This window comes from Oncorhynchus masou, chromosome 30 (genome assembly GCF_036934945.1).
Source record: "Oncorhynchus masou masou isolate Uvic2021 chromosome 30, UVic_Omas_1.1, whole genome shotgun sequence".
Taxonomy (NCBI): domain Eukaryota; kingdom Metazoa; phylum Chordata; class Actinopteri; order Salmoniformes; family Salmonidae; genus Oncorhynchus; species Oncorhynchus masou.
This window is the reverse complement of record NC_088241.1, coordinates 58,061,467-58,269,642: the sequence shown is the minus strand read 5'-3', so window position 1 is coordinate 58,269,642 and position 208,176 is coordinate 58,061,467. Positions and strand designations below refer to the sequence as shown.

Here is a 208,176-nt window from a genome sequence, read left to right as displayed (position 1 = left end):
TTTCCCACTGCTCCCTCTCTTATCTGGCTCGACAGATCAGGTCATTCATTTTCCCACTGCTCCCTCTCTTATCTGGCTCAACAGATCAGGACATTCATTTTCCCACTGCTCCCTCTCTTATCTGGCTCAACAGATCAGGTCATTCATTTTCCCACTGCTCCCTCTCTTATCTGGCTCGACAGATCAGGTCATTAATTTTCCCACTGCTCCCTCTCTTATCTGGCTCAACAGATCAGGTCATTCATTTTCCCACTGCTCCCTCTCTTATCTGGCTCAACAGATCAGGACATTCATTTTCCCACTGCTCCCTCTCTTATCTGGCTCAACAGATCAGGACATTCATTTTCCCACTGCTCCCTCTCTTATCTGGCTCAACAGATCAGGTCATTCATTTTCCCACTGCTCCCTCTCTTATCTGGCTCGACAGATCAGGTCATTCATTTTCCCACTGCTCCCTCTCTTATCTGGCTCAACAGATCAGGTCATTCATTTTCCCACTGCTCCCTCTCTTATCTGGCTCAACAGATCAGGTCATTCATTTTCCCACTGCTCCCTCTCTTATCTGGTTCGACAGATCAGGTCATTCATTTTCCCACTGCTCCCTCTTTATCTGGCTCGACAGATCAGGTCATTCATTTTCCCACTGCTCCCTCTCTTATCTGGCTCGACAGATCAGGTCATTCATTTTCCCACTGCTCCCTCTCTTATCTGGCTCGACAGATCAGGTCATTCATTTTCCCACTGCTCCCTCTCTTATCTGGCTCAACAGATCAGGACATTCATTTTCCCACTGCTCCCTCTCTTATCTGGCTCAACAGATCAGGACATTCATTTTCCCACTGCTCCCTCTCTTATCTGGCTCAACAGATCAGGTCATTCATTTTCCCACTGCTCCCTCTCTTATCTGGCTCGACAGATCAGGTCATTCATTTTCCCACTGCTCCCTCTCTTATCTGGCTCAACAGATCAGGTCATTCATTTTCCCACTGCTCCCTCTCTTATCTGGTTCGACAGATCAGGTCATTCATTTTCCCACTGCTCCCTCTCTTATCTGGCTCGACAGATCAGGTCATTCATTTTCCCACTGCTCCCTCTCTTATCTGGCTCGACAGATCAGGTCATTCATTTTCCCACTGCTCCCTCTCTTATCTGGTTCGACAGATCAGGACATTCATTTTCCCACTGCTCCCTCTCTTATCTGGCTCGACAGATCAGGTCATTCATTTTCCCACTGCTCCCTCTCTTATCTGGTTCGACAGATCAGGTCATTCATTTTCCCACTGCTCCCTCTCTTATCTGGTTCGACAGATCAGGTCATTCATTTTCCCACTGCTCCCTCTCTTATCTGGCTCGACAGATCAGGTCATTCATTTTCATTTGAACTTCCATTGTCTTTTTTTTTGTTTCGTTCCTCAGTTTTCACAGTTTACCTTGCTACTCTGTAGGCTACGTGATAAAATTGCAAAGCTGGGGAAATCCTATAACACTGATCATAGCTATATTTTCATTTGCTTTTACTCATTAGACCACAGAGGTCCGTGAGACGTCTTCCTGAAGCTGAGATTGGAGTGAGTAAAAATAGCAAAAATATAACAGACACAAAATAATTTATGAATCATGATTTCCATGTGGAAATATCAAAATATATAAAGACAGACTTAAATACGATGCACATGCGTCTCGAGTATGGCAGTATCAGTGATAGCAATACTATACTGCAGTTCATGGTCTTGTATCATCAGGAAAATGTCTGCAATGCAGAGTGGTGTGATGAGATCCATCAAGATCTCCAACTGCACTGAAGATCACAGATATGTTATTGAACTAACGTTTTTTTTGTTTTTCCTCTCTTCAGAAGGAAACAAAATAAGATTTGAACAGCACATAGGGATTGATTAGTTACTGGATATTGATCTGAACAAAAAACGTGAAGAGGAGATAGTCAGCCTACCAATCGTACCAAAACATGAGTGAGGGCTAGGTCTACAAAAGACGGTTTGTGTTTAATTGATATTTACGTGTTTAATTGATATTTCACTGCCAAGGCAGGAGTAGTTTTGATAATCTGTACACAGAGCTGCTAATATTTGATTGTTCCACATTGTATTATGTCTATGTTGAAGAAGCCACATGAGAATTACTGAGGTGAGATGAAATTAAAGAGAGTCAGATATGGAAATAAACAAGAGAAAATGTTATCTTGTTTTGTGTATTCTTGGAGTCGAAGGACCTGTTTTGCATCTGTTGTTGACTAAAACTGAAACACGTAGGACAAACAGAAGAAAAGAAGATAGTTCTGTATCTTTTTCGACCTTCTGTTGTTGACTTCTTAGCAAACCAACTTTCTCAGTGAAATCTTAATAGATACACACATAAAAAGGTTTACAATTAAGTTATTTTAATGATAATTCTGTATTTAGGCTACGCCTCTAGTCTCCATGGTAGTATCAAATTGTATAGCCATTCTATTTTCATTATGAATGACGATAACACTTTAATCTCTCACTCTTTTAAACTTGTCATATCTTTGATCGTAGTTCAAGCATGACTATCTGGTTATTAAAAAAAAAAATGGGTTTGAAGAAAAAAGCAACGCTTGGGACCGGAGTATGCCATGACACAAGCATTCATGGGTATTTTTTTCAATATTTTGTGTTCTTCTGACTAAAATATATGTTTGATATGTATGCTTTGAAAGGAATTGGTAGCCTCTCACTGACTTGGTTGAAAGTACTTTGGCTTTGTTTACACAGACAGACCAATTCCGATCTTTTGCCCAGTTCTTGGTCTTTTGATCAGAGTCAGATCTTTTTCCAGTAATTGGGCAAAAATAGCAGTATTGGCCTGCCTGGGTTTAACACAGCCTTTGAGACGAGTTGGGCATGAAATTTAAAAACATGCTAATATCCGGTACATTGACTTGCATCGGTTGTTGGTTAGACAACTGTGTGTGTGTTGATACCACTGGGTACTAAAGCTTCTGTGCGCACACAGACACACTTCAGGGTGGTATTTATCATAGCTTCTCCATTGCAGTATTACAGTAATAGTCACCTGAGGGAAGGAACAAAGCTGTGAAGTGTGACAATGACTCGTCGGGAGGTCGCTGGCATCAAAATGCACCCAGCTTTATGCCTGTAACAAATGGCAACCTCTGCTATCGATTTTACCTGCCTATCTACTGCTGTTGCAGCTGCTACAGAGGACGATGGTGATGATGATGGTTGATTACACTATGATCAGCCCTATGATTAAGATGATGATCTGTATTCATCCAACTGTGCCAGGGCAAGGCACAGTTTAATTACTATGTCTCCCTGGATAACCAGCTTCTGGCTCCAAATGAAGGCTGCTTTGACCCGTCTCAGCATCCCACACCCACAGGATTTAACCCCGTCCTCAGAATTCTAGTGTGGGAGCTACATCCTGCCAAGAACTTGGGAATTAATTTAATTTGAGTCCAGAGCTATCACTGTTAAGAAGAAACTGTATGTAACACTTGAGCTACATAGAAGAAAGAGAATTTAAAATCATGTGGAAAAAATAAATTGTGTTTTTTTTAGTTAGCAGTTTCGCTTGCAGGGTAGTTAGTTGTGTGGATAGCAAGATAATTGCTGGCATCGAGGCGTTTTTTGCTAATTTTTCAGGCATCAAAAATGATGACGGTCGCAGAATTTAAGACTGTGTTTAATTTCAGGGTTGGAACTGAATGTGGCGAACACGAGTATGTTTAGTTTAGCTTTTTCAGAGACAAAAAGGAATGCAATTCCAGAAACATGTGCTTAAAAACTCAGAAATGTTGCAGCAGCTTATCATCAGTTCCACAGATTTTGCAAGATGAACAAAATCTGACCTTTAATTAAAGGAAATTGGTCACAGTATGTTTATTTGGTTTATAGAATGAAATCATCATAAAATAAGAATAGATGTTCAGCCCTGAAAGTGAGAGCAATGTTACTGAGGCACTTAAAAGGATAGTTCACTCGAAATACAAATGAACATGATTTCCCACTTACCTTTAACGACAACCAAGGGAACTGGTAAAATCATGTTCATTTGTATTTAGAGTGAACTAACGTGACAAAAATGGCTCATATACACAAGTTCCTATTTCCACTGCTTCTTCACGTAGTCCCAGTGATAGGCGAACCCACCAACGGGGTTTATCCTCATGTCAATCATTCTCTGGGTCTGCTTCTCCACCCATTCATCAGACAGAGTGTGAGGAACCTCGCCAAACACTGAGAAAGAGAGAATGAGAGAAAGGGAGAGAGAGAAAAAAGTAGAGAGAAAGGGAGAGGGAAGGGGAGAGAGAAAGACATGACTGTTGCATTAGGCAATGTCAGTCTCAAGAGATAAAACGTGACTGTCTCCACACAATAGCAAAACTGTGTTGCAAGATGTTTTTGTGGATCATACAAGGACACAGAATGGGTAAACATCATTTATAAGAATCAATTGTTTGTTTCAAGAATCTTCCAGGACACTCTTCTTGTAAAAACATTGTCTCAGTGAGGCAAACAGTTTGGGCCTGTTTCCTGGACTGAGATTAAGCCTAGTCCAGGGCAAAACAACTGGCATCAATGGAGGTTCTCCACTTTTTAGCCGAGGACTAGTATTATTAAACTGTATCCTGGAAAACCGGTCCACAGTCAGGTGTTTTGTGTTGTCTTCCTCAGTGCATTGGATGAGACATTGCATGATACCAAAAAGGCATTAGGGCCTGAGTTTCGTGAGAAACCATTCATATCACTTTCCACAGATATATAGTCATCTTGAGGTAGTTCGTCTTGAGTGTCAGGCCATGTACACCAGTCCGTGCATAAGCAGAAGTGAACTCAGCTTCACTCGAGCTGAAGTAATTAATCTATTATTTTAGGTTCGATATTAAAAGCACTTATGTTTTGAGTCTGCATGCATGAAGCTATGAAGTCATTCTGCTGAAATGATTTTACAGAAGGTGCAAGGTGGTTCAACCATGAACCATGACAATTTGACCAACTCAATGATCACATTCGCCTTAAAGGGGATTGTTATTTCTACCTCAAACAAATGTTCATTCCATTCAGTTACTAACTAACGGACACTCACTCATCTACAAGACAGTTAACTTCACACATTAAATAATGGCATAAACAAATGTAAAACAGTTGATCGTACAAAATCCCTCTTGATCGCCCCCCCCCAGTCTAGTGTTAATATAATATAATAATATATCCCATTTAGCAGACGCTTTTGTCCAAAGCGACTTACAAGTCGGCTGGGGCCACTACTTTTACATATGGGTGGTCCCAGCGGGAATCGAAGCTTGCCATGCTCTACCGACTGAGCCACACTTACTGCCACTACACTGGAGGAAAAAGGGAAGGTAGTAATTAATCATGGCACCAGAGCGTACAGCAGACAGAAAAGTGCCAAATGCCCTTCTGTCACGTTATCTTCAGTAGTAGAGTGATTACACAATAAATAAATGAGTGCTAGTGAATTCCAGGGGCAGCATATTGTCTGAGAGTGAGCCCAGAGAGAGTGCAAAACATACAGCCAACAGTTGGTTAGCAAGCTAGCCTGACTAAACTCAGAAAACTGAAAAGGGTTCTTTGGCTGTCCACATAGGAGAACCCTTTGAAGAACCCTTGTTGGTTCCAGGTAGAACCCTTTAAGAACCAAAAAGAAACCAAAAATAATTTTACCTGGAACCAAAAGGGCTATGGGGACAGCTGAAGAACCCTTTTGGGACCCTTTTTTCTAAGAGTGTAGCATCAACCAACAGTTAGCTAGCCCTAGCCTACGTAGCATTAAACAACAGTTAGCAAGCCTTTACCTACCTAGCAACAACCAACAGTTAACTAGCCCTAGCCTGCCAAGTGTAACAGTATCATTTTAGACCGTCCCCTCGCCCATACCCGGGCGCGAACTAGGGACCCTCTGCACACATCAACAACTGACACGAAGCATCGTTACCCATCGCTCCACCGCTAACTAAGCTAGCGTTTCACATCCGTTACACAAGCATCAACCGACAGTAAGCAAGCCTTAGCCTACCTTGTATCAACCAACAGTTAGTTAGCCCTAGTCTACGTAGCATTAAGCAACAGTTAGCTAGTCCTAGCCTACCTAGCATCAAACAAGTTAGTTCGCCCTAGCCTACCTACAGTAGTATCAAACTTTTATCACATTTGTCTATAGAGGACAGGTGTAGTGGAGAAATTAAGTGTGAAATGAATAGATTATTATGTTATGAAACAGATGAACCCTATCAACTGTTAACAATGCTACTGTAAATCACAGGAGGTTGGTGGCACCGTAACTGGCCAGAACGGGCTTGTGGTAAGGACTGGAGCAGAATCAGTGGAATGGTATCAAACACATTGGTTTCCAGGTGTTTGATGCCATTCCATTTGCTCTGTTCCGGCAAAGGGGAGCTGTCCACCCCTCAGCAGCTTACTGTGCTGTAAATACACCACACAGTGAGGAGGGTACTACTGTCATGTGCCAACTGAGAAGTAAAGCACCTATACCCAATTTCAACCTTCAATATTCCAATGCCTAGAGAGCTACTCTAACATCACAACGCTCCAATATCAAAACCAACCTTTGTGACAAAGTGATGCTATTGCGCTGAGGCACTCAAAGGCACACAAAACCATCAACTACAAGGAATACCAAACATTCTTTAAGGGAGCATTCCCAAAATGGGATTTCTGTGGGAACGGTGAAAGCCACTTGTGTGTCGGAATGTTCCAGAGGAGGGCGGGAGTGAACCTGTATCCTGAGGGGAAGAGAGAGATTGGGAAAATCACCCTTGATCTTTATCCGCTTTCTTAGAAGAGTAGCGAGTGGTAAAGTCTATCCAGGAAGCAACTATTTTTTTCTCTAATTAGGTGGAGGGAGCCCCCTCAGCGTTGCATGCACCCTGCTTTTCAAGTCCCAACCTGAACTCCAAACTAAGGGAAATACCCCATCCTTAACTGAATTGGCTTCCCGTCTGTCTGTGGGTCTCCCTCTTTTTGTCTCTCTCTCTGTCCGTGTATCAGTCTCTTAATTCCTCTTTCCTTTCAATTCCCTTTATCTCATTTGCTCATTGACACACTTCACGTCAACCTATTTTTCTTTTGCACTCTCCCTTTTCTTTCCTTTCTCCTTATTTCACTTGCCCTTTGTCTCCCTTGCTTTGCTTCTAAATTCTTCTCTTTCCCTCTCCCTACCTTTGTTCCTCACTCTTGTCCCATGTGTCTCTCTCTCTCTGTTCTCTGCCTCTTTCTCTGTGTTGTGGTCCTATTCATTTCCAGACTGGCTTTCTCCTGATATAGCATTTTACTTCCTCCCTGAACGCTATGGGGTTTCTCAAGGAGGAGATGGAGAGAAAGAGAGGGAATTTGTGCCAACAGATAGACACACGCACAACCTTGAAACTAGACCAGGTGCTCATCACCATCATTGTTAACAGGGTGTGTCTAGGGGGATTCCTCAACTGAAGCCCTGGCTCAAACACCAGAGTGTGTTGTGTTCTGTGTTCTCTCTCTCTCTCTCTCTCGCTGCAGGTGAAGAGGCTGTGTCTACTGCAAGTCTGACACTGTGAATCTGAGATCTGCACTACAGTAGGCTAATAGAATACCAGAGTTGACCATTTTCTTCCTGGTTGACTGAATATATACTTATTTAGTAATCCCTGATATAAAGTATAACATTTTGGATTTCAGCCAAGCCATAATATATGTTATTTTTTTTCTTTAGCACATGGCCTATCGGTCTATAATAAAATATATATATATATATATTTTGTGATACAATGCTAATGTTATGATAATTAAATCAGAATCACTTGTACCGAGACCATTCTCTGTAACAACCCAACACTGCACCAAACTGTCTAGTGAAGTAACGTCTAGTAACACTTAGCTTAAACCCGTTCCATTTCCTCTGCATTATTTCCACAGTGTGAAATGTATAAAATGACAGAAATCAGCCGTATGCAATCTAACCAGGCCTTACTCTTTAGCTAGCTGACCATTAAACCAGGTCTAAGTAAAGTCAGTTGGCATAATCTGATATCAGTTATTATTATTCATGCTTATCATGTTATGTCATCATAATGAAAGCAGAAAGACAATTGATAATACATTAATAAAATAAGACTGGTCTAGAAATACAACAATACAGCATTGAGTGTGTATTACAGGGACACTCAAGTGAGTCTACCTTTAAAGGCCCAGTGCAGTCACAATTCTGTGCCCTGTGTTTCATATCATATTATAAAATGTGTGGATCAAACCCTGAATGCTGATTGGCTGAAAGCCGTGGTATACCAGACCGTACACCACAGGTATGACAAAACATTATATTTTTTATTGTTCTAATTACGTTGGTAACCAGTTTATAATAGCAATAAGGCACCTTAGATGTTTGTGGTATATGGCCAATATACCAGAGTTAATGGCTGTGTCCTAGCACTCCACGTTGCATCGTACATAAGAACAGCCCTTAGCCGTGGTATATTGGCAATATACCACAGCCCTTCAGGCCTTATTACTTAATTGTACAACAGCTGATAAACTTTTAATCAGTGATATTTCCTGATAGTTACTGGTTGAAAATACAATATACACAAGACCTTCTAATCAGCAGGATTGCATAGGCAGGAGTGTCGGCTTTCCATAGTGACATCACCATGCGGTAAATTGGTTAATAGACCAACAACAAAGAGCGTTACAAACCTCTCTGCCAATAACAGGTTTCCACTCTGCACTTAGACCACTCCCAGACAGTCCGAGCTAAATAAATTATTATTTTTTGCTAAAAAGCTACTTTTGACCATTTTAATGGAAATCTATTACAATACAGCTTTTTTGTTTTTTAAATCTATTACAGTACAGCTTTTATTTTTTTAAATCTATTACAGTGCATCTTTTTTGTTTTTTTAATCTATTACAGTACAGTTTTTTTGTTTTTTTAATCTATTACAGTACAGCTTTTTTGTTTTTTTTAAATCTATTACAGTAAGGTACTTAATTGTAACAAAGGAATTATTTGATATTGATAAATTATTTGACTTTGATATAAAAAATATAAAAAACAACTACAATGGACTTTTAACTGGCCTAGGTTCAGCTTTCCCGATCCACTCTTTACCCACTATATAACAACAACTGAAATAATGACAAAGTGACAGAGAGACCCACCAAAGATCCTCTGCCACCAGACCAGCATGCCAGAGAAGCCCAGGAAGATGAAGACCCCTCCCAGTACCGTCTTCCACTCACTGGAGCCTCTCCTCATCTCAGGGTAGGTCAGCTCATGGGTCAGACGGTACACTGTCAGACAACAGGAGGGATGGAGGGAGGGGGGGACATGAAGAGAGAACAAGAGAGACAGACAAAGAGAGAAAGTTCATCAGGATTGCATATCAACGTTGAAATATTTATTTGTAACTATCTGATTGAAAATGAAGAGGGTTTGATGCATTATGTAATTCAAAGTATTTCTTTGCATAATTGCTTGATCCAAATCATATTTTATCTTGGCCAGGTCGCAGTTGCAAATGAGAACTTGTTCTCAACTAGCCTACCTGGTTAAATAAAGGTGAAATGAAAAAATAAAAATAAAAAATATTTAATTCTGATCAAAATTCAGGAGTCACTGTCTTCATTGTGAGAAGACAATATCTCCTTTGATTACAATATTATATGCAATATTATTGTAGCTTATTATCAAACTGGTAAATAATATCTCTGAGTTGCCATCTCATATGGGCAGCCTAGAATCTGTTCAGAACAATGCACCATGAGAAATAACTCTTGCATAAAGTGAGTTTATATTGCCACCTTGTGTTTGAACTACACATTGTCAATACTCAAGTGATGTTCATGCAGATTCAACAGTAACAGTGATCATTCACCTATTTATGAATGTTAGTGGTCAGTTTTACACCTTCACACATAACGTCCTAATCCTACGAAAAAAATACAATTCCAAATCTAATCAAACTAATGTGGTCATAAAACAAGATAGGAAAATAGCACCACGTTTATACTGCATTAGAAAATTCCAACGTTAAACGCTCAGACTGAATCTATTGAGAGCTGTATCAATTGACAGCTGAATTTATTGAGAGCTGAATCTACTGAGAGTTGAATCTATTGAGAGCTAAATCTATTGAGAGCTGAATTTATTGAGATGAATCTATTGACGGCTGAATCTATTGACGGCTGAATCTATTGACGGCTGAATCTATTGAGATGAATCTATTGACGGCTGAATCTATTGACAGCTGAATCTATTGAGAGATGAATCTATTTACAGCTGAATCTATTGACAGCTTAATCTATTGACAGCTGAATCTATTGAGAGATGAATCTATTGACAGCTGAATCTATTTAGAGCTTAATCTATTGACGGCTGAATCTATTGAATTTATTGACGGCTGAATCTATTAACAGCTGCATCTATTGAGAGATGAATCTATTGACAGCTGAATCTATTGAGAGCTTAATCTATTGACAGCTGAATCTATTGAGAGATTAATCTATTGACAGCTGAATCTATTGAGAGATGAATCTATTGACAGCTGAATATATTGACGGCTGAATCTATTCTACCTTTGAAGCACTTCCAGAATATGTTTTTCAAAACATTATTCCTACCCATTCACTTGCTATAAATCCAGTGTAGCCCTGTACACCATACTGTAGGTGTGTCTCTGAACTAAAGATGCACTATTACCCAGTGAGGGATTCAAAAGAACTGTATACAGCCCTTTCCAACATAAAGGGAGAGCTTTCTTATCATGTACCAAACACCTGGGTGCCAAAGTCCATCATTGTATTGCATGAGGAAATGTGATTGTAATTTGTATTTGACACTGTCAAACATTTAGAAATAGTTCAATTCCTTCGTCTTTGTTTTCATATGAATGGATATTTGTTGACCCACCGAGGTCATTTTCATTAGGCACCAAACGGGAAGCAAACTAACTGAAACAGGGGGTAACTACCTGGACTTGCCCAACAAGAAACTGCAATTGTCATTTTCCATTACAAAACAATTTAAAACAGTTTCTGTTGTGTGCCCCGATGAACATAATCCAGTTTTGAATGTGATTTGATCACTAGGATTTACATGCAATTTTCTCCTCCTTGGTGAGCTTGGTCCAGGGTCCCTTCTCCTTCTCCTTGAGCTGCCTCTGCTCTGAGTTGAGGTTCCTAACGAATGGAACGTCAGAGAGAGGAGTGTCTAGGCGGTTGTTGTACTGTGGCACTGAGGGGTCAAGCACATCAGGGCTCATATCTATATATTCGGACACAAAAACAGAGACAGACAGTGACATCAATGGTGTTTGGTAAACTGATTGGAAACGGTCTTTATTTGTAATGTTTGTGATATAATGTATTTCAAAGATTCAATCAAATTTAGCCTACGTTAACTCACACAGGACAGTCAATGATGTTATCACTCCCTCTACTGGCAGAATAGTGCGTAGTCCAGCGCCATACAGCACTCCCAATGACCTTGTGACATGGTTGGCGCAAAGACCAGACCTTGTGGAATGTGATATCCATAGTGTGTGCCTTAACTGTCTGAGTGGCTCCAAAGCAAGTGGCACTTGACAGCTTAATCATTATACTATGCCAATCTTGTCTGAAGCACAATTTGCGCGGATTGACAGTTTAATCATTATCCTATGCCAGTCTTGTCCTAAACTCAATTTGCGAGAACACCCTTGTATTTACCAATTTCCACCCTGCTTATATCATAAAAACCAAACACTGTTTTAAAATGTGGCCAATGTGCATTGTGTAGCGGTTTAGGCAAGCGCGTGTAAAAGTATAAACGCGCGTATTTACAAAGGTATTTGCTTAGGGGTAACCTATCAAATCAGACCTCGGGAGATTACCACTCTCTAATGTAGCCTAAACTGTGGGACATGAGATTTATAGGAAGAGTTTACCTTTTCCATGAGCAGCCTGCACGCTGCTGGTAGATGAAAGTGGTCTCCAAAACCCGCTCTTCAGCCCGCGCACGAGTGCTCGAGAGGTCAACATCTGGACAGATACAAAGCTATGGTAAAATCACTTTATACAAAGCAGTTGCAGTTATGGTAGGACATTTTAATCTTAACAGTTGCATAAAATACATAAACTTTGTTTCCACGTACGGTATTAATTTGGGGTGAAATGGTAAAATATTCAAATATAATTTTGAAGTTGATGTGGACGTTGTCAAAATCACATTATGGATGGATTTCCTAAATGAATGTTTCCGATGCAACACCAATTGAGCGCATATACAGTATTTGGGTCTGTTGAGTAAATCAATACACTATATGCAGTAAACGACAGCAGAAGTTTATTCGAAAATAGCGTCCAGCCGACTGTGCCTCGTATTGAGCAGGTGTCGGGAAAACGAAAGAATGCTGCTAACTCGAGTGTGAATGTGTGCGCACTGACTGTCACGTAGTGCTTTGGGTGCTAAGGAGTTGCTACATTTACAACAAGGGGGCGCATGCATGAGATACTGTATGATGTTTTATTGTCAATTCTGCAAACCAAAAGGCATTTTATTGTGCATTTGCACGTCTTATAATGCCAGACATTTGCCCAATAGCCTACGATAAATCATCTATAACAAAAAGAGCCAACAATCTCCTATGTTAGAATAATTTTGCTGACAATAAAATAGCCTATGCATTCAAAAACGACTTCACACGCTTGCACTTGTAATTGATAAAAATCTATTCATAGCGACAAACAATTCGTAGGCTACATTTAATTAATTAATGAATCAAGGTAGCCAATAAATCCAACTATTTGGGTTTTAAGACAAAGAACAAAATATTATCCAAGTATTACAGGTGGTCTATAGGTATAGAAATATCTGAATGTTGCACACTTGTTGCGTAAACGTGTGTGTACATACAGATCCTGTGGCATGAATAACAATATAGAAGGCTTTATAATAATCATCATTTCTAAAATAATTACCTTTAAATAGGGATTTTATTCAGCTCTCTCGTCTGTCCGAAGTGCCTACGTGCTATCTCTATGGGAGTGTATGGACAATTTATAATGTCTATGTAGAGTTTTTAGTCAGGTGTCCCTCACTATCAGTAGAAACAACCAATGAGATGCTTTCAGGAAGCGCTCCAACTGAGGTTATTCTACTTTATTCCAAGCGTGAAGCGCCTGCCGTGTGACAGTCACTTGAACCATACCAGGATTGTGTCTACGTGAGGTTGATCAGAATCACATTCCAATAGCTCATATCAATAGGCTGTGTACTGCAAAGTATATATATTGTACTTTTAGCACATATCATAGGCTAATACGCAAACATCTGTGCTTGTAAAGACAGCGCGCGCTCACAAACCACTTTCGGAAGTGATACTTCCTGCACATTTATCTCACGCTTTCATTTTGAATTTGTTCAAAATAACTTTCTTAAAATTGATTTGCCATACAGAACTGCCATACAGAATTCAATAACTGAATTATCTGTTATTGATAAGAACCATTTTGCCAATCAGCTTGGCCAATATGCGCTCCAATCACCATGGATATTTTCATTGCAACTAACATTGAAATTAGGCTGTGTTTAAAGTGGAGCAGTAAGCAAATAATAGGCTTACTTTGTTTTCAGTGGCACTTAATAGCATTAACCCATCTTGTATTCTAGTAGCTTATTAATTTACATACATAGGCATAGCCTGACCTTTCTCCTGCTTGTATTATTCTCCCGCTCTTTTAAATGTCTCTGGGTTTCCTTTTTATTGCGTTCAGGGCAGATAAATGTTTGAATGGTCAGGCAGATTTGAAAACCCATCCATTTCCCTGCCCCCAGTTTTTCAAAAGTTATATCGGATTTCAGCAATCAGATAGGATTAAATGTAACAATTGGGTTTTGCAAAACTGAAAAATGTGTTTCTGATCCTCCAGATAGGGATTCAGATTGGTCCTTTTCAAAGGTGATTAGGATAGTATTGATCCCACTGGAATGGTGGATTCGGGGTGGAATTAGGATGGTGAATGGCACTACAAACAAGAAATGTCAATATACCTAAGGTGAGTGACAAGGTTTAAAAAAACGTTCTTACATCTGACAACCAAAGCTTCATTATGTTAAATTGACAGCAGAAGGCTGTAGATGGGCTCAGTTGTTATAATGTGTCAAATACAGTGGAGAGAACAAGTATTTGATAACCTGCAAACTCAGCAGTGTTTCCTACTTACAAAGCATGTAGGTCTGTAATTTTTATCATATATACACTTCAACTGTGAGAGATTGAATCTAAAACAAAAATCCAGAAAATCACATTTGTATGATGTTTAAGTAATTCATTTGCATTTTATTGCATGACATAAGTATTTGATACATCAGAAAAGCAGAACTTAATATTTGGTACAGAAACTTTTGTTTGCAATTACAGAGATCACACGTTTCCTGTAGTTCTTGACCAGGTTTGCACACACTGCAGCAGGGATTTTGGCCCACTCCTCCATACAGACCTTCTCCAGATCCTTCAGGTTTCGGGGCTGTCGCTGGGCAATATGGACTTTCAGCTCCCTCCAAAGATTTTCTATTGGGTTCAGGTCTGGAGACTGGCCAGGCCACTCCAGGACCTTGAGATGCTTCTTACGGAGCCACTCCTTAGTTGCCCTGGCTGTGTGTTTCGGGTCGTGGTCATGCTGGAAGACCCAGCCACGACCCATCTTCAATGCTCTTACTGAGGGAAGGAGGTTGTTGGCCAAGATCTCGCGATACATGGCTCCATCCATCCTACCCTCAATACAGTGCAGTCATCCTGTCCCCTTTGCAGAAAAGCTTCCCCAAAGAATAATGTTTCCACCTCCATGCCTCACAGTTGGGATGGTGTTCTTGGGGTTGTACTCATCCTTCTTCCTCCAAACACAGCAAGTGGAGTTTAGACCTAAAAGCTCTATTTTTGTCTCATCAGACCATATGACCTTCTCCCATTCCTCCTCTGGATCATCCAGATGGTCATTGGCAAATTTCAGACGGGCCTGGACATGCGCTGGCTTAAGCAGTGTGACCTTGCGTGCGCTGCAGGATTTTAATCCATGACGGCGTAGTGTGTTACTAATGGTTTTCTTTGAGACTGTGGTCCCAGCTCTCTTCAGGTTGACCAGGTCCTGCCGTGTAGTTCTTGGCTGATCCCTCACCTTCCTCATGATCATTGATGCCCCACGAGGTGAGATCTTGCATGGATCCCCAGACCGAGGGTGATTGACCATCATTTTGAACTTCTTCCATTTTCTAATAATTGCGCCAACAGTTGTTGCCTTCTCACCAAGCTGCTTGCCCATTGGCCTGTAGCCCATCCCAGCCTTGCACAGGTCTACAATTTTACCCCTGATGTCCTTACACAGCTCTCTGGTCCTGGCCATTGTGGAGAGGTTGGAGTCTGTTTGATTGAGTGTGTGGACAGGTGTCTTTTATACAGGTAACGAGTTCAAACAGGTGCAGTTAATACAGGTAATGAGTGGAGAACAGGAGGGATTCTAAAAGAAAAACTAACAGGCCTGTGAGAGCCAGAATTCTTACTGGTTGGTAGGTGATCAAATACTTGTCATGCAATAAAATGCAATTACTTAAAAATCATGTGATTTTCTGCATTTTTGTTTTAGATTCCGTCTCTCACAGTTGAAGTGTACCTATGATAAAAATTACAGACCTCTACATGCTTTGTAAGTTGGAAACATTCAGAATCGGCAGTGTATCAAATACTTGTTCTCCCCACTGTAAATGTGTGTACTTAAGTGATATGCAGGCTCTTACCTTTATATAGTTTACGCATCTGTTTCCTTTTGCCTTAAGACTTACTTTGGTTACCTCATGGATATTCAGTCTGAAAAAAGTCTGCTTAAAAAAGCAGAAAGTAAAAATTATATATACACTCTTTTTTGCAGAATTGATGGTTTGGTCGCTTGTATTTTCAATCTCCCGAGGCATTGAACTTGATGCACAATATGGAAACAATAGCCAAGTTTAACCCAACAGTCAACTGAGGCGAGTTCTTGCAATCAGCTGGAAGGGTTTGTGGAATATGCCAGCTGATCGCATGGGACAATATTCTGTCTGTGGTTCGGCTTTGCTATATTTTGGAAGTGTTTTTTTGTGTGCAAAAAAATATATAACAGACCCTCGACTGAAGGTCAGGTCGAGAATGCTTTCCTGTGGATATTTTGTCTCAGATTACATCCAACATTGGGCCAAAATCAGCAGACAACAAGTAAAGTAATTTGAAATTAAGTACATTCAACTTTCTGACTTGTAAAGGGACTGTTCTGTTCTGTAAAGGGAAATTCTTACAAAGCCTGTTTCCCTCAGTGTAGCAGTAGTAGCATAACCTGTCCAGTAGATAGCAAGTTGTAGACCTGTTTAAAACACTGAAAATACCACAGTATCAAAATCAAAGAATGTGTATCTAGATCAAAATATTCCAGATTATTTTTTTGAAAATAAAGTTGAAATATAAAACAGCTAAATGGATCTGATCCTGGATTGCAAAAAAGGATTACAGAATCCAGAATTATTTTTATAGCAACTGGGCTCTGATCTGGATCTTCTCTTGGTTTGTGGCAGGTAGCCTAGCGGTTAAGAGTATTGGGCCAGTAACCAAAAGGTTTCTGGTTCAAATCCCTGAGCCGAACAGGTAAAACAATCTGTTGATGTGTCCTTGAGCCAAGGCACCTAAACCAAATTGCTCCTGTAAATTGCTAGAGATCAATGTGTCATTTGCACAATTGTGCCACTAGGTGGTGTCATAATACTTCAATTAAATACCACAATCATACACACAAGACAAAAAGATTTCAGTAGTATGTTTTTACTTTTTTTTAAACAGCAAAAGAAAAACTTAAATAACAGAAACATGTATTATGTGGCACTCATGACACATCTGTTCATTTTCAATAGATAAACCACTCATCTGAGACGATCAACAATATAACTTCAAAATCTGAATGACAAGAAAATGATCAGTAAATATTACAAAAAGAACATGATCTTACAATATTGACTAAAGAGAAAAATATAACTGTCCTTTCTCTGGCACTTAAAGTTTCCTCAGTACAAAAGGTTTCTCTATATTTCCAGTATGATCGATACAGAGTACAAGATGTATCTTGCATGCCTCTAAGTAACTGGAGAAATGTAAATACATATTGGATATATTGTATATAGGCAGCTGCTGCTTCTTCTTGAATTGCATTGAGCAACAAAGTCGTCATACCATCACCTCTTTCGCTCTCTTTCAAAAATACTTTTAAAAAACTCTCGAAAGGCACCAATGACGTTAAAGACAGGACAGCAAGCTCCGCCCACTGTCACAGGGACATCATAAGTAGCAGGGGGAATGGGTGTAGTTTTCAGAGAGCCACCGACATCCCTTGTTTCCATTCACAAAACCTTGTGCAAATAAAGAAAAAAACAACTCAATACTCTTTCCCTGAAGGAGAGCAGACACGATTATGATTCAAATGGAAAATAACCTGCAACTAAAAGCAAGCTTATAATAACTCAAACCACCTCGAGGGCTTCTGATAGGCTAGCTGGAATACTAGCCATGTTGCTAATACCTTTCCACTCATGTCAAGTCTAAATGAGGGCCAAGGGGGTAGGGGTTATTTCTGGAACATCCAGGGGGTAAAAGTAGAGGGGAGTGATGATGCACAATATTGAGGGGGGAGAAGAGGAGGCACCACCGCCAAACCCTCTAGTAAAATAATCCCAGGTTGGTTAGCCAGTCAGTCAGTGACCACATCTCCCCTATCACAGCAAATTACCCATCAGGGCCCTGGTTACCCAGAGGGTCACTTTGACTGTACCACCCATCCCACCAGTCCGATCCAACCCTTTTCTCAGCCCAGACAATGCTGCATCAGTCTGGGGGTTCAACTTCCATCAGTCTTCCGAGTCAACTTCCTCTCACAGCAATGTCCCGTGTCACGGCAGGTCAGTCACACACAGCACATACGCCGCCTTTCCCTCAGCATCTTTTGGTCCAGCTTCAGTCTACCTTCACTACTGCCTCAGTCTTTGCCACGGCTTCAGCGTTCTCCATCTCAGTCTCAACTTCAGACTTAACCCCCACTACCTCCTCCTCGGTCTCAGCTTCAGTTTCCAGCCCCGACTACCTCATTCTCGGTCTCAGCTTCAGTTTCCAGCCCCGACTACCTGTGCCTCTACCAATGTTTCTGGTGGTCTGCCTCTGCTTTTGATTGTGCTTGGCTGCTCTTCCTGCCGATGCCTGGAGAGAGAAAGTGCGAGAAGAGTTTGGTTGGTATGGAAGCGTCTCAGAGACTCTTGCTCATGCAGCTGCATTCAGAGATGTGGAAATGACCTGTTAGCAGTGGAAATCTATTTTTGTTGTTCTCATTAAGTGTAATTAGCTGCATACCCATTCAAACATAAGTCTTGGGTTTCCTGATTAGAAAAGATACCCTAAATTAAGCATGAGGCAAAATCTATTTGTCCATAAATGGCACAAATCGCATCGTGTCTCTAATCAAGTAAAAATATTTGTGATTCAATTATTGCTGTTGCTCAGTAGAGGCCACCTAGTGGTTTGTTGGTGCAATATCTGTGTGTGTTCTTATATTAAAAAAAAAAGTCTTATCCTCAGAAATGTGAGGTTTTTGCATTTCTGTTTTAAGACTTAACATTCACCACACTTCCTCAAGTGCCAGGCAAGCTCAATCAAGCAAAGCTGATTATTTTAAAGACAATTACTATTTAAACCAATGTTGGATGGTTATCGCATGGGGAGTTGTTGACATGTAGAAATGAGAGAGCCTGTCTGATGGAAACGAGGAATGGGGAGGTGGAAACAAAGGGAATGGGGAGGTGGAAACAAGGAATGGGGAGGTGGAAACGAGGAAAGGGGAGGTGGAAACGAGGAATGGGGAGGTGGAAACGAGGAATGGGGAGGTGGAAACGAGGAATGGGGAGGTGGAAACGAGGAGAGAAAGAGGAAAGAGGGAAAGAGGAGAGAAAGAGGAAAGAGGGAAAGAGGAGAGAAAGAGGAAAGAGGGAAAGAGGAGAGATGATGAGGGGAAGTAGTAGAGAAGCAATCCATCAGGGAGGAGATAGAGAGGAGAGGGTGGGGCATGAACACATGTAGTGTCAGGATAAATAGAGGGGCCTGCTCCTCATTATTAGCCTTCATGACATGGCACACACACACACACGTCTATTGTTGGGGGTGAGAGGTGATGGGAGCCAGTCCCATTGTGGGGGGTGGAGACAGAACAGGGCAAGGTGGCGGGGGGGGGTTAGGAGGAACGCTGGGCGTTTATACCTGCAGGGGTGAGCACCAGGGCCTGCAGGATGTCCGACAGGGAAACGATGCCCACGATGTGGGCGTTGTCGCCCACCACCACCAGCCTGTGGACCTGGAGACGAGAGAGGGGAGAAAGAGGGAAGAGGAGTGGGGAAGAAGAAGAGGATTTAATGGAAATGGGAGAGAAAAAAAAGATGTTATTAGCTATCATGTCAGACTGACAGGAGAGGGTTCAGGTCAGGTGTGTGTCTCAATCTCACCTCTGCTTTGACTATTCTGTCCACGATGGTCTCCAGTGTCTCGAGCCGGTTGCACTTCATCACGCCCTCAAAGTACTGCGAGCGATGCCTCAGAGCCTGGGTCACCGTGATGTCCAGGTTGTTGTAGGTCTTCTCAGCAGCAAGGTTCTACACACAGCAAAGACAAACAACTAGTTGGTGCATCTTGGAATGTTCACCGTACACTAACAACAAGTTAGTAATATTCCTAAAAGGGTGCTCCATGAAGTGTTAACTAAAGGGATTACTTACAATGACATCAAACTTGGAATAAATATCCACGACTTTCCCTGAAAAGAGCAAAACCAAAGAAATTCAGAATCCAACTTCACATATAGTCTGACACACACACACCTGACTCGTCCACCACTGGCAGAGACATACAGTCTGACACACACACACCTGACTCGTCCACCACTGGCAGAGACAGTCTGACACACACACCTTACTCGTCCACCACTGGCAGAGACATATAGTCTGACACCACTGGCAGAGACAGTCTGACACACACACACCTTACGTCCACCACTGGCAGAGACATACAGTCTGACACACACACACCTGACTCGTCCACCATTGGCAGAGACATACAGTCTGACACACACACACACCTTACTCGTCCACCACTGGCAGAGACATACAGTCTAACACACACACCTGACTCGTCCACCACTGGCAGAGACAGTCTGACACACACACCTTACTCGTCCACCACTGGCAGAGACATACAGTCTGACACACACACACCTGACTCGTCCACCACTGGCAGAGACATACAGTCTGACACACACACACCTGACTCGTCCACCACTGGCAGAGACATACAGTCTAACACACACACACACCTGACTCGTCCACCACTGGCAGAGACATACAGTCTGACACACACACACCTGACTCGTCCACCACTGGCATACAGTCTGACACACACACCTGACTCGTCCACCACTGGCAGAGACATACAGTCTAACACACACACACCTGACTCGTCCACCACTGGCCTCTGACATACACACCTAGTCCACCATTGGCAGAGACATACAGTCTGACACACACACACCTGACTCGTCCACCACTGGCAGAGACATACAGTCTGACACACACACACCTGACTCGTCCACCACTGGCAGAGACATACAGTCTGACACACACACCTGACTCGTCCACCATTGGCAGAGACATACAGTCTGACACACACACCTGACTCGTCCACCATTGGCAGAGACATACAGTCTGACACACACATACCTGACTCGTCCACCACTGGCAGAGACATACAGTCTGACACACACACACACACCTGACTCGTCCACCACTGGCAGAGACATACAGTCTGACACACACCTGACTCGTCCACCACTGGCAGAGACATGTAGTCTGACACATACCTGACTCGTCCACCACTGGCAGAGACATGTAGTCTGACACATACCTGACTCGTCCACCACTGGCAGAGACATACAGTCTGACACACACATACCTGACTCGTCCACCACTGGCAGAGACATACAGTCTGACACACACACACACACACACACCTGACTCGTCCACCACTGGCAGAGACAGTCTGACACACACACACCTGACTCGTCCACCACTGGCAGAGACATATAGTCTGACACACACACACACCTGACTCGTCCACCACTGGCAGTGCGGACACCCTCCGGACCACAAAGATGTTCAGGGCCTTGATGATGGGTGTGTCGGGGTGGATGAAGGCGATGTTGTGGTAGGTGCCGATGGTCAGCTCCTCCAGGGTCTGCTTCATAAAGGCAGGCTTTGGCATCTCACACACCTGGGATATCAAATCAAAGTTTATTTGTCACGTGCGACGAATACAACAGATGTAAACCTTACAGTGAAATGCTTACTCACAGGCTCAAACCAGTAGTGCGAAAGGTGTGTGTGTGTGGTGTGTGTGTGTGTGTGTGTGGGCAAGTAAAGAAATGAAACAGTAAAACAGACATATATTCAGAAGAGAGATGTGGGGGGGGATGTTAGAAAACAGACTGAAACCTTGTAGAAGTACCTAGACATGGCCAATGAGAAACACCCAATTTTGTTTTCTGTTTAGAAATGTTGCAAAAGTTTGTTGCGAGCCCTAATGAGGACATTTGAGTATCAACTAAACTGGTTTCATCTCCATTTGGCCGTCTAATGTAGTGTCAGCTCTGACTTTCTAGCAGTGTACATGTCCCACTTGATATTGTCCATGTTGGTCTGTCTGTCCTTCTCATATAACTAATGAAAGTGTACTTTTTCCAATCCCCTCATTTTCTCTCTGTCCGTCTATCTGTCCGTGTGTGCAGTCACCTATGGTCTATCATTTCGTCTAGCCCAGGACAGACTGATGTCCTTTGGTCAAGTGAGTTCATGTTTCCAAACTTCTTTCCTGCTGTCTATTTCATTATGCAGAGGTGGTTTACATTTCACTCTCACTTCTACACGTAAGACACCTTATATTTAGACAATGCTGCTTCTCTAGCCGGCAGAATGCGACAGTACCTACCTGTTAACACGGTCAATTCAGGAAATCTAACACAATGGAATATAGTTCACAGGAATTCAAGGAATCCTCATTGGACTCCAACTCCCAAATTCATCTCCTGAATGAATGGATTTGAAACGGGTGAACTACAATGTATAGTCACCATATTCTCTCCTCTAGACTGGTGAGCGGGAATCGAACCCACGACGCTTGGCGTTGCAAGCGCCATGCTCTAGACTGAGCAGATTCTCTCCTCTAGACTGGTGAGGTTAAATCAGATAATTAAACCTCTACTGAATCAGGACAGCTCTCTAGGCTCTGTTGCCATCCTTTCATCACCCTGCTTTTCTGTTTCCCTTTTGTCAGATGGGGCGGCAGGTAGCCTAGCGGTTGCGAGCATTGGTCCATCAATCGAAAGGTCACTGTTTTGAATCCCAGAGCAGTCTAGGTGTAACATCTGTCGATGTGCCCTTGAGCAAGGCACTCAACCCTAATTGATCATGTAAGTCGCTCCGGATAAGAGTGTCTGATAAATGACTAAAATGTCATCTTTAATTCCATGGAGATCCAACAGGGGGCAGCATGCTCTTACATTCCAATCCACTGTTTGCTTACATAAGAGCCCATGCTTCATCAGTCCACTGTTTGCTTACATAAGAGAGCCCATGCTTCCTCAATCCACTGTTTGCTTACATAAGAGAGCCCATGCTTCATCAATCCACTGTTTGCTTACATAAGAGAGCCCATGCTTCATCAATCTGCTGTTTGCTTACATAAGAGAGCCCATGCTTCATCAATCTACTGTTTGCTTACATAAGAGAGCCCATGCTTCATCAATCCAGTGCTAGGCCTACTTACAAAGAGCTGGAGGAACTTGAGGATTCTCTTGTGTGTGAGGATATAAAGTGCGTTTCCGCTGACTGGGTCGATAACGGGCAGCCGGTGGATCTTGTTCTTGATGAGCGAGTATACTGCGTCAAATATACTGAGAGGGGGGGGGTAAGATAGAAGATCAAGTTAAAATAACAGACAACTTGTTGCCAATAAAGCACTAGAGACAGAGGTTGTTGATACATTGACTCTTCATCAATCAATAGTCTCCATCTCTAAAACAGCACATGCTATGGTGGAGTCTTCTACAAAGGAACAGGTTCAAAGTCCAAGTTACCTTTAAGTGCCATCATTCATCCTACTTAGTCAATCTGTTTGATGTTAAGAGCATAGAACAATAACAGTGAGTGTGCTGCAAGAGAGCTCTTCTATTGAATTAAAGTGATAGTGAATAGTTGAGAAAAAGCACACAGAGTATACAAAACATTAAGAACAGCTCTTTCCATGACAGACTGGTCAGGTGACTCAAGGTGAAAGCTATGATCCCTTATTGATGTCACCTGTTAAATCAGTGTAGATGAAGGGGAGGAGAAAGGTTAAAATTATTTTTCATCCTTGACAGATTGTGTGTGTGCCATTCAGAAGGTGAATGGGAAAGAAAATATTTAAGTTCCTTTGAATGGGGTATAGTAGTAGGTGCCAGGCACACGGTTTGAGTGTGTCAAGAACTGCAACGCTGCAGGGTTTTTCACGCTCAACATTTTCCCGTGTGTATCAAAGAATGGTCCACCACCCAAAGGACATCCAGCCAACTTGACAACTGTGGGAAGTATGTGTCAACATGGGCGAGCATCCCTGTGGAACACTTGACACGTTGTAGTTCATGCCCCAAAGAATTGAGGCTGTTCGGAGTGCCAAAGGGGGCACAACTCAATATTAGGAAGATGTTCCTAATGTTTGGTACACTGAGTGTATATCCTGAAGGTCTGACCATAAAACTAAACTATGGTGAGTTTTCAGAAAGCCTCATAGCTAACTTAGCACATTATTTCTCCGAACAACCCTGGCAGATAGCCATGAGAGTGTAACAACTCTAAAACCGATGTTTGACGGCCAATCTCCATGGAATCAAAGATGACATTTTAGTCATTTTGCACCAGATCTTATTTAGGGGCTTCATAGCAAAGGGGGTGAATACACATGCACACACCACTTTCCTGTTTGTTAGCATTTTTTGATACAAGTACATTTTTTCTTCACTTTACCAATTTGGACTATTTTGTGCATGTCCAATACATGAAATCCAAATTAAAAATACATTTAAAATGACAGGTTGTAATGCAACAAAATAGGAAAAACACCAAGGGGAATGAAAACTTTTGCAAGGCACTGTGTCTTTCAGAGGGTTTGGGTTCAAAGCAAAGGTCACATTTTGGCTGGCAATTTACCAATAAAGTGAGCATATTCTTGATTTAGTAAAGAGCTGAAGCAAATTGACCAGATGTGCGCACACAAAGCATCCATGTGTGTTAAACCAGAAACCATACAGGAAGTCATCAGAAACAAGGGACTATCCGGGATGGCCCAACAGTCAGTCTGTTTATCTCTCCCTTAAAACAAATACACTAGAGTACATAATCAGAAAACCTGGCCATGAAGACAGCTGAATCAGTCACTAAGCAATTAAATGACGCTGGTGTTCTACCAAAAGGAGCCAGAAAATGCCCATAACCAAACCAGAGACTTGAGTTGATTAACCTGGGATGATGGAGAAGTTGAGTAGTATTTTAAGCAAAGTTATTTTTTGTTTTTTTTTCAAATGAAAGCGTCTGGCCAATACGTCTTTTCACAAAATGGACCTTGAATTATTCAGAGTGAGGAAAATAAACTATGCTGCCAATCAAAAGAACATGGACAAGGGTGCAGAAATACAAGGGGAAAGTACCAGACTTCCCAGGGGAAATGTAGGGAATGGACAACAAATATAAAACTCCACATGGGAGAGTATTGACAGTAAATTACTCTACCTATAAATTCAAGTGGAGTGAGACTTATTTACTGTGTTTATGACCATATAATTGTATTTATATGTGGGGTGGGAATTAGATTCAACATTTTAATTCTCCATCAACTATGAGATGATTATAGATTGTTCGTATAAACAGACTGATTCAACCTAGAGGAAGCTCCTCTACGTAATAATGAACAAAGAGCTCTGAATGGGTCGCACACTGTAAGTCAATCATGAATGGATCATTATCCTGTTCATGGTCTGCAGTTTCATTTCCCTCCATCATAACTGTTATTTAAACAACATAAAATAAAGACAAATAGGAAATGCAGGTGTCAGGCATAACAGGCTTACCTTGCATCAGGTGATATGTTCACTAACGGCTTAAAGGTTTCTTGTAGGTAGAGCTCTTCAAAAAAACAACATCATCAAACTACAAAATAAATTGCTTTATTATTTGTTGAACTGATAAAAATGTTGGTTTTGAAAAGGTAAAGTTGCTGTAAAATAGCTGGAAAGTCCCCATACCTCTCCACGTTTCAATTTTATGCTCCTCCAGCTCATATATTTGTACCTAAAATAGAGAGAACATTCAACAATTAGTGATATTTAACATTCATGCCATGATTTGAACGTGGCAGACATTACATTTGCAAAATTTTATTTTGTAAAAAGAAGAGTGATAGAAATAGCAACTTAATGACACAAAAATATATAAAATCACAGCAATTCTCTCTGGAGGAGAAAAACAAAACTACATGTAAGTGCTGGCATCATGAAAAATCGAACCGGTTCCCTAGAGGGTCTCAATCAGGTCCACGTCAGCCTTCTCCAACATAAGACCGTTATGAGAACCGCTGCTAATAAATAACCACAGCACGAGGAAAGGACAGAGTAGTAGGTCCTCGAATTCATAACAAAAACAGGCCATTTCTACAGCACCCACGGCTACATTGAGCTCATTATCATGAACAGCTGGGGACGTGCCATTTCCTGGGTCATGTGTGTTGAAGGACTGGGCACGTGCCATTTCCTGGGTCATGTGTGTTGAAGGACTGGGCACGTGCCATTTCCTGGGTCATGTGTGTTGAAGGACTGGGGACGTGCCATTTCCTGGGTCATGTGTGTTGAAGGACTGGGGACGTGCCATTTCCTGGGTCATGTGTGTTGAAGGACTGGGGACGTGCCATTTCCTGGGTCATGTGTGTTGAAGGACTGGGGACGTGCCATTTCCTGGGTCATGTGTGTTGAAGGACTGGGGACGTGCCATTTCCTGGGTCATGTGTGTTGAAGGACTGGGGACGTGCCATTTCCTGGGTCATGTGTGTTGAAGGACTGGGGACGTGCCATTTCCTGGGTCATGTGTGTTGAAGGACTGGGGACGTGCCATTTCCTGGGACGTGCCATTTCCTGGGTCATGTGTGTTGAAGGACTGGGGACGTGCCATTTCCTGGGTCATGTGTGTTGAAGGACTGGGGACGTGCCATTTCCTGGGTCATGTGTGTTGAAGGACCTTTTTTCCCTGTAGAGTGGTTGCAGTGTTTCCCCTATACACAGTAAGCACCACCGCTGCTAAAACAATGATAATGTAGTGGTATGCCCCAGAAAGGACCCCCCCCCCCCGATAATACAAAAGCAAACATCTGAGGCCTTTTCCAGTTTCCTGTAAACAGAAGCTACATCAATCATTAAAATTACTGATCCAGGAGTAAGTGAGTGAGTGTTGGATAAAAATCCAAGGTTTTTTGGCTAGCCCACTCATCATAGTTGCTCTTCCTTTAGTTTGGACTGACTAAGGTTGCAAAATACAAGTATCGTTCTGTAATGTCAAAGTTTTACAGAAATCCCAGCTGAATGATTCCAGATTTGCAGCATATTGAATCTTCCAACTGGGATCTCTGAAAAACCTGTGAATTTGGGGAAAGTGACCAGAACTTGGCAACCATATCTCAACCATAACTCTTGAGATTAGCGGTACAGACTCCAGTTCTGCATGACTATACAGGAGCCTGATATGGAAGGATTAGCCAACGCTTTCACTGCACTGGTGGTTCTCTAGACGATGGATTAACTCTAACAGGCATTAGGGTAACAACAAACTATGTCTGTCTCCTGACCTAATACATACCTGTGTGTATTTGGGCCAGTGGAAATCCCAAGAGGGCTAGCCTCACTAGCTTGGCTCTCTATGATGGGTGTAGCATACAGGTGACTACTCGGGTAACAATGGGACACCGTAACTCACCACTGACAACACTTCCACTGAGTCAAATGAGATTATGATTGAGGTTTTTAAATTTTCAAATGTTTGGCCATATACCACAATCCCGAGGTGCCTTATTGCTATTATAAACTGGTTACCAATGTAATTAGAGCAGTACAAATAAATGTATTGTCATACCCGTGGTATGCAAGTATAACAGAACCTCTTTGGCAGGCGAAACCTCGAGGACAAACCATCCAGATTTGTTTTGTTTTTTATTAGGTGACAGGGTTTTCAATGTGTATCTAGATTTATAAGGCACTTGCTTGCAGTTCCTATCGCTTCCACTGGATGTCAACAGTCTTTAGAAATTGGTTGATGTTTCTCTTTAGAGAAATTAAGAAGTACGGCAGTTTAGAACGAGGGTCCCTCCTAGTGCACTAATGTTTTGATGTGCGCTCCAGGTCACACGCTTCACGTTGTTTACTTCGCGTATTGAACACAGTTTATCCCGTCTTAAATTGTATCAATTATTTACGTTAAAAAATACCTAGTTGTAATTAGGAAAGTTGTTTCAAATATTTGGACAGGGTTTACAGGTAACTTAGATATTTTGTAGTCATGCTGGACGAGTTGGAACCGGTGTTTTCTGAAACAACTGCGCCAAATAAATGGACATTTTGGAGATAGCGCCGGAATTAATCGAACAAAAAAGGACCCTTTGTGATGTTTATGGGACATATTGGAGTGCCAACAGAAGAAGTTCTTCGAAAGTAAGGCATGAATTAAATCGTTAGTTCTGACTTTTGTGTTGCACCTGGCAGGAGGAAATCTGATTTTCATGCGTTGGTACTGTCCAAAGATAACTACATGGTTTGCTTTCGCCATAAAGCCTTTTTGAAATCAGACACGGTGGCTAGATTAACGAGAAGTTACATTTTGTGTGTTGTACTTATGAATGTATGAAAGTTAAATATTTGTAATATTTATTTATTTATTTATTTGGCGCTCTGCCATGTCACTGGATGTCGAGCCTAAAGAAGTTAAAGCTCCATGACACAGCACATACGGTGCCCCATGACACAGCACATACGGTGCCCCATGACACAGCACATACGGTGCTTGAGATGGAGGCTGGATAAGCCCCCCACTATATATATATATATATCGCTGCAGTTTACAGTCAGTCCACATCACTGGCCTTGGTGACAATAGGACGCTGAAGCCATACAGCCAAACCATTTCAAACTAGGGTCGTGTTCAATATTATGCACTGAATCAGGGGAGGAACAACTTGGACTTCTTCAATTGGAGACTCATTTTAGTTAACCATGACTAAATATTTTTTTCTAATGCAAGCCCTAATGAACACAACCCAGGACACATTTGTATCTGTTTGATGAGAGGTCACGTACCATGGGAGACTTGTAGTATCTGTGGAGGATGTTGATGAAGTCTGTGATGGTTAACATTCCTAGAGAGAGACAGAGAGAAAGGCCTTGTTGAGTGATTATTCACACTGCATAGGTGTTGGATTTGACCTAGCACATACACACTGGTACTGAGGATAGTACTAAAAAAATAAGATCGGAGCAGCGTGGAGGTGGGTACAGGTAGAACAGAGGGAGCAGCAGGGAGGGAGGTGGGTACAGGTAGAACAGAAGGAGCAGCGGGGAGGGAGGGAGGTGGGTACAGGTAGAACAGAAGGAGCAGCGGGGAGGGAGGTGGGTACAGGTAGAACAGAATGAGCAGCGGGGAGGGAGGGAGGTGGGTACAGGTAGAACAGAGGGAGGGGGAGGGTGGGTACAGGTAGAACAGAAGGAGCAGCGGGGAGGGAGGGAGGTGGGTACAGGTAGAACAGAAGGAGCAGCGGGGAGGGAGGTGGGTACAGGTAGAACAGAATGAGCAGCGGGGAGGGAGGGAGGTGGGTACAGGTAGAACAGAGGGAGCAGCGGGGAGGGAGGTGGGTACAGGTAGAACAGAAGGAGCAGCGGGGAGGGAGGGAGGTGGGTAGGTAGAACAGAGGGAGCAGCAGGGAGGGAGGTGGGTGGTAGAACAGAAGGAGCAGCGGGGAGGGAGGGAGGTGGGTACAGGTAGAACAGAATGAGCAGCGGGGAGGGAGGGAGGTGGGTACAGGTAGAACAGAATGAGCAGCGGGGAGGGAGGGAGGTGGGTACAGGTAGAACAGAATGAGCAGCGGGGAGGGAGGTGGGGGGTACAGGTAGAACAGAATGAGCAGCGGGGAGGGAGGGAGGTGGGTACAGGTAGAACAGAATGAGCAGCGGGGAGGGAGGTGGGGGGTACAGGTAGAACAGAATGAGCAGCGGGGAGGGAGGGAGGTGGGTACAGGTAGAACAGAAGAAGCAGCGGGGAGGGAGGTGGGTACAGGTAGAACAGAGGGAGCGGCGGGGAGGGAGGTGGGTGGGTACAGGTAGAACAGAAGGAGCAGCGGGGAGGGAGGTGGTGGGTACAGGTAGAACAGAATGAGCAGCGGGGAGGGAGGGAGGTGGGTACAGGTAGAACAGAATGAGCAGCGGGGAGGGAGGGAGGTGGGTACAGGTAGAACAGAAGAAGCAGCAGGGAGGGAGGTGGGTGGGTACAGGTAGAACAGAAGAAGCAGCAGGGAGGGAGGTGGGTGGGTACAGGTAGAACAGAAGGAGCAGCGGGGAGGGAGGTGGTGGGTACAGGTAGAACAGAAGGAGCAGCGGGGAGGGAGGTGGTGGGTACAGGTAGAACAGAAGGAGCAGCGGGGAGGGAGGTGGTGGGTACAGGTAGAACAGAAGGAGCAGCGCGGAGGGAGGTGGGTACAGGTAGAACAGAAGGAGCAGCGCGGAGGGAGGTGGGGGGTACAGGTAGAACAAAAGGATTAGCGGGGAGGGAGGGGTACAGGTAGAACAGAAGGAGCAGCGGGGAGGGAGGGGTACAGGTAGAACAGAAGGAGCAGCGGGGAGGGAGGGGTACAGGTAGAACAGAAGGAGCAGTGTGGAGGGAAGTGTTTACAGGTAGAAGAGAAGAGACGAGACATTTGGGAGATACGAGACCAGGGCCTATTTATATGTGACACTATTTCACACACAGACGTGCGCACACTCACTCCTCATTGACATCAGTATCGCCTAGAGGTGAGAAGGAACAGTAGTGGAAGGGCTTGATTCTCAGTAAAGCCCATCTGTGCGTCTCGCTCTATTGGACAAGTGGGCTTGATTTCTGATGCGTGGAAGGGAGACGTCAGGCTCTACACTCACATAATTTTGTTGCAGCCGGGACAGCTATGCAAGATGGGTGTCCCCTAACCATAGGTGGGAACATTGCTATATTGTTCAACCAATTGTTGAAAAACAGAGGAATTACAGTAAAAATACACTATTGTGTCTGTATTTCTGTACTCAGACGGCGAGAGAACAGTATTATATCCGTCTCCATTACCCTGGCCCAGATACGAGGAGAGAACAGTATTATATCCGTCTCCATTACCCTGGCCCAGATACGAGAACAGTATTATATCCGTCTCCATTACCCTGGCCCAGATACGAGGATATCCGAGAATACAGTATTATATCCGTCTCCATTACCCTGGCCCAGATACGAGGAGAGAACAGTATTATATCCGTCTCCATTACCCTGGCCCAGATACGAGGAGAGAACAGTATTATATCCGTCTCCATTACCCTGGCCCAGATACGAGGAGAGAACAGTATTATATCAGTCTCCATTACCCTGGCCCAGATACGAGGAAGAACAGTATTATATCCGTCTCCATTACCCTGGCCCAGATACGAGGAGAGAACAGTATTATATCCGTCTCCATTACCCTGGCCCAGATACGAGGAGAGAACAGTATTATATCCGTCTCCATTACCCTGGCCCAGATACGAGGAGAGAACAGTATTATATCCGTCTCCATTACCCTGGCCCAGATACGAGGAGAGAACAGTATTATATCCGTCTCCATTACCCTGGCCCAGATACGAGAACAGTATTATATCCGTCTCCATTACCCTGGCCCAGATACGAGAACAGTATTATATCCGTCTCCATTACCCTGGCCCAGATACGAGAACAGTATTATATCCGTCTCCATTACCCTGGCCCAGATACGAGGAGAGAACAGTATTATATCCGTCTCCATTACCCTGGCCCAGATACGAGGAGAGAACAGTATTATATCCGTCTCCATTACCCTGGCCCAGATACGAGGAGAGAACAGTATTATATCCGTCTCCATTACCCTGGCCCAGATACGAGGAGAGAACAGTATTATATCTGTCTCCATTACCCTGGCCCAGATACGAGAAGAGAACAGTATTATGTCTCCATTACCCTGGCCCAGATACGAGGAGAGAACAGTATTATATCCGTCTCCATTACCCTGGCCCAAATACGAGAACAGTATTATATGTCTCCATTACCCTGGCCCAGATACGAGAACAGTATTATATCCGTCTCCATTACCCTGGCCCAGATACGAGGAAGAGAATATCAGTCTCCATTACCCTATCCAGTATTATATCCGTCTCCATTACCCTGGCCCAGATACGAGGAGAGAACAGTATTATATCAGTCTCCATTACCCTGGCCCAGATACGAGGAGAGAACAGTATTATATCAGTCTCCATTACCCTGGCCCAGATACGAGAACAGTATTATATCTGGCTGCATTATGCTGGCCGGTTTCAAGGGGGAGCGAGGGAAAGACCGGATGAAGGAGGGAAGAGAGCCGACAGAAAGGATGGAGAGAAAGGAAGCAATACATTGTTTAAAAAAGGTTAAGGATGTGGAGTAGAGGTCGACCAATTAAATCAGGGCCGACTTAAAGTTCTCATAACAATCGGTATTCTGCCTTTTTGGACCCCGATTACATTGCAATCCATGAGAAAACTGCGTGGCAGGCTGACCTATTGCGCAAGTGCAGCGTCAAAAGATACCTTGGCTCATTGCAGCCACAAGTCAGTCAAGGTAAGTTGCTAGCGAGCACTAAACTTATAAAAAACAATCAATCTTCACATAAATCACAAGTTAACGACACATGGTTGATGATATTACTAGGGTAACTAGCTTGTCCTGCGTTGCATATATATCTATCATCGAATATCAGCCTACTTCAACTTCGCCAAACGAGGGTGAACAAAAGCGCATTCGCGAAAAAAGCACAAATGTGCCTAACCATTAACATCAATGCCTTTCTTAAAATCAATACACAAGTATATATATTTTTTAAACCTGCATATTTAGTTAAACGTACCTTCGCCGTTCTGAAAGATCTGACCTACAAATCAGACAGAATTATCAATCTGGACCCTCTCTAAAATGATCTGCCGAAATTGTTGCAACCCCTATTATCAGCCTGTTCAATCTCTTTCGTATCGTCCGAGTTTCCAAAAGATTGGAAAGCTGCCGCGATCAACACCCTATTCAAAGGGGGAGACACTAGACCCAAACTGCTACAGACCTACAGTTGAAGTAGGAAGTTTACGTACACTTAGGTTGGAGTCATAAAAACTCATCATTCAACCACTCCACAAATTTCTTTTGAACAGTTTTGGCAAGTCGGTTAGAACATCTACTTTGTCCATGACACAAGTAATTTTTCCAACAATTGTTTTCAGACAGATTATTTCACTGTATCACAATTCCAGTGGGTCAGAAGTTTACTGCCTTTGAACAGCTTGGAAAATTCCATAAAATGTCATGGCGTTAGAAGCTTCTGATAATTGACATCAGTTGAATCAATTGGAGGTGTACCTGTGGATGTATTTCAAGGCCTACTTTCAAACTCAGTGCCTCTTTGCTTGACATGGGAAATTCAAAAGAAATCAGCCAAGACCTCAGGAAAAAAAAAATAATTGTACACCTCCGGTTCATCCTTGGAAGCAATTTCCAAATGCCTGAAAGTACCACGTTCATCTGTATAAACAATAGTACGCAAGTATAAACACCATGGGATCACGCAGTCGTCATACCGCTCAGGAAGGAGACGTGTTCTGTCTCCTAGAGATTAACGTACTTTCGTGCGAAAAGTGCAAATCAATCCCAGAACAGCAAAGGACCTTGTGAAGACACTGGAGGAAACGGGTACAAAAATATATCCACAGTAAAACAAGGCCGCTCAGCAAGTAAGAAGCCACTGCTCCAAAACTGCCATAAAAAGCCAGACTATGGTTTGCAACTGCACATGGGGACAAAGATTGTGCTTTTTGGAGAAATGTCCTCTGGTCTGATGATACAAAAATAGAACTGTTTGGCCATAATGACCATCGTTATGTTTGGAGGAAAAAGGGGAGGCTTGCAAGCCAAAGAACATCATCCCAATCGTGAAGGTGGGGGTGGCAGGATCATGTTATGTGGGTGCTTTGCTGCAGGAGGGAGTGGTGCACTTCACAAAATACATGGCATCATTAGAAAGGAAAATTTTGTGGATATATTGAAGCAACATCTCAAGACATCAGTCAGGAAGTTAAAGCTTGGTCGCAAATGGGTCTTCCAAATGAACAAGCATACTTCCAAAGTTGTGGCAAAATGGCTTAAGGACAACAAAGTAAAGGTATGGAGTGGCCATCACAAAGCCCTGACCTCAATCCCATAGACAATGTGGGCAGAACTGAAAAAGCATGTGCGAGCAAGGAGGCCTACAAACCTGACTCAGTTACACCAGCTCTGTAAGGAAGAATGGGCCAAAATTCATCCAACTTATTGTGGAAGGCTACCTGAAACCTTTGACCCAAGTTAAACAATTTAAAGGCAATGCTACCAAATACTAATCGAGTGTAAACTTCTGACCCACTGGGAATGTGATAAAATAAATAAATACTGATATAAGTAATTCTCTATTATTCGGACATTTCACATTCTTAAAATAAAAGTGGTGATCCTAACTGACCTAAGACAGGGAATTGTTACTAGGATAAAATGTCAGAAATTGTGAAAAACTGAGTTTACATGTATTTGGCTAAGGTGTATGTAAACTTCTGACGTCAGTGAATTATTTGTCAAATATGTCTGTAAACAATTGTAAAAATGACTTCATGTACAAAGTAGATGTCCTAACCGACTTGCCAAAACTATAGTTTGTTAACAAGTTATTTGTGGAGTGTCTGAAAAATGAGTTAATGACTCCAAACTAAGTGTCTGTAAACTTCCCACTTCAACTCTATATGAAATGCAAATGGTAGAGCGAAAAATAGTTGACGCGTCATAATTACTATAACAACTTCTTACCTGTGAACATTGAACCCACCAGCTTTCATATATCTCATGTTCTGGGCAAGGAACTTAAACGATAGCTTTTTTACATGGCAAATATTGCACTTTTACTTTCTTCTCCAACATGGGTTTTGCATTATTTAAATCAAATTGAACATGTTTTTCATTATTTGAGACTAAATAGATTTTATTTTTCATATGAAGTAAAAAAATAAATTAAAAAAAAGTTAATTGTTCATTCAGTATTGTGGTAATTGTCATTATTACATATATAATCGGCCGATATGTTTTATTTATTTCAAAACAAATCGGCATCGGGTTTTTTTTTGGTCCATGAATAATTGGTATCGGCGTTGAAAAATCCCAATCAGTCGACCTCTAATGTGGAGAATTGGAAGGTTAAGGATGGGAGGAGCGAGAAGAATATTAGAGCAGAGACATTCCCACTTACCGACAAAGCTCTGCTTCTTCGTCTCCCATAGCGGGGCTGCCCGCACCCCGTTGGCCACCAAGGCAAAGAAAGCCTTCTTTACCTACAGGCAAGAAGTACACAAATAATGCATTTACAAAGACTTTCTAAACAGGTATTTTATCATGTGGGTGGAATAGAGCAGCGGTTTCCACCTTTGGTCTCTTGTGGTGACCGTTTACCGCCACACCAGCACCCATGAGTCTTCATAACAGTAAAATTCCACGTGACCGTTGTCACGGTAATCTCCTCTTATGCACTCTGGACATGCTTGTTTGTCCAACTCGTTAACGACCATCAGGTTGCTAATAGCCTGGTACTCCGGGCTCTACTGTCCCTCTAACGTCAAAACAAATTCTAACACTTATCAAAATAGTATCTTGCTTTTAAAACTCCTCACTTTGAAAGAAATTCAAACAGGTTGAAACAGTGGAAAGCATGGTCGTTGTGGATGTTTCAAAGCCTAACAATGAAATGGACAGTGCTTTGTAAGGTGATGGATGATTCACTCTAAACACCCATACACAGAGATTATGCATACAGTATGAGCCCAAGCCTGAAAAAAACCCTGAATTAAAATAATGATTGTGCCGTAATACAATACATCGCCTACCGTATATTACGCAGGCAAACATTAACTGATTTAAGATGTCTTTGGTACATAATTGGTCTACCCTATACTCTAAAATTAAACAAATTCTAGTAAATCGTCTTTGAGTGTGGATTGTACTATTATGCATACTGGATGGACTGGTTACCTTAAGTCTGGAAGAGAACATATAGGCCTACACGATGCTGTTGGTTCATTGATTGTGTAGGGCAGCTTCCAGAATTAGCCTATAATTATAGTGAATTGTTATTTCAATTGCTTAGTATTAGGGCATTTTTTATATTTTCATTATTAATAGGCTGATACATTACCTTGAGCTACAGAATATCTTCACCACCATGCATTTCCATCTCCTCCCCCTATTCCTTTCTCAAGCGCACAGAGAGGGGCTTTCAAGAGTTTAAATATGATTCACTATCAAGGTTCCCGAACAGATTTACCTTAGTTTCCCAAATAAAGCACTGGGTAGCTGCACAAACCAGGTTGGAGAGCCCAGGCAGAGTTTGGGGGGGGAATATCACCCGTCGTGCTACGAGAGGATGCATGCTCTTCAAACAGCAATGCTGCCATAGTGCAGCTGGAGGTGGGAGACAATGTCTAGGCCAGGCTCTTGGCTAACACGAGAGTCTACGAAGATTCTGGAAACTACAACACCTTCCGAGAGTTTCTACTCTTCAACAATTATTAACAAGTTTACAGTCCATTTGGCTGTATACAACAAGGGTTTTCAGAAATTCTCTCAACTGTATGAAAGTAAAATAAAAATCTAGTTGCACTCTTTGATTGAACTTCGATGTTGACACTGGGCTGGGTGTATTTGACAAACATATTTCTTGCATCATTGTGAGTGGTGCACTGATCAAAAGTCATGGTCTACTGTAGTAGATGTGATTTGGGTTAACCCTTCACACTCGTACCCGGGTTGAAAATGGCAAATTTTAGGCACTAACCTGAACCTAAATTGGAATGCAGTGGCTGTACAGTAACATGCTATACATGACGTCAGAGCTCAGGCTCGTCACTGTATAGAGGTTGACTGACAGCCATTCTGAAATTGAACATGGCCACGCGACAAGAAGTTGCCCCGTTTCCAGGATAGAGTTCTTCCAGGGTCCAAAAAGATGTACCCGTTCCGAAACGCCCCTGGTCCCCCTCGAAAGAATAATAACTGACATTAAAAAAAGGAGGACATAGCCTCTGGTTATTTTGGCCTTAAATGCAGTCTCATAAGTTACAGGAATGAATAGAATGAATTTACACAGTGACATTTGGGAGGTTGAAACCTTAGACATCTAAACCTTGTTATGGATAGAAGCATATACAGTCAGATTGGTATAAGATATCTGCTCCATTTTCAGAGCACATGTTAGCAAGATGTTGGGGAAATCACTGGATGGGAATATTGACCAGCTGAGCATCTTTGAATAGTCACCTGAGTGTACAGCTCAATAAACAAACTAGGCATTGTGTTATATTTCCGTTTTCTGTGATGTCTGATAGAGTTTACACTTTATTATATACATTGTACAGGTACCTTCTTCAATGTAAGCCCATAATGTGTGTACTTTTGTCTCAAAGTACAGTTGTTTGTTTAAGACTACCAAGAAACGCTCTGTGTGGACCACTGCCACCGCAGTAAAAAGGTTAAGGGACAACTTATTTTCATATCACAATTCCTCATCCACATGTCATGTTTTAACATACATATATTTTTTTTTTAGAGAAATAGCCTAATAAAGTCCTGAAAAATAAAATGAATTCAGAGTTTTCATTGATAAAAATGTAATAATGCAAATTCTGGAACTTTGATATTTTGCAACTCTGGTGAGGACTGACCGCTTAAAATGAATTCTAGTATATTCCAGTAATTGGGAGGGACAACCTCGCTCGCTCTTAACTTTCCTCATCCACATGCCAAAGACCCTCCCTATTTAAAAGAGAAAAATCCCCCTCATTGACTGCACATAGTTCGTGAAGACTTCAACTAGCTGATAAACACTTGACATAAGAGAACGACATGCAAAAAAACAAGATTTTAAGAATGAAAGTTGTCCTACTAATGCTGTCTTTGTGCCTCACACTGTCTGGGGCACAAGTTGACGGGACCAGTTTATCTAACAGTCAGGTTGAAACCTGCTCCTTCATCAGTGAGCTGGCTGTGCTGAAGGAAAAACTGAACACCATGGATCAGAAGCTAGGAGCTGTGGAGACCAGGCTACAAGTCAGTGAGAGCCAGGTGGAAGAACTGAAAAGTGTGAACAAAGCTCAAGAAGAAGAACTGAAAACATTAAAGAAGGACATAGCCGCTGGTCAGCCAAAGGTGGCCTTCTCCGCAGCTCTAAGAACATCTGGTTCTGGTTACATAGGACCCTTCAACACTCACACACCCTTGCAGTACAAAAGAGTCTTCTCCAACTTCGGCAGTGGATACAACGCTGCTACAGGGGTCTTCACAGCCATGGTCAAGGGAGTGTATTACTTCCGCTACACCATGTTCTACAATGGAAACGCCAACGCTGTCGTGGTTTTGATGAAGAATGAGGAATTTCTCGTGTCCACATGGGATGCTACGTCAGGAAGTAGTGAAGATTCCGCCAGCAATGCCGCCATAGTGCAGCTGGAGGTGGGAGACAATGTCTTCGCCCGGCTCTCAGCTAACAGGAGAGTCTACGATGATGGTGGAAACTATAACACCTTCAGTGGTTTTCTGCTCTTCATCAACTAATATTAACAACAAGTTTACATTTCATTTGGCTGTAAACAGTGTTTTCAGAAATTCTATCACAACTCTATGAAAGTAAAAAAATATATATATTAAAAAAGTCTAGTTGCACTCTTTGAACTGTACTGTTGACACTGGGCTGGGTGTATTTGACAAACATATTTCTTGCATCATTGTGACTGGTGCCCTGATCAAAAGTCATGGTCTAATGTAGTAGTTGTGATTTGGGTTAACCCTTCACACTCGTACCCGGGTTAAAAAGGCAGATTTCAGGGTGATTTCAGGGGCACAGAAAATCTTAAAAATAATACAAAAAAAAAAGTTAAGAATTTCAAATCAAATCTGATTGTCACACATGGTTAGCAGATGTTAATGCGAGTGTAGCGAAATGCTTGTGCTTCTAGTGCCGACCATGCAGTAATATCTAACAAGTAATCTAACAATTTCACAACAACTAACTTATACACACACACAAAAGTGTAAAGGAATATGTACATATATGGATGAGCAATGATCGAACGGCATAGGCAAGATACAGTAGATGGTAGAGGTCGGTCGACCGATTATGATTTTGTAACCCTGATACCGATTATTGGAGTACCAAAAAAAAACGATAACGATTATTCTGCCGATTTTTATATATTTTTAATAATGACTATTACAACAATACTGAATGAACACTTATTTTAACACATCAATAAAATCAATGTAGTCTCAAATAAATAATGAAACGTGTTGAACATTGCTCTTAAACGCAAATAAAACAATTGGAGGCCACGGAAGGAGAGTTGTATGGCATTGAAGCTGGTCTGGAGGTTAGTTAACACAGTGTCCAAAGAAGGGCCAGAAGTATACAGAATGGTGTCATCTGCGTAGAGGTGGATCAGAGACTCACCAGCAGCAAGAGCGACATCATTGATGTATATACAGAGAAGAGAGTCGGTCCGAGAATTTAACCATGTGGCACCCCCATAGAGACTGCCAGAGGTCCGGACAACAGGCCCTCCGATTTGACACACTGAGCTCTATCAGAGAAGTAGTTGGTGAACCAGGCGAGGCAATCATTTGATAAACCAAGGCTTTTGAGTCTGCCAATGAGGATGTGGTGATAGACAGAGTCGAAAGCCTTGGCCAGGTCGATGAATATGGCTGCACAGTAATGACTATTATCGATGGCTGTTATGATATCGTTAAGGCCCTTGAGCGTGGCTGAGCTGCACCCACGACCAGCTCGGAAACCAGATTGCATAGCGGAGAAGGTACGATGTGATTCAAAATGGTCAGTAATCGGTTTGTTAAACTTGGCTTTCGAAGACCTTAGAGATGCAGGGTATGATAGATATAGGTCTGTCGCAGTTCGGGTCTAGAGTGTCTCCCCCTTTGAAGAGGGGAATGACCGCGGCAGCTTTCCAATCTTTGGGAATCTCAGACGATACAAAAGAGAGGTTGAACAGGCTAGTAATAGGGGTTGCAACAATTTTGGCAGATAATTTAAGAAAGAGAGGGTCCAGATTGTCTAGCCCGGATGATTTGTTGGGGTCCAGATTTTGCAGCTTTCAGAACATCTGGATATGGCTGAAGGAGAAATGGTGGGGCCATGGGCGGGTTGCTGTGGAGGGTGCCGGGCAGTTGACCAGGGTAGGGGTAGCCAGGTGGAAAGCATGGCCAGCCGTAGAGAAATGCTTATTGAAATTCTCAATTATAGTCGGTTGTAACAGTGTTTCCTAGCCTCAGAGCAGTGGGTAGCTGGGATGAGGTGCTCTTATTCTCCATGGACTTTACAGTGTCCCAGAACTTTTGAGTTTGGCAGGATGCAAATTTCGGTTTTAAAAATGCTAGCCTTAGCTTTCCAAACTGCCTGTGTATATTGGTTCTATCTACCACAGGAGGTTTTTGTGCTGGTCAAGGGCAGACAGGTCTGGAGTGAACCAAGGGCTATATCTATTCCTGGTTCTACATTTTTGAACGGGGCATGCCTATTTAAGATGGTGAGGAAGGCACTTTTAAAGAATAACCAGGCATTCGCTACTGTCGGGATGAGGTCAATGTCGTTCCAGGATACCCCTGCCAGGTCGATTAGAAAGGCCTGCTCGCAGAAGTGTTTTAGGGAGCGTTTGACAGTGATGAGGGGTGTTCGTTTGCTCGCAGACCCATTACGGATGCAGGCAATGAGGCAGTGATCGCTGAGATCTTGGTTGAAAATAGCAGAGGTGTATTTGGAGGGTGAGTTAGTTAGGATGATATCTATGAGGGTGCCTGTGTTTACGGATTTGGGATTATATCTGGTAGGTTCATTGATAAATTGTGTGAGATTGAGGGCATCAAGCTTAGATTGTAGGATGGCCGGGGTGTTAAGCATGTCCCAGTTTAGGTCACCTAGCAGTACGAGCTCAGAAGATAGATGGGGGGCAATCAAATCACGTATGGTGTCGAGGGCACAGCTGGGGGCAGAGGGTGGTCTATAGCAAGCGGCAACGGTGAGAAAAGGTTAATTTTTAGAAGTAGAAGCTCAATTGTTTGGGTACAGACCTGGATAGTAAGACAGAACTCTGCAGGTTATCTTTGCAGTAAATTGCAACACCACCCCCTTTGGCAGTTCTATCTTGTCAGAAAATGTTATAGTTAGGAATGGAAATTAAGGTTTTTGGTGGTCTTCCTCAGCCAGGATTGTGACATGGCTAGGATATCCGGATTGGTGGAGTATGCTAGGGCAATGAATAAAACAAACTTAGGGAGGAGGCTTCTAATGTTAACATGAAACCAAGGCTTTTACGGTTGCAGAAGTCAACAAATGAGAGAACCTGGGGGATGGGAGTGGAGGTAGACACTAGAGGTAGACACTGCAGGGCATGGATTAACCTCTACATCACCGGAGGAACAGAGGAGGAGTAGGATAAGGGTACGGCTAAAGGCTAACAGAACTGGACGCCTAGTACGTTCAGAACAGAGTAAAAGGAGCAGATTTCTGGGCACGGTAGAATATATTCAAGGCATAATGTACAGACAAAGGTATGGTAGGATGTGAATACAGTGGGGGTAAACCTGTGCATATAGTGATAATGAAAGAGATAGCATTTAAACCAGGTGATGTCACTGCGTGTGTGGGGGGTGGAACTAAATTGTTAGCTGAGGCGTGTTGAGCAGCGCTAGAGGCGCTACAGTGAAATAAAACAATAGTTACAAACCAGAACAGCAATCAACACGGCATGGTGACGTTAGGGAAAGGCATGGTGATCATACAAGTCCAGTGCGTGGCTTCAAGCAGCAAGGGGCTAGCAGGCTAACAAAGGCCTTAAGAGGGATGACGCGACGCAGGGATGTCTGTTGTGCCCCCCTCGTGCAGTTACATCAGCGGACGGATCAGCAAGGCTCCGTGTGGAAAACCAGGCCAATTGGCAAAATATGTATAGTGGCCGAAGAAATATGTCCGAAGGGCCTCTTAAATTTATGGCTGCGATCCCCGTACAGGGATCAACATCCGCGGAAATTTCAGAGTGACTAACTACAAATACAACGTAACATTAAAACATTCTTGAAAATGCAAGTGTCTTACATCCTTCAAAAGATTAGAATCTTGGTAATCAAACTACGTTTTCCGATTTAAAATAGCTATTACAGAGAGCAAATGTTTGAGAAGAGCGATCAACAGCAAACATTTTCTGCCATGACAGTTGACACATTCACATCTGAAGGTAAAATTATGACTTACATTCTGATATCTTGCTCTTATTTCTCTTCCTGAGTGTCCCAGTGATCAAATGAAGTCACATTTTTGATAAAATCCATTTTTATAGCCTAAAACGAAACATTTTGTAAACCGTTTGTGTCGTGAATTCCATCTCTATCAACTTTTGACCAAGCATTCAACGTAATTACACACACACGCTAAACAATCGTTTCTCTAGTCAGTTGGTTTCAGTGCAATCCTCTGGATGTTTGCAACACAGCCAAACTTGATTGTTTTTTTGCGGGGAGTATTGACCGAAGTGAACTGATTTGAAGACAACGAGCAAAGACCTCATCGCGCACCAATAATATTAGCGAAGCTTTGTTGATTGACTGTTTCTGCCCAATGACCACTGATCTTCTTGAAATCTAGCTGGGTAGATAGCCAATGAGCTCAGGTAAACGCCAGTATGTGATGGTTATGGGTTGGACCACCATCCCTTGTTTGTAAACGCATGCATAACGAACTTCATTCTCACCATTGACCATCAGACTAGTTGCAGTCACGCTTGTTACGCACAGCAGTGTTTTGGAAAGTAGTATTTTGGAAAGTAGTATTTTGGAAAGTAGTATTTTTCAACGATTTCATTGAAGACATCATGGCAAATAAATCAGGAAAAGCGAAGTCCAAGTCTAAGTATTCAAATTTGCACCAGATTGATCGGGAAAGTGAGACAGATTTTTTTTGTTTGAGGAATCTTGTTGTATATAGTTATAGGTCATTTAACCAATTCGGCCACTTGGGTACATTTGGGCAACTTGTGTGGGACACCTAGGTGACTTCATGCTAAATGTTATGGGGCGGCAGGGTAGCCTAGTGGTTAGAGCGTTGGACTAGTAACCGGAAGGTTGTGAGTTCAAACCCCCGAGCTGACAAGGTACAAATCTGTCGTTCTGCCCCTGAACAGGCAGTTAACCCACTGTTCCCAGGCCATCATTGAAAATAAGAATGTGTTCTTAACTGACTTGCCTGGTTAAATAAAGGTTAAAAAAAAAATGTAGCTCACCCATTCCTGAAGTTATCAGTCTGAAACTTTGCACACCTACAGCTGCCCTCTTGTGTTATCCATCAAAATTATCTCCAGCATCCTATTCTAGTACATGTGAAAGATGATGCTACAACAAAAACAGAAACCGTATACTCTTTTCTTCCACCAGATCTACTGTGTTATATTATCCTACATTCAATTAACATTTCCATAAACTTCAGAATGTTTTCATTGAAATGATACCAAGAATATGCATATCCTTGCCTCTGGGGCTGAGCTACAGGCAGTTAGATTAGGGTGTCTTCAGGCGAAAATTGAGAACAAGGGATACAGCCATAACAAGTTAAGTCAGCAGTCCAATGTGCTTAAGTTAGCTAGCAAGCCGCAGATTAGCGGCTGTGCGTTCAGGGGTTGTTAGCTGCTATAATTCCAGGTGGAAAAAAAATAAAATAAAAAATGTGTTTTAAAAAATAAAATAAAAAGGTTCAGAGCTTGCAGTAGGAATCCGGAGATAGAGAAGAATAAGTCCGACTAGCCCTGGTTTGAGTCACGCTGTACAGACTGGCGAGAGTTGTCTGGGATAAAGGTAGCTGATGACCGCTAGCAAAGGATAGCTGACTGCTAGCTAGTGGCTTCGGAATGTATTCGATGGGCCTCGTAAGCCAACAGTCCGTTGTGCTCTAGACAGCTAGCATTCAGGGGATGTTAGCTGCGAAGGTCGGAAGGTGAGAAGGTTCAGAGCTTGCGACAGGAATCCAGGGATATGGAGAGAAAAAAAATATGTCCGGTATGCTCTGGTTGAATCGCGTTGTACAAACTGGCGAGAGCTTTTCGAGCTAAGGTTAGCTGGCTAGTTAATGTTAGAGATTCCAGTAAGAGGCAAAGAAAAATAAGTTTGAGTAAAAGCAGGTCCACACCACATTGGGTGAGGCGGGTTGCAGGAGAGTATTTTTGAAATAAGGGTTTAGAAAAATATAAAAAGATATGCAAAGAAAAATATATATACACACGGGACACGAAGGACAAATACGTCTGACTGCTACGCCATCTTGGATTAGAAAGGTTGTAGTTATTATAGGACTATTTCTCTATACCATTTGTATTTCATATTCCTTTGACTATTGGATGTTCTCATAGGTACTTTAGTATTGCCAACCTAATCTCGGGAGTTGATAGGCTTGCACAGAAACCAATAAAATTTACACAAATTCCCTAGTTAAGAAATTCATGTTTGCCGGCAATATTAACTAAATATGCAGGTTTAGAAATATATACTTGTGTATTGATTTTAAGAAAGGCATTGATGTGTGGGTGGACCATTTCAGTTTGTCCGTGATGTGTACGCCAAGGAACTTACATCTTTCCACCTTCTCCACTATACTGTCCCCTCGTTAGGGGGGTGCTCCCTCTGCTGTTTCCTGAAGTCCACGATCATCTCCTTCATTTTGTTGATGTTGAATGTGAGGTTATTTTCCTGACACCACACTCTGAGGGCCCTCACCTCCTCCCTGTAGGCAGTCTCGTCGTTGTTGGTAATCAAGCCTACCACTGTAGTGTCGTCTGCAAACATGATGATTGAGTTGGAGGAATGCATGGCCACGTAGTCATGGGTGAACAGGGAGTAGAGGAGAGGGCTGAAAACTCACCCTTGTGGGGCCCCATGTCAGAAGGTCCAGGACACAGTTGCACAGGGCAGGGGTCGAGAACCAGGGTCTCGAGCTTAATGACAAGTTGAGGGTACTATGGTGTTAAATGCTGAGCTGTAATCGATGAACAGCATTTGTAAAAATAGGTATTCTTCTTGTTCAGATGGGTTAGGGCAGTGTGCAGTGTCATTGCAATTGCATCATCTGTGGACCTATTGGGGCGGTAAGAAACTTGGAGTGGGTCTAGGGTGTCAGGTAGGGTGGAGGTGATATGATCCTTGACTAGTCTCTCAAAGCACTTCATGATGACGGAGTGAGTCCAACAGGGCGATAGTCGTTTAGCTCAGTTACCTTAGCTTTCTTGGGAACAGGAACAATGGTGGCCCTCTTGAAGCATGTGGGAACAGCAGACTGGCATAGGGATTGATTGAATATGTCCGTAAACACACCAGCCAGCTGGTCTGCACATGCTCGGAGGACATGGCTAGGGATGCCATCTGGGCCGGCAGCCTTGCGAGGGTTAATACGTTTAAATATATACAGCTGTTATTATAATCGAAGAGAATTCTCTTGGTAGATAATGCAGTCGGCATTTGATTGTAAGGAATTCTAGGTCAGGTGAACAAAAGGACTTGAGTTCCTTATGATGTTATGATCACACCACAACTTGTTAATCATAAGGCATACACTCCCGCCCTTCTTACCAGAGAGATGTTTGCTTCTGTCGGCGAGATGTGTGAAGAAACCAGGTGGCTGTACTGATTCAGATAACATGGCTCACTCGGGCCATGTTTCCATGAAACAGAGAATGTTACAATCTCTGATGCCTCTCTGGAAGGCAACCGTAGCTCGAGTTTCGTCTACCTTGTTGTCCAGTCTCTTGACGAGTCGTATACTTGGGAGCAGTGAGCCCGTCTACAGAGCCTGACCAGAAGACGGCTCAGTCTGCGTTTGGGTCGCGGTCCAAACAGAGGATCCGCATCGGGAAATTCTTATTCTTGGTCGTAACGTTGGTAAGTTGCGCCAATATCCAAGAGTTCCTTTAACTAGTACTATACAATAATGAAAAAATATTTTAATATTTAAGGTCAGGCACACCTGCCCTTATATTTTAAGAATTTTTTGAATCCACATTTGGTACTAAATAAGTCATGTTGGCAATAGAACAAGCAATCAAATCGGTGTTTACCCTTGGATTTTTTTCAGCCGGGAGGGGCACCGATCCAGACTCTGATCAGAGTGAGGGAAGCAGCAGAAAAATATTTTCAGCTACTTTATTAAAACAGCTGATAGGAGGAAGAGAGCGATGACGCTCTCTGCCCGTTAAAGCATGAGAGGGGCCGTACTGTGAGCGAGTGACATAGGGAGCAAGAAGACACAGCAACCAACCAAGCAGACTTGCACTATAGTAGACTAATAGCTGCCATACGTAGGTTGTTTATCAGTGGTGGAAAAAGTACCCAACTCATACTTGAGTAAAAGTAAAGACACCTCAATAGAAAATGACTGAAGTAAAATCGAAAGTCACCCAGTAAAATCCAACTTGAGTAAAAGTCTAAATGTATTTGGTATTAAATATACTTAAGTATCAAAAAGTAAAAATCATTTCAAATTCCTTATATTAAGCAAGCCAGATGGCACCCCTTTGTTTTTTTTAATTTACGGACAGCCAAGGGCACGCTCCAACACTCAGACATAATTTACAAACAAAAGCATGGGGGTAGTGAGTCCGCCAGATCAGAGGCAGTAGGGATGTTCTCTTGATAAGTGTGTGAATTAGACCATTTTCCTGTGCTGCTAAGCATTCAACATATAATGAGTACTTTTGGGTGTCAGGGAAAATGTATGGAGTAAAAAGTGCATTCTTTTCTTTAGGAAATTTAGTGAAGTAAAAGTTGGCAAAAATATTTAAACAAGTGTACAGATACCCCCCCCAAAATTACTTTAGTACTTTACACCACTGGTCATCATCTAATATGATGATTACAGAGTAAAATGTCTTAAAGGGGAATGGAAACACTTTGGGAAGTAAATCTAAGCAAAGAAATGCATTCCATCCACTAATACTAAACATGTTATGTTAAATGCACATCTCTATATTTAGTATTTTGATCGTCAACAAGGTTTATTTGAGCTATGGCCTGCGCCATTTTAATTGCCGTAGTAACGACTGACACCAGTGCGTCACTGACAGGAATAAGCATATTGTCTGTGAATTGAGTTTTCGCACGGAGAGTACGGTTAGGAAAACGAAGATGGCAACAAGTAGTAATTCAAACATGAACTGTTTTGCGCCAGGTTGTATGAATTGGCTCCAAAAAAATCCCTAGGTAAACTACCATCCAGTCTAAGGACCCACAACTTTTGAAGAAATGGCTCCATGTCCTGAAGAGGAAGGACATGCCAGCTCGAACTAGCAGAATCTGCAGACAGCACTTCGGAGGCAGACTTTGCGATGAAGTGCACTTTCGATGTGGCAACCGGGAGTTTCCAAAAGGAAAGGCCCACGTTGAAGCACTCTTCTTGCGCCTCCACCATAACCCTCGAAAATGTCAAATGTAGGGGTTACCGACCGACCGATCATCAACAACATCGCTGACTTGAGTCAGGCAAAAGCGACTGAACGGAGGTGGCGACGTGAGTCAATGCAATGGAGCCTGAGGTAACGGTAACCGGTCATGACTGTTTTTGACTAGGCTAGCATTGGACAACTTTGTTGCAACTAGTTGAAGGTAACTAGCCAATTGTGTCTGAAGTTATTTGCTGTGTGTGTGTGTGTGTGTGTGTGTGTGTTGACAAAGCATACGAGAGAAGCTTGTTAATGCCAACTGATTTATATTTTGGTTCAGTTGTGTTAACACATTTGTCAACCCTGAAAATGTTTTCATCTTGGAAGAGACTGTTCAGGAGGCAGAGGTACATGCACATCCATGTCATGTCTAAGGCTGTTATGTTCAAGAATCACTGCATATACTTGAAATTAACTATAGCCTAACAGATGCCTCAATTGTTTTCTACCAACAAGAAAGAACGGTTAGTACAGCATGCCTAACTGACCCTTGGGTGCCAGAGTGTTTCTGTGCTGCGGTGGAGAAGCGGTCCACCGGGACCATCACTGAAGAGCCAGGGTCCCAGAAAAACATTGCGCTCACGACCATCAGTATACAACCGAGTCCTGCTCCTATACGCCAGAGATGGAGCTGACGGAGAGTGAGATCAGCCATCCATATATTTTTTTTTATCCGTTTCAAATGGATGTGATACCTTGTCGCGGTCCTTCTGTTTCGACACTCTCAACCCATGAATGCTCAGCTATGAAAAGCCAACTGACATTTGCGCCTGATGTGTTGAAATTTTGTACCCTCTATAACCACTGTGGTTTTTATTTTGATGTAAAAAGGGCTTTTGTAAAATACATTTCATTGATTGTTTGCTGTGCTGGATGCTGTGTATTCACTAACTGTCTGAGTGATGGGACATTTATAGTATCTGTAACATATTTTGGTGTGGATTTAATCTGCATCTTAACTTCTTAAAGTGACAATCAGCAGTCGAAACAAAGTGTCTCCCTGCTCCTCTTTTGGTGAAAAACTGAGGGATGGGGTTGGAGAAATGTAACCACTCAAATTTCATACAGAGATACAAATGCAAGGACTGACCAACCATGATATCAAAACTTTAATCCTGTTTCTATGATCTGCTACCACTACCATGTACCCAGTTCGCGTTGGATAAAGGTGTCTGCTAAAATGGCATATATTATTAGTCTACTTTTACTCCAACTACCTGCACAGTGTAGTTACCATTCCATTCCAATAGATGGCAGCAAAATCTAGTTGAAGTCACTACTTTAAGGACAGGGACATGGGATTAGTGCACACTGAAAATAGTTTTATCGTCAAAGCAAGTTTCTGGTTACACTTGAACCTGTTATAGTGGACATGCTAACAAATACTATTTTTATATAAGGCGCATGCATTATGTCTATGGACTTCAGTTAGGCTAGATTTACTAAATAAACTGGTTTTATTCAAACTTTTGTTCAATGCCTTTGCTTCTGGGTATGCACGCCGTATGGAAGAAATGACACTCCTCGTGCCCAAAGGGTGAACTGGCGATACACTGCCAGCCTGTATGCTCTGCAAACAAAATCATAAGAAAAGTCAGACTAATACCGAAACAAAATCAATGTATTATAATGAGCAGAATGAGCTTTCGTGAATCATGATGCTGTCTGCGATTCCAACTCCGGTCGTCTAATCTAAAAGGTAAGTGTGTTACCATCGCGCTGGTGATAAATATCGTTATAGGATACTGATTGTATATATTGAGCACCTATCCACTACTGATATTAACCTTCATTTATAATCAAGCAACATTTCACCAATTATTTAACTGGCATATCGGCTGCTGACTGGTCGAGTAACCTCTTCTGCCACGAAGTCCTTCATAGGGATTAGTGACACGTCTAATAAATGCGTTGCCATCCAGACAGACTGAAAGGAACCTCAGACTGGATGTAAAACAGCTACCCTCTGCTGGGATTATGTGCTGTATCGCCACCATCTCTACAACACACACACACTCCTACTCTAGCCATTTTCTGGCAGCATCCCCACTAACACCTGTTTGTGTTTGGCTACGCAGAACCTCTAGCTAAGGTGTTTCAGGCGGCATATGGGTTGTTACTACGAGAATTAACTATTTGATCTGGGACAATGATCGGGGGTAGAAGATGTTAAGGAGACTAATAGTCATACACATGGCGCTCCGGTACCGCTTGCCGTGTGGTAGCAGAGAAAACAGTCTAACTTGAGTGACTGGAATCTGACAATTTTATGGGCTTTCCTCTGACACCGCCTATCATATAGGTCCTGATGGCAGGCAGCTTGGCCCCAGTGATCTACTGTGCCATACACACTAGCCTCTGTAGCGCCTTACAGTCAGATGCTGACCAGTTGCTACACCATCCGGTCAGGATGCTCTCGATGGTGCAGCTATAGAACGTCTTGAGGATCTGGGGACTCATGCCAAATATTTTCAGTCTCCTGGGTGGGGGGGGGTGGAGGTGTTGCCGTGCCCTCCTCACAACTGTCTTGGTTTGCTTGGACCATGTTAGTTCGTTGGTGATGTGGACACCAAGGAACTTGAAGATCTCAACATGCTCCACTAAAGCCCTGTCGATGTTAATGGGGGTTCGGCCCGCCTTTTCCTGTAGTCAACGATCAGCTCCTTTGTCTTGCTCACATTCAGGGAGAGGTTGTTGTTCTGGCACCACACGGCCAGTTCTCTGACCTCCTCCCTAAAGGCGGTCTCATCGTTGATCAGGCCTATCACTGTTGTGTTGTCAGCCAACTTAATGGGTTTTGGAGTTGTGTTTGGCCACACAGTTGTGGTTGAACAAGGGGTAGAGTAGGGGCCTAAGTACACACCCATGATGGGCCCCAGTGTTGAGGATCAGCGTGGCAGATGTGTTGTTGCCTACACTTAGCACCTGGGGTTGGCCCGTCAGGAAGTCCAGGATCCAGTTGCAGAGGGAGGTGTTTAGTCCCAGGGTCCTTAGCAATGAGCTTCGAGGGTATGATGGTGTTGAACGCTGAGCTGTAGTCAATTAACAGCATTCTTACATAGGTGTTTGTTTTTTTCCAGGTGGGAAAGGGCAGTGTGGAGTGCGATTGAGTCATCTGTGGTTCTGTTGGGGCTGTATGAATTGGGAGTATGTCTATGGTATTCGGGAAAATTCTGTTGATGTGAGCCATGACCAGCCTTACAAAGCACTTCATGGCTACCAACCTTAGTGCCAAGGGCGGTAATCATTTAGGCAGGCTACCGTCGCTTCCACAGAAACTATGGTGGCCTGCTTGAAACATGTAGGTATTACAGACTTGGTCAGGGAGAGGTTGAAAAATGTCAGTGAAGACTTGCCAGTTGGTCCACACATGTTATGCGTACACGTCATGGTAATCCGTCTGGCCCCACGGCTTTGCGAATGTTGACCGGTTTAAAGGTCTTACTCACATTGGTAACCGAGAGCGTTATCAGTCATCCAGAACAGCTGGTGCTCTCGTGCATGCTTCAGTGATGCTTGCATTGAAGCGAGCATAAAAGGCATTTAGCTCGTCTGGTAGGCTCGCATCAATTGGCAGCTCGCGTCTGGGTTTCCCTTTGTAGTCCGTAATAGTTCAAGCCCTTCCACATCGGACGAGCGTCAAAGCCGGTGTAGTAGGATTTAATCTTAATCCTGTATTGACGCTTTGCTTGTTTGATGGTTCGTCTGAAGGCATAGCGGGATTTATCATAAGCGTCCAGATTAGTATCCGGCTCCTTGAAAGAGGCAGCTCTAGCGTTTAGATCGATGTTGATGTTGCTTGTAATCCATGGCTTCTGGTTGGGAAATGTACAGTTGAAGTCAGAGGTTTACACACAACTACGCCAAATACATTTAAACTCAGTTTCACAATTCCCTACATTTAAATCCTAGTAAAAATTCCGTCTTAGGTCAGTTAACCTCTTACATCTATGGGGGCGCCATTTCATTTTTGGATGAAAAACGTTCCCGTTTTAAACAAGATATTTTGTCACAAAAAGATGCTCGACTATGCATATAATTGATACCATTCGAAAGAAAACACTCTGACGTGTCCAGAAATACCAAGATATTCTCTGTGCGTGCCCTAGAACGTGAGCTTCAGGCAAAACCAAGATGAGATGGCATCCAGGAAATTACAAGGATTTTTGAGGCTCTGTTTTCCATTGTCTCCTTATATGGCTGTGAATGCGAGAGGAGTGAGTCAACCCTTTGTTGTTTCCCCAAGGTGTCTGCAGCATTGTGACGTATTTGTGGGCAAATCATTGGAAGATTGACCATAAGAGACCACATTTACCAGGTGTCCGCCCTGTGTCCTGCGCCGAAATTGGTGCGCAAAAGTCACCTGCCAGTATTTTTCCATGCGATACAGAGAGGAAAGCAAGCTTCCACGAACTGCATATCAATGAAGAGATATGTGAAAAAACACCTTGAGGATTGATTCCAAACAACGTTTGCCATGTTTCGGTCGATATTATGTAGTTAATCCGGAAAAAGTTTTACGTTGTAGGTGACTGAATTTTCTGTTCGTTTCGGTAGCCAGACGCAATGTAGAAAACGGAACGATTTCTCCTACACACAGGCGCTTTCAGGAAAAACTGCGCATTTGGTATGTAACTGAGAGTCTCCTCATTGAAAACATCAGAAGATCTTCAAAGGTAAATGATTTTATTTGGTTATCTGGTTTTTGTGAAAATGTTGCGTGCTAAATGCTACTCAAAATGCTATGCTAGCTTTGCATACTCTTACACAAATTAGTCAATTTCTATGGTTCAAAAGCATATTTTGAAAATCTGAGATGACAGTGTTGTTAAGAAAAGGCTAAGCTTGAGAGCAGACGCATTATTTTCATTTTATTTGCGATTTTCAGAAATCGTTAACGTTGCGTTATGCTAATGAGCCTGAGGCTTTAGTCACAAACCCGGATCCGGGATGGGGAGTTTCAAGAAGTTAAGATCACCACTTTATTTTAACAATGTGAAATGTCCGAATAATAGTAGAGAGAATGATTAATTGCAGCTTTTATTTGTTTCATCACATTCCCAGTGGGTAAGAAGTTTACGTACACTCAATTAGTATTTGGTAGTATTGCCTTTAAATTGTTTAACTTGGGTCAAATGTTTTGGGCAGCCTTCCACAAGCTTCCCACAATAAGCTGGGTGAATGTTGGCCCATTCCTCCTGACAGAGGTAACTAAATCAGGTTTGTAGGCCTCCTTGCTCACACACGCTTTTTCAGATCTGCCCACATATTCTCTGTAGGATTGAGGTCAGGGCTTTGTGATGGCCACTCCAATACCTTTACTTTGTTGTCCTTAAGCCATTTTGCCACAACTTTGGAAGTATGCTTGTGGACATTGTACATTTGGAAGACCCATTTGCGACCAAGCCTTTTCATTTTAACCAAGCTTTAACTTCCTTACTCACGTCTTGAGATGTTGCTTCAATAGATCCACACAATTTTCCTCCCTCATGATGCCATCTAATTTGCCCTCTATTTTGTGAAGTGCACCAGTCCCTCCTGCAGCAAAGTACCCCCACAACATGATGCTGCCACCCCCGTGCTTCACGGTTGGGATGGTGTTCTTCGGTTTGCAAGCCTCGCCCTTTTTCCTCCAAACATAACGATGGTCATTACGGCCAAACCGTTCTATTTCGGTTTCATCAGACCAGAGGACATTTCTCCAAAAAGTACGGTCTTTGTCCCCATGTGCAGTTGCAAACCGTAGTCTGGCTTTTTAAGCAGGTTTTGGAGCAGTGGCTTCTTTGCGGAGCGGCCTTTCAGGTTGTCGATATAGGACACGTTTTACTGTGGATATAGATATGTTTGTACCCATTTCCTCCAGCATCTTCACAAGGTCCTTTGCTGTTGTTCTGGGATTGATTTCCACTTTTCGCACCAAAGTACGTTCATCTCTAGGAGACAGAACGCATCTCCTTCCTGAGCAGTATGACGGCTGTGTGGTCCCATGGTGTTTATACTTGCGTACTATTGTTTGTACAGATGAACGTGGCAACTTCAGGCATTTGGAAATTGCTCCCACAGATAAACCAGACTTGTGGAGGTCTACATTTTTTTTCTGAGGTCTTGGCTGCTTTTTGATTTTCACATGATGTCAAGCAAAGAGGCACCACGTTTGGAGGTAGGCCTTGAAATACATCCACAGGTAAACCTCCAATTGACTCAAATGATGTCAATTAGCCTATCAGAAGCTTCAAAAGCCATGACATTCTCTGGAATTTTCCAAGCGGTTTAAAAAAGGCACAGTCAATTTAGTGTATATTACATTTCTGACCCACTGGAATTGTGATAGATTATTTGATTTATAATTTACTGTTGAAAAATTACTTGTCATGCACAAAGATGCCCTAACCGACTTGTCAAAATTATAGTTTGTTAACTTCTTGGTTGCAGGCGGGGCAGTATTGAGTAGCTTGGATGAATAAGGTGCCCAGAGTAAACTGCCTGCTACTCTATCCCAGATGCTAATATGCATATAATTAGTAGTATTGGATAGAAAACTCTGAAGTTTCTAAAACTGTTTGAATGATGTCTGTGAGTATAACATAACCTAAGAAAAATCCAACCAGGAAGTAGGAAATCTGAGGCTTGTAGTTTAACTCCGCCCCTATTATAGATACAGTGGAATATTGGTTGTGTCTTCCTAAGACTTCCACTAGATGTCAACGGTCTTTAGAACGTTGTTTCAGGCTTCTACTGTGAAGTGGGACCGAATGAGAGAGGAATGAGTCAGGCAGAGTGCCATAGGCTCCGAGGTGCGGTCACGAGAGAGTGAGCTCTCGTTCCATTGCTTTTCTACAGACAAGAATTCTCCGGTTAGAACATTATTGAAGATGTATGATAAAAACATCCTAAAGATTGATTCTGTACTTAGTTTGACAAGTTTCTACGGGCTGTAACGGAACTTTTTGTCCAACGTTCGGCTGGACCTGAATGCGCTTCTGGATTTGTTTACCAAACGCCCTAACAAAAGAAGTTATTTGGACATAAATGGACATTATCGAACAAAACAAACATTTGTGGAACTGCGATTCCTGGGAGTGCATTCTGATGAAGATCAAAGTAAATATTTATAATACTATTTTTGACTAATGTTAACTGCGCAACATGCCGGATATTTATTTTGGCTGGTTTGGGCTCTGAGCGCCGTACTCAGATTATGCTTTTTCCGTAAAGTTTTTGAAATCTGACACAGCGGTTGCATTAAGGAGAAGTGTATCTAAAGTTCCATGCATAACACTTGAATTTATCAACATTTATAATTAGTATTTCTGTGAATTCATGTGGCTCTCTGCACAATCACAGCATGTTTTAGAACTACTGAACGTACCGCGCCAATGTAAAAATGATTTTTTTATGTAAATATGCACTTTATCGAACAAAACATACATGTATTGTGTAACATGAAGTCCTATGAGTGTCATCTGATGAAGATCAAAGGTTAGTGATTAATTTTCTCTATTTGTGCTTTTTTGTGGCTGGAAAAATGGCTGGGTTTTTCTGTGAGTTGGTGGTGACCTAACAATCATTTGTGGTGCTTTCGCTGTAAAACATTTTTGAAATCAGACACTGTGGCTCGATTAACGAGAATTACTTTTAAAATGGTGTAAAATACTTGTATGCTTGAGGAATTTTAATTATGAGATTTGTTGTTTTGAATTTGGCGCCCTGCACTTTCACTGGCTGTTGGCAATTCTAGCGTCCCACATATCCCAGAGAGGTTAAGTTAAGTATCCAGCTAATGTTTGTGTTGCAGTTAAATACTGCATAGAGACATGTGTACAACTTTTCAAACCAAGGACATAAGAGTTTACCTGTTTAACAAAGCAAATCAATTAGAAATCAGACATAGGTATCATGGCTAAAGCCAAAACGCAAGTGTTTGAAGTTACTGCAGTCGATAAAACAACCAACGCATACGTTTCCTACTGACCACTTGTGTAGATGGAACATTATGTCAGTAAGGACTACAGCACAATGTTGCGTGTCTTCTTGCGTCAGACGTCTTTATGCAGTATGAGATGTTTAATAGACGGAGCACTTACTTGCAGAGTAGTGTCAAAAACAACGAGCTTGGAGCTGGTAGGAACAATGTCGTAGCACTTGTGTGACTTCATAAAGCGCATGTAGATATCCCTTTCGGATTCTTCAACAGCTGAAAGTAAAGCAGATATTATACTTTCTTACTGGAAAATATTCAAAAATTATCCAAAACAGGAATAGTCAAAACAATTTGTGCTTTGACCAGTAATGAGAAGGTAACGGGGGTTCACTGAGTCATGATTTGCACTATGCACATCTGTGGCATAATCTCTTTGAAAAAAAAATATAAAACGCAATGTAAAGTGTTGGTCCCATGTTTCATGAGCTGAAATAAGACCCCAGAAGTGTCTCGTAAGCTTTGTGCGTATTTCTCTAAAAATATTCTGCACAAAATGCATTTACATCCCTGTTAGTGAGCATTTCTCCTTTGCCAAGATAATCAATCCACCTGACAGGTGTGGCATACCAAGAAGCTGATTAGACAGCATCATTACACAGGTGCACCTTATGCTGGGGACAATAAAAGGCCACTAAAATGTGCAGCTGTGTCACACAACGCCACAGATGTCTCAAGTTGAGGGAGCGTGCAATTGGCATGCTGACTGCAGGAATGTCCACCAATGTTGCTGTCCACCCGGCCTCACAACCGCAGACCACGTGTAACCACACCAGCCCAGGACCTCCACAGTCGGCTTCTTCACCTGCAGGATCGTCTGAGACCAGCCTACCAGACAGATGAAACAATTATTTCTCTCTGTAATAAAGCCCTTTCGTGGGAAAACACAAAAACAAAATATGATTGGCTGGGCCTTGCTCCCCAGTGGATGGGCCAGCCCTCCCAGGCACACCCATGGCTGCACCCTTGCCCAGTCATGTGAAATCCATAGATTAGGGCCAAATGAATTTATTTAAATTGACTGATTTTCTTCAATGAACTGTAACTCACTAAAATCATTGAAATTGTTGCGTTTATCTTTCAGTATACATGGGGAAGTAGTCCCAGGCATTTTCATACAAAATCTCTCAAAACCTCCACATCGTTGTGTGTGATATCCTTAGTGTCTGATATCACCTCTTCTCAAAGGACTTGAATTTAAAAAGTTATATTCAATTAATTAAGAAAGCTGGTGTCTCAAACGCTGACTATTCAAACTCAATCTCTCTGCTAATTCTCACCGTAAAAAAATACACTAAAACAGCCTTTTGTTAAGCCCTCAAGACAACAGAGCAGTCATTTCTTCTGTGGTTGGATGGAGCAACCATGCTCCCCACACCAAAATATCTCCGTAATGAGTCTAGACTCTTTGGTCTACATCGTCTGGACTTTGCCAGACATTCTGCCTGTGATTTGTACCGACGCTGCCATCTTACTTCTGCGCTGTCTGTACACCTGCGTCTGCTGCAACTCCCGGTCTGTGTATCGGGTAAATGCATACAAATGACAGCTCCACTCCCATGGCTTTAGCCCCATCAGTTCCAATGACTGAGGGCTGTGTCGACACCTTAGCCAATAGTCAAAGCCCAGGTATATACAGTTGAAGTCGGAAGTTTACATACACCTTAGTCACATACATTTAAAAACTCGGTATTTCACAATTCCTGGCATTTAATCCTAGTAAGAATTCCCTGTCTTAGGTCAGTTAGGGTCACCGCTTGATTTTAAGAATGTGACATGTCAGAATAATGATTTATTTCAGCTTTTATTTCTTTCATCAAGTCCCAGTGGGTCAGAAGGTTACATACACTCACTTGGTATTTGGTAGCATTGCCTTTAAATTGTTTAACTTGGGTCAAATGTTTTGAGTGGCCTTCTACAAGCTTCCCACAATAAGTTGGATGAATTTTGGCCCATTCCTCCTGACAGCTGGTGTAACTGAGTCAGGTTTGTAGGCCTTGCTCGCACACGCTTGCAGTTCTGCCTACAAATTCTGTAGGATTGAGGTCAGGGCTTTGTGATGGCCACTCAAATACCTTGGCTTTGTTGTCCTTAAGCCATTTTGCCACAACTTTGGAAGTATGCTTGGGGTCATTGTCTATTTGGAAGACCCATTTATGACCAAGCTTTAACTTCCTGACTGATGTCTTTAGATGTTGCTTCAATATATCAACAATTTTCCTGCCTCATGATGCCATCTATTTTGTGAAGTGCACCAGTCCCTCCTGCAGCAAATCACCCACATAACATGATCCTGTCACCCCCACCTTCACGGTTGGGATGATGTTCTTTGGCTTGCAAGCCTCCCCTTTTTCCTCCAAACATAACGATGGTCATTATGGCCAAACAGTTCTATTTTTGTATCATCAGACCAGAGGACATTTCTCCAAAAAGCACAATCTTTGTTCCCATGTGCAGTTGCAAACCGTCGTCTGGCTTTTTATGCAGGTTTTGGAGCAGTGGATTCTTCCTTGCTGAGCGGCCTTTCAGGTTATGTCGATATAGGACACGTTTTCCTGTGGTTATAGATACTTTTGTACCCGTTTCCTCCAGCATCTTCACACGGTCCTTTGCTGTTGTTCTGCGATTGATTTGCACTTTTCGCAATAAAGTACTTTAATCTCTAGGCGTCTCCTTCCTGAGCTGTATGACGGCTGCATGGTCCATTGGTGTTTATACTTGCGTACTATTGTTTGTACAGGTTAATGTGGTACCTTCAGGCTTTTGGAAATTGCTCCCAAGGATGAAACAGACTTGTGGAGTTCTACAATTTCTATTTCTGAGGTCTTGCTGATTTCTTTTGATTTTCCCATGATGTCAAGCAAAGAGGCACTGAGTTTGAAGGTAGGCTTTGAAATATAAATGGCTGCTGCCCAAAGCCATTGCCTCAATCACAAGCAGCCCAAACAATCTCCCAGTAAAACTGCTCTGAGCATTTAGATGTACCACTGAGCACAGGAATGACACTCCAGCCATCAGCCATTTTGAAGAGCCTCAATGATTAATATTTGACCAACGTGGAAAGAAGGTAGTAGTAGTCTGCCTATTATCCCACATAGCCAATCATCCGTTAGGATAATATTTGTGGCTTAATTTATAAAACACGGGGAGGAAAAACACATACAGTATAACTAGGATTGAGAGAGATGTCTGATGTTGATCCATTTATGGAGTCAGATATCAAGTCTATTTCCATTAGAATGGTCTATTAAGAACTTGGCATGTTTATTTTGCAACTGTCACTGTAAAAGATTAAAACTCTGGCCACACATCTACAGAAATGTGATAAACTTCGTCATTGATAAACTTGAGAACAATCTCTTTTTGATGTACGTATTCTTTTCAAAAATGTATATTTAGTATGAAATTTAGTTCTACTAAGGTAATCATCCACTAAACAGCACCTCTATGAATGGGCCCTGCAAGCAGAACTTTCATCCAATAATTTCCTATATCGCAACCTGTCAACTCAACCCCCCTTCCCCCACACACCATGATCTGTGAAGCAAGCAGCATGTTTACTGACTGCGCTGCGTGTACGATGCATGCTGTGCAATGTGACGCAACACAGAATGAGAGCTGCTGGCACAGGAAAAAGGATCACATAGAACGCTACACAGGGCACCCTGTATGAAGACAACCATGTCAATGAACATGATCCTGCATAATGTAAGCCAGGCTATTCTAAGCACTCCTCCAGAGTCCATGAAGGCAAATCGTGAAAAATCCATGGATTGTTCTTAGTTCAGAACAGTTGCAGATAGAGACGTGAAGTATAGAACGGGCATGACTCGCCATCCAGTGGACAAATGAGGAAACACTGGTCTATGCATGCTGCAGCGCTGTATGTGAGATTGCTGCCAAGCTGAACATCACATTGTGGCTGGAGGCAGCCAACAGATTAGCAGGGATGACAGCAAACTAGGCCCCACCCACCCACCACGGACGGAATCCCCTTCATGATCACAATGACGTCCCTGCCCATCCAGTAAAGCTTCTATACATGGATATAACGATGGGCTACATAGCTGGCATACAGCTCGGTTCCACCTTTGATATATTCACAATGCAGCACATGTAGCCTATGCATGCCCCCCCCAAAAAATGGGTTAACATTATATGGTTTTAATATTAGGCTACACCACAAGAATAAAATATGATCCATGGGCTGCCGGAAAATTCATTGACCACTAAATGCGTAGATGACATGACTTAAAGGCATCATGTAGGCCTACTTTTAAAGTGATTGGAAGATTCAATCATCAATGGGCTAAACTTGAATAGGTAAACTATAGTTTAGGGCTAATTACATAGAAATCATCAAATCTACACTGAACAAAAACATAACGCAAAAACATACAACAATATGAAAGATTTTACTGAGTCACAAGGAGGATAAATAAATAAGGCCCTAATATATGTATTGCACATGACTGAATGCAGATGTGCATCTGTTGGTCACAGATACCTGTGGAATGTTGTCTCACTCCTTTTCAATGGCTGTGTGAAGTTGCTGGATATTGGCGGGAACTGAAACACGCTGTTGAACACTTCAATCCAGAGCATCCCAAACATGCTCATTGGGTGACATGTCTGGTGAGTATGCAGGCCATGGAAATAAAATGGGACATTTTCAGCTTCTAGGAATTCTCTTCAGAACCTTGCGAAATGGGGCCATGCATTATTATGCTGAACCATGAGGTGATGGTGGTGGATGAATGGCAAACGATAATGAGTCTCAGGATCTCGTCACGGTATCTCTGTGCATTCAAATTGCTGTTGATAAAAGGCAATTGCGTTTCTTGTCCGTATTTTATGCCTGCCCACACCATAACCCCACCGCTCGCTCGCGCACGCACACACACACACACACACACACTGCAGTATTGAGGCCATACTGCCAAATTCTCTAAAACAACATTGGAGGCACCTTATGGTGAAGAAATTAACATTAAATGATCTGGCAACAGCTCTGTTGGACAGCAGTCAACATGCCAATTGCATGCTCCCTCAACTTGAGACATCTGTGGCATTGTGTTGTTTGACAAAACTGTACATTTTAGAGAGTGGCCTTTTATTGTCAAATTTGTTCACAATTTGAGAGTAACTTTTTGTGCGCTTGGAAAATGTATAGGATAGTTTATTTCAGCTCCTGAAACATGGGAGCAACACTTTGCATGTTGCGTGAATATTTTTGTTCAGTATATCATACATCATTCTGATAACTATTTGGCCGATGCATTACCTTGTCAGCTGACAAAAGGTTATGAATGGATTTGCACGTCTACTAGTTAAAAAAACACAGTTCCAAAGAGCTTACCTTCATCTTCAAGCTCAAGTTTCTTCAGCATGGTTTCAACTAAACTGTCGACCTGTAGACAAGAAGTAAAGGATAGTCAATTAGCTGCTCCTAAAATGTAGCCTTCACACGTTGCAACTAGACTTCTCAACTGCTACTGATTTGACAGTCCCTGGGTGTGAGAAACTCCCCTCTTGTGCAGTGGGGTGCCAACACGAAAACGAGAAACACAGTCCAAACGTTTATCGCACAAAAGGTTCCTGTGATTTTCCTAAAGCTGTATTTCCTTTTTTCCTCTGTGTTGGTAAAAATATTCGCGTAGCCGTATTTTACTAAACTAGACCGCATTCTCAGGTAGCCTACATCCAGTACTTTAGTCCTGAGCCCGAGACGTAAAATATGAGAGGAAAATACCAATCCCCTATTCAGGTAAAAGTGGAACATTCCAATTTGCTGCAATTGCAGTGAACGACACGTTTGTTCCGGTTTGCGCTTACGCTTCTACCCAGTGTGCTCGCCTGCGACATTTTGGAGAACTTTAAATTAATGGATGTTCTAAATGAGCTCCACATTTGTGTTTGGGGGATGAAAGATGTTGTAAAGCTCTGTAAACCGCGTCACGCCGGTACTCCAAAAAGCCTCTGAGTGTATCCATCGAATCCAAACTGCCTAATTGGAGAGACAAGCTACACTGTACGTACACTACAAAAGAATGCTAAATATGTTTCCGGGGGTTATCAGTTTAACAATGATATACTCATATTTGCATTTTAGTGATGCATAGGCTACACTATAAAGTGTATTGATTTCAATACACTGAAGGATCATTAGATGGTTAATCTTGTCATGTGCTGAACATTTATTTTGCCACTGCAATTGGTTCACAATCAGTCATTGTATTACCCATAATATTTCTTTATTTTTTTAAAGACATTTGCTGACACCAGATGTTGCTTAGCGGCGCAAAGTGTCCTGACTTCTCAGGTAGCGATTGATGATTATAATGATGACGGCTAGGCTGTATATGGGCCCATGTGATGAATCCAAAGCAACTGTGATCCGCAATTAGGACACTCAATTGTACTAGTTTACATGGCATGCCATATGTCCCCAGAAATACCACCATAGTGCTTTGTAATGTGTAGCCTAGCTTTAAAAAAAGGTTTTAAAAAGTTGTGAAACTGTGCATACTAAATGGATGAATTTGCAGTGTTGAGTACTGCCAACCAGGGCAAGATAACCATCAGTTACTATACAGACATTCAGAACTCTTTGTATATGCTAAAAACTATAGCTTTGCTGTTTGCATACTTCCATGTGTTCTTACATCTATATGTGATCAAATGCAGAAGCTGGAAGAGCCACACCTCTTAAATGTCTTGTATGATTTACACAGAGAACGAGGTAGGGATTTGTGTCTGCAAGTGAACATGCCTGGCTGAACTCATACACGCAGTGGATCCTTTCATGTGTGTCCCTGTAAAAACAACACAGGACTACACACAACCATTGCTCTCACCTGAAGCATACCCAAAAGAGGGTATTGTGGGAAGTACAACCTTATGGCTTCACAGGTGTTCAATGGGTCAATTTCATTATCTCCAAATGGGAACAAACTTTTTCAAACACAATCTAAGCTCATTGCACACTGTTCATGTTAGAGGGACAAAAAATGCTTCAAAATATTAACATTAGTGCTCCAAAAGGATTTATCGAATGAACATGAACAGCCCTTGGTCTGCAGCTATCATAGGAAGCTGAAAAGAGCTAGGCGAGAGTGGATGTATGACTGAACAATTATACATTAGAGGGCCAGTCAATTCTGATTAGTCTGGTGTGTTTTGGCAGAGGTGCAGTAGGTGGCATGCAGAAATGTGCAGAACATCTGGGTTGGAGGAGAGGGGGGGGTTAGGCCATCATAACCAAATTCCTCTGGGATGACTCATTGGGTGTGGCAGACAAACAGAAGCTCTGGTGAGCAAAACAAGCTGCCCCAACTTCACCAGAACTCATTGGAGAACAAACCATGAGAACTGTTTGAGGAAAACAAATGACCTAAAACATTTAACACCGTTAGAAGTCAAACTTTGATGTGAATATTTAGTAAGAGCTGTAACTGCTTTTGAAATGTTTGGTTATGTCTATCAGAACAAATTATGTCTCTTGTAGTTATTTTTGAACAGCTCAGAGTAAAGGTGTGGATGTGGAGCATGAGTCATTTACTTGTACTCATCTCCAGTGTTTCACCCAAATCAAACAATATGTGGAAATGATTGAAAACATTTCACATTGTTTACATTTTTCACATTCTTGTTTAATTTCAAGGCAAAGCTGAACGGAGTGTCTTCCAGTTTACAAATTAATCTACCAAGGAGGCAATGTTGATGCCAACACATTCTTCAGATTCACACTTAACGATGTAGAATGTGCCATGATCAATCAAAACGTTGGTGCTGGACCTGTCGGTGTAATATTAAAACAGTGAAGTGTGGAATGCGGAAAGTTATCTATAGGAGGAGAGAAAGATAGAGATGAGACTTTTGAGATATCTCGAGAAGGTGTTGAGCATTGTGGTTGAAATCTAGTCTCTCTAGCCTGGTCCCAGATCTGTTTGAGCCATCTTGCCAACTGCCATTGTCACGGCAAACAGCATGACAATGACCATAGAAGTTTGCAAGATAGTACAAACTGATCTGGGAGCAGGCTAGTGTCTCCACTGGCTATGTAAAACCGGTGAATCACTTGGCAGAGATAGAGGGACACCAAACCCTTGTGAGGATTTCTGAGAGGCAATTTCACGGGGACAAAACAATTTAATTCAAGTTAAATAACCAATTAAAACTGCTGGAGGATGAACAAAATGCTCTTTGTACCTTACTGAGCCTCAGCTTTCTATGGAGTCATGCCCGCACACGACTTCACGACACAGTCCAGAATAAACATTTCTGAAGTCATATTGTACAGCTGTAGCAAGGTTTAACCCTATATGGGCGCCATCATACAACAAGCACTCTGCACTCAGAAACAAATGTCTGTCTGTCTGTGTGCCTGTGCGTGTAAATTGGGGGAAACTGAGATGATAAACTTGTCATGAAACTGAGACCACAGTCTTCAGCCCTCTGAGTAGTAATGTTGGCTTGCCATTAACATCTGCTGAGTAAAGCCATTAAACCCTGCAGAGATGGCCTATGCGGGAGATGACAAGTCAATTTTGCCCTTGGACATTCTGACTTTCTCAAGGGACCAAATGTGAAAACAGCACATTTGAAAGAGAGAGAGGGGTGAGTGAGTGAATAAATAAATGAGAGTGAGAGAAAGACAGCAGCACAAATCAGATTAGTACTATTGAGCAGAGTTTAACCCCTCAAACTGAACTCTAGACCTCTAAGCCAGTGCCACTGCATTTTTCATTGTTCCCCTCTAATCAGGGACTGATTTAGACCAGGGACACCAGGTGTGTCCAATTAATTATCAGGTAGAACAGAAAACCAGCAGGCTCCGGACCTCGTAGGGTCAGAGTTGAGTACCCCTGGTTTAACCTGTCTTAACCTAGCTATGGACGAGACTGTATGTATTCGATACCCCCTGCTTTCAGTTCCTTAGGGGGTTTGCCCAAACCATTCTGAATACAATTCAGCATCTTCCTGCCGCTATAGAAGCTAACAGGTTTCCATTGACAGTTTTTCAAATTCCAAGGCAACTCTCGGTTGAAAGAATTTGACCTCCATATTTGATCCAGGTCTTGCCACTATACTGCATTCACAGATGGGATGCACAATAAGGCGGCAGCTAGTCTTCCTGTCTGACACATAACAAAAAATGCATTACTGACAAAAATAATTTACAATTTACATTTGAAAACATTCTTTTTTACATTCTAGAATAATAGTGAAGACATCAAAACTATGAAATATGGAATCATGAGGTAAACAAAAAAGTGATGAATCAAAATATATTTTAGATTTCAGATTCTTCAAAGTTGTTGACAGCTTTGCACACTCTTGGCATTCTCTCAACCAGCTTCACCTGGAATGCTTTCCAACAGTCTTGGGGGAGTTCCCACATATGCTGAGCACTTGTTGGCTGCTTTTCCTTCACTCTGCGGTCCAACTCATCTCAAACCATCTCAATTGGGTTGAGGTCGGGTGACTGTGGAGGCCAGGTCGTCTGATGCAGCACTCAATCACTCCCCTTCTTGGTCAAATAGCCCTTACACAGCCTGGAGGTGTGTTGGGTCATTGTCCTTTTGAAAAACAAATTATAGTCCCACTAAGTGCAAACCAGATGGGATGGCGTATCACTGCAGAATACTGTGGTAGCCATGCTGGTTTAAGTCAGCCTTGAATTCAAAATAAATCACTGACAGTGTCACCAGCACCACCCCCACACCATCACTTCTCTTCCTCCATGCTTCACGGTGGGAACCACACATGGGGAGATCCTCGGTTCACCTACTCTGCATCTCACAAAGGCAAAGTGGTTGGAACCAAACATCTCCAATTTGGTCTCATCAGACCAAATGACAGATTTCCACTTGCACTTCCACTTGCTCGTGTTTCTTGGCCCAAGCAAGTCTCTTCTTCTTATTGGTGTCCTTTAGTAGTGGTTTCTTTGCAGCAATTCGACCATGGAGGCCGAATTCAGGTAGTCTCCTCTGAACAGTTCATGTTGAGATGTGTCTGTTACTTGAACTCTGAAGCATTTATTTGTGCTGCAATTTCTGGTATCCTCAGTCAGGTAACTGAGGATAATGAACTTATCCTCTGCAGCAGAGGTAACTCTGGGTCTTCCTTTCCTGTGGTTGTCCTTATGAGAGCCAATTTCATCATAGCGCTCTGTGGTTTTTGCGACTGCACTTGAGGAAACCGTCAAAGTTCTTGAAATTTTCTGGACTGACTGACCTTCATGTCTTAAAGTAATGACGGACTGTTTTTTCTCTTTGCTTATTTGAGCTGTCCTTGCCATAATATGGACTTGGTCTTTTACCAAATAGGGCTATCTTCTGTATACCATTGTCACAACACAACTGATTGTCTCAAACACACTAAGAAGGAAAGAAATTCCACAAATTAACTTAATGCACATCTGTTAATTGAAATGCATTCCAGGTGAGAAAATTCCAAGAGTGTGCAAAGCTGTCAAGGCAAAGGGTGGCTACTTTGAAGAATCTCAAATATATTTTGATTTGTTTACATGATACCATATGTGTTATTTCATAATTTTGAAATCTTCACTATTCTACAATATAGTAAAAATAAAGAAAACTCTGGAATGTGTCGGTGTGTCCAAACTTGACTGGTACAATACAAACAAAATAAAATTTACACACATAAAAAGAATGACTAAATAATTGGTGTGTGAGTGTGCGCACCTCTATCAGTTAGTTACACATACAGTGCATTCATAAAGTTTTCAGACATCTTGACTTTTTCCACATTTTGTTACGTTACTCATTTCAATATTGATTCAAATGTTTATTTTTTCACATCTACACAAAATACCATAATCACAAAGTAAAAGCAGGTTTTTAGAAATGTATGCAAATGTACTTTTAAATCACATAAGTATTCAGACCCTTTACTCAGTACTTTGTTGAAGCACCTTTGGGCGATTACAGCCTTGATTCGTCTTGGGTATGAAGCTACAAGCTTGGCACACCTGTATTTTCTCCCATTCTTCTCTGCAGATCCTCTCAAGCTTTTTCAGGTTGAATGGGGAGCGTCGCTGCACAGCTATTTTCAGGTCTCTCCAGAGATGTTTGATCAGGTTCAAGTCCGGGCTCTGGCTGGACCACTCAAGGACATTCAGAGACATGTTCCAAAGCTACTGTGTTGCCTTGGCCGTGTGCTTAGGGTTGTTGTCCTGTTGGATGGTGAACCTTCGCTCTAGTCTGAGGTCCTGAGAAGGTTTTCATCAAGGAACTCTGTACTTTGCTCAGTTCATCTTTCCCTCGATCCTGACTAGTCCCCCCGTCCCTGCCACTGAAAAACATCCCCACAGCATGATGCTGCCACCACCATGCTTCACCATAGGGATATTGCCTAGTTTCCTCCAGATGTGACGCTTGGCTTTCAGGCCGAGGAGTTCAATCTTGGTTTCATCAGACTAGAGAATCTTGTTTCTCATGGTCGGAGAGTCCTTTGGGTGCCTTTTGGCAAACTCCAAGTGGGCTGTCATGTGCCTTTTACTGAGGAGTGACTTCCATCTGGCCACTCCACCCTAAAGGCCTGATTGGTGGAGTGTTGCAGGGATGGTTGTCCTTCTAGGATGTTCTTCTTGGGGACCTTCAATCCGTAATTATTTTATCGTACCCTTCCCCAGATCTGTGCCTCGAAACAATCCTGTCTCGGAGCTCTACACACAATTTCTTCGACCTCATGGCTTGGTTTTTGCTCTGACATGCACTGTCAGATCTGCGGGACCTTATATAGACAGGTGCCTTTCCAAATCATGTCCAACCAATTGAATTTACCACAGGTAGACTCCAGCCAAGGTGTAGAAACGTTTCAAGGAAGATCAATGGGAACAGGATGCACCTGAGCTCAATTTCGAGTCTCATAGGTGCCTGAATACTTATGTAAATAAGGTATTCAGACATTAATAAAAACCTGTTTTCGCTTTGTCATTATGGGCTATTGTGTGTAGATTGACAAGGACATTTTTTTTTTAAATGCATTTTAGAATTAAGGTTGTAACATAACAAAATGTGATAAAAGGGAAGTTGTTTCAATACTTTCCGAATGCACTGTACATGTCAGTACATAGGCCTACACCAACAATTAGGTCACATGCGGGGGAAAAGGCATTGTGCCGTGAGTTGTTGCTTTCCATCCATGCATAACAGGAGGGGACAACCACCAGGGCTGACTTCATAGGTGAATCTCAATAGTCTTCAGATGGCTTCCTCTACTCATCTGCACCTATCTGAGAGGAGAAGTGAAAACCAACCATTGCCATATTGCTTTCAACTATCCTGTGTTGTCAGAGTTCAACTATCCTGTGTTGTCAGATCAGTGCAGTTGAAGAAGAGGAATATGAGTTAGACTGTTCTGTTGCGCCCTATTTCAATGGAAACCCTTTAGGGGTGTTTTAGCAGTGGGGTAGTACTCACTGGTTGTGATTGTGAGGTAGCGATGGGGGCGGAGGGAGTCATGGGTGGTTTGGTGAAGGGTAGACTGAAGCGTTGCACGGTGTCTGGCGGGGAAGAGTAGGAGCGCATCCGTGCCTCCGGCCTCTCCGGCTCGCTCCGATAGGCCTCCAGCAGGAACGCCGGCGGCTGCTTGACGGACTGCGTTGGAGGAGTTGAGGGGGGCGAGGAGATCCCAGAGGCTAAGGAGAAATAGAAAACAAGGGGTGGTGGATTAGACTTTCAGTATGAAAAAGGCCTGAGGCTCTTTTTGCTGTAATCTAAGACATGTCTAAGGGTGATGGGCATCATTGGGCTGAAAATACAGAGTACCTCTGGGCAAGGAGCCACAGATGGGGTGCTATCTGATCGAACTTTCAGCCAGGATTGAGAATGAGCTGGAGCTCCAGATAGATAGGCAATCAATCTGTAGTGCTGCCTTTTTTCCAGTTGAGACACGTTATTTTGGTGCCATGTGGACAGAGCTTGGAGGTGTGGGAAATCTTCTGAATCTGATGTTAATCAGATTATTCTGGAACTGTCAGTGATAAAACATATTCTGGTATGCACATCAAGACTGTGAACTAATTCAACCAATACTGTCAAAGACAGCCAGTATCAATCAATCAATCAATCAAATGTATTTATAAAGCCTTTGTTTTTACATCAGCCAATGTCACAAAGTGCTGTACAAAAACCCAGCCTAAAATCCCAAACAGCAAGCAATGCAGATGTAGAAGCACGGTGGCTAGGAAATACTCCCTGGAAAGGCCAGAACCTAGGAAGAAACCTAGAGAGGAACCAGGCTCTGAGGGGTGGCCAGTCCTCTTCTGGCTGTGCCGAGTGGGGATTATAACAGAATATGGCCAAGATGTTTAAATGTGTATAGATGACCAGCAGAGTCAGATAATAATAATCACAGTGGTTGTAGAGGGTGCAACAGGTAAGCACCTAAGGAGTAAATGTAAGTTAGCTTTACATAGCCGATCATTCAGAGTTAGAGACAGCAGGTGCAGTAGAGAGAGTCCAGGCAGAACAGTTCAAACTGGAGCAGCAGCATGACAAGGTGGACTGGGGACAGCAAGGAGTCATCAGGCCAGGTAGTCCTGGGGCATGGTCCTAGGGCTCAGGTCCCCCGAGAGAAGAAAGCGAGAAAGAGAGAGAATTAGAGGGAGCATACTTAAATTCACACAGGACACTGGATGAGACAGGAGAAATACTCCAGATATAACAAACTGACCCTCGCCCCCCGACACAAACTATTGCAGCATAAATACTGGAGGCTGAGACAGGAGGGGCCGGGAGACATTGTGGCCCTGTCCGACAATAACCCCGGACAGGGCCAAACAGGCAGGATATAACCCCACCCACTTTGCCAAAGCACAGCCCCCACACCACTAGAGGGATATCTTCAACCACCAATTTACTACCCTGAGACAAGGCCGAGTATAGCCCACAAAGATCTCCCCTACGGCACGAACCCGAGGGGGGTGCCAACCCAGACAGGAAGGACACGTCAGTGACTCAACCCACTCAAGTGACGCACCCCTCCAGGGACGGCATGGAAGAGCACCAGTAAGCCAGTGACTCAGCCCCCGTAATAGGGTAGAGGCAGAGAATCCCAGTGGAGAGAGGGGAACTGGCCAGGCAGAGACAACAAGGGCGGTTCGTCGCTACAGTACCTTTCCGTTCACCTTCACACCCCTGGGCCAGACTGCACTCAATTATAGGACCTACTGAAGAGATGAGTCTTCAATAAAGACTGAAAACTTCTTATGGCTTGGGGGCAGTATTTCGACGTCTGGATGAGAAGCGTGTCCAAAGTAAACTGCCTGTTACTCAGGCAGTTTAGAATATGCAAAACTGTTAAAATAATGTCTGAGTATAACAACTGATATGGCAGGCAAAAACCTGAGGAAAATCCATCCAGGAAGTGGGATTTTTTGATGTGGGTATTTTCAATTGAATGCCTATACAGTATCTAATGGGTTAGGACCCCGATTGCAGTTCCTATGTCTTCCACTAGATGTCAACCGTCTTTAGACATTGTTTCAGGCTTATTTTCTGAAAAATAAAGAAAAATGAGACCCTTTTGTCAGTGGACTGAGGAAGAATGCAGAGCTGGTTTGCACGCGTGAACGATTGCGCACCCTTCGTTGTTTTTCCTTTCTATTAAATACGCTATTGTCCAGTTGAAATATTATTGATTATTTAGACAATTGACAACCTGAGGATTAATTCTAAACATCGTTTGACATGTTTCGACAAACTTTACCGGTACTATTAGGATGTATTTATCTGCATGTTTTGACCGCCTTGGAGCCAGTGGATTACTGAACAAAAAGCGCCAACAAATAGAGTTTTGGGGTTTTAAAGAGGGACTTTATCAAACAAAACAAACATTTATTGTGGAGCTGGGACTCTTGTCACTGCAATCATATGAAGATCTTCAAAGGTAAGTGATTCATTTTAGCGCTATTTCTGACTTTTGTAATTCCTTTACTTGGTTGTAAAATGTTTGTATGCTTTTGTAAGCGAAGCGCTGTCCTCAGATAATCGCATGGTATGCTTTCGCCGTAAAGCCTTTTTGAAATCTGACAAAGCGGCTGGATTAACAAGAAGTTAATCTTTAAACCGATGTATAACACTTGTATTTTTTATGAATGTTTCTTATGACTATTTCTGTATTTCAATTTCTGTATTTCAACCGGATGTTGTCGAGGTGGGTCACTAGCGGAATATCCGCCAGAAAGGTTAAAGGTTGAGACCAAGTCTGCATCTCTAACAGAGATAGGCAGACCATTCTATAAAAATGGAGCTCTATAGGAGAAACTCCTGCCTCAAGCTGTTTGCTTAGAAATTCTAGGGACAGTAAGGAGGCCTGCGTCTTGTGACCATAGCGTACGAGTAGGTATGTACGGCAGGACCAAATTGGAAAAATAGGTAGGTTAGCAATAAAACCTTGAAATCGGCCCCAGCCTTTACAGGAATCCAGTGTAGACAGGCTAGCACTGGAGTACTATGATCAAAGTTTTTGGTTCTAGTCAAGATTTTAGCAGAAAGTTTCTCATTTTTGCAATGTTACGATGATGGAAAAAAAAGCTGTTCTTGAAATATTCTTGATATGTTCATCAAAAGAGAGGTCCAGAGTAACGCTGAGGTCCTTCACAGTTTTATTTGAGATTACTGTACAACCATCATGATTAATTGTCAGATCCAATATAATATATCTTTGTTTCTTGGGACCTAGAACTAGCATCTCTGTTTTGTCTGAGTTTAAAATTAAAACATTTGCCGCCATCCACTTCCTTGTGTCTGAAACACAGGCTTCCGGGGAGGGCAATTATGGGGCTTTTCCATGTTTCATCAAAATGTACAGCTTTGTATTGTCCGCATAGCAGTGAAAGTTAACATTATGTTTCCGAATGACATCACCAATAGGTCAAATATATAGTGAAAACAATAGTGGTCCTAAAACGGAACCTTGAGGAACACCGACATTTACAGTTGATTTGTCAGAAGACAAACCATCCACAGAGACAAACTGATATCTTTCCGACAGATAAGATCTAAACCAGGCCAGAACTTGTCTGTGTAGGCCAATTTGGGTTTCCAATCTCTCCAAAAATATGTGGCGGTCGATGGTATCAAAAGCAACACTAAGGTCTAGGAGCACAAGGACAAATGCAGAGCCTTGGTCTGACGCCATTAAAAGGTAATTTACCACCTTCACGAGTGCAGTCTCAGTGCTATGATGGGGTATAAAACCAGACTGAAGAGTTTCGCATACATTGTTTGTCTTCAGGAAGGCAATGAGTTGCTGCGCAACATCTATTACAAAAGAAAATTGAGCGGAATGGGAGATTCGATATAGGCCAATAGTTTTTAAAATATTTTCTGGGTCAAGGTTTGGATTTTTCAATATCAAGTGGATAGGGAGGTGTTTATTATATTCATCATAGGAGGGCCAATTGCAGGAAGCAGCTCTTTCAGTAGATTAGTTGGAATAGGGTCCAGTATGCAACTTGAAGGTTTGGAGGCCAAGACTATTTTCATCAATGTGTCAAGAGATAGAGTACTAAAACACTTGAGTGTCTCCCTTGATCCTAGGTCCTGACAGTGTTGTGCAGACTCAAGACAACTGAGCTTTGGAGAAATACGCAGATTTAAAGAGGAGTCCGTAATCTGCTTTCTAATGATCATGATCTTTTTCGTCAAAGAAGTTCATGAATTTATCACTGCTGAAGTGAAAGCCATCCTCTCTTGGGGAATGCTGCTTTTTCGTTAGCTTTGCAACAGTATCAAAAATACATTTTGGATTGTTCATACTCTCCTCAATTAAGTTGATTGAGCAGCAGTGAGGGCTCTTCGATACTGCACGGTACTGTCTTTCCAAGTTAGTTGGAAGACTTCCAGTTTGGTGTAGCGCCATTTCCATTCCAATTGTCTGGAAGCTTGCTTCAGGGCTCGGGTATTTTCTGTATACCAGGGAGCTAGATTCTTATGACAAATGTTTTTTGTTTTTACAGGTGCGACTGCATCTAGGGTATTACGCAAGGTTACATTTAGTTCCTCAGTTAAGTGGATAACCAATTTTTGTACTCTGACGTCCTTGGGTAGGTGGAGGGAGTCTGGAAGGTATATCTAGGAATCTTTGGGTTGTCTGAGAATTTATTGCACGGCTTTTGATGATCCTTGGTTGGGGTCTGAGCAGATTATTTGTTGCAATTGCAAGCGTAATGAAATGGTGGTCCGATAGTCCAGGATTATGAGTAAAAACATTAAGATCCACAGTCTTCATTCCACAGGACAAAACTTGGTCCAGACTGTGGCATGTTGGACAAAACCCACTGAGTCGATGATGGCCCCGAAAGCCTTTTGGAGTGGGTCTGTGGACTTTTCCATATGAATATTAAAGTCACCAAAAATGTGAATATTATCTGCCATGACTACAAGGTCCGATAGGAATTCAGGGAACTCAGTGAGGAACGCTGTATACGGTCCAGTAGGCCTGTAAACAGTAGATATAAAAAGTGATTGAGTAGGCTGCATAGATTTCAGGTTTCATGACTAGAAACTCAAAAGACGAAAACGCAGTGATTTTTGTTTTTTCTAAATTGAAATTTGCCATGTTAGCAACACCTCCGCCTTTGCGGGATGCGCGAGGGATATGGTCACTAGGGTAACCAGGAGGAAAGGCCTCTCAGGTTATTCAGATGATTAAGAGATGATTGTGGAAGTCTGAATCAGCAGTAATGGAGTTAGGAGGATAGATACATCTGGAACGTTATTTGTTTTAAAACAAAGATAATCCTTTATTGTTGTAGCAAGCATCTGAACACTGCTACAAAGACAGGAGAAATGACCTTTTAAATCTGAGTTTGAAAAGGACCTAGCAAGATCAACATACATCTTCATTTATAACAACATAGCCCATAGAGATGTTCAATAAGTGGTTTCAAAAGAAATGACAGACACACCATTCAAACAGTCAACTGAGAACAGAAAGTCCACGTTATACTAATGAGCTACTGTTATACTAGTTAGTACCTTTTCATCCAATGCATGGCATACACATATCCTCCTTTCTGGCTATCCAACAAAGCAAGAAGATCACAGTGAGTAGGTATCACTAATCAGCTCTCACTCCCAGAAGTTCTAATCACAGACCTTATTGACATGCAGACAATGGAGTATATCTTCCTTGATGAGCCCAAGCAGAATCAATACAATCCTCTAGGCACTTCACCAGACTTTTAAGTGGCTAGTCATAGACATAGTGACTTGTGGTGGACTTGTTGTACCAGTCATGGGCTGCATTCCCTTCCAAAAAGTATTCTCTTCCTTCTGCCCTTGTTCACTCTCCTTCACACTGGAATTAAAATAGTGTGTGTTTTCTTTCAAATAGCCTACTTCAGTTGCATTTGATTTAGTTGCTTGCAAAATGGAACCAATGTAAGTCTCAAATGCAAAACCTTCCCATTTGTCACTCATGACTGAATAAAGTACAAATTATTATACCGTTCCATTCCACACTCTACTCACCTTGTATTAGTAGATTCAGACAAATGTTTTTTTATTATAAATGATAGGATTAGGTAGGATTAGGAGTAGTGGTTTGCTCATTGGAACACAGCATTGGGGTCACAAGGCCAAACTCCAGAAGTGACACAACCATCTACTCCATTGAAAGTGAACCAAACTAAAAATGTGCTCCTCTGTAGCTCAGTTGGTAGTGCATGGCTCTTGCAACACCAGGATAGCGGATTCCATTCCTGGGACCAGCTGTGCGTAACATGTATGTATGCACGCACGCATGACTAAGTCAATTTGGATAAAAGCGTCTGCTAAATGGCATGTATTATTATTATTGTAGAAAAGGCCTGTGGAGTTGGTGGAATCATCCTTTAATTCATGGCCACTTGCTCAGCTGGGCCAGGGGCGCTTTAATTAGGTCAGGTGGAAATGTCAGACAGATCTCAACTCATTAAAAGGAGGAAATCGCCGTCGCCCGGCCTCGCTGCATTCTCTTCCTTAACTCTGTCTAATCCAGACATTCTGAATCAACGTAAATCCACTGAAGCTGTTCCCTTTCATCTGAACTATCTGTTGCGTTCGGGAGAGTGGGCCATCAGTTATTGTTCATAGTTATTACCGCAGAGCGCACGTTTCAAACCTATTGTGTAATGTAAATGGACAATGATCATGTCACGGCCGTCATTCGTCATTGGAAGTAGACCAAAGTGCAGGGTGGTGAGCGTATATTTTCTTTTTATTATAATGACGCCAACATAATGAACAACCATGAAGCTTACGAGGGCAAAGTGCCACTAACACAAGTCAACTACCCACACTGAAGGAGGGAAAAAGGGCTACCTAAGTATGATTCCCAATTAGAGACAACGATAGACAGCTGTCCCTGATTGAGAACCATACCTGGCCAAAACATAGAAATAAAGAAACATAGAAAACAAAACATAGAATGCCCACCCCACATCACACCCTGACCTAAACAAAATAGAGACATAAAAATGCTCTCTCAGGTCAGGGCGTGACAGTAATCCCCCCCCCCCCCAAAGGTGCAAAACCTGAACCTATAGAGGAGGGTCCGAGTGAGCATCTATCCACGGAGGCGGCTCTGGTACTCCACCCCTAGCTCACCCCACTTTGGTGGCGCCTCTGGTGTGGGGACCCTCGCTACGGGCCCCGGACTGGGGACCCTCGCTGCGGCCCCGGACTGGGCACCCTCGCTGCGGGCCCCGGACTGGCCCGTGGAGCAAGCACCGGAATCACCAGGCTGGGGAGACCTACTGGAAGCCTGGTCCGTGGAGGAGGCACGGAATGAACCAGGCTGGGGAGACCTACAGGAGACCTGGCCCGTGGAGGAGGAACAGGATGAACCAGGCTGGGGAGACCTACTGGAGGCCTGGTCATTGGAGGAGGCACAGGATGAACCAGGCTGTGGGGGAGCACTGAAGATCTGGTGCGTAGCCTTGGCACAACTCTTCCAGGCTGATTGCCCACTCGAGCCTGGCACCTCCAGAGCGCAGGCACAGGTCGAACTAGGCTGTGGCTGCATGCCCAGCTCCTCTTGGCTGCATGCCCACTCTAGTCCGGCACGTGCGGGGAGCTGGAACAGGCCACACTGGGTTCTCCTGGCGACCTGGGGATACCGTGCGCAGAGCTAGCGCAGTATAACCTAGGCCGAAGAGACGCACCGGAGACCAGGAGCGCTGAGCCGGCACAATCCCTCCTGGCTGAATGCCAACTCTAGCACGTCAACTGCGGGGAGCTTGCAGAGAGCGCACCGGGCTATGAGAGCGCACTGGAGACACACGGCACAGAGCCGCATAACCTGGTGCCTGACTAGCACTCCTCCCCACGGTAAGCACGGGGAGTTGGCTCAGGTCTATAACCTGACTCCTCCAATCTCCCCGTGTGCTCCCCCCCAAAAAAAATTTGGGGGCTGCCTCTTGTGCCTGCTTTGCTGACTTGCCTCCTCATATCACCGCCTTTCCGCCTTTGCTGCCTCCAGCTCCTCCTTGGGACGGCGATATTCCCCAGCCTGCCTCCAGGGTCCCTTAATGTCCAGGATTTCTCCCAAGTCCATGAGTCCCCCTTATCACGCTGCCTGGTCCCTTGGTGGTGGGTAGTTCTGTCACGGATGTCGTTGGAAGTAGACCAAGGTGCAGTGTGGTGAGCGTACATTTTCTTTTATTTAATTAAAATGTTGTCAACAAAACAAGAAATAACAAAACAACCGTGAAGCTTAACAGGGCGAAAGTGCCACAAACAAAGTTAGCTACCCACACTGAAAGGAAAGGGCTACCTAAGTATGATTCCCAATCAGAGACAATGATAGACAGCTGTCCCTGATTGAGAACCATACCCGGCCAACACATAGTAACACAAATAGAATGCCCACCCAAATTACACCCTGACCAAACCAAAAAGAGACATAAAAAAGGCTTTCTAAGGTCAGGGCGTGACAGATCACGGCCATACAGATGATCACAGGCCAATTATGCAATTGATATATGGTTAATATGTAATGAAATGACATGTACATATGAAGACAAACCTGAAAGGATCAAATATGAAACGTCATTAACTGATCAATTGTTATATCAAACTGATGGAGATTATAGATTGAATAACCGATAACTGATTGAATTATTTGTATTATTATTCTCATGATTATGATGAATAGTTATGAGCCTAAATGACTCAATGACGATTCCTATTGACTTATTATCGAACTGAATTGCTGAATTAGCTTAATAATGAGAATGATTTTATGATTTGACCTTTGTGATTATGAATTTAATTGGATACATGTTATTCTGTTTCCTTTGTTATGCAGCACAGACAACCTACCCCTTAAATGATGATTAAAGGAATTCCTGCCTCAGTCTCATCCATTCCTCTGTCACCTGACCCGTGACCACCTGTTCACCTTCACTGTCAGTCATCCTACCTGTCCAGCTCCCCACACAGATTCCAATAATCTTTCAATTATTATTAATATGTTCTCGAAACAAATCATCGTAACAAAAAAAAAAAATCAACCAATTCAGTGTATTACAGTTTCTAAATGGACTTCCATAATCGTCCTCCCTGGAGTCCTGTCCTCCACAGCGGAAGACGTGAACAGCATGACAATGACCTAACATCACTTTGTCCTACATCAAGCCATTCATGCTAAACAGGAGAGGTTCCCTTTGAAACTATTAGGTTATAGACCAGTGTCAAGGCCGGCTCCTGCCGCAAAAAAAAACTAGTTGAGGAACTCTGTGTCTCAACTTACTGTTGAGAGTTAGAATAGCAGAATACGCAAGGTTCGAAATTTGGTTGTGCATCAACAGTTCTTCCCTTGTTATGTCAGTCACTGACAGTCACTCAATTAGCCTTGTCAGCGAGCAATTTTTTGAATGGTAAGTTAGCTGGCTAGACTATCTAAACTTGTAGTAATCATGACCGAATACCGACCAGACACACACAGCACATGTCCAGGGCCCTTGACCTCCAGGGGGCACCCATTGATTTTGTTAGTCACTCTCCCTCAGATATCATTAACATGGCATAAGTCTAACATTCTGACTAGCACGGGCATGTGTGTGCATCTGCGTCCACCATCTTGCGCATGTTGATTTTGTCATCCACACCAGACACAATCAGGACACGCAGGTTGAAATATCAAAACAAACTCTGAACCAACTATATTAATTTGGGGACAGGTCAAAACACATGAAATGTTCATGGCCATCTGGATCTTTGTAGAATTTTGACCCATTTTGAGTCCCACAAAATTGTGTGTGTTCTCTACTCCGACAATTAATCAACAGATAAAAGGGGGAACCTAGTTCGTTTCTAGTAATCTCTCCTCCTTCAGTTGTCTTCTTCCTCTTCTTCTTCTGTGGACTTTATATGGCGGTTGGCACCCAAACTTAAGGTGCATTACCACAACCAACTGAACAGGAGTGTGGACCTCAGTTCATCTTTCAATCACCCACGTGGGTATAAGCGCTTAAAAACCAATGAGGAGATGGGAGAGGCAGGATTTTCAGCGCATCAAGCGTCAAAATAGAAGCAAGTTATATTTTTAGCACCTGGCCTACGCAGATACTCATTGACGCACGTAACGCGAGCAGTGTGGGCAGCATGTAAGCAAAATGTGTAGAATTGCAAGAAATTAAACTGTCAAAAATGTCACTCCACGCATGGCAAAATGGGTAGATTTGCAGAAAACTTTAAAACTGGAACATTTTCTCTACTCTCCTTGGGAAAATGTGTAGAATTGCAGGAAATATACTTTACAACGTACATTTTTCTGTCCCCCGGCAAGAGGGTTTTGCCTGCAAAATGGGGGGCCCCCCAACAAAATCTCACTTAGGGCCCACAAAAGGCTAGAGCCGGCCCTGACCACTGTACACAGCTTCCTAGACTAGAATAAAACATTATAGGGAGAAAGGGAAGGAGGGATGGAGGGAGAGAGAGAGATAAAGGGATGAAGTGAGAGAGAAATGAAGGGCGAGAGCTCCAAAGAGCATTTCTCACCAGTAAGATGTTTGTGTGTGTGTGTGTGGGGGGGCTTCATCCTTCTTTCTACCTCGTAAACCCACAGGGGATCATTAACATCAGCGCTACTGAATCACAACCCTTCTGCCAAATGTATACACACAATTCCCCAGATTTTGCACACACACACACAGCTCTCTGTTGCATTGCTTCCCTATTAGCATATTCTCTCTCTCTCTCCACCACACACACATAGAAACAAACATGGAGTGGCGGCTCATTTGAATAAGACATAGCCCAGTGTAATACTGTCTGCTTTCAACACCCTGCATTTACACAAATCCACCAGTCCAAATTGGTTCAATATTTTCTAAGCAATATGATTATGGTGATCATCTGAATTCCATGGCAACATATGAGAAATGAGAAACACCAGGTGACATCAGAGTACTGACACACACACACACACTCACAAACGTGCAGACATGAACATACACGTGCACACACACACACAAAGATAAAACATTTTGTCTATCTAATTATCATGATATTTTGGATTACTCTAAAGGTCATCATTTTCTTCTCCATAAAGACTTCAGAATGATTTGGAGAAACCGCCTGAAACCGCCTGAATCATGGAAAAGCGAGCTCCTTGTGGTGGATTAAGTGTACATGATCTCTTAGAAGTCTGAAACAATATTATGAATAATATTCTGGTCAGATGAACAACATTATTCTAAAGCAGATTCTGCTTTGTCCTCTGCGAAACAATAAAACATGTAATTCAAATCGTATTTAAAAACAAATGAGTTTAACCACTTGTGGCAAACAGGATTATCTCACAGTCCTCTGAGTTCACAGTAAGATCACGCATCAGACCAGCGCTAAATTACATATTTTACAATTACATCAACAATACAAGCTGAGGGCATAACTCGATTACTTTTGCTCTGATTACAGTATTGGTGAACACTCGCTGTCAACGCATAAAAACTCCCCCCTGAATGAATGCCTATAAAGTAGCAATGTGTGACGGTGGGATCTGGGGAGAAATCTTTATGTTTGAATAATCGTTCATACAGAAAGCTAATTGTTTGTGAGTTTGAACAGATTTATCCTAGCCAGCAGGCTGCGTTGAGTGAAGGGAATCCGATATACAATGTGTCACATAGAAAGGTAAACAGGATTTTGAACTCTCTCTATCTTCCGCAACTGTCTTACTGAATGAAGCATTCCCTCTAGTGAGGGGTACAGTACTTAACCTTTGCCCGCTCCATGTCAGATTGATTAACCTTCCGCCTCCCGGAGCACCACTTTGAACCTCATCGACAAGGCCTACTGGTTCCAGTCAGCAGCCATTGCTTCCCTGCCCTGCCCTGTCCTGTCCTGTCTGAAAACAGCCATTTGTCACGTGTCTGTCCAGCAGCCAGTCATTTAATTTAAGGGGTTGGCTTCCCTCAAAAATGTCACATTAACTCCTGATCTGGCATCTTGTCCGTCTTTTTAATAATGTGTGCTACATGTTGGATTGCCTGGGTAATCACAAGGTTAATTGCATGAAATGACAGCTTGTCTGCTATGTAGCAAGCCAACCACTGGAAATGTAGGTAATAGATTTTACCCAGATAACGTTCTGAGAACCATATGTTTCTTAGAGCTTGATGAGAGTGTGGTTGTCCTATGATTATTTTGCATGCAACCTTCTCATAATGCTATGGGAATGGTGCAGGATACTCAGCTAGCACATAATGTTCTGGGAAACATGTGTTTCTAAGAGCTTGCTTGGTGAGGGCGTGGTTTTCCTATGGTTATTTTGCATTAAACCTTCCCACAACGTTCTGGGAATTGTGCAGGACACCCAACTAGAACATAACGTTCTGAGAACCACATGCTTCTTAGGTGGGAATTTCAGTACCTCAGCATAACGTTTCCTACAGGTTTCCTCATGGTTCTATTTAAAGTCATGTTCCCAAATTGTTCAGAAAACGTTAAGAAACAATGTTCTTTTGTGGGAATTTCAGTACCTCAGCATAACTTTTCCTAAGGTTTCCTCATGTTTCTGTTTAAAGTCATGTTCTCAGAAAATTAAGAAAACATTCCATAAAAACCACAAGAAAACATTATTAATGTTCAAAAAACTTTCTAAAAATGTTATTCAAAGACATAAATTCCGTTCTCATCATCAACAAAACTCTGTCCTCCATCTTGTCAAGTGAGTTGAGGTGTGTTGGCCGTGCCCACTAATTGGCCACACCTGGTCTTAATGAGTGCTTGTTTCTTTTGAAATGGGGTCTAATTGAATACACTAAAATGAACAGATTTCAATGAGTAAAACAAAATAACATGGCATGCTAGTTCTGTCCTGGTGGAGCAGTGGACTAATTCCATGGATAGAAAACAGAAGATCATAGGTTTGAATATCACTGACACCTTGTCACGATAAGAAAAATCTATGTGTTTGCATGATTAATGCCTAAGCAAATTAATTTCCATGTGTCCTATCTGTGCTTGGAGTTTAAAACAGTTAACCTAAGCTAGCAATCTTATTGAAACATTCAGCGAATGTTTTAAGGAAGTTATTCAAAAACCTCCAACTAATCTTTACATTTCATTCAAAACATTCACAACATTTAGAGAATGTTCTCAGAACATTATTTAATTACTTTCAAATAACGTATCATTTCTGTTCTCAGAATGTGAAAGAAAACTCCCAGGATAACTTTCAGGGAACCATAATAAAACATTCTCAGAACCTTCCTGCAACCTAAAGATTTCTGTTTCTAGAACAGGCAAACATTTTATTTCCATTCTCAGAATATTTAAAAAAATCATTTTGTTTTACCGTCAGGAAACGTACGGCTATGTTCCCAGAACCAATGGCAAACCAAAAACATACGTTCCCACAACTTTTAAGAAACATGCTAGCTGGGTACTGTGCTATGATGGCTTCCACCTGTGGACTCATCTGGAATGATTCTTCTCGCCATGGTTGTGATCTGTGAAACATCTGCTAGCCTCACACTCTCACAGCTTGTGTCTGGCTTGTCTGACACTAACGACAGTCTGCTGCCCCCCATGTCTCTCTTAGTGTGTCAGTATCTCTACCTCCATCTCTCTTATGTTTTATATCTGCGTCCATGTCTCACTGTAATATTTATATAAATTTTATATCCGCATCCGTCTTGTTGTATCTTTTATGATGCTAATAGATTCCACACGGAATTATAAACATACTATAAATACATTATGAACACATTAAACAGTTAATGCATGTGAATGGTAGTGGCACCAATTGAACTCTACTAAAGAGCACTTTACACATTTCAAAGGGCCCTTTGAAGGGCTGGTTTTAAGTGTCCTCTTCACTGACAATTACAGAGGTTAAGTTTTTCACTTGAACAAAGACTTTTCTCTCACTTCATTTCGGAATCACTTTCCTGTGCAAGTGACACTCGACCCCTGAGCCTACCAGAAAGTCCCATTTTTTGTACCATACACTTGACATTGGATGAGCGTATAAACAACACATTTCTATGTACTGAAATGTAGCTGTGCGAACTCACTGGCGAGCAAAAGAGCTATTTGTGAATACCTTGTGTGCCTGTTCATAGATATGTATCTGGTACTTGATGTGTCGAAGTTACTTCATCAACCAGATGGATCAATAAGCACAGTTCCCCTGAAGCCCCCGCCAGCTGATCAAATAATAAACCTCCTGTGTTTGACAAAGTAAAGTGACTTTGGGAAAAGGGGCAATACAAACAGACAGAGATATACAATTGTTTTGTTCTATGACAGTTCATAATCCATTTGGAGTGTCAGGGTTGTGGTTGGCCTACATTTAACTCCTATTACTTTGGTTCCATTATTTCTGCAATGATATAATACAACACACCTAAGGTGTCACACTTAAAACAAACTAGGAAAAAAATCCTAACGACCTAGAAATCAAATAACCCTAGGGTTTTTATTTGATCACAGTTCCAGACAATCAACATGTTGCATCATGGGATGTCATGGTGTGAGGAAACCATGGAAACAGAGTGTGAGAGAGAGCCAGAGCTCTTAGGGAGTTGCCATCTGCGACAGTGTCTAGTAAGGTGACAGAGAGGCTAGAGCAATCAGTGGGGTGTACCAGCATGCATTGCAGGGTGGGCAGAACAGTGTAAACCAAAACAGAACCTGATATGACAGTTTTCTTTATACACACACACACACACACACACACTTGGCCATGAGACACCTCCAGTGTTTTACAAGGGAGAAATACTGCTGGCATATTCTTGACATCGAATCATTTGGATGAGTGGTCATTGGTCACCCATTCAAGCCTACAGTATGAAAGTCCTTCTGCTTTGACTTTGCCCAGAGCTAGACATGAATCACTAGTGATGGGGAAAATGCTCAACACATACACGCATAGCCACATATAGCTGAATGGAAGCTCTTTGATGGTGATGGCTGCCGTTGTGTTAAAAAAGGTAAATAAATGACAGTGTATTTTATTTTCTCTCAACACTGGGTTTTAGAGCCTTGAAATCCACATGAAAGCTTCTAGATGAAAGTTGATAGACTGAGATCAACTGTGATGTGAGGGCACTTTTTTTGATTTTACATAACTACTGTAACCTAAATTATATTATAAACTGGGTGGTTCGATCCCTAAATGTTGATTGGCAGCCCTTAGCTGTGGTATATTGGCCATTTTTATTTCATCTTCATTTAACTAGGCAAGTCAGTTAAGAACAAATTCTTACTTTACAATGACGGCCTATCCCGGCCAAACCCTCCCCTAACGACACTGGGCCAATTGTGCACTGCCCTACGGGACTCCCAATCACGGCCAGTTTTGACACAGCCCATGATCGAACCAGGGTCTGTAGTAAGCCTCTAGCACTAAGATGCAGGGCCTTAGACTGCTGCGCCACTCTGGGGGATATATCACACACCCTCTGGCCTTATTGCTTAAATGACAAATTATGTGATCATTTACATTTTTTATTTTATTTAACCTTTTTGTTTTATAACTTTATTTAAGTAGGCAAGTCAGTTAAGAACAAATTCTTATTTACAATGACAGCCTATGGGGAAACAGTGGATTAACTGCCTTGTTCAGGTGCAGAATGCCAGATTTTTACCTTGTCAGCTCAGGGATTCAATCCAGCAACCTTACAGTTACTGGCCCAACGTTCTAACCACTAGGCTACCTGCCACACAACATCATAAGAAGAAATCTGATCAATAAATCAGTGGATTGACGAATCAATCAATGACACTATCCTAAGTGTTTCCACAATGGTAGGAGTCTGACTTGCCAAACAATGTCATTCCTCAAAGAGCTTTGCACTTGGCCCGTCATACCTGTGCCATTAGATACAGTTGAAGTCTGAAGTTTACATACACTTAGGTTGGAGTCATTAAAAAACTCGTTCTTCAACCACTCCACAAATTTCTTGTTAAGAAACTATAGTTTTGGCAAGTCGGTTAGGACATCTACTTTATTTATGACACAAGTAATTTTTCCAACAATTGTTCACAGACAGATTATTTCACTTATAATTCATTGTATCACAATTCCAGTGGGTCAGAAGTTTACATACAATAAATTGGCTGTGCCTTTAAACAGCTTGGAAAATTACAGAAAATGATGTCATGGCTTTAGAAGCTTCTGATAGCCTAATTGACATAATTTGAGTCAACTGGAGGTGTACCTGTGGATGTATTTCAAGGCCTACCTTCAAACTCAGTGCCTCTTTGCTTGACATCATGGGAAAATCAAAATAAATCAGCCAAGACCTCTGAATTTGTTTTTCCAAACGCCTAAAGGTACCACGTTCATCTGTACAAACAATAGTACGCAAGTATAAACACCAAAGTATCTATATCCACAATAAAACAAGTCATATATCGACATAACCTGAAAGGCCGCTCAGCAAGGAAGAAGCCACTTCTCCAAACCGACAAAAAAAGCCAGACTACGGTTTGAAACTGCACATGGGGACAAAGATTGTACTTTTTGGAGAAATGTCCTCTGGTCTGATGAAACAAAAATAGAAGGATACCCAAAAACGTTTGACCCAAGTTAAACAATTTAATTTCTCTCTACAATTATTCTGACATTTCACATTCTTAAAATAAAGTGGTGATCCTAACTGACCTAAGACAGGGAATTTTTACTAGGATTATGTCACGCCCTGACCTGATTATTCTTTGTTTTCTTTATATATTTTGGTTAGGTCAGGGTGTGACATGGGTGATGTATGTGTTTTTGTACTGTCTAGGGGTTTTGTAGGTTTATGGGGTTGTTTACCATCTAGGTGTTTATGTATGTCTATGTTTGCTTAGATTGGTTCTCAATTAGAGGCAGCTGTTTATCGTTGTCTCTGATTGGGAACCATATTTAGGCAGCCATCTTCTTTGGGTAATTCGTGGGTTATTGTCTATGTGATGTTGCATGTTAGCACTCAGTTTCGATAGCGGTCACGGTCATTTTGTTTGTTTGTTTGTTTGTTTGTTTGTTTGGTGTACTTCGTGTTTTTTCATCATTCATTACAAGTATGTATTCACACCACGCTGCGCTTTGCTCTCCTCACTACGACGATCGTGACAGAATAACCCACCAACAATGGACCAAGCAGTGTGGTAACGGCCAGCAGCAGCAGCGGCAAAGAACGCAGGACTCATGGACTTGGGAGGAGATTCTGGACGCGAAGGACCCTGGGTACAGCCAGGGGAATATCGCCACCCCAAAGCAGAGCCGCCAGAGTCTCCCGTCTGTCCTGAGCCGCCAGAGTCTCCCGTCTGTCCTGAGCCGCCAGAGTCTCCCGTCTGTCCTGAGCCGCCAGAGTCTCCCGTCTGTCCTGAGCCGCCAGAGTCTCCCGTCTGTCCTGAGCCGCCAGAGTCTCCCGTCTGTCCTGAGCCGCCAGAGTCTCCCGTCTGTCCTGAGCCGCCAGAGTCTCCCGTCTGTCCTGAGCCGCCAGAGTCTCCCGTCTGTCCTGAGCCGCCAGAGCCGTCAGCCAGCCAGGAGCCGCCAGAGCGCCTGTCACGCCGGCGAAGACGGAGTCGCCCTCCTGTCCGGAGCCGCCAGAGTCGCTCCTCAGTCCAGAGGCGCCTTTCTGTCCAGTGGCACTCTCTACGATGATCTTCAGTCCGGGGCCCGCTGCGAGGGTCCCCGCTCCTGAGCGGCCACCTAAGTGGGCCAAGACTGAGGTAGAGCAGGGTCCACGTCCCGCACCCGAGCCGCTGCCGTGAAAGAGGCCACCCGGACCCTCCCCTTTAGATTAGGTTTTTGCGGCCGGAGTCCACACCTTTGTCGGGGGGTACTGTCACGCCCTGACCTGAGTATTCTTTGTTTTCTTTATATATTTTGGTTAGGTCAGGGTGTGACATGTGTGATGTATATGTTTTTTGTACTGTCTAGGGGTTTTGTAGGTTTATGTAAGTCGCTCTGGATAAGAGCGTCTGCTAAATGACTTAAATGTAAATGTAAATGTTTATGGGGTTGTTTACCATCTAGGTGTTTATGTATGTCTATGGTTGCCTAGATTGGTTCTCAATTAGAGGCAGCTGTTTATCGTTGTCTCTGATTGGGAACCATATTTAGGCAGCCATCTTCTTTGGGTATTTCGTGGGTTGTTGTCTATGTGATGTTGCATGTTAGCACTCAGTTTCGATAGCGGTCACGTTCGTTTTGTTATTTTGTTTAGTGTACTTCGTGTATTCAGTATGTCTCCTCACTACGACGATCGTGACAGATTAAATGTCAGCAATTGTGAAAAACTGAGTTTAAATATAGTTGGTGAAGGTGTATGTAAATTTCCGACTTCAACTGTATATGACAGCCAGACAGGAAAGTGGTGCTGTTTTAAAGTGTGTAAATACCCTGACCACATTATACTTAACATGGAACAGTACCATCTTTCATAGGCTTGCACCAACATGCTCTGTATAAATTATAAACATTCACACATTTTGGCTACTTTTGGGAAAAAAAGTAGATATTCAAATTGTTAAGGAAGTCAACAGTGCCACCTACTGAGGTCAGACAACAACTGCATTCATCCATTTGAAACAGAACTCAAGTGGATACACATTTAAACATTCTGTGTAGTGCAGGATTAATGCAGTTTTGAATTTTCCTGAAAACACCTGGTTTCCAGTTTGGATTCAATCCAGATGACATTCTAACTGCAATCTGTGAACACTGACAAGACTGTTGTGAAGTCTTACGAGTCAGGGTTATGGCACCCGTTGCTCAACCCAAACAATGGACAGTCTAAAAATGAATGTATTCAAACATTTCACTTTCTAAAACTAGAGGAGAGGAAAGGCTGTAAAGAAAGAATCAGTGCATGCAGTATGTGATGTGTTTGGCCATTTTTGTGGAGGCTATTTGAAGGCTCAAAGAGCTTAGAATGCGAGACTAGATGAAATGCCTCATATCTTATGGAGCACATGTTTGACATGTTTACATACGGAGGTGATCATCATGATGTTTTAAGAACTTCTGAGCTGGGTCGTTTCAAGACAACGAATGAGGGGGATATCAATCAAATCTACTTCATGTCAGCAGGGCCGGTTTAATGCAGGGGCTTACCGGGACTGAAGCCCCTGGACCCAGGCCTGTGGCGAGAGGTAGAAGTAAATAAATCAAAATAAAAGGAAATGTATACCGTATATATATTTTTTTTATTATAAAAGTTTTTTTACTGCAACCGCCAACCACAGGAGGATTCAGGAGCCCACTCTCAATGAGTGTAGACAACCTGCTGCAACTCTGCTAATCATCAGATGGAGGGAGGAGAGGAGGAGGGTAACTGGGGGTGTCCTGCCTTGATTGGGTAACTGATTCATTAAAATAAATAAATAAACTGCATAAAAAGTAAATGTGACTGGTCAATTGTGTGAGTCAGGGGCTGGGCCCAAGAGGCATTTAAAAATTAAACATTAAATTTAAACGTTATTATTATTATTACTATTATTTTAAATCCAACCACAGGAGCCCGCTCTTAATGTTCAAAATACACTAGAGAACATAATTTAGTCACACAGGATCAACAGTTTCTCAAAAAATAACTGGATTGGCCAAATAAAGGAAACACCAACATAGTGTCTAAAGTGGTGTTTGGCCACCACAAGCAACCAGAACAGCTTCAACGCACCTTGGCATAGATTCTACAAGTGGACCGAAACCATGCCAGGAAAATGCTCCCCTCACCATAACATACTATTTGTAGCCCTCTTGTTTTCTGGGGCTCCCAAGTGGTGCAGCGGTCTAAGGCACTGCATCTCAGTGTTAGAGATATCACTATAGATACCTTGGTTTGAATCCAGGCTGTATCACAACCGGCCCTGATTGGGAGTCCCATAGGGCGGTGCACAATTGGCCCAGGTTTGGCTGATGTAGGCCGTCATTCCTGGCACATTTTACATTGAATTGCATTGCTTAATTCCATTACAGACATGTAAACACCTGACAGTCAATCCATCACAACCTTTGATAGCGTTGAGGGAACGCTAAACTGTGGTTCAAATCTAATTTATTTGTCATGTGCCAAATACAACACCTTACAGTGTGTTTGTGTGTGTGTGTTATAATATGACAGATGGCTACGTTCCATACCTCCTGCATCCACTTGTGACAGCTGGCAGGTCAGGGGTACAATGACAAGTTGAGCGACGCTTTAAGAGTCACCTCACGACTTCAACCCCACAGCAAGGCAAAATGTGTAGAGTTTCCTCTTAGACTGAAACACCTGGGTCCTGTTCAATACGACCGGACGAAGAAAACGGACAGAAACAGGTCGAGACTACAAGAACTGTAATGAACACTACCATGTGCTTTCTGCTGAATTACCTCGATTCCACTTTTAAATGTGAATCTAAAAATCCTCAGCATAACATCAAAATAGCAACTGTCTGTGCAGTCTGAATTTGGCTGTTATCCTGAGATAGCCATCTCCAGAAGTCATCCTGTAATCTCTGGCTTTCACACTGTAATCTGTCACTCCATTCTCATTGACAGGCAGCAGAGCAGCCATGGTGATTACGTAAATGGCTGGTTTTAGTTTACAATACCTAATCCGAACCATATTTCATTCCCTGACGTTAAAAATAAGTGTGTGTGTGCGTGTGCGTGCGTGTGTGTGTGGAAGGAGTGTATCCTTTCCTTTCCTCACTGTGCAAGGTCGTTAGAGAGCGTAGTATCAATCCAAAGGAGGACAGACAATCTAGGAAATGAGCTCAGTGAAAGTGCACTACCCTGAGTTGAGATCAGGCCCAAAATATCTGGGCTTGCAAGAATAAAAACAGGGACTGTTTCTGCAGTCTATCCTGGTGGAGAATTTCCACAACAGCTACGAATTAGTTGTAAGCTTTATGGCCTTTGGCAAAGTAAAGGAGTTCACACAATAAATGTATTTATTTTTATTTTGGCCAAATGAAACCATTTTCTTCCCCTATGTTACAGTAACATATCATTGATCTGCCTTAATGGTTACAATTTCCTTATTTCAACCTCAATAGAAACTCTGTCTTGCTCCCTGGCTTTTCATGTTAGCAACCCTCTGGTGACATCCTAACATCTTAGGCTTCCAAGCCTTCCAGTATCACATCAGTCATCACATCAACTACTTGAGAAAACAATGGACTTTGATGTTAGATCCAAGCAAACTCACACACTTACACTTTTCTAAAGACAACACAGTTTTATCATTCATGAACAACCTACTAAAACACATGTAACTGTTTAAGTACATATTGGTATTAGTGCGTCTACAAATGCTGCCCGCTTACTGTTTCCCAAGAGGCCGTGGGGCTCGGACTGCCTCCTCCCTGTCCGTCTGTCTGGCTCCTTCTTCTTCTTGCTCGCCCTCAGGCTCCCAAATCGCTTCATGGGGCACGATGGGACACAAGTATAGTGTATAAACCCAAGTAGAACATATCCGACTAAATAGGAGTTATCGGATTCAATCAAGCCTGAACAAGACCCGATTCAAGCTTCAATGTTCCACTTCTCGCAAAATCCGCACTCCAAAATAATCTGATCCTAGCTCAGGCCAGCCAGGTCATTCTTCTCCTTTAGGAGCTCTGCAAAACTGATCCAAGGACAGTGCTGAGTAGTGACCGTCAATCCACGTGAATGGTCCCAGGGGTACTCTACAATATAGACAGTGTGGAGAGACTGGAGATGTGAGCCAGCCAAATAGTTCACAGTAGAAACATCTGAAGGAAGAGCAAGAAAGTAGCCAGCCAGGCTGAAAGCTTCACTCCCCAGGGGAGAGCTGGCCTCTCATATAAACTTTCAGTGGCGATTCCTCTTAAACACACTTTTTAAGACAAAGAGTTCTGTCCTCCTTTCCCTGAAGCTTCCTCGCTCTCTCTATCTTTTTCTAGCTCTCGCTTTCTCGTTCTACCTCCCTCTCTTTGAATCTTTGTTATATCTGGTCCACAGGCGTCCAGCAGCAAGAGTCCGTGCTGCTGTAGATGGTCATGTACAGCAGTCTGCAGTGTGTGTTGTCCCTTTAAAATAGGCAGCATCACAGAGAGGCTGCTAAAAGGAGACTAATCTCGCTCCCTCTCACACACACACAAACACACTATTTTTCTCTGACAGTTGATTGGCTCTGAGCAAAGCCCTACCAACCCACCCTCCCTACTGCTTCTGCTCTCCTGTTATTCTGGAACTCTCTATCTCTCTCTCTCACAACTTCCCCGCGTAGCGCTTTTCTGGCATGTGCCTGTGTTGACAGGTTCCTAGCAGTATAACGTGGTGAGTTTATTTACAGAACCTCCTCTGCTGATTAAGAGTTCTACTCTCATGAGAGGATAATGAGATGTCTGTTAACCGATATGTGCACACAGTAATGCATGGATTAAGCTCATGCCCCACGCATCCACATCGCTACCTGTAAGGTACAGGCAGACCACAGATCAGTGTGAGAACAAAAAGGTGTGCTGGGAACTACCTGGCTGGTTATACATAGCCAAAGCCCGGGTGGTCCCGAGGATTTTTACCTTGAACAAGACCACCTGTGGAGATAATTTTGTTCAGGGAGATCATCACTAATAACACCTTTGTAAAACCCCAAAGCTTAGGAGACATTAAGCATAATGACACAGTACCTCCTTTTCCACCATCACAGTTTCGTGTGTGTGTGTGTGTGTGTGTGTGTGTGTGTGTGTGTGTGTGTGTGTGTGTGCGTGTGGACTAATTCATTTCATAATTTCTCACGAAAGCAAAAGGTTGATCATTCTTCATGGAAGAGCAGCACACTGCCTCAAAGCTACTGTTCTATTCTCAGCCTCAGCTTGAGCTGGTTTGTACGTACAGATACGCTATCATAATTTGACCCTGCTTCTCAACAGTAAATGGGTATTATTATGTGGATAATAATTAATCAACATTTTTGTAGGAGTTGATACATTTTTCTTTAGGGCAAATCAGGGCAAACCTACACCCAAACAAGGGCACTGCGTTCATCCACCTCTGGCCTGCTCGCCTCCCTACCACTGAGGAAGTACAGTTCCCGCTCAGCCCAGTCAAAACTGTTCGCTGCTCTGGCCCCCCAATGGTGGAACAATGGTGGAACAAACTCCCTCACGATGCCAGGACAGCGGAGTCAATCACCACCTTCCGGAGACACCTGAAACCCCACCTCTTCAAGGAATACCTAGGATAGGATAAAGTAATCCTTCTCACCCCCCCCCCCCCCCCTTAAATGATTTAGATGCACTATTGTAAAGTGGCTGTTCCACTGGATGTCATAAGGTGAATTCACCAATTTGTAAGTCGCTCTGGATAAGAGCGTCTGCTAAATGACTTAAATGTAATGTAAATTTAAGTCTGAAATGATTAAGTGGATATTACAAACTTTAGATTACCTTCAGTCCCATCGTGATGCCGGCGCGTTTTGGACATCTAACCTGTTTTCAACATTGTGGGTTTGTTTGTACAATTGGATTCGTATGCACCAGTCAAAACCTTGGACACACCTACTCATTAAAGGGGTTTTCTTTATTTTTACTATTTTCTACATTGACGAAAAGTAGTGAAGACATCAAAACTATGAAATAACACTAATAAACAAAAAAGTGTTGAACAAATCAAAATATATTTGAGATTTGAGATTCTTCAAAAGAAGCCACCCTTTGCCTTGATGAAAGCTTTGCAAACTCTTGTCATTCAATCAACCAGCTTCACCTGGAATACTTTTCCAACAGTCTTGAAGGAGTTCCCACATATGCACTTGTTGGCTGATTTTCCTTCACTCTGCAGTCCAACTCATCCCAAACCATCTCAATTGGGTCGAGGTCGGGTGATTGTGGAGGCCAGGTCATCTGATGCAGCACTCCATCACTCTCCTTCTTGGTCAAATAGCCCTTACACAGCCTGGAGTTGTGTTGGGTCATTGTCCTGTTGAAAAACAGATGATAGCCCCACTAAGCGCAAATCAGATGGGATGGCGTATCGCTGCAGAATACGGAGTTACAGAGTTTTCTGTACAGCACTTTGAGATATCAGCTGATGTACGAAGGGCTATATAAATAAATTTGATTTGATTTGAGTTAGCCATGATGGTTAAGTGTGAATTCTAAATAAATCACTGACAGTGTCACCAGCAAAGCACTCGCACATCATCACACCTGTCAGGAAAATAACCTCACACTCAACGTCAACAAAACTAAGGAGATGATTGGGACTTCAGCAAACAGCAGAGGGAACACCCCCTATCCACATCGATGGAACAGTAGTGGAGAGGGTAGTAAGTTTTAAGTTCCTCGGCATACACATCACAGACAAACTGAATTGGTCCACCCACACAGACAGCATCGTGAAGAAGGCGCAGCAGCGCCTCTTCAACCTCAGGAGGCTGAAGAAATTCGACTTGTCACCAAAAGCACTCACACACTTCTACAGATGCACAATCGAGAGCATCCTGGTGGGCTGTATCACTGCCTGGTACGGCAACTGCTCCACCCACAACCGTAAGGCTCTCCAGAGGGTAGTGAGGTCTGAACAACGCATCACCGGGGGCAAACTACCTGCCCTCCAGGACACCTACACCACCCGATGTTACAGGAAGGCCATAAAGATCATCAAGGACAACAACCACCCGAGCCACTGCCTGTTCACCCCGCTATCATCCAGAAGGCGAGGTCAGTACAGGTGCATCAAAGCTGGGACCGAGAGACTGAAAAACAGCTTCTATCTCAAGGCCATCAGACTGTTAAACAGCAACCACTAACATTGAGTGGCTGCTGCCAACACACTGACTCAACTCCAGCCACTTTAATAATGGGAATTGATGGGAAATTATGTAAAATATATCACTAGCCACTTTAAACAATGCTACCTAATATAATGTTTACATACCCTACATTATTCATCTCATATGTATACTTATATACTGTACTCTATATCATCTACGGCATCTTTATGTAATACATGTATCACTAGCCACTTTAACTATGCCACTTTGTTTACATACTCATCTCATATGTATATACTGTACTCGATACCATCTACTGTATCTTGCCTATGCTGCTCTGTACCATCACTCATTCATATATCTTTATGTACATATTCTTTATCTCCTTACACTTGTGTATAAGACAGTAGTTTTGGAATTGTTAGTTAGATTACTTGTTGGTTATTACTGCATTGTCGGAACTAGAAGCACAAGCATTTCGCTACACTCGCATTAACATCTGCTAACCATGTGTATGTGACAAATAAAATTTGATTTGATTTGACCTCCTCCTCCATGCTTCACGGTGGGAACCACACATGCAGTGGTCATCTGTTATACCACTCTGCGTCTCACAAAGACACAGCAGTTGGAACCAAAAATGTAGACTAATTTCCACCAGTCTCATGTCCATTTCTTGTGTTTCTTGGCCCAAGCAAGTCTCCTCCTCTTATTGGTGTCCTTTAGTAGTGGTTTCTTTGCAGCAATTCGACCATGAAGGCATGATTCTCTCAGTCTCCTCTGAACAGTTGATGTTGAGATGTGTCTGTTACTTGAACACTGTGAAATATTTATTTGGGCTGCAATCTGAGGTGCAGTTACCTCTAATGAGCAGAGGTAACTCTGGGTCTTCCTTTCCTGTGGCGGTTCTCATGCGAGCCAGTTTCATTATATTGCTCTGGGATTCGAACTAGCAACCTTTCGGTTACCGGCCTAACACTATAACCGCTAGGCTACCAACCCCCCACTGTCCTTTGGCCTGACGAGGTTAAACCTTGAATACACTACAATTTGCATTTCCGGCAGCGCAGTGATCAAATTAAGATAGCAGATCTGTAGGGAGCAGTGTTTAGTGAGGGGGTGATATTTATAGACTGTTGAGTCTTTCTTTGGGAAGTCTATGCTTGACTGAACACTGGCAGGTGCAGGGGTACGTGCGGGAGGGAGAAAAAATTGTTCCGTGGAAGCAGCAGTCAGTCCGGAAAACTCAGCAAGAGAGGAGCGACAACACAGAGCCGGTTGTATTGTACACATCATGGGCTAAGGAAGTTAGAGAATCAAGAGAATTATAAAGCAAAACTGTAATAACACTATAATTGCACAAAGCTCTTCATGCCTACCTGGGAGCCAAAGTTCATAATTAAATTTGGCGAAAAAGCGATCAGGAATAATCCCCCCAAATATAGAATTATAGCGCAGCAGGAGTTCATAGTTCTTTGTTACTACGGAGAGACGTTTGATGGGTTAATTAACATAATTAATATAGTCTACTTATAATGCAGTTGCGTAATAGTACAAAACAAATAACAGTAGATGATGCATTCGGAAAGTATTCAGACCCCTTCCCTTTTCCACATTTTATTACGTTACAGCCGTATTCTAAAATGTATGAAATGAATGTTTTTCCTCATCAATCTACACACAATACCCAATAATGACAAAGCAAAAACAGTTTGGGGGATTTTTTTGCAAATGTATTAAAAATGTAAAAAAACAGAAATACCTTATTTACATAAGGATTCAGACTCATTGCTATGAGACTCAGAATTGAGTCCAGGTGAATCCTGTTTCCATTGATCATCCTTGAGATGTTTCTACAACTTGATTGGAGTCCTCCTGTGGCAAATTCAATTGATTGGACATGATTTGTAAAGGCACACACCTGTCTATATAAGGCCCCACAGTTGACAGTGCATGTCAAAGCAAAATTCAAGCCATGAGGTCGAAGGGATTGTCCGTAGAGCTCCGAGACAGGATTGTGTCAAAGCACAGATCTGGGAGAGGGTACCAAAAAATGTCTGCAGCATTGAAGGTCCCCAAGATCATTCTTAAATGGAAGAAGTTTGAAACCACCAAGACTATTCCTAGAACTGTACCCTCAGCCAAACTCGGGGGAGATGGGCCTTGGTCAGAGAGGTGACCAAGAACCCGATGGCCACTCTGACAGAGCTCCAGAGCTCCTCTGTGGAGATGGGAGAACCTTCCAATCAGGCCTTTATGGTAGAGTGGCCAGACAGAAGCCACTCCTCAGTAAAAGGTATATGACAGCCCACTTGGAGTTTGCCAAAAGGCACCCAAAGGACTGTCAGACCATGAGACACAAGATTCTCTGGTCTGATGAAACCAAGATTTAACTCTTTGGCCTAAATGCCAAGCGTCACGTCTGGAGGAAACTAGGCACCATCCCTACTATGAAGCATGGTGGTAGCAGCATCATGCTATTGGGATGTTGTTCAGCAGCAAGGACTGGGAGACTAGTCAGGATCGAGGAAAAGCAAAGTACAGAGGCAGCTTTAATGAAAACTTGCTCCAGAGCGCTCAGAACCTAAGACTGGGGCGAAGGTTCACCTTCAAACAGGACAACGACCCTAAGCACACGCCAAGACAAGGCAGGAGTGTCTTTGGGACATGTCCCTGAATGTCCTTGAGTAGCCCAGCCAGAGCCCGGACTTAAACTTGATCGATCATCTCTGGAGAGATCAGTAAATAGCTGTGCAGGTGTGCCAAGCTTGTAACGTTATACCCAAGAAGACCCAAGGTTATAATCGTTGCCAAAGGTATTTCAACAAATTACGGAGTAAAAAGTCTGAATACGTATGTAAATGTGATATTTCAGCAAACATTGTTTTTGCTTTGTCATTATGGGATAGTATGTGTAGATTGATGAGGGGAAATGTTATCCAAGTCAAGGGGTCTGAATACTTTCCGAATGCACTGTATGTTGTTACAGTACCAATTAAATTATGTAATTATCTACATCCATCCAATGTGGTTAAGTACTACTACCATTAAAGGCTGTTGCCATGGGTTCAGTTCAATGCTCCCAAAACATGAATAAATGAACAATGATGGAAAATGTGTGGAAAAACAAGTATTTGGGAAAAAAGGAGTCCCCTGGTGAGAGATTATCGTCTACAGCACATAATCCATTCTGATCAAGCCAAGGACACACAACATCCTCTTCATCAGAGTGAGATAGTCCATATAGTGTGATACGATACCTACATAGGGCTGTACGGTGACCGTATTATTGCCACACCGGTGGTCACGAGTCATGATCACAGTCAAATTCCACATGACCATTTAGTCACGGTAATTAGGCTTCTACAAGCGCAGATGCTACTGATGGTCATTGGTAGCCTACCAAACATGCTAACTGCCTGATACTCAACACTCTATTGTCTCTCTAATCGCTCTGACATCAATGCAAATGTAATCAAAAATCAAACACTTCATGAGAACCCATGGGCTCATGTTTGAGTAACATTTCTATAGGCTATGCAATTACGTGAGAAAACAGTGTGTGCCTCCATTAAAAAGAGGAGGATCCCATCAGCGTTCTATAGGCTAGGCTTAGTATATTTATTTCTCAACTTTACAACAGGAGTATAGCATACCTGGCTTGTCATGAAAATGAATCACTAGAAAAGCGCCCTCAATTCGCTATTTAAGTGCATAGATTACATATATTTTACTTCTTTTTTCCCCCTGCCCGTTTTGAGACAGGTGCATGATAATGGTCCATTCTAAATCAAAACAAATTTCACACTTACAGAATGTTATTATTATAATAATTTTTTACCCCTTTTTCTCACCAAATGGTAGTTACAGTCTTGTCTCATCACTGCAACTCCCGTACGGACTCGGGAGAAGTGATGGTCGAGAGCCATGTGTCCTCTGAAACCCAACCAAGCCGCACTGCTTCATGACACAATGCCCACTTAACCCGGAAGCCAGCCACACCAATGTGTCGGAGGAAACACTGCACACCTGACTCCTCTGCACACCTGACGACTGTGTCGAAGTGCACCTCGCCCGGCCCCCCACCGGAGTCGTTAGTGCACGATGTGACAAGGACATCCCTGCCAGCTGCGACAGATCGGCCAGCTGCGACAGATCCTGGACTCAAACCAGGAATCTCTAGTGGCACAGCGAGCACTGTGATGCAGTGCTTTACACCACTGTGCCACTCAAACGGCCACAGTATATTATTTAGAATAAGTATAGGTCAGATTAAATCAAGAATATTCTGATGGGTGACAATATTGGACTATCACTTGTGAATAATATATTATCACTTGTGAATGATGCCCAGCTTGGGTGCAATAAAGCAAGAGAGAGTGCATGCCTTTTTTTGGCAACTTTAAAAAATCATAATCGCACACCTCATGTAGCCTAGCCCATAGGCCTATACATTTTGATAAGGTTTGTATCACAAATAGATTGGCCAAATAACTTCTTAAAATTAAGCACACTAATCCCCTTTACAACTAGCGTACATAAGCAGTGTGTGAGTTTCTAGTTTGGGGAAGGTAAAAATGCATACATATTAAAATGCACCTTCATAATAGAAGCATTAAATGCAAAATCACATTTGTGGTCACTTTTGAGAATGGTGTTTTCTAGCTCATTGATTGCATTTTGGAACATTGGTGCTTAAATCCTACTGCCATGTGCTGTGCTTATAATGTGAAGAAATAGCCTAATAGTTTATCAACATTTTAAGCTAAATGTTCTGATCTGTTGCGTCAGCCACATTGCGTAAAATCTGTTTTTTTTATGCAAGTGGTTGTATTACTTTGGGATCTATCACATCCCACAACTGTCCCAGACTATGTTCGGAACATTCATTTCTAGCACAGTGTAGAATAGGTCAACTTTTGTACCATGGGGCATAGTAGATTGACATAGGCTTGTGCTTTTGCTGTTTGTTAGGCCGACTCATCTTGTTGGCTAACGAAAAGTAAATGTGGACAGTTTTTCCAATATCTTCAATATGCACCTCGGAATTGTATACGGATGTGCACAGTTCCATCCCCGATGTGTCTGTCTTCACTTGTAGCCTGTGAGAAAGACCTGATCAAGTGACGGCATTGGCTAATGAGAAATGAGCTATCTGAGAGAGTCATGTAACTGAGAGGTGTTTCAGAGCATGCAGCCGGGAGAAGGAAATTATGATTATTATATTCAGCCCAAGGGCACAACGGCCACAAAGCCATGGATTTTTTTAGAGGGTATGCCACCGGGAAATTCCAGGCATGATCAAGTGCTTGTCAAATTGTGAATGAGAGACTGATGAAGTGTGTACCACATGCACACAAAAAACAAAGCAGAGGTCAAGTTGGTGGTTGAAGATATCCCTCTAGTGGTGTGGGGGCTGTGCTTTGACAAAGTGGGTGGGGTTATATCTTTCCTGTTTGGCCCTGCCCGGGGGTGTCCTCGGATGGGGCCACAGTGTCTCCTGACCCCTCCTGTCTCAGCCTCCAGTATTTATTCTGCAGTAGTTTATGTGTCGGGGGGCTAGGGTTAGTTTGTTATATCTGGAGTACTTCTCCTGTCCTATTCGGTGTCCTGTGTGAATTTAAGTGTGCTCTCTCTAATTCTCTTTTTTTCTCTCTCTCGGACGACCTGAGCCCTAGGACCTTGCCTCAGGACTACCTGACATGATGACTCCTTGCTGTCCCAGTCCACCTGGCCGTGCTGCTGCTCCAGTTTCAACTGTTCTGCCTTATTATTATTGGACCATGCTGGTCATTTATGAACATTTGAACATCTTGGCCATGTTCTGTTATAATCTCCACCCGGCACAGCCAGAAGAGGACTGGCCACCCCACATAGCCTGGTTCCTCTCTAGGTTTCTTCCTAGGTTTTGGCCTTTCTAGGGAGTTTTTCCTAGCCACCGTGCTTCTACACCTGCATTGCTTGCTGTTTGGGGTTTTAGGCTGTGTTTCTGTACAGCACTTTGAGATATCAGCTGATGTACGAAGGGCTATATAAATAAATTTGATTTGATTTGGTCATGCCTTTCATGCAACTTTTTTCAAATCATCATTAGAGTCACATCATGCAGCTTAAAAATGTATAAAAAAATCTAAACATATAGCCTAACATTTGCATTACAACTAAAGTTGCATAAATAACTCTAAATTAAGTATAATAGGAGGAACTGTTTCTTTGTTAATAACCTCTTGAAACTCTAGGGGCGCTATATCATTTTTGGATAAAAAGACGTGCCCGTTTTAAGCGCAATATTTTGTCACAAAAAGATGCTCGACTATGCATATAATTGATAGCTTTGGAAAGAAAACACTGAGGTTTCCAGAACTGCAAAGATATTCTCTGTGCGTGCCCTAGAACGTGAGCTACAGGCAAAACCAAGATGCAACGGCATCCAGGAAATCAGCAGGATTTTTGAGGCTCCGTTTTCCATTGTCTCCTTATATGGCTGTGAATGCGAGATGAATGAGCCTGCCCTTTCTGTCGTTTCCCCAAGGTGTCTGCAGCATTGTGACGTATTTGTAGGCATATCATTGGAAGATTGACCATAAGAGACCACATTTACCAGGTGTCCGCCCGGTGTCCTGCGCCGAAATTGGTGCGCAAACCTCAGCTGCAAGTATTTTTCCATGGAATTCAGAGAAGAAAGCAGGCTTCCACGAACGATATATCAATGAAGAGATATGTGAAAAAACACCTTGAGGATTGATTCCAAACAACGTTTGCCATGTTTCGGTCGATATTATGGAGTTAATTCGGAAAAAGTTTGACGTTGTTGGTGACTGAATTTTCGGTTCGTTTTGGTAGCCAAATGTGATGTACAAAACGGAGCGATTTCTCCTACACAAAGATTCTTTCAGGAAAAACTGAACATTTGCTATGTAACTGAGAGTCTCCTCATTGAAAACATCCGAAGCTCTTCAAAGGTAAATGATTTTATTTATTTGGTTATCTGGTTTTTGTGAAAATGTTGCGTGCTAAATGCTACTCAAAATGCTAAGCTAGCTTAGCATACTCTTACACAAATTAGTGAATAGCTATGGTTCAAAAGCATATTTTGAAAATCTGAGATGACAGTGTTGTTAAGAAAAGGCTAAGCTTGAGAGCAGGCGCATTATTTTCATTTTATTTGCGATTTTCAGAAATCGTTAACGTTACATTATGCTAATGAGCTTGAGGCTATAACTGTATACAGGTTTTTTCATAGCCAAACGTGAACAAAACGGAGCGATTTGTCCTACACAAATAATATTTTTTGAAAAACTGAACATTTGCTATCTAACTGAGAGTCTCCTCATTGAAAACATCTGAAGTTCTTCAAAGGTAAATGATTTTATTTGAATTATTTTCTTGTTTTTGTGAAAATGTTGCTGGCTGAATTCTAGGCTTATAGCTATGTTAGCAATCAATACTCTTACACAAATGCTTGTTTAGCTATGGTTGAAAAGCATATTTTGAAAATCTGAGATGACAGTGTTGTTAACAAAAGTCTAAGCTTGAAAGCAAATATATTTATTTCATTTCATTTGCGATTTTCATGAATAGTTAACGTTGCGTTATGCTAATGAGCTTGAGGCTATAAATAGAATCCCGGATCCGGGATTGCGCGACGCAACAGGTTAAAACCTCTACGGGATCGGTGTCCCTATACCGGGACGGTCACACCCTGATCTGTTTCACCTGTTCTCGTTATTGTCTCCACCCCCTCCAGGTGTCACTTGTTTTCCCCAGTGTATTTATCCCTGTGTTTCCTGTCTCTCTGTGCCAGTTTGTCTTGTATGTCCAAGCCTACCAGCGGTTTTACCGTTTTCTTCCTTTGCCTTTTCTCCATTTGCTAGACCTCCCGGTTTTGACCCTTGCTTGTTTGCTGGACTCCATGCCCGCCTGCCTGATCATTCTGCCTACCCTGACCTCGAGCCTGCCTGCCCTTCGGTACCTCCTGAACTCTGAACTGGTTTTGACCTTTTGCCTGTCCACGATCATTCTCTTGCCTACTCCCTTTGGATATATTAAACATCTTAAACACACACCATCTGCCTCCTGTGTCTGCATCTGGTTCTCGCCTTGTGTCATCATAAGGACGGTTGAGCTAATGTGTGCTAATGTGATTAGCATGACGTTGTAAGTAACAAAAACATTTCCCAGGACATAGACATGTCTTATATGGACAGAAAGCTTAAAGTCTTGTTAATAAGAAAAAATAAACTTGTTTTTTGTTTATATTATCTTTTACCAGATCCTTTCAAATGGTATCAATAATATGCATATCCTTGCTTCAGGTCCTGAGCTACAGGCAGTTAGATTTGGGCATGTCATTTTAGGAGAAAATTGTAATAAAAAAAGGGTCAGATCCATAAGAGGTTTTAACCGCTCAACACAGAATAGCTGCATATTTACACTCCCTCAAATCATATGGAAAACATATCCTTTCTATTTTATTTGTTCAATTGTATTCTTCATACTATAAAATAATATAAAATACTCCCACGGAATTCTAAGCAAATCTTGTCTGCTAAATTAAGTAGTGTAGCCCACGGCAATATGGCATAGCCAGATCATGGCCTAACATAAGGACAACTCATAGTATGCTATTCGGTTCTCCTTAAATACAGTACATTTTCCTCATATCATGTTTCTTTAGACCTGTCTAAAATAAATTCTGGATTTATTGTGATGGTGTAGGCTATATTACATGGATTTAATAGACTTTTTAAAATGTAGATGTTCCAAAGATCTGCATCAGTGGCTTGTAGGTTTGGAAGCCAGGAGATCCTAAATGTGTGTTAATTAACAATCAATTACCATTAGCAGCAGTTATTTACTTGACAATCACCGGCTGACAACATGTCATGACCGCCACAGCCCTATACCTACATTATATTTTCATTCAGTTCAAATAACTGAATAGTTATTTTGCCTGAATTTATCATCAACACATCAAACAAAGTCAAGCCACTTCGATTGTTCAATTATTCTAAATATACATCAACATTTCCCTAGGATCATAAGGCCTTTGATGCCCATTGTCACCCCAAAACTGCAACAGAGACAAAGTAAAATGGCTTGACCCTTCTTCAAAAGGCAGTGTTTGTCTGCCTTATATAATCAGAATTAAATAGGCTCTGATGGATCTCCACTCTTATCCATCATGTCCCTGTCTCTCCCCTGTTATTTCCTGTTTAGGGGGCACTAATGTGCTGGTTAATCTCCCAAACAACCTCATTTAAATCAGAAAAAAGTGTTTTCCTGTGAACAGGGTTAAACTAATCCCTCCCAAAATCCTGTCCTGAGTCCTGACTTTTTGGAACTGAAATGCAATTAGGAGTACATGCCAAAGAGAGGGGGAGAGAGGTAGAGAGGGAGAGAGGGAGAGGGGGCGCAAATGAGAAAGGGCAAACAAGATAGAGAGGTTGTGAGAAATGTCCTTGACTTTGCCTGACCGCTTGGACATTTAGCTCAGAATTCTTTCAAGTACTGTTGCTACACATTCACCAGATAAATGCACAATATAGATATCAAGTGGTCAACGAGAACATAAAGTTGTCTCCCGCAGTTTCCGTTTGGTAACTTTGTTATTCTGTTCTTGTCATGTGAAGATTGTTGAGGGTATACGGACCACTCTTTTGTGTGCGTGTGTGTGTGTGTGTGTGTATTTGTGTGTGTTGTAATCAGAGCCCGATCAATATATCAGTTCACCGATATTATCAGCCGACATTGACCTTTTACCTCTATATTGGTATCACCCGATGATTCCACCGATAACCGATAATCAATAAATAGGATGACAAAATGGAATCTCTTACCTGAACACTTGCGGCCATTCTCATGATGTGTCATTCATTTCACAATATAAGAAATCAACATTTGCTGTTTTGGATGATAATTTATGAGAATAAAGTGTTGAATGGCTTATTCTTTGTTTGGACACACTACAGAACAGCCTACACTAATAACTCTCCTGTTGTCATTCCCTTAATAAAACCTCTTAAAACACACAAGAATTCACAGAGGAAATGACTGACCTGTCTGTCAAAGCTGCCTCTTATGTGGCTCGGTTTGAAGTGAGATCCTGGTGAACTTGCATGCTAATGCAGAGTGTGGAATTAAACTAAGAACACAATGTCTATGTGAGGTCTTTACCAAACCTGGGTTCAAGGACTGTACCACACCTGGGTTCAAGAACTGTACCAGACCTGGGTTCAAGGACTGTACCAGATCTGGGTTCAAGGACTGTACCACACCTGGGTTCAAGGACCGTACCACACCTGTGTTCAAGGACTGTACCAGACATGGGTTGTTTTCTTTCTAAAACTCTAGCTGCACTTGATTTAACCTGTTCAGATCTGCAACCGGGGAAGACCCTTTTCTCCATCACTACATGTTGACTTCACAACAACAGAGTATAACTATGGACATATTGGCAGCAAAACAGTTGCTGGAAAATGTTAGCAAAGTCCCTGTGCTGAGCTCTCTCCCTATAGGAAGATTAGCCAATCTCCACTGAGCAGAAATGCCTGTCGAAACCTCTCCACGGCAACCAAGATTAAGCTCTCCTTATAGGGCAAATAACTTGATATCTATATTGAGAACGGCCGGTAGTCTAACCACTGTTAATAGATAGAGCCCCCACCCCCACTGTCTCAAAGAATAGAACATAGCTATTCTTTGATAAGGCCTTGATGTGATGTGGAATGTTGTTGGTTGGCTGCCTGGACTGGGCAGTGACATGGTGCAGATGTTATCTAGACGTTATCAGGACATTACAAACACACCACAGAACAGTATCTATGTGCAGAGAGCTGATATAATGAGTTAATCGCAAAGGATATGATATTGAGGAATAACACACAGTTGAAGTAGGATGTTTACATACACCTTAGCCAAATACATCTAAACTCAGTATTTCACATTTAATCCTAGTAAAGATTCTCCGTTTTAGATCACAAACTTATTTTAAGAATGTGAAATGTCAGAAAAATAGTAGAGAGTGATTTATTTAAGCGTTTATTTATTTCATCACATTCGCAGTGGGTCAGAAGTTTACATACACTCAAATAGTATTCGGTAGCATTGCCTTTAAATTGTGTAACTTGGGTCAAACGTTTCGAGTAGCCTTCCACAAGCTTCCCACAATAAGTTGGGTGAATTTTAGCCCATTCCTCCTGACAGAGCTGGTGTAACTGAGTCAGGTTTGTAGGCCTCCTTGCTCGAACACGCTTTTTCAGTTCTGCCCACAAATTTTCTGTAGGATTGAGGTCAGGGCTTTGTGATGGCCACTCCAATACCTTGACTTTGTTGTCCTTAAGCCATTTTCCCACAACTTTGGAAGTTTGCTTGTGGTCATTGTGCATTTGGAAGACCCATTTGCAGACTAGCTTTAACTTCCTGACTGATGTCTTGAGATGTTGCTTCAATAGATCCACCTAATTTTCCTTTCTCATGGTGATCTATTTTGTGAAGTGCACCAGTCCCTCTTGCAGCAAAGCACCCCCACAACATAATGCTGCCACCCCCATGCTTCCCGGTTGGGATGGTGTTCTTCAGCTTGCAAGCCTCCCTCTTTTTCCTCCAAACATAACAATGGTAATTATGGCCAAACAGTTCTATTTTTGTTTCATCAGACCAGAGGACATTTCTCCAAAAAGTGCGATCTTTGTCCCCATGTGCAGTTGCAAACTGTAGTCTGGCTTCTTTATGGTGGTTTTGGAGCAGTGGCTACTTCCTTGCTGAGCGGCCTTTCATGTTATGTCAATATAGGACTCGTTTTACTGTGGATATAGATACTTTTGTACCTGTTTCCTCCAGCATCTTCACAAGATCTTTGCTGTTGTTCTGGGATTGATTTGCAGTTTTCGCACCAAAGTACGTTCATCTCTAGGAAACAGAACCTGTGTCTTTCCTGAGTGGTATGACAGCTGCGTGGTCCCATGGTGTTTATACTATTGTTTGTACAGATGAACGTGGTATCTTCAGGTGTTTGGAAATTGCTCCCAATGATGAACTTTTTTCTGAGGTCTTGGCTGATTTATTTTGATTTTCCCATGATGTCAAGCAAAGAGGCACTGAGCTTGAAGGTAGGCCTTGAAATACATCCACAGGTACACCTCCAATTGACTCAAATGATGTCAATTATCCTATCAGAAGCTTCTAAAGCCATGACATCATTTTCTGGAATTTTCCAAGCTGTATAAAGGCACAGTCAACTTAGTGTATGCAAACTTCTGACCCACTGGAATTGTGATAGAGTGAATTTTAAGTGAAATAATCTGTCTGTAAACAATTGTTGGGAAAATGACTTGTGTCATGCACAAAGTAGATGTCCTAACCGACTTGCCAAAACTATAATTTGTTAACAAGTTATTTGTGGAGTGGTTGAAAAACTAGTTACAGTTGAACTTCTGACTTCAACTGTAATTACTACTTCAGGATGAGTCATTTAAACAACGGATAATAATACCAAATTGTAACATTGTGATGTCACTCCCCACATATTTAGCAGGAGAAATGAGTCATTAAGGAAAGACATGACTGCTGATAATGCATGTTTCCATGGCTTCAAATGATCCGCTCTCTTTGTTTCCCTCTCCCCACCTCCCTCTTTAACTCCCAGTCTCTCCATCTCTCTCCTCTGCATCTCTTTCCATCTTTCTTTCCTCAGGAAGACTCACTCTCCTCTCTCTCTACCTCTGTCGACATCTATCTGTTAATCTCTTCCCTGCTTCAATCGATCACATTATCCCCCTCACTTTCTCTGCCCTCCTTGTACCTCTCTCTCGCTGTTCCTCTTTCTCTCTCTCTTCGCTCTCCCTGTCCCTCTTTCCCTCTCTTTCGCTCTACTTCTTGTGACACATTCTCCACCTCCCTTCCATAATTAACCAGTCAGTCTGCTCCAGACTAACTATAAGAGTAGGCTTTCCATAATTCTATAACTAGAGCTTAGTATTACAGTACCATACATCCACTTTCTGGTTCATGGACAGGCCACCAACGCTTCTTAAACAACAATAAAGAACAAAACCAAATGACTAGACACACCAAGATAATAAACCCCTATATCAGGTAGGTGTGAAAGCATGTCACCCAGCTCAGCAGCCCACAATCCATATGAAATCTGAAAGATTGAGGGGTGTTATAGTGCACTCAAATACTTAATAGTGACTAGCACCCATTCTTGCAATACCAACATAATTACACATTTACGACTAAACATTGTCCTCCCTCTGTTCTTTAAAACACATCTTGCAAAGTGGCTGAGAACGGGCATTTCTCACAACATACAAGCATTTCTAAAGTCCTATGAGGCTTTTCTCTTTCTGCTTTTAGTTATCCCTCCACAAGTTATCAATTAAGAGAGAGCAATAACAGTGCCTGAATCTGGAAATATAAATACACTGTAATCTGACAACCGTTTAATCTCGACATGCCTTGCTAGCAAGTGTGTAGCAGCAGAGTTTCCGAGTACTGTACGTTCATTCCTGCCCTAAAATGGAGGGAGCCTTTTTTGGACACTGTACAGAGAGTGAGCTGAGTCATGTAGCTGCTAGCGAGGCCAGAGTATACATGGACTCTGAGAACGTTGTGACTGTCACACCGCTAAAATAAGCGGCTTCTGTGACACCCTGATGTCACTCTGCTGTTCCAGTGCTAACTGGTCAGTTAGCTTCTCCACGCGCGAGAAGGCTCGGACTCTCTGTTTATTTGACGGTTGCCGAGCAACTGGGGGTTGTGAGTGGGGAGAGTGATTATGGGATTGCTGCTGGAGGAGAGGGTTTAGGTGGAGCTACTGCTGTGTGGGTATTCGGTAAGCACAGAGAATCACAGGTTACATGCACGCACCACACAGTAATGTTTAACACTAATAGGTACACGAACACAAACACAAACATACACCATTGAAAAGCTGCTAGGGGAGAACTAGTAAAGTTGGTATATAGGCCAAGTCTGACAAGTCTGTCAACCCTACATATCATGTGGTGGCACTAGTGACCTCAGCAAATCATAACTTTATTTTAACAGATGCACACTCACCACATGCGCTGCTACAGTCTATCTGTCCTGATGCCTAGTCACTTAGTCCCTACCTACAGTGCATTCGGAAAGTATTCAGACCCCTTGACTTTTTCCACATTTTGTTACGTTACAGTCTTAATCTAAAATGGATTCAATCGTTTTTTCCCCTCGTCAATCTACACACAATACCCCATAATGACATCACAATACCCCATAATGACATCACAATACCCTATAATGACAATGGCAAAACAGGTTTTTAGAAATGTTTGCAAATTTATAAAAAATTAAAAACAGATACTTTGTTGAAGCTTTGGCAGCGATTACAGACTCAAGTCTATAAGCTTGAGTCACCTGTATTTGGTGAGCTTCTCCCATTATTCTCTGCAGATCCTCTCAATCTCTGCCCGGTTGGATGGGGAGCATCGCTGCACAGCTATTTTCAGGTCTCTCCAGTGATGTTCGATCGGGATCAAGCCCGGGCTCTGGCTGGGCCACGAAAGGACATACAGAGACTTAACGCGGGAGTGTCTTCGAGACATATTGGCTGTATGCTTAGAGTCGTTGTCTTTTTTGAAATACACTTGAATAGGTTCTCCAACTGTCCTTACAAAAACAAACAAATGGGCAATCTTCCAGATATTGTTGATGGACGCAAAGCATGTGGACGAACGACGACAAGGCAAAACGTGTGTTTGTCTTCACCGGCGTAATACACTTTCAAATATCAATCGTAGACTGTCGCCCACATTGATAACTTCAAAAATAGTAGTTGAAACTAGCATACACAACAACTCCCCAGACCGAAAACAGTGACACACAGGTATCTGTGGGAGGGGGTTCTTCAAATGTTACATCCAAACAAAATCTTTGAGTTTGTATTCTCCAGACCTCCAAAGGAAACGTAACAAAGACGTGATTTTGGACCTATGGCAATGCGAAACCCCTCTCCCTGTAACATGATCTACACTAATGACTCTCCCTGTAACATGATCTACACTAACTTCTCCCAGTAACATGATCTACACTATCCCCTCTCCCTGTAACATGATCTACATTAACCCATCTCCCTGTAACATGATCTACACTAACCCCTCTCCCTGTAACATGATCTATACTAACCTCTCCCTGTAACATGATCTACAATAACCCCTCTCCCTGTAATATGATGTACACTAACCTCTCCCTGTAACATGATCTACACTAACCCCTCCCTGTAACATGATCTACACTAACCCATCTCCCTGTAACATGATCTACACTAACCCCTCTCCCTGTAACATGATCTACACTAACCCCTCTCCCTGTAACATGATCTACACTAACCTCTCCCTGTAACATGATCTACATGAACCTCTCCCTGTAACATGATCTACATGAACCTCTCCCTGTAACATGATCTACATGAACCTCTCCCTGTAACATGATCTACACTAACCTCTCCCTGTAACATGATCTACACTAACCCCTCTCCCTGTAACATGATCTACATGAACCCCTCTCCCTGTAACATGATCTACACTAATGACTCTCCCTGTAACATGATCTACACTAACTTCTCCCAGTAACATGATCTACACTATCCCCTCTCCCTGTAACATGATCTACATTAACCCATCTCCCTGTAACATGATCTACACTAACCCCTCTCCCTGTAACATGATCTATACTAACCTCTCCCTGTAACATGATCTACAATAACCCCTCTCCCTGTAATATGATCTACACTAACCTCTCCCTGTAACATGATCTACACTAACCCCTCCCTGTAACATGATCTACACTAACCCATCTCCCTGTAACATGATCTACAATAACCCCTCTCCCTGTAACATGATCTACATTAACCCCTCTCCCTGTAACATGATCTACACTAACCCCTCTCCCTGTAACATGATCTACACTAACCCCTCTCCCTGTAACATGATCTACACTAACCTCTCCCTGTAACATGATCTACATGAACCTCTCCCTGTAACATGATCTACATGAACCTCTCCCTGTAACATGATCTACATGAACCTCTCCCCTGTAACATGATCTCTCCCTGTAACATGATCTACACTAACCTCTCCCTGTAACATGATCTACACTAACCCCTCTCCCTGTAACATGATCTACATGAACCCCTCTCCCTGTAACACGATCTACATTAACCTCTCCCTGTAACATGATCTACATGAACCTCTCCCTGTAACATGATCTACATGAACCTCTCCCTGTAACATGATCTACATGAACCTCTCCCTGTAACATGATCTACACTAACCTCTCCCTGAAACATGATCTACACTAACCCCTCTCCCTGTAACATGATCTACATGAACCCCTCTCCCTGTAACACGATCTACATTAACCTCTCCCTGTAACATGATCTACATGAACCTCTCCCTGTAACATGATCTACATGAACCTCTCCCTGTAACATGATCCCCTCTCCCTGTAACATGATCTACATTAACCTCTCCCTGTAGCATGATCTACACTAACCCCTCTCCCTGTAACATGATCTACATTAAACTCTCTCCCTGTAACACGATCTACATGAACCCCTCTCCCTGTAACATGATCTACATTAACCTCTCCCTGTAGCATGATCTACACTAACCCCTCTCCCTGTAACATGATCTACATTAACCTCTACCTGAAACATGATCTACATTAACCTCTACCTGTAACATGATCTACACTAACCTCTCTCCCTGTAACATGATCTACACTAACCCCTCTCCCTGTAACACGATCTACATGAACCTCTACCTGTAACATGATCTACACTAACCTCTCTCCCTGTAACATGATCTACATTAACCCCTCTCCCTGTAACATGATCTACATTAACCTCTCCCTGTAGCATGATCTACACTAACCCCTCTCCCTGTAACATGATCTACATTAACCCCTCTCCCTGTAACATGATCTACATTTACCTCTCCCTGTAACATGATCTACACTAACCCCTCTCCCTGTAACATGATCTACACTAATCTCTCCCGGTAACATGATCTACATTAACCTCTCCCTGTAGCATGATCTACACTAACCCCTCTCCCTGTAACATGATCTACATTAACCCCTCTCCCTGTAACATGATCTACATTAACCCCTCTCCCTGTAACATGATCTACATGAACCCCTCTCCCTGTAACATGATCTACATTAACCTCTCCCTGTAACATGATCTACACTAACCCCTCTCCCTGTAACATGATCTACACTAATCTCTCCCTGTAACATGATCTACATTAACCCCTCTCCCTGTAACATGATCTACACTAACCTCTCCCTGTAACATGATCTACACTAACCCCTCTCCCTGTAACATGATCTACACTAATCTCTCCCGGTAACACGATCTACATTAACCTCTCCCTGTAGCATGATCTACACTAACCCCTCTCCCTGTAACATGATCTACATTAACCCCTCTCCCTGTAACATGATCTACATTAACCTCTCCCTGTAACATGATCTACACTAACCCCTCTCCCTGTAACATGATCTACACTAATCTCTCCCGGTAACATGATCTACATTAACCCATCTCCCTGTAATATGATCTACACTAACCCCTCTCCCTGTAACATGATCTACACTAACCCCTCTCCCTGTAACATGATCTACATTAACCTCTCCCTGTAACATGATCTACACTAACCCCTCTCCCTGTAACATGCTATACACTTTCTCCCCTACCTTACTTCTCTAACATACATTCTCCAATCTAGCCCTTTTCAACAAAGCATTGGTTGCCACATAGCCTGCATTCCTCAGCTTGAAGGTTGAAATGGTGTAACCTTAAACCACATGGGTGCATGGATCAGTGTACAGAATGTTATTTTTGCTGAACATACAGTGACCTCGGTAATTATTGGGACATTGAAGAATTGTTTTCTTATTTTGAAAAGAAGAAACTAAACTCTAACAGTTAGGATTTGAAATAAAACAATGACTATGAGGTTAAAGTGCAGACTGTCGGTTTTAATTTGCAGGTATTTTCATCCAAGTCGGGTGAACAGAGTAGAAATTACAGCACTTTTTCACTTTTTGTACATAGTCCCCCCATTTTAGGCAACCGAAAGTATTGGGACAAATTCACTTATATGTGTATTAAAGTAGTAAAAAGTTTGGTATTTGGTCCCATATTCATAGTACGCAATGACTACATCAAGCTTGTGACTCTATACATTTGTTGGATGCACTTGCTCTTTGTTTGCTTTGTGTTTCAGATTATTTGTGCCCAATAGAAATTAATGGAGAATAATGTACTATGTCATTTTGGGGTCAATTTGATTGTAAATAAGAATAGAATAGAATCTGAAACACAACCAAAACAAACAGCAAATATGTAGAGTCACAAGTTTGCTATGAATATGGGACCAAATTCATAACCTTTTACTACTTTAAGACAAATAAAAGTGAATTTGTCCCAATACTTTTGGTCCCCTAAACTGGGGGGACTATGTACACCAAATGCTGTGATTTAAAGTTGACAGCTCGCACTTCACCTCATAGTCATTGTTTCTATTTCAAATCCAAACTTTTGAAGTAGAGTCAAAAATTGTGTCATCTCCAGCACTTCGTAAAGCTTTGGCTTAAAGCATTTTTTTCCTGCACATATGCTGCCTATTTCACTTTGCACAAAAACGATTCCATTATTGTATACTGTGTGGACATTGCCAGTAGATTGGCTGACATTGCCAGTAGATGGCACAATGTGTCTGGACTGAAAGCATGTTGACGGGACAAATCACATGGTTGTGTGACAGCGTCTCCCTGCGGTAGAGAGTAGAGTGACTTCCTTCTCACAGAAATCAACAACAATATTCAAATCTGCCAAGACTGCTATGATTGACACTTCCTAATGTACAGTACATGCATGGCAGAGAAAAACCTTTCTGCACTTCCTTACCAGGTGCAATCTACATTCAGGTTGTGTACAGTCCCGAGAAAATTTACTGTATATAACGGAGCAGGCAAAATTTGGCACCTGACTTCTTGGCGTCATTGCAACCGGTTTTGCTGGTGGGAAAAATTATCCCTACACAGATCAAGGGCATGACACTGCAGATCAAGGGCATGACACCCTTGTTATCTCTGTGTGTGTGTGTGTGTGTGTGTGTGTGTGTGTGTGTGTGTGTGTGTGTGTGTGTGTGTGTGTGAGAAAGACAGAGGGAGCTTCGCAAGAGGTCAACCTTGCTTTATGCAAGATATCTTTTAGTATTAATTAGTGTGCTTATTGTAAGCACACTACTCTAATCAGACACACTTGTTATTATTAGTGTGCTTATTGTAAGCACACTACTCTAATCAGACACACTTGTTATTATTAGTGTGCTTATTGTAAGCACACTACTCTAATCAGACACACTTGTTATTATTAGTGTGCTTATTGTAAGCACACTACTCTAATCAGACACACTTGTTATTATTAGTGTGCTTATTGTAAGCACACTACTCTAATCAGACACACTTGTTATTATTAGTGTGCTTATTGTAAGCACACTACTCTAATCAGACACACTTGTTATTATTAGTGTGCTTATTGTAAGCACACTACTCTAATCAGACACACTTGTTATTATTATTGTGCTTATTGTAAGCACACTACTCTAATCAGACACACTTGTTATTATTAGTGTGCTTATTGTAAGCACACTACTCTAATCAGACACACTTGTTATTATTAGTGTGCTTATTGTAAGCACACTACTCTAATCAGACACACTTGTTATTATTAGTGTGCTTATTGTAAGCACACTACTCTAATCAGACACACTTGTTATTATTAGTGTGCTTGCTCAAAACAAGAACACTACTGTTATCAGACATACCGTGTAAGTGGACATACCGTGTAAAAACATAGTGCTTTATCCTAAACATTATAATGCTATGCTACCACTATTCTAACTTTATGTCAGGTAATCTTATAGAGGTTACGCATATTTTGAGGTGTTTGTTTTGCAACCTCACAGTACGTGTTTGGTGGTAACCTCTTTATTTGACCTCTTCAATAAAGGCTTCTACCTACTGAACCTGGTGCGTTGTTGTATACGTGAGCCTTGTTGTAGAAGTTCATGCAACTGGTTTTTGTTCTTACATTTGCAAATCAGTTTCTGGACAATTAACAAACCATTTTTGTAGTGAGGGGACATACACAGGTGTGCTGGTGAGAGTTTAGGGTGTATTGATCAGACGAAGGAGGCAGAACAGACAGAGTGAGTGCTGCCCTAACCAATGCGAGACCCAATGCAAATTCACATCATTTCTGGCGGAAGAACAACTTAGCTTAATTTCTCACCTGACAAAGATCCTTCTGGATCGAGACGTTAACGAGGGTAATTGAGAGCAGACAGTGACAGTTTCCAGGACTTTCTGTTCTTTCCTTTTCCCAAGTGGCCATTGCTTTACCCTCATGGAAACATCAACATTGCAGTCAATATATGTAAACGTCTAGAGTATGTGTGCTTCTGTTGTTCTCACTTCTTCTGTTCTATCTCATTGGTCAGACTTCAGACACCGCCACTACAACCTTACAAGGATGATATTCACATTGAATATTGCATTGTTGCGGAGGAGCTTGCAATTAGGCATTTCACTGTATGGTTTACATATGCTGTACCCTGTGCATGTGACAAATAAACTTTGATTTGATTTGAAAAGACTGCTTATAACAGGTACTACTTATTGTCTTGCCTTAACTAGGTTAAGTATAAGGCTTACTCATGATGTCGATGAATTAGTGAAATATCACTCCAAGAGCAAATTGTTGTCCTGTATATTCACAGATCTCAACAGTAGTGAAGGAATGAATTCCTCTATACACAACTCTCCTCTGCTCTTTTCCAACCAAACACACCCTTTATCCATCACAGTACCAGTCAAAAGTTTGGACACACCTACCATTTCAAGGCTTTTTATTTATTTAGACTATTTTCTACATTGTAGATTAAAGTGGAGACATAACTATGAAATTACACCCATGGAATCATTTAGTAACCCAAAAAAGTGTTAAACAAATCTAAATATATTTTAGATGTGAGATTCTTCAAAGTAGCCACCCTTTGCCTTGATGACAGCTTTTATCTCAAAAGCTTCATACTAGAATCAACCTTTACATATTGTAACGGTTTTCTTCCTGGGAAGGAGAGGAGGACCAAAATGCAGCGTAGTTCGTGTTCAACATGTTTAATAAAAAACAATAACGTGAACACTATACAAATACAAAATAACAAACGTGGCAAAACCCGAAACAGTCCTATCTGGTGCAGAGAACACAAAGACAGGAAACAACCACCCACAAACCCCAACCCAAAACAAGCTACCTAAATATGGTTCCAAATCAGAGACAATGACTAACACCTGCCTCTGATTGAGAACCATATCAGGCCATACATAGAAATGGACAAACTAGACACACAACATAGAATGCCCCCCCAGCTCACGTCCTGACCAACATTTAAAACAAGGAAAACACAAAATAACTATGGTCAGAACGTGACACATATGCTCAGACTTCATCTCAAAAGCTTCATACTATAATCAACCTTTACATACAACCAGACATTATCTCAAAAGCGTCATATCATAATCAACTTTTACATACAACCGGACTCTCAAAAGCTTTAATTTTTCCTGTTCCAGTGCTGTATCTGTGTGGAGCGCTACCTGGCGGTGGTCCACCATATAACCTTCCTGAAGTACAAACCTCTGAGATACAGGTCGGAGTGTTCTGTTGTGTTGTCTGGCTGTTCTTTGCTTTGTAACTGGCCAGGCCCTGGTCTTTTTTTGCTGACGTCATTATGTGGTCTATACATTTTCTAGCATTGAAATATCCTGGGCTGGGGGAAGGGGAGAGGGAGGGGACAAAATGAGGACAGATACTTTTTTATTATCCAAGTGTAAACTCAACTCCCATTGATAGTGATGCTACTTTTAAATAGTTCCATTAACGACCGTACATAGTTTTGCATTCAGTTATCTCCATTTGTTTCTGCATGCATGTTTGTCCAGCCCCCCCCCCCCCCCCTTTACCTCCACAGGGTTGGTAAGCTGCCTTGTATCGGAGGGCTCTAAGACAAAAATGCAAACATGTTCAACCCATTAGTGCCTTGCAAATGTAGTAAATGCCATTATTTTATCATTTATAATGTTCATTCATACTAATGTATTTTATTTGTTTTTCAATTCAAGAAATTGCAAAGAGCTACACATATTTTCAGATGTTTGTCTTGCAACGTGTTTGACCGTAATCTCTGGATATGACCTCTTCAATTGAACCTTCTACTGAACCTTGTGTTGCATTATTGTTGTATATGTGAGCCTTGTTATAGAAGTTTGTCAGCATGCAAATGGTTTTTGCTCATGTTCTTACATTTGCAAATCAGTTTCTGGACAATTAACAAACTTGTTTTTGTAGTGAAGGGACATACACAGGTGTGCTGGTGAGAGTTTAGAATGTCAAAATTCAACTTCAGACACTACTACTACAACCTTACAGAAGAAAAGACCGCTCCGATAATCCAGGTTAGAAATCTCTAAATTTCATAATTTTAAATGTTTAAACGTTTGGATTGTTGGAGTGACTAGACATTTCCATTATACTAATGGTTAGCATGCCGTTGTGTTACATTTTGTTGGCTTTTTTTATTTTACAGTTAACTGGATTTCACATGGAAGCACCAACTCTTATTTTTGTTGTAAATCATGTAATTTGATATTTGGTTAAATCCATTAAATGACAAATATCGATAGATAATAGTTGACTTTGAGGAGTTGTACAGAAGAAAAGTTTTCTTCCTGACAAGATTTAAAAGACCATAGAACTTCATATACAACAACCCTCAGTTCCAACCTATTTCAGAATCGAATCACAATACATATAGAATTGTGATGCATATAGAATGGCAATATGGCTCTGGGAATATGCATCTCATTGCTACCTGTCAATACCCAGCCCTAATAACTACCTTAATAACAATATTAGAAGGGTTATTCAATTATCTAACAAGTTAAAGAATAAGGTCCATTTGTAATGTGTGGCTGTAAATCAAATAAGAACAACCCGTTGATGAATTGAAAAAATATCACTCCAAGAGGAAGTTTGTCCTTAATAATAATAAACACCTGAAATAAATGTCTTTTACAACTTACTTTTTTGTACCCAGCACCTGCAAGTCAGTGGATGGGCATATACTACTTCTTGAAAAAAGATGAACACCTCCATTGACAGCAACACAACTCTCCCCTCCTTCACCAAATATGCTCTCAATCCATCCATTAATATCATATACACTTCTACCTACGCCATCAACCTTGTCCTGGGTCTCCCCACCAATGTATGCGTCCTGTGGCTGATAGTGACTGGAGCAGGAGGGTTGGTGGCTTCAGATTTCTTCGCTCTCAACCTCACCGTGTCTGAGATCCTCTTCTGCCTATCCTGCCTGTTGACTTTAATCTACAACTACTTACAAGTGAATGGTGCTGTAGGGAGCATTAGTCATTTCTGTTTAGGATTCATCAACATTGGTCGTCCTCTTTTCCAGTGTTGTGTCTGTGTTGAGCGTTACATGGCGGTGGTCCACCCCGTAACCTTCCTGAAGTACAAACCCCTGAGATACAGGGTGGGTTGTTCTGGGCTGGTCTGGCTGATGGTGCTTGGGTCCTGCTTTGTGTATATGCTTGCTAAATCCGTAATTGTAATCAATTACTTCACTTTGGGTTTTTCCTTGATTGTGTTTTCTGTGAAGCTCTTCTGCGGCCTGGCTGTTCTCAGGGCACTGAAACGCCCTGGGCCGGGGGAAGGGGACAGGGAGAGAGAAGGGACAAACAACATGAAGAAGAGGGCCTTTAGGATCATTTTAATTATCATGTTAGCGATGCAGATTAATTATTTTACTGTGATAGTAGCTATTCCACTTCAGAGTTACTTAAAACCCAATAAGCTTGGTTTGGTATTCTCCATTTGTTCCTCCATCAATATTGTCTCTGGGTATGTGCATCCCCTCCTCTACCTCCACAGGGCTGGGAGACTGCCTTGTATCAGGTGTCACTGAAGAAATCTCCCTTAAAGAAGCTACATGTAGCATTTATACATGTAAATAGTGCTAAATGTCAATTATATATCTCCAATAGTAACGTAATGCAATTATACGAGATAAACATAAATATTTAATAACATGTTTTTTTAGATTATGATAAAGTATGAAAGTAGTGCTAAGTTATTTTAGGCATTTCTAAGCCATGTTTGGATGTCCTTGTGTTAAAAAACAACAACAATTTATTGATAATTGTGCATGTAGCTCCATTAATTACTAGGTGCATTACAAAGGACCTAGTAATAACGTTAATATAAAGGTTAATACTACATTGATTATCCTGAATAAACAGAGTTAATTGTAATTGTTTAAGATGAGCTAACTTAATTTGTGTATTGCATTTGCATTTCTACCTTGTGAGTTAATGAATTGTAATCATATTGTGGGGTCATTTGAATTTAAAAAATGCATATTATAGAATGGTTCATTAATAATTAGCTATCATCAATTTAATAATAGAATAGTAAATGTCTTGTATTCAACCTGTCTTTTATATATATCTGTTTTAATTGTTGAAACTTGTTGCTGGTCTTGAAAATGTACTTATTTTAAGTGTAAGCAGATTGCTTGATATTCAATTAAATATTTTAATGAATTTCGATACAGTTTATAATGTTTACAATCATATATATTCTTCATCTTGACAACATAGACCCCTTCAATAAAATTAGTTGTATTGTTTGTTTTTACCTTTATTTAACTAGGCAAGTCAGTTAAGAGCAAATTCTTATTTTCAATGATGGCCTAGGAACAGTGGGTTAACTGCCTTCAGGGGCAGAAAGACAGATTTTAACCTTGTCAGCTCGGGGATTTGATCTTGCAACCTTTAGGTTACTAGTCACCAGCTCTAACCACTACACTACCTGCCACCCCGGTATAATAAATACACTGAATAAAAATAAACGCTACATGCAACAATTTCAAAGATTTTACTGCATTACAGTTCATATATGGAAATCAGTTAATTGAAGTAAATTCATTAAATCAAATTGTATTTGTCACATGCACCGAATACAACCTTACAGTGAAATGCTTACTTACAAGCCCTTAACCAACAATGTAGTTTTAAGAAAAATGTGTTAAGTAAAAAAATGGATCTAAATAAAAAACAAGTAATTAAAGAGCTGCAGTAAAATAACAGTAGCGAGGCTATACACCGGGGGGTACCAGTACAGAGAAAATGTGCAGGGGCACAGGGAAGTCAAGGTCATTCAGGTAATATGTACTGTACATGTCGGTAGAGTTAAAGTGACTTTGCATAAATAATAAACAGAGAGTAGCAGCAGTGTAAAAGAGGGGAGGGGACAATGCAAATAGTCTGGGTAGTCATTTGATTAGCTGTTCAGGAGTCTTATGGTTTGGGGGTAGACGCTGTTAGGCTCTAATCTATGAATTTCACATGACTGGGAATACAGATATGCATCTGTTGGTCACATATTGCTTCAAAAAAAGTAGGGGCGTGGACCACCATTTGCCGCCTGCAGCCCGACACATCTCCTTCACATAGAGTTGATCAGGCTGTTGATCGTGGACTGTGGAATGTTTCCCCACTCCTCTTCAATGGCTGTGTGAAGTTGCTGGAAATTGGCAGGAACTGGAAGGCTGTCGTACACGTTGATCCAGAGCATCCCAAACATGCTCAATAGGTGGTGACAAGTCTGGTGAGTATGCCGGCCATGGAAGAACTGAGACATTTTCAGCTACCAGGAATTGTGTACAGATCCTTGCAACATGGGGCTGTGCATTATCATGCTGAAAAATGTGGTGATGGCAGTGGATGAATGGCATGACAATGGGCCCTAGGACCTCATCACGGTATCTCTGTGCATTCAAACTGCCATAAATAAAATGCAGTTGTGTTCGTTGTCCGTAGCTTATACCTGCCACACCGCCACCATGGGTCACTCTGTTCACAGCGTTGACATCATCAAACCGCTCGCCCACACGAAGCCCATGCACACTGTCTGCCATTTGCCCGGTACAGTTGAAACCGGGATTCATCCGAAAAGAGCACACTTCTCCAGCGTGCAAGTGGCCATCGAAGGTGAGCAGTTGCCCACTGAAGTCGGTTACAATGCCAAACTGCAGTCAGGTCAAGACCCCGTTTAGGACGACGAGCATGCAGATTAACTTCCCTGAGACATTTTGGGCAGAACTTCTTCGGTTGTGCAAACCCACAGCTTCATCAGCTGTCTTGGGTGGCTGGTCTCAGACGATCCCGCAGGTGAAGAAGCCAGATGTGGAGGTCCTGGGATGGAGTGGTTACACGTGGTCTGCAGTTGTGAAGCCGATTGCACGTACTGCCACATTCTCTAAAATTACGTTGGATGTGGCTTATAGTAGAGAAATTAACATTTAATTCTCTGGCAACAGAACTGGTGGGTATTCCTGCAGTCAGCACACCAATTGCATGTTCCCTCAAAACATCTGTGACTTTGTGTTGTGTGACAAAACTGCACATTTTAGAGTGGCTTTTTATTGTCCCCAGCACAAGGTGCAGCTGTGTAATGATCACATTCACAAATTGAACATTTCTGTGATCTTATTATTTTAGCTCATGAAACATGGGACCAACACTTTACATGTTACATTTATATTTTTGTTCAAAATGTATTCGCCTTGTTGTAGTAGTATATATGAGGCTGGAAAGTTATGCAAATGATTTTGCTCATATTCGTACATTTGCAAATCAGGTTCTCGACAATCTACCAAATTGTTTTTGTAGTGACGTGTCATACACAAGTTTGCTAGAGAGAGCTTTGAGGTGTTAAAAGATTACTTATAACATGTATTACTTATTGCCTTGTTTGATTTCTATACACAATTGAGTGGTAAGTGATACATAACTACCTTACTAATGATACTACTATGGCAATTAACATGGGTTATTTAACTAACCCTAATTTGTCTGGAGAAAATAAACTATTTCACTGATAATTTAACTTTAGCTTTCAACGAATGGCTTCATCATTCATCATTTATCCTCAATAAATGATCCTTTATGTTCGGTGTTATGGGCTCTTAGTTTTGTTAGTTAGTAATACAGGCCAGGACGTCTGCCGATTTTACAACTGACTTAGAATCCCATGATCATTATAAAGACATACGTATTCAATTATAGTATGTTAGACAGCCTCATAATGCATTATATCAGCTGGCTCTAAGCAAAGTTTTCCTATGTTATTTGGTAATTTATCTCTGTCTGAATATGTGTATGAGCTTGGGTAAGTAAAATTTCAATGTTCCTTCCTTGATCATAATTATTATGCATCAACTAAATGTGCTTTTTGGAGTTATGGTTCAGAAACATAATGTAGCTCAAATTAGCTGTGAAGTGTGTATATAAAGGGTAATTGTTGAACACACTTTAAACTCGGCAGGTGGACAGAATATTCAACCTATGCAGGTTTTTAACATTTCTTTGAGATTCATATTTCTTCAAGATGTTGAAGTCGGAAGTTTACAACCACTTAGGTTGGTGTCATTAAAACTCATTTTTCAACCACTCCACAAATAACTTGTTAACAAAATATCATTTTGGCAAGTCGGTTAGGACATCTACTTTGTGCATGACACAAGTAATTGTCATGCCCTGACCTTAGTTATCTTTGTTTTCTTTATTATTTTGGTTAGGTCTGGGTGTGACGAGGGTGGTTTGTTTCGTTTTTGCATTGTCTAGGTTTTTTTGTATGTCTAGGGTTTTTTGTATGTCTATGGGTTTATATGTCTATGGTTGCCTAGATTGGTTCTCAATCAGAGACAGCTGTTTAGGGTTGTCTCTGATTGGGGACCAAATTTAGGTAGCCATATTCCTTGGGTATTTTGTGGGTTGTTATTCTATGTTTCGTTGCATGTTCTGCACTAGCCATATTAGCTTCACAGTTTGTTTTGTTATTTTGTTAGTTTTGTTCAGCGTTCGTGCTTTAATTAAAGAAGATTTACGCTTACCACGCTGCGCCTTGGTCTCCTCATTATGATGACTGTGACAGTAATTTTTCCAACAATTGTTTACAGACAGATTATTTCACTTATAATTCACTGTATCACAATTCCAGTGGGTCAGAAGTTCACATATATTAAGTTGACTGTGCCTTTAAACAGCTTGGAAAATTCCAGAAAATAATGTCATGGCTTTATAAGCTTCTGATTCGCTAATTGACCTAATTTGAGTCAATTGGAGGTGCACCTGTGGATGTATTTCAAGGCCTATCTTCAAACTCAGTGCCTCTTTGCTTGACATCATGGGAAAATCAAAAGAAATCTGCCAAGACCTCAGAAATAAAATTGTAGACCTCTAAAAGTCTGATTCATCCTTAGGAGAAATTTACAAACACCTGAAGGTACCACATTCATCAAGTATAAACACCATGGGACCACGCAGCCGTCATACTGCTCAGGACGGAGACGTGCTCTGTCTCCTAATGATTAACATATTTTGGTGCGAAAAGTGCAAATCAACCCCAGAACAACAGCAAATGACTTTTTTTTACCTTTATTTTACTAGGCAAGTCAGTTAAGAACAAATTCTTATTTTCAATGACGGCCTAGGAACAGTAGGTTAACTGCCTGTTCAGGGGCAGAATGACAGATTTGTACCTTGTCAGCTTGGGGATTTGAACTTGCAACCTTTTGGTTACTAGTCCAACGCTCTAACCACTAGGCTACCCTGCCGCCCCACCTTGTGAAGGTGTTGGAGGAAACAGGCAATAAAGTATCTATATCCACAGTAAAACAAGTCATAACCTGAAAGGCCTCTCAGCAAGGAAGAAGCCACTGCTACAAAACCACCATAAAAAAGCCAGACTATGGTTTGCAACTGTACATGGGGACAAAGATTGTACTTTTTGGAAAAATATCCTCTGGTCTGATGAAACAAAAACAGAATTGTTTGGCCATAATGACCATCGTTATGTTTGGAGGAAAAAGGGGGAGGCTTTCAAGCCGAAGAACACCATCCCAACCATGAAGCATGAGGGTGGCAGTATCATATTGTGGGGGTGCTTTGCTGCAGGAGGGGCAGGTGCACTTCACAAAATAGATGGCATCATGAGAAAGGACAATTATGTAGATATATCTCAAGACATCAGTCAGGAAGTTTAAGCTTGGTCGCAAATGGGTCTTCCAAATGGACATTGACCCCAAGCATACTTCCAAGTTGTGGCAAAATGGCTAAAGGACAACAATGTCAAGGTATTGAGGTGGCCACCACAAAGCCCTGACCTCAATTCTATAGAGAATTTGTGGGCAGAACTGAAAAAGCATGTGCGAGCAAGGAGGCCTACAAACCTGACTCAGTTACAGCAGCTCTGTCAGGAGGAATGGGCCAAAACCCAACTTATTGTGGAAAGCTTGTGGAAGGCTACCAAAAACGTTTGACCCAAGTTAAACAATTTCAAAGCAATACTACCAAATACAAATTGAGTGTATGTAAACTTCTGAATACAAAGTGCTATGTTTGGGGCAAATCCAACAAATCCAACACATCACTGAGTACCACTCTGTAACACTTCTCGTTGGTGGAAGGAGGACCAAAATGCAGCGTGGTAAGTGTTCGTCATGTTTTAATTGAACAAACTGAACACTACACAAAATAATAACGAAGAGAAAACAAAGCAGTTCTGCAAGGTGACATACACTAAACAGAAAACAAACACCCACACCCAAAATGGGGAAAACAGGCTACCTAAGTATGATTCTCAATCAGAGACAATGAACGACACCTGCCTCTCATTTAGCACTATACTGGCCAAACACATATAAATATAACAACCTAGAAAAGGACATAGACTACACACCCCAACTCATGCTCTGACCAACCTAACACAAAGACATAAAAAGGAACAAAGGTCAGAACTTGACACACTCTCCATATTTTCAAGCATGGTTGTGGCTGCAACATGTTATGGGTATGCTTGTCTTCGGCAAGGGCTAAGGATTTTTAAGATAACAATAAAGGGAATAGAGCTAAGTACAGGCAAAATCCTAGAAGGAAAAAGTATTTGCCTCCTTTCTGATTTTCTCTATATTAGCAAGTTTTTGATACTGAATGTTATCAGATTTTCAACTAAAACCTAATATTAGATAAAAGGAACCTGAGTTTACAAATAACACAAAATAATTATACTTATTATTTTTATTTAATGAACAAAGTTATGCAACACCGAATCCCACTGTTTGAAAAAGTAATTGCCTCCTTACACTCAATAACTGGTTGTGCCACATTTAGATGCAATGACTGCAATAAAATGCTTCCTGTAGTTGTTGTGCAGTCTCTCACATCGCTGTGGAGGAATTTTGGCCCACTCTTGCTGTCACGACTTCTGCCGAAGTCGTTGCCTCTCCTTGTTCGGGCGGTGCTCGGCGTTCGACGCCACCGGTCTTCTAGCCATCATTGATCCTTTTTTCATTTTCCATTGGTTTTGTCTTGTCTTCCCACACACCTGTTTTCAATCCCATTCATTACCTGTTGTGTATTTAACCCTCTGTTTCCCCTCATGTCTTTGTCAGAGATTGTTTTATTGTCAGTGTAGTGTGATTGTTGCATAGGTGCGCGTCGGGTCCTCGTACCCATGTTTGGTTTGTTTGTACATTTATTGCTATGGAGCATACTCGTGGAACTTTATTAAAAGACTCCATTTTACACTCAGTTTGACTCTCCTGCGCCTGACTTCCCTGCCACCTATTACACCTATGCATGACACTTGCATGCAGAACTGCTTTAATTCAGCGACATTTGTGCATTTCCAAGCATGAATTACTCATTTCAAGTCCTGCCACAACATCTCAATTGGGATTAGGCCTGGACTTTGACTAGGCCATTACAAAACTTTTAAAAAATATATAAAAAAATAAAATAAATGTAGACTTGATTGTATGTTTTGGAACATTGTCTTGCTGCATGACCCAGCTGTTCTTCAGCTTCAGCTCACAGACTGATGGCCAGACATTCTCCTGTAGATTTATCTGATACCGAGCAGAATTCATGGTTCCTTCTATTAAGGCAAGTCGTCCAGGTCCTGAGGCAGCAACGCATCCACAAACCATCACACTACCACCACCATGATTGACCGTCGGTATGAGGTTCTTACTGTGGAATACATTGTTTGGTTTTTGCCAGACATAAAGAGACCCATCTCGTCCAGAAAGTTGACTCATGTTTGTCAAAAAGCGCCTGGAAGCACCTGGATGATCATCAAGACTCTTGGAAGAATGTTCTTTGGACAGATGAGTCAAAAGTATAACATTATGGACGATATGGGTCGCTGACATGCTGTAGCAAACTTGCTCAAATTAAGATCCTACATCTGTAACATCTTGGATTTGAATCATTTTTATCAAACCTATTACAAAACACTGACTCTCCCTCAACAATCACAGTGTTTTCTTGAAACAAATCACTGAACACTGTCAGAGTATGATCAAATGTATTTTATTTTCTCTCTATTCATCTGAGATACATATTCTCCCAAAAGCCAATAATTGAGTTTGTTTATTTATCCAGTAGGTGGAGAAGGGGAAAATTCCACTTCAAGAGTCAAGAACCAAGACTGTAAGAATACATGCTCTGTAGGACTGACTGGAGAAAACATAGTAAAGCTCTGTGGAGGCTATTAGTAACGGAATTAATGGAATGGTATCAAACATGCGGTTTCCATGTGTTTGATACCATTCCATTTACTCCTCCCCTCATCAGACTCCACTGGTAAAACTACATACCCATGACCTCTGGTTTATTATTATCAGCTTCAGCCAATAACACCTCACACTATCTCAGGTACAGTAACACACAGTGACAAGAGCAGTGGAAACTGTAACAACTTGGAGATAGAGCACAGATTATAGATTTCAGCAGGAATCACTTTAGTCCTTCCCATGTTATATTTTAATGTATAATATAACTTGTGCAATAGGATTCAATCAAAATGTACATTGTAACTATGAAGAAATCCCCCCCCCCCCAAAAAAACCTACTTAAAAAAAATGATAGTTATAAACAAGATCCTTTTTAGAATTAGCCATTTGAAGTCAGACAAAACAAAACAACCAACTGCAGATGTAAACTAAAACCTGTGACAAATAAAACAAATGCCTTTAAATGTCTTTAAACTGTAGGAGAAAAAAACAAGCAAAATCTAACAACTGCAGAGCTGCCTTGAAAAACCTACTCCTACACTCTGTCAGTAAGCAAACATTTTAGTCAACTTTATGGAATGTAATACAGTACAGATAGTAGGGCCTGGATGTTGCTCTGGAGGCATTTGCACACTGCCTGGAAAAATGGAAAAGAATCTGTCTCTATCTAACTATCATAGATGGTCTAGAGGACTTCAGTCTCCATAACCATTACACCCTAATGTCAAAGTAATCTTACTTTTCTCAACAGACAGACAATGTGTGCATGTTCTGTACGTATCCCAATGATGTAATTTACATGTAGTAGATATTATAAGATATCTTAAAAAGGAAAACTGGTCCCTGTGACTGGTTTGTTTTTTAATGAACTCAGTCCATAGATCTAGCTCATTGAATTCAAGCAAAGCAGGGCCTCTGCACTGGATTACACCCACAACGCTATTCATGAAGACAAACTATCACTAAACGACTCATTAATCTTCTATAGGGTGAGGTCGGAAAAAAATAACATTGCCTTTAAAATGGTGCGTGTGAAAAAAACAACATGGATGGTTGCGTGTTTCTAGGACATGAATTTTCTCTAGTAAGTCTTGTAATAATGCTCTCATACTGCACAGATGCAAAAGCCATCATTACGGGTGTCAGTTATAATGGCAACCAGCATGTGCAGGCTTATATCAATAATATAACAAAAGTTAGCTAAAACTGAGTGATTCAATTACTAAATCTTCACCCGAAGGAGGGTCTCGTTCCAAGCCGTGATAATGTCAAAATAACAGTCATATTCCAGAGATCTACACACCTGGTATGTTTTGTAGAAATGTTTTTAAAGGCATGTAATTCAAACACTAAACTCATGTTGCTCTACCATGTACTCTGAAATGAGGAGGCGAATGAAATGGGATGTAACTGCAAGTCAACGTAAATATGTGGTAGGTGAGAGATAGAACGTACATCCACCCGGCTAGCAAGTCCAACATCAGCCCCCCAGAAACACCATCTCCTGTGACAGCAACAATATCCAACACGAGACCAGTGTTTCCCAACCCTGGTCCTGGAGTACCCACAGCCGAGGGCGCACCTTCGGTTTTAGAAGAGGGGGGAGACATTATTATTATTATTATCTTTTTTTTTTGCCAGTCCAAACAGCCTTCCCGGCAGCTCGTAGGCTCCGCATGGTCCTAAAGCATACCGTTGCCTCATTTTGTATCACATTCAAATGATAAAACTGAGGGGGACAAAACTGAAATTTCAGAACGTGAAAGTACCCAGTGAAAGTTGCGCCCCTGCCCACAACAGCATACATTTTATTGTCAGCCTGATTCAACTTGTCTACTGATCATCAAGCCCTCAATGAAATAAATGAGGTGTGTTTGACAAGGGCTACAGCAAAACGGTGTACTGTTGGGGGTACTGGAGGACCAGGGTTGGGAAACACTGTTCTAGACCAGGGGTCATCAACTAGATTCAGTCGCGGGCCTTTTTTTTCTTGAGCAAATGGTCGGGGGGCCGGAACAAAATTACAAATAATTTGTAGACTGCAAATTGACCGCAAGAAGCCCAAACAGATGTAATGCTTGACTAAAACATAATAACCTCAAACCTTGCTTACATTTGTATACGATCGCGTGTCTCTCTATTATTACACTGCCGAGCGGCGCAGCGGTCTAAGGCACTGCATCTCAGTGCTTGAGGTTTCACTACAGATACCCTGGATTCGAATCCAGGCTGTATCACAACCAGCCGTGATTGGGAGTCCCATAGGGCAACACACAGTTGTCCGTGTTTGGCCGGTGTAGGCCATCATTGCCTAGTTAAAGGTCCAATTTAAAATAAAATATATTTTGCTTGGGAATACTTGGGAACAGATTTCTTAAATTAAAATCAATTGGAGATGATTTCCGGGTGTTTCTACAGTCTTTTAATCTTGATAGTTGTACATTTGTCTCAAATAAAACTGTGAAGGACCTTGGCGTTACTCTGGACCCTGATCTCTCTTTTGACGAACATATCAAGACTATTTCAAGGACAGCTTTTTTCCATCTACGTAACATTGCAAAAATCAGAAACTTTCTGTCCAAAAATGATGCAGAAAAATGTATCCATGTTTTTGTTACTTCTAGGTTAGACTACTGCAATGCTCTACTTTCCGGCTGCCCGGATAAAGCACTAAATAAACTTCAGTTAGTGCTAAACACGGCTGCTAGCATCTTGACTAGAACCAAAAAAAAATATCTACATTTTATCAGTGTAGATAGGCTAACTTCCTGTTAAGGCAAGGGCTGATTTCAAGGTTTTACTGCTAACCTACAAAGCATTACATGGGCTTGCTCCCACCTATCTTTCCCATCAGGTCCTGCTGTACATACCTACACGTACGCTACGGTCACAAGACGCAGGCCTCCTAACTGTCTGTCCCTAGAATCTCTAAGCAAACAGCTGGAGGCAGGGATTTCTCCTATAGAGCTCCATTTGTATGGAATGGTCTGCCTACCCATGTGAGAGACGCAGACTCGGTCTCAACCTTTAAGTCTTTATTGAAGACTCATCTCTTCAGTAGGTCCTATGATTGAGTGTAGTCTGGCCCAGGAGTGTGAAGGTGAATGGACAGGCACTGGAGCAACAAACCGCCCTTGCTGCCTCTGCCTGACCAGTTCCCCTCTTTCCACTGGGATTATCTGCCTCTCACCATATTACAGGGGCTGAGTCACTGGCTTACTGGTGCTTTTTCATGCCGTCCCTAGGAGGGGTGCGTCACTTGAGTGGCTTGAGTCACTGACATGATCTTCCTGTCTGGGTTGGCGCCCCCCCTTGAGTTGTGCCGTGGCGGAGATCTTTGTGGGCTATACTCGGCCTTGTCTCAGGATGGTAAGTTGCTGGTTGAAGATATCCCTCTCGTGGTGTGGGGGCTGTGCTTTGGCAAAGTGGGTGGGGTTATATTCTGCCTGTTTGGCCATGTCTGGGGGTATCGTCGGATTGGGCCACAGTGTCTCCCAAACCCTCCTGTCTCAGCCTCAAGTATTTATGCTGCAATTTATGTATCGGGGGCTAGGGTCAACCTGTTATTTCTGGAGTATTTCTCCTGTCTTATCCAGTGTCCTGTGTGAATTTAAGTATGCTCTCTCTAATTCTCTCTCTCATTCTCTCTTTCTTTCTTTCTTTTTCTCTCTCGGAGGACCTGAGCCCTTGGACCATGCCTCAGGACTACCTGGCCTGATGACTCCTTGCTGTCTCCAGTCCACCTGGCCGTGCTGCTGCTGCAGTTCCAACTGTTCTGCCTGCGGCTATGGAACCCTGACCTGTTCACCGGACGTGCTACCTGTCCCAGACCTGCTGTTTTCAACTCTCTTGAGACAACAGGAGTGGTAGAGATACTCTGAATGATCGGCTATGAAAAGCCAACTGACATTTACTCTTGAGGTGCTGACATGCTGCACCCTCGATATCCACTGTGATTATTATTATTTGACCCTGCTGATCATCTATGAACATTTGAACATCTTGGCCATGTTCTGTTATACTCTCCACCCGGCACAGCCAGAAGAGGACTGGTCACCCCTCATAGCCTGGTTCCTCTCTAGGTTTCTTCCTAGGTACTGGCCTTTTTAGGGAGTTTTTCCTAGCCACCGTGCTTCTACACCTGCATTGCTTGCTGTTTGGGGTTTTAGGCTGGGTTTCTGTACAGCACTTTGAGATTTCAGCTGATGTAAGAAGCTTTATAAATACGTTTGATTTGATTTGATTTTATGTCTAACAATAAAAAATTATAATAAGAAGAAAATATATATATTTATTTATTTTGCTCAGAAACCACCTGCGGGCCAAATTCGGGCCACCAGTTGGGGAACCCTGCTGTAGACTATAGAAGAAAAACTAATTTCATGATCGAACGCAGCTAAATTACTTATTTTGTGTCAAATGACGATGAATATCACAATCATACCCATTTGGCAGCTTTTCCACAGGGTTGACCCGTCACAACCAACAGGAACGAGCATCACCCCCCTCAACCACTTGCCCAATAGACAATGCAGGCATTTCCATCTACTAAAACAGCCTAAAAGTACACAACACTAACTACCACACCAGCAGAGGAACAACTTGAGCTATGTTGTAGTTTGTATTCCGTTCCCGCCCTTCAGACAAATACTGCACATATGTGACTGACCAGAGTTCAAATCCAGGTTTCCCGAGTGCGACTGTACTATATTAGCCCTTTGAGCTAAAGCCTAGGCATTAAGTCGGGGAGCTAACACAACTCTCCATTTTTCATAGAAGGTGACAGAACATGCAAGCGTGGTTCACTGAACCAACCCTGTTACACACAGAGCAACTGGCCTTACCTTTCCTGGCCCTGGAGAAGACCTTGATGCTGACGGGAGAGGTGGAGGTGGAGTTAGAGGTAGAGTCCCTGGAGGAGGAGCGGAAGATGCCGCTGAAGCTCAGGCGACGAGACGACTTGGGTGGGGAGTCCTGTTGGGACGAAGGGTGGGGGAAGATGGTTTTGGGGGAACCTGGGCTGTTCTTGGTCCTGGTAGGGGCTGACTTGGGACTGGAAGGCCGACTGAAGGGTCCCCGGGTGAAGAAACCTTTCGTCGGGCTGACTGAGTGGCAACTCCCTCCACCCTGAGGGAGAAAACAAAGAGTTAACCAATTGCTTTCTAGGTCATGTGTTTTTTCTACTCTCTTTTGACAACACAGCCCCACAGCAGCGAGCTGAGAGAGTGACGATTAAGATCCAGAATGTTTGAAATCTGTAATATTCTGTGAGTGAATATTTTCTAAAGACATAATTTCCATGTTACATCAGTCCAGAATCTACGGAACCATTTTTAATCTATTGTAAGTGTGCATATTCTGAAGTTACTGTGGCAAGACATTGATGTAGGTACATCACAGAAAAGTAGCCTGAAACTCTAATAAATACAAAATGCACAATTCTATATAGCTATTCAACTAACTCAAATGTTATTTCATGCCATTCCTTATTAAGAGGAAATAGCTCCCACTATCTGTTTCAAGAGATAGATACAATCAAGAAAACATATTCAACCTGATTTTCTATCACTTTGCATTCATGGGGGTGTCCAATCTTCAATACACAAAGGCAGGGATTTTGTGAAGCCTGAAAAATGGGTTCAATGTCACAAATATGCTGTCCTGACTAACACGTTTCTTGTAATGTTTTCCTGGTCAGATAGATAGAGCATTGATTATTAGCAGGACTACGAACTAGAGCTGGGAATATAAACCAAAGGTTATCGATACCAAACAAACCGACCACTTATCATGGACAATTTGCTGATATAGTTCATTCCAATAAATAACCTATAGGGCCCTACGAGATAAATGTGAAGTTTGAAATGTAATAAGTTTGCTATGGGTGTTTGTTGATGGGGAAATTGATATCTACAACATTCAAAGTATGAGTAGTAGTTACCCCCTACAGGTGATTTCAGTGGACCCAAGGAAATCTAAATAGTGTAATAAAAAAATCCATTTAAACATACGCCAATGTCACACTTCCGCATCTGCAGTGAAAGGTGGCAGAGCTAGAGCAGTGTTTGAGAAGACCCAAAAATCAATCTTCTCACTTTATAGAAAGGTGAGACTCTCACAAACATGATGACATTCTCCGTTTTGTTCTAAGATCCCAACAAGCGTCTTGGGACTCAACTGAAGTCAGTACAGCCAATCTGCCAACTTCTGTCTGGAGCGTCCAAACAGTTGGGGCTACACACTAATATGACCCCTCTGTGGAAAGGTGAGGCTCTCACAAACACGTACATGTCGGTTGTTTTGCTCTAGGATTCCGATGAGCCTCGTCCGAATGTCCCCTGGTACCAGTTGTTAAAAAATGAATGGAAGTCTATATGGAGATAGTTTAATGCCAAAAGTAAGAGGTTAAATACAGTTGAAGTCAGAAGTTTACATACACCTTAGCCAAATACAGAAAAGTCCATTCCTGACATTTAATCGGAGAAAACGTTCCGTTTTGGGTGGCCTTGTACAAGCTTCCCACAATAAGTTGGTTGAATTTTGGCCCATTCCTCCTGACAAAGCTGGTGTAGCTGAGAGGTTTGTAGGCCTCCTTGCACGCATATGTTTTTCAGTTCTGCCCACAAATTGTCTATGGGATTGAGGTCAGGGCTTTGTGATGGTCACTCCAATACCTTGACTTTGTTGTCTTTAAGCCATTTTGCCACAGCTTTGGAAGTATGCTTGGGGTCAATGTCCATTTGCAAGACCCATTTGCAACCAAGCTTTAACTTCCTGACTGATGTCTTGAGATGTTGCTTCAATCCATCCACATAATTTTCCATTTTCATGATGCCATCTATTTTGTGAAGTGCACCAGTCCCTCTTGCAGCAAAGCACCCCTACAGCAAGATGCTGCCACCCTCGTGCTTCACGGTTGGGATGGGTGTTCTTCACGGTTGGGATTATGGCCAAACAATTCAATTTTTGTTTCATCAGTTCTTCATATCTTTGTCTCCATGTCCAGTTGCAAACCGCTGGCTCCAGTGGCTTCTTCCTTCCCTCCAAACATAACTTGTTTTACTGGTATATTATGGTTTCCAAACAACAATTTGCAAACCTCCAATCTGACTCAAATGGCTCCATGTCAATTAGCATATTGTTTGTACAGATGAATGTTTCTTTGGAAATTGCTCCCATGACATCATTTTCTGGTCAATTTTGAAGGTAGGCCAAATGCATCCACAGTTTAAACTCAAATGATGTCAATTAGTCAAAGCTGACATCATTTTCTGGAATTTTCCAAGTATGTTTAAAGGCACAGTCAACTGACCCACTGGAATTGTGATACAGTGAATTATAAGTGAAATAATCTGTATGTTAACAATTGTTGGAAAAATTACTTGTGTCATAAATAAAGTAGATGTCCTAACTGACTTGCAAAATCTATAGTTTGTTAACAAGAAATGTGTAGAGTGGTTGAAAAACGTCTTTTAATGACTCCAACCTAAGTGTATGTAAACTTCAGACTTCAACTGTATATATCTCTCAGAATAGGACAGACACTGAAGAATAAATGTCCCTTAGATTATTTTTGGGGACTATCTGCTGTTCCACGTTCTTCCATGTAGTTGAATGTTTAATAAATATATGTATTTTCAGTGCCTGTCAAAAGTTTGGACACACCTACTTACTCAATGATTTCTTTATTTGTACTATTTTCTTCATTGTAGAATAATAGTGAAGACATCAACACTATGAAATAACACATATGGAATCATGTAGTGACAAAAAAAGTGTTAAACAGATTAAAATATATTTTATATTTCAGATTCTTCCAAGTAGCCACCCTTTGCCTTGATGACAGTCTTGGCATTCTCACAACCAGCTTCATGAGGTAGTCACCTGGAATGCTTTTCCAACAGTCTTGAAGTTGTTCCCATATTCTGAGCACTTGTTGGCTGCTTTTCCTTCACTCTGTGGCCCAACTCATCTCAAACCATCTCAATTGGATTGAGTTCAGGTGATTATGGAGGCCAGGTCCTGTGATGCAGCACACCATCACTCTCCTTCTTGGTAAAATAGCCCTTAGACAGCCTGGAGGTGTGTTTTGAGTCATTGTCCTGTTGAAAAACAAATGGTAGTCCCACTAAATGCAAACCAGATGGAATGGCGTATCACTGCAGGATGCTGTGGTAACCATGCTGGTTAAGTGTGCCTTGAATTCTAAATAAATCACTGACAGTGTCACCAGCAACGCACCAACACACCATCACACCTCTTCCTCCATGCTTCACGGTGGGATCCACACATGCGGAGATCATCTGTTAATCTACACCTCATCAGACAAAAGGACAGATTTCCACCAGTCTGATGTTTTTTATTTTTGTTTTTTTATTCCATCATCTTTGAAATGCAAGAGAAAGGCCACAATGAATTATTGCAGCTTGGGCACCATGTAGACATTGGCCTCTAGACAGCATCAGTGTATGTGCAAAGTTTTAGATTTAACCAATGAACCACTGCATTTCTGTTCAAAATGTTGTTTCAAGTCTGCCCAAATGTGCCTAATTGGTTTATTGATACATTTTCAAGTTCATAACTGTGCACTCTCCTCAAACAATAGCATGGTATTATTTCACTGTAAATTGGACAGTGCAGTTAGATTAACAAGAATGTAAGCTTTCTGCCCATACCAGATATGTCTATGTCATGGGAAATGTTCTTGTTACTTACAACCTCATGCTAATCACATTAGCCTACATTAGCCTAAACGTCCCACCGGGGGGGGACCTGTCCCTTAGAGGGAAAGAAATTCCATAAATGTTCTTTTAACAAGGCACACCTATTAATTTAAATGTATTCAGGGTGACTACCTCATGAAGCTGGTTGAGAAATGTAAATACATTTGGATTTGTTTAACACTTTTTTGGTTACTACATGACAGGGCCTAGACTGTAGAGGGTCTTAAGGGTAATATAAAAAAAATATTGTGGTGCACATTTATGTTATACATTTATGGTTCAATTCATTGTTATTGTGATAATTCTCTCTACTCTCCATTCGGAAATCAGGGACATTCTTGAAATAATTTAAAATATTGACTAAACTTGCCCCTTTCAGTAAGCAGCCGAGTTAGAGAGGGAGGTGCATCAAAAGCTTTTATTAATGCAAACTGTTCATGATCTAATAATGCAATGAAGAGTCTGTTACGCTGTCTGAGAGTTTCTGGGATAACAAGACGATTCCCAGAAATGTATTGTACGTCTTCTCTAATCTCATTGACAGACTATGGAAACAAAGCATCTGACCAAATTACGCAAGATTTTAGTTCTGGGTTAACCGAGATTAGGTCTTTGCTGAATCATTACAATGTTCAAGCCAAGTTGGGAGCTTTCGATTTGGGGGAAAATAGTCCATTAACGACGATAGATTAGAGCTAAAGGCTGGTGATGGCATTGGAGTAGATTAAAAAATATAATAATTCAAAAGTATAATCAATGTGAGGAGTGACTCAGTTTCCCCTTTATACATATTAATATACCGATGGACATAGATGGCTTCAGGGTTGCATCAAATCACACGCATAAGCTTTTAAAGCATGCAGTAAGAGTATAGAGATTTATATGAAGAACATTAAACTGAGAATATACAGAAGCTGCAAGCAGCCATGGCAGGGTTCAAGCCCTATAGCACCACAGCGCCACCATTAGGACAATATTTACTAGTTGCCTTTGGACGAGCTAATTCTGTACTCAACATGCCTGCCAAATATCACAACTCAAATCAAACAGATCGTGTGATACACTGTTGATGAGTTTTGGACCCGTTTTAATGATATTAACTACTTTAAACGTCTTCTTTTCCAGAACTATGTGAAGGATCGGCACCAGGTTTGGTATATAGCATCTATAGACGCACGTCTTTAAACGCAACATTTTACAAGACTGTAGCTTAAACAACATGGCCACTATTAGCCAATGAGCTTGCATTAATGTTTTCCCCCATCCAACATCTCCACCATGCAGCCAAACATAACCATACTCTGCAGGTTATTTAGACTCACATCCCTGAGCATGTGTGCCAATTCCATGACTCGGTGTCAAACAGATCATTAGATATAAATATGTGGCAATTATAGCGCCACCATGTGGTGGATCTGATTGTTCTTGTATACGTTGAGTCTTGACAGCGTTTGGAACATGCATATCAAGTGTTGTATCAATATGAATAACCATGTCTGATTTATATGCATTTATGTACCAGGTCACTCCCACTTTAATGTTTATTAGTCCATATTAGTCCTTGTTGCTTGAGGTACTTGCCTAGAAAATGTTATATTGGGAGACCTTAGTCCAGAGATGCTATATCAAGTTTCGTACAGATCGGTCATTTGGTGCCAGAGTAGCTTTGTTGCTTGAACCCCTTAAAAGGGAAAGTGTAGTCGGAATGGACTGGTTATTCTTGCACTGTAATGCTGGTTTTGAACTGTAAACCACTAGGCCCATTACTCTGACTGAGAAAACAATATTTATTTACTACATTTGATAAGTGTCCAACCCTTTCTCATGTTCAGGTGTTACACAAACATGCTGATATACTCCATTTAAATGACATTGCAGCCTCATATTTTTGGCCTATGTCCAAACCTAAAGCCAATCCCATGGCAGAATTAGGAAAACAAAAAACATATGTTCAAATACACACACACATGCTTGTGCACAAACACACACTGAAATATGTGTAAAAAAAAAAACAACAAGCCTGAGGTGAGGACATAATCTAAAATAACAATCTGGAAAAAATATGAGAAGCAATGCCGGGGCTATATTTACTATAAACAAACCTACTGTTGTGTATTAGGTACAGTTCAGCAACGAGGTAAAGCAACAGTCAGTACGAGAAACCATGGGAATAAAATAGGATATGTACTAAATATACTAAAACCTTGGGAGGGGAATAATCCACCACACTCTACATCCTTGGAAGCTATCATCTTATTTATCTTTCTCTACAGCCTTCACTGGTTTCCTTGGTGTTTTTTTCTGATTGATAGTCGTCCCTGTAGCTTCCGCTTCAAATCCAGTAAAAAGGGGTTGGACCTTCATGCTCCAAGGTTAGAGATGGAGGACAACATAGAGAGGATTCTGTCTGAGATAAGACTTAACTCATAAATATAAACACTGACTACACTAGAAGGGAACCACTATCATTGCTTTTTCTGTTCACATCCCAACACACCCTCACCTTCAATCAGGCAATACTGCACAAGGTTGTTTTGGGAGGTGTGCAACTTTGGTTTTAGAAGTGGGGGGGCATCAAATAAATGTGTTATTTTTTTATTTATTTTTTTATCCGGTCGGACAAGCACTCCGCTTGGAGGCGTCAGCATGGTCCTAAAGCACATTGTTGCCTCGATTTGTATCACATTCCAATGATACAACGGGGGGAACAAAAATGCAATTTCAGAATGTGGGGGGACCCAGTGAATGTTGTGCTCCAGTGAAAGTTGTGCTCCTGTGTATAGGCCTACCATACAGCAGGGTTTCATCTAGCATTAGGCAAGGTGTGTGGCCACCTCACATCAAGCTCTCTTGCACTCCACTTAAAAAGAGTTTGGCTTCTATTGGTTTCAACTGATCCTGATGGTGCTAGGATGTTGCTAGGGCCCTAACAACAGTGGCCTAACAACACAAAGAGTTAAGAGGCTTCATTCCAGACCAGGTTATTAGAACACAGTGTAAGACTGGTAGCCTAGCGGTTAAGAGCATTGGGCCAATAACCAAAAAGTCAATGGTTTGAATGTGCCATTGTACAAGGCACTTAACCCTAATTGTCATTCTGGATAAGAGCGTCTGCAAGCGTCTGCAAAATGACAGAAAATGTAAGAGAATGTAAGTGTAACCACATCCAATTAAGAGTAATATTGGACACACCTAAATGAGAACAACAAATTAGATTATTGATTGGATATGGAACAATGCCAAGTAAGAGATATCCATCTCTGAATTGCACCACCTGGGAGATCTTCAGTCCTTTTATTGACAGGTAGGCCTACTGTAACATGTCTCCTAATGACATCTCTGACACTTTATTAATTGAAAAATGTGTGTGTCCACTGCATGCACGTACACACGCACACCTATCAGATTGTATTTTAGTGAGTTTGTGTGTGGGAGTTCAAAGAGAGGCCACCATTCTCAACTGTCACATCTGCTCCCACTACGCCCTCTGGTGTCCATCCGGTGTTCTGTGTCTCTCTGTCTCTGTCTCTGTCTCTGTCTCTCTATATCTCTCTATATCTCTCTATATCTCTCTGTATCTCTGTGTCTCTGTGTCTCTGTGTCTCTGTGTCTCTGTGTCTCTCTCTCTCTCTCTCTCTCTCAATTAAATTATCAATTCAAGGGCTTTATTGGCATGGGAAACATGTGTTAACATTGCCAAAGCAAGTAAGGTAGATAATATATAAAGTGAAATAAACAATAAAAATTAACAGTAGACATCATACATACAGAAGTTTCAAAACAATAAAGACATTACAAATGTCATATTATATATATATGCAGTGTTTTAACAATGTACAAATGGTAAAGGACACAAGATAAAATAAATAAGCATAAATATGGGTTGTATTTACAATGGTGTTTGTTCTTCACTGGTTGCCCTTTTCTTGTGGCAATAGGTCACAAATCTTGCTGCTGTGATGGCACACTGTGGAATTTCACCCAGTAGATATGGGAGTTTATCAAAATTGGGTTTGTTTTCAAATTCTTTGTGGATCTGTGTAATCTGATAATATGGTCATACATTGGGCAGGTGGTTAGGAAGTGCAGCTCAGTTTCCACCTCATTTTGTGGGCAGTGAGCACATAGCCTATCTTCTCTTGAGAGCCATGTCTGCCTACGGCGGCCTTTCTCAATAGCAAGGCTATGCTCACTGAGTCTGTACATAGTCAAAGCTTTCCTTAAGTTTGGGTCAGTCACAGGGGTCAAGTATTCTGCCGCTGTGTACTCTCTGTGTAGGGCCAATTGCTTCCTTTTAGGTGGTTGTAGAATTTAACGGCTCTTTTCTGGATTTTGATAATTAGTGGGTATCGGCCTAATTCTGCTCTGCATGCATTATTTGGTGTTCTACGTTGTACATGGAGGATATTTTTGCAGAATTCTGCATGCAGAGGGTGTGTGTGTGTGTGTGTGTGTGTGTGTGTGTGTGTGTGTGTGTGTGTGTGTGTGTGTGTGTGTGTGTGGAGACAGGTTTGCTGGAGTCAGAGCATATCGTCCCATAATCAAGACCTCTACATACAGTGCCTTGCGAAAGTATTCGGCCCCCTTGAACTTTGCGACCTTTTGCCACATTTCAGGCTTCAAACATAAAGATATAAAACTGTATTTTTATGTGAAGAATCAACAACAAGTGGGAGACAATCATGAAGTGGAACGACATTTATTGGATATTTCAAACTTTTTTAACAAATCAAAAACTGAAAAATTGGGCGTGCAAAATTATTCAGCCCCCTTAAGTTAATACTTTGTAGCGCCACCTTTTGCTGCGATTACAGCTGTAAGTCGCTTGGGGTATGTCTCTATCAGTTTTGCACATCGAGAGAGTGAATTGTTTTCCCATTCCTCCTTGCAAAACAGCTCAAGCTGAGTGAGGTTGGATGGAGAGCATTTGTGAACAGCAGTTTTCAGTTCTTTCCACAGATTCTCGATTGGATTCAGGTCTGGACTTTGACTTGGCCATTCTAACACCTGGATATGTTTATTTTTGAACCATTCCATTGTAGATTTTGCTTTATGTTTTGGATCATTGTCTTGTTGGAAGACAAATCTCTGTCCCAGTCTCAGGTCTTTTGCAGACTCCATCAGGTTTTCTTCCAGAATGGTTGTGTATTTGGCTCCATCCATCTTTCCCATCAATTTTAACCATCTTCCCTGTCCCTGCTGAAGAAAAGCAGGCCCAAACCATGATGCTGCCACCACCATGTTTGACAGTGGGGATGTTGTGTTCAGGGTGATGAGCTGTGTTGCTTTTACGCCAAACATAACGTTTTGCATTGTTGCCAAAAAGTTCAATTTTGGTTTCATCTGACCAGAGCACCTTCTTCCACATGTTTGTTGTGTCTCCCAGGTGGCTTGTGGCAAACTTTAAACGACACTTTTTATGGATATCTTTAAGAAATGGCTTTCTTCTTGCCACTCTTCCATAAAGGCCAGATTTGTGCAATATACAACTGATTGTTGTCCTATGGACAGAGTCTCCCACCTCAGCTGTAGCCTCTTGGCTGCATCTCTGATCAGTCTTCTCCTTGTATGAGCTGAAAGTTTAGAGGGACGGCCAGGTCTTGGTAGATTTGCAGTGGTCTAATACTCCTTCCATTTCAATATTATCGCTTGCAGAGTGCTCCTTGGGATGTTTAAAGCTTGGGAAATCTTTTTGTATCCAAATCCGGCTTTAAACTTCTTCACAACAGTATCTCGGACCTGCCTGGTGTGTTCCTTGTTCTTCATGATGCTCTCTGCGCTTTTAACGGACCTCTGAGACTATCACAGTGCAGGTGCATTTATACGGAGACTTGATTACACACAGGTGGATTGTATTTATCATCATTAGTCATTTAGGTCAACATTGGATCATTCAGAGATCCTCACTGAACTTCTGGAGAGAGTTTGCTGCACTGAAAGTAAAGGGGCTGAATAATTTTGCACGCCCAATTTTTCAATTTTTGATTTGTTAAAAAAGTTTGAAATATCCAATAAATGTTGTTTCACTTCATGATTGTGTCCCACTTGTTGTTGATTCTTCACAAAAAAATACAGTTTTATATATTTTTGTTTGAAGCCTGAAATGTGGCAAAAGGTCGCAAAGTTCAAGGGGGCCGAATACTTTCGCAAGGCACTGTATACTCAAGCCTGCCATCTCCACGCTGCCAGATCATAATCTCTTGTCAGTCAGTTATGATTCTCGCCTTTTGTCTTTGCTCTAGATCCTGTTTGCACTGCTGTGCTTGATTTTCTGACTTACATCATTTTTGTCCTCTCCTTGCAGTACCGCTCTGTCTCTGTCTCCTGTCTCCTGTTCCCCGTCTTACCACCAACCACCGTGCTCTGGATTTTACTCACCACCATTACCTTGGATTCCCCCCAGGACCTGTTCCCCTGTTTCTTGCTGCCAACTCCAACCTCACTCTACACTCCTGGTTATTGCTACTCATCTGAGCTGCCCCGGTTCTGCACTCCCCATTTGCTATGTTCAATAAACATTTTGTGCATTCATCCCGACTTCCTCTGCTGAGTCCGATCTTGGGTTCCCCCCTTCGCTCACCGTAACATTAGCACCAGTACTCTCAGGTCCTGCTCTAACCCAATGACTCAGCACCAGTGCTCTCATGTCCTGCTCTAACCCAATGACTCAGCACCAGTGCTCTCAGCTCCCGCTCTAACCCAATGACTCAGCACCAGTACTCTCAGGTCCTGCTCTATCCCAATGACTCAGCACCAGTACTCTCAGGTCCTGCTCTATCCCAATGACTCAGCACCAGTACTCTCAGGTCCTGCTCTAACCCAATGACTCAGCACCAGTACTCTCAGGTCCTGCTCTAACCCAATGACTCAGCACCAGTACTCTCAGGTCCTGCTCTAACCCAATGACTCAGCACCAGTACTCTCAGGTCCCGCTCTAACCCAATGACTCAGCACCAGTACTCTCAGGTCCCGCTCTAACCCAATGACTCAGCACCAGTACTCTCAGGTCCTGCTCTAACCCAATGACTCAGCACCAGTACTCTCAGGTCCTGCTCTAACCCAATGACTCAGCACCAGTACTCTCAGGTCCTGCTCTAACCCAATGACTCAGCACCAGTACTCTCAGGTCCCGCTCTAACCCAGACTCAGCAACAGTACTCTCAGGTCCCGCTCTAACCCAATGACTCAGCACCAGTACTCTCAGGTCCTGCTCTAACCCAATGACTCAGCACCAGTACTCTCAGGTCCTGCTCTAACCCAATGACTCAGCACCAGTACTCTCAGGTCCCGCTCTAACCCAATGACTCAGCACCAGGCTCTTGATTGACAGGTCTGGCTCAGCTTATGTCCTCTGTGTGACTGACCACATTATCCCCACAGAGCAGTCATCATATCAAAGGTGTCATGTTTTTTTTCAGTGTGAGGTCAGGGCCATTCCCCAAATTTAAATAGGTAATGATGAAAGATTGAGGTTTTAATCAAGACTATGTTAACTGAGTTGGGGATGCATTTAATTTCTATTTTCCTCAATGAAAACAGAATTGAAGTACCAAATGATGGCCTTTGTGACTAACCCTAGCCTGGTCCAAAACTGTACGTGCTGTAGCCAACCACATTATCATTGGCACAGAGAGGAGTTGGCTGAAGCACATCCAAACTGGATCACCAGGCTAAAGGAACACCAACTATCTCTGGATGTCCTCCAAAATAAATATAGATCTTTTCTCAGAGCACACTGAGCTGATGAGGGTGTACCTCGGGACACCACTTTACCTTCCGTATGCCGTCCGTATCCATATGGTCGGCATCTCTCTCCAAGAAGGGCATGGCAAACGGGCTGAGGTCCTGCAGAACAAAGAGAGAGCACCAGGTTTAGATGGGCATTAGTGTAAAAAGACCACCACCTTCACCTTCAATCATTTATCAGCAAAGTCATACTACATAAAGTGGCAGAATCTGTTTGCCATGCCACCATTTGTATAACATCAAATTAGATTTCTGAAGCATGTATATTATAGACCTTAGAAGTTACAGACGCACCCCCCCCTTTACGTTTCATTCAGGACTATCCGTAATCATGGTAGAATTGTTTAGAAACATATTATATTCTTATTTACAATAAATGTGACTCCAAATTGGCACAATACATTATTTACCATTAACTTCTATTGGGTACAAAATAATCTGAAACACAACCAAAAACAAACAGCAAATGCATCCAACAAGTTTTGTAGAGCCACAAGCTTGATGTAATCATTGCATGCTAGAAATATGGGACCAAATACTTAACGTTTGACTACTTTAATACACATAGGTGGATTTGTCCTAATAATGTTATTCCCCTAAAATGGGACCAAATAATTAACTTGTACAAAAAGTGCTTACTTTTCTAAACGGTTCACACAATATGGATGAAAATACCTTCAAATTAAAGCTGACAGTCTGCACTTTAACATCATTGTATCATTTCAAATGCAAAGTGTACAGTGCCAAAACAACAACAAATTGGTCATTTTCCCAATACTTTTGGAGCCCATTGTATGTTGTAAACTAAACACACACATTTCTTCAAGATATAAATAAATATTGTTTTAAAGACCTAAAATAAAGTATACAGAACATCAAGCTTTCCGTTGCTGTGAGGGGGTTACTACAATCCATCTTAGAATCAAAGGCAAACTTACACACAATGCCTCTCCAAGTTCTTTCTCTGTGGAGAGGACTGTGAATGGAGAGTTAATGGACAACGCTACTCAAAGAACCGCTTGGAATGAGTCCCATTGTGCAGTGTGTGCTGAACCTCATTAACATGCTGAAGCCCTACTAAACGTGAATCAGCAAGAATCAAATATCACACTTAGAACCCTAGAAATGACCACTGACTCAATCAACAGCGACAAAACAGTTGTGAAGGAGTGTGGGGGGGATCCTGCCAGAGGTCAATGGTGTCACCCAAGCCATGTGAACCCTACTGATCTGTAAAATACATGTAGAACATTCTCAACCGAATTGTGTCAGGAGAACAAATCTTACCTAGATACAAATAACTCCTTGTTGTTGATGACAACTGGCTGACAGGTCGAATCTTGAGTCAATCATGTGCACAAATTAAGGCCATCCCCGTCCCTACCCAATAATCTTAATGATGACAGCCACAAATGATTGACATCCTAACTCCCAGAGATCCTCAGTGGCATCACAGCCATCAAGGTGACCTTCAGCTCTAGTGACTCTAGTCTGGCCACATCTGTTCAACCTTGATGCCTGCGCCAGACCCTATCTTGGTGTCTGCTGTCCACAGTACACACTCTTAAAATGGAAAAAACACAGCCCAAGACACAACAACTCCAGGTTGGGCCACATGACATTTTTTATTTATTTATCCTTTATTTTACTAGGCAAGTCAGTTAAGAACAAATTCTTATTTTCAATGACGGCCTAGGAACAGTGGGTTAACTGCCTGTTCAGGGGCAGAAAGACAGATTTGTACCTTGTCAGCTCAGGGATTTGAACTTGCAACCTTTCGGTTACTAGTCCAACGCTCTAACCACTAGGCTACCCTGCCGCCCATCTACACACAATGAAAGTCAATTCCATAACATAGTTGTATTATTTTGCATCTTGTATCACATGATTATATATTTAAAAAAATAAAGATTGTAGATAATGAAACTTTTAAAGAAATGAAATGTATCTATCCTGAGTCTTACCCAGGAGCAGTGTTGGGGAAGCCACTCTGAAAATACAACTTACCAAACTACAAATTACTTCACACTATAAGTTGAGCTACATTAAAGATACTGTTAAGAAACATAGTTTACTGAACCACTACTCCGTGAAAAATTATCATATCGATATGTTGTACACTTCAAATTGCAAAATTAGATCACTCTGGAGTAAAATGTTAACAGAATGTTTAGCCGATTGCCTAATATTTTCATACACTGATATTTTATTTTCATTTATCAAAAAAAGTAGTCTACTTCCAGTAGTTAGCTTCACATGTAAATGGGAAATTGCACCATTAGATCCAGCTAATACAGTGGATCCAGCTACTACAGTGGATCCAGCTCCCACAGTGGATCCAGCAACTATATATTCTGAGCAAGTCACATTTAGAATCTTGTAACAAAAATACCCAAAGAGACTTTGATTTTTCTTCTCAAGCACACGTTCCAATCCCCATTACCTCTTTGCATACCCTTAGACTAGAACACAAACCCAACTCAACACTCACACACTTGTAATTTACCTTCTACTCCCAAAGACCAGAACGACAAGCAAAATCCCCTCTGCTGTGCGTATGGTCCTGGAGCACTGAGGCTTCTTATCAGCATACAGGCAAGAGCAGAATGACAACAAGTGGAGAAAAACCTTCCTTCCCCCAAGAGATGAGCTCACTTTGACCTGTCCTCCAGCCTTGAAAATTAGTCTGAATAAAACCCAGTCTTTCTGATCAAGAGAAAAACCTATCTCCAGCGATGCTAATCTGTCTGAGCTTTAAAAAACAACTCAAGTTTTATACCCTTTCCATTCTCTGAGCGCAAGGCTAGTCCAGTGTTGCCTAACGAGTACTTAGCTATGCTGTAATGAGATAGTCAACAAAAGTGCTGCCTTAAGCGCTTGCAAATCCTATTTGATGAATCTCAGGCCAGTCCCCAGGAGAAGACAGGCTAGACATGCAGGGCCGGGGTGGGGTGGGGGGTGGAGTTGCACCTCCCTGAGAGAGAGAGAGAGAGAGAGAGAGAGAGAGAGAGAGAGAGAGAGAGAGAGAGAGAGAGAGAGAGAGAGAGAGAGAGAGAGAGAGAGAGAGACCAAGGACTGATCACCCCAATCCGCAGAAGTGGAGACAAATTTGATCCCAGTGACTACTGGGGGATATATGTCAACAGCAACCTTGGGAAAATCCTCTGCATTATCATTAACAGCAGACTCATACATTTCCTCAGGGAAAACAATGTACTGAGCAAATGTGAAATTGTCTTTTTACCAAATTACTGACCATGTGTTTACCCTGCACACCCTAATTTACAAACTCAATTTGGCGCGAGGGTCCGCTAAACAAATGGATGGAAAATGGTTTTGGGAGAAAAACATTCAACATTATAAAATCCATGTACCCAAACAACAAAGTGTATGGTTAAAATTGGCAAAAACACACATTTCTTTCCACATGGACAGGGGGTGAGACAGGGATGCATCTTAAGCCCCACCCCCTTCAACATATATATCAACGAATTTGTGAGGGCACAAGAACAACCCCAGCCTCACCCTACTAGAATCTGAAGTCAAATGTCTACTGTTTGCTGATGATCTGGTGCTTCTGTCCCCAATCAAAGAGTGCCTACAGCGGCACCTTAGCCAGTTTGTGCTCTTCTGTGAAGGGAGTAGTACAGAGTGTTGTACAAGATCTTCAGTTTCTTGGCAATTTCTCGCATGGAATTGCCTTCATTTCTCAGAACAAGAATAGACTGACCAGTTTCAGAAGACATGTCTTTGTTTCTGGCCATTTTGAGCCTGTAATCGAACCCACAAATACTGATGCTCCAGATACTCAACTCGTCTAAAGAAGGACAGTTTTATTGGTTGTTTAATCAGTACAACAGTTTTCAGCTGTGCTAACACACTTAAAAATAGTTTTCTGATGATAAAATAGCCTTTTAAAAGGATAAACTTGGATTATCTAACAATGTGCATTGGAACACAAGTGATGTGATGGTTTTTGTTCCATTAAAAATCCGTTGTTTCCAGCTATTTTTACAAATTAACAATGTCCATATCCAATTTGATGTCATTTTAAAGACCCACAAACGTGATTTTCTTTCAAAAACAAGGACATTTCCAAGTGACCACCAAACTTCTGAACGGTAGTGTATATCATTTTTATTTTTACATTTTTATATATTTTTTCTTCACATTTTCAAACAGTCCATATCCATATATATTTTCCAACGGGGTTATACATTTGGGTGAGGTTTTCTTTCTCGCCTGAGTAGCCATGTTTCACCGCCAAACATAAAATTAAACCATCTAGTGTTCAGCGAAATAACAACACACAGTCAAATACAGGTAGCCTAGTGAAACAATTAACATCCAATCACATTAATCGTTACATTCTCGCAGGAATTCCACTAACGGTATGTAGCCAAACGTAGTTGCTGCTCATGTTGGTATCTGTACTGATGGCGCAAAAGCAATGACATGGAGAAATGGTGGAGTGGTAACGCATGTGCAAGCAGTTGCTCCCGACGGCACTTGGGTAGACTGCAGCATCCACCGAGAGGCTCTTGCTGCCATGAGAATACCTGACAGCTTGAAAGACATTTTGGACACCACAGTGAAAACAGTTAACTTTGATAAAGCAAGGCTCCTGAACTCTCGTGTATTTTGTGGACTATGCAATGATATGGGCAGCGACCATGTAACACTTATACAGCATACAGAAGTGCGCTGGTTATCAAGGGGAAGAAGTTTTGACAAGTTTTTTTAAATTGAAAGATGAGCTTAAAGTTTTCTTAACCAACCATAATTTTCACTTGTCTGCATGATGACAAGTTTCTCACGCGACTGGCCTATCAGGGTGATGTTTTTTCTAGCCTGAATGATCTGAATCTAGGATTTTAGGGACTCTCCGCAACTAAACTCAGCAAAAAAAGAAACGTCCTCTCACTGTCAACTGCGTTTATTTTCAGCAAACTTAACATGTGCTAAAAATTATATGAACACAACAAGGTTCAACAACTGAGACATAAAGTGAACAAGTTCCACAGACATGTGACAAACAGAAATGGAATAATGTGTCCCTGAACAAAGGGGGGGTCTGAATCAAAAGTAACAGTCAGTATCTGGTGTGGCCACCAGCTGCATTAAGTACTCCAGTGCATCTCCTCCTCATGGACTGCACCAGATTTGCCAGTTCTTGCTGTGATATGTTACCCCAATCTTCCACCAAAGGCACCTGCAAGTTACCGGACATTTCTGAGGGGAATGGCTCTCGCCCTCACCCTCCGATCCAACAGGTCCCAGACGTGCTCAATAGGATTGATATCCGGGCACTTCACTGGCCATAGCAGAACACTGACATACTGTCTTGCAGGAAATCACGCACAGAACGAGCAGTATGGCTGGTGGCATTGTCATGCTGGAGGGTCATGTCAGGATGAAGCCTGCAGGAAGGGTACCACATGAGGGAGGAGGATGTCTTCCCTGTAATGACCAGCATTGAGATTGCCTGCAATGACAACAAGCTCAGTCCATTGATGCTGTGACACACCGCCCCAGACCATGACGGACCCTCCACCTCCAAATTGATCCCGCTCCAGAGTACAGGCCTCGGTGTAACGCTCATTCCTTCGATGATAAACGCAAATCCGACCATCACCCCTGGTGAGACAAAACTGCGACTCTTCAGTGAAGAGCACTTTTTGCCAGTCCTGTCTGGTCCAGAGACGGTGGGTTTGTGCCCATAGGCGACGTTGTTGCAGGTGATGTTTGGATGTTCCAATCCTGTGCAGGTGTTGTTACACGTGGTCTGCCACTGCGAGGACAATCAGCCGTCCGTTCTGTCACCCTGTAGCACGGTCTTAGGCGCCTCACATCTGCAGTACTCATGCCTCCTTGCAGCATGCCTAAGGCACATTCACGCAGATGAGCAGGGACCATGGGCATCTTCCTTTTAGTGTTTTTCAGAGTCAGTAGAAAGGCCTCTTTACTGTCCTAAGTTTTCATAACTGTGACCTTAATTGCCTACTGTCTGTAGGCTGTTAGTGTCTTAACAACCGTTCCACAGGTGCATGCTCATTAGTTGTTTATGGTTATTTGAAAAAGCATGGGAAACAGTGTTTAAACCCTTTACAATGAAGATCTGTGAAGTTATTTTGATTTTTAAGAATGATCTTTAAAAGACAGGGTCCTAAAAAAGGGACATTTCTTTTTTTGCTGAGTTTATATTCAATGTGCGGTACAACATTGAAGCTATGATTAAGAAGTTAGAGCTCTTCTCTGTCTGGATTAACAAGGACAACACACATGTCTTTCCATCATTGTATGATTTTTTTATGTGCAAATTAACTCAAGCTTAAGGACAATGTCAAATGTGATATAGTGAAGCACCTGAGTGAGTTGGGTGCTCAATTACTTTCCCAAAACGGATGACACATACAATTGGATTCATTATCCCTTTCATGCCCTGCCTCCAGTCCACTTACCAATATCTGAACAAGAGAGCCTCATCGGAATTGCAACTAGCGGTTCTGTGAAAATTGAATGTAATCAGAAGGATATCAATCCCAGAACAACAGCAAAATGACCTTGTGAAGATGCTGGAGGAAACAGGTACAAAAGTATCTATATTCACAGTAAAACAAGTCCTATATCGACATAACCTGAAAGGCCGCTCAACAAGGAACATGCCACTGCTCCAAAACCACCATAAAAAAGCCAGACTATGGTTTGCAACTGCACATGGGGATAAAGATCGTACTTTTTGTAGAAATGTCCTCTGGTCTGATGAAACAAAAATAGAACTGTTTAGTCATAATGACCATCGTTATGTTTGGAGGAAAAAAGGGGAAGCTTGCAAGCCGAAGAACACCATCCAACCGTGAAGCACAGGGATGGCAGCATCATGTTGTGGGGGTGTTTGCTGTAGGAGGGACTGGTGCACTTCACAAAATAGATGGCATCATACTTCCAAAGTTGTGGCAAAATGGCTTAAGGACAACAAAGTCAAGGTATTGGAGTGGCCATCACAAAGCTCTGACCTCAATTCTATAGAGAATTTGTGGGCAGAACTGAAATAGCGTGTGCGAGCAAGGAGGCCTACAAACCTGATTCAGTTACACCAGCTCTGTCAGGAGGAATAGGCCAAAATTCACCCAATTTATTGTGGGATGCTTGTGGAAGGCTACCTGAAACGTTAAACAATTTAAAGGCAATGCTATCAAATACTAATTGAGTGTATGTAAACTTGCTTTGGCAATGTAAACACGTTTCCCATGCCAATAAAGCACCTTAAATTTAAATTGATTTAGAGAGAGAGAAAATGGAGGTGTCAAGTCCTGACCATAGAGTGCCCTTGTTTCTTTATGGTGGAGAAGGTCAGTGCATGACTAGGGGGTAGTCTAGTTTAATATTTCTATGTGGGGTTCTAGTTTATTTTTCTATGTTGGTGATTTGTATGATTCCCAATTAGAGGCAGCTGGTAATCGTGGGATATTTGTTTATGTTTTGTGGCCTGTTAGCACTTTATTGACTTCACGTTTTGTTCTTTCTTTATTGTTTTTGTGCGTTTCACTAAATAATTATGTGGAAACCATATCACGCTGCTCCTTGGTCCGATGATTCTAACGACGATCGTGACAGCAGGTCAGTGGGGCGTCGCTGTGGGCGGCTGTCGAAATAAAACAAGATTTAGTCCTCCTCATCCTCCTTCCCCTACATCAATCCTTGTTCCTCTGTCCTATTCGGTATCTCCTCTCTTTTTGAGTGTAGTGGGATGACTCAGCTAATGGATAAATGGCTGACCAAGGGTACTCTAGGGCGTCAAACTGCTCCAAATGAATACTTTTTGAAAAGTTCTGGATCAGTAATGGACTGTCTTTTTACATCTGGTTTGGTCTGATGACAGCACAGACTCCAGGGTGGGCTTTTTTGTCCTATCAAAGCTCATGGATGGGCTGGCGTTTGAATGTGACTGAGGTGGATGGTGGAGAATTCCAACCACATTAGCACCAAAATGCTATAAAGTGCAAGGCAATGAAATGCATCACACCTGAATCATATTCCTATGCTTTGAACTCCTTTTCCTTCGGTTGGACGTCCAGATTTGTTGACAGTGAAAGTAAAAAGCTTGCCATCTCCAAGCAGGGGTCCACTGTACAAAAAGCTGAGTCAGTATTCGACAAGTTGTCCACTAAGAGAAGATCCAGGGTCATTTACAGATAAGCTGGACCTATATCAGTACTTGGGCCAACACCTGTAAAACCAGCCGCCTGGATGGCAAGGATGTCTCTGGTGACCTAGTTGGGTCAAAGGTCAAGAAGAGAGTCATCAGTCAGTAACCATAGAAAAGTGATTACAGCTGATTGGAGCCTAAGTGGGTCATTTAAAATAAATGGTCACACTTCAAATGAAACATAACCTTTGAAGGCTTTTTTATATCAAAGCCCTTCCTCACAAAAACAAATATCATGTAAGGTTGACTCATTTGTAATAACCTTTTATGATGACTTATTTATGAATTATTTGTGAAGCAACTATTTAGGGTTTTTGAAGACTATGGATGCTGCCATAAAGTTTTGGTGGATACGATCAAACCGGTTGAGTGATTTGGGATTGTCAAATGAAAAACTCACAGTGCCTTTTATGTCCATGAGCTGTAGTTATTGAAGGAAAATGTCTTCATTTACAAAATGGGGGTAAAATAAATAGCTGCAACTCCATTCCATCATTGGCTTTCAATTATGCCCTGGTTCTATCCTTTTGAGTTCCTCTGGGTTTTTTAACAAACCCTTTCATATACCAGTCTAGCTGAGTCATTCTCGGAGAAAGAGGCTCTTTCTTTCAATACCAACTCACTTGCCAATTTGGAAGATATTGGTAAGAAGAAACAGATGGCTCTGAGCAATGCATTTTGTCCGTCAAGGCCTTCAAGTTCAAACAGCCACCTTTGTTTATTGTGGGTAACGGACATTAATGAATTCCCAATTGCTTATCCTCCGAACAGTTTGAAGTGAACTAACCTTCGCCTCAAATTCTTCAAAAGTATTTTAAAGCAATTTGAATGCACAGAGATACACTGACGAGATCCTGAGGCTTCATTGTGAAGTGTGATTGACTAATGGTTTTAGTCAATCACACTTCACAACGTAGCCTCAGGATCTCGTCAGAGTGTCTGTGCATTCAAATTGCAATCACACTTCACAATCACACTTCACAATGTAGACTCGGGATCTCGTCATATTATCGCTGTGCATTCAAATTGCCTTAAAATAGTCCACAGATATTATATACAAACAAAAATATAAACACAACATGTAAAGTGCATTTTTCATAAGCTGAAATAAAAGATCCTAGAAATTTTTCATACGCACAAAAAGCTTATTTCTCTCAAATGTTGTGCACTAATTTGTTTACATCCCAGTTTGTGAGCATTGCTCCATTGCCAAGATATCCCATCCACCTGACAGGTGTGGCATGTCAAGAAGCTGATTAAACAGTATTATCATTACACAGGTGCACCTTGTGCTTAGCAGTTGGTTTATGGTATGGTCAGGCATACGCTATGGACAACGAATACAATTGAATTTTAAATTGATGGCAATTTGAATGCACAGAGATACTCTGGTGAGATCCTGGGGCCCATTGTCATGGGAGTATCTGTCCATACTTTAAGCCGTACACTCCACAGAGCTGGGCTTTACAGAAGAGTGGCCAGAAAAAAAGCCATTGCTACAAGAAAAAAATAAGCAAACACGTTTGATGTTTGTCAAACAGCATGTGGGAGACTTCCCAAACATATAGAAGAAGGTACTCTGGTCAGTTGAGACTCAAATTTAGTTTTTTGGCCATCAAGGAAAATGCCATTTCTGGTGCAAACCCAACACCTCTCATCACCCCGAAAAAAAACATCCACACAGTGAAGCATGGTGGCAGCATCATGCTGTGGGGATGTTTTTCATTGTCAGGGACTGGGAAACTGGCCAGAATTGAAGGAATGATGGATGGCACTAAATACAGGGAAATTCTTGGTGTTTCAGTCTTCAAGAGATTTGATACTGGGACAGCACCTTCCAGCAGGACAATGACCCTAATCATACTGCTGAAGCAACACTCAAGTGGTTTAAGGGGAAACATTTAAATGTCTTGGAATGAAATAGTCAAAGCCCAGACCTCAATCCAATTGAGAATCTGTGGTATGACTTAAAGATTGCTGTACACCAGTGGAACCCATCCATTTGAAGGACCTGGAGCAGTTTTGCCTTTAAAAATGGGCAAAAATCCCAGTGGCTAGATGTGCCAAGCTTATAGAGACATACCACAAGAGACCTGCAGCTGTAATTGCTGCAAAAGGTGGCTCTACAAAGTATTGACTTTGGAGGGTAAACAGATATGCACGCTCAAGTTCAGTTTTTTATCTTATTTCTTGTTTGTTTCACAAGAAAAATATTTTGCATCTTCAAAGTGGTAGGCATGTTGTGTAAATCAAATTATACAAACCCCCCAAAATAAATTTTAATTCCAGGTTGTAAGGCAACAAAATAGGAAAAATGCCAAGGGGGTGAATACTTTCGCAAGCCACTGTAGATATTCCATTAAAAATCAGCCGTTTCCAGTTACAATAGTCATTTACAACATTAACAATTTTTTCCACTGTATTTCTGATCAATTTGATGTTATTTTAATGGACAATTTTTTAAATTTTCTTTAGAAAACAAGGACATTTCTAAGTGACCCCAAACTTTTGAACGGTAGTGTATCTTTCCGTAAGATCTATTAGAACAGACAAAAACATGTCCTCCTACACACACGGACAGAGCAAGAGGAAGACCAAAGCTCTAGATATGCCCCGTGTCATCTGCGACACCTACATACCTTACTGTGTCTATGAAATGTAATGGAATTTACAGAAATGCCAGCGGGTTTGGAAAACAAGACCTTGGATTACAATACAGCATATGGCCTTTTAGTGCAACATACATTAATTTTCAATTATTATCATAATAATAACTAGATGGTAGCTTTACAAGTAAAGTTGTGGGGCTTGCTAAAGCTATTTAAAAAACAAATTGTGGTATTGAAAGAAGTGTTAAAAATTGTACTTTGATTATATTATTGAAATTAAGAAATCATTTTTAATTTCCATCGATAGTCTTTAGATTGGGTCAGTAGTTGTGGTCAGTAGATGTGTGGTCAGAAGTGGTGTGGTTGTGGTCAGTTGTTGTGTGTTTGTGGTCAATAGTTGTGTGGTTATGGTCAAAAGCTGTGTGGTTGTGATCACAGATGTGATAAGCAGTTGTGTGGTTGTGTTCAGAAGTTGCGTGGTTGTTGTCAGTAGTTGTGTCGTTGTGGTCATTAGATGTGGTTAGAAGTTGTGCGGTTGTGGTCACTAGATATGATAAGCAGTTGTGTTTTTGCAGTAAGTTGTTGTGTGGTTGTCAGTTGTTTTGGTCAGTAGTTGTGTGGTTCAGTTGTTGTGTTGTTGTGGTCAGTAATTGTGGTCACTCTCTTCACTCTCCTCATAATGTTGGCCATCTATGTCTATGAGTATCATAGCAACGCTCCGTTTTGGCATCTCATTGATGACACAGAGTGCTGTGGCTAGGAGAGAGCAGGCGGTGGGTTACTAAAACGTCTCTAATTACAGATTGGTACACGCAATTTCTAATATGTTTTCAGATTTGTCAAGCAGAGGGGTATGGGAAGATTTCATACCTCAAACATTTTCTCTAACTTGTTGCGTTAGTGGTCAAAACAGCAGTTGTTTGGGAAAAGTTGGAAGAAGATGGGGTAATGCAGTTACTAAAACAGCTATACCAAATGATCCGTAGTGAATATTTTGATTCCACGAACAGATATGAATCGCAGAGAACTAGACACATTTCCCAAACGCTTGAACTTTTTGTCTAACCAAAAACAATATTACACCATTCAAAATTTCCACAAGTAGTTCCCCGATCGGGCCAACACTTTCCTATACAGTATGTTTCATAGTAACACACATTGTCTGGAAACTCTTCTACGCTCATTATCACACACACAGTGCCACAGGGGACGTGGACAATAATCTCAATTGCACACTGAGATTTGGCCATGCCTGTTGTAGTTTGCACCCCCCCCTCTCTAGGTGTCTATTGGTGAACAGAGGCCCATCCATTAACACTGCACCAGCCTATTGTCTGTACACAATAGAACAGAAGAGAGGTGATTATTGTTGCCATGAAAGTTTTGGTCCCATGTTTCATGAGCTGAAATAAAAGATCTCAGAAATGTTCCAGAAGCACAAAAAGCTTATTTTTCTCCATTTTTGTGCACAAATGTGTTTACATCCCTGTTAGTGAGCATTTCTCCTTTGCCAAGATAATCCATCCACCTGACAGGTGTGGCATATCAAGAAGCTGATTAAAGAGCGTGATCATTACACAGGTGCACCTTGTGCTGGGGACAATAAAAGGCCACTCTAAAATGTGCAGTTTTGTCACCAACACAGTGCCAAGTTTTGAGGGAGCGTGCAATTGGCATGCTGACTGCAGGAATGTCCACCAGAGCTGTTGCCAGATAATTAAATGTTAATTTCTCTACAGTAAGCTGCCTCCAACATAGTTTTACAGAATTTGGCAGTAAATCCAACTGGCATCACAACCGCAGACCACGTGTAACCACGCCAGCCAAGGACCTCCAAATCCGGCGTCTTCACCTGTGGGATCGTCTGAGAGGGGAGATGGGGGTGCTGAGGAGTATTTCTGTCTGTAATAAAGCCCTCCTTAGTGGGTTGGCCTGGCTCCCAAGTGGGTGGGCCTATGCCCTCCCAGACCCACCCATGCTGCGCCCCTGCCCAGTCATGTGAAATCCATAGATTAGAGCCTAATTTATTTATTTCAGTTGACTGACTTCTTTATATGAACTGTAACACAGTAAAATCGTTGAAATTGTTGCATGTTGCATTGATATTTTGTTCAGTATAGTTGGCAGGGGTCTTCACTTGAACATTGCTTTGTTTTCATGTATTTCTAATATACATTTTAAGTCTCTCTGGTAGATGTTTTACAAGACCCCCTTCCATCTGTTTAACCAGAAATCAAAGCCTTTGCTATTTCCAATTTTTACGAGGGAAAATAGTGAGAAATGTATATATGCCTTAATTTCTCAAAAATATAGACTCTTAGCATTCATTTGACACCCAATTTGACATGCTCCTATGAACTTCACGTTGTTGCTCATGGGTCCTTTTACATGGAAATGGCCATGACTGAGAGAAGTGTATCTTAAGAGATGCAAATGTGTACATTCATGCAGACTTGAGTTCATTCTATTAGAACTCATTCTTTACTTTCATTAGAATATTGAACATCAAAATGAACAGTCAAAATGCCAAGAGTGTGCAAAGCTGTCATCAAGGCAAAGGGCTGGCTACTAATCTCAAATATATCTTTATATATTTAACACTTTTTTGGTTACTACATGAGTCCACATGTGTTATTTCATAGTTTTGATGTCTCCACTATTATTCTACAATGTAGAAAATAGTAAAAAATAAACAAAAAACCTTGAATGAGTAGGTGTGTCCAAACTCATGACTGGTACTGTATATCCAGGCTATAATGTAAAATGGTGTCTCCTTATGTTCACAAGGCTTACATTATCAGTCTGCCAATAGTAGCCTAGACATTGATAGTTGACCAACCCAGACGCATTGGAGATAACCCATGCTTCTTCCAAACAACTAGGCTACTCCAGTCCAGAAATACAAACCTTATTGCTATTATAAACTTGTTAACAATGTAATTAGAGCAATAAAATTACATGTTTTGTCACACCCATGGTATACGGTCTGTTATAAACTGGGTCGTTCAAGCTCTGAATGCTGATTGGCTGACAGCTGTGGTATATCAGACCGTAAACTACGGGTATGACAAAACATGTATTTTTAATGCTCTAATTACATTGGCAACCAGTTAATAATAGCAATAAGGCACCTCGGGGGTTTGTGATATATGGCCAATATTCCACGGTTAAGGGCTGCATCCAGGCACTCCGCGTTGCATCGTGCATTAGAACAGCCTTGAGCTGTGGTATATTGACCATTTACCACACCCCCTCCTGCCTTATTGTTTAAATATACCACGGCTGTCAGCCAATCAGCATTCAGGGCTCGAACCAGCTAGTTTATGTTGAGAAATATAACCCTTTCCCTGCCTGATCCTATCATAAAATCACCAGCAGCTGAAAACAAAAAGAAAATAAACCATGTTCCATTGTAAGACAGATTTCACTGTGTGGTGATCCACTGTCCACTAAGCAGTTCTGATGTCACGTATAATGCCTGATTGCCCAGAATATGCACGATAGAGAAAGAAGGGCATTCTTTACACATACACTGTACAATTGACATAAACCCAAGAGCGACATCCTCTTTTGTGTCAAGCAGCCTTAATGGCATTAGAGTCAATATGAGGCAGGTAACCTAAAGTAACAGTGAGTCACTAAATCAATGTGTAACTTCTTAAAAATCAATGCTACTGTATTTGTTTGGTCAACATAATAAGTAGACCTAGTATATACGTGTGGATATGGGGATACGCAGACAGACCTGCTCAAATGGAGGATGATGGTCTGTTGTTGTTAGTAAACAACAAGCACATAGGAAACCATTTCCCATGTCCATGAGAACGGGTCTGAGCTTCTTACTGTTTCCATGAATGTAGGACATTTGGTTTCGTAGATATATCTTGGCATGTCATCAAAACAGCAAGTCATTGGTTAACAGCTCTCTGTGACCACTTCCTTTATAATGCATGGTGAGTTTGGAGATCCATGAGGAACGGCCTGGGTGCGTCACAGAATGTTCCATGACTTGAATTTGCCTTCACATCAGTATCACAGATTTTAAGGTCACCTCTCTTTTAAAGGACTGAGATTTTGCATAACAGCAATATTACTGATGATAGTGACTTAGCGTAAGTAAGTGTGTGTGTGTGTGTGTGTGTGTGTGTGTATGTATGTGTGTGTGTGTGCGTGTGTATATGGGTGTGCGTGTGTATGTGTGTGTGCGTGTGGATGTGTGTGTGTATACATAAAGATGTGAGTAATAATATTGATTGTTAGTATTCACATCATGAAACATGATCCCAAGTGTTTCCTCTACTCACCATAATCACCTGTCACATCACATCAGCAGTAAAGATATAATTACAGGATTGACGTGCTGTTCCTTTGGTCTTCGCTGATAGCTACTCACATGGAATAACTCACAATGACTGCTGACCTCAAATGGAATACAGATTTTACACTCTTTACATACAGCCGAAGGGAAGAGAAAGCTGGTTTAACAAAATGTATGAGTATACTACCGAGTTATGTCATGATGTCTACAAACTGGTTTAACAAAATGTATGAGTATACTACCGAGTTATGTCATGATGTCTATACATGGGTTATTATAATGGCCCTGAAAATAAACAAAGGCTTTATGCAAGCTGTAAAATGTACATTTATTTTCATGGATATACTCATTAAATATGGTTCATGTGATGTAGCCTACACTGTAGCCTACACTTTCTTTTAAGCCAGAAATATGGTGATACACCTGTGTTGTAACACTATCCATTTTCTGTATGACATACGCCACAGATTATATGCCAGGCAATGTATTAGCCACAGATTCTATGCCAGATATTGTTCACCGCAGATTATATTCTATACACATTCAAAAGAGACATCGTAGAGAAAAGTATCTGTCATTGAAGGAAACATACCACAACTCCGCCCACATCTATACATGCCCAATTTCAGAGCACGCGTGATCGAGCATAAATATAATAGGGTAGTAATTTCTCCCTAAAAATATGAGCCTCAGTTAATACTGACAGGCATGTTCAATCGAAGCGTCCTCTTCTTTCTAGGTGTCATCTTCATGTCTCTCTTCTTGGAGTCATTTGCTGTGCAACCATATTGATCTAGAATTATCTAAACAACTGGACTCATTAAAGCGTAAAAGAAACGTTACTTTCTCTCCTCTCGTGCTAGATCGAGTGTGGTGAATGATAACAAAACAACCACTGCTAAAACATTCTACCTTTTGTCAAGTACTAGTTCACCTATATCCGCATTCATGTCCTACCCAAAACGTTTTTTTGTTTTTACTTTTCGAAGAGGTTTAGGAGAATTTACGCTGCAGGTTAGGATAATTAACGTAGCAGGTTATGACAATTAGGTTAAGGGTCGTTAAGAAAAGGGTTTAAAAATCTACTTTTGATTGCAATACATTAGATGCTGCCTGTAATCCATGGCTTCTGGTTGGGGTATGTACATACGGTCACTGTGGGGACGACGTCATCGATGCACTTATTGATGAAGCCAATGACTGATGTGGTGTAATCCTCAATGCCATCGGAGGAATCACGGAACATATTCCAGTCTATGCTAGCAAAACAGTCCTGTAGCTTAGCATCTGCTTCATCTGACCACTTTTTTATTGATCTAGTCAGTGGTGCTTCCTGCTTTAATTTTTCCTTGTACGCAGGAATCAGGAGGATAGAATTTTGGTCAGATTTGCCAAATGGAGGGCAAGGGAGAGCTTTCTATGCATCTGTGTGTGTGGAGTATAGGTGGTCCCGAGTTCTTTTCCCTCTGGTTGCACATTTAACATGCTGATAGAAATTTTGTAAAACGGATTTAAGTTTCCCTGCATTAAAGTCCCCGGCTATTAGGAGTGCCGCCTCTGGTTGAGCGTTTTCTTGTTTGCTTATGGCAGAATACAGCTCATTCAATGCTGTCTTAGTGCCAGCTTCTGACTGTGCTGGTATGCAAACAGCTGAAAACTCAGATGAAACCATCTGGTCTACAGCTTACAATGAGAAACTCTACCTCAGGCGTGCAATAGCTCGAGACTTCTTTCGATATCGTGCACCAGCTGTTGTTTCCAAAAATACATAGACCGCCGCCCCTTGTCTCACCAGACGCCGCTGTTCTTTCCTGGTGCATCGTATAACCAGCAAGCTGTATGTTGATGTTGTTGTCGTTCAGCCACGACTCCGTGAAGCATAATATGTCACAGTTTTTAAGGTCCCGTTGGTAGTTTAATCGTCCGCGTAACTCGTCGATTTTATTGTCCAAAGATTGCACATGGGTGAGGAGTCAGGCCCCTTTTCTCTGCCTTCGCTTCATGCAGAGGAGATCGACCTGTTCAGAGTAAGGCAGGACACAATTGGGCTCCTCAGAGTCCTGCTAGTAGAATGGAGTGAAGTGGAGGTTTATTCGATGGCCTGCGAATTCTCAGAAGGCAGCCGGACCTTCGGCCCCTCTTTCTCTGCCTTCTCTTCATGCACAGGAGATCGGGGCCTGTTCCTGAGGAAGCAGCGTATCCTTCACATTGGGCTCCTCAGAGTCCTGAAAGGAAAAAGAGGATTCTGCTATTCTGTGGTGAGTAAATCTCAGTCCTGATGTCTAGAAGTTATTGTTGGACATAAGAGACGGTAGCAGCAACATTATGTACAAAATACGTAAAAAAATGACAACGCAAATAAGCGAACAAAAAAACAATCGGCTGGGGGCACGTAAAACGTCTGCCATTTTCTCCGGCGCCATTTTACTTCAAAAGCTACCAATTCTTGTGGAATCCATAATCCAATGGGTTGGGATTATGCATGAGGAAGAAAAATGCAGTTTAACTAAAGACTATCAGTATTTAAATCTTCTCGATTTTTCAATTGGAATAATGGCAGGGGCGCGACTGTGGTTTTAGAAGTGGGGGGGGGGGACATAATATATATATATATATTTTTATCCTGTTGGATAAACACTCCAAACAGCCTACCCGCTGCTCGGAGGCGTCCGCATGGTCTAAAAGCGCACCGTTGCCTCATTTTTGTATCACATTCAAATTATAAAGCTGGGGGATTCAAAAATGCAATTTCAGAATGTGTAGGTAAAGACTTACTGCTGAGCTCAGGACGAAACAATTCTGGCTATCAAACCTCAAACAAACGACACATGTTCCAATGACAACCCCTACACACAGGATCTTCAGTTGTGTATTCATTATGCCGATTCTGTTTTTACTCTAATAGTTTGCCTGTTTGCCTAATTTCAGTTTATGTGACAAAGTAAGATAGTATAATGTATAGAATCATTGTACCATCTAAACTGCTGTGAAATATATTTTCCATAACCAACAATATTGTTATTTCTGCTGTTTGAAGTTGGTGTACAAGACCGAAAATACAAAAACAAAACTTAAGAACATAGAAAGAGCTTTTTATAACTCACATTTCTATGTGATTTTCACCAGGTCGCCCAAAAAGTTCAATTTTGCCACTTTAAGGTAGGGATTTGTATGGGGGTGGGGGCCACAAAAAATCTGAACTCATCATGATGGGGCTGCAGTGCTTATGGGTCTGCAAACCCACATCCATACCCACAATGCAGTCTGAGCCCCCTAAGTGAAATTTTGTTGGCCACATGCCCATCCCTGTATTAAGGTGTCTTTGATAGAATAAACTCTGCAAAAACAAATGTAGACATTAATAAATGCATTTCTATAGCTTTCAAAATATGTTTTACAACGATGGGGGAGTGCCAAGATGGAGGAGCGGTGGCTTCAAAACCGCTCTCCCAAAATTCATCTAGTGTAGATTAAACTAGGTGAATTTTGGGAGCGCGGTTTTGAAGCCATCGCGCCTCCAGATTGTCTGTTGCAAAATATTGTTTCTATTTTACAAAGTTAGGTAGGTCCCTCTTGTTTTGGTTTCCACTAATGCGATGCTGCATCAACTGCAGGCATTTTCGCGTTTCGATTGTTCTGAACAGTGTGAATCAGTCATATCTGATTGGGTAATCCAGCATTATCAACTCCTACGCCGCACAGCCACTGCACTGTACTCGAACCAAGCCAGAGATACTTTTGAGGAGATGGAGAACTCAAAGGGATTCTTCTTAACGCCTATTGTGTACGTTGCCCATGCGTCGTCAATGTGCCGCACGGTGCATTCTGGGTGATTACGGAGTGAATGGGAGTCAATTTGGCGCTAACAAAAAAATAAAACATAAGCACGAATCACGTGAACAAGAAGTACAACATTACACATTTTTTTCAGAGATGTGGGATAACTAATTTGTTCTCTGTAATATCGTATAGCTTTGAAATCATGATATTACGTACTTTTGAGGAAAACAGGCAGGTTTCTCGACTCATTCCCTCACCTTTAGAAGGGATTGTTTGACGATTAGTTTTTGCAAACGCGTAACGCACCATGACACCCTGAACGCGATTGGTCGATAGTCTGTTGGGCGGAGCGTATACGTTTTTTCAAGTCATTTCCCATGGTATTCTTATCTCCACCTTTTTTAAAATCTCTGACCAAACTCAGAAAATAGTAGCTTGATTGCTAGCGTTAGCTATAGCTATTGACTTGGTGCATTGGGTTGTTTTAAACCAAAGAGAATGGCCAAGCAGCTAGAAACGGATTTGGATGGAATGTAGTTTTTATGTCACGGGGGTGTTTGTTGTGTAGTGTACTGTACTGACTGCGGTGGGAAGGTATGACTTGGGTGTTGACGCAGTACCTAACCAACGGAATTTGCAATACCAGCATAGACAAATTGGGATGGCAATGAAGCAAGTGCATCGTAAGTTTACGTGACACTTTATTTTCAGAAATTTTGGCATGCCTCGAGTCTCGATCCTCATTGGCGATGTCAGGACTCTCGCTAACAAGCAAGTTTGGATTGATGATTTTAATTAGCTGTTAGCTGCTTGTTGTTTTATTAGCTAGTGAGATCACTGACTGAAATTAAAGTGATCAATAAATGTTAACTAAAGCAAAGTTTTACTAACTAGCGAGCGGGTCTTTTATTTTGCATTGCACGCTAACAACTAATGTTAACAGTTAGAAGTTTGCCGATCAGTTAAGTAGCTAACGTTATAGCTAACGTCCTTAACCTGTTCGAAATATGAGACAAAATATCCTCAGGAAAGCATTTTAGAGCCGGTATTGAGGCTTTTCTGAAAGCAAAACATTACTAACGCAACATTAGGAAAGGTTTATCATGTTTTGTACACTCTGTGTAAATGGTTGGACACCTAGATAAAGTAATTTTACATTGGATATGCGGTTTTCGCTCGTCAGTAACAGTAGCATGAACTTGTGTCATGGCTTGAAGGGATAGCATGAAATTCTGTCATGGCAAGAAAGGATACAGCTTTTGTAAAATTAACATGACTTGTATATTCTAAACCAGGGGAGGAGAACAATCGACATCTTTATGTGTGAATTGCACACAAAAAATGTAATAAAAAAAAAAAATCTTGAATGCTTTCCATCTTCCCCTGTTTCAGAATATACAATTTTCATTGTCATGGCATGCTTGGTTCAAAAGCTATTGAGAGAGAGTTTTATATTGTATATTTGGTTCTCTCCTCAATAGCTATTGAACAAAGCATGCCACGACAATGGAAATTGTATATTCTGAAGCAGGAGAAAATGGAAAACAATCAACACCTTTTAGTGTGAATATTTTTTTATTGAACCAAACCATAAATTTTCCAGCAGCTGAAATACACTCTTACCAGTTGAAGTTTAAATGTAATTTTTTTCAAAATTCTAGCTTTGGACAAAAGCAAGACATCAATATTATTCAAACAATCTTAAATCACAGCTCAATTTGAGCAAAATCTAAATTTGTGGTTAATCATAATTAATCACAACAAATCCTGCGATTAACTTGATTTAAAAATGTTAATTGTTTGACAGCCCTAATCATCATGCAGAAAAATATACCAGATGGCATGGGCACTGTTGCACTTTCACTGGTTGGGTGTGATCCTGGTCTAGATCTTTTGATTTGGTGCAACTTCCGGCGCACGTTTACTATGAGCACTGAGGCTGTATTCACCTTAAGTTAAAGTAGCATACCATCAAAAACAATTGGGAAAATGCATCCATAACATTTTAACATGGAAATAGCGGTTCTATCATTCAACCTACTATAGCAGCCAATGTGTGGTGTTCAATGTAGGTCTACATTCCATGAAACATGCAGAGCTTGACATTGACCTGTTAATACACTTGTCCTTCAGACACGGAGGTGATCATCATTGTAAGTAAGAACTTGTTCTTAACTGACTTGCCGAGTTAAATACATTTTAAAGAAAATAATAATCTAAAAACAATCGCATCTACCCACGACCCTGATGTTTTAAAAACAGTCCAGTTCAAAGTGAATGGCACAGATCCATACATGTCAATGGCCCACTGCAGCTCTGATTGGTTATGGTTTTGTTTTGGTATGTTGCTTTGAAAGTGGCTAATATTCCGTTGATTCATTCACAATTCCCACAGTAAAGGAAACGTTGATGGCGTTAACTAATGGGTAATACTCTATAATGTTGAGTGAAGTTCAGTCTCGATCTTCTCTGGGCACACTGATATTTCTTCTGTAGTCCCGTGGGAGGCTCAGCTTTGAGGGAACATTGGATGACACCATTTGTTTTTAGGACTATCAACTGGGTTGTTAAATGGCCCGCGATATGGTTCAATGTGCCAATAAATCAGCACAATCTACTTTTTTGTTTTTTGAAATTGCTGGCATCTTGAAGCTAACATTGGGATCGTGTATACTCTGCTCTCTGTTACTCTTTTTTTATGGTCATTAGCAATGTACAATATGGCGAACTTGGCAAAACAAGGAATTTGTGGTAAGTGCATGGAGGCCATCATCTTTATATACCTCTGCAATTGAAACTCAATGAAGGTGACATCTTTGTCAGTTTTCATCTTATGTTGTGTTTGTACGTGCTGCTGCTATAAACCTTGCAGATGATAGAGTTGAACAGGAGCTTGACATTAAATGGAGCTTTGGCAGAATTTCAACTAATGCGTTTTAGTGCATACTTTTTAAGCTGGCGATCAGTGACCGTCTGTTTTGGCTGGGAAACCTGACCTACTGTGTCAGCTGAGATCAGGCAGCTTTAGAAGCAAGGCGCAGTGCATCTCCAGTTGTTTTTCATCAACTGAGTGGCGCAACGGCCAGCTAAAATAAAGTATTCAGGGACAAGAGCCCCATGCCCAGGTGTCATTAGAAAGAAACCGCCTGCAATCGAGGATCATGTCCAACAGGCACTAAACCCATAGTTGGGTTAGTGATTCAAATATTGTACAATAAGGGAAATTCCACGGTAACTCAGATTTTACACTTAAAATGTTTGCAAAAAACCCCCATTGATTTCAAAGTTGAACAAACCATACAACTCTATGCACAACTACTACTTTTAACAATTTACACTGAACATTTTACAAAAACACATTTACTGGAAGAACTGTGAAGATGCAAAGTTTGGTAACAAAATTTCAGTAAAATCTCCATCTGTTTTTTTTCCCTAAAACAATTAATATTTTCTCTGAATTAAGATTCAACAATGTCTGCAGAAAAAAGGGTGTGTCAGCTATGACAATACACACTGACATTAAAAAAATATATATTTTGGTTATTGAACTAGAGTAAGTGAAGTGAATTTAAACCCGGTAACAGAATTTCAAAATTGGCCCCTGATCCCTACACAGAAATGCATAAGGTTATGAATGGCATTCTCTTTGTGGTGATGTATCCTAAAAAGGTACAAATATAAATATGTGATATCCTCCTTTGCATATTTGGGTAATATTCTACACACTGGCTATTATTTTAATGAGCTCTGCCCCCAAACAAGACCAAATTTGGTTGGTCCGTACTGGACCAAATCTGAACCAATCATGATGTCTGTTTCTCAAGTTTGGACATCAGAGTAGAGTACAGGAGAGTTTAATACAATCCAGTACATTAGTGTGCTCTACTGTGTACTGTACTGTTACCCCTCTGTGGGTCCAGGGTGGTGACAGGCAGCTCCAATCTAGTCCAAATGCCTGCTGCAATATGGCAGTTTTGGATTAGCCTAATGGCACAAGCCCCTCCTTTACTGTTTCAGCTGGAGAAAGGCTCCAGGTGGCTAATTATAGACCACAGACTACACTGGCATTTCTGTTTTTCTATCCTTTTCATATTTATTTATGGAGCCAGTTCAGCATATTTTTACAATTTCTATTCGTGTGGTGTGTGACAGAACTATGCCAGTGTGAGAGAGTAAAAGTATGTATGCACTTGTGCTGCTTGTCCTATTTTCTAAATTGGAACCAGAAAGGAACTAAATTAGCAAGGCTCTGTTCTCTTTTCTGTGGTACAATTTAAAACTGCTTTGTCCCTCTGGACCATGGCGGCTACATCTGAATTCCATTAACTCGCTGCCAACTTTAATTTACAATCTTCTTCTTCTTGTGAAACTCTGGCCTCTCAGCACTCAACTCCTCCGTGTGAAACCAGTGCTCCTCTGAAATGAATATCGATTTTGGTTATAAATTCAGCAGAGTCATTTTGAAAGTTAGTGTTCTTGAGAAGCACTGCTTTGACACAATATCTAAGCCGTTTCAATTTAGACAGTGTCGAGATCAACTCGCCTCATTGTTCCTCCGTTTGCATTCACAACCTACTAGCTATGCGACAAGCATTGAGCATTTTGGCCTCACTGTCCTAACGTAGCATTAGGCTATGTGTGCTCATTAGTGTTAGCAGCTTTTTGGTACTGGTCCCTTCTTCATTCATGGAATAATGGGACAGATTGGACCCCTGAACCACAGACACACTGTAGTCAGCCTAATGTCACAACACTAGCCACTGCCGATAGTCCTGTTATTTGACCTGCTGTCAGAGCTCAAGGGCAGGTCATTAGTTTCCAATGTCTGTGACCACAGCAACTGTTCAGTGCCTTCAGAAAGTATTCACAACCCTTTACTTTTCCCACATTTTGTTGTGTTACAGAAGGAATTTAAAATTGATTACATTTTTGTATTTTATTTTTATCCCTGGCTTACACACAATACCCTATAATGTCAAAATGGAATTATGTATTTCAAATAAATTACAAGCTGAAATGTCTTGAGTCAATAAGTACTCAACCCTGTTGTTATGGCAAGCCTAAATACGTTCAGGAGTAAAAATGTGCTTAACAAGTCACAAGTTGCATGGCCTCACTGTGTGCAATAACAGTGTTTAACATGATTTTTGAATGACTACCTCATCTCTGTACCACACACATACTATTATCTGTAAGGTCCCTCAGTCGAGCAGTGAATTTCAAACACAGATTCAACCACAAAGACCAGGGAGGTTTTACAATGCCTCAAAAAGAAGGCACCTATTGAATTTCCCTTTGAGCATGGTGAAGTTATTAATTATACTTTGTCTGGTGTATCAGTACACCCAGTCACTACAAAGACACAGGCATCCTTCCTAACTTAGTTGCCGGAGAGGATGGAAATCGTTCAGGGATTTCACCATGAGGGCCAATAGTGACTTTGAAACCATTACAGACTATATGGCTCTGATAGAATACTGCGGATGGATCAACAACATACACTGCTCAAAAAAATAAAGGGAACACTAAAATAACACATCCTAGATCTGAATGAATGAAATATTCTTATTAAATACTTTTTCTTTACATAGTTGAATGTGCTGACAACAAAACCACACAAATTATCAATGGAAATCAAATTTATCAACCCATGGAGGTCTGGATTTGGAGACACACTCAAAATTAAAGTGGAAAACCACACTACAGGCTGATCCAACTTTGATGTAATGTCCTTCAAACAAGTCAAAATGAGGCTAAGTAGTGTGTGTGGCCTCCACGACCTCCCTACAACGCCTGGGCATGCTCCTGATGAGGTGGTGGATGGTTTCCTGGGGGATCTCCTCCCAGACCTGGACTAAAGCATCCGCCAACTCCTGGACAGTCTGTGGTGTGGTGTTGGTGGGTGGAGCGAGACATAATGTCCCAGATGTGCTCAATTGGATTCAGTTCTGGGGAACTGGCGGGCCAGTCCATAGCATCAATGCCTTCCTCTTGCAGGAACTGCTGACACATGAGGTCTAGCATTGTCTTGCATTAGGAGGAACCCAGGGCAAACCGCACCAGCATATGGTCTCACAAGGGGTCTGAGGATCTCATCTCGGTACCTAATGGCAGTCAGGCTACCTCTGGCGAGCACATGGAGGGCTGTGCGGCCCCCCAAAGAAATGCCACCCCACACCATGACTGACCCACCACCAAACCGGTCATGCTGGAGGATGTTGCAGGCAGCAGAACGTTCTCCACGGCGTCTCCAGACTCTGTCACGTCTGTCACATGTGCTCAGTGTGAACCTGCTTTCATCTGTGAAGAGCACAGGGCGCCAGTGGCGAATTTGCCAATCTTGGTGTTCTCTGGCAAATGCCAAACGTCCTGCACGGTGTTGGGCTGTAAGCACAACCCCAACCTGTGGATGTTGGGCCCTCATACCACCCTCATGGAGTCTGTTTCTGACCGTTTGAGCAGACACATGCACATTTGTGGCCTGCTGGATGTCATTTTGCAGGGCTCTGGCAGTGCTCCTCCTTGCACAAAGGCGGAGGTAGCGGTCCTGCTGCTGGGTTGTTGCCCTCCTACGGCCTCCTCCACGTCTCCTGATGTACTGGCCTGTCTCCTGGTAGCGCCTCCATGCTCTGGACACTACGCTGACAGACACAGCAAACCTTCTTGCCACAGCTCGCATTGATGTGCCATCCTGGATGAGCTGCACTACCTGAGCCACTTGTGTGAGTTGTAGACTCCGTCTCATGCTACCACTAGAGTGAAAGCACCGGAAGCATTCATAAGTGACAAACATCAGCCAGGAAGCATAGGAACTGAGAAGTGGTCTGTGGTCACCACCTGCAGAACCACTCCTTTATTGGGGGTGTCTTGCTTAATTGCCTATAATTTCCACCTGTTGTCTATTCCATTTGCACAACAGCATGTGAAATGTATTGTCAATCAGTGTTGCTTCCAAAGTGGACAGTTTGATTTCACAGAAGTGTGATTGACTTGGAGTTACATTGTGTTGTTTAAGTGTTCCCTTTATTTTTTTTGAGCAGTGTATAAATGCAATCTGTAAAGTTTTGGTTTCATGAGGTGAAATAAAAGATCCCAGAAATGTTCCATATGCACCAATTTGTTTACATTTCTCCTTTGCCAAACTAATCCACTTGACAGGTATGGCATATCAATAAACTGAATAAAAGCATGATCATTACAACCTTGTGTTGGAGACATTAAAATGACACTATTAAATGTGAAGTTGTGTCACACAACACAATTCCACAGATGTCTCAAGTTGAGGGAAAGTGCAATTCAGCTTCTTCACCTGCGGGATCATCTGAGACAAGCAACCCGGACAGCTGGTGAAATTTAGGAGTATTTCTGTATGTTGTAAAACTCCTTTTGATTAGCTGGGCCTATGCCCGCCCAGTCATGTGAAATCCACAGATTAAGGCCAGATTTATTTTAATTGACTGATTTCCTTATATGAATTGTAACTCTGTAAAATCATTGAAATTGTTGCATGTAGCGTTTTATATTTTTGTTCAGTATAGTTACGCCACGATACTAACCGAATTGACAGAGCGAAAAGAAGGAAGCCTGTACAGAATACAAATATAACAAAACGCTAAAGTAATACTACAAAAAAAAATGTGCCAAGCAATTCACTTTTCAGTCTGAATATCAAGTGTTATGTTTGGGGAAAATCCAACACAACACATTACTGAGTATCACTCCATATTTTCAAGCATAGTGGTGGCTGCATCATGTTATGGGTATGCTTGTAATTGTTAAGGACTGGGGAGTTTTTCTGGATAAAAAAGAAACTGAGCTAAGCACAGGCAAAATCCTAGAGGAAAACCTGGTTCAGTCTGCTTTCCAGCAGACACTGGGAGGTAAATTCACCTTTCAGAAGGACAATAACCTAAAACACAAGGCCAAATCTACACTGGAGTTGTTTACCAAGGAGACAGTGAATGTTCCTTAGTGGCAGAGTTACAGTTTTTACTTAAATCTGCTTGAAAGTCTATGGCAAGACTTAAATTGTTGTCTAGCTATGATCAACAATCAATTTGACAAAAGTTTGAAGAATTTTGAAAATAATAAAGTGCAAATGTTGCCCAATCCAGAAAGACTCACAGCTGTAATCGCTGCCAAAGGTGCTTCTACAAAGTATTGACTCGGGGGTGTGAATACTTATGTAATGATATATTTCTGTATTTATTTGTCAATAAATTTGCTAAAATTTCTAAAAACATGTTTTCACTTTGTCATTATGGGGTATTGTGTGTAGATGGGCGAGAAGACAAATCAATTTAATCCATTTTGAATTCGGGATGTAACAACATGTGGAATAAGTCAAGGGGTATGAATACTTTCTGAAGGCACTATGTCAAAGTTAAATGTTATTTGTCACGCACATTTAGCAAAATGCTTGTTTCTCTAGCTCCCAAAAGTGCAGGAATATCTAACAATACACATACGTCTAAAGTAATGGAATGGAATTAAGAATATATAAATATTTGGACGAGCAACGTCAGAATGGCATACAGTAGAATATGATAGAATCCAGTATATACATAAACTCAGCAAAACAAATTAACATCCCTTTTTCAGGACCCTGTCTTTCAAAGATAATTCGTAAAATTTCAAATAACTTCACAGATCTTCACTGTAAAGGGTTTAAACACTGTTTCCTATGCTTGTTCAATGAACCATAAACAATTAATAAACATGCACCTGTGGAACTGTCATTAAGACACTAACAGCTTACAGACAGTAGGCAATTAATGTCACAGTTATGAAAACTTAGGACACTAAAGAGGCCTTTCTACTGACTCTGAAAAACACCAAAAGAAAGATGCCCAGGGTCCCTGCTCATCTGCGTGAATGTGCCTTAAGCATGCTGCAAGGAGGCATGAGGACTGCAGATGTGGCCAGGGCAATAAATTGAAATGTCCGTACTGTGAGACGCCTAAGACAGCGCTACAGGGAGACAAGACGGACAGCTGATCGTCCTCACAGTGGCAGACCACATGTAACACCTGCACAGGATCGGTACATCCGAACATCACACCTGCGGGACAGGTACAGGATAGTAGCAACTGCCTGAGTTACACCAGGAACGCACAATCCCTCCATCAGTGCTTAGATTTTCCGCAATAAGCTGAGAGAGGCTGGACTGAGTGCTTGTAGGCCTGTTGTAAGGCAGGTCCTCACCAGACATCACCAGCAACAACGTCGCCTATGGGCACAAACCCATCATCGCTGGACCAGACAGGATTGGCAAAAAGTACTCTTCACTTAGAGTCGTGGTTTTGTCTTACCACGCGTGATGGTCGGATTTGCGTTTATCGTCGAAGGAATGGGCGTTACACCGAGGCCTGTACTCTGGAGCGGGATCAATTTGGAGGCGGGTGGTCCATCATGGTCTGGTGCGGTGTGTCACAGCATCATTGGATTGAGCTTGTTGTCATTGCAGGCAATCTCAGCGCTGTGCGTTACAGGGAAGACATCCTTCTCTCTCATGTGGTACCCTTCCTAAAGGCTCATCCTGACATGACCCTCCGCATTGACAATGCCACCAGCCATACTGCTCGTTTTGTGCGTGATTTCCTGCAAGACAGGAATGTCAGTGTACTGCCATGGCCAGTGAAGAGCCCGGATCTCAATCTCATTGAGCACGTCTGGGACCTGTTGGATTGAAGGGTGAGGGCTAGGGCCATTCCCCTCAGAAATGTCTGGGAACTTGCAGGTGCCTTGGTGAAGAGTGGAGTAACATCTCACAGCAAAAACTGGCAAATCTGGTGCAGTCCATGAGGAGGAGATGCACTGCAGTACTCAATGCAGCTGGTGCAACCAGATGCTGACTGTTACTTTTGATTTTGACCCCGCTTTGTTCAGGGACACATTATTCAATTTCTGTTAGTCACATGTCTGTAAAACTTGTTCAGTTCATGTCTCAGTTGTTGAATCTTGTTAAGTTTGCTGAAAATAAACGCAGTTGACAGTGAGAGGACGTTTCTTTTTTTCCTGAGTTTAGTTGCGGAGAGTCCCTGAAATCCTAGATTCAGATCATTCAGGCTAGAAAAAACATCACCCTGATAGGCCAGTTGCGTGAGAAACTTGTCATCATGCAGACAAGTGAAAATGTGTTTCTTTTTTTGCTCAGTTTATGAGATGAGCATGGCAAAATATGTAAACCTTATTAAAGTGACTAGTGTTCCATTATTAAAGTTGCCAGTGATTCCAAGTCTATGTATGTGAGACAGCAGCCTCTAATGTGCTAGTGATGGCTATTTAACAGTCTGATGGCCTTGAGATAGAAGCTGTTTTTCTGTTCCTCAGTCCCGGCTTTGATGTACCTGTACTGACCTTGCCTTCTGGATGATAGTTGGGTGAACAGGCAGTGGCTCGGGTGGTTGTTGTCCTTGATTATATTTTTGGCCTTCCTGTGACATCGGGTGCTGTAGTTGCCCTGGAGGGCAAGTAGTTTGCCCCCGGTGATGCGTTGGGCAGACCGCACTACCCCCTGGAGAGCCCTGCGGCATACAAGGCGGTGATACAGCCCGACAGGATGCTCTGTTGTGCATCTGTAAAAGATTGTGAGGGTTTTAGGTGCCAAGCCTCATTTCTTCAACTTCCTGAGGTTGAAGAGGCGCTGTTGCATCTTCTTCACCACACTGTCTCTGTAGGTGGACCATTTCAGTTTGTCAGTGATGTGTATGCCGAGGAACTTGAAGCTTTCCACCTTATCCACTGCGGTCCCATCGATGTGGATTGGGGGTGCTCCCTCTGCTGTTTCCTGAAGTCCACAATCAACTCCTTTGTTTTGTTGATGTTGAGTGAGAGGTTGTTTTCCTGGCACCACACTCCCAGGGCCCTCACCTCCTCCGTGTAGGCTGTCTCTTCATTGTTGGTAATCAGGCCTGCGACTCTTGTGTCGTCTGCAGACTTGATGATTGAGTTGGAGGCGTGTGTGGCTACGCAGTCATGGGTGAACAGGGAGTACAGGAGGGGCTGAGCACACATCCTTTTGGGGCCCCAGTGTTGATGATCAGTGAAGTGGATGTGTTGTTTCCTACCTTCACTACCTGGGGGCGGCCCGTCTGGAAGTCCAGGACCCAGTTGCACAGGGTGGGGTTCGTACCCAGGGCCTCGAGCTTAATGATGAGCTTGGAGGGTACTATGGTGTTGAATGCTGAGCTATAGTCAATGAACAGCCTTCTTACGTAGGTATTCCTCTTGTCCAGATGGGATAGGGCAGTGTGCAGTGTGATGGTGATTGCATTGTCTGTGGATCTATTGGGGCGGTAAGCAAGTTGAATTGGGTCTAGGGTGTCAGGTAAGGTAGAGGTGATAAGATCCTTGAATGGTCTCTAAAAGCACTTCATGATGACAGAAGTGAGTGCTACAGGGCGAAAGTAATTTAGTTCAATTACCTTTGCTTTCTTGGATACAGGAACAATTGGTGGCCATATTGAAGCATGTGTGGACAGCAGACTGGGATAGAGAGAGATTGAATATGTCTGTAAACACTCCGGCCAGCTGGTCTGCGCATGTTCTGAGGACGCGGCTCGGGATGTCATCTGGGCCAGAAGTCTTGTGAGGGTTATCGCTTAAATGTCTTGATCAAGTTGGCCATGGAGAAGGAGAGCCCCCAGTCTTTGGTAGCATGCCGCATAGGTGGGACTCTGTTATCCTCAAAGCGGGCGGTGAAGGTGTTTAGCTTGTCCGGAAGCAAGACATCGGTATCCGCGACGTGGCTGGTTTTCCCTTTGCAGTCCGTGATTGTCTGTAGACCCTGCCATGTGCGTCTGGTGTCTGAGCTGTTGAATTGCGACTCCATTGTCTCTATACTCCAGTTTTGCCTGTTTGATTGCCTTACGGAGGGAATAACTACACTGTTTGTATTCAGCCATATTCCCAGTCACCTTGCCATGGTTAAATGCGATGGTTCGCGCCTACAGGTTTGGCGAATGCTGCCATCTATCCACGGTTTTTGGTTAGTCTCAAAACATTTTTAGTTCTTCCCGACTGTATGTAATAACACAAAACATTTCCTGGACTAATAATGTAAGAAATAACACATTAAAAAGTAAATATTTCTGTCCTTTGCCTTGGTTATAAAAGCATGGGGTGGTTTGACATGGAATAAAAAACAAACCTATGAGAGATGCTACTCTATGCATATTTATAAAATTGCAAGTTATAGTACGATAAAAAATGCCTGCAGTGCACGCTGCCAGACAATGTCGGAGAAGGACGCTATAATAATGAATGAACAGTCAATGTATTGTATAAAAACAGGATCTGGTAATCCATATAGGATAACTGTATTTAGGCATTAAATGTTATCACGCACATAGCCTAGATGTCCCTGCAAGAATCATTATTCGATAATGAGGTTTGCAGCCTTATCTGGGTAAAAGCTTCCCCTGCTGGCATTTTAATTGTTGATGAAATATACAATTTCTCATTGGCTCTCATGTTGCTGGGCTCATTGGCTTTTATGGCATTCCTAGGCAGGGCAGGGGGGTAGGACCCAGAGCATGACTCCTTCTCCTCTTCACCATGTCTCAGAGAGCTCAATTTCTCTAAATCGTTGTTCGCACTGCAGGCCTTATTGCTCAAATCAGTTTTGGAATACTGACTGGCCAAACAGCAGGCTAAGTGACCAAATCGGATTTGTGTGTGTTCAGACAGCAGTCATTCACTGACATGGCTAATCTAACTAGTTGTCATAGTAACAAAGGGAATGTGCACAGTGCTGGAGGCTGATTGGTGGTGGTGCTCATGCTTCCTATTACTCAGAGGTTCTGTGGCAAGCTAAGGTGACAACAATGCCTGCCATTAACATTTCCCAGTGGCTTTGTATGTTCTAGATCATAGTCTAAGAACAACTGAAAAAAACAAGTCCATTTTGGTTAGCAATTTTTAGATTTTAGTCACTTCAAACTGCCAATGTGAACAAGGCTTTTACTTCCCCTCTCCCAGCCTAGCTCTGTCCCTCTTGAATTTGTGGTGATGCCACTAGTCTCTGTGTGAAACTGAGTGGGTTCTTCGGTGTCCTGGTATCAAGTAACAGAGACTTCAAAATACCTATTTTGTTTTACATTTAGGCTAATCACTGATGTGTTTAACGACTTGTTTCACTGAGTACCATAGTTTCTGTGTTAGTTAGCCAAGTATGTAAATCTATATGCCTAATTATTAATGTGAACCATTTTTGTTTGTGTGGTTAATGGTTCACTTGCTGGTGAAATTCAAATGACCTTTGTCCTTATATAATTCAGCTATCAACATTTGACATTAGCTAGCCTATAGCCTTTTTGTTAGCAGAAATGGGCACTAGTCCAGCAGGTCAAACAAGCACTTTGGTGCATTTCAACTAACCTAATTTCCTTTGTTTATTTAAGTATTGAGATTCTTTCTCAGACTGTGGAACCACCTTCATAGATGTGCATGTGAAAAAAACAAATTCTAACTTCTTTAAAGCAATGTCTTTGCCTTGGTCCAAAGGCAGTGTAGGCTACATGTGGGCTGTGAGTGGCGGCACTAACCAGTTGACCACCCAAGCCATATTGCTCACCCCTTTAGGTTGGCCATGGGTATACCATAATGCAGTGGTATTGCAAAACATTTCAGCGGGGAACCCATTTTTCCCGTCAGAATTTCTGGGGACCCCATCTATTCCGCAATAAATTCTTGCGACCCAACCCTAAATCTAATGACACAACCTTAAAATTTGTCCATTTAGATTTTTACATCAAAATAACCTTCAATTCATTACATTTTCTAAATGAAAAGAAACCAATAAATTAGGCCTACTCAATCAAATATAATCTTTCTAATTATCTTTCTCAAAAATGTTAGTATATTGTCCCATATAATAATTTGTACCCACTGCAGTTCAAGGTTGCGACCGCAACTTTGAATACCACTGCCATATAGAATGTTGCACTTGGTTTCTTTGCCGAATCATTTGGCACACTGTGTGAGCTTCACACCATAGCTCAGTCGGTCCACTTCATCTAGGCCGAGCCTGATCCTTTCATCACATGCACTACTTCTGCATTTATCTATTAATGGCTTTGCACTTTTTCTTTTTGTCTATCCCAAATGTTCTTCTCTAATGACTCATCGCCTCTCTCTTTCTATCTCTCTCACCTCTGATCATCTTCCCTTCCCATTTTCACTAACAAGCCACTAAGTGCCAAAGCAAAGGAACATTCTGTGACGTCCGTGTGCATCTGTTCACCGGTGAATCATGCTTAGGCCTAAGTGTTTTTCAGAGAGGACTAGCCTTGTTTTTGCCCTGCTGTCCTCATTTGACAGAAACTCTGATGGCTCCCCCATGCTGGGTTCTTCTGTTGTATTAAGATTTTTACATCTGTTTGAATGCAGAGCCAAAAAGCGCACGTAATTATAATCAAACTCACATATCTGACGTTCCTTGTTTTCTGCCAGAGATGGGCAATAGAAAAAGGCGTATATTATTTTGGATGTTTTGTGGGTCATAAATAGATGTGTTTACAGAGCGTTTTCTTTTCAAAAAGCTTCAGCAGGATAAATTGTGCATGTTTTCTTCCCTTTTTTTTATTTTACCTTTATTTAACCAGGCAAGTCAGTTAAGAACAAATTCTTATTTTGAATGACGGCCTAGGAACAGTGGGTTAACTGCCTGTTCAGGGGCAGAACGACAGATTTGTACCTTGTCAGGTCGGGGGTTTGAACTTGCAACCTTCCGGTTACTAGTCCAACGCTCTTAACCACTAGGCTACCCTGCCGCTCCTGAGAGAAGACAGGTGATATTTAGTTCCCGATGATAAGTTCTTTCAGGCTATTCATAGAAACTCAAGAACTCACTCAATTTACTGCAGAACTGCTTGTATGCAGAACTGTAAGCTTCTATCTAGACCGTTTCTTTATTGTCTCTGGTTTCCTCGACAGGGCCTGAGCACGGAGCGCCGACGATGCTAGGGCTACCATGGGTAGCGTCACACTGCGCTATTTCTGCTATGGCTGCCTCTTCACCTCCGTGACCTGGTCCGTCCTACTCTTCCTCTACTTCAGCCTCGGCCAAGACGGCGGCCGGCCCACCTTCAGGTATGTGCCCATCCAGGGGCCCCAGGCCCACCGCTTCCAACCCCGTTTCTCCAAGGGCCCTGGAGGAGGGCCAGAACATGGCATTACGGCAGTCCCTGCAGCTGGAGCAGGAGGCAACAAGCAGGCCGATCTCTCTCCTGAGATGGGTAAGTGAGTCCTCCTTCAGAGCATGAAACTTGAAACGACCCCCATTGGTCAAAGATGATTTCACTCTTATCTTTATACAGAACTTTATAGGAGTGTACATGAAAAGTAATGTTACCATAGCAGATTATGTAAAGGAGCTGGCCTGGAAGAAAATCTCAAAATGAATGTCAGTTAATTAATGAAGCTCATGTGAACTGCAGGCCTATTACCTTCAGAGTGTCACATGCACCCAGAATGATGAGCTCTCAATCGTACCCATGACAAATTCTGGAATGGTTTCGGACATTTTGACAGTCTGTAATCTTCATGGGTCCAAAAGGGAAGTTTAATGTTGGTTTGCTCCCATGTCAACCAATAAAACATTTAACAGGAGAGCGATGTAAAAAGTAAGTACAGCCTAGGCGTTTCCACATCAAAGCCCATTTATAGTTGGACAGTGAGAAACATAGGCACAATCAAGCTAACCATAACTCATTACAGATTATCGGTTTGCATTGAGTGATTTTAACTGTCTGAAAGCAAGTGCAACGACGAGACACACAAATGGTGCATTGCAGCAATGAAAAAGCATTATTGAAATGTTGTTGAATTGGAGTGAGGCCTTCAGCTGGCTGAGTGAGTTATTTCCATGGTTGCACAGAGTTCATCAGCAAAGTAAACCTAAGCCATTACCTCTCACTCTGGAAAGGCCTCTTATGTTACCATGGCAACTTGGATACATCAATAGAATCCTCATACTGACCAACTACCATAAGTACCCTCCCTATTCTGAACAATCGAATCAACTTGCATTCTTTATTAATTTTTTTCATCATCCCATCTTTTCCTTTTCAGGTATGATTTTTAATGAGCAAGACCAGGAGGTGCGCGACATGGGCTATCACAAGCATGCTTTCAACGTACTGATCAGCAATCGACTAGGCTACCACAGAGACCTCCCCGACACTAGGGACGACAAGTGAGTGAGAGCGCGACAGCGCATTTGTGCTTGGCATAAATGTGGGTTTATTGACCCATTCAGAGTGAACGGCTGACGCAGCACTTTACAAGCCATCGCATGAAGGGCGACGGTAGCCAAAGGCTGAATGGGAAATCATGTCAATCTCTCTCTGCCTGGCTTGTGGCCATTACGAAATCAAAGGACAGGCCACATCATCTGTCTAGAGATTAATTGATTTCGCACTGGTCTGTGCCTAACAAGTAGGCCTGTAGGTTGGAGTTATCACACGCGATGAGTTGCTTGTAAATGCTATAGGAGAGTTTGTAAATTCTGCAGACATGTTAGGATAGGGCAGAGAGTGAGTAGTTGAGGCATAGGATTTTATAGCAAAGGGTAAAACTGTTAACGTGTCCAAGGGGTAAGGCTTTCACAACTTTCACAAGGTTGTAGAGAGTTCTGTAGGTGTGACATTCACAAGCCCAAATGTTGCATTAGAAGCTGCACAGTGACAGAGCATGAGCGTAGGGTGCTACAAAAATGTCAGAACTTTTTCTTTGTCATTATACATCACATAGAATGAATAATTAGATTGTTCTCTACAATATTAACACTTTAATATACTAGTACTTGACAATGTGGATGAAATAAGAATGTTAATTTGCTGTGGCCGTTACTAGTTTAGAAAAAGCCGCTCTTGGGTGTGTATCTGTTCCATATTTGGGGTTGGGATGTGGTACCATTTTGGAGGTGTTTCTGCGGGTTTGGACCAAACAAAATCAACTTGATACCTAAGTAATTTTCATCTCCAGATCCTTGGCTATATTGGCTATCAATCTACGGTGAGAGGGGCCGTTTCTATGGCAATTTAAAGGGAGACACAGAAATGCACAATGAAAACATGAACAGATTGTCTTCGCGGAGAGTGTATATTGAAATTCAGTTTGTTAGCTTGGTAAATAAATATATATTTAGTCCCTCTTTTGTTTTGTATTCTGTGGATTTCAGTTAGAATTAGCCCTTGTTTTCACCCACGAACCAGCAGCCACATCAGTTTGATGTTGGAAGTTAGCACCGTTCTGCCGCGGAGCAGCGCCACAGAGTTCTATTGAGCAGTGACCACTTTTTGATCATGCTCGTGATGAAATTCCATTCACTATAAATATGCTAAATTCTCAGAGTAAAACGTCTAACTTCTGAACCATACACCATAAAGACATGGGTGTTGGACAGTTTTTTTTTAACGCAATTGTCTATTGAATGGACATATTTGTATAAACCTTGAATGAATGAATCATTTTATGGATGAACACCGTAATGAGTGAGTGAAGTTGTATGCATTCCATTATCAAAGAGGATCTGAACCTAGTTCTGTTTGTCCCTGTAGAACTACAGTGGCTTGGTGTGCTAATATGCAATATCTGTTAATAGTGACTCCCGTCCCTCTCTCAGGTGCCGAGACATGATCTATCCTCTGTCCCTCCCCGCGGCCAGCGTAGTGATCTGCTTCTTCAACGAGGCGTTCTCCGCCCTCCTGCGCACCGTGCACAGCGTCCTGGATCGCACGCCGGCCTACCTGCTGCATGAGATTATACTGGTGGATGACAGCAGTGAACTAGGCAAGCTGCTCTTTTCAGTTGTGCATCTATTGGTTTTGTTCAGGCTTGCCGGAGCGACGCAGACCATAACAAGGCCCAGTAAATTATTGGATGCTGTCATGGAATGTGTGTCTGTCTACAGTGTGCGTGCTTCAATGACCTACTTGGAAAACAAACGCAGGCTACTGTATTGTATTGGCATATTGTGAGAGAGTGTTGTCTGTATCAACTGAAAAGTTCGCCAAGGGTCTTATGAGTAAGTTTAGATAGAAAATAGAGCTTTGATCGCAGTGGGATCTACATGTATAGATAAAGATATCAGCTCCATCTGGAAGCATCTCTCCTGTCCTGTTTCTCCACCACAGCTGATCTGAAGGAAGATCTTGACAGCTATGTCCAGCAGCACAAACTCCAGGTCAAGGTCAAGGTGGTCCGCAACGAGAAGAGAGAGGGATTGATCAGAGGGAGGATGATAGGTGCTTCTCATGCCACCGGTGAGCCCCCCCAAACCATAACTCTTCACTAATGGGTAACACTTTATATTTAAATAATTGAATGACCATTTTTTAATCATTGGTTTATTAAGGGACCTTAATATAAAGTGTTACCCAATAATGTAACAATATTCACACTGAGATGAGATCCTATTTCTGACACCATGTAACAATATGCACACTGACACAGGATCCCACTTTGGACACTGAGACGGGATCCCACTTCTAACTCCATGTAACAATATGCACACTGAGACGGGATCCCATTTCTCACACCATGTAACAATATGCACACTGAGACGGGATCCCACTTCTAACTCCATGTAACAATATGCACACTGAGACGGGATCCCACTTCTAACTCCATGTAACAATATGCACACTGAGACGGGATCCCATTTCTCACACCATGTAACAATACGCACACAGACCGGATCCCATTTCTCACACCATGTAACAATATGCACACTGAGACGGGATCCCATTTCTCACACCATGTAACAATACACACACTGAGACGGGATCCCATTTCTCAAACCATGTAACAATATGCACACTGAGACGGGATCCCATTTCTCACACCATGTAACAATATGCACACTGAGACGGGATCCCATTTCTCACACCATGTAACAATATGCACACTGAGACGGGATCCCATTTCTCACACCATGTAACAATATGCACACAGGCGGGATCCCATTTCTCACACCATGTAACAATATGCACACTGAGACGGGATCCCATTTCTGACACCATGTAACGATATGCACACTGAGACAGATCCCATTTTTGACACCATGTAACGATATGCACACTGAGACGGGATCCCACTTCTGACACCATGTAACAATATGCACACTGAGACAGGATCCCATTTCTCACACCATGTAACAATATGCACACTGAGACGGGATCCCATTTCTGACTCCATGTAACAATATGCACACTGAAACATGGACGTCTTCTGTCAAGTTCAATACAGATGTAATAGGGTTGTATTGTAATCAGCAGCAGTCTGATATAGGGGACCATGGTACAGGTGAACCAAACTGTAGTTGTGTACCCTTATCCCCAAGAAACCCTGATCTGAGAACTCTCCCCATTGTTCTCCATCCTCTCTCCTGATTGGCGTTTCCTCTCTGAAGGGGAGGTGCTTGTGTTCCTGGACAGCCACTGTGAGGTGAATGAGGCGTGGCTGCAGCCCCTGCTGGCTCCCATCCAGCGGGACCACAAAACAGTGGTGTGTCCCGTCATCGACATTATTAGCGCTGACACCCTGGCCTATAGCCCCTCCCCCATTGTCCGGGGGGGCTTCAACTGGGGGCTGCACTTCAAGTGGGACACTGTGCCCGCCTCAGAGCTCAACAGTCCCGACGGAGCAGTGGGCAGCATCAGGTAACCAACCCCTTGGGTCTTTAAGGGTTTCGCACACGATATTTGCCAATTATTCTTTTCAAAATTCTTCAAGGTCTGTCAAGATATTGGGGATTAATTTTCAAGACTTGACATACATTTTCAAGCATATTTAAGTCAAATCTGTGACTTGTCCACTCAGGACCATCAACTGTCTTCTTGGTAAGCAACTCCAGTGTACATTTGGTCTTGGGTGGTAGGTTATTTAACCCAAGGGCTAGTCTTCCAAGAGTCCATAAGAAATATAAAAACTGAAATGTGAAAATAACAAAAGTAAAAACACAAAGATTCACATTCCCTATACATAATGTGTGGTCTATAGGTGGCCTTGGTTCTGCTCTGTGTGGAACGAGAGTGTTTGCCTTTGACCATATCCAGTTTATCATGTACAGTGCATTCAGAAAGTATTCAGACCCCCTGACTTTTTCAACATTTTGTTACATTACAGCCTTATTCTAAAATTGATTAGTGTTTTACCCTCATCAATCTACACACGATACCCCATAATAACAAATCAAAAACAGGTTTAGACATTTTTGCAAATGTGATATTTTTTATTTATTTTTACATTTACACAAGTATTCAGACCTTTTACTCAGTGCATTGTTGAAGCACCTTTGGCAGCAATTACAGCCTCGAGTCTTCTTGCGTATGATGCTACAAGGTTGGCACACCTGTATTTGGGGAGTTTCTCCCATTCTTCTCTGCACTCTGTTAGTGTGATATGTGTGAATTGCTTGATAGTGTAGGTGATGTAAACAGAGGTTTACTTTCTTCGGGACCTGAATATTGCCCGGTTTTCATCAAGCTGTCGACTCAAGAGGAAGCATCACTGTGACCAGTGCCTTTAATCTGGTTCAGGTTAATAATCAATCAACCAGGGTGTTTACAAACACTTCAAGAACAAGATAACCCACATGTATCAATCACATTTTTAGTAATACTATAGAACTTTGTTCTAAAGCTGTATCCGTTCCCATTGGATGCAGTGATCACAATATAGTGGCTATATCCAGGAAAACCAAAGTTCCAACAGCTGGGCCTAAAATAGTGTATAAGAGATCATACAAAAGATTTTGCTGTGACTCTTATGTGGATGATGTTAAAAAATATTTGTTGGTCAGATGTGATTAATAAGGAGCATCCAGATGCTGCACTTGATTAATTTATAAAATTGCTTCTTCCAATTATTGATAAACGTGCAACTGTTAAGGCTTAATGGATTAAAGAGGAATTTAAAAACTGTATGGTTGAAAGAGATGGGGCAAAAAGAGTGGCTAATAAGTCTGGCTGCACATCTGACTGGATGACTTAATGCACATTGAGAAATTATGTGACGAAACTCAACAAAAATAAGAAACTGTTATGATGCCAAGATTAATGATATAAAGAATGATGGGGAAAAAACGTTGGAGTACTTTAAAGGAAATTATGGGCAGAAAGACAAATTCAACTGTCATCGAATCAGAGGGCTTATTCATCACAAAACCATTTGATGTTGCCAATTATTTTAATGATTACTTCATTGGCAAAGTGTGCAAACTTAGGCAGGAAATGCCAACAATGAACAGCGCTATCATATTCATGAATTTAAAAAAACAAATAATGAAAGAAAAGTTTTGCAAGTTTGAATTTTGTAAAGTTAGTGTGGGAGAGGTGGAAAAATGATCAATCATGCAAACCTGGCATTGACAACTTGGATGGAAAGCTACTGAGGATGGTAGCTGACTATAGCCACTCCTATCTGTCATATCTTTAATTTGAGTCTAGAGGAAAATCTTTGTCCTCAGGCCTGGAGGGAAGACAAAGTAATTCCTCTACCCAGGAGTGGTAAAGCGGCCTTTACTGGTTCTAACAGCAGACCTATCAGCTTACTGCCAGCTCTTAGCGAACTGTTGGGAAAAATTGTGTTTAACCAAATACAATGCTATTTCTCTGCAAACAAATTAACAACAGACTTTCAGCGTGCTTATGGAGAAGGGCACTAAACATATACTGCACTGACACAAATGACTGATGATTGGTTGAAAGAAATTGATAATAATAAGATTGTGGGAACTGTACTGTTAGATTTCACTGCAGCCATTGATATTATTGACCATAACCTATTGTTGAAGAAACGTAGGTGTTATGGCTTTTCAACATCTGCCATATTGTCGATTCAGACCTACAGTTGCAGTCGGAAGTTTACATACACGTTTTTCAACCACTCCACAAATTTCAAACTATAGTTTTGGCAAGTCGGTTAGGACATCTACTTTGTGCATGACACAAGTAATTTTTCCAACAATTGTTTATAGACAGATTATTTCACTTATAATTCACATTCATGTCATGGCTTTAGAAGCTTCTGATAGGCGCATTTACAGAATTTGAGTCAATTGGAGGTGTACCTCTGGGTGTATTTCAAGGTCTACCTTCAAACTCTGTGCCTCTGCTTGACATCATGGGGAAATCAAAATAAATCATGTGTAGATGTGTAGACCTCCACAAGTCTGATTCATCCTTGAAGGCAATTTCCAAATGCCTGAAGGTACCACGTTCATCTGTACAAACAATAGTTCGCAAGTATAAACAGCATGGGACCACACAGCCGTCATACTGCTCAGGCAGGAGAAGCGTTCTGTCTCCTAGAGATGAACCTACTTTGGTGCCAAAATTGCAAATCAATCCCAGAACAACAGCAAATGACCTTGTGAAGATGCTGAAGGAAACAGGTACAAAAGTATCTATATCCACAGTAAAAGAAGTCCTATATCGACATAACCTGAAAGGCCACTCAGCAAGGAAGAAGCCACTGCTCCAAAATTGCCATAAAAAAGCCAGACTACGGTTTGCAACTGGACATGGGGATAAAGATTGTACTTTTTGGAGAAATGTCCTCTGGCCAGATGAAACAAAAATAGAACTGTTTGGCCATAATGACCATCGTTATGTTTGGAGGAGAAGGAGGGAAGCTTGCAAGCTGAAGAACACCATCCCAACCGTGAAGCACGAGGGTGGCAGCATCATGTTGTTGGGGTGCTTTGCTGCTGGAGAGACTGGTGCACTTCACAAAGTAGATGGCATTATGAGGAGGGAAAATTATGTGGATGTATTGAAGCAACATCTGAAGACATCAGTCAGGAAGTTAAAGCTTGGTCGCAAATGGGTCTTCTAAATGGACAATGACCCCAAGCATCTTCCAAAGTTGTGGCAAAATGGCTTATGGACAACAGAGTCAAGGTATTGGGTATCGGAGTGGCCATCACAAAGTCCTGACCCCAATCTAATAGAAAGTTTGTGGTCAGAACTGAAAAAGCGTGTGCGAGCATTCCTCCTCTGTCAGGAGGAATGGGCCAAAATTCACCCAATTTATCGTGGGAAGCTTGTGAAAGGCTACCCGAAACATTTGACCCAAGTTAAACAATTTAAAGGCAATGCTACCAAAAACTAATTGAGTGTATGTAAACTTCTGACCCACTGGGAATGTGATGAAATAAAATATTATCTCTACTATTATTCTGACATTTCACATTCTTAAAATAAATAAATAACTGACCTAAGACTGGGAATTTTTACCCGGATTAAATATCAGGAATTTTGAAAAACTGAGTTTAAATGTATTTGTCTAAGGTCTATGTAAACTTTCGACTTCAACTGTATATGGTGCCTTCGGAAAGTATTCCGACACCTTGACCTTTTCCACATTTTCTAAGGTTACAGCCTTATTCTAAAATTGATTGAATTGTTTTTCCCCCATCAATCTACACACAAAGCAGGTTAGAAATTTTAGCTAATTTATTTATAAATCTCTATTTTTATATCACATTTGCGTAAGTATTAAGACCCTTTATTCAATACTTTGTTGAAGCATTTTTGGCAGCATTTACATCCTCGAGTATGAAACACAGGCTTGGCACACCTGTATTTGTGGAGTTTCTCCCATCTTTCTCTGCATATCCTCTCAAGCTCTGTCAGGTTGAATGGGGAGCGTTGCTGCACAGCTATTTTCAGGTCACAAGTCCGGGCTCTGGTTGGGCCACTCAAGAACATTCAGAGACTTGTCCTGATGCCACTCCTGCGTTGTCTTGGCTGTTTGCTTAAGGTCATTGTCTTGTTGGAAGGTGAACCTTCGCCCCAGTCTGAGGTCCTGAGCAGTCTGGAGCAGGTTTTCATCTGTTCATCTTTGCCTTGATCTTGACTAGTCTCCCAGTGCCTGCTACTGAAATCATCACCACAGCGTGAAACCTGCCACCACAATTCTTCACCGTAGGGATGGTAATGGCCAGGTGATGAGCGGTGCAAGGTTTCCTCCAGACGGGATGATTGGTATTCAGGCCAAAGAGTTCAATCTTGGTTTCATCAGACCAGATAATCTTCTTTTTCATGATCTGAGAGTCATTAGGTGCCTTTTGGCAAACTCCAAGCATTCTGTCATGTGCCTTTTTCTGAGGAGTGACCACGTTTCCATGAAGGCCTGATTGGTGGAGTTCTTCAGAGATGGTTGTCCTTCTGGAAGGTTCTCCCATCTCCACAGAGGAACTCTGGACTCTCATCGGGTTCTTGGTTACCTCCCTGACCAAGGCCCTTCTCCCCTGGTTGCTCAGGTTTTTTCCAGTATTACTTTGGTGCTTTGTTGCATACAATTTGCATGTTTTGGAATATTTTATATTCTGTATATTTGTATTATTTTCACTTGTCTTTTAGGTCATTATTGTGGAGTCACTACAAGGATGTTTTAGAATCACCAATGGCCTCATGGTAACATCCCTGAGCAGTTTCATTCCTGTCTTGCAGCTCAGTTCAGAAGGACAACTGTATCTTTGGTTTAATATATAATCCAGAGCATAATTATTAACTTGACGAGAGAATCAATGTCTGATTTGTTATTGTTACCCATCTTCCAATCACTGTCATTCTTTGTGGCTCTAAAAGCTCTTTGTAGTTGAATTGGTGCTTGATATTCATTACTTGACTGAGTGACCTTTACAGATGTTGTATGTATGGGTCGAGGAAGGGTTATCAAATCAAATTGTATTAGTCACATGCGCCGAATACAGTGAAATGCTTACTTATGAGCCCCAAACGAACAATGTGGTAAAACATATATTTTTTTAGAATAAGAATAAAAGTAACAACAATAGCGAGAGTATATTTAGAGGGGTTCTCGTACAGAGTCAATGTTCGGGGGCACCGGTTAGTCGAGGTACTATTAGAGTTATTAAAGTGACTATGCATAGATGATAACAACAGAGAGTAGCAGCGGTGTAAAAGATTGGGGAGCAATACAATTAGTCTGGATAGCCATTTGATTAGATGTTCAGGAGTCTTATGGCTTGGGGGTATAAGCTGTTTAGAAGCCTCTTGGACCTAGACTTGGTATTCCGGTACAGCTTGCTGTGCGGTTGCAGAGAGAACAGTCTATGACTAGGGTGGCTGGAGTCTTAGACAATTTTTAGGGCCTTCCTCTGACACTGCCTGGAATAGAGGTCCAAGATGGCAGGAAGCTTGGCCGTACGCACTACACTCTGTAGTGCCTTGCAGTCGGAGGCCGAGAAATTGCCATACCAGGCAGTGATGCAACCAGTCAGGATGCTCTCGATGGTGCAGCTGTAGAACCTTTTGAGGATCTGAGGACCCATGCCAAATCTTTTCAGTCTCCTGAGAGGGAATAGGTTTTGTCGTGCCCTCTGCACAACTGTCTTGGTGTGCTTGGACCATGTTAGTTTGTTGGTGATTTGGACACCAAGGAACTTGAAGCTCTCAACCTGCTCCACTACAGCTTCGTCGATGAGAAGGGGGGCGTGCTCGGTCCTCTTTTTCCTGTAGTCCACAATCATCTCATTTGTCTTGATCACGTTCAGGGGAGAGGTTGTTGTCCGGGCACCAGGTCTCTGACCTCTCTCTATAGGCTGTCTCGTTGTTGTCGGTGGTCAGGCCTACCACTATTGCGTTATCGGCAAACTTAATGATGGTGTTGTCGTGCCTGGCCGTACAGTCATGAGTGAACAGGGACTGAAGGGGACTGAGCACGCACCCCTGAGGGTCCCCTGTTTTGAGGATCAGCATGGCGGATTTGTTGTTACCTACCCTTACCACCTGGAGCCGGCCCGTCAGGAAGTCCAGGATCCAGTTGCACAGGGAGGTGTTTAGTCCCAAGGTCCTTAGCTTATTGATGAGCTTTGAGGGCACTATGGTGTTGAATGCTGAGCTGTAGTCAATGATTAGCATTCTCACATAAGTGTTCCTTTTGTCCTGGTGGGAAAGGGCAGTGTGGAGTGCAATAGAGTTGGCATCATCTGTGGATCTGTCAAGGCGGTATGCAAATTGGACTGTGTCTAGGATTTCTGGACTAGGTCTAGGAAGGGGTTTGAAAATGTCAGTGAAGACACTTGTCAGTTGGTCAGCGCATGCTCGCAGTACGCGTCCTCCTCGTAATCCGTCTGGCCCTGCGGCCTTGTGAATGTTGACCTGTTTAAAGGTCTTACTCACATCGGCTGCGGACCGCGTGATCACACAGTCTTTCGGAACAGCTGGTGCTCTCATGCATGTTTCAGTGTTATTTGCCTCAAAGCGAGCGTAGAAGGAGTTTATCTCGTCTGGTAGGCTCGTGTCACTGGGCAGCTCTCGGCTGTGCTTCCCTTTGTAGTCTGTAATGGTTTGCAAGCCCTGCCACATCCGACGAGCGTCAGAGCCGGTGTAGTACGATTCGATCCAACGGTTCGTTGGAGGGCATAAGCGGGATTTCTTATAAGGTTAGAATCCCGCTCCTTGAAAGTGTCACCTCTAGCCTTGAGCTCAGTGCGGATGTTGCCTGTAATCCATGGCTTCTAATTGGGGTATGTACATACGGTCACTGTGGTGCCGACGTCATTGATGCACTTATTGATGAAGCCAATGTGGTGTACTCCTCAATGCCATCGGAGGAATCCTGGAACATATTCCAGTCTGTGCTAGCAAAACAGTCCTGCAGCTTAGCATCTGCTTCATCTGACCACTTTTGTTTTTGATCGAGTCACTGGTGCTTCCTGCTTAAATTTTTTCTTGTATGCAGGAATCAGGAGGATAGAATGATGGTCAGATTTGCCCAATGGAGGTCGAGGGAGAGCTTTGTATGCGACTCTGTGTGTGGAGTATAGGTGGTCCAGAGTTCTTTTTCCTCTGGTGCACATTTAACATGCTAATAGAAATTTGGTAAAACATATGTAAGTTTCCCTGCATTAAAGTCTCCAGCCACTGGGAGCGCTGCCTCTGGTTGAGTGTTTTCCTGTTTGCTTATGGCGGAATAAGGTTCATTGAGTGCGGTCTTAGTGCCAGCATCAGTCTGTGGTGGAATGTAGACAGCTACAAAAAATACAGATAAACTCTCTGGTTAGAGAGTGTGTTCTACAGCTTATCATGAGATACTCTACCTCAGGCGAGCAAAACCTTGAGACTTTCTAAGATATCGTACACCAGCTGTTATTTACAAAAATACATAGCCCGCCGCACCTTGTCTTACCAGACACCGCTGTTCTATCCTGCCAATACAGTATATAACCAGCCAGCTGTATGTTGATAATATCGTCGTTCAACCACAACTCCGTGTGACCGTCCACCTTGACAGAGTATTTTAGTATTTTGTATAGATTGACAAATAATTTTTAATCCCTATTTGTAACAAAAGGAGGTCTTAATATTTATGTAAGGCACTATGTCCAATCATCTCAAATACTAATTTGAGCTGTGGAAAGGAATACCCCCAAACTGCAAACTCCAAGCTGTAGACACATTATAGATGCAGAAAAAACAGTAAAGCCTATTTGTTGTTTATTTTGTATTATTATGTTGTTTTAGGCTGGCCTGCCCTATGCTATTATGTCCTGGAAATGTCTCCTTAAAGCTCAATTCGATTGGCTTTTTTATTTTCCCCCATTTAATTTGAATGGGCTCCCAGTGTGCACGAACCTGATACTGTATCAATAAAGGCCATCTGATGTAGACTAGACTTCACCCATCTCCCTCACGTGTGAAAGCTAATTAGTGGCCGTAGTAGCACGCCTGGTTCTAGGGACTGAATCGATCCCCGTTTTGAAGAGGCCCGGGTGCTTTAAATCCATTACTATGGCATAGGCTGGCTTTAGCCTAAAGGGCTACTCGGACAACCCGTTGTATTTGTTTACACTGCCTCTTAGTTTCTCTCACATGCTTGTGCTCTGGGCTTTACATAAGGATATAAGGCTACGGTCGCACAGAGAAAACATAGGAAATCAGATACGCATTCATCACGGTCTGTCATCAGAAGTTCAACTCTTTTTGGACGAGTTGCATACGCACAAAGGCCAACATATTGTGCATTTTTTGAAGGACAGTCATCTCTGTTGTCTATTGTCCATCAACAGTTGACTCCCATTGAAAAACCTTTGGCTCAATCAGTAATTTTCTGACACAATCTGTCTGGTTGCCAGACTCATCTTACATCTTAGGATGTGTCTTTAGGCAGCCCAATCAGATGCTAATAATTGGTATTTTGCCCAATGAGATCAGATCTTTTGCCAATAATTGGTCTTTTGACCAATCAGACCTTCTGCCAATTATTGGGCAAAAGATCAGAATTGGGCTGCCTGTGTGAACTCAGCCTTAGTGTCTCGATGCCAGTGCTACTTCAAAGGATATTGTAGTAGCTAGAATGCAGACTCACATTCTGTCTTTTCACTCCCACTCCTTGCCCAAGGTCTCCCACCATGGCAGGTGGTCTGTTTGCCATGGACAGGAAGTACTTTAACGAGCTGGGCCAATACGACAGTGGCATGGACATCTGGGGTGGTGAGAACCTTGAGATCTCCTTCCGGGTAAGTTAAAGGGCCACACACCATCACACTTACTGCATTACTGCTACATTTTATTCTTAGGAAGGGTGCAGATGTTCCCAAAGTAACACATAGGGTGGCAGGTAGCCTAGCGGTTAAGAGCATTGGGCCAGTAATCGAAAGGTTGCTAGTTCAATCCCGTATCGGACTAGGTGAAAAGTCTGTGCCCTAATTGCTCCTGTAAGTCGCTCTGGATAAGAGCATCTGCTGAATGACTCTGTAAACATAGAACACCCAGACTTTCAGTTGAAAAATGTAATTTCTATTTTAGGGTGGCTGCCAAATTTACACGCACGCACCTGGTCAAATGAGCTATGACATGTCAACCACTCACCATGAGCTCAAGACAGTTGGTTTATTTACCCACGTTTTGGCACGTTTCTTCTAATGCTTTGCCTCAGCAGACTTAAACAAGCTTTTCCCCCTTAAGAAAAATACAGAATGAAATAAAATGTCATAACCGACAGCCAAAGGCAGTTTTATTTCTCAACATTACGTTTTGGTCCAGTTGAGTTGGATCTCAGCAGACGAGCAACTGCATATTGACTTGCTACATGAATCCATCCAACATCAATTTCCCTGTCTCGCCTCAGTGTTTTTACTTCTCTTGCTTTTACCACATCAGAGTTGGACATTTCTCTTCCAGTCCTGTTTAATATTCTTGGCAAGGCTGCCTTCTCATGTTTTGCAATGTTACCCTGTTTGAAAACAGAGTCCAATATATGACTTCAGTAAGGGAATGTTAGGTATGTGGAACATTGTCAGATTGCATTAATCATATGGCTCTCGAGCAATGGGGAGTGGAGCTAATGTTTGGCCAGACTTGTACTACTCTTATTAATTCATTATGGTCATTGAATTAAGTCCTATGTCCTAGCGTTTCCCAAAACGGAACTTTCTTAGAAGAACTACGACGGGCTTCTACTGTGGACTGTTGGTTTATTCAGGTCTAGATGTTGAGGTGTTATGGGGGAAGGGGTTGTGTTTGGAGAAGGGGGGCATTAGGGTTGTGGCAACGACGTGTGCTCACCCGGTGATTGAGTGGTTTTCATTGTAGGATACTTGGCCACGTAGTCTGTACTCTTTCTTGCTCCCTGCCCCATGGATTTAGTGAAAGGGTATTTTTAACATACAAACAATATAGCCTCGTTGAAGTGTCCTGGCGCTCGAACCAAGAAGTCAAATGCTCATATGACTTTCTCTTTATCAGATCTGGATGTGTGGTGGCCAGCTCCTGATCATCCCCTGTGCGCGGGTGGGTCATATATTCCGTAAACGCCGGCCTTACGGGTCACCCGGAGGTCAGGACACCATGGCCCACAACTCCCTGCGATTGGCCCACGTATGGATGGATGAATACAAGGTACCTCAGAGGGCGATAGCACTAATTACACACAACTGAAATCCAGTTTATAAAATCACCCATTCTCTATTGGTTCAGGGCCTGAAATTAAAATCCATTAAACTGGGTTTGTATTAAATCCAGCACGCATATGGGCCCGTATTCAGTGTATCAGAATAGGAGTGCTGATCTAGGATCAGTTTAGCCTTTTTAAAATCATAACCTTTTCCTTAGGCTCCTGTTATGACCGCAAGCAAACTAAACATCCGATGAGATCAGCATTTCTTCTAACCACTCTCAGCTCTGTCTTTATTAGCACACTGATGTTTGTTCCTTTCCAAGCTACAAAGAGCTATAATTGCTTTCCACAGTCTGAAAATAGCCAACCTAATTGGAAAGGAAGCCAATTGCGTTGTTTGGGTTCTCCTGAGAGATCTCCCATTCACACACGTCAATGTACTAGTGAGTCTGAATTTGTTTTCTCATCATTCCCCCTCAGTGTGTGAACAGTTGTTGTTTCCAAACTAAACAGTAGAGGCCTTGGATATGATGAATTACTTACGTAATTGTTATTACTTAGATGTCTCCACAAGAGAGAGCCAATGTTTTCGGGAAGGTTTGTGCTGCTTAGTCTCGTCTCTCTTCTGTGCTCTTTCCCACCTTCCACTTTGAAATGATTTACCGGACATTGAACTAAGAGTGTGATACGTAAATTGCCTTCCCTTACTCTGAATTGTTAATTCAACAGTGTAGTTCAGGTATTCCCAAACAGGGGTACGTGCAATGTCGTCAGGGGTACACCAAATAAAAATGTGATTCACATTTAAAAAAAATATATATATTAATAATTTCTTCACATTTTCAAACAGTCCATTTAGTAAGGCCCATGTTCATAGAGACACATACCAGCTCTACTGGTAGTACTGCTACTACCAGCAGTACTACACCTGCACCTGTCAACGACACAAGTTGTTCTGCTTCCACGAGCACATCCAATGCTAGCATCAGTAATTCTACATGTGTTGTTAGCCCAACTAGCATGGACCCTGACAGTTATGACTCTGATGCAGCTGAAGAGCTACTGCCCCCTTACCCGGGAAAGCACCGAACAACAGACAGGGACGTTGGACCATCGAAGAGGTGCCAATATGATGAGAACTACATTGATTTGGGGTTCACTTATATTGGGAGTAGTGCCTTTCCTCAGTCACAGTGTATTATATGTGCAAAAGTACTCACAACTCGATGAAACCTTCACTCTTGCGCAGACATTTAGAAACAAAACATGACCATTTGAACATAAGCCACAGGAGTTTTTTGAGCGAGAATTAATTACTTTCAAGTAGTAAGACATTTATAAAAGCAACAGATCCCATTAATTAGAAGGGGCTAGAAGCGTCTTATATGGTGAGCTACCGAGTGATTAGGACAGGCAAACCCCATACTATTGTGGATGACTTCATTATTCCTGCTGCTGCGGATATGGCTGGAACAATGCTGGTGGAAAAGGCCCAAAAAACTATACAGACAATTTCTTCATCAAACAACACTGTTTCATGACGCATCAGGAGATGTTTTGAAACAATTACTGGTTTGCATACAAGCCAGTGAATTCTATGTGTTACAGCTGGATGAGTCAACAGACGTGGTGGGCCTGGCACAGCTCCTGGTATATGTCTGTTATGTTTATGGGGAGTCAATTAAGGAAGACATCCTCCTCTGCAAATCACTGGAAACCAGGACAACAGGAGAGGATATTTTTTAAAGTACTGGACAGCTGTGACATCAAATGGACTTTAGTGGTCAAGATGTGTTGGTATCTGTACTGATGGCGCTAAAGCCATGACAGGGAGACGTAGTGGAGCAGTAACGCGCGTGCAAGTAGCGGCTCCCGATGCCTCTTGGGTACACTGCAGCATCCACCGAGAGGCTCTTGCTGTCAAGGGAATGCCTGACAGCTTGAAAGGCTTTTTGGAAACTACAGTGGCCTATCTGGGTGATGTTTTTTCTCATCTGAATGATCTGAATCTCAGATTACAGGGATTCTCTGCAACTTTATTCAGTGTGCGGGACAAAATTGAGGATATGATTAAGAAGTTGGAGCTCTGCATTAACAAGGACAACACACAGGTCTTTTCATCATTGTATGATTTGTTTTGTGTGCAAATGAAATCAAGCTTAAGTTCCCAGCAGTTAAAATCTTCTAGAGGGTTATTTTTTAGGATATGTTTTTCATTAGTCCACTCTTGATACAGTCCTATTTTTTTTTGCATGTTGGCAGTGAAGTTTTCAAGATGCAGTGTCACCTGCCTTATTATCAAGATGATTCAATATGCAATGATCGTTTTTGAGTGGATTTTCCCTTTAAGATGAAATTTGGGTTGCCCAGTTCTAACTTTTCCATCTCCACACTAATCAGAGATTGGGACAAGTTTAGTTTCCGTGAAAATAGCCGGCCTAAATCAAGATATATTAAACCGTTTTCAATCTTACCTCTGAAATACTTATTTTGAGTCTTACCACCCAGACAATGCAAGCTGTTTTCATGACCTAAGAGAGGGTGGAACAACTAGGAGTACTGTTGACTTGTCAAGATTCCAGTTCATTACTAGAAATATTTCTGAATGACTCTCTACAGTAGTTTGTATCTGGTTTATTCAATTTTTCTGATACGTTTGTTTACAAATTGACTTTAGAACCTGATCTACCCTGTAAACTCTGCACTTTTACAGACGACAGAGATACAGCTATTTTAAATGTATTAAGGGGTGTGTACTGGCATTGAACATTTCAATAGCAATCAACTGAGTGTATGTCATCAATCTCACCTATTTCCTGTCTTGTGTCTCGTCCAATCAGGAGCAGTACTTAAACCTGCGGCCAGAACTCCGGGAACGTGCCTACGGTGACATCAGCGAGCGGCAGGCGGTGCGCCAACGGCTGCAGTGTCGCTCTTTCAAGTGGTACCTGGACACCATCTACCCCGAGATGCAGGTTGCCTCGCCCCACAACAAGCCCCAGCAGGCTGTGTTCGTCAACAAGGGCCTCCGCCGGCCAAAAGTGTTGCAGAGAGGCCGGGTAAGATGATAAAGTGAAGTTGAGCTAATGCTAAACTGGTCCCAGATCAGTTTTTGCAGTATATCCAACTCATATGGTCCCATCAACCATAGGAGTTGGCTATACAGCACAAACAGATCTGGAAACAGGTTAAAACTTCTTAAGGCTGCAATCCCGTTAACGGGATCGATATGACAACAGCCAGTGAATGTGCAGGGCGCTAAATTCAATACAACAGAAATCCAGCCAAAGAGATGAGTCACAAATAGAGATAAAATGAATCACTAACCTTTGATGATCTTCATCAGATGACACTCATAGGACTTCATGTTACACAATACATGTATGTTTTGTTTGATAAAGTTCATATTTATATTTAAAAAATCTCAGTATACAATGGGCGCGTTACGTTCACTAGTTCCAAAAATATCCAGTGATATTGCAGAGAGCCATAATAATTTTACAGAAATACTCATTATAAATACAATTGTTAGACATGGAAATATAGATATACCTCTCCTTAATGCAACCGCTGTGTCAGATTTCAATAAAACTATGGAAAAAGCAAACCATGCAATAATCTGAGACGGCACTCAGAAAATAAATAAAATTATCTGCCATGTTGGAGCAGAAAATAAAGCCCAAACCATGATGCTGCCACCACCATGTTTGACAGTGGGTATGTTGTGTTCAGAGTGATGAGCTGTGTTGCTTTTACGCCAAACATAACGTTTTGCATTGTTGCCAAAAAGTTCAATTTTGGTTTCATCTGACCAGAGCACCTTCTTCCACGTTTGGTGTGTCTCCCAGGTGGCTTGTGGCAAACTTTAAACGACACTTTTTATGGATATCTTTAAGAAATGGCTTTCTTCTTGCCACTCTTCCATAAAGGCCAGATTTGTGCAATATATGACTGATTGTTGTCCTATGGACAGAGTCTCCCACCTCAGCTGTAGATCTCTGCAGTTCATCCAGAGTGATCATGGGCCTCTTGGCTGCATCTCTGATCAGTCTTCTCCTTGTATGAGCTGAAAGTTTAGAGGGACGGCCAGGTCTTGGTAGATTTGCAGTGGTCTGATACTCCTTCCATTTCAATATTATCGCTTGCACAGTGCTCCTTGGGATGTTTAAAGCTTGGGAAATCTTTTTGTATCCAAATCCGGCTTTAAACCTCTTCACAACAGTATCTCGGACCTGCCTGGTGTGTTCCTTGTTCTTCATGATGCTCTCTGCGCTTTTAACGGACCTCTGAGACTATCACAGTGCAGGTGCATTTATACAGACTTGATTACACACAGGTGGATTGTATTTATCATCATTAGATCATTCAGAGATCCTCACTGAACTTCTGGAGAGAGTTTGCTGCACTGAAAGTAAAGGGGCTGAATAATTTTGCACGCCCAATTTTTCAGTTTTTGATTTGTTAAAAAAGTTTGAAATATCCAATAAATGTCTTTCAACTTCATGATTGTGTCCCACTTGTTGTTGATTCTTCACAAAAAAATACAGTTTTATATCTTTATGTTTGAAGCCTGAAATGTGGCAAAAGGTCGCAAAGTTCAAGGGGGCCGAATACTTTCGCAAGGCACTGTAAATGCTTGATTTGTTCGATAATGTCCATTATTTATGTCCAAGTAGCTACTTTTGTTTGCGCGTTTAGTACACAAATCCAAACGCTCGTGCAGTCCATCCGAACGTTGGACAAAAAGTTATATTACAGGTTGAAACTTGTCAAACTAAGTATAGAATCAATCTTTAGGATGTTGTTATCATAAATCTTCAATAAAGTTCCAACCGGAGAATTCCTATGTCTGTAGAGAAGCAATGGAAAGCAGGTCGCTATCATGTGAAATGTGCATGACCAGGACCTGGCTCTCTGCCAGACCACTGACTCAAAGAGCTCCCATCCGGCTCCACAACACAGTAGAAGCTTCATTCAAGTTTCTAAAGACGGTTGACATCTAGTGGAAATGCAACTTTATCCATATCCCATTGTGTATTCAATAGGGGCAGGTTGAAAATCGACCAACCTCAGATTTCCCACTTCCTGTTTGGAGTTCTTCTCAAGTTTTTGGCTGCCATATGAGTTCTGTTACACTCACAGACATCATTCAAACAGTTTTAGAAACTTCAGAGTGTTTTCTATCCAATATTAATAATACTATGCATATATTAGCAACTGGGACTGAGGAGCAGACCGTTTACTCTGGGCACCTTTCATCCAAGCTACTCAATTCTGCCCCTGCAGCCATAAGAAGTTTTAACATGGTTACTTTGTTAAAACCGTGTGTTGTTGGCTGTCAACCCCTGCCATCTAGAGGCAATAACATGAAGCCTGAAATTAAAAATAAACCTCAAGGAATGTATGTTCGTTTTTAAGGTGTAATTGTGTACATCATTCACATGCAAGTAGCCCTCTGACATATTTATAGTTATAAATTAAATAAAGTTACTTGTTTACTGTCAGTGAAGCACCTTCTCTGTATACAAACTGTAGATGCCTCCTGATGGACTAGGGGTCCTCGGAAGTTGTAAACAATATTCCCTGTTCCCACGCATGTTTCTTTAGGGTTTGAAAGTAGTTCTAAGATTGCAACGAAGAAATACCTGAACATTCTTCAAAAGCCAAGGGAAAGCAAAAATGATCAATACAACGTTACATACTGCACTTAAATGAAATAAGAAGAAAAATAAATTAATTGAAAAAATGCCATATCCAGTCAACAGGGGGCAGCGTGGTGTTGAGAAAGTCATGAAGGAGCTTCAGTCTCCAGGATGAAAAGACACATACCACTTACAGGTTCAGAACTTCCGCTTCAAACAGACTGAGTTACAAGTTAGACACCTTCCCTTTTTTCACATTTTGTTATGTTACAGCCTTATTCTGTAATGTAACAAAATGTGGGGCAGCCATCTAAGGCACTGCATCTCAGTGCTAGAGGGGTCACAACAGACCCTGGTTCAATTCCAGGCTGTATCACAACCGGCTGTGATTGGGAGTCCCATAGGGCAGCGCACAATTGGCCCAACGTCGTTAGGGTTTGGCTGGGGTAGGCTGTCATTGTAAATAAGAATTTGTAACTGACTTGCCTAGTACTTATATAAAGGTTATATATATAAAGGTATATATATATATATGTATTTTTTATTCTAAAATTGATTAAATTAAATATTTTCCTCAATCTACACACAATACCGCATGCTGACAAAGCAAAAACAGGTGTTTAGATTTTTTGGCAAATTTATTAAGAATAAAAACAAATAACCTTATTTACTTAAGTATTCAGGCTCTTTGCTACGAGCCTCAAAATTGGCCTCAGGTGCATCCTGTTACAATTGATCATCCTTAATGTTTCTACAATTTGATTGGAGTCCACCTGGGGTAAAATCCATTGATTGGACATGATTTGGAAATGCTCACACCTGTCTTTATAAGGACCCACAGTTGACAGTGCATGTTAGAGCAAAAACCAAGCCATGAGGTCGAAGGAATTATCCAGAGCTCCGAGACAGGATTGTCTCAAGGCACAGATCTGGGGGAGTTTACCAAAACATTTCTGCACTATTGAAGGTCACCAAGAACATAGTGGCCTCCATCATTCTTAAATGGAAGAAGTTTGGAACCACCAAAACTTTTCCTAGAGCTGGCCGCCCGGCCAAACTGAACAATCGGGGGAGAAGGGCCTGACCAAGAACCCGATGATCACTCTGACAGAGTTCCTCTGTGGAGATGGGAGAACCTTCCAGAAGGACAACCATCTCTGCAGCACTTCACCAATCAGGCCTTCATGGTAGAGTGGCCAGACGGAAGCCACACCTCAGTAAAAGGCACATGACAGCCCGCTTGGAGGACTCTCAGACCACGAGAAACATGGTTCTCTGGTCTGATGAAACCAAGATTGAACTCTTTGGCCTGACTGCCAAGTGTCACGTCTGGAGGAAACCAGGCACTGCTCATCACCTGGCCAATACATCCCTACGGTGAAGCATGGTGGTGGCAGCATCATGCTGTGGGGATGTTTTTCAGCGGCAGGGACAGGGAGACTTGTCAGGATTGAGGGAAAGATGAACAGAGCAAAGTACAGAGAGATCCTTGATGAAAACTTGCTCCAGAGCCCTCAGGGCCTCAGACTGGGGTGAAGGTTCACCATCTAACAGGACAACGACCCTAAGCACACAGCCAAGACAACGCAGGAGTGGCTTTGGAACAAGTCTCTGAATGTCCTTGAATGACCCAGCCAGAGCCCGGACTTGAACCCAAACGCAGGAGTGGCTTTGGAACAAGTCTCTGAATGTCCTTGAATGACCCAGCCAGAGCCCGGACTTGAACCCAAATGAACATCTCTGGGAAGACCGGAAAAAAGCTGTGCAGTGACGCTCCCCATCCAATCTGACAGAGTTTGAGAGGATCTGCAGAGAAGAATGTGAGAAACTCTCCAAATACAAGTGTGCCAAGCTTGTAGTGTCATACCCAACAAAGTAGTGAGTTAAAGGTCTGAATACTTACGTAAATGGGATATTTCAGTTCATTTTTTTTAATAAATGAGCAAAAATGCCAAACTGTTTGTGCTTTTTCATTTTGGGGTATTGTGTGTAGATTGGGGGGGGGGGTAAACTATTTTAGAATAAGGCTGTAACGTAACAAAATGTGAAAAAAGGTAAAGGTCTGAATACTTTCCAAATGCCCTGTATGTATTTCATATTGATAAACCACAGACAGCTCTGCTACATCCGTCTACCTGGGAGGACATTCATATTCTAGTTAGTCTGGAAGGAAACTTCATAGTGATTTCTTAAATATGGAATCCACAATCCATACACTGTCTGCCCCACAACCATTGTTATTTATTTTGCTTTGTTGACGAAGCAGAGGTAGGGAGCGCCGGTGGAGCGCCGCGGGTGGTGGGTGGGTGGACAAATAAGAAGTTTCACCTTTAAGTATTCCAGCTTTAACATACCTGGTTTTCTGAAGATATCAATAAGGTTATGGAAATAGGCTTAGAAATGAGGTCCCTCAATAGAATAAGGACATTTTAAATATTCTTGTCTTGTCGATTCAGAGGAGTGGGTGTTGGTCTATTGTACATTCCAGTGGCATAGTCTGGAGTATGGACATACGCTACTGGTTAAAAGTTTTAGAACACCTACTCATTCAAGGGTTTTTCTTTATTTTTTTTTACTATTTTCTACATTGTAGAATAATAGTGAAGACTTCAATACTATGAAATAACACATATGGAATCATGTAGTAACCAAAAAAGTGTCAAACAAATCCAAATCCAGATGCTTCAAATAGGACTACCCTATTGGCTATTTGAAGCATCTCAAATATAAAATACATTTTGATTTGTTTAACACATTTTTGGTTGGTACATGATTCCATATGTGTTATTTCAGTTTTGATGTCTTCACTATTATTCTACAATGTATAAAATGGTAAAAGAAATTAAGAAAAACCCTTGAATGAGTAGGTGTTGTAAAACTTTTAACCAGTGTAACTTCAGTTGGTTTTTATCCATTTATCATGGATTGAGTTTATGGGCATTTTTTTTTTTTTTTTGCAATCGCACAGTGCAGATTATCAGATCTCAAGATCTGAAGCCAGAACCACATTAATATAACATAGCAATGTTCTCAGATGCGCAGCCAGGCTGCAATAAAGATGACCTGGAACGCAACAGTGTCTTCACCTTAGACCGCTCACTTCTCCTTTTCTTTCTCTGTAGCTGCGGAACCTGAAGGCTGACAAGTGTCTGGTGGCCCAGGGGAGGTCCAGCCAGAAGGGGGGTGCCGTGGTGCTGAGGTCCTGTGACACTCACAACCCAGAACAGGTACACTAACTAACATATTAGCACCCCCCGCCCCCACCCCACCTCTGCCTTGGACATTATATAATCTGTAGGGCCAAACCATACTGTGCTAGAAATATTGTCTTTCCACATTGCACTTTCAAGCACGACTCAGCATTCTAAAAGCAAGCTGACCTGCCCTGATAACAGGTGTGGAAAGAAATCAGTCTGACCCTACACTGTACGATATTAACTGAAAAGAGCATGGTTTGGGTCGGCACAATACTGTGAAATATCCTCTACTGGTCTCTCTGCTTATCAACACTTTAACCCACAAGAATCTAAGCCCTGTCTAAGCCGCGGGTGGGGGGTGCAACTAAGCTATATGGAATTATTTTACTATTTGATTTAGAATATTAAGACCCCTTGAAGTATCACCAAAATATATTAATTGTCCTTACTGCTTGCTATTAGCCCATACAAAGGCATTGAATAATAGATTCACTACATGGAACAAAATAATTCTAAAAGGAAGTTTGTTCTTCAGTGTCTGTCTTATATCTGAGAGATACAGTTTAAGTCAGAAGTCTACATACACTTAGGTTGGAGTCATTAAAACGTTTTTCAACCATTCCACAAATAACTTGTTAAAACTTCTTGAGGCTATGGGTTCCCCTACAGGAACTCCACCCCCCCCCCACCCCCCCCGTTCAGCTGAAACGGTTGCGCAGGGAATGCAAAAATATTCTTAGAAATATTTAACCTCCACACATTAACAAGTCCAATACCTCAAATGAAAGATAAACACCTTGTTCATCTACCCAGCGTGTCAGATTTTTAAAATGTTTTACGGCAAAAACACAGCATATATTTATGTTAGACCACCACCAAACCAAAGAAAAAACGTAGCCATTTTGTCCAGCAAAAGATAAAATGACAAAAGCAGGATTAAAAAAAGATCAATCACTAACCTCTTGAAAATCTTCATCAGATGACAGTCATATGACATGTTACGCAGTACATTTATGTTTTGTTCGATAATATGCATTTTATATCCATAAATTTCCATAACTTCCATAAAGTTTACATTGATGCCATGTTCAGAAAATTCTCCAAAATATCCGGAGGAATTATAGAAAGCTACGCCAGATAACAGAAATACTCATCATAAACTTTGACTAAAGATACACTGGTTCTTAATGCAACCGCTGTGTCACATTTTTTTTAACCTTACGGAAAAAGCCTAACATTGCAATAATCTGAGACGGAGCTCAGACATAACAATATTTCTCAGCCATGTTGGAGTCAACAGAAATACAAAATTACAACATAAATATTCCCTTACCTTTGATGATCTTCCATCAGAATGTAGTGCAAGGAGTCCTAGTTCAACAATAAATAGTTTTGTTTCATAATGTTAAATTCTAGTGTCCAAGAAGCAGCATTTGCTACCACTGTCAGCTCATATGCCCAAAAAATTACTTCTGGTCCAGGATAACTTTGCATCAAAACTTCCAAATTACATATTTCAGGTCGATGAAACTGGTCAAACTAAGTGCAGAATCAATCTTCAGGATGTTGTAATCATATAGATCCAATAGCATTCCAACCGGACCATTCATTTTCATCTGGGGCTGATTGGAACAGCCGAAGCACTCAAACGCTCCTCAACAAAATGGAAATCGTTTGCGACACTTACGACTTTCCTTCCCATTAGGTCAAAGTTCACAGCAAATGCTCCATTACACTTTCTACTGAATGAGGACATCTAGTGGAAGACATAGGAAGTGTTTCCAGATCCATAACTTGTTGGGAAGGGAGGGGGCGATGACGTCAAAGTTGCCCCAACTTTCAGGATTTCAAAACTTGTTTGGAAGATTACCTGCCCTGTGAGTTCTGTTATACTCACAGACATAATTCAAACAGTTTTAGAAACTTCAGAGTTTTTTTATCCAATATGAATAATAATATGCATATATTAGCAATTTAGGACAGATTTTGATGCAGTTCACTATGGGCACGCAATTCATCCAAAGGGGAAATACTGCCCCCTATCTCTAACAGGGTTTAACAAACTATAGTTTTGGCAAGTCGGTGAGGACATCTACTTTGTGCATGACAAGTAATTTTTCACATACAGATTCATTTACTATCACAATTCCTGTGGGTAAGAAGTTTACATACACTAAGTTGACTGTGCTTTTAAACAGCTTGGAAAATTCCAGAAAATGATGGCATGGCTTTAGAAGCTTCTAATAGGCTTATTGACATCATTTGAGTCAATTGGAGGTGTTCCTGTGGATGTATTTCAAGGCCTATCTTCAAACTCAGTGCCTCTGCTTGACATCATGGGGAAATCAAAAGAAATCAGCCAAGACCTCAGAAATAAAATTGTAGATGTCCACAAGTCTGGTTCATCCTTGGGAGCAATTTCCAAACGACTGAAGGTACCATGTTCTTCTGTACAAACAATAGTACTCAAGTATAAACACCATGGGACCACGCAGCCGTCATACCGCTCAGGAGGGAGATGCATTCTGTCCCCTAGAGATGAACGAACTGCAAAAAGTGCAAATCAATCCCAGAACAACAGCAAAGAACCTTGTGAAGATGCTAGATGAAACAGGTACAAAAGCATCTATATCCACAGTAAAACGAGTCCTATATCAACATAACCTGAAAGGCCGCTCAGCAAGGAAGAAGACACTACTCTAAAACCGCCATAAAAAAGCCAGACCATGGTTTACAACTGCACATGGGGACAAAGATACTACTTTTTGGAGAAATGTCCCCTGGTCTGAAAAATTGAACTGTTTGGCCATTATTTCCATTGTTATGTTTGGAGGAAAAAGGGGGAGGCTTGCAATCTGAAAAACACCATCCCAACCGTGAAGCTCGGGGGTGGCAGCATCATGTTGTGGGCGTGCTTTGCTGCAGGAGGGAGTGGTGCACTTCACAAAATAGATGGCATCATGAGGGAGGGAACTTATGTGGATATATTGAAGCAACATCTGAAGACATCAGTCAGGAAGTTAAAACGTGGTCGCAAATGGGTCTTCCAAATGGACAATGACCGCAAGCATACTTCAAAAGTTGTGGCAAAATGGCTTTAGGACAACAAAGTCAAGGTATTGGAGTGGCCATCACAAAGCCCTGACCTCAATCCTATAGACAATTTGTGGGCAGAACTGAAAACGCGTGTGCGAGCAAGGAGGCCTACAAACCTGACTCAGTTACACCAGCTCTGTCAGGAGGAATGGGCCAAAATTCACCCAACTTATTGTGGGAAGCTTGTGGAAGGCTATCTGAAATGTTTGACCTAAGTTAAACAATTTAAAGGCAATACTACCAAATACTAATTGAGTGTATGAAAACTTCTGACCCACTGGGAATGTGATGAAAGAATTAAAAGCTGAAATAAATCACTCTTCAATTATTCTGACATTTCACATTCTTTAAATAGTGGTGATCCTAACTGACCTAAGACAGGGAATTTTTACTAAGATTAAATGTCAGGAATTGTGAAAAACTGAGTTTAAATGTATTTGTCTAAGGTGTATGTAAACTTCCGACTTCAACTGTACAGTCGTGGCCAAAAGCTTTGAGAATGACACTATTAATTTGTACCCCCTGTATATAGCCTCCTCATTGACTCTGTACCGGTACCCCCTGTATATAGCCTCCACATTGACTCTGTACCGGTACCCCCTGTATATAGCCTCCACACTGATTCTGTACCGGTACCCCCTGTATATCGCTCCACACTGACTCTGTACCGGTTCCCCCTGTATGTAGCCTCCACACTGACTCTGTACTGTAATAACCTGTATATAGCCTCCACATTGACTCTGTACCGGTACCCCCTGTATATAGACTCTGTACCGGTACCCCCTGTATATAGCCTCCACATTGACTCTGTACCGGTACACCCTGTATATAGCCTCCACACCGACTCTGTACCGGTACCCCCTGTATATAGCCTCCACATTGACTCTGTACTGTAATACCCTGTATATATCCTCCACACGGACTCTGTACCGGTACCCCCTGTATATAGCCTCCACACTGACTCTGTACCGGTACCCCCTGTATATAGCCTCCACACTGACTCTGTACCGGTACCCCCTGTATATAGCCTCCACACCGACTCTGACTCTGTACCTCCACACCGGTACACCCTGTATATAGCCTCCACACCGACTCTGTACCCCTGGTACCCCCTGTATATAGCCTCCACATTGACTCTGTACTGTAATACCCTGTATATATCCTCCACACGGACTCTGTACCCCCCCTGTATATAGCCTCCACACTGACTCTGACTCTGTGACTCTGTACTGTACCCCCTGTATATATCCTCCACATCTGACTCTGTATATAGCCTCCACACTGACTCTGTACCCCCTGTATATAGCCTCCACACTGACTCTGTACCGGTACCCCCCCTCCACTGACTCTGTATATAGCCTCCACACTGACTCTGTATATAGCCTCCACACTGGTACCCCCTGTATATAGCCTCCACACACTGACTCTGGACCTGGTACCCCCTGTATATAGCCTCCACACTGACTCTGTACCGGTATATAGCCCCATTGACTCTGTACTATATAGCCTCCACACTGACTCTGTACCCCCTGGTACCCCCTGTATATAGCCTCCACACTGACTCTGTATCGGTACCCCCTGTATATAGCCTCCACACTGACTCTGTACCGGTACCCCTTGTATATAGCCTCCACACTGACTCTGTACCGGTACCCCCTGTATATAGCCTCCACACTGACTCTGGACCGGTACCCCCTGTATATAGCCTCCACACTGACTCTGTACCGGTACCCCCTGTATAGAGCATCGCTACTGTTATTTTTTCTATTATCATCTTTATTTTTTATGTGTTTATTTTAGTTAATACTTTTCTTAAAACTGCATTGTTGGTTGTATTCGACGCATGTGAGAAATACAATTTGATTTGATCTTTCCATAGAGGGGTTTGTATGCCAAACCGTTTGGACGCTACAGACAATTTTGTTAGAAGTCCAATTTTCGGTATGTCTCAATGTCTGACAAACACCACTCGAGCACCGTCACTTTTCACCCGAGAGGCGGAAGTGTTCCATAGGTGGGTGCAGCGTCTCAAAACTAGTTCCCCCGATCCAGATTAAGCCTATTCCTGTACTTCAAACAAAGTTCCATGGAGATTCTCCATCTGGGTTGGGGAAACGTCCTAGCGATGGAGAAATAGGTTGTGTGAGACTCTGCCTCGCCTCCATCATACGGTCTAGTATGCATCACTGGCAGTCATTATTCATGTTGCCAGCCTCTGATTGACCTACAGTGATAATAGAACCTTTACATGATTCTGACCTCTTTTTGACGCTTCTGTTAGTCCGGCGACATGGACAATGGTTATAAGGGTTAGTGCTAGAATCTGAAATGAGTTCTATTTCAACCTCCTATCTCCTAATCTTTCTTAGCTTTCATTACCTTATTTCAACCATTGTTTATGGCTACAATGACTGTTTTGTAGGAGGGTACCCAGGCTCGACGGGGAAAGTGCAGTATCTCAACCTGGAAATACATGAACTGTACTAGTACATCCCCCCTCCCAGGCTCTATCAGGGTCACATCCACTGGAAGAGCTTCTGTCTTTTCAAGCCTCAACTAAAAAAAAATACACTTCCATTAGACAAGCTCTTCCACTTTCCTGTGTGTGTAAAAATGGTGCAGAGTGAGTCACTTTGTCTGTGTGGGGTAGAAGTTCAGCTGAAACTACTGCAGTTCTGCACTGTGCCACATGCGGTTCGCTCTGTATTCTCTTTCCATCTGAACTTCTGTCTTACTGCAGCAGTTCTTGGGTACACGATGAGGTCAACAACTTCGGTTGTGAACGGTTGTTTGTGAAGTCGTCTACTGACAAATGAGGCGTGAAACTTTTTTGTTAAGTATTGGGAGTAGGTAAAGTTTAAAGTCTGGTTTATTCCACACAGTCTATTGGATATGGAATAAAGGCTTTTTAAAATGAATTTACATTCCTCACTCGAGTCTGTACCACGTGACATGGTTTCCTTATACAGTATATACTTCTTCTCTCTCTCTCCCTAACCTACCTCCCTCTTCCTCCCCAGGAGTGGGCCTATGATGAGGAGCACGAGTTCATCCTGGCCGGCCTGCTGTGTCTGGACATGTCGGAGATCCGCTCGTCTGACCCACCCCGCCTCATGAAGTGTCACGGCTCAGGGGGCTCCCAACAGTGGACCCTGGGGGTGAGTTAGCTAGAGCCTCCACGCTGTTGCTGAATACACAAATCATCCCTATATCTGTATATAAAAGATGGGTTGGTTGTTTAGAAACAACTGACACATGCACAACTACTGGGGCTTGGATTGTTGACTTGAAAACATAAATACATTTGCACAATGAGCACTTGTTGGCTCACAAATACATTGTTACAGTTGTTGGTTAGCCATATTAGCATAGACGTAGATCAGTCAAAACAAGACATGGTATCAAGAACAAGAAAAATCTAGCTGAAATGAGCCACCTATGACATGGCAGCTTCTTGTCATGTTCGCTAGCTATCTGGCCATTCCAAATCACAACAGACCTCTGTCCCATTGAAGCGTGCGTATCGTTTTCCTGACGTTGTCAGCTAACCCATCTATAGAAGAAAATAGGGCTATAGCAACTGTTGCAATGACTGCTACCATCATCAGACCAGTACTGATATTTAACTGGTGCATACCGCTGGTACCACGGGGCATCATGATGATGATGACGAGATGGAATCACTTCTATTCAACCACCGTCAGTGGGCTCCTTCATTAGGTGCAGTAGATAATGTACGTAGTCTCTATCCTCTCCCTCCATTCTGTACAGCGCCTTCAGAAAGTATTCACACCCCTTGACCTTTGACATTAGAGGCTAAATTTAAAATGTTTTACATTTAGATTATTTTTTTTGTCACTGGCCTACACACAATACCCCATAATGTCCGAGTGGAATTATCTTTTTACAAATGAATGAAAAGCTGAAATGTAGTCAACCCTTTTATGGCAAGCCTAAATAAGTGAAGGAGTAAAGTCACATACAGTAAGTTAAATGGACTCACTGAATGCAATAAGTGTTCAATGTGATTTTTGAATGACTACCTCATCTCTGTACCACACACATACTATTATCTGTAAGGTCCCTGAGTCGTGCAGTGAATTTCAAACCCAGATTCAACCACAGAGACCAGGGAAGTTTTGAACGCCTCGCAAGGAAGGGCACCTCATGGTAGAAAAAAAATAGTAAGCAGACATTTAATATCCCTTTGAGCATGATGAAGTTATTAATTAAATTTATGTCCTGAATGCAAATCCAACAACATATCACTGAGTACCACTATTCATATTTTCAAGCATGGTGGTGGCTGCATCATGTTATTAGTATGCTTGTCATCGTCAAGGACTGGGAGTTTTTTAAGATAAAAATAAATTGAATAGAGCACAGGCAAAGTCCTAGAGTAAAAAGTGGTTCAGTCTGCTTTCCAACAGACACTGAGAGACAAATTCACCTTTCAGCAAGACAGTAACCTAAAACACAAGGCCTATACATTGGAGTTTACCAAGATGACATTGATGTTCCCGAGTGACCTAGTTACAGTTTGGACTTAAAATGGCTGTCTAGCAATGATCAACAACCAATTTGACAGAGCTTGAAAAATGTAAAAAAAATAAATGTGCAAAGCGTTTAGACTTACCCAAAAAGACTAATTACTGCCAAAGGTGATTCTAACTTGTATTGACTCTGAATTGACTACTTATAATTTAAACTAATGATTGAATTATTCCTCCTTTTTGGCAAGTATTTTCTGTAGATGGTTGACAAATGTATTTTAATCCCACCTTGAAACACAAAATGTGGAAGGAAAAAAAATTGAGGGGTGTGACTACACTACATGACCAAAAGTATGTGGACACCTGCTCATCGAACATCTAATTTCAGAATCATGGGCATTAATATGGCGTTGGTCCCCCACTTTGCTGCGATTACAGCCTCCACTCTTCTGGGATGGCTTTCCACTAGATGTTGCTGTGGGGACTTGCTTCCATTCAACCACAAGAGCAATAGTGATGTTGGGCGATTAGGCCTGGCTCGCAGTCGGTGTTCCAATTCATCCCAAAGGTGTTTAATGAGGTTGAGAATAGGGCTCTGAAGGCCAGTCAAGTTCTTCCACACTGATGTTGACAAACCAGTTCTGTATGGACCTCGCTTTGTGCACTGGGGCATTGTCATACTGAAACAGGAAAGGGCCTTCCCCAAACTATTGCCACAAAATAGGAAGCACAGAGTTGTCTTGAATGTCATTGTACACTGTAGCATTAAGATTTCCCTTCACTGGAACTAAGGGACCTAGCCCGAACCATGAAAAACAGCCCCAGACCATTATTCCTCCTCCAACAAACTTTACAGTTGGCACTGCAATCGGGCAGGTAGCGTTCTCCTGGCATCCGCCAAACCCAGTCCGTCGGACTGCCAGATGGTTAAGCGTGATTCACCACTCCAGCCGACGCTTGGCATTACACATGGTGATCTTAGGCTTGTGTGCGGCTGCTCGGCCATGGAAACCCATTTCATGACGCTCCAGACGAACAGTTTGTGTGGTGACGTTGCTTCCAGAGGCAGTTTGGAACTCGATAGTGAGCGTTGCAACCGAGGACAGACAATTTCTACTGTTCTGTGAGTTTGTGTGGCCTACTACTTTGTGGCTGAGCAGCTCCTAGAGGTTTCCACTTCACAATAACAGCACTTACAGTTGACACGGGTAGCTCAAGCAAGGCAGAAATTTGACAAATTGACTTGTTGGAAAGGTGGCAACCTACAGTATGACGGTCCCACGTTGAATGTCACTGAGCTCTTCAGTACGAGCCATTGCATGGCTGTGTGAGTGATTTTTATACACCTGTCAGCAACGGATGTGGCTGAAATAGCCGAATCCACTAACTTTTGTATATATAGTGTACTTTCTGAAGGCAGGGTATGCAACATATGGCCCTGTCTTCCTCCTCTACCCCAATTCTGTATGTAACACATGGCCCTGTCTTCTTCCAACCCTCTCCAGAAAAGCAACCGGCTGTATCAAGTCTCAGTGGGCCAATGCCTGGCCGTGGTCGACCCAATCAGCCCCAAGGGATATGTTGCCACGGCAATCTGCAACGGCTCTCAGTCCCAGCAGTGGCAGTTGGAGGGCTGATGTTGATACCCCACGACTAGTTACATACCAGACGCTGACTGCCCCCCCTCTGGATGGGGGGAGTACTGCATGCTGCTACAACTAAGCAAGAGAGGGATGGAAGTAATTATACGGACTGTGTTCTTGAAGAAATGAATGCTGTTCGTCTTCAGAACTGCTTCCGGCCTGACGTGGACAAAGTATGGAGCTCTAAGTGGGTACGCTATATGTACTGTAGTCATTCATATGCCTGACTTCCCCCTCTTGAAAATTAGTATTCCATGTCCTGTTTTAGATTTTTTTTTAAATACAATGCATCATGCAAATTATTTTTAATTTAATCCAATTTGCACAGCACTCTTGCATTAGACAATTCAGAGAAATGTTTAATCTTGTATAAGTCCCAAACAAGTGTTTACTAAGAACAATGGACTGACAGTGTTATAGGTTTTAGAGTTAAACTGCATTTTATTCTGTACTTATTACAATCTGATATTAATTGCTATGACATACAGTACTGCATGTTATTTAGTTGACATTTCTTTGGGAGTATCTTTCTGTTGTACAAATATTTTGATCACTGGAGTTTGTTTTTGAAGTTATGTATTTTTCATGCCCTTGAAATGTGCAAGGCAACTTCCTTAATACTGTATTGATAGGCTACACTGTGTTAGCTCTACATCAGGTATATTGACCAAGTGATGGATAGTGTGTGCGGTCTACGTAAATCATGTCGAATAGGGTAAATAGAAATGGAATTTCCTACAGTATGTCAGCGGTCTTGGGTCATGCCCACAATACTAGCAAAATCATCCATACTCACGGCCTGTTCTGCACTGTACTGGTGAGCTATGATGGTTGAACAAGATCTGACGATGATTTGAGT

At 42.1% G+C, this 208,176-nt stretch overlaps 4 protein-coding genes across 7 annotated transcripts in view; 2 read left to right on the top strand and 2 right to left on the bottom strand.

Annotated features, from left to right (window-relative positions):
• Positions 1–3,869: 3,869 nt before the first annotated feature.
• LOC135522874 (cytochrome c oxidase subunit 4 isoform 1, mitochondrial) lies at positions 3,870–13,081 on the bottom strand. Of its 2 annotated transcripts, XM_064949526.1 has the most exons (6): positions 12,978–13,081; positions 11,945–12,038; positions 11,116–11,283; positions 9,180–9,311; positions 4,074–4,241; positions 3,870–4,000 (listed from the first exon to the last, which is right to left on the bottom strand). In XM_064949526.1, the coding sequence occupies exons 2-5, from the start codon at positions 12,036–12,038 to the stop codon at positions 4,108–4,110; spliced, it is 528 nt and encodes a 175-aa protein (XP_064805598.1). In that variant the 5' UTR covers positions 12,978–13,081; the 3' UTR covers positions 3,870–4,000; positions 4,074–4,107. The 2 variants fall into 2 exon arrangements, with proteins under 2 accessions (XP_064805598.1, XP_064805597.1); XM_064949525.1 differs by having other exon boundaries at positions 3,870–4,241.
• Positions 13,082–16,830: 3,749 nt separating this feature from the next.
• Positions 16,831–143,326, bottom strand: prkag2a (protein kinase, AMP-activated, gamma 2 non-catalytic subunit a). Of its 2 annotated transcripts, XM_064949522.1 has the most exons (16): positions 142,960–143,326; positions 140,481–140,552; positions 128,829–129,111; positions 67,467–67,684; positions 60,377–60,428; positions 55,124–55,233; positions 34,760–34,841; positions 28,524–28,582; positions 25,434–25,479; positions 25,260–25,314; positions 22,922–23,048; positions 21,205–21,370; positions 19,825–19,862; positions 19,555–19,701; positions 19,313–19,406; positions 16,831–18,262 (listed from the first exon to the last, which is right to left on the bottom strand). In XM_064949522.1, the coding sequence occupies exons 2-16, from the start codon at positions 140,532–140,534 to the stop codon at positions 18,198–18,200; spliced, it is 1,596 nt and encodes a 531-aa protein (XP_064805594.1). In that variant the 5' UTR covers positions 140,535–140,552; positions 142,960–143,326; the 3' UTR covers positions 16,831–18,197. The 2 variants fall into 2 exon arrangements, with proteins under 2 accessions (XP_064805594.1, XP_064805595.1); XM_064949523.1 differs by lacking the exons at positions 128,829–129,111; positions 140,481–140,552; positions 142,960–143,326 and adding an exon at positions 88,794–89,587.
• LOC135522873 (complement C1q-like protein 4) lies at positions 37,320–38,209 on the top strand. The gene has a single exon (XM_064949524.1). It carries the CDS (start codon positions 37,405–37,407, stop codon positions 38,110–38,112), a length of 708 nt encoding a protein of 235 aa, XP_064805596.1. The 5' UTR covers positions 37,320–37,404; the 3' UTR covers positions 38,113–38,209.
• A 30,961-nt stretch (positions 143,327–174,287) lies between the features above and the next one.
• The window catches only part of LOC135522871 (polypeptide N-acetylgalactosaminyltransferase 11-like), a 34,058-nt gene continuing 169 nt past the window's right edge, over positions 174,288–208,176 (top strand). Inside the window, exons 1-11 of one of the 2 annotated variants that reach the window (XM_064949519.1) lie at positions 174,288–174,608; positions 175,444–175,567; positions 176,999–177,165; positions 177,510–177,638; positions 178,787–179,036; positions 187,750–187,867; positions 189,096–189,248; positions 192,087–192,305; positions 198,011–198,115; positions 204,202–204,339; positions 207,180–208,176. The exon at positions 207,180–208,176 is cut by the window's right edge and continues 169 nt beyond it. In XM_064949519.1, coding sequence (XP_064805591.1) covers positions 174,344–174,608; positions 175,444–175,567; positions 176,999–177,165; positions 177,510–177,638; positions 178,787–179,036; positions 187,750–187,867; positions 189,096–189,248; positions 192,087–192,305; positions 198,011–198,115; positions 204,202–204,339; positions 207,180–207,311 — 1,800 coding nt within the window. In that variant the 5' untranslated portion in view covers positions 174,288–174,343 and the 3' untranslated portion in view covers positions 207,312–208,176. The remainder of the gene's footprint in view (positions 174,609–175,443; positions 175,568–176,998; positions 177,166–177,509; positions 177,639–178,786; positions 179,037–187,749; positions 187,868–189,095; positions 189,249–192,086; positions 192,306–198,010; positions 198,116–204,201; positions 204,340–207,179) is intronic. The other variant, XM_064949521.1, reaches the window with a different exon arrangement.

Bases quoted from the DNA above. Each gene is read 5' to 3' on its own strand.
- LOC135522874 (XM_064949525.1), bottom strand. From the start codon at position 12,038: ATGTTGACCTCTCGAGCACTCGTGCGCGGGCTGAAGAGCGGGTTTTGG. The intron at 11,284-11,944 runs GTAAACTCTTCC...CCGAATATATAG, and splicing joins GCAGGCTGCTCATGGAAAAG to ATATGAGCCCTGATGTGCTT. The intron at 9,312-11,115 runs GTAAATCCTAGT...GTTGTCTGACAG, and splicing joins CAAGGAGGAGAAAATTGCAT to TGTACCGTCTGACCCATGAG.
- LOC135522873 (XM_064949524.1), top strand. From the start codon at position 37,405: ATGCAAAAAAACAAGATTTTAAGAATGAAAGTTGTCCTACTAATGCTG.
- prkag2a (XM_064949522.1), bottom strand. From the start codon at position 140,534: ATGCCCTTCTTGGAGAGAGATGCCGACCATATGGATACGGACGGCATA. The intron at 28,583-34,759 runs GTAAGTGGGAAT...GTCTCTCTCTAG, and splicing joins GAAGAAGCAGAGCTTTGTCG to GAATGTTAACCATCACAGAC. The intron at 19,863-21,204 runs GTGTGTGTGTGT...TGCTCTTTTCAG, and splicing joins GCCAGTGGTGGACGAGTCAG to GGAAAGTCGTGGATATTTAT.